The 284,227-nt window shown below is 38.6% G+C and overlaps 27 protein-coding genes, 2 long non-coding RNA genes, 1 other non-coding gene and 3 pseudogenes across 44 annotated transcripts in view; 17 read left to right on the plus strand and 16 right to left on the minus strand.

Annotated features, from left to right (window-relative positions):
- Positions 1-4,375: 4,375 nt before the first annotated feature.
- Positions 4,376-9,172, minus strand: LOC133722831 (zinc finger protein ZAT1-like). Its single transcript, XM_062149695.1, has 2 exons — positions 8,462-9,172; positions 4,376-5,141 (listed from the first exon to the last, which is right to left on the minus strand). Exons 1-2 carry the CDS (start codon positions 8,975-8,977, stop codon positions 4,668-4,670), a joined length of 990 nt encoding a protein of 329 aa, XP_062005679.1. The 5' UTR covers positions 8,978-9,172; the 3' UTR covers positions 4,376-4,667.
- Positions 9,173-14,938: 5,766 nt separating this feature from the next.
- On the plus strand, positions 14,939-18,280 carry LOC133722832 (protein FAR1-RELATED SEQUENCE 5-like). The gene is made up of 3 exons (XM_062149696.1): positions 14,939-15,072; positions 15,184-15,250; positions 16,794-18,280. Exon 3 carries the CDS (start codon positions 16,796-16,798, stop codon positions 18,278-18,280), a length of 1,485 nt encoding a protein of 494 aa, XP_062005680.1. The 5' UTR covers positions 14,939-15,072; positions 15,184-15,250; positions 16,794-16,795.
- A 1,352-nt stretch (positions 18,281-19,632) lies between these two features.
- On the minus strand, positions 19,633-23,540 carry LOC133721150 (uncharacterized). Its single transcript, XR_009852085.1, has 3 exons — positions 23,095-23,540; positions 22,813-22,970; positions 19,633-20,300 (listed from the first exon to the last, which is right to left on the minus strand). It is a non-coding gene; the product is annotated as an uncharacterized LOC133721150 (long non-coding RNA).
- Positions 23,541-27,966: 4,426 nt separating this feature from the next.
- LOC133721148 (zinc finger protein ZAT18-like) lies at positions 27,967-28,613 on the minus strand. Its single transcript, XM_062147682.1, has one exon. The coding sequence runs from the start codon at positions 28,589-28,591 to the stop codon at positions 28,055-28,057; it is 537 nt and encodes a 178-aa protein (XP_062003666.1). The 5' UTR covers positions 28,592-28,613; the 3' UTR covers positions 27,967-28,054.
- Positions 28,614-30,505: 1,892 nt separating this feature from the next.
- Positions 30,506-30,988, plus strand: LOC133722833 (uncharacterized). Its single transcript, XM_062149697.1, has one exon. The coding sequence runs from the start codon at positions 30,506-30,508 to the stop codon at positions 30,986-30,988; it is 483 nt and encodes a 160-aa protein (XP_062005681.1).
- A 2,072-nt stretch (positions 30,989-33,060) lies between these two features.
- Positions 33,061-33,827, minus strand: LOC133721149 (zinc finger protein ZAT11-like). Its single transcript, XM_062147683.1, has one exon. It carries the CDS (start codon positions 33,717-33,719, stop codon positions 33,192-33,194), a length of 528 nt encoding a protein of 175 aa, XP_062003667.1. The 5' UTR covers positions 33,720-33,827; the 3' UTR covers positions 33,061-33,191.
- Positions 33,828-34,515: 688 nt separating this feature from the next.
- LOC133723369 (kinesin-like protein KIN-5B) lies at positions 34,516-41,542 on the minus strand. 2 transcript variants are annotated; one of them, XM_062150187.1, is made up of 25 exons: positions 41,335-41,542; positions 40,940-41,132; positions 40,314-40,443; positions 40,060-40,215; positions 39,627-39,964; positions 39,410-39,548; positions 38,964-39,061; positions 38,728-38,884; positions 38,570-38,639; positions 38,415-38,491; positions 38,071-38,124; positions 37,927-37,980; positions 37,775-37,855; positions 37,577-37,688; positions 37,364-37,450; positions 37,001-37,176; positions 36,743-36,904; positions 36,535-36,642; positions 36,304-36,462; positions 36,146-36,229; positions 35,859-36,064; positions 35,543-35,644; positions 35,347-35,456; positions 35,094-35,245; positions 34,516-34,991 (listed from the first exon to the last, which is right to left on the minus strand). In XM_062150187.1, the coding sequence occupies exons 2-25, from the start codon at positions 41,110-41,112 to the stop codon at positions 34,809-34,811; spliced, it is 3,168 nt and encodes a 1,055-aa protein (XP_062006171.1). In that variant the 5' UTR covers positions 41,113-41,132; positions 41,335-41,542; the 3' UTR covers positions 34,516-34,808. The 2 variants fall into 2 exon arrangements, with proteins under 2 accessions (XP_062006171.1, XP_062006172.1); XM_062150188.1 differs by lacking the exon at positions 37,927-37,980 and having other exon boundaries at positions 41,335-41,541.
- A 12,875-nt stretch (positions 41,543-54,417) lies between these two features.
- LOC133722834 (protein AGENET DOMAIN (AGD)-CONTAINING P1-like) lies at positions 54,418-54,864 on the plus strand. The gene has a single exon (XM_062149698.1). It carries the CDS (start codon positions 54,418-54,420, stop codon positions 54,862-54,864), a length of 447 nt encoding a protein of 148 aa, XP_062005682.1.
- A 448-nt stretch (positions 54,865-55,312) lies between these two features.
- Positions 55,313-58,965, minus strand: LOC133721708 (diaminopimelate epimerase, chloroplastic). Its single transcript, XM_062148397.1, has 9 exons — positions 58,612-58,965; positions 58,328-58,495; positions 58,120-58,190; positions 57,899-57,956; positions 57,516-57,695; positions 57,050-57,134; positions 56,358-56,417; positions 56,189-56,262; positions 55,313-55,662 (listed from the first exon to the last, which is right to left on the minus strand). The coding sequence occupies exons 1-9, from the start codon at positions 58,885-58,887 to the stop codon at positions 55,546-55,548; spliced, it is 1,089 nt and encodes a 362-aa protein (XP_062004381.1). The 5' UTR covers positions 58,888-58,965; the 3' UTR covers positions 55,313-55,545.
- An 8,347-nt stretch (positions 58,966-67,312) lies between these two features.
- Positions 67,313-70,407, minus strand: LOC133721348 (F-box protein At2g39490-like). Its single transcript, XM_062147930.1, has 3 exons — positions 69,238-70,407; positions 67,763-67,921; positions 67,313-67,623 (listed from the first exon to the last, which is right to left on the minus strand). The coding sequence occupies exons 1-3, from the start codon at positions 70,048-70,050 to the stop codon at positions 67,402-67,404; spliced, it is 1,194 nt and encodes a 397-aa protein (XP_062003914.1). The 5' UTR covers positions 70,051-70,407; the 3' UTR covers positions 67,313-67,401.
- Positions 70,408-80,949: 10,542 nt separating this feature from the next.
- On the plus strand, positions 80,950-82,719 carry LOC133720046 (uncharacterized). The gene is made up of 2 exons (XM_062146239.1): positions 80,950-81,111; positions 81,742-82,719. The coding sequence occupies exons 1-2, from the start codon at positions 81,085-81,087 to the stop codon at positions 82,585-82,587; spliced, it is 873 nt and encodes a 290-aa protein (XP_062002223.1). The 5' UTR covers positions 80,950-81,084; the 3' UTR covers positions 82,588-82,719.
- Positions 82,720-82,883: 164 nt separating this feature from the next.
- LOC133721726 (pentatricopeptide repeat-containing protein At5g42450, mitochondrial) lies at positions 82,884-85,254 on the plus strand. Its single transcript, XM_062148417.1, has one exon. The coding sequence runs from the start codon at positions 83,311-83,313 to the stop codon at positions 84,823-84,825; it is 1,515 nt and encodes a 504-aa protein (XP_062004401.1). The 5' UTR covers positions 82,884-83,310; the 3' UTR covers positions 84,826-85,254.
- A 1,631-nt stretch (positions 85,255-86,885) lies between these two features.
- LOC133720051 (serine/threonine-protein kinase AFC1) lies at positions 86,886-90,697 on the plus strand. The gene is made up of 12 exons (XM_062146242.1): positions 86,886-87,215; positions 87,584-87,755; positions 87,927-87,953; positions 88,063-88,216; positions 88,294-88,342; positions 88,461-88,575; positions 88,798-88,889; positions 89,262-89,418; positions 89,545-89,609; positions 90,014-90,111; positions 90,196-90,301; positions 90,406-90,697. The coding sequence occupies exons 1-12, from the start codon at positions 87,108-87,110 to the stop codon at positions 90,562-90,564; spliced, it is 1,302 nt and encodes a 433-aa protein (XP_062002226.1). The 5' UTR covers positions 86,886-87,107; the 3' UTR covers positions 90,565-90,697.
- Positions 90,698-90,833: 136 nt separating this feature from the next.
- On the plus strand, positions 90,834-93,544 carry LOC133720050 (heat shock cognate 70 kDa protein-like). Its single transcript, XM_062146241.1, has 2 exons — positions 90,834-91,535; positions 91,980-93,544. The coding sequence occupies exons 1-2, from the start codon at positions 91,334-91,336 to the stop codon at positions 93,314-93,316; spliced, it is 1,539 nt and encodes a 512-aa protein (XP_062002225.1). The 5' UTR covers positions 90,834-91,333; the 3' UTR covers positions 93,317-93,544.
- A 1,085-nt stretch (positions 93,545-94,629) lies between these two features.
- Positions 94,630-96,936, plus strand: LOC133721641 (heat shock cognate 70 kDa protein-like; annotated as a pseudogene).
- A 7,439-nt stretch (positions 96,937-104,375) lies between these two features.
- On the plus strand, positions 104,376-105,919 carry LOC133723499 (heat shock cognate 70 kDa protein-like; annotated as a pseudogene).
- Positions 105,920-111,854: 5,935 nt separating this feature from the next.
- Positions 111,855-113,273, plus strand: LOC133723500 (uncharacterized). Its single transcript, XM_062150346.1, has 3 exons — positions 111,855-112,118; positions 112,428-112,533; positions 112,639-113,273. The coding sequence occupies exons 1-3, from the start codon at positions 112,083-112,085 to the stop codon at positions 112,818-112,820; spliced, it is 324 nt and encodes a 107-aa protein (XP_062006330.1). The 5' UTR covers positions 111,855-112,082; the 3' UTR covers positions 112,821-113,273.
- A 17,180-nt stretch (positions 113,274-130,453) lies between these two features.
- Positions 130,454-131,823, plus strand: LOC133722374 (protein SLOW GREEN 1, chloroplastic-like). Its single transcript, XM_062149262.1, has one exon. It carries the CDS (start codon positions 130,560-130,562, stop codon positions 131,586-131,588), a length of 1,029 nt encoding a protein of 342 aa, XP_062005246.1. The 5' UTR covers positions 130,454-130,559; the 3' UTR covers positions 131,589-131,823.
- An 11,049-nt stretch (positions 131,824-142,872) lies between these two features.
- Positions 142,873-148,009, plus strand: LOC133721803 (uncharacterized). The gene is made up of 5 exons (XM_062148532.1): positions 142,873-143,371; positions 143,882-143,961; positions 144,174-146,165; positions 146,518-146,704; positions 147,288-148,009. The coding sequence occupies exons 1-5, from the start codon at positions 143,272-143,274 to the stop codon at positions 147,896-147,898; spliced, it is 2,970 nt and encodes a 989-aa protein (XP_062004516.1). The 5' UTR covers positions 142,873-143,271; the 3' UTR covers positions 147,899-148,009.
- A 317-nt stretch (positions 148,010-148,326) lies between these two features.
- Positions 148,327-155,831, minus strand: LOC133721802 (putative disease resistance protein RGA3). Of its 5 annotated transcripts, XM_062148529.1 has the most exons (9): positions 154,494-155,831; positions 151,593-154,278; positions 150,689-150,831; positions 150,532-150,601; positions 149,821-149,949; positions 149,606-149,678; positions 149,242-149,510; positions 148,905-149,136; positions 148,327-148,818 (listed from the first exon to the last, which is right to left on the minus strand). In XM_062148529.1, exons 1-3 carry the CDS (start codon positions 155,628-155,630, stop codon positions 150,815-150,817), a joined length of 3,840 nt encoding a protein of 1,279 aa, XP_062004513.1. In that variant the 5' UTR covers positions 155,631-155,831; the 3' UTR covers positions 148,327-148,818; positions 148,905-149,136; positions 149,242-149,510; positions 149,606-149,678; positions 149,821-149,949; positions 150,532-150,601; positions 150,689-150,814. The 5 variants fall into 5 exon arrangements, with proteins under 5 accessions (XP_062004513.1, XP_062004515.1, XP_062004514.1 ...); XM_062148531.1 differs by lacking the exon at positions 149,821-149,949 and having other exon boundaries at positions 150,689-150,822; XM_062148530.1 differs by lacking the exon at positions 149,821-149,949 and having other exon boundaries at positions 148,905-149,046.
- Positions 155,832-162,321: 6,490 nt separating this feature from the next.
- Positions 162,322-163,098, minus strand: LOC133722835 (uncharacterized). Its single transcript, XM_062149699.1, has one exon. It carries the CDS (start codon positions 163,096-163,098, stop codon positions 162,322-162,324), a length of 777 nt encoding a protein of 258 aa, XP_062005683.1.
- A 6,143-nt stretch (positions 163,099-169,241) lies between these two features.
- On the minus strand, positions 169,242-171,074 carry LOC133720045 (protein SODIUM POTASSIUM ROOT DEFECTIVE 1-like). Its single transcript, XM_062146238.1, has 3 exons — positions 170,271-171,074; positions 169,956-170,031; positions 169,242-169,796 (listed from the first exon to the last, which is right to left on the minus strand). The coding sequence occupies exons 1-3, from the start codon at positions 170,928-170,930 to the stop codon at positions 169,615-169,617; spliced, it is 918 nt and encodes a 305-aa protein (XP_062002222.1). The 5' UTR covers positions 170,931-171,074; the 3' UTR covers positions 169,242-169,614.
- A 3,877-nt stretch (positions 171,075-174,951) lies between these two features.
- On the minus strand, positions 174,952-178,512 carry LOC133720044 (UDP-glucuronic acid decarboxylase 1). Its single transcript, XM_062146237.1, has 7 exons — positions 177,665-178,512; positions 177,403-177,549; positions 177,211-177,290; positions 176,337-176,420; positions 176,153-176,227; positions 175,739-175,831; positions 174,952-175,475 (listed from the first exon to the last, which is right to left on the minus strand). The coding sequence occupies exons 1-7, from the start codon at positions 178,293-178,295 to the stop codon at positions 175,269-175,271; spliced, it is 1,317 nt and encodes a 438-aa protein (XP_062002221.1). The 5' UTR covers positions 178,296-178,512; the 3' UTR covers positions 174,952-175,268.
- A 20,251-nt stretch (positions 178,513-198,763) lies between these two features.
- LOC133722836 (uncharacterized mitochondrial protein AtMg00310-like) lies at positions 198,764-199,357 on the minus strand. The gene has a single exon (XM_062149700.1). The coding sequence runs from the start codon at positions 199,355-199,357 to the stop codon at positions 198,764-198,766; it is 594 nt and encodes a 197-aa protein (XP_062005684.1).
- A 3,821-nt stretch (positions 199,358-203,178) lies between these two features.
- Positions 203,179-203,252, minus strand: TRNAR-UCG (transfer RNA arginine (anticodon UCG)). The gene has a single exon. It is a non-coding gene; the product is annotated as a tRNA-Arg (tRNA).
- An 8,028-nt stretch (positions 203,253-211,280) lies between these two features.
- On the plus strand, positions 211,281-213,388 carry LOC133721522 (exocyst complex component EXO70H1-like). The gene has a single exon (XM_062148163.1). The coding sequence runs from the start codon at positions 211,418-211,420 to the stop codon at positions 213,245-213,247; it is 1,830 nt and encodes a 609-aa protein (XP_062004147.1). The 5' UTR covers positions 211,281-211,417; the 3' UTR covers positions 213,248-213,388.
- Positions 213,389-217,457: 4,069 nt separating this feature from the next.
- Positions 217,458-222,166, plus strand: LOC133723747 (uncharacterized). Of its 9 annotated transcripts, none has more exons than XR_009853239.1 (8): positions 217,458-217,642; positions 218,203-218,349; positions 218,467-218,540; positions 218,984-219,238; positions 219,312-219,466; positions 219,584-219,634; positions 219,886-219,986; positions 221,760-222,166. It is a non-coding gene; the product is annotated as an uncharacterized LOC133723747 (long non-coding RNA). The 9 variants fall into 9 exon arrangements; XR_009853236.1 differs by lacking the exon at positions 219,886-219,986 and adding an exon at positions 221,102-221,279 and having other exon boundaries at positions 218,227-218,349; XR_009853242.1 differs by lacking the exon at positions 219,886-219,986 and adding an exon at positions 221,102-221,279 and having other exon boundaries at positions 218,227-218,349; positions 221,848-222,166.
- Positions 222,167-235,029: 12,863 nt separating this feature from the next.
- On the plus strand, positions 235,030-237,245 carry LOC133722097 (exocyst complex component EXO70H1-like). Its single transcript, XM_062148915.1, has one exon. The coding sequence runs from the start codon at positions 235,165-235,167 to the stop codon at positions 237,061-237,063; it is 1,899 nt and encodes a 632-aa protein (XP_062004899.1). The 5' UTR covers positions 235,030-235,164; the 3' UTR covers positions 237,064-237,245.
- Positions 237,246-238,470: 1,225 nt separating this feature from the next.
- Positions 238,471-241,235, minus strand: LOC133722554 (probable pectate lyase 4). Its single transcript, XM_062149439.1, has 5 exons — positions 240,839-241,235; positions 240,233-240,584; positions 239,942-240,152; positions 239,761-239,829; positions 238,471-238,865 (listed from the first exon to the last, which is right to left on the minus strand). The coding sequence occupies exons 1-5, from the start codon at positions 241,092-241,094 to the stop codon at positions 238,626-238,628; spliced, it is 1,128 nt and encodes a 375-aa protein (XP_062005423.1). The 5' UTR covers positions 241,095-241,235; the 3' UTR covers positions 238,471-238,625.
- Positions 241,236-254,117: 12,882 nt separating this feature from the next.
- Positions 254,118-257,376, plus strand: LOC133719930 (ankyrin repeat-containing protein ITN1-like). The gene is made up of 4 exons (XM_062146122.1): positions 254,118-254,404; positions 254,494-255,081; positions 255,537-255,946; positions 256,186-257,376. Exons 1-4 carry the CDS (start codon positions 254,368-254,370, stop codon positions 257,005-257,007), a joined length of 1,857 nt encoding a protein of 618 aa, XP_062002106.1. The 5' UTR covers positions 254,118-254,367; the 3' UTR covers positions 257,008-257,376.
- A 4,280-nt stretch (positions 257,377-261,656) lies between these two features.
- On the plus strand, positions 261,657-264,673 carry LOC133721463 (ankyrin repeat-containing protein At5g02620-like). Its single transcript, XM_062148086.1, has 4 exons — positions 261,657-261,911; positions 262,243-262,809; positions 263,078-263,487; positions 263,644-264,673. Exons 2-4 carry the CDS (start codon positions 262,470-262,472, stop codon positions 264,526-264,528), a joined length of 1,635 nt encoding a protein of 544 aa, XP_062004070.1. The 5' UTR covers positions 261,657-261,911; positions 262,243-262,469; the 3' UTR covers positions 264,529-264,673.
- Positions 264,674-268,696: 4,023 nt separating this feature from the next.
- On the minus strand, positions 268,697-270,097 carry LOC133722514 (probable membrane-associated kinase regulator 4; annotated as a pseudogene).
- Positions 270,098-276,775: 6,678 nt separating this feature from the next.
- Positions 276,776-284,227, minus strand: part of LOC133720019 (uncharacterized) — a 9,235-nt gene continuing 1,783 nt past the window's right edge. For both annotated transcript variants that reach the window (XM_062146219.1, XM_062146220.1), the window contains 13 exons: positions 283,660-283,733; positions 282,736-282,853; positions 282,090-282,200; positions 281,747-281,823; positions 281,134-281,200; positions 280,423-280,488; positions 279,906-280,013; positions 279,659-279,789; positions 279,388-279,454; positions 279,199-279,263; positions 279,038-279,122; positions 278,646-278,716; positions 276,776-278,565 (listed from right to left, as the gene is read on the minus strand). In XM_062146219.1, coding sequence (XP_062002203.1) covers positions 277,104-278,565; positions 278,646-278,716; positions 279,038-279,122; positions 279,199-279,263; positions 279,388-279,454; positions 279,659-279,789; positions 279,906-280,013; positions 280,423-280,488; positions 281,134-281,200; positions 281,747-281,823; positions 282,090-282,200; positions 282,736-282,853; positions 283,660-283,733 — 2,502 coding nt within the window. In that variant the 3' untranslated portion in view covers positions 276,776-277,103. The remainder of the gene's footprint in view (positions 278,566-278,645; positions 278,717-279,037; positions 279,123-279,198; positions 279,264-279,387; positions 279,455-279,658; positions 279,790-279,905; positions 280,014-280,422; positions 280,489-281,133; positions 281,201-281,746; positions 281,824-282,089; positions 282,201-282,735; positions 282,854-283,659; positions 283,734-284,227) is intronic.

The following is a 284,227-nucleotide window of genomic DNA, read 5'->3' on the forward strand; positions in this document are numbered from 1 at the left end:
GCTCATTAGACACACTTTTCAATCACATATTCACATCTCAATCGTTCAGTTTTTAGGTATATATGAGTAGATCATCTCTGTAAATTTTCATCTAAATCGATAATCATTAAGGCATTCATAACTGCGATTTACAATTATAAACACGAACGGTTCAGGTTGTACAAATTCGGTTCGTCCATTGATTTAATCTAGTTTGATACTTTAACGATCATAAATTTGGCTAAAAATTTACAGAAATGATATACTCATATAATCATATATACATAAAAACTGAACGGTCAAGATGCCAAAATACGATCGAAAAGTGAATCCCACAAGGGATCCCTTAAAATGGCCAAAAAAAAGGGGATTCCTTAGAGAGGGTTCTCTCTCTCTCTCTATATATATATATACTATCCAAAGTGAGGTCTCGCTATGAAATTAAAGTGCACTTTTAGAGTTTAGGGTCATTTTTCTGTCGCATATCAACATCTCGACCGTTCAATTTTTAGGTACTAATGTATAGATCATCTATGCAAAATTTCAGCTAAATTGATGGTTGTTAAGGCATTGATAATTATCTTAAATCTAGTACGGTTCAGGTTGGACAGATTCAGTTTGTCCATTAATTTAAGCGAGTTAGATACTTTAAAGATAATCAATTTGGCTGAAATTTTGCATAGATGATCTATATATTATTACCTAAAAACTAAACGGTCGAGATGTGGATATTAGACTGAAAAGTGACCCTAAACTCTAACCTCACACTTTAATTTCAGAGCGAGACCTCACTCTGGATAGGATCTATATGTGTGTGTGTATATATATATATTATATTTTTTAACCATTTTAAGGGATCCCTTGTGGGATTCACTTTTCGATCGTATTTTGGCATCTTGACCGTTCAGTTTTTATGTATATATGATTATATGAGTATATCATTTCTGTAAATTTTCAGCCAAATTTATGATCGTTAAAGTATCAAACTAGATTAAATCAATGGACGAACCGAATTTGTCCAACCTGAACCGTTCGTGTTTTTTAAGGACTCTAAAGCACAATATTTAGTTTACCTTTCTCTTTCATTAGTCTTTTAATAGTAGAGACCAATTAGCTAGCTACCATTCGAAAAACCCTTCGTTCAAGATAAATAGAGACCACGATCCAATTAATGTGCCCTTAGAGTATCTCAATATTCTCTTAACAGCTGCAAATGATTCAGTTGTTGCTTATATAAATTGATGAACAAATCTGGTCTTATAAATGAAAGGTATTGAAAGCACCGTACTCTGTGCGTGTACATACACGGGATGAAATCTGCTGTCCCCAAAAATACTGTGCCAAACCAGTCCCCATGCATTCATTGGTCCACAAAGAATAAAATATGGAACAAAAGATTAAGAAAATATTTTCTTAATCTTTATGGACCAATGAATGCATGGGGACAGGTTTGGCACAGGGTATTAGGGACAGCAGGTTTGACACATGTATTGAAAGGTATTAAAAACAAAATTCTTTCATAACAATTATTGAGATTTAGTGTAAGACTAAACACCCATGGTTATAAATGTCTTGTCTATCTGGTTAGAAAGTGAGAATAAACGCTAACAAATAACAACGATTTGAGTTCGACAGAAGCAACATAATAATGAAGGAGAATAAAATCACTAAGTACGTAACTAAGGGGAAATTCTACAATTTGTTAACATATGCATACATATAATTACCATTTTTAGGATTTAATTACTCAAATGAGCTTTTGGCTTGTAAGGAAGCAGTATCTTTTGCGTTGGAGCAGGTTTTACAGCCTATTATTTTTTAGACAGACTGCTTGGTCTTGCAGTAGCAGTTAGCTCATAGAGATGTTCAGAACACATCAATGCTTGGGAGACTTTATGATGATGTCAATGCTGAGTTACAAATCATGACCAGTTCAAGATTGGTTTATACTAGGAGGGAAGCAAATAAAGCTGCACATACTTTGGCAGCTTATGCTGTTGCACAAGACCAGAATTTCTTTTTTTCTTCTAGTCCTTCTTTTATTCAATATGTAATTGATGCTGAAAAGCATGTACTCTGAGTTTGTTTTTGCTTATCAATAAAGTATAACCTCATTCAACTAAAAAAAAAAACACTTTTAGGATTTAATTACTCAAATAAGAACCTATTATATTCTAACAAGGACTTTATTTACCTTAATGAAGATTTTTTTTCTAGTTAATTACCTACTTTACTTTAATGAGGACCTTATTAATTTATCTTAATGAGGTCTTTTTTCTAGTTATCACATGAGTTCTTAAAGTGTTAACATGAGTCTTTAAAGTAAATATTACATGACATAAGACATGTATGAGAAATTTTAATGTACTATATATAGCTTTACCAAAATAAAAAAATTGATTGTAGAAGGAAGGAAGAGAGGAAGGCCCAGCCCATAATAAATAAGTTTACTTGCTCGCTTCGTGGAAGGCGAGAAGCTTTTCTGTTTCATTGTACATATTTGAATGGAGTTTTGGAAGTAACAACAAATTTCCAAAGGACTTAGCCCGCATAAAGCCATAAACACACAGTTTCTATTATTTTTTAGGAACATCAACACACAGTTTAGTAGCTTTGAAACTCGTAGAAGAGTCAAACACGCCAAACACAAGCTCCTAGCTTATAATCATTATCTTAGCTACTTCGAAAGGCTGCTTGAATGATAATGACTTGGTACATTCTCTTCAAAGATATCTAGTTTTCTCTTTTGGTCATTTGGAAAAAGTAAAATGGGACTTTTCGTGTTATTTCATCAGTAAAAAAATCCTCATCTAACATTAATTTGGTCATCTCTATAATACTTTTTTGTCTTGTGAAGATTTTATTGGAACTTAGATAAAAATAGGAAGTATGCGAAAACAACTAAACTATGTCTTCCAAACTCAAGTTAGAATAGTTGGTAAGAAATACCAACTGCAAAGTAAAGACTAAAAAGGCTAATCATAATGTTCACGTGTTCAGAAAATATCAATGACTTTTTGGATTGCAAAAGTCACAATGTATGTTGAAAATATGACTGACTTCATGTCTATAGATTGTAGTCTTATATTGAAAGGATTACAAATATAGATTTCTCATAGTATTAGGGATTTTGAATTATTGATTTGATTTATTGGAGGAAATTAAATTAAGAGATTATAAAGAGCTTTAGTATGTTAAGGAAAAAGGTTATAAAATGTACACACACTCGATATATATAAAGGGTGTGCAGAGGCCAAAGAAGCACCCTAAATTGTTGTATTCAGCTGCAATAAAATCATATTCAGTACAATGAGCAATAAAAAGACCGATGAAAAAATCAAAACTTTGTCAAGATCAAAGAAGAAAAATTTTTCTTCTAAAAAAAAAAGAAGAAAAATTCCTTATTGATAGCTTCCCTATTTTTTTTTTTTTTAATAGATGAATTCCACCACAACCACACAATGTCAAGAAAGAAGGATAATTGTGAAATATTTCAAGTGTTTTGTAGCACGTACATTTCAAATATTATGTCAATGTTTTTTTCCCCTATATGTTCCAAAAATCAAAGGGGAAATGCAAACCATATGGTGAAGTTCAAGTTTCTGATTCTGTTTGTACGGTATGTTCTTCATGGTGTCATTGTGTCCATGTTTTGCAATTTTTTGAGCAAATATTCATGCATTTTGGATTGTAATAGTAGTTAATACAGAACACCATATATATAGTGAAATATGATGATTTTTGTGTTAACATATTGTAGTCTTATAAGGAAGGATTGCAATAAAAGATTAGATTGTCAATTGAGTTATTTGGGGAAGTTTTTTTTTTTTTTTTTTATCAAGAAGAACTTCATTAATAATGAATTGCTTACAACGAGTTTTAAGTGACATCTCTTACACAGAAATGACCACTAAACTTCACATTGGAACTCTATAAGTTAAAGTAGAAATTATAAGCAATTTGCTAGGTGAGGAATTAAGGTTGAGAAAATTTTGTTTCTGCTTTGCAAATTGCAATGAAATTGGTTATCAATTGAGTTATTGGGGAAAGTTAAAGTAGAAAATAGAAATTAAAAGTAAAATTTGCTAGGTGAGGAGATAAGGTACGGTTGAGAAAAGTTAGAAATTCAACGCAAGAATATAAATTTAAAAAGTTACCACCGGATGAAGTTTTTGTGTGCTACACATTGTAGGAATGTATCGAAGGATTGCAATGTTGGAAATTTTTAGGGTATGAAGTTACCAATTGAGTTATTAGAGAAACAAGGTATAATATTATAAGCAAACTTTGGTCTGAGGAAATAATGTCAACAAACTTTATTAATTTTTACTTTTTATTAGAAAAAAAATTCATAAAAAAAGTAGAAAAGTTTTGTAGGCATTTGCTATAACTTTGATAATTGCGTCACCGTTTTACAGAAGAATTGTTACTTTCAACAAACAATATGCTTGTGATAATCATTACAAGAAGAACGAAAAATGGCAAGTACATCCAACTAATATAATCTACATAAATTAAATAAAAGAATGAGTACAACGATGATCATTTGGCCCTTTCGGGCTGTTTAATGAAGTAAGTTCACGACCGAAAAAAAAATGATGATCATTTGGTGACCATTACAACAAACTAAGAAATCGAAGTATCAGCATTTGGTGCCATATTCCCAATTCCCAAACAACAACTTTAAGTCATTCTCTGAAGGCGCGCGTCAGGTTGAGATCCATGTCCAAAAACATCACCCTTTTACTATTCGACCTCATTAGCATCGGAATCTTCGAGGCACCAGCAACTGCAGCAGCTGCAGGAACTGGAGAACTAGACCCAGCATTCGTCATTCTATGCCTTCTCATATGACCCCCCAACGCTTGCCCCGAACTAAACTCCAGCCCGCATATGGAGCACTCGCGCTTTTGCGTCTTGCCTTTCCCCGATTCGGTCTCACTTTTCGGATCTTGATCGCTACCCATTAACGTTCTCGGCCTCTTGTGGCTTGCTCTGTGACCACCAAGAGCTTGGAAAGACGGGAATTGACGTTTGCAGGTTTTGCACTCGAACACGTGGTTTGGGGAAGATGAGCATTTTTTGAAGTTGGTCTCTAACCTACATGATAGTAGCATAAGAATGTTTGCCATGTCTACACCAACAAGCTCTTCTCTCGTTCTCTTCATGGTTAAGCAGATTGAGAAAAGAGGTAATATGCAGAATGAAGATATACAAGAAATGAAAGCCTTCGAGTGTCTTATATATATATATAGGGATATGGACTGGAGTGGCTATATTGTCTTATTTTATAATAGGGTTTTTGGGTGATCAAATATTCAAATGTTTGAACTCAAGTCCAAAAATTGACTTTGACATATGTTGGATTACACGTGTAAATAATCAAAAGACTATTATAATATCTTACTCTTCTCTCGTCCGGTTTGCTGCCTCGATCAGCACTCGCCTCCAAATTTCATCCTGGCAAGTTATCGCATGCAAGGAAGTTGTACGTTGAGTATTAGCTCAGGATTCAAAGAGTAAGTATTAGCTATTTTTTTTATTTATATTTTTATCTTTTCTTAAAATGAGATTTAAGAAATCCAATCAAAGTTCTCAAAACTTGTTTTCCATGTGCCTTATTGTAAGATTTCAAAGTTCTGACTTCTAAGAATATATTGTTCACACAGGGGAGCAGCTCTGTACCATGGGCCAAAGGGGCCATCGGACCCTATCCAATTGAAAATCACTTAAACCTTTGGAATCTTTGAAAAATTTATACAACAGTGCATGAAAATTTTGCAACAATTAATTTTATTGATCATTATAATGTTGATAGACTGGTTCCGCGACTGTGTTCACATATTGTGAATTGTAATGTCACTAATAATAGCTACTACTATGCATGTTAATTTTATTTTCAGAATTCTACCCAATTTGTGATTATAAGTAAGTTGGTTATGATCATGAAAGATAGGTCAGGCATGTGAGCATGTCATGTTGACTTGATTATTTTGATGTGTGCATGGTTTGATGATCGTCATGTGCATGCATGCGTGAAATTTATTAATTTGAAAGATACGTTATTTGTAGCATTCTTCTCCAAGCCTTCTCAGTTAATCCAGGCAGTGATGAATGAAGCGAGGGATGATGGGTGTCTACTTCATAGCTAGCTATCTACTCCTTGCAGTAGTTCTTATATGTTAATTAATACAGTAATTTTGGCTTAACATATATCATACAGTCATACTGCGCTAACTCACCTTATGGCTTATGCTTTTAGATGATTGGGAAAGTTTATATCTGGCGATAGAAGGGATATCGCAGTTGGGAAATTATATGTGCTAATTTGGATATCGAACAATGCGACTATGCGAGTGTTTCTGCCAAAAATATCAGCCGTACGTCTCTATGTTGGGTGTTCGGTTTCCTTCCTTCTCTTTGGATTACTCGATCCTGGTGGTTTTTGCTGGGAGACTATTGGATTCTTTCTCCTGCAGCCATAAGTTTTCTGGTAGTGCTTGGCAGAGAACTTCGGAAAATTGTTTGTTCGGCAGCTTTGGTGTTTGCTCTGCCAAGTAATTTCCTCACTGGTTTTCCTTTGTTCTGGGTCATGGTGGCGGGTATTTTGTTGTTGCTAATGGAGTGGGTTCTGATCGATGTGTTTTCGGTGCGGACTAGGTGATAGTGGGGCCTTTTTCTGTTGGGTCTTGAACTCTTGATCCATGTGTCCGCATAATGGGGTTATTTAATCTTTGAATTAAAGAATTCATACTAATTGTATGACCTTATTTCATAGATAAGAATAGTACGTATAAACTCAACTTTGATGGTTTTGTGCGACATATATAACAAACAAGGTGCTGTAGGTTTTATTATCCGGAATGATTAAGGTATTCCTATCCTAGCCTCTTGTAAGAGACTAGGTCATTCTAATGTCCTCGTAGCTGAAGCTATGGCTCTCGATCAGAGCAGGTCTACAGGCTGCTGTTCTTCATGGTATGTCAAAAATTAAAGTTGAAGGCGATTCAAAGACCTTGATCGACTGTGTTAACAATAAGATCAAGTTCCTTGGAAGATTCATATGCTAGTTTTTGATATCAAAATGTTGGTTTCTCATTTCTCGGACATTGAATTCAAGCACGTTTGGCGTGAGGCGAACTTTGTTGCAGATGGTCTTGCATATTTAGGTCACGACACAGACATAGCCAGCTGGCATCATGGCCTTCCTCTTTTTGTCCTTCATGCTTTTAATTTTGACTTTCATGGTTTAGGTTGTTTTAGGGGTTCTTCGCTGTAATTTTCTTTGCTTATCGAAAAAAAAATAGTACGTACAATAAGCGATTATTCTGTTTAGACAATATCAGCATAGAGTAGTCTATGCTAACAAATTCTCCTCGTCTTGTAGGCAATCTATTCTATCTGACTCTAAACTCCTAGCACGCAAATGTGATACGTTTAAACCAAGTATTTCTACAAAGACTCCTAGAAGAGCTTCTACTAGCATAGACTAGACAAACCCGAACGAGCTAAATGTGGTTTGTCATCACTTAACCACCAACTAGAAAAACACAAACATAAAAAATGCCTCGACCGGTATTATATCCTTCGTGGATGATCTATTAAATGGAATAATGATTAAAAAAAATTAAAATGTCAATCCAAACCCCTCACAAGCTAGTGTCCGGTATATCTGGCTAATGATGAGATTTCATGAAAATAAGAGTAATATTGGGTAAACCATCTTTTTACATCTCACATAAATTTTACTTTTAGGTGGGAGTTCAAATGGCATGCATAGCCGTGCACATTATTTAATGAAACATTTGATAAGTTAATTTCTTGCCACATAATAAAAGTGAGATCGATCTAGATGAAATACGAAAAAGTGGTTTACATAGCTTTATTATGAAAAAAGAGACATTATAAAGTAGTTAAATTAAGTTGTTTTATATGTTTTTAATTCTAGATCTAATAACCCCTAAAAAAAATATTAAAAAAAGATCTAGATCTAATAGTGAACTTTGGAAGAAGGCTAATTAGTAATTATTAATTAAGAAGGTTTTAGGTGTTCTGTATATACGATCCTGATCACATGGTCAGTTGCTGAGCATGTGATCAGGACTGTCTGTATATATTTGAATGGACCTCTCATCAAGAAGAGTCAAACACAAACTGCTACACATGGCTTAAAGGATAATGACGGGTCACCTACTGTGTTAATTAATATAACTGTAATTAGCAGGGTCATGCACTCATGCACTCACGCAGAACAATAATTTACAGAATAATAATGTCGGCAACACGTTTGCCGTGCATCCTTTTGGCAAACTGAAGCTTTTTCTGTATGTAGATCTTTGTGGTAATTAAAGAAAGAAATGATAAGTTTATTAATTTAATTCAATGACAAATTTACAATAAATAAATAAAAGAATGAATACAACGATGATCAGTTAATTGGTTAAAGCAGACTAAAGGCGTCATTCTCTAAAGGCATTATCTAAGAAATCAAAGTATCAATTTTTGGTGGCATATTCCCAAACAGCAACTTCAAGTCATTCTCTAAAGGCGTCAAGTTCAGGTCCATGTCCAAACACATCACCCTCTTACTATTCGACCTCAACAGCACTGGAATCTTCGAAGCAACAGCAGAAGGAACTGAAGAATAAAATCGGGCGTTCATCTTTCTGTGCCTTCTCATATGACCCCCCAAAGCTTGTCCCGAACTAAACTCCAACCCACATACAGAGCACTCGTGTTTTTTTGGCTTGCCTTGCACCAATTTGGTCTCACTTTTTGGGTCTTGATCGCAGCTTGTTAACGTTCTTGGCTTCCTGTGGCTTGCTCTGTGGCCACCAAGAGCTTGGAACGATGGGAATTGGCGGTTGCAGGTTTTGCACTCGAACACATAGTTTGAGGAAGATGAACATCTTTTGAACTTGGTTTCTAACCTACACGATAGTAGCATAAGAACTTTTTCCATGTTTACACCAACAACCTCTTCTCTAGTTCTCTTCATGGCTATATAAGCAGATTAAGCAAAGAAATATTTTGCAGAATGGAGATATACAAAAAATGAAAGGCTTGAAGTGTCTTATATAGAGGGTTTTTGACTAAGGTGGCTGTATTATATGTCCACGAAAGTGGTTTTTGGGTGATGAAAGGTTTGACCTTAAGTCCACGAGATGACTTGGTCATATGGATTACACGTGCAAATAATCAACAGACTACTACACAGGCTTTCCCATCTCTCGTCCAGATTGCTAGCTGCCTCGATTAGCAGCCGTAACTTTCATCCAGGCACAATTCATAATCGCATGCAAGGACCCGACCTTCAAGTTGTTGAATATTAGCTCAGGATTATATTTTAGAGCAAGTACTAATTACCTCCTTTTTTTATATTTTATCTTTTCATTCCTTTATAACTTGTACGTTTTCCATGTGCGTTTTGCTACATTTCTAAGTTCTATGTTTCACGCCTTTTGAACTGTAATATGTCATGTCACTTACGGTCCAATACCATCCATGTTTACTTACTTATGGAAAAATATAGGTTTTTCGCACCAACAGTGTCTGGAGACTTTGGTAACTGACAATATGATACCCGAACTTATAAAGTTATTAAAGGAATACCCAGACTCAATTTTTCCTATCAACGATGTATCTACGTCAATTTTCCGTAACGGCGCCGTCAATCTTGACCACGTGAGTCGCGAAGTGAGGGCAAAAATGACTTTTCCACTCCATAAAACTCTAAATGAATAAATTTAAAATTTAAAATTTAAAATACAAATAGAATAAATTATTATATTAAAAATAAAAGCTGAATAAATTTTTATTTTTACTTTGTTCAATTAACCAAAATCCCAATCTGCCAATCCAATACATTCTCAAAAAAAAAAAAAAAAAAACAACAACAACAACAAAAGAATCCCAATTCAATTGGATATTATCCCCATTAAAACTAATCTGATCATGAAATTCAAAGAAACCTATTCATTATGATCTTCTTCATCTTTTAGAATTTGGATTTGAATTCTTCAGGAATATACCAAAGCTAATTCAAATTTCATTTGGATTTGGATACCCACTAAACAATGCTAACTGGTAATCTCTCTCCTCCCAAAACTCCATCTCCAAATCCAGCTTGCTTTCATCGCTGTAGTTAAAAGGAGCAATATTTCTCACACAACCTTCTGAGTGGTCTTCTAGTTTCCAATCTTCAGCAACTTTCGGTTCAAATCCTTACAAGCAACCGCAAAGATACAAATCATGTGTGTTACTGCAGGTATTAAAAGCACCACATGAAGCATAAACATCACATTTTTCATTTGGTTGCATCCATATCAAAGACCACTGGGTGAATCCCCTTCTAGCATACAACTTGAATTGACCACTGGAAACTAGTATACCTTTCCTCCACCACCACTCCCACCTCAGTGACAACAACCAGTTTGAACATAGCAATTCTTCATGTTCATCTTCTTAAACCCAGCAAAAAGGCGAAAAGAACAAAAAGAAAAGAAATCCCAGCAAAATCTTGACACCCATTTTGGAAGAGAAATGGAAGATCTGGGAACTACCAAGAACCAAATAGACTGAGAAATTGACGATGTAGTACTGTGGAGGAGACAGTGAGGTAGGCTTTCGAGAGAAGAGAGATTGGTGATGGGATTGAGCTTCAATTTGGAAGAAACCCATTTGAAAGAAACTCATTCGCGCCATTATTAATCACAATTTGAACTAACATCTCAATAGGAGATGGAGATGGAAGAACTACTCGATGTGGGAATTGCAAGATGTTGAATTTGATGGGAGATGAAATCAAAAAGTGCTCGGCAAAGTACAATAATGGATAATTGGATTTGATCTGTTTCAAGGAAGAGGATGATGAATAGGAGAAAGAAAATTTAACAAATTGAGTATTCTAAAAAAAACAAAAAATTAAGGACAAATGAGTCTTTTTTGCCTCATTTAATCAGTCACGTGCTTCGCACGTGGTCAAATTGACGGCGACGTTATGAAAAATTGACATAGGTACAACGTTGATAGGAAAAATTGAGTCTAGGTATTACTTTGATAACTTTATAAGTTCGGATATCATATTGTCAGTCACTCAAGTCTGCAGACACTGTTGGTGCAAAAAACCCGAAAAAAATAGGTCAGGCAAATCTTGTTAACGCACTTTGTTTTTTATGTTTAATCCCCACCCACTCTCTCTTGCTTTTAATCATGCACATCCTTAAAGTTCACCGATAATCATGTTCACGTACTTGGTTATTTTCATGACCACAATTTAGCACATATCATGCCCAAAATTTAAGTTTAGTTTAATTAAAGACAGTGGCGCTTGTATGTTTTGATTTATATGTTTAGTCATATTGCAATTTTGGCCTTCTTGCCTTGAATAAGTTTTTTTTTTTTTTTTTTTTAATAGGGTTGATTTTATTAATAATCAATCCATAATAGACAGGCCAGAGTCTAACAGAACTTACATAAGAATTCCGGGACAAACCGGATAACCTATCTAAGCCACAACTAAACTCATTAATATCTAAAGGGACGTTCGCTGAACAACAAGCCTAATAAAAGTAAGAGTAATCTCGCTCTCTAAGGAAAAAATATTCATCTAGTCTAATCTGCCAAGCACGCAATTGTGGTACAAACATCAACTAGAAACGTCTTAGAAAAAGCTTATAGAATTTACCCCTGCTTCAAAGACTCGAGTCCAGAATGTCTTGTTTTGTTGCAACCCTAAGCATGTACCTTCTCCTCCCTCGTGGGGTCGTAGTTAGTACCTGCCTCAGGCTCTTCAGCATCCAACAGTCTCGGCATCAGGTTGCTCTTCTTGCTTTCCAACACTCCATCTCGAGACTTAGGCTTGTTTCGATGACCCATTGGCCGACCCCTTTTCTTCGAAGTCTTCCCAACAATAACCGGAACCTCCACAAGCTCTCCAAGATGGAACTCACTAGGTATTATAGCCAAGCTAGGTTTTGGCCTCTTCTCCATACGCCATTCACCATGGCACCATTTGCGCACCCCCAAAACATTTGAGTTTGCAGCATCAGGCCCATCAATGTCCTTCTCCACCAGCCCAATAGCCTCATAAACGAGCCCATCTCCAGATTTGGGCCCAACAGCCTTACCCAGCCCAACGCTTAGCCTGGTCAACTCTAGCCCCGCGGTCAACCCCAATTTAAAATTAGGGTTGCCCGCCGAAAAACCCAGGGCCTCGAAACTTGCAGCAGCCGCCGGTTCCTCCTCCGGCCCAACCTTCATTGCCTCCTCCGAGGCTAGGGAACCTAATCCCGGGTCCAGCTGCAGCGCCCCCACATTTGGCACCAGCGACACTGACAAAGGCACCGGCAGCAGCCCCTTGTCACAAGCACCACCACCATGACCAAACCACCCACACTCCGGGCATATGCCATGACATTTCTCATACCTGAATTCTAGCATAAGAGAAACCTCCGGTGAGAAGCAGTACGTACGTCGTGCCCAAATCCGCCGACGCACATCATGGACAACCAGGATCCGTTGGACTGGATCCTTCCGCTTTAATGCCGCCGTGTCTATCTTCACCAAGGCCCCCAGATCATTCCCGATTAGAGTTAGAGCTCGCTCGTTGCGCGTAGCAACCCGAAGCCCCGTCACCGGTACCCAGAGTTGCAAGGATTGAAGGGGGACTGCCTCCACTGATCCAATGCCGTCGTAGTCGTACAAAACAAGCATGGAACTGCTGAAGAACCAAGGAACACCGTGAAGGACACGGTCCTTCTCCTCCTATGCCTTGAATTGAAACACAAAGACCCCTACTTCTCTTCACGAATCAAAACCCGTTCCTTAAGCCTCTACACTCCTGAAATCGCCGCCGCAAACGATGGGACCGCCACATGATGTTTTAGAGCTAGCAGCTGGCCACACAGATAAAAGTAGGGATCCTGGAGTGCTTCTCCGCCCCCAACCAGGCTCACCACGGCCTCCTCCGGAGTAGCCGACTTGGTGTACTTAACACAGGTACTTTGCCTTGAATAGTTTGTCTTCGTAACAATTACGTAAATTGGATTTCATAAAAGAGTACTTTCATCCTTTTTACTAACTTCAACGTGTACCACATTTAGATTGTTAATAATTATCTAAGAACATAAAGGGGTTGTTCCAAACAAAAATTCACCTATATACTTGATGTATTGATGCTTCATGTAATATGACATAACGTTAACCATTAGTCATTCTAAGAATTTAATTTATTTTTTAGAATTAACCTGTTACACATGTTCTAATTAGTAATTTATAAAATTACAGAATTATTTATTTATTCTCAAGATGAAAAATAAATATAAATTTTTTAAAAACTATAAAAAAATAAACACAATTTTCTCAAAAAAAAAAAAAAAAAAAAAAAAAAAAAACTTCTCCAAGACCATAATTTTTACTCAAAATTGTGGACTATAGTTCATGTTCTTATTTTCTCACAAAAATTTTACCACCCTCAAATAATGCTTTTCAAACGCTTCTCGAACTGAATGAACTAAAAAATCATGACGCAAATTTTTTTTTACAATTTTTCAAAGTAAAAGAAAAATAAAATTTGTTCGAGGCTTTGTTGTTCTGTCAATTAGAATACGTTCTAAAAATCATGCGGTACAAATGATGGGCTTATAGCTAGTATATGGAAATTTTGAGAAAAAATATTGTTAACAAATTTTAACATGTTTCTGCATACCATTGCATTTCACAGTTGCCCATGATACCTTTTAATGTGCCAAACCATGCAAAGGCTCAATTTTATTCAAATTTTCATGTTTCTTAATCTCAAATTGCTAAACTATGATCTTTCGAATGTGTTTCAATTGATGAAATACCAAGATATCTGACTTTTTTTTTTATGATTTTTCAAAGTCGAAAAGCAAGAAAATTTATATAAAATAATATGTTCGATATTTCAGTTTTCCACAAGTTCAAGTATAATCTAAAAGTCATTGCTCTACGAATATTAAGCTCATGGCATATGTCAATTTTAAAATGATACACGGAATTCAGAAGGTAATCCCCTAGCATGTCTAAACATGCTAAACCATGTCAATCCTTATTTTTATACAAACTTTTTCCTGCCATGAACTCACTATTGGTAAAACTTGATTTTCCAAATGGTATTCCAATTGACAAAACTTGAAAATATTAGCCAGTTTGTTTTCTTCACGATTTTCCTAAATTTTTTATATATCTTTTTTTACAAAGATTTTTTTTTTTTGGTGTCCATGCAATTTCTTGAATTTTTACCAAGTAATGGTTATTTTATATCATATTATGACTCTTCAGATATGTTGATGTTTTCTTTGCTAAATAATAATTTGATAGATATGCAACAGACTTGAGAACCATGCATAATCGTTAATTATGTTTTTATTTTTAATTAAAAAAATTATTAATGAAATATTAATGTTTCAGCTAAGTAAGAATTTGGCGGATGTAACAGACTTGACAACCATTCTCTTAAATTACAAATTTAGTTTTACTTTTGGTTGAATAATCATTAATTATATTTCATAATCTAAATTTTTTTTTTTTTTTTTAATTAGCCCGAGGGCCGATAACATCATTAATCTCAAGCCAGAATAGGCCGTTACATACCCTTCCGCTGCCATTTAAGGACATAGACAGACAAGAAGATAGTGGTAGTACTCACAGTGGTACATAGAAATAGACCTACTAATTATACATTCAAATACGTAGAGCTAGCGGATATCCTCCTTTGGGAAAATTCTAGTATATGTTGACGTATGCCATACATCAAGTTTTTTGAATATTTTAGACCGTTGGATTTAATTAAAAGTTGAATATATCTGACGGTTTGGAATATTCAATAGTGGTAACCTGCTTACCAGGTAACCTGTATCTACTTTTTTTTTTTTTTTGTTTTTTAAGATTCCCAATTACATATCAAAAAAAAAAAATTTAGAAAACCCTAAATTGAAAAAGAGAAGAGAAGACGAAGAAAAGAGGAAGAAACTCAGTCCAGTTTTGTTCTTGTACGTACAAAACGAGAATTGTCCCGTTAGCCTGTGTAGCTGTCCTCTCCTTTCTGTTTCAAGTAAACACCACAACTAGGTATAGAAATAGAACTGATTGTCCTCTCCTTTTTGTTTCATATAAATTGGATGACGTGGAGATGATATTTTGTGTGATTTGAATTGGATGATGATGTGCAATATTAACTAGGATTGAAGGACCACGGGGAACAAAGTGAAGATCGAGGAGAAAAGGAGAAGAAGAAGGAAGAGCGTTCGTAAGTTTTTCTTCTTCTTTTTTGTTTTTTTTGTTCTTTTGTTTTTTGTACTTTATCTTCAAATCGTTGAGGTTGAGCGTTGCACATGAAATTGACAGGAGTTGTATACCACACTTAATTGAGCTCTCTGTCCCATTAATGAATGGCTATAAAGCTTATCATTGTGACACTACCAGATTGCTTCTTCTCATCATTGTCAGTTTTGATTGAACTTTGTGTTCTATTCTAGTTCTTACTTCTACTTGTAATGTTGGTTAAGTTTGCCTTGTTCTGTTCTATAATCTCCTGCGGCAAAGACGGTGAAGAATGATGAGTGGGTTAATCATGCTTTTACTTAATTTAGTCTCTGACACATATATGAGTAGGCCATCAATCTTGTAGCTGCACCAAGATTCATGATTATTATCATATTCGGGGCCTCTATTTAGGTGGAATTTAGAAGTTCATGACTAAGTGTGTTATATAGGTTTTTGGTGCTTGAAAAACAATACAGTATGCAGGGGTAGTTATGTGGTAGATTCTTGAACAACAATACAGGTGGAAAACTTGTCAACAACAAAACTTTGTCAGATTTAATAAGGGAAAGTTGTCCTCAGTGTGCATGATACAGAAAGTTTTTAGTAATTAACTATTTTCAATCCGCACTCACATGATTGTTTTGGTATTTGATATTCGAAAACAGATCCGGTAGATGTAGTGAAAAACAACGAGAATTTTTTTTCATATGCGTCATCATGCAGCACTGGTGTTATAGGTGTCAGGTGTTGATCCTTTGGACTTCCAAAAACCACCCATTTCCACTTCCTTTGGTGTAATTGTCTCACCACCCTGCTTATATGCAAAGTTTAATGAGAGTTGTTTCAAATTTGAAAAGAAATTAAGAAGACAATGGTACCAGATCGACTAATAAAGGTTTCCGGATTTGGGTTTATAGGTTATGTTTGATGACTTGAACTACTAAAGATACAGCAGCACTGAGGACAATTTTCTGCTTTTCTACATAGAAAGTAACTGTTATCGATTAATAGTTTGAGCATGTATTGTAGTCCAATCTGAAGGTAAAAATTCTTTTGGATATTCAAGATTAAATATGAAATCTGGGTGCACCTTATTTGTTGGCTTGCAGGTGGAAACTGAGGCATCTTTTTTGTTATTCTCATCCCACTTGAGTTGAACCAATGTAAACATTATTGAAAATAGAAAGAAAAAAAAAAAGGCCTAGCTGCTGATTCATTTATTGTCATGGAAGGAGACAATAAACTAAAATCTTTTTACTTTGATCTTCCATATAAACGAGGAACTAGCTTTTGTTTCAGCATCATCTACTCCACATTCCAAAACACCCAAAAGACTCCATTTTACAAATCCCAAACCCTGTTTCTTCCTTAAATTGATCTACTATGTACGTACATATTGTTCCCAGTACAGTAATTTTGTTTTAATAATCCTACAGGTTTCAATTTGATATAGATAATCCATCTAATTATATGTTGCATATTAGTTTGTAATCTCAATCTCTGTAATTTATTTTATTTTATTTTAGGCATGGATGGATCGTATGAATCTTCAATGTGTAATGGAAGTGACTGTAATGAAATGCAATATAAGGGAGTTCGGTATGATAAGTTGTCTACAGAAGATCTTAAAGGGCAGGAGTTTAATACTGTGGAGGAAGCTGAGTCCTTTTACAATGCTTATGCAAAGGCCATGGGTTTTGATGTTAGAAACGACTACAAGAGATTAAGTATACGCACAACAGGGAGAGTCACTTCATTGCGATTGGTTTGTTCTGCTCAAGGGAAAAGAAGAGAAGAGTACATGAGTAACAAGAAAAGAGTTCGCAGGCCAAAAAAAGAAACAAGATTCAGTTGTCCATGCTTGTTCAAAGTAAGGTACCGTTCGAATATTAATGCCTATATTGTTGATGATTTCATAACGAACCACTCACATCAGCTTGCACAAGCACATGAGTCGCATCTTCTTCGATCACACAGATCAGTTGAAGATCATCATTTAGCACTGGCCACATCTATGCAGAGAGTGTCTGTTAAGCCTTGTCATACATATGAATACATTGTTGATAGATCAGGAGGTTTTAAGAATGTCGGGTTTATTATGAAGGACTTGTACAACAAGTTAGATTCAAGACGCCGAGAAATTTTACTTGAGGGTGATGCAGAAGCTGCACTTGCATATATGAGAGGCAAAGTTGCCACAGACTCGCATTTCTACTGCAAGTTTAGCATAGATGAAGATAACAGGTTGGCGAATATGTTTTGGAGAGACTCTAATTCTCTAGTGGATTATACTTGTTTTGGAGATGTCTTGGTGTTTGATAGTACCTACAAAACCAATCCTTATGAGAAGCCGTTAGTGTTGTTTGTTGGTTCAAACAATCATTTATCGACCACAGTTTTTGGTTTTGCATTACTCATGGATGAAACGATTGAGACTTACACATGGGTTTTGGAGACCTTTATATCGTCTATGAATAACAAAAGGCCTGTTGCTGTTTTGACTGATGGGGATGAAGCAATGCGAAGGGCTATTGAAGTGGTACTCCCTGGTTGTCCTCATCGTCTGTGTACATGGCACATAGCAAAGAATGCCCGGAGGCACCTGCGTAAGAACAGTGTCTTTTCTGAATTTAGACGTTGTATGTGGGATGAAGTCACTCCAGATGGTTTTGAAAAACGCTGGAATGCTATGGTTAACACACATGATCTCCACAATAAGGATTGGGTTAAGATGATGTATGAAAAGAGGCAAATATGGGCAGAGGCATTTATTAGTGGCCAATTTTTTGCCCGTATGAGAAGCACTCAGAGATGTGAGGGTATGAACAGCTATATGAAGGGTTATCTGATAAACGGTGTGAAATTATTTGAACTTATTCCGGCACTTGATAGGGCATTGTTACGGCTTAGGAACAAGGTTGTGGAAGAGGATTTTAAGTCCAATAACTCTAGTCATGTCCTTACTTCTTCACTTCGAAAATTGGAAGATCATGCAGGTATTATTTTCACTTGAAGATTTAGCATCTACTTAAAGATTTTAGGACACATAACTTTATTCATGTCCTTTTTTTTTTTTTTTTTTTTAACATGGAACATCATGCAGGTACTATGTTCACTGATAGTATGTTTGAGCATGTACGTAACGAGATTGATGGGGTCGGCGATTTAATAAAATCTCGAACTATGGTGTTTGGTTCAAGTCGTGTATACTTTACATCTAGTTACAATGACAACAAGCAAGAGATTGAGTACATGACAGTTTACTATCCTGATGAAAACAATCCTCGTATGGAGTGTTCATGTAAGCTGTTTGAATGCGAAGGCATTCCATGTTGTCATATATTTAACATTATGAAACATGAGCGTATGAATGAGATTCCTTCATCCTTATTAATGAAGAGGTGGACGAAGTCTGCAAAATCTGATATGCAAATATTAGTTCATGAAGACAACGTCCCTAATGAAGCTATAGAATTTGCCAGGTACATACTTCATTTAATTATATTCAATAATTCTTCTTGTTTTACATTAACAATGTCACTTACTTTTCTTTTCTTTTTTTGACAACACATTATGATTAGTTTTAGGCTTGTTTGTAAATCTTAACTGATGTCTTGTTATAGTATGATGAACAATAAATAATAAATCATATATCGTGCAGGTACGGCGATTTAAATTGTTTTGGAAGTAAACTATGTTTTCTTGCATCGAAAACAAAGGAGGGCACGGACATCTTGAACAGAGAATTCATCAGACTAGAGCCCATACTATCAGACTTGTGAAAGCAAGAGAAAGAAAAAATTGTTACTCCAGAGCACTGCAGTAATATTATAAAAGATCCAATCAAGGTGAGGACCAAAGGCACCCAAAAGACCACAAGTATTAAAAAATCTAGACAGTGTAGTTGGTGCAAAAACTATGGACACACAAAAACGACATGCCCGCAGAAAAAACGTCGACGAAATAGAGCTTGAAACATTTGGTTGAAACAGAGTAATAATTGTTTTCTGTAAACAAAGAATTTTTCAATTATTGACCAACAGTTATGGTCAATCTAATTTTGTTAGTGTACATTTTGTTTACAATGAGCAGCATATTAGTTATTTATGATTACTATCATTACTTCAGTTTCGGTGCAAAAGATCTGTCTAAATCCTTTCTTATGCTTATACACATCTTATTGTGTGTTGGGCATATTATCCTTAGCAAACAACTTCTTTATCAGTTTTGGCCATCATTTTATCCTTCTGTTATCTTTTGGCGATTTTCATTTGAGTTACTTTGAAACTTAGTAATTTGACCATTCAAAACAGAGGCTACTGATGATGAATACAAAATAACAATAATATCGAAGGTACAAGAACATTCTCGGTAAAAGATAGCATTAAATTGACCAACGCAGAGTACAATAAATTCCACATCTTGAATCATCACTTGAATCAAATTCCCAGCGTATACATATTTCTTCAAGTTTCTCCCCTGAAATGTTAAGATCCCAGAGCTCATAATTGTCAAAAAGAAACACATAACTAAATCTTTCCAAAGACGAGCTCTCATTAGTGATATTTTTTATTCCACTAACATTTTCAAGACATAATTCCTTGATGCATTTGCAGGAAGATGATATCCATTTGAAAAACCGGTCATCTTCAACCATAGCATCCTTCAACTCCAAGTGCTGGAGATTACTTAAAAAAGACAAGGAGGGTGATTGAATATCACCCCCACCCAAGTTCACATAGAGTTCCGTCAAAGAATGGCAATGAAAGACAGAAAGATGCAAGATGGTAACACAACTATATTCAAGTTGTTTTGAGTGAATTCAAGGTGAAGCACTTTAACATTACACCTTACTGCAATTTGGATCCACGTGGTGATTCGAAAAAAGTCATCACTTATCTCTGCATTGACTGTGGCATTGAAAGACCAGCAAATGCCAAAGCACTCTATCTTATTATCACCACGATGAAACAAGTACCTATCCCAATAATTCATCAACCTTACTCTCGACCTGGTGCAGTTTGAAACACGACCTGAAACAATAATCAAGGCAAGAAATTAAGAGATGGGCAAGAAAGTATCTACCTTTATGGTACTTCTGAAATACAAAAATTGAGTCTTTCTCTAAGTTGATCAGCAACCTATAACATAAAAATTGGGATCAAACAGTCAAATTTCACACCAAATCAATCCAAAGACGCAAACTTCTCTAAAGATCATGGGTACCCAAATAGAAATCAATCCAAACAAACACCTTTGCTATAATCTCCGCCGCGAAGCTCTCCGGCATATCCCCAATACCCGGATTTGATTGCAGATGCAAAGACCCAACTTGATCTGGTCACCGAGAGTAGCAAAGGTGGAGGCGGCGATGGAGGAACGACGTCGTCCCAAGAGCACCGATAGAGAGAGAGAGAGAGAGAGTTAAGGGAGAAAACAGAGAAGAGGCGCTGCACGAAGAAAACAGAGAAGAGGCGCTGCACGAAAAAAAAACTGAATTGTATTGAAAACTCAATTGGATTAAATCGACGGCTAGAAAGCTCGATCCGCGTGAAAAACAAATGAGCAGAACTCGTTATCTGACGGCTGAAATAATAGAACAAAGGAGTACACGGATCGCACTTCACTTCGCTTATATTTGATGTACTAGCGTGGAATTAACAAAAATATGATTGAAGAATCCTTATTCAGGTGACAAAGGTGGTCAAAGTGTAAACATAAACGAATTGAGATAAATTTTGTAGTTGAGCTCTAAACTATGGTAATGCAATCTATAAGTGAACTATTTTATAGAGGAGCATATATCTCGTTGAGAAAGAAATATCTTGTTGAAGAGCAAATATCTTATTGAATAGGAGATATGTTGTTGAGGAGCAGATATATTGTTAAGGCGAGATATGTTGTCGAGGAGGAGCAGATATCTTGTTAAGGTGAGATATGTTATCTTGTCAATGTTGAGATATGTTGTCGAAGAGCATATATCTTGTTAAGGCGAGATATGTTGTCGAGGAGCGGCAGATATCTTGTTAAGGTGAGATATGTCATCTTGTCAATATTGAGATATGTTGTCGAGGAGGAGCAGATATCTTGTTAAGGTGAGATATGTTGACAAGGAGCAGATATCTTGTTAGATGGTGAGATATGTTGTCGAAGATCAGATATCTTGTTAAGGAGAGATATGTTGTCGAGGAGCGGCAGATATCTTGTTAAGGTGAGATATGTCATCTTGTCAATATTGAGATATGTTGTCGAGGAGGAGCAGATATCTTGTTAAGGTGAGATATGTTGACAAGGAGCAGATATCTTGTTAGATGGTGAGATATGTTGTCGAAGATCGGATATCTTCTCAAGAAAGACATATGTAGTCGATGAGCAGATATCCTGTGAAGGAGAAGAGGTATCTCGTTGAGACAGAAATATCTCATCAAGGAGCAGATGTCTTATCAAGAATCATATATTTCATTGAGAAAGAAATATCCTATCGAGGAGCTTCGTAATGAATATATAAAAATTTAGGGAATAGGGTTTAGGGTTTAGGGTAATGAATATATCTTGTTGTTTTGAAATTTGTTAAACAACATTTAATACGGATTAGGAATTGTATTGTAGTTTCTAAATAACTGAAAAATTTAGGGTTTAGGGTTTAGGATTTGGGGTTTAGGGTTTAGGGTTTAGGATTTTCAATATATTTAAATGAAAATCCTTTATGATAATGGAAAAGGGAAAAGAATAATTAAATCTCTAACATGATAAATCAATTTCGTTCATAAATTATAACCCTACAACTTATAGTCCACGACCTAAACCCTAATTCCTAAAGACGAGAAACTATCTCGGCCACCCCATCGTTCACTCAACAACTACCATCATTCAACCTAGCAGAGTTGCGCAAGGCTTCGTATCCAGGTAAAGGCACAATTCAACCTAGCAGAGTTGCAGCAAGTACATGATCATTTTGCTGAAAATTAACTGTAGTCATTATTGTTTTCCTTGAAGACATAAAAAACTATATGATTGAAGAGGTGGACCAAGAGACAGAACGGATTTTGAGGAGTGCAGGCAAGGAGGCGAAAGAGAAGATGCTGTAACCCTATAATTATTAACTGAAGGTACACATTACAACCCTACATCTGTTTTTCTGGTGCTTCCGATTTCTCAATTATAAAAACTTAATCAAGTTTGCCTGACAATCAAAACAATTCATACATTACCAACAATCATACTGTTGACAAATTCTAAATGAAATCCAACCCAGCAACTAAACACAATCACCTGCACTATAAACACAATCACCTAAAAATCAACCCAGCAACTAAATTTATAATGATATACTCTAATGACCAGATAAAACTTTTTCGACTTTTTCATTGGCAGAAGCAGAAGGGAACTTCATATAGATCAGAGGTTTCCCATTCACCAGTGAAAGGATAGCAGCTGGAATACCCCACAAAGATTCTCCACAAAAGCATAGACACTTACTCTATATGATTATCCAAACGGAACAACTCAAACCCAGATTTATAATGAAATCAATTGGAATCATACCTTCAAATGGCCTGCTGCGAATCGAACTCCAATACCTTCAAATGGCCTGCTGCGAATCGAACTCCAATACCTTCAAATTGACTGCTGCAAATTGAAATCACTACCAGATTTCAAGCCAAATCACTACCAGAAACCTATAACTTATCTTCAAAGCTTTACTGGACCAAAGTTCATTAAAGGAACAAAATTTCAGAATCACATTCAAAAACCAAAGAACTAACCAAAATCAACTCCAATTTACGGAAAATAAACTGCAAACATATACCAAAAAGCCAAAAATACCTAACGAGCGACAAGATTTCGATTGCTAAACAGAAATCGAGTGTGACAAGCAACTGATTGCTAAGCAAGAAGTCGAGAGAGCACGTGTGATTGGAGGAGGTATTTGGGGCTGAGGTGTTAGGTTTTTTGATTTGGGTATTACGGATTTTGGGCCAAGATTGGTTTCATAGGAAATGAAACAGGATGTGAGAGGCTGAGAGAGAAGGATGACGAAACGGATGGCGAAGGTACGATTCAGATTTGGTTGTTTGGTGTTTGGTATGTTTTTCGATCTGGTTTTTGAGGGTGAGAGCGACTGGAGGAGAGATGAGGAAGTAAAAGATAGAGAAAGAAGAAAAATGACAACAAAAGAAGAAGCAAATAATCTGAGCGCCTCTGACAAAGAAGAAAGAAGGAAGAAGGACGCTGGAAGAGAAAGGGAAATAGAGAACCCCAATCCTCAGTTCGGAAAAAAAAAAAAAAAAACATAGTTAATACTTCATTATTACAAGTTTTCAGATTCACTTTACTAATAAAACAACGAATGTGTTGCTATAATAGTAAAACTTCATATGTTTAAGTAAATTTGCAGTGAGTCATTTATGGTGTAATAAGGTTGTCTATTTTGTAACTACTGTCCTTTAGGAGTTATTTACTTATTTGACAATGTTTTTTCTAGATTTTACGGCAATTGAGGTCCAAAGTAATAACCAAAGTTGTATTTGTGGTAATTCTTCAATATTACAAGTTTGACAACAAATTGTTGTAGAAGTAGTAATCAAACTCTTATTTGTGGTAATTTTTTATATTACAAGTCTGAGAACCATTTTACTAATGTGACAACGAATTGCTGTCAAAGTGGTAAAACTTTATGTATATATTGTAAATGAGGCGCGAGTCCTTAATTGTGTATTAAAGTTCTATATTTTGTAATTTAATACTTTTCTTGTGTAAATCTCATCATCCATGAGAGAATTACTCGTTTGACAATGCATTTTACTATAAATTACAACAATTGAGGTATAAAGTGGTAATTATGGTTGTTTTTATGATAATTACATGAAATATGATCCATTTACAAAAAAAAACGATCCCTTTACCAATGCTACAACAAATGTTTTGTTTATATGGTAAATAATCATATTAGACCTAAAACTTTTCAAGTCTTTATTCTTGTAATCCAGTTGTTCTTTTTGTAACTAGAGTCCTTTCTTTTGTAAATTATATCATCGATGAGGCATTTTACAACAAAATACGACATTGGACGTATTTAGTGATAATTATAGTTGTAATAAAAGTAATTACAACATTTACGATCTTCATTACAAGTTTTTGAACGATTTACATATAAAAGAATAAATGAGTACTTAGTATGATAATTTTTATTTTTTTTAAGTACACATGTCAAATTATAAGTGGATAACCTGTTGACCTGTACAACAGGTTTCACTAACTAATTTAATTTAATATATATTAATTAAAAAGTTGATGTATGACAAACATCAACACACCTTAGACTTCCCCCCTCCTTTGATACTACTTCAGAGGCGCTAGAGGTACTTAAAATACGCACAATTGCTTAGCTTCCTAATACAAGGAATTATTGTAATTTAGACAAAATTAAAAAACATAGAATTGGGCCTAACCCTAGTCCAAAATAACCAGTCTAGAGCACTCCAAGAGAAGGTCCGCCCAAGCCCATTAGGTCTGGCTTAGCCCAGACCCAGCCTCCATCTCCAACAAACGTTGAACCAACGCTGCAGTTCCGCCGACCCACGCCGCCACGACTGCTCCGCCACGATCCTCGTCACCACGAATAAATGCCACGACCCAAACCCACGAACCAAGCCGCCACGACCCGAACCTCCCCCGATCTAGCACCCTCTGATCCTTATCACGTCGACCCAGGAGCATCAAACGAGGTCCTTCGATCCTGCACCGCATGGCATCGCATCCCAGAGATTTCCACTTGAAATCTGAAGCAAAAACCAGCCTGCAAGAACTCCGACCAACACCCCTCCAGATCCCCAGAATGTTAGCATCAATCCTCGTCCGGCAACAAACCGAGCGACGTAGGCGAGATCTATGCCAGGGCCGCCACCGGACGAGGGCGATCTCTCAGTGCGAAAACCTGCCGCCGACCTAGGATTTTGGAGAGAGCCCCAAAAATTCTTCCCCTACCTACTCTCTATTAATAATCTAAATATATATTTTGTTTAGTCATTTTTATTTATTTATATACTATTGTTTAATTTAAATTTAAATTAGATATATAAATACAAGACATACTAATATTTGACGTATAGAGTAGTCAAAACCCAATGAATGAGATTCTTAGGGTGTGTCCTGTAACGTTTTATGAAACTATTTTTGTAATACTGGATTGTAGAATGAAAACGGGGAATTAAACTATAAGTTTTTTAAGATGTAAATACATGTTCGGTACAAGTATTTCAAAACTTGAAATATTAAAAACATATCTATCATTTAAAAAAAATATATATATATCTATAACACTCAGTTTTTTTTTAGTTGAAGTCAATCTCATTACGCATTTCAGCAAGCAGTACAATAATGGCCTGCCCATAGGACCGTCAGAAAAAGCCATTACACAGAGTACACCCAACAAGCACACCCAACAAAAGGTATACCACTAAGTACACCCACCTTTTAACTATGAAGCACAAAAACAAACAACAAATAAACTCCAAATTTAAATAAAACTACCTACGAAATCACTTGTTGTTTGCCGATTCCTTCTACTCAAGCAGAAGATAACGCCGCCACACTTCCCACAGTTGAGGTTTTCACCTCCCCAACTGGAAGTTGGTCCTCTCTAATAGCCGGAGTCACCTCCGTCTCCTCCATCGAAACCTGCTCACCATTAGGCTTCCCCATCACATCAATTGAAGTCATCACCTCTTCACTTGAAGCTTTCCCCACAACTGAAGTCATCACCTCATCAGCTTGAGTAGTTTTTTCCTTCCCCGGAGAGGAATCACTCCCCTCCTCCTCCTTAAGAAGCTTCAGAAAACGCTTCCGTCCTTTCACTTTGACTCGAGCATCCTTCTCCGCATACCCTTTAATCTATAACACTCAATTTAGTTTTTCCTCAGTAATCATGAAAGATTGACTATTTTGTTTGTATTGATTATGAATCCTTTATTGGTTGTTATGAGAAAAGAAACAGAGTATTGTGAATGAAATTGAACAAGAAGAATCAAATCCCTCAATTTTGTTTATAAAATATATCATATGAAGTTGCAAGCTCTTGAATCTTTAGTTCAAAAAGATATTTCAATCAAATATCTCAACCTTAGTTGTTAATTCCTCTTGCCCATGAGATAATCAAATTATATTGAAGCATAAAATACTGAAGCTTTCTTCCTAAATCATCCGTATAAATTAGATCTGACACGTGAAAGAGGGATTTTCTAAATCCTTCATTCTTCTCTACTGCATGATTCTGCAAGTTTCAATTGATTGAAAAAGACGGGGAAGAAGAAAGTTCAAACAGCAGATAAAGTATAGATGAGATCATAGAAGAGAGGATAAGTCTTAGTGGAAATTGTGGGTGTACATACATGTACATTTGCAAGCATAATTAGCTATAATGGGCCACGCTCATTGTACCGCCAAAGGTACTAATTCCAACCAAAGGAATGACATACAGGTACACCGTCAGGCGGGCTACAACCTCAGCGTCGGATCACCCCCAGATCACCGCCGACGCGCCGCCACGCGCCGTGCCAAAATGGCATCAGTAGCTCCCAGAGCTGGGAACTGAAACATTTCAGTCCCACATCGAAAACAAAGAGAAGAACCTCCTCTTCTTCACCTATAAAAGGTTCTCTCATCTCTCCTCATTAATTACGCATTTAATACTTACCTACTGTTACTTTGTCAACATAAATACATTGACTAACTTAGGCATCGGCGAGTTGAAGACCGCCCAGCGTGGTCTCCCTCTGACGCCCTTTGTATTTTACTTGACAGGTAGCGGAAGCTTTGAGAGCACCACAAGTATCGATCCGCCCACCGGATCAGCGTTAACAAAGGTTTAGCTACCGCCGAACTTTTAGACATTAACAGTGGGAAAGAAAGAGAGAAAGATCAAAAGAGAGGAGAAGAGTTTGTGGATCTATGTGCTTAAAAGTAAAAAATATATATATCACTTTCTCTAATTGCAGGGCAGGTTGTTTTCAGGAAACAATGAAAATGTCAAAAAGTCATTTCCCATATTTATTCATAGTTCTTGCATGAATTGTTTCCTAAAATTTGTTTTCCTTGTTTTTCAAATTTAATGCACTGAACGCAGATTACATAAGTTTTTGAATTCGTAAAACAAAAAACAGTATCGCAAAATGATACCGAACAGCCCCTTAATTGCCTGGCTTTCTCTCTATTATTAAACAAGCTGGTGTCGTCTATATTAGGCCAGGGTGGAATACTAAGTTGGAATATTATTATTTTCTAATCTAGATCTAATAATGGTTGGCCGAGTATTACTCGGTGTGAAATCCACTAGTTGGGAGATGATTAAGAAGGTTTAAGTTGTTCTGTATATATTTGAATGGACCTCTGACCTGAAACATCTAGAAGAGTCAAACATATGATCATACGCAAGCTGTAGCTACTTCAAACTGCTTAATGGATTAATTACGGGAAACACGCTGCGTTAGTTAAACTATATAGTTAGGATAATGTAGAAGTAGAACAAAGTGAACAACAATTTAGTGTAAATTATAAAATTAACGTGCTGCCGTGCAAAGCTTTTTTTTTTGTTGAGAAAAGTCAACTTTTATTCAATCAAACCAACGATTACATATCTCGGGATTGATCCGTGCAGAGCTGAATTGTATAATTATCAAAAAGATTAAAAGACAGTAAAAATGGTAAGTACATTGATCTAATGATAATTTACAACAAATAAATAAAAGAATGAATACAAGGTTGATCAGTTGGTGACAATTACATCAATTTATGAAATCAAAGTATCAATTTTTGGTGCCATATTCCCAAACAACAGCTTCAAGTCATTCTCTAGAGGCGTCAAGTTCAGGTCCATGTCCAAACACATCAACCTCTTACTATTCGATCTCACTAGTATCGGAATCTTCATCTTTGAAGCACCATCAACCGACGCACCAGAAGGAATGGTAGCAGAAAACCGAGCATTCACCGTTCTATGCCTTCTCATATGACCCCCCAAAGCTTGTCCCGAACTAAACTCACGCCCACATATGGAGCACTCGTGCTTTTTCGGCTTGCTTTGCGCCATTTTGTTCTCACTTTTCGGGTCTTGATCACTGCCCATTAACGTTCTTGGCTTATTGTGGCTTGCTCTGTGGCCACCAAGAGCTTGGAACGATGGGAATTGACGATTGCAAGTTTTGCACTCGAACACATCATTTGGGGTAGATGAACATCTTTTGAACTTGGTTTCTAACCTACATGATAGTAGCATAAGAACTTTATCCATGTCTACACCAACAACCTCTTCTCTAGTTCTCTTCATGGCTATATAAGCAGATGGAGCAAATAAATAATATGCAGAATGAAGATATACAAATGATGTCTTCAAGGTGTCTTATTTATAGGGGATTGCAAGCTGGGTTTTACTTTGACTAAACTCAAGTGACTATTTGAGCAAAAATTCCATGGTCAGCAGCTGACCATTGGAACGGGATCGGACTACTATATATCCTTACTGTACGTCACCAATGTTGAAAAAATGAAGAGTATCGAAGTATTGGGGTTTTGGGAAATCAATGGTTTGACCTTTGTCCTTTAATTAGACTTGGTCCATACGTTGGATAACACGTGCAGGTAACTGATGAACAAACTACTACGACTGTCGCCTTTGATCAGCAGCTAGCCTTTCTCGTCCTGGCACGTTTCTGCATTTGTGTAGTAGCAAGCAAGCAAGTTCCTCGAGCTTCGAATCACCTGCACGCTGCGGCTTAAACACACGTGCAGTAAGTTTGTGCATGCAATAATATCACCAAACAAAACTAATTATTAATTAAACTCTCTCTCTCTCTCTAAATTAAGGAAACAAAAGCATAAGAAGAGAGAGTTTTGACGAGAAAATAAGAAGAGGATCCCTGGTTTAAATATCCGTAGCAAAGTTGAGTTAGGGGAAATATCACAAATGGTCACTGAGTTATGACTTATTCGACACTTAACTCACTGTATTTTCAACAATATCACTTAACTCACTCAGTTTTACATCCGTCTTTCACTTAACTCACTGCCGTTAATTCTACCGTTAGAAGCCGTTAAAATTGAGGGTATATTTGTCAAAACACTTAAAAATCATTTTTAACTTAAAAAAACTACATTTATTAGACTTTTTTTCAATTTTTTTAAATTTCTGAAATTTCTAATAAAAATGATTTTTTTAACTTAAATATAATTTGAAAAAAATTGTCTTTTTTTTTTTTAAAAAAAAGTTAGAAATGCATTTTTTTAGTGTTTAGATAAATATACCCTCAATTTACATTTATTAGACTTTTTTAAATTTTTTAAATTTATGAGATTTCTAATAAAAAATGATTTTTTTAACTTAAATATAATTTGAAAAAAAAATTGTCTTTTTTTTTAAAAAAAGAAGAAGTTAGAAATGCATTTTTTTAGTGTTTAGACAAATATACCCTCAATTTTAATAGCTTTTAACGGCAAAATTAACGACAGTGAGTTAAGTGAAAGACGGATGTAAAACTGAGTGAGTTAAGTGATATTGTTGAAAATACAGTGAGTTAAGTGTCGAATAAGTCATAACTCAGTGACCATTGGTGATGTTTTCCCTTTTTTTTAAGACTAACTATTTTGCTAAAGAGTGGTGTTGGATCGTCTAATTATCTGCTGTCTGTTTGTAGATTTTTTGTTTATTAGAAGTTCAAAATAGCACTTTTCTGTGTTATTTCAAATTTTCAATTAATTGTGGGTGTTAGCCTTTTTTTGTTATAAAAGTGTTTTAGTAGTTTGGAAAAGACAACAACGTGGGACCAATATTATCTAATAAATTTTTGGGCTAAATACTGTTTAGTACTCTGTGGTATAGGTTCAACATCGATTCAGTCCCTCGACTTTCAATTTTATCAAAAACACCCCCGCAGTATCATTTTATCATCCAATAGGTCCCTCCGACTCAATTCCGTCAATTTCAGACGTTAAGTGCTGACATGACATTTCCAACTCAGCAAAAGTGGGGCTCACACAGAAGTGAAATTTCCAAAATAACCCTGGCCCTATTCTAACTCAAAATTGAACCCCCAATTCCTCACAATTTTTTATTTATTCAAATTATTAAATTAAAGTCCTCGCTGTATGTCCCAACCTCTTGTCTCTTCCTCCTTTCTTCTTCTTCTGCTTCACTCTCACTCCTCCACACTTTGAGCTCAGAGTTCGAGACAAGCAACCAACAGCCATGGGTTGCGTTTCTTCCAATCTCTTCAACCACGACGATGACTTCTCCCAGCTCGGCAGCTCCGCCTTGAGCCCCCACATCGTCTCCCTCACCTCCTCCACCTACGGCCTCCTCACCCTCGACCCCCCACCCCCACCCCCACCCACACCCACACCCACACCCACCAGCCCACCTTCTCGATTCACATTGGGTTCCATCTTTCCCACCTCCCTCTCAGAGCCCAGATTGCTCTGGTCCAACCCGAAGTCATCAACTCTTGGGAGCTCATGGCCGGCCTCGACACCAACAGATTTCAGTTTTCACTGCTCCCACCGTCGAAGCCCTTCTCGATTCGAACTTCAAAAACCACATACCACTTGTCCAGACGAGGTCGCGCTGCGAACTGTCGGTGGGGAGCGGCGGAGGTGGGCTGAGCAGCCATCTCCGAGCCTGAGCAAAAACGAAGAAGAAGAAGAGAAGAAAATAAGGGAGAGAAGATCGTGAGGGAGTGAGAATAAGATATTAAAGAGCCAGGATTATTTTGGAAATTTCACTTCCGTGTGGGCCTCACTTTTGCTGAGTTGGAAATGTCATGTCAGCACTTAACGTCTGAAATTGACGGAATTGAGTCGGAGGGACCTATTGGATGATAAAATGATACTGCGGGGGTGTTTTTGATGAAATTGAAAGTCGAGGGACTGAATCGATGTTGGACCTATACCACAGGGTACTAAACAGTATTTAGCCCTAAATTTTTATTGCCCCCTCCAATAAAAATTATTGGGTTTTATTTGGGGGTAATAAAAGTCTTTGGCGACCTCTCTGTTGACTTATAAGATCTCCAACGACTTCTCTGGGGATCTCTGGCAACCTCCGGCCTGTGACCGGATTCTGTCGTCTGGTGACTGGAGTCCGGCGAAGTCTCCAATGACTTTTTAATTATTTGGAAGGCAAACTTGTCTTTTTACATTTAAATAGGGTAAGTGGGCACACAAATCTTTTAGTGGAGTAAGTGGACATTTGTTGGACCCAAATTGAGTAAATGGTCAAGAGCCCTTTTAATTTTTCAAGAAGGTGCTATGGGAGATGCAGGCGAGGTTGTGGAGGGTGAAAATCCTTCCTCTACCTCTACCTCTAGCACCATTTAATTTTAGTCTTGATCGCATGAACTTGGTGCTATGTTGATTTTTTTAGTTTACTTTGGGGTTTTAGGTTTGTGTTTGTGAGCTCATTATAAAAAAAGTGGGTGTATTGGAAGTGTGTTGGGCAGCTTGTTCTTTGTTAGAATAGGTTGATTGGTTTACTGATCTAAAAAATGACTCTTTCTGACAAGTCTTAAGGGTGTGTCATTTCTTGCATTGTTTGTTGAACTTCATTAATGGATGACCTTTTTAATTAAAAAAATTAATTAATGATTCGAATTTATTCAAATGAATAAGGTAAAAGGAGAGAAAGGGTGCTTATATATGTGAAGTTTGACCTAGCGCTCTGCTAGGGAGAGAGAGCTGGCCGCCTCCTCCGCGGTCCGTCTCTGAATCTTCCTCCATGAATATGGAGGCCCTGGGAAGCCTGCGTCACGGGGGAGGGACCATTTCTTCTTCTTTGTGGCAGGGTTTCATGTTTTGTGGCCATAGGAGTTTTGGGGGGTGGAAGTGTCTTTCGAATATGGTGGTGAAAAGGAGTGGCACGGTGGATGTGGCGACGCGGCGTGACTGCAGATTAAGCCGGTTTCCGATCCGATCTGAGTTATGCAGGCGCGGGATCCGACCGCAGATTTTGGTTGGATGTAGGCGAGTACGGCTGCATTGGGCGGCAAAGCTTGGACTGAGGACACGGTGGTGCGTCTGGAGGGAGGTTTGGGCTTGGATCCAGGTTCATTTGCTGGGCCTGGATTCTGGTTTGGGCCGTGGGTTGGCAAGATGGGCTTGGAGACTGGGGTCGGATCTGGATTTGGGACCCGGGGGGTTGGGTTTGGATCTGGGCTCTTCCTTGGGATCCAGGTCGGGCCTTGATTTGGGCTAGGTCGACTCTGGGTTTGGGTTGGGCCTATATTGTTTGGATATGGGTCATTGAGTTGTGGTACTGTTTTTCAGGTGGAAGATTATCCTCTATTTGGCGTATTTTTTACGTGGAAGATGCATGGATGGTCATATCACCAGTTATATTGTTAGAAAGTTGCCCTTTTATGGTCGGTCATACTATCGATAACATAGGTGAAAGATTGTTCTTTTTTCGGCGTACAAGATACGAGGAATATGCTTGGGTGGTTATATCACCGGTTACTTTGATGGAAGATTGGTCTTTTATGGTCGGTCATACTATTAGTAATTCTTTAAATAGCCCGAATTACATCCGGTGCGTCTTCAGATGCATTATTGCATCCAGCTATAGTTATGCTAGGTTTTATTTTCAATCTTTTATTATCGCTTTTTTCATTTTTGATGTAGTTTCTACATTTATCTTTTGTAATATTTCTTATTATTAATGGAGTTAGACATTTTCATTCAAAAAAAAAAAAACAGAGAAGGGGGTGCTTATAAAAAATTAATAAATATGATATACTGTGGATGTGGATAAGTTGTAACAAAAGAATAATTAAGTTAATTAAAAAGAATTGGTCAGTACATCAAATGACATGTTACATAAAATAATCTAAGACCTAAATACCTAATAAAAGAATGAATACAACAGCGATCGTATCAAAGAATTAAGAAACCAGAGTATCAACTTTTGGAGCCATGTTTCCAAACAAGACCTTCAGGTCATTTTCCAAAGGCGTCAAGTTCAAGTCCATGTCCAAACACATCACCCTCTTACTATTCGACCTCATCAGCACAGGAATCTTCGAAGCAACAACAGCCGCAGAAGGAACCGAAGAAGAAAACCCGGCGTTCATCATTCTGTGCCTTCGCATATGACCCCCCAAAGCTTGCCCCAAACTGAACTCCATCCCGCATATGGAGCACTCGTGCTTTTTCGGCTTGCTTTGCGCCAATTTGGTCTCACTTTTCGAGTCCTGATCGCTGCCCGGTAACGTTCTCGGCTTCTTGTGACTCGCTCTGTGGCCACCAAGGGCTTGGAACGATGAGAATTGGCGGTTGCAGGTTTTGCACTCGTACACATCGTTTGGCGACGATGAACAATTTTTGAACTTGGTCTCTAACCTACAAGAGAGGAGCATCAGACATTTCGCCATGTCTAAACCCGTAACCTCTTGATTTCTCATTGTCTTCATGGCTAAGCTAATCAAGCAAAGAGATGAGTATAGTGTGGTGAAGAAGATGAAGATATACAACGACAGCAAAGGAAGGCTATATTTTGCGGTGAAGATTGAAGAAGATATAAAATAAATGAACCCTCAATTGAGCTATTTATAGGAATCTAAAGTCATACAGTTTGACATTTTTTTAAAATGACCATATGGCCCTTCTTGTCAACGTTGAAGGAACCCAAAAGGTAAATGCAATATTGGGTTTTCAAGGGGAATAAAAGAGTTTGACCCTTATTCTTTGACTTGACTTGGCGATGCCTTTTGTAATTATTTTGGATATTCCTTCTCCACGTGATAAATTGCACTCGCTTATAAGCCTTATATTTTATAGAGATAAGAATTTAGACCGTGTGAGCAGTTGGCCAGGCTGGATTCTAAAGGAAGGTATAAAGAAACGACATGTAAAGCAGTTGTGGCCAGTCGTGGGTGGCGACTGAGCTAGGAAGCTCCTCCGCAGCTTCGAAGCTTTTTCAAGGAGGAGTTCCAAAAGTGCAGTCTGAAAGCACTTTTTGTTTAGGCTATAGGATTTAAGGTCCCACCGTAGATGTCTCAAAGTCTTAACAATGAAGAATGAATAGTCAGTCTTTTAACCAAACAAAATTCTAGAGAAGAATGGGCAGCTGAACTGGTGCACCTAAATGGGTTTTCATTCTTTGTCCCCATTCTAGTGCGGATTACTATGCTGCACGTAAACACGGTTGAGCAACTTCCCGGTGCTTTTCGACATTGTTGCTTAATCAGTTGGAGAAGAAGAGTTGGATAAACTTGGGAATGTTATTCATTTTTTCATGGAAATTAACTAAAAGATATTACACTGCTGTCTTCTTAACTTTTAAGCAATAAATGGGAACACGATGCCCGGTCATCGATCACTGTGTAAATAAGCAGCACAGAATAGATGGACTTGTTCTCATTACTCATCAGTTGACGATCACTGTGTAAATAAGCAGCACAGAATAGATGGACTTGTTCTCATTACTCATCAGTTGATGAGCTTGTTTTGACAAATGAACAGCTAGCATACAACATGTAGTGTAAATTCTTGACTAGCAATTAGTTGACATCTGCGAAGGGAGTTCTAGGACACGGGATCTTGCTTTCGGTTTGGCTCCACTTCAATTTGTTATCAGAAACATTCTCTTCTTTGATGTCAAAGGAGCTTCTCATTTCCTCAATAGATGCCAAGCTTGGGACTTCTATAACTTGTTTCTTCCGAGTACCAGCATGCTTATCAACCTGTTAATAACCATACCAATCAGAAAAATACTAAGCTTCATGCAATAATTCCAACCTATTAAGTATTGAGAACATTATTTTAACCCTAAATGGACAACATACTGCATAATCTTGTACAAGACACTTTTCTGCTTGGTTTCGTATGGTTGATACACTTTCACTGTGATTGTCTTGTACTGATTTAAGTTGATCCAAGCATAAGGTAGTTATGGAATCCATCTCTTTTGCCTTTTCATGATCTTGCATCAGCGAAGCTGCCAATTGTAAAAGACAAGTCGTAAGGGTTGAAAGGGTGAACTGCCATTTACCATACAGGAGTGAAGTAGTCAGTTTAGCATAAGTAAATTCAATTTACCATTAATGCATGCCAGCGTGTCAATGGTTATAGCATCAAAATCTGCATCCACATGGGAGGATGCAGACACAAACTCTTCATGTGCCAAACGATTTGCAAAGATGTTTTCCCTGTTTAAGCATGGAATGAAATTTTAATAAGCAGCATACTAGGAATACTGCAAAATTGGATGATGAGTCAAGGAATGGAAACTCACTTCACAGTGGATTCGATCTTTGAAACACTGTTCTTATTCATATGATTTATCGTTGACTGGGTATTTTCCCACTGTTTTCTAGAATAACCAACTCTCTCTGAGCTGCACATACCGTAGAAAGAAAAAAGTTATGAAGTGAAACATTGACAGGATGGGTTATATCTGCAACACACTCATGCACAACAGTGGATATAACAGTTAATCAGGTGATGGATTTGCATCTTTTTCTATTAGGATGAATTCTTTTACTGTGTCATGCTATTTTAAGAAATAAAAATTTGAGATTGCCAGGAATCATAGAAATGAATCAACATACCACTCTTGGAGGCAGTTTTCCATGATTGTGTGAGATTCAGCTGCTGAGAATGTGTCTTCCATAAAATGACTCTCCACCTTTTCCAGATGTTCGCTCAACTCCTTCCTAGCATCTGTTGCCACTTGTTGCATGGTAAACACCTCTTTTTGCAATATGCTATGCTCTTTTGTATCTGTGAGCTTGATGCTGGTTGATGCCTCCGATACCTAATATTTATTTCTTAATGTCAATTATACAATACCAAATAAACAACTCTAACTCAAGTGACAAGAGAGGGAAATACTTACCATAGAAATTTTCTTAGACGTCAAAGTTTCTAATACTGCTGCAATTTTATCAAAAGCCTGTTTTTCCTCTCTAGCAGCCTCTTCCTGTTTCAAGGCAGCAAACCATCATCAGCCATTATTCTACCAACTGCTAATATCCATCTGTTGGATACCCTTACCTTAAACATCTTCTCAAAGTTCACTAACTGGTGGAATCGTTTGACTTGACTAGATTCAAGAATTTTCATAACTTCTGAAGCACGGTCATGGAGGTCATCAAAAAAATTCACACTAGCATTTGAAATAACTTGTGCTGAATGCAAACTTCGTTGTAATCCCTACAGTTTTACACCAAGGTTAACAATATGTTTATCCTTTTCAAGTACAGATTATAACAAGAACAAACTTACCAGCTCGTGTTGCTGAGTGGAGAAAGCCAATAGCTGCTTATGCTCAACAATAGACTGCTGAATATCTTGGATGACCTCGTTGGCCTCCGTAACCGCAGATCCGAGAAACTGGAAGACAACATCATATTATACACAGCTATAAATTAAGAACGTCCTATAAATAGTAATATGGATAATGCATGTATAAATAAAATTTCTGACACAATACCTTCTCAACAGCCACCGTCTGTGATAATGTTTTACTATTTAGCTGCTCCAGGTCAGATGATGCTTTCATTTGCAGCATGTTGGCAAGCTCCTTCAAGGCTGATACTCCAGAACTGTATGTCTCTGATATTTTCTTAATCCTTGATTCCAATACCTTTGTTGCCTGGTAATTTTAATTTTGTAAGAAGCATATTAAATTATTAATAATAAAAACCAAGGCAAGCAGTATCTAAGTAGATGAAGACAAAATCTCCCTTACATCACATTTACTCGCAAGGTATGAGTGAACATGTTCCTCCATGCATCTTAGTTGGTTCTGCTGTTGAGAAACAGACCCTAAGATGGTCTTATGCAGATCTTTTAAACTCCGGTCAAGCTGAGAACCAAATGTCAAAACCAAGCCTTGATTTTCTTCCTCCATTCTGTCTTTCTGATCTGCAGAAAGCAAAGAACAGTTACTTGAGTCCAGATATAATAATGCAATAGCTCATGTAGTATGCTGTCTTAACATCTAGCCAGCAACCACAGTAACCACTTAGCATTTTCGAATCATTAAAAATGCAAGACAGTCATACTTTTCTATACAACAGTTGCTTATAAGCTTAAATACTGAAGTTTTTACCTAATTTTTCATGTAGCGAACTTATATCCTCTGATGCAGTCTGTAGATCAGTGCGTAACTCCTTTGCTCGTCCAATTAAAAGATTTTCTGTTTTCATAAGCACATAGATATTTGTCACCAATGTTTCAAGTATCAAACATACAGAAGATATAGTTAATAAACAAATAACAAGAAACAAACACAATCTCCTCAACAATATCTCAACTGCCTTGCCTGAGTATAGCAGTTTGGAGATGATATGCTCCTTCTCTTTTAGGGTTAAGATGGCTACCCGGTGATTCTCTTGAAGTTCAAGCAATGCCTTGTTACTATTTTCCAGATTTATCTGACAAAATGCATTTGAAGTCATGATGAGATGCATGAACTCAAAAGACAACAAAATAAACATAATTTCAAGTACATGATACGTACCTTACAGTCCTTGAGCTCACATTGGAAATCCAATTTCTGTTCTTGCTCGCTGAGATAGAGCTCACGAAACTTTTCCACTTGCTGCAAGAACAAGTGACTTTGATGACATCTATATCATAGAAGAAAATTTATCAGCGAGCACAAAAATTTACCTTTTCTGAGAGGTTGAGGTCATTCTCCAATTGCTCTATTCTCTCAACCCTAGCCTGCAGGTTTTCCAAATTTTAAACAGATGAAGCCACATTATATAAAAGCAATAGGACAACTATAATGCAGATCACAGTACATGAATTTACCTTTTCTGAGAGGTTGAGGTCATTCTCCAATTGCTCTATTCTCTCAACCCTAGCCTGCAGGTTTTCCAAATTTTAAACAGATGAAGCCACATTATATAAAAGCAATAGGACAACTATAATGCAGATCACAGTACATGAATAAGTTAAGCACCCACTAGTTTTTCTATATACAGGATAGTCAACTAATCTATTAATTTAAATGGCTTCAAGTTTCAGGTTTCCTTCAGTAAATGTGAAATCATGAATTCAGTGTGATTAGAAAACAACCTAATTTAAAGAATGCTCTGACCAACCTACGCCTAATATGCTTAAATCCTATGGGCAGAACAAAGGTGTAAATTCACCTTCTTCTCAGCTTCTTCCTGGACAAATCTTTCACGTGGAATATAAACACCATTCTTTTCACGTGCTGCCCGAATATCTGCATTGGTATAAAAGATTACAATGATTTAGTCCTTTTCCTTACAGAATCAATTTAAGTATGCTAGTGTCATCTAACCTTCTTTCATTCTCTCAATCTCTATATACAAATCCTTAAGCAGCACTGTTTTTGACATTTTCTGGTTTGCCTGCCAAAATTAAAAATTAAAAAATTGATCATCATGAAGCAACATGTTTGGAGAAACAAAGTGGAGGCAAATATATATCCAAGCAAACCTCAGGTCTGTTTTTGATGTTCTTGGCACGATGGGCATAATCTAGTGTGCTTAGAGTCTCATCCACGAAATGAAAACAAGGAGAAATTGTGGCGATGATGCAAGTTTTTGTTTTGCCTCCTAGTGACTCTCTTAAAAGTCTTGTAAGCTTACTGTCCCTGCAGAGACAAAATCCTGGTATTAGGCAAGACACAGTCAAAAAAAAAAAAGTAAATTATATTAGATATTTCAAAGTACCTGTAAGGTATATGAGTGGAATGCTCCACTAGTGCATTTATGACACGGCCTAAGGTGAGTAAGCTCTTATTTATCTCTCCTGCTTCTCTTGCACGAGCCTGCAATTTTTACACAAAAGTCTTATGTAAGCCTGATATACAGACCAATTCTAAAGTTAAGAAACTGTTGCAAACTCATATTCAACCAAGCATAGGCTTTGGCATGCCTTTAGATTACAGTTCAATAAGATAGGAATTATTCAATTATTACAACATCATAAAAATTTGCATCATAATGAAAGAGCTACTGGGCCATTAATAGAACAACATGAAGAGCTAAGCTATGTCATAGTAACAATCAAATGTACCATTTGGGATTGTCTCTGGGTGTAACTTTAGTCACTAATACGATAACTTTGCCAGACCAGCAATAAAGTTTTTTTTTTTTTTTAAAGTTTAATATAATACCTCACGTGCACCTGAACGAGATATATTTTCTGATCCTGCCAAATCAACAAGATTAAGTTTGCCGCATTTAATTAGCTCCTCATCACCAACTGTTGCTTCTTTTATATGGACAGTAATGGAAAAGACGGAATGAGAGCGACTGCAAAAAGGGACAAAAAATTGATAAGAAACCGTTTCTTCAAGAGTTTACTTTTTTTAGTGAACGAGAAAAACACACCTGCTGCGCTTGTTCAGAAGAGTGTCTGCTGTACGCCTCTTGGCAGCCCCCCTTTCCAACAGAGTATAAATTTCATTTACAGTATACACAGGTTCTTCTTCGAGGCCTCTCACGATCACACAACCCTTTCCATCCTCCATCAAGGAAATAGGTTTCTTTTGCCTGTCTTCAGAAATTCTTGAGTGGTCCTCTGGAGCTAGTAAATCAGTTATTTCTTCATTATATAGTTCCAAGAATGTCACTCTCAGGCTGTAGTCTGCATTTTGTGCTTCGAGTGTATCAAAAATCTGATGAACAGCCCGTGGAATAACACCAGCCTCAGCAGGTAAATTGCCATTCTACAAGAAATGTTATGCACACATTGTGAGAGCTGTAAGAAAGAAGATATTACCTAATTTATCATTTAAATAAGTTGACGATTACCAATCCATACCTTTTTTCTCATCCCACCTTCCATTGTATAAGTTTTACCGGTGCCTGTCTGCCCATATGCAAATACAGTGCAGTTGAAACCATCAAGAACTTCATTCACAATAGGGGAAATGGCTTGTTCATATATTGACTTTTGCTGTGCTTTTGGACCGAAAACCTAACAAATTTAAAGAGTAAAATAAATAAGCCGATAATTAACATATGGATTTAAAAGGACATTACAAAGATTCTCCAAAAAAGAGGTTAGGAGTATACCTTGTCAAAAGTGAAAACCTTGTCTATTGGCTTGTTATTTAGACTGTGCAAAACAGTGACTTCTCTTTTTTGTTCATTACATGATACCACCTTCTGAACATGCGACTTTTGCTCCTCATCACTTAATGGCCTGAAAATAAAATCAACAATAAGCAGATGAGATATTTCTGAACTTTTAGTATTTAATTAACTTCAGCAAGTTTAGATTACTCATCAGAGATCATTAACCATTCATGAATATTTCACAAGTCAGCTGAAAACATAATCCGAAGCTACAAACTTCAATGCCAAACCAGAACAAACAAACATTTCCATGGTCCACATGTCAAAAACCATATCAAGTCTCACACACTATAATCTAATTGGTGACAATGAACTGCAAGTTCCTCCCTACTTCATTAATTAAGAACACAGCAAGTTGAAAATCGATTAGCAACCCCACAAAGATTTCCAGTTACCAATCACAAAGCAGCTGGCTATAACTATAACCCAATTCCAGATTTCCAACAGCAATCAAATATGAATCCAACCCAACAAATAAACACCCATTCATATTCATAGAGATTTCAAGTCAGTATCAAATGCTCAAACCATCAACTGAAAAATCCAGAGAGATAAAAACTGACCTGCATCTGAGCACAACTTGCACATTAACTTCCTTATCCTTATCCTTATCCTTGTGATTCGAATTCCAATCAAGAGTACCACGCCGCTTTTCGGGCCGAGGCGTGAGAAAAGGAGATGGGGATGCTGCCATCCCCGTCCCAACTTTCCTAGAATCAGGCGTCACTGACGTCATCTTTCAGTCCTTCCCAAAACCTAAAAGCAACACCAACACAGTTCATCACCAGGTGCAAACCCCAAATCCAAATACAGAGTAATAAAAAAAAAACAAAAAACTCTAAACAGAAAATTTTAATTAACTCGATTAACTGCTATAATGAACCCTAAAAGAAGCCCTAACATCCGCAAAGGGAAACAAAATCCGGGGGGAATTTAATTTTGGGAGCGGAGAATTTACCTGTGCGCTTCAGAAACCCCGACGCAATTAAGAATCTGAACCTCGAACAGAGAGGATTAGGGTTTTGATGATTGGGGGGATCGGAATTGAGATCTTTGGGATTTTGGGGACGGATTCGAAGTGAGGATTTGAAATGAGGAAGCTGTTGTTGTTGGTCCAAAGGCCAACGGCTACTACGAGAATTTGTAATGGGGGAGAAGAACTGGAGCGGTGGGACCCAGATAGATTCCGGGCGTTTTTCAAAATGGTAGGGTCGGTTGCTTAAAAATTTCAAATCAGGCGCGTAGGCTCAGGCTTCTGGCTAAAATATTTGAAAAAAGAAGCAAGCATTGTATGATAAAACAAAAACAAAAACAAATAAATAAATAATGAAGTATATAGCAAGGTTGGATTTCAAAATTCTACAATGGCGTTGGCATTTAATTGGATTGGATATGTGACATTTAGAGGAAAATAATTGGTAAAATTAAAATGTTGCTCAATGCAAGTTCAAAAATAATCATTTGTGTGAATAATATTTGTACGGTAAATGGATGTTAGTTGTTGATGCATGTGGATCTCATTTTAAATTTTACATGCATACAAATAATTTCATTGTATTAACGCGAAGCGCGTGAGTGAATCATCTAGAGATTAACCATATCTCCAATCGCCTCCATTTGTTCGTAGTTCGTCTATGGTTTTATTGTCGTTGCTGCCACCCTCGTCCTTGAATATGCTCTTAAGGTTTGAGTTCTTCACTCGCTCACTGGTAGGGTGGTGTAGAGCTAGCGATTTAGTTTTCTAATTTTTTTTTTTTCAAAAAAATAAAGAAAAAGAAAAAAGAAGTCATCTTAAGAGAAACTAAATTGGCTCCAAAGAATCCGAGCAAATGGACATTGTTACTTCCTAAGAATCAAACCAGAGCTGAATCATGTCATTCAAGGAACAAAAGTTATCATTATGACACAAGGAGCTTATCTACTTGTGCATGATTCAGTAAAAGGGCGAGAAGACAGTGCATGATTGTGGGTGCAGCGCCATTGTAAAAGAGAAAAAGATAGAGAATTATAATTTTATAATGATTGCAATTTGCAAAGAATGCAATCTGAATTGGAGTGCGAACGTCAATTAACCATAATACTATCATTTAGAATTGTGGGTTCGACTCCCACTGTGGTCGATCATTTATGATTTTTAAAAACGTAACGACATATGATTAATGGTTGAATCAATTTAATAGTTCAACAATTGGACCTAGACGCTCTGCTAGGGTTTATTCGTTGGCCTCTCGTCATCGACAAATTTCTCAAATCTATGGCTCTTGCCACAATTTTTCCTTCCTCCAGCGTGTCCTCCGTTGTTCTTGGGCATGCTGCTGAATGTTATTCTTTGTTTTTCCTCCTCCTTATGCTCGGTGTTTGCGGCTTTGATGGGGGACTATTAGATATGGTTTTAGATAGGACTTTGGATCCTTATGTGTTCGGTGAAGGAGGTACTGCGATTAGCAGAATCGATCCTTGGAGGTGGAGAGGGTTTCTGGGCGCGGAGACTCTGATGTGTCTTGACGGATTCCGCCCGGGGCGTTTTGGCCTGGTTGGTTTGGGAGATGATGGCAGCAATCTGGTAATGATGAAGGATGGTGATATGGCTCGATTTGCTTTCTTTGGCGATGCTTGCGGCTGGGGTGGGAATCAGCCTGGTCGTGGTGGTCTAGCAGTGGCTCTGTGCAGAAGCTTTGCGGCGGCGTGGCAAGTCGGAGGTGGTTGTGGTCTGGACGCTAGGGTGTCCTCATCAATTGGTGCCATCTGGGCCGTGTTGGGCCAGAACTATAACCCCAAAATTTGGCTCGATGAGGAGTTGGCTGCCCTTGTGTTGCGGGGCTGCTGGAGTAGGGTATTTTGGGCCCGCCGTGGTGAATCTTCTTGTGACCTTGTTGCTGCTGAAGCATCCAAAAAGACCGAGATTGCAGGATTGGAGGCCTCAGAGCATGAAGAAGGAATTGAATCACCTTCCATTCCCGCAATTGTTTAATTTATGTTTTAGGTCGCAAAAATTAGATACTCTGAGGGTCATTTTTACTTACTTGTTCCGGAGATTCTAGATTTTTGTTCGGAATAATGGTGTGTGGACTTTCTAAAAGGTGGGTGTACTGGGGGCATCCTGGGTCTTATTCTTGAATTTAGAATAGGTTTTAGGGTTCTCTAAGGAACGATTCTTTCTGTCGACCCCATAGGGGTGTTTCGTTTTTGTACTGCTTGCGGAATCTATATAATGGGCTGACCTCTTTTCATAAAAAAAAAAAAAAAAAAATCATTTAGAAATATGATTTTGTTGTAGGAGAATGCAATTGTGTTTATTATTGATAATATGAGCTCTTTAAATAGGGAGTTACAAGGTACCCAAAAGGTAATAGAATCCGATTACAATTGAATACCTAGAACACATTCCTATTACAACTCTAAACCCTAGTTTGTAGAGGCACACATTATGTCGACATCCTTCAACACTCCTCCTTGTGCCGCTCAAACTTGGCGATGACGCTTTGATGGTTGCCTCGTTAAAAACCTTGCCAGGTAACAAAAACCCAGTGGGACAAAAATAACCCTGGTCGAAGGACAAAAAGAGCACAACACGTCCTTCACTCTTCGAGATCGAACATGTAGACATCATGCCTCCCCCTGATGTCAATATCTCCCCCTGATTGCTACAATCATGGGAGTTCGGATAACTTTCTTAATCCGATGCTTTTCACATATTTCTCGAACGTGGATTTTGGTAACTACTTAGTAAATAAGTCCGCTACATTATCCTCAGATCGGATTTGGTTCACTTCAATATTTAGAAGTGCCTGTTGTCATTTTGATGGAGGGGAGGAGGAGCACGAAAGGTGGCATTTTGCCTTGTGGGGTCCGATCCCACACTTCCGTTATCTCTTTTCTCTGTAGGGATAGAACAAGCCCATATCAATCGTACCTCTCAAATATCGAAAAATTGTCTTTATACCAATCTAATGGCGTTGCGTTGGCGCGGGGCTATATCTAGCCAACAAGTTCATAACGAGGTATCCGATCTTGTATTGTGCTAAGTACAATAATGCGCCTATTGTACATAAGTAAGCACTTCTGTTATTAACATGTCTTCGTCATCATCCCTGGGACGAAACGGATCCCTTTTAGGGCCAAGACTACGGACGACCATGGGAGTGCATCTTTGACTTTATCAAAATGCCTAAGCATCTATTGACACGGTATACAAACCGTGTTCTCCCAAGGTCCTTCCTCTCAAACTCGGATTTCAGGTGTTCAGCGGTTTTCCTTAACTCACAAGGGTTCCAATTATGTTTATCAACTTAAACCGCGACAATTGCAAATCCGGAACTTGTCATGGGAACGCGTGGGCATAGTTCATCATATCCCTTCCCAATCAAGTAGTCACTTTAGTGAGCGTTTCAACCTCGTTGCAAACGTGCTCCGTGGTCTAGAGCCACTTGACTTGGGTAAATGAAGTTCACAATAACCTTCATTATATTCCGTATCTAGATCCCCATAAAGATATGTAGTGACCACATTTGTAAGCTGCATGTTCAGTTATTTGGAAACTACCAAACTGACAAGGTAGTGGAGTGCAATGACATCCATTACGAGAGAATATATATGTCTTCTCGTAGTTGATTCCAGGGCGTTGTGAGAAACCTTGCGCCATAAGGTGATATTACCATCTCTTTTTCCCGTCACGCTATCTAACGAAGACCTATTAATGTCAACAGGTTTTATGTTAGGAGGTGTTGGCATCTCAGACCCGAAATCCTTCCTCTTTGTTAGTGAATCCAATTCAACCTGGATCGCATCTTTCCATTTAGGCCAATTTTCTCTACGTTGGCATTCTTCAACGGAGTAAGGTTCGATGCTATTGGTCTCAATAATTCCACGTCCTCATGTACACTAGTGTAGTTCGTAGAGATCTATCTCTATATTCTCAGGAATTGGTTCTAACATTGAGGCGTCCCCCAACGATGTCTCTTGGACATAACCACAATCCAAAATATTCTCATGAGACGGATTTTGAGTATCAATGATCAATGGATCAAGTTGTGCCAAACTCGCTCTCTTCTTAGGGCGAGAATCCATCGAACCTATGGGTCTCCTACTCTCTCTAGCGGAACCCATGGCCTATGACGCCATTATGCCACCTTTGTGGCGTCACCATACCACCATCCATGGTAGTGGTGCAGTACCCATCTTCTCTAGGTGGCACCATGTCCTCTTGTGGGGACATCAATCCTTGCAGGCATGTTTGCAGCAGGTATATGTGATCTCGTCACTTTTAGGGGATCAAGATGAGACATAGTGGGGACAGACCATGATAATTCATGTCGTTCCTGTTGAACATTGACGTTCTAATCTCCCCCTAACGACGGGAAGACTGTCTCATCAAAGTGACAATTCGCAAATCTAGCGAAATAGAGATCGCCTGTCAAGGGTTCTACATAGAGGACTTATAGTTGGAGACTCATGTCCAACAAATATATATATATACATTCGTTGCAATGACTCATGTTGATGCATTGTGGCGGCGCAATTGGCACATGAACCGCACACTCAAATATGCATAAATACAAGATATTAGACTCGAACCCAGTCACTAGCTGTAACGCAAATAAAAGTTGAGTGGCTGCTATGAGTCGTAGACGAATTAGCATAGCTGCATGTGATATTGCATAACCCAAGCGGAAATATTGGTGCGCATTACCATTGTCCGGGCTACCATCGTAGTCGTTTAATGGTGGCTTTTCCGCGAGACCAATTGGGTGTGTACATGGGAATACGATACTTGATATCAATACCCAATGATATCCAATAGTCATTGAAAACTGTCGATGTAAACTCTCTAGCATTATCAAGTCAAATTGACTGAATGGGATGATCTGGGTAGTGAGCCCGTAGCCATATGTTATGTGCTAGGAGTGTAGTATAAGCAGCATTACGAGTGGATAATGGCACAACACGGGACCAGCGTGTTTGCGTATCAACCAACACCATAAAACATCTATACGGTCCGCAAGTTGGTTGATCAAATCCATAGAATTCCCTTAGATTCTTTGTAAGAATGGAATTATTTCCTCAATCTCCTTTGCATAGGATGGTCTCAATCCTAAATAACAGGCTTTACAGAATGAGACATGGGCTTTATAATCAACCAATGAGGCTTTTGGTTAAGCCATAATGTCACAATAGACTTGAGAAGTAGAGAGAGGAGTTTATGGCGTCAATGCCATGTATTTGCCGCAGGGGGTAGGCGGCGCCGGCCATGTATGGCCGGTCTTTGCACAATCATGGCGCCATGAGGCGCATGTGCAGCTCCTCGAACCAATTCTTGGTTCTTACTTTTCTTCGTTCTGAAAATGGATGTCCGTGTATAGTCTTTAATACACGGATCATCATGTCAAAGCCTATATGTGTCAGAATCCCATAAGTAGTCTCTCATGACATGGTTGGATTCAATAACTCGAATAATGGTTACATACAACCCACTAGAGCGACACATAAGTTTCTCTAAGACTCGTTTATGTCCGTAGTCATTAGAGGTGATGCAAAAGAACTCTGTCCATTCTCATAATGTGTTTCCACATGAAAACCATTGGCTCTTATATAATAAAGTTCGAATTAAGGTATGTCCAAGACATTAAGTAAAAGAATTGACACTTTATTAATAGCCAATGATTACATCAAAGTTTCCAAAATCTAATCCAAAATAAAATCAAACTAAGACACATTGTAGTCACTCTATCCGTTTGGTAACTCTAATCAAATATGACCAGGAAAGTAGAGAGAGATGTTGGTGGAGCGAGGCTCTCTTAAGTACCAATAATCTCAATGACTTTCCTAGACATCACATTTTATTGGGTCCGCCACATAAGAAAGAGTTAATACAATTGTCATTTATTGACTAAGGCAAATTGCCATTACAAAAGTTCTTGGAAAAATAAAAGGACTAATCTAATCAAAGTCTGCTGCATCCTTGTGCACTTCATCTTCAGCTTTGAAGTCCTCTATGGTGAGATTGATATCTCCACCATCTTCTTCTTCTTCTGCAAGGTACACTTCTTGCTCTCTCAGGTCCCTGTATGCCCTGTATCTTTCAGCTAGTTCCTCGCTTGCCTTGCATTGCTTGAACCAATGCTCAATTGATCCACATCGATGACACTCATCATTGTGGTTGCCTCCCTTTAATTGAGGTGCACGTTGTGCACGTTGCGGGCGTTCCCTAGGAGGGTTGGTGCCACCACCACGACCCATGGCGCCACCATTACGGCTAGGGATACCACGACCTCCTCTCCCACGTATGGCATTACCACCACGTGTATCCACACCAAACTTGCAGTTTCCTTCCTGGTTAGGGCGGTTATATGGGCCCATACGTCCCTCATATCCCCCATTCTTAGGATTCCGCTCCTTGCGCTCTCCTTTGGGTGCATTATAATTCGCCTCATGAACGCTCTTAGTTCCAATGGGCCTTGAATTATAATTTCTCATGAGTATGTTATCATGTTTCTCAGCTACAGATATGATATTGATAAGCTGATGAAACCTCGTGATCCGTCCAGCATTGACTTCAGTACGATATTGCTTTGATATCACAGTGGCTGAAACGGGGAAGGTGGAGAGAGTCTTCTCAATTAGCTCTTGCTCTGTGATAGGTTTTCCACAAAACCTCAACATGGATTGTATGCGAAGAACTTTTGAATTATATTCAGCAACAGACTTGAAGTCAGCAAAGCGCAGATTGTTCCATTGAACCTTCAAGTCAGGGAGGAGAGAATCTTGGACATTGCCAAAGCGCTCTTCTAGCGCTACCCATAGCTCTCTTGCATCCTTGATCGACATATACTCCAATCTGAGTGCTTTGTCCATATGACGTCGCATCAAGATGACTGCTTGAGCATGTTTTGCAGGTGTTGGGATGAACACAAGATCCGGGTTAGGTGCCTGGATTATGGGCAATATTCCCTTTGAAGTGAGATGGTTCTCAACATCGGTTACCCAGCTATGGTACTCCGAGCCTGTTGAGTCAAGCATGGGAAAGTCGAGTCTAGGTTCATTTGACATCCTGAAAATAAGAAGAGAAGATATATTAGTTTTGGAGCTAAACTTCCACGAAAACTAAAATAATAAGATTTCCGAGCTATGCTACCAAGAAATCAATTTCCAAGAATCTCTTTTGGATTAGACCAAACAATGATGTTTTTAATATGGTCACAATTTGATGCTTACAGACGCTCTTAGTCCAAGCATTATGAACACTCTTAGTTCATACGAACGCTCTTAGTTCGTTTAATTATGAACACTCTTAGTTCATACGAACACTCTTAGTTCGTTAAGCGTGAATCCCCACAATTCCGCTTTGTTAAATACTCAAAACCATTTGGCAACATATATTCCAATATTTGCAGAAAATAAAAGAATGTAAAATACATGAAAACAACAACTTTAATTCACAAAAACTTACGTGATGGTTCTTGCCTTGAGGACACGCGCGTGTTGGAGCAGACGTGTTTTTTTTTTCTTTCTGGGCCGTCTGTTCTTTGGGCTTTCCTCTCTCTGTTTTTTTTTCCTCTTTTTTTTCTTTCTTTCTCCTTTTTCTGGGCCAGCCGGGTCCCTTCTCTTTCCTTTTTTTTTTTTTTGGGTCGGGTCCCTTCCCTTTCTTTTTGCTTTCTCTTTCGCGTCTTCTTCTTCTTTCTTTCCTTTGTTCTTCTTCCTCCTAATTGCAGGTGGGTGGCTGGGTATCGATCGAGCAAGTGCAGCAACGCTTGAGGTCGGCTAGCCGGTGAGGCAGAGGCTCTAGTGTCCGGCGGTGGCTCTGCGGTGATTGGGAGGCTGCTGCTGCTGCTTGGGCTGTTCGCGGCTTGGGCTGCTGGGGGCAGGATGCAGGGAGCGGCAAGAGGGCTGCAGGGAGGTGGCTGCTGATGCTGATGCGGTGGCTGCTGGGCGCATTGGCTACAGGGCGGGCTGCAGGTCGGGCTGCTGGGATCTGCAAGGCGCGGGGCTGCTGGTATGATCGCAAGTGTGCTGCACGGGCTGGAGGCCGGTGGAGTTGACGGCAGAGAGATAAGTTTTTTTTTTTCAAAGCTAGGGTTTTTGGTTTTTCTTTTCTTTTAGGCTAGGGTTAGGGCTCGTGCTGATAACGTGTTGTAAGAGAATGTAATTGTGTTTATTATTGATAATAGGAGCCCTTTAAATAGGGAGTTACAAGGTACCCAAAGGGTAATAGAATCCGATTACAATTGAATACCTAGAACACATTCCTATTACAACTCTAAACCCTAGTTTGTAGAGGCACACATTATGTCGACATCCTTCAACAGATTTTAGATTATTTTTTAAATTAAAAAATGTCATCTTTTAATGAAATCTAGCAAGCAGTATAAAACGACACATTTCAAAAGATCATAAAAAAAAGTCTTTTAAAATTCAACAGAGCATCAAATTTCTTTGCGACCTATTCTCTCGAGAAATAATAGTCATAGCCTCTTCAAAGAAGAAGGGAGGATGACCAAACACAAAATACAACATATAGCAGAAATTAAATCCCTAAAAGCCTGTGGAGCCCAACTCAATTAGACTAATTGAAGCCCAAGACCCGGTTAGATGCCTAGGCCCAATTGATCAACAAACTAGGTTGAAGGGGGATCGTGACAGCCATGTCGCTGTAGCACTCCGGCGCCACCCGACCATGATCACAAGTTCACAACCGCACCTCAAGCAACCAATTCGATTGATCTCACGCCACAAAAAGACGACATCCTCCATCCAGACTATGCCTCATCATTTAGCCCGCGGATCAAATGGACCGATAGAGGCCCGCAAGCCCAATGGACAAAAGCCCGGCCCGGCCCGCATAAAACCCTGCAAAGGCCCGCCTCGGCGGGTAGAGGGCCAGGCTTGGTTTAGGTGTTTAAAACTCAGCTCGACCCATAGGCCCGGCCCGTAAAAACCCTCTAAACTCGGCACATAAAACCCCGTAAATTAATATATATTGTATTATTGTATAATATAGTTAATTAGATACATACATATACATATACATATATACATAATCTTGCTCTGTTAAGGAGGTCCTTAACTTAGCTTAAGGAATAGATTTTCATATTTTGACAACTTTTGGATCACATATTCACATCTTAATCATTAAGTTTTTAGGTATATATGAGTAGATCATCTCTGCAGATTTTCAGTCAAATTGATGATCGCTAAGGCATCCAAAACTGCAATTTACACGAACGAACCTAATATGTCCAACCTGAACCATTCGTGTAAATTGCAGTTTTGGATGCCTTAACGATCATCAATTTGACTGAAAATTTGCAGAAGTGATCTACTTATATATACCTAAAAACTGAACGGTTAAGATGTGAATATGCGATCGAAAATTGTCAAAATATGGAAATTCATTCCTTAAACTAAATTAAGGACCTCCTTAGCATAGAAGGACTGTATAGATATATAATTATATATATATATACACACACACACACACATATAATATATATATATATATATATAGACACACATATATTATGTTACTGATCATGTTCAGTAGCCTTTTTCTCATAAATTCCAAATCCTTCTTTACGTGCAGATTATGTTACTAAGAGTTCTGTAGCATATCTTTTCTCTTACACATATATTATGTTACTGATTATGTTCAGTAGCCTTTTTCTCATAAATTCCAGATTCTTCTTTACATGCAGATAATGTTACTATGAGTTGTAGCATATTTTTTCTCTTATATATATATATAGACACACGGGAAACAAACACTATATGGCAGTGAGAGCTCTGCCGCCGATAAACCCTAGCCGCCCTGGCTTGAGTATTCAAAGATGCTTTGAAGCGTCGACGTCATCACTGGTCGGAGCCTGCTTCGCCGGAATTCAATGTCAAGATCTCTTGACGACTTTCTTTTGGGTTCTCTGTCTTCGATTTCCTTCTGTGTTCGGGGATGCTAATCTTGCAACTGTGAATCATACTCGAGATCGATTACGGCTGGATTGGGGGATTAGACCAAGGGTTCGGAATAAGACGACCCGCGATCACCTGCGATTGGGTCGTCTTCTGGAGACGACAACGGTGGAGGGTGGCGGTGCCGGTTTGATTGGGTTCATTTGGAATCCCACTTGGAGTGCGGCGGAGCCGGTTTGGCTTCTGATGGAGGCGGTGTTGGGTTATGCAGACCTCACTGTGTTCTTGTTTCCCGTTGCTATGATTATAGTCTACTGGCTATGGTGGAACATATGGGCGGTGATTCTAGGAGGTGACACCAAGGACCTGATTCGCCTCTAGGTGCCCCGATTATTTTGGGTAGTTGTGCAGGTGGATTGTCTTTGGACCCTAGTTCAAACCCTGATCTGGGTGATGTCGATGGCAGGAGTTCTCTCCTTGTGATGGATGTTTGATCAGCCAAAGATAATGGCGGGGCCGTCGTCAGGGTGGTCTCCAGCAGAGAAGCTACTTTTGGGCCTTAAGCTTGGGCCTCCATCTGGGTTGGGTGCCCTAGTCAGTTTTGGACTTTTGTTGGGGTCCAGAATGTCTAGTGGGGCGGTTAGCCTTGATGGGCTGTTGGTTCAGCCTAGAGCATGGCAGATAGATTCTGGGCCTGGCCTTTTTGGGTTCGGAGTGACTGGTGGGTTTTTATACCCACCCTCTAGTTAGTTTTTTCTTTTAAACTTGTCTATTACTATGCGTACTATGTCGTAGTTAATAGGCTCACTTTGAATAAGTGAGCATGAAATGTTGAATGAATGGTCCTATCGTATGTATCACCGTGGTGTCTACTGCATCACAACTTCTTGTCTATCTGTACATGGTAGCGGAAGGATATGTAATGGTCATTCTGGCCTTACCCTACATTAATGAAATCTCTATACTGTACATTGTCAAAAATATATAGACACACATATTATGTTACTGATTATGTTCAGTAGCCTTTTTCTCATAAATTCCAGATTCTTCTTTACATGCAGATTATGTTACTATGAGTTGTAGCATATATTTTCTCTTATATATATATATATATGCACACACACACACACACACATATATTATGTTACTGATTATGTTCAGTAGCCTTTTTCTCATAAATTCCATATTCTTCTTTACGTGCAGATTATGTTACTATGAGTTGTAGCATATCTTTTCTCTTTTATATATATATATATATATATATATATATATATACTATCTATATATATATACACACACACATATATTATGTTACTGATTATGTTCAGTAGCCTTTTTCTCATAAATTCCAGATTCTTCTTTACGTGCAGATTATGTTACTATGAGTTGTAGCATATCTTTTCTCTTTCATATATATATATATATATATATATATATATATATATATATTATGTTACTGATTATGTTCAGTAGCCTTTTTCTCATAAATTCCAGATTCTTCTTTACGTGCAGATTATGTTACTATGAGTTGTAGCATATCTTTTCTCTTTCATATATATATATATATATATATATATATATATATATATATATATATCTCATATAAAGGAATTTTCTTTTCCCCTTTTATTCGTCTTCTCTTCCTGCTTTCCCTTTTTCATTTAATATGCTCTGCTGTGTTAGTAATTATAATGTTCAAATAAGGAACGAATCAATATGATTGCAGAGTTAATGACACAAAAAGAAGAAATCTTTATGACAATCACAATCAAAGAAAGTTAATGACTAACTTTGAAATATTACTATCTGTAAATAACGGTTCAAAGAATGTTTCAAAATTAGTATGTATTTTGAAATATTCTAATTAAATTCCAACAATCCATACATCCCAAATTTAATTCAGGTTTTTCTATGACATTGAATACTAACAATCTTCCTAATGGAGTCCTTAATTGTTTTTTTTTTTTTAATAAAGTCCTTAATTCTTATATAAAAGCAATGTGATGGAACATGGTATTCCATCATAAACGAAAGAAAAAAAAAGACAACTATCTTTGTGAAGAATATGGCAATGCCTTATCACAACTTTTGGTCTATTGCCTTTGTGCTTTTGTTAATTGCAGGTTTCGCCTCAAGCTATAATCCTATAAACTTTCATATTCTACCAAAGGGAGGAGCTGAACCACCATCTAGGCCAAGTGGTGGAGGAAACCGTCATCGTGGTTCTCTTGAATCTCTTCGAATACCAAACGGAGTGCAAGTTCCACCATCCGGACCAAGTCACGGTGCCAGTTCCACCATCCGGCCCACAAGTCACCGACATGACGTTCATCCTTCTTCTCCTCATACGCGGCTCACCTAATTATGAGATTGCATATTTAGTGCAACATTGTCTGAATAATGTTGGTTGGCCAGAATAAAGTTGATTTAGTTAAATAAAGTAGCATGGTGGACTATTGTATACTCATTTTGAATAATGTTGGCTGGCCACAATAACGTTGGTTTAGCTACCCAAAATTATTATTTAGAATCTTTACCTTTTCATAAATTGTCTGGTATTAGTTGTTTATTATTTGCTTCCTATCTAGTAACTTTGTTTTTTTTTGTTTTTTTCCTTTTTCATTTTCCTTGATTTCCATGCATGGGTTGAAGATAACATGCACAAACTCTAATTTTCTCAAGTGTTTGGAATGATATTTCACAAAGACAAAAATGATGGAATGATATCAGATTAGACATGGATCTATATTTGAAGGTTGACTTTTCTAATATAAAGCCGAGCATGGAGAGAAATTTTATATTCACTCCCTTAATTACTTAATGCAGGCCAGTTCCTTACATTTTTTTTTTCTCATTTTTTTCATCAAACTTGCATATATGTCATTCCTCATTGAATAAAGAAATGAGAAAAAATGCACCTGGGCCTAAGGGCGGACCAGGCTGATGGGATCTAGCCTTATAGCTAGGTTTACTTGTAATGAACAGTTGATATTGAAACCCAAGCAAATTATATAGTTCTAGCAGAGAATCCAGATATAGATATTAGAAAGTTAGGTTTCCCCTAATTCCTAGAGGAATAAACAGAGCGAAAAGTTTCTATTTCACTCTCTCCGATTTCAATTCCCTCCTTCCGATTCCGCAAATGGCACACTTTTCGTTCCAAAGAGGAGACCAGGTCGAAGTCTGCAGCAAACTCGAAGGCTTTCTGGGTTCGTACTACGAGGCCACCGTCGTCGCAAACATGGGCACCAACTATGTGATCCAGTACAACAACCTGGTCGAGGAGTTCAACGACTCTGTGCCGCTGAAAGAGACCGTCAAGGCGGCGGAGGTCCGGCCACTGCCGCCGGAAATCAGGGAGGCTAATGCTGTGTTTCATGTGGGTGATAGGATCGATGCTTACGATCTTGATGGGTGGTGGGTCGGTACGATTTCGTCGGAGGAAAATGGTTCTGGGCATCAGTCTGTGTTTTTCGAGACTACTGGGCAAGAGCTTGATTACCCAGTTTCGAAGCTGAGGGTTCATCAAGATTGGCGCAATGGCAAATGGGTGTCGTCCAAGAAGACCAAGAGGAGTGCTGTGCGATGAAGCTGTGTCGTTTTGGGCTTCCGATTTGTTCTGATCTTGTTAGCTTTAGTACGTTTTGTTTCAGACCAAGAAACATATTAGCCGATCTGGTTTTTTTTTTTTTTTTTTTTTTTTTTTTTTCTGAAAGGATCTGGTTCTTGTATTGTAAAGGTGTTCCTTTTTTTTTTTTTTTGGTGAATAATTGTAAAGGTGTGTTCTTGTATTGTATTGAATGCATTATAAGCTTTTTTCAATGCACTGTCTTAATTTTGTTATGGTTTCCGGTTTCACTTGCAATATAATTTTTTTTTTTTTTTTTTTTTGCTACGTTCATGAATCATGATCGAGTTTATTTTGGCTAGAAGAAAATCAGGGCAAAAAACAGAGAGAAAATCATAAAATGATGGGGTGGCGAATATCAGCATCATCCTCACCATCAAATTATCAAGCAGAAATGGAAAACCCCATCAGTCCAACACACTTCTCTATTCAGGAACAAAAGTGACATTATGGTTGTACAGAGTCAAGCATCACTTTCTTTTGGAGAGATTCGAGTTTCACAAAGCCAAGGGAAACATGATTTTTCAATGTCTGCACGCCACACATTCTGACTTACAATTTTTCTACAAAATTCAAGTTAAGTTGAATAACAAAATCTATCCTGATTCAATCATAGAAATACAACAATTTAGTTGAAAGTAATTACAGGGGAACAGATCCGTAAAAAACTACTTCGGCTGGGCCAGTCATGTAAATATGATTGTCCTCCTCTCTCCACTCGATTTGCAATGGTCCTCCGGGTAAATCAACCGTGCAATTCTGTTACCAAAACAGAAGCATTAACAGATGAGCATACAGGAATGCAGGTAACAGAAACTACAGTAATGATGAGGTTAAGTGGACACCATTTATAGCATTCAACAGCAGAACAGCAGTCAAAAGATGGGAGTTTTACAATAGAACATCCACTTCTTCACAACTTATACCCAAACTGGAAGTTGATGAGAAGGTGTTTATATGTTTTCTGTGGTCTTTAGAAAAGAAAATGATGCATGATGAACTTGACCACATTTTGTTACAGCATTATTGGGCGATTGTTTACAAACTAATTTGAAGGCCACACGTATCACACTATCCACGCTGCCTTCCTTGGCATAGAGGGATCATGGAAGAGATATCAACCTCACACAAGTGAGGTTTATATCTAAGAAAACTGGTAATGTAGTTACATTACTCTATAATGAAATGATGTTAAAAACGCTAGAGCACATGTAAGAAATTTATTTCCATGTAAAATATATCAGTATTAAAACGTTACTCTTCTACGGAAGAGCCCAACACATACCCGCGCAGCACGACCCTCAAGAACTGCTGCTACAACTACAGCACAAGCACCAGTTCCACAAGCCAGTGTTGCTCCTACAATTAAAAGTGATTAAGCTTCTCACAAAAACAAAGGACTTGTATCAGATCACACTCTACTTAAATTTTCTTTAGCTTGCAAAAGAACTAACCTGCACCACGCTCCCAGACTCGCATTTTGAGGTGTGAAGGAGTGAAAACTTGCACAAATTCTGCCAATCACAATCCAATGAAACATGTGAATACAAAACCATTATAATGAACAATGGCAAACAGATTGAGATTCACAAGACAGGAACAAAGAATCTATGAAAGCCAATAAGAAACAAACATTTAGAGTGCACTAGAATATATAATGACATATAATCAGGTAAGTAGGTAACTGTGTTTCCCACCCTGCTAAAGAAAGAGCGAAGAATCTGAAGATATGTGTCATATGAGAATAACAACATGGCATGAGTTTATTTTATAACTTTGAGACATTTAGATCAGAAAGTGCAAATGCTCAGTAGTTTTTTAGCTGTTTACCAAAAACCAACCTTGTAAACTGAAAGAAAGGGTTCACACAATTGAAACAATACTATCTTCCTGATGTATTCACAAAATCTTAAAGCACAATCCAACAAGTCATAATGAGACCAGGAGTTTCATATGGTTCAAAACTTCAAATTAATGCATTCTCAATCTTCTATCACTGTCATAAGGCATTAATAATGAATACATATAAATATGTCTGTGTGTGTGTGTGTATGCAAGAATCTGTAGCATCACAATAATAAAGTAAACAATAATCGATTCCAAATTTTCAATCAAAAGCATAACCACATAGTAAATAAACTCTGACCTGTGTTAGTTCTTGCTGGAAACACCTCATGGTGCTCAAATTTTGGACCAATTTCAGCTAAATTCAATTCATCAACCTGCAAATTCTGTCCCATTGCACCCAAAAGTAAAGAAGTTACAGTCAGCAATGATGGAGTTGGCAAGAAACAGTACTTAGCTTATGCAAGTTAAGCTTTGAGACTTTCCTAAAAGACAAAGAAAACAACCAAAATACACATCAAGGTCAAGAAGCATAACAGCTGCTTATAACTCTTTTTCTCCATTTTAAAGTTTCATTCATAAGAAACTAATATAAACCTAATCAAACAGAAGTATCCTCTTGGATAAGTGATATCTTGACTACTACCAAATCACTTGTGTCAAAATACATTTAAGAGAAAATAATCAGAAGGTATGTTAAGAGAAAACTCAGCACGCAGGCCATAGAAGTGAATTGTAAAGTCTGAAATTATACTACTAATAGTTACCTGGCCTCCTTCTGTACCAAAAGTTATACAATGAGGATTTCCCATACTGACACAAGTTACATTCCAGGTTACTCCATCAACATCCAAACCTGCCTTAACAACAGAATGATCTTTGTTTGGAGGTAATTTAGTGGGTACATCTGATGCCTTAAGAATTGGCTCCCCCATATCAACTCTAACCTGTAATAAAGATACACAATGTCATCTAAAGTGAAGAATATGCAACAGTGGAAGCATGACAAGGCAACAGGAGCAGGAGTTTGAGCATTGTATTGATACTTTCAAAGTTGCATACTTTGTGATCATTTCATGTTTGTTGGGTTAATCGCGTCTTAACCTCAATTAGTTTACTTCAACTGAAATATAGGGTAACAAGAACATACCTTCCCATCATCCACAATTTCTGGAACAATTAGACCAGCACCAGTATGTACTGTAAAGCTGCAAGGATTTACACATACGACTAGTGTTTAGAAAGTCCGAACAAGTAGTGTACATGGAATAAGACTCATTAGCATATGCAAATGAAAACTAACACAGTATAAAACCATGTACAGTTAACCGAAAATTAAAAATAGAATTTGGTTTCATCTCAATCCCATACCGTTGGTTCCCATGTAGATTCTCAAGCTCTGTGATGAATCTCGCAAAGCACCGGACTCCATTACCACACATCTACATGATAAGATTCAACATCAAACTCTCTAAAACACAGAAATACTGCTCATATACACACTTGCACACATATAATGCAATGCAGCTATCCTGCCTAAATCATCAAGTGATAAGATTTACTGTAAAATGTGATTCACCTCCGGCTCGCTCCCATCGGAATTGAAAATCCTCATGGTATAATCAGTGCCATTGATGCCAGGAAGCGCGAAGATGACTCCATCGGCGCCAATCCCGAAGTTCCGATCACATAGCCTCACCGCTTGCTCCGGAGTAACTTTAGGCTCCGAAGAATCCCTATTATCAACCTATCACACACAAAAACCAAGAATCAAAACCAAACTAACTAACCCTAACTTTTCCCTAGCTCATTCAAATTTCAACGATTTCAATTTCTTCCAAAAGCAGCAGAGAAATCAAATACCAGGATGAAGTCGTTGCCGAGGCCGTGGTACTTGACGAAGTGAAGGATTCCGGCCTCTCTCCGGTCCAGAAAAGACGCCGGCGACGCCTTTTCGGCTGCTTCGACGCTCATTGAAGACGCCGCCGCCGCCACGAGGCGTAAACGAGGGCTAACGGTTTTTCTGAGAGAGTTGAATTGGAGAATAGGAGAAGGAGACGATTGATGAGGAAGGAAGGAGGTGAGTGATCGGCGAGTTGGGGATGTGAGAGGCACCGAAATGGCGGCGGCTATGGCCATGATTTTGAGTGAGTTTCCCTCTCTCAAACAAACCCGGCGGCTATTGTTGTTAGTGCTATTTGTCTCAGCGCCACTGTGCCGTTGGTGGCAAAATACACTTTTTTTTCACCTGAACAATTTACCATGGTGAGTGGGATGAGTCATAGTTCCCTATTAGGAATGACTAACACGGGAATATATTGTTGTAACTACTTACCTTATATATGTTGTGTAGTACAGTAGTACACAATAGTTGTAGTACGATTGTAATATGTTTATATACACCACATAATGGGTGTAATAAAATATCTGAAAATTCATTCTCTCAATCTCATTATATTTGACTTGGTATCAGAGCATAGATCTGAGAAGACTTTGTCTCTTGTTTTTTCAGTTCGAGGAATTAATTCAAAAACCCTATTGTTAGGGTTATTGTCCTCTTAGACGGCGTTACTTTCTCGTCGTTATCTGTCACACATTGACATCCATCCAAGAACGACCAACCAAAACGCCGTCTTCTTCTTAGACTTCGACGTTGCCAAACAAGCCTTCTCCATCCCACGACCAGACCGGCTTCATCTGCCTCTGTTCAGATCGCCTTCGTCTTCCTAAGTTCAGTCTCAACAGCTGGCTTTGGGCACCAGAGAACTTCTCCAGATCTTTTTCCTCCACTGCACCGTCCGGTCACCTGCTCCAGTTTCCGGCGTTGCTTCAGTCTCCAGTCGGCCCAGACGCAGTTGCTGCTCCAGTTTCCGGCGTTGCGTCAGTCTCCAGTCGGCCCAGACGCAGTCGCTCAATTCATACCAGAACGTGAGTTGCTCCAGTTCACCGCGTCAAACCAGATCGCCGTCGCTTTCTGTCAGAACAACCAACTTCGTCGCTGCCCAATCCGCTCATTCCTTGAATCTCCGACGTCAGTTCTTGTTCCCAGCGTCATCTCTTGATCACGCACCAGACCGGTGTCAGCTCTTGATTACTGTTTTTGTCCAGATAGGCGTCGGTTTCATCTGTTCAAGATCGACGTCGTCCAAGCAACAAGTCAACCCTACAACAGGTCAACCCATGCAACAGGTCAACCCTACAACAGGTCTCCAAAAAAAAAAAAAAAAATTGGAGTCGCCTGTTCTTCTTATTTCCGTTGCGTAGCTTGAGATTTGTGTGTTTTTTCTCTATTGTATTATTGCAATGGGTGGTGATGATAGTAAAGGTCAGAATTCCAAGGTCAATGATGTCCAGAAGGTTGAGGTGTCTGTGCGAAGTTCAGATGGAGGTTCTTTTGGGGATTGTGGTAAGATGGTATGGCTTTAAAGGTTTCTAACTTTGTTGGTTCTGATACATGGATTATTGATTCTGGTGCCTCCGATCTTATGACTTATGATAAATCGTATTTTACTGACTTGTCTTCCCCACCAGTGTCCTATGTCACTAATGCCAATGGTGAGGCTTTTCCTGTGTTAGGGTCCGGGTCAGTGCGTATTACTCCCACTTTAGAGCTTCATAATGTGTTATATGTTCCTGACTTGTCTCATCACTTGATATTTGTTCCACAGTTGAATACTGAGTCTAAATGCTCCGTAACATTTTATCCTATGTATGTGATTTTTCAGGATCTTCTCACCAGGGAGATAGTCAGTCGGGGGTATCTGAGGGGCAAGTTGTTCCATCTGGATCAGACATACGCAGGAGAGAAACCGGGAGCACAGTCCCGAGTCGCTTTGACTTCGAATTCTGATAAGAGAAGTGAAATTTGGTTGTGGCATCGCCGTTTAGGGCATCCTTCTTTTAGTCTTATGAAAACAACCATGCCTACTCTGTTTATTGGTGTGAATGAGTCTGCTTTACGTTGTGAAACATGTGTTTTGGCCAAGAGTCATCGTGCTACTTATTCTCCTAGAGTGTCTAATAAAAGTGTTATTCTTTTTTAGTTGATTCATTCTGATGTTTGAGGACCTTCTAGAGAACCCACTGTATCGGGTATGAGATATTTTGTGTTGTTTATTGATGATTGTACGAGATTGTCATGGGTTGCCCTTCTTAAAACCAAAGATGAAGTCTTTCCAGCTTTCCAAACTTTTCGTACTCTTGTTCAAACACAGTACCATAGCACCAATAAAGTCCTTCGTTCTGACAATGGGGAGGAATATGTTAATCATGTTTTCCAAGAGTTTTTTAACACCCATGGGATTGTTCACCAAACCACATGTCCACAAACACCTGAACAAAATGGAGTGTCTGAAAGGAAAAACCGTCATTTACTTGATATGGCTCGTGCCCTTCTCTTTAGTGCCCATATGCCTAAGTATCTTTGGGGCGATGTTGTATATGCTTCCTCCCATCTTATCAATCGTCTTCCCTCTAGTGTCCTTCAGGGAAAAATTCCATTTTAGGTTCTTGCATCTCATGTCTCCTTACCTTTATTTTATAATCTTCCAGCTCATGTCTTTGGTTGTGTTGCTTTTGTCCATGTTCCTAAGAACCAGAGGTCTAAATTGGATGTCCGGGCACTTAAGTGTGTGTTTGTTGGCTACGGAGGGTATCAGAAAGGGTACAAGTGCTTTCATCCACCTACCAGGAAGTACTATGTCACTATGGATGTTACTTTCTTTGAGGACATTAGTTATTTTACCTCTTCAGATACAGCTCTTCAGGGGGAGAATTTATTTTTTGAAGAGCTGTATCATGGAGAGGGGGAGGAATCAGAAGGAGGAGAAGAAGCAGGTGGTATTTTGACGGATCCAGTTGAGACCATTAGCTCGCCGCTAGAAGCAGAAGCTCCAAACATCCAAGCACCAGTTTCTATGGCCGAAAATCATGTTGAAGATACAACTCCAAACATCCAAGCACCAGTCTCTATGGCCAAAAATGATGTTGAAGACACAACTGTCCCTCCTACCATTGCTTCTACCCCTGACCCACAGCTTCTTGGTACTGAAGATCACTCATTTGAGGTATGTCCACCCACTAGTACTAGTAGTAATGAGTCTAATGTTGGGCAATATGTGTTACCAAATAGGACCACTCGGGGTCAATCAGCCAAAAGATATGAACCTACCCTTACTGCCAAATCAAAATACCCAGTAGCCAATTATATGTCTACTAGGAGGTTGTCTAAGTCATATGAATCTTTTGTGAATCAAATATTTGTTGTATCAGTACCTAACAAAGTGCAGGATGCATTGGGGGATCCAAAGTGGAGGAAGGCAATGGAGGAAGAGATGGAGGCGTTGCAGAAGAGCAATACTTGGCAACTTGTGCCTCCACCACAAGGCAAGAAGGCTATAGGTTGTCGTTGGGTGTTTACCGTGAAGCATAATGCAAATGGATCAGTGAATCGGTACAAAGCACGCCTTGTAGCAAAGGGATTTACTCAGACGTATGGTATAGAGTATAGACTACGATGAAACGTTTGCTCCTGTTGCCAAGATGAACACTATTCGGGTTCTGCTCTCATTCGTTGCTAGTTTAAACTGTCCACTCCGACAGTTTGATGTCAAGAATGCATTTCTTCATGGAGAGTTAGCCGAGGAAGTGTACATGAGTCTTCCACATTGTAAGACCTCAGAAATTTGTTATTATTCCTAAATATTTCCTGGGATTAATAAAGTGTTCGTTTGTACAAGTTCGTGGTTCAAGGGTGGAGTGGAAGTGTTTCGGACGAATTTTTATTCGGAAAGTATGACTTTAGGGGGAGCACAAAGGTTGACTTTTTATACGTTGGGTTTCTCCGAAAACTTCCTTCACAAAAGTTGTAGAGCGCGTCGATACGAGTTCGTGGACATGTAGAACGCGAGAATCGGAGTTCGTATGAGAAAGTTATGATTGATTGAAAAGTTGGGAAATTTCTATAAATATGAGAAAATTCCGGATTTTTCATTAAATCCCAAAATTTCCAGTTTTTGTGTTTTGGCCCCTGCTTTTCTCTCTTCTCTCTCCTCCGTGCCTCCTCAGAACCGTCGGGTCTCCGTCGACCTGACCCGTGTTTTCCAACTCCGTCGCGCGTCCTCCGGTAGCGGACCCGGACCAGACCGACTCGGCTCGGCCTGATTGTCTTCTCTGCGGTGTCAGCTCACCCCGCCGTCGCCCCCAGACCGAGATCGAATACCACAGTTGAGCCGATCGGACCCGGCCGGAAAACCCTTTTTCCGGCATTCCCTCGGCGATTGGTTGACATTTTTGGAATTGTCTCCTCCTCCTGATCATCCCCATATAAGCCTTGCATCACGATTTTGAGTGTGGAGCGAAAGATCAAGGTTTGAAGTTTTCGACGACCCTAATTCGATTTAGGATATGATCAGACGCACGAGAGTGATCCAACTTTCAAGCTTGATCTAGGACGATCTAGACCGAATCTCACTTAGCTCCAGGTATGAAGGTGGCTCATCTCTTCATTTTGAACATGTTTGTAGTTGACGACTTTTGCATCGGAGGTGGTTGACTCGGCGTTGACCACCGCCGTTGACCGTCTGCTGACCTGTCGCTTGTGGCGGCGCGTCAGACTATATTTTTGTGTTATGTTTTCAGTTTATGCATCTACCCATCGATACGGTCGTTTTGATATATTATAAGGTTATTTTGGAGAAAGTTGATGCATGTTAGGGTTTTAGGGTTTTCGATTCGTTTCGATTTTCGATTCGTTTCGGTTTTCGATCCGTGAGGATTTGGCCGTCCGATCGACTTGTAGTTTTGATTTGTTGATCGTAGAAGTGTTCTGAAGACGTTGGATGGTCTCGGATGAGGATCCGACTGTTGGATCATCGTATAAGTGTGTTTTGTGAATTGTGTGCTTTGTGTTGTATTGAGTGTGGCCTTGATTTGGTTAGGTGATTGATGGTTTGAGTTGGCGGACGATTGTGAATCGTATCTTGGCTGTTAGAGAAGACGCAGTAGGATCTGGAGGTGAGTAAATCTCACGGTGTTTCGGTTGATAAATTAGTTATGTTTTATTTTAGTATATTTTATTGTTAGCATGCAAAATCATTTATCAAAATAAATTATTTGTTTTAAAATATATGAACTTGATCGACAACGGTTCATGGGTAAGTTAAAACAATGTTTTGATATAAAATGATTTTCTAGTAGTTAATTTATAAAACTATAGTTGGTATTAGTAGCATCCCTGAGTGGGTGACTACGTATATATATATTTACGTGGAATATATATATATATATATATATATATATATATATATATATATATATATATATATATATATATATATATCTGGAAGGTGTGGCATGTGATATGTAGACTTTTGATGATTTATATTGTTGAAAGAGTTATTTGGAGTTGTGATGTGACAATTGTGAGTCAGAAGGTTTCAGTGGTAAACCTGGGTTTATTCTGAGGACCGAAGGGTCTGAAGTTTGAAGGTTACAGTGGTAACCTGGATTTCTATTATGAGGGCCAAATGGTCCGAAGTTTGAAGGTTACAGTGGTAACCTGGATTTCTATTCTAAGGATCGAAAGGTCTGAAGTTTGAAGGTTACAGTGGTAACCTGGATTTCTATTCTGATGACCGAATGGTCTGAAGTTTAAAGGTTACAGTGGTAACCTGGATTTCTATTCTGAGGACCGAAGGGTCTGAAGTTTGGTGGTAAGGTTGAACCTCGGCAGAGGTGACAGGTTACGATTCAGTTGAGCTCAAGTCTGTCGTAGTTCAGGGAAGGTTTCTGGGATTTTTCGTTTGTGTTTACGTGAGATTTGGTTTTCTATGAATTCTATTGTTGATTTAATTGTAATCTCCTGAACTAAGTTATATGCAGGGATTACTGTCTTTTGAATTGTTTGTTTTAATGTAATCTCCTGAACTAAGTTATATGCAGAGATTACCGCTTTTTGTTTTGTTTGTTTTCATGTAAATTCCTGAACTAAACTCTATGCAGGGATTTATATGATTTCTTTTGTTTGTTTTCATGTGATCTCCTGAACTAAGTTTCGATGCAGGGATTACTAATTGTTACCTAGTGTGATTGTATGTTTGGTTGTGTTTTGTGGAATTAAATATTGTTGCTTTAATTATCTCACGAGCTGAGAAATTATAAGCATGAGTGACGTGAGTCACTTTAATTGAGTTTACTCATACGGGCTGAAAAGCTTACCGGGTTTGTTTTGTTCAATCCCGGTGCACTATTCTATGGTGTAGGGTTTATTGTGCAGGTTAGAATATCGGGTGATCGTTATCGAAGCTGAGGTGGACTTTCCGTCACGTGGGTGTAGAAGGGCGCTTTTACTTGTAGTCTTCCGCTGTGTAGTGAGTTGGTGAGAGTGGTTACACGTTGAATTGATATTCAGTTTAATTTGTAAACTTTTGTAATGTAATATGTGACTCTAAAGAACGAGTCGGTATTGACATTGTGAGTTCGATTTGTGTAGTTGCTTAATTTATTTGAAATTTTTTCTAAGAGTCTTCTTGTGATTGTTTGTTCTCGCGTTTCGGATTTGAATTCCTTTATTCAAAATTTGGGGCGTGACACACCTGGGTATGTAGTTGCTTCTCCTGGTGATTTTGTATGTAGATTGAGAAAATCTCGGTATGGTCTTAAACAGTCACCTCGTGCTTTGTTTGGAAGATTTTCACAGTTCATGCGGAAGGTTGGTTACAGACAGAGCAACTCAAACCATACCTTGTTCCTTAAGCATCAACAAGGGAAGGTAACAGCTCTAATTATTTATGTGGATGATATGGTAATCACTGGCAATGATACTATTGAGATAGATAGACTGTAGAGACAGCTAGCCTCTGAGTTTGAGATGAAGGACTTGGGTGAACTTAAGTACTTCTTAGGAATTGAGGTAGCTAGGGGGAGAGAAGGAATCTATCTGTGCCAGAGGAAGTACGTTCTTGACTTGCTGACAGAGACAGGTTTGTTGGATTGCAGACCTGTTGATACTCCTATTGAGCAGAACCATTGTTTAGCTGAGTATCCAGATCAGGTACCTACTGATCGAGCTCGCTATCAGAGGTTGGTGGGGCGCTTGATTTATTTGGCTCATACTAGACCAAATGTTGCATATGCAGTGAGTGTGGTGAGTCAGTTCTTGCATAACCTGAGTGAGAGTCATATGGATGCTGTTATGCGAATTTTGAAGTACTTAAAGTCAGCTCCAGGAAGGGGAGTACTGTTTTCTAAACACAACAACATTCTTGAGGTTTGTGGCTTCACAGATGCAGATTGGGCTGGAAACATTATAGACAAGAGGTCAACATCGGGTTACTTTACCTTTGTGGGAGGTAATTTGGCTACATGGAAGAGTAAGAAACAGAAAGTTGTGGCACGATCTAGTGTTGAGGCTGAGTATAAGGGTATGGCTCACGGAGTGTGTGAATTGTTGTGGCTGAGAAATTTGTTACGTGATTTGGGTTTCAAACTCAAGAGTACCATGCAGTTGTATTGTGACAACAAGGCAGCCATTGACATATCACATAATCCAGTACAGCATGATCGTACTAAGCATGTGGAGGTTGATCGTCACTTTATAAAGGAGAAGCTAGATGCCAAAATTATTAATTTTCATTTTGTTCCAACTGAAGAGCAACTTGCAGATGTACTTACCAAAGGAGTTTCCAGGAAGGCGTTTTATGACTCACTAAGCAAGTTGGGCATGGTTGATGTATATGCACCAACTTAAGGGGGAGTGTTAGTGTGAGTCATAGTTCCCTATTAGGAATAGACTAACAATGGGATATATTGTTGTAACTACTTACCTTGTATATGTTGTGTAGTACAGTAGTACACAATAGTTGTAGTACGATTGTAATCTGTTTATATACACCACAGAATGGGTGTAATAAAATATCTGAAAATTCATTCTCTCAATCTCATTATATTTGACTGGAGGACCGTGAAATTTAGTTACTGTATACAAATTACTGACAAAATCATTTGGTCGCCTTGTTTGACTTGGAAAATTTGTAAGGCCACTAGAGGTTCAATCATGTTTCAACCCCGAGAATGCAACAATCAATAGTGGTTCTGAAGTTGATAAAGAATAAACAAACCCCTAATGCTTGAATGCTAGCTAGAGGTTAAATCATCTTCCAACCCCGACATGCAAGATTAATGTTGCTCATGGTTAAGCTAAATTCATCTTACATATTCCCATATTTTGTACTGAACATTAACCGAAAATGGCTTATAAAATTAATTAAAATTGATTCTGATGATCGTAATCATTTTTTTGATTAACCATTACTTCGATTGATACAAAGGTAAGACTTAAGAGGTTCGTTCTATGATGCACCAGACAGAGGCACGCCGCCCATGCTATGCACGTTGGTTTAGTTTCGAGCAAGTCCAAGTCCAAGTCCAAGTCCACTATCACCCACCTTCCCAGCACCTGCACTTTCGTGCTGATTTTGAACGACGAAGTATATCACCAATATTGGTTTTTCATATTGGTATGTGGGACTTGTAATCAACAACATTATATTCACAAGGTGGCCTCTTGTACGAAAGGAGAAAAGGACTAATATATTCTATGACTCCAGGGGATTTTTTACAGTTTGCCATGATCAAAGTTACAGAGAATGTTGATTACACAAGAGTCAACGAGTTGAGATTAATTGCCTTCTCAAGTAAGAGATCCATTAGTAGCAATTCGTCTTCTTTGCCGACGAAGCCAACCAAGTCGACACTTTTGAGCTGTTCAAGATTCGAAGTATTTGTCTTTACAGTCGTGAAGTCCATCCAGAGGTGAGGTTCATGCCAGTATTGATGGAAGCACGGACTGGGGATGAAGTTCAGCTTGCTCTCAATCTGCTTATTCCACACAATCATGAGAAAAGAGTTAGTGACATACTAATTAATGGTAATCAATATCAGTTGTCACGGTGAGAAAATGTGATTTGTCTAGCATTACTCGTATGTTAAAAAGTTGAATATTTGAAATGCTTACCTCGACGGACAACTTCATCAAGGAAGGACATGAGTTTAGGAAGCAGGCAAGAGAATCCCTTTTGTCCTTACTGATAACAGAATCAATGCAACTCAACTCCTTTAGTTTGTTGAACTTGAACTCAAGCCGCTCAAATATCACTCCCGCCGAACACAACCACTGCAGGAATATTGCACATTTTGTCAGAAGCTAAAAATGGATAGCAAATAAGTTCAGCTCCGAAGCATAAAAAGGGTAAAATAATATAAGAGAAAAGTTTTATAAAAATTTCATGTAAAACCTTAAATCATAAATTACAATGTAATATATTATGTTATCAAACTATCGATCAAAAACTATCGATCAAGACTGATCATAATTATTACTTCAACAGATTTATCAATTAATAGTTTGACAACATAATTCCATGTTACAAAAGAAAAATCTGAGAATCAAACATAATATACAATTGGGTGCGGCTATTGCCACCCTACAATTTTCTTAGTTCACCCTACAAATATTTGAATTATTAAAAGACTATATTACCCAATTGCAAAATGACTAATAAGTACACTAATTTTCTAAAATCCAAATCTGTAAGGAAAACTAAATACATAACCAATTAATTAAATACAAAGACTAATTAATATCTCATTACGTAACATTTTATTACTAATTTTTTAGTCTCTTGTTGCTTCCTCATCGTTAATTTATTATTCAATTCACAAAATCATTAGTGTTAATTTCATCAAAATCTTTGCAATACCGTTTGTGAACACCGAAAGTAAAATTTTAAAACACGAAAAAGAAGAAAACTCAATCTTCAGCATTGCTTAAAGTTGTTAACTTACTAATCTTTTGATATCGATTGAAATATATGAACATTGAAACTTAAAGAAAAAAATGGAAGCAAATCAGATTATTTTATTAGGAAACTTTAATAGATTTTAGGTTTTTTATTGGTACAAATTAAATGAGAGATTTTTTTTAAAAAATTTCTTTTTTAGTTAGATATATCATATAAAAGGACATTTCTAGAAAGAGAATTTGGTTAGATAAGTAAAATTAATAATTAAAATTAAAATGCAGGGTGTAATGAACAAGTATGGTGAACAAAGAAAATGATAGGGTGACAATAGCCGCACCCTATACAATTATACAAGGAAATTCTACGGTACCTGTATGTATGTGATACACTCATTTACAGATCTGACAACAATTTTGTTGTCATTGTGGTAAATAGAGTTATTTTTTGGGTAATTTTAGTTCTATTACAGGTAATTACTCCACCTACGATATTTTTACAAGTTTATGAACAAATTGTTGTCGATGTAGTAAATTGGTTCAATTATATGTAAATGTGTAAAACAAATGTGATAATTTTGTTGTTAATGTTGTAAATTTGGTTCAACTAAATTGTAATTTTAGTTCAATTAGATATAAATGAGTGTATGATAAACATCCAAGTACTCTAGACAACCCCCAATTATACATACCTCAAGAAGCCAGCCACTTACGGTGAGAACCTCAACATCCTTGAGAGAAGCTAGGATGGGCAAGACATCCTCACAATCAAACTCACTGCTTCCTGGTCCATCTCTCAAATCGAGCACAACATCAACCAAGCTCACTGTATTCTTTATCTCAATCTGAGCAAGAGCGCCATGATACTCAAAAGATATTAGATTTGGAGCAGAAACCACAATAGCAGAAATATCTGAACAGTCTTCCACCACCAAGCTCTGAAGACTCTCTGTCTCTACTTCAAGGCTCTCCAACTCTCTACATTTAACAAGCCTCAAGCTTTCAAGAACATTACAATTTGAAAGCAGCATAGAAACCAAAGGTTTGGAAAGATGGGTGACTGATCTGAGGTGAAGAAGCTTGACCCCGAAGAAACTAGATTTTTGGGCTGGATTGCTATGAAGGCACAAACAGGTTTTTGATGCAACATTCTGAGTTTCAAAGAACTCAACATGAAGCTCTTGCTCACCCCCCTTGGTAGCTTTGACAACCAATTCTTTATTGATATGGCCAAGGACTTTGAGATTGAGCTCCAATTTTTCTGGACATGCATAAGACCTCAAGAACATGCCCATAACCTGTTCGATTTCTTGACCAGGCCCTTCATTGGTTAATGGGTTTGGATCAAAATCCAAGCTTAGCTGAATTGGAAACCAGAAGCTTCTCCAAAATGTAGAAAGAGTGCTTGTTCTCACTGCTTCCTTCAATGGCAGCAAGGAAACAACTCTTTTCTGTATTTCAAATGGTAAGCTGCTGATCAAATCATCAAGCTTTCCCTCCTGCATGACTTCAAAATTCCATAAACCCACCTCCAGAGAGCCTAAGTATTTGTTGGGTGAGCCTCAAAAACAACAAATTATGAACAAAAAGAAAAGAATATGTATGGGTGCTTCTGTTTTCCTGAAGAGAAAAAACCAAAAGTTTGAGTTGGCTAGGCAAAAACCTTTGAGCTTTGTTTATATATAGAGAGATTGATTTTCCTTGTGCTTGTGATCCAATGGGGAAAAGAGTCGTTGATATATGAATTGTTAAGTCGAGTGAAAGAGAATATGAAGGATAAGCATATCTGATAATTGATGTGATTGGATGCAATTAGTTTTTGACTTGCCAGGTAGCCCGCCTGTTGATTCGAGTTATTCAAACCAAAGTAATGATCTGAATCGTATGAACCAAACGCTGTGTGTTTATATTATATACTATTAAAACAGCGGTTGATGGGCAAAGTTATAGAGACATGAGCGATGGTGTGCTGTTGTCCTATTATTTATTCCATTGTCAATGTTTTTGGGCTACTGGGCGTTGAACGAAGTGTTAGAAAAAACAGTTGGCTGCTTCCAGGAAGTGAAATGTAAGGTTGAAAGTTCAAAAGAGAAGCACTAGCGTAGACTGTTGTGGATTCTGCACTAGCGTTTTTTATTCATTGCGAAAGTTCAGTTTTTTAATATTTTTTTATATGATAAGTCTTTATACAGTGGTGTTCACCTGTCAGTTACTAATCAAAAAATTATGCCCAATTACATTCAAAGATCGAAAATAAAACAATTCAACTTAATAATAATAATTCTCTATACCATTATATTTACATCTAAGGGTGGTTGAGCATAATTTTCTTAATCAATTACTGACCAGGTGAACATTATTAAGTCTTTATATATCGAATCTGGACGCCGTTTATTAGATAGACATTTTTCTTGATTAGTTAATAAAATGTAATTTGCTTGATCTCATAGCAACGTGCCTATGGTTGAAGGATATTTCATGTGTAATTTCAACATGTAGGAATAAATTGCACATTAAATAGCCATTAATATCATTCAACTATGGTTGAAGGGTATTTCATAATGTATCAAGCTATTACAAAAAACTTTAGTTTCATTTTCACGTGTATAACTTTAGGATCCTGAGCTACATGAATCAAGTGTTTCACAAAGAATGTATATGCACATATACTGAAAGATACATGAAATGACAAATTGATTATTGGGAAAATTTTGAATTCAAAGCAAGAAAGAAGGAACACAAATGAAAGCAACTTAGTAATTGTCCATCTCCCTCTTTGAGAGTGACATTAGCTACATAAGCATATAAGGCTTAATTTGTAGTGTTCTTGAGTCAGTAAGGATAAATGGACCAACCACCATGAGAACGATATTTACAAAAGGACAAAAGCGACACGTCCTTGATTTTTGTTTTTTTTTCTGCTCATAAATGATCATATATAATATTCTTTAAACATCGTTGAATACTTGAATGCACATTATCACTACTATTATTCTAACTGGTACTATTTTCTGGTTATACAAAAAAATTCAACACGATAGCAAAATTATTTATACTGCCGGAACATCACTCACCGGTAATATTCTTTAATTCAAACATTAATTAATTTATTTACTAGCTCTTTTTAAAAAAAAAAATATGTGTGTGTAGGACCTAGGAGAGTTTGTGATCACATGGTGCTTCTCTCTCCTAAAGAGATGAGACCACCGCCGATCATGTTATATACCTAATTAGGGTTAGGAGACGGCATAAACATTTGCCTGTCTAGGAACTAGAGTACAGTTTTATGTATAAAAGAAGGAAACCTTCAAAACAGAATATAGAACAAAGAAGCTAAGGGAATCTATAAGTTGGCCGATCACTCCAGTCTTGTAGAATGAACAGGATAAAAACTGAAGAGAGTTGAAATGGCCGATAAGAAACGATCATCGAATTATGAATCATTTTATTTTCTTTTATTAATTTCTTTCGGGTTCATATATAACTAAACTCTTTGCCATCCGATTATAACAGCAACAGCAACAGCAACAAAACGGGTTTATTGTTACCTAGTGATGCGGAATTGGGCTTGAAAATTACACATATGAGTTAACAAGATGATAGTTAAGTTCATTAATTAAAACAACCGTATACCTTTCACATTAAATGGCCTAAACCAACATTTCGGCGCAACTGAAAATGTAGGCGGTGGGCAGTTAAGAAGTAATCGGTACTTGATTTGGGGAGGAAATCGCCTGTCCTCAATTTTCCTATCTCAATTCTGTCCCACAAATAAAAATATGACACATGGAATTCCACTCAACTAAGGTTAACACCGTGTTAATACTCAATACTATGTAGAGAAAAAAAAAAAATTGAACAAACCCAGATTCTACATTTAGGATTTAATACAAAAACTTGGGACTGAAGAGGAGTATTTCAGAATCTGAGTTTGAGGAGAAGATGAACCCGACTCCGACGACGACCAAAACGAAGGAGACCGCGACGAAGATCCATTCTCCAACTTCAAATTAATTTCCACCATTTTTACAACCCTATCCAGTAATAGGGGATTGTTGAGAATTGAATCTAGTTTCACTCGGTGCCAACTTTTGAATTATCCTTGAAAGCTTTTGATTTGATAATACAATCCCAAAACCTTTTTTTTTGTTTGTTAATCTAAAAAGAACCAGTCAGAATTTGGGTTAGATAATCCAAAAACACCATACAATCCCAGATTTTTTTTCCCTAAATCTAAGATTTAGATATGAGGCTTTTCCCTAAAAACTATCAAATCCTAACTCTGTTTTGATGGTTTCAAACTGTGGTATAATCAATGGTCGGCTACCAAGCAAACCTAAAACCCAACAAGGAACAATGTGGAATCCGTATTTTGAATCAATTATTAACAAGTATGTTTTAAGTTTTATTTATATTTACTATAACAAATTTTTTATGTATAATAAAGAGACAATGGCTCTCCGCCTCTATTTCTGGTAAACCCTAGCCGTCATGGCTTGGGACTCTATCACATTGGTGCATGAGGCCAAAACCAAGCAAATCGTATCTCTTTGCCTCTCGCCAGTGGCGAAGCCACATGGCGGCACAATGGGTCAGGAGACCCAATAGAGTTTTTACAAGATATATAGAATTTAGTTACGCCATATGACAAGCTGCCATCATGGTGCAGTGGAAAGTTGTTTTCTATGCTTTGAAAGAGTTCTAGAGTTTGATTCTCCCTACTCTCGTTGTTTTTGTTTTTCGCCGAGAACAATCACCATTTTAATAGATAGAAATTTCATTTAGAGTTTTTTTTTTTTTTTTTTTTTTTGGTAATATCTATTTGTGCCCCTAAGTTTAAAATTTTGGCGCCGCCTCTGCCTCTCGCTATCTTCTTACGGTAATCCAACATCAACTTTGTTCGACGAATTTTCATTTGGTGTTTCTCTCCATGAAGACTCACAGAAGGAGATTAGAAACAAAGAATGGAATTGTTGTGGGTGGCATCTCGAGTTGGCTAGCAGAAGATGAGCCAGATGGTATCCAGCCTGGTCAGAAGTGACTCAAAAAGGTATCACAAATAGCGCTCGACATTAATGAGAATGTGGGAATGGCGATCGGATTGACTGGGAGGAATGATCGGAATTGCGCAAGTTGGCATATGACTGTGGTGGGGCGAGATCTGAAAGAGCAATTTGGATAGGTGATGGAGTCACTGAGGAAGACGACGACATGCTTAGCAATGGGAGGGTGAAGCTATGAATTCCAAGGGTTGGTGGCTAAAACAATTTGGGTGCTCCACCCTGTGAGCGAAACCCTCCTTCCAAGGATGCAAGGACGACAAAACCAGCCTCCTATACGAGCGGCAGCGAGTCTGGTCGTGATCGTGCAGCGCATAAGAGGGGGTGCTCAATTTGGGTTGGCTGCCCAAATCATTTTTGTGGCCAATTCAAATGGGCTTTGGATACCCATTTTTGGAATTGGGCCTGTTTGTGGACGAGCCTGATGGGCTATGTTTATGCTGCTGCTGCAAGGTAGGCTAATATAGGGCCAGCACACTTCTGGTTTCATACTTGGGATCCTAGCAATTTAAGTCTTTTGTACTTGACCTATTTATGTTTTGAACGTAGCCTATTTACTATGTTTCTTTTCATAGTGTATGAGCTCGCTTTTGAATAAGCGAGTACTAGTTGTCTAATGGGTGATTCTAGCATGCCACGTCCTAGACTTGCCCATAGAGTTGGCAAGGGAAGTTATGTATCCGTGCCATTCTGGCTTGGGTTACATGAGAATTGATTTGTTGATTCAAAAATAAGAATTTTTTTATTTTATTATAAAGACTAACTAATAATATGGAGGTCACAAGTTTAAATCTCACTGGCATCATGAAATAGATGATGTGAAGTGAGTAGAGGTAGAGATAAAAAATAATAATAAAAACGAGGAAATACAAGAAGCTAATTCCAAACCCTTTTTAGCATAACCATGATCTAGATTTACGATGTAGATCATCATCATTGAAGGCGTTGATTATTGCGGGGAAGAAACACTCGGGATCTCGAGTCTTGAGGAAGAGAAGGCAAGTTCCTCCTTTGATGGTCTTGACATGTGAAATTCCGAATGAACCGTACCAAAATTAACAGTTTTAGTCAATTCAGTCTGATGCGATTTTAGTAATTATTTTAGTTTCGACTACCATTCTTATAAAGTCTAGCGGTATATCTCTTACATACGATACTTTATATAAGGTTTTAAGTTTAAATCCCCTCTCCAAGATCACAAACAAAAAGAAATGGAAAAATGGATCGGAAAGTACATGAGATTTGAATGATCCCCTCTCCAAGATCACAAACAAAAAAAAATGGAAAAATGGATCGGAAAGTACATGAGATTTGAATGATGCGGTAAGTTCACTTTCAATAGGAGATACTTCCTTTTTTCTTTTCTTTTTTGGTATAATTCGGCCATAAAGAAGAATGCAAACATGGAGAAGAAAATTGTCGGGCTCTCTTATGGCACATAGAGATTAGGCTACGAGGATGAATTCTTTTGTTGAATCACCTTTGTATTAATTTAGTGGACGCGTGCCCTTTCATGGATGGATTTTTCTCACTCTTTTGAATTCCTTGTAGACTTTCAGGTTTTTTAAGACGAGATGACAATGAAGTCTATCTTCTTGAATATAAAAGCTAGCAACTGTAGCATAAACATGCAATGAATGTTCCTTTTACGTGTAAACCATATGATTAGTTAAATCACAGAGATTTGTTTTGTTTCTAAAAGAAGAAATATATATATTGCTTCTCAAATCTGTGTTCATGAGCTTTATTAGGATCATGGGACAATATCGTATCTGCTGACGAAAGATGAGCTTTTGGTCTTCAAACTTCTAGTGTACTAATAGGGACGTAGCCAGAATGCAGGTTTGAAGTGGGCTAATTTAAGACTTGCTTACAAGATTTTTTTTTGGGAGAGGATCCTCTCCTAAGCTAAGTTCTCTGCTCAGCTACCTAAGCTTTGAAGGAGATGATGACATGTGTCATTATTAGATCCAATGGTCTAGAAGACTACAACAAGCCTGACTTTACTTTTTCTATTTTTTTTCTCTCTCTTTAGTGTTCTTCTCTCTTTTTGCTCTTAGTCCACTCTCTCTGTTATCTTGTTCTTTTTTCTATCATCTCTGACACTGACTGACCAGACGAAAACGTTTCCGACCTCCTCGCCTCCGCCCTCTGCTGCATCCTTAAGTCTCTCCACAACATCGTCTCACCCAAAGCCCAACCCTACTCGGACCGGGATCCCCTACTCTCCGCCCCGATATCTGCCTCGAGAAAGGGACCGTTCTGAAATGGAGAGCCAAGTTTCGATTCATAGGGAAGACACCGTCGCTGGTTACGGCCGGATTTGATTCCGTCTTCATCAGTGGGCTGAAGGTGAGGGTGGTATGGACTATCAGCGCCCTGATTGCTTGTATCCTCTCTAGTCTTGGATTTGCACGAAAATGCTCAGGTTATCAAGAGAAGATTTTTTTACCCATTTTTTTTACAATCAACAATCGGAAATGCTGAGTATAGAAGGAGGGGGGAAGAGAGAGAAGATGAGAAGAGGACAGACAGATTTATTTAAATTTTCCAAGAACAGATGAGAGAAAAGTGCTCAGGTTCTCAATTGGAGAGAAAAAAAGTTAAACAAAGAGGCAAATACATTATGTCAGGCTTGTTGTAGTCTTGTAGACCCTTGGATCTACTAATAGACACATGTCATCATCTCCTTCAAAGCTTAGGTAGCTCAGCAGAGAACTTAGCTTAGGAGAGGATCCTCTCCCTTTTTTTTTTCTTTGTCGATAATAATTCAGTAGATATTGAGACTAAATTTTAGAAGAAAGATTAATGGAGAATGTTGTACTAGAGAAAAAAAGGGAGAACAAAATGGGGAAAGAGCAAAGAAAAACAGACAAGATTTGCATTTAAAAGAAGAAATTTTTAGTATTTCTTAAATAGGAAAAACTAATGGGAGCTTCTATTCATACCTCCAAAATTGGTATTTAGACCTCTCATTTTTTCCGAGTAATAGTTGACTTTGTCAACTTATGTCAAATTACCAATAAAGACACAAATAAGGAAAAGAAAAAAAAAATCTCTTCTTATCTCTACCAACAGTAATAGTCTTCAACTTGGGAAAAATTTTCTCCTCCAATGTAAACCCTAAAATATATATCGCCACAGAGATGTTCCCCTGGTCAGCTGCTGACCAGGGATTTTGTGCTCAACTACCGTCCGATTTCAATCGGACGGTTGACATGTATTTAAGTTTTTCAGAGATGATACATGTCAACCGTCCGATTGAAATCGGACGGTAGTTGAGCATAAAATCCCTGGTCAGCAGCTGACCAGGGGAACGGGACTTTATATCGCCAAATGTTATTTAACGTTGAAGTCAAAATTTTCTGAATTTGACTTTGTCTTCGTAAAGTGATAGACTTCTTTGCTCACATAGCTGACAATATACAAGATCTATCACTGCGCTATAAAAAAAAATAAAAAATAAAAGGAGAGAAAATGGGAAATACAAAGACACCTCAGTTGATGAAGCCCTACTCATTCTGAATGCAATCAAATATGTGAACGAGCGGCGACAAAAAGTAGTACTCCAGCACGTCTATATGACACACGCAGCAATGGGTAGTTGTCTACAAGATCTTCCCGTACATCATCAGTGCAGAGCAATTTTATGTGGAACTATTCTATAGATATGATGAAAAATTCGACCATCTGATATAAATCTATGGAGAATGCACTAGACTCATGGTTGATTATTGTAATTTCCTCCACTATCCCATACATATCTAAAACAAAAGGACCATGCATGTTCATTTCAAGCTGCTATGGAAACAAGTAGGAGAGAATTAGTTTAGGGACAATGGCACCTAAATGCAATGAAAATAATACTTGGAAAACATATTTATACGAGATGATGAGCAAACATGGTATTGTTGCCTACGATAACCAAGAGTCGACAATTCATTGAAAAAATGCTAGCACCTCTGTTACTCGTATATGGAGGATGAACTTCCCAAAAAAAAAAAAATTGCTGCAATTCCAAATCTTCAAAAACTGAAGGAGATCCAACTACTTTTTTTTTTTTTTTTGAATAGAAATTGATATCATTAGGATCAATAGCCGGCATTCAGCCAATGGCTAGAGTCTAGATGCACTTACAAAAAGATAGCCGGTAAGAAAAGCCGGAAACCCTAATCTAAGCGAAACAAACTCATTACAAGTCAATGATAAGCTCGCTATAATTAGCGAACTTATAAACAAAGAAACTCCATGTCTTCTAGGGCAAAATCATTCACTAGCCTCCCATTAGCCAATCACGCAATTGTGGTACTAACAGAAAGCCACTTCCTAGCCAACAAATAGGAGTATCTCCTTATCCATAAGCCGCTTGAAATACACCAATCACATCCAAGATAATTACCAACTTTCGAAGAAGTCATGATCCGAATAGATTGGCCCTTGAAGACCATAGGTAAACCCAAACATGCCCAATTAGGTCAAACTCTTGGGCCGGGCCTGCCCAAGTCATTAAGTAACAAATGAGGGTGGCAAGGCACCCTCCTTGATAGCCCACGAACTAGGCCCAGCTAACCCAAGCTCAAAGTCAGACCCAGAACCCCAGGCCCAACGCCAAGCCCAGGAATCTGCTCGGAGCAACGCCACCGCCGCTGCAAGTTCTGGCGGCAGTCTTCTCCAGAGAGCCATACTCGACTTTCTGTATCGAAGCAAACTGATCCACCCGCAAGATCCGACCGGCTGGAAACCAGTAGACTCCAAACGCGACCCCGATCTGCCTCCCAAATCGACCTCGGCGATCAACTTTGCTATGGACCGCCGCCGACTTCGTTGCTGCAAACGAAACCCCGATTCACAATAGAATATAAAAAAAGAAAAAAGGTCTTTTATTGATTTTATTGGACGATGGGCATTATAGGAAAATTAGAGAGGTGTAGATAGCAAATTGGTTATTTGTAAAAATAAGTTGGAGGTCTATTAAGTAGGGAGGTCCAAATGCCAAATTTAGAGGTATGAATAGAAGCTCCCAAAACTAATAGAAAATTTGTGATAAAAGAAGGGGGGAAAAAAAAGGAGGAGAAAATGGGGAAAGGGACAAAAAAAAAGAAGAAGAAAAAAGAACAGGAACTAAAGAAAGAAAATGATGCAAAAAAGAAGAAAGATATGGGTTAATAACAAAGAAAACAGCCTATGGGACTCGAACCCAGGTCAGAACTTTAGAAAGAGTTAAAGAACTTGACAGAGCCTTGATTATGTAGCCCAACTAGCCCTTCACTTGGCTTCGTGCCTGTGTACTAAAGGTTTGATAGCTATCCAAGGGTCTCAACTGGAAGTGTTAATTGAAATTTACATTTAGATTTTTGATTTGTCAGTGTTTCCTTTGTTAAACTATTGATACTCCCCGTTCTCATTTTGAATTAAATACGTGGATAACATATATTGAGTGACATGAAACACGTATTATAAAGATATATAAGAATAGCATGTCATTGATATCATTAAAGAATTTAGAGTAAAATTAAATGGTCGAGAGCTCTGCCAAAACAGGGGAGATTAGGGTTAGGAATAAAAGGGTTTTCGGTACCTGTCCGGCGGCGCCCTCTCACTGACGACGGCTTCCAGCCTCGTTGGAGTATGATGGGTGTGGCCGGACGGGATGGTGTTTGGTTAGCGGAAGATGGTGGTCGGGTTTTATGGTTGCAGTATCTGGTTTTCTCTTTCTCTCAGACATATTCAATGGTGGAGCGGGGCTGCGGTGCAGATGCGCGGGGGCTCGACGCCGGTGGGGGACGACGTTGTCGACCTGAGTTCCAAGACTTGGAGTCGACCACAAAGTCGTCTGTTGCTCGGTGGTGGGCTGTAACGAGAGTGTTGGAGCAGCGTGGTTTGGTGTTCTCGTTGGGCATACAAGCAGTTGGTTTCGAGATAGCCAACCTTGCAAGTTTCCGACTTCATATGGCGGTTTCCGGGAAGCTGGAGTTGACTCTGAGGGACAGGAATACGGTTCGCGGCAGTCTATTACTTTTCTTTATTAGGTTTTTAATGTTTGGTTTTTGGTTAGGTCTAATAAGTCCTTCCTCATTTGAGTGAGGGTTTGTTTGTCTTGGTTTCATGGTTTTAATGTCGATGTTTTCTTGTTGTCAATGTAATGGGGAGATGCCCTTACTCATATACTGGCGGTTTTGGTATATGGAGTTGGAAGGGGATAGTCTCTTCTTGAGGTTGGTAATAAGGATGTATCGGGACTCCTGAGATAGGTGGATTGTCTGTAGCCCGGAAGAAAGGGTGATTGTGGTTAGAGTTGGTATATGGTATCTGTAACCGCTGGTTGTAATCTCTTGGATTGTTGAATTTTCTATTTTCTCAAAAAAAAAAAAAAAAAAATTAGAGTAAAATTATTCAGGATATAAAATTCACAATGTGTTATTGCTCATCAATATCACATTACTAAGGTTTTTTCATTATAAATTTTTCATAGGCTAAAGAAGCATACTAGAAATAAATAAATATAAGAAAACCTTAGAAAGCCATTCGGCGGCACCTTCAAAGTTGTTTCCCCCCCCCCCCCCCCCCCAACGGCGTAATAAGTTGTATAGCTAATATGCAGCAGTAGTACTTTCTCATGGATAACTAGTCCAAGCGTCTAAATATAAGATTTTTAAAGAGTTAAATACTTAAATTCTTACTTACATACAGCAGTCGCACTGCTACGCGAAAAAAGAAAAAATTATAAGCCACGCGGTGCGGCTGCTCAATCAAAATTCAGAAGAAAAAAAAATGCTAATTTCAAAATTACCTTTGTTTTTTCAAAGTCAAATATCCAAAACACATTCTCTACATGACACGTACTGATTGGTCAGCCGTATCAGACACGTGGTACAACGAATGTACGCAAGACTTTCTCAATACGAGCATCACACTTATTTTATGAGTGTTTGAAAATGATACAATATTAACTTTATTTTTTCGAGCATCGATAAGGCAATAACAGCTCCTTATGGAATATGGTAAGGTGAAAGCAATGTATCTTTTGTTTTGACATCTTTGATAGAGCTACCCAAATTGGCTAAAATTCAGTGCATTTGATCAATGGTATTTAAATCCAACAGTAAATCAAGGTTCATTAGCTATGTGTACATAGGAACTGAGTCTCTGTCGTAGGTAATTACTAATCATACCTGTAGCAACCACCGGATTGAGACATTGAGAGACAAAGGATAACAAGAGAATCCCACTAATTATGGGCGAGTTAATTAGTGACATACGAATAGGGCCGTGAGTATAATAATGCTACTAGTAATTTCAAGAAGGTTTCAATCATACCTTATATATACTCTTCCCACCATTTAAGATTACGCCTCTGGAAATGGAAGCTCGCTAAACTGTAGCACTTCTGGCTCCTCCTCTTCAATTTAAAAGTCGGCTAGTCCTTGTTGTTCTACATCTCTTTTGTCTTGTAACTACAGAGAGAGTGATAGAGATAAAATGGTTTACATTTGGAGTGATCAAGAGGTTAGTGATTTCTTCAATTCAAAATCTTGGGAGTCCTTTGCATATTAGTTGATGGAGTGATTTCATTTAATTCTTAGTTTTCATATGATTCATAATCTAAATTTGCATGATTGGAGTCCCCATATCCTATATATGATTGCGTAGTCTTAATTTCAAGATTGGTTCTGAAAGTTTTCATTTTCTTGTGTTTGCAAACTAATTTTACCATACAGAAAAATATGACAATGCTGAAAATGGCTATTAAAACTCTTGTACTTGTTTATGCTATGAAGGTGATGATGAGAAAAAGTAGGTCTCAAATGTAAAAATCAAAATATACCCTTTGTTGCTTGCTCATCTTCTAATTACATATATATATATGTACCAAATTGAAATACTTTTTTTCTCTATTACAAAAGAAATGATCAGAACTAAATTTTATCTATTAATGGCTTGTATAAACATTTGTAGTGAATGATATATTTCAGCCATTGAAGTATTGAACTATGATGTTCATTCTGTTCGATCTAAAGGAGCTGTTTTTGTTTGAACTACTTGTATATACATGTCATCTGCTTAATTAGGCCTATTTAGGCTTTGCACATGTTTGTGTAATGTGTCTCTATATTTAATCTGTTAGCTGACTGACAGACCATTGATGAGCTGAAATACAAGCTTCTCAGCATCAACTATGAACTAGAATCAGCGCAAATAAGGGCGAATCAGGAGGTAAGCAAAAATGAGGAGATCACAAAGCAGTTGTTTCATCTCTTGAAGGTAGCTTGTCGAGAAAGAGATGAAGCAAAAGACCAGTTGCAACAACTACTCAAAATGTTCTTGCCCATACCAGCTGAAAATGAAACAAGCCCTATGTTCTCTGAGGTCAACAATGAAAATTATCCAAGTCTGCAAAAAGCCTCAAATTTCTCAACAGTTAAAGAATCAGATGTTATATCCAAAACTAGTTCATATCCCACTAAATACAACTTTGCTGCTGATTCAAGTAACTTAGGATTTTCCAAGAATATTGCTGCTGTTCAAGGGTGTGATGAGTCCGTTCAGGTGGCTACGATGTCTTCATCAAACTCAAAGATCATTGATCGTGCTGATGTTTTGATTGATAATATTGTTAGGGTCAGACCACTGCCTAAGAAAGGAAGATTGTTCCAGGCTGTAATGGAAAATGAGGCTTTACTTCAGACACTTCTTGTTGTTCCTCTTCCCAAGTGGAAAAACCCTCCACCTCTTCCTCCTTTAAAAAGTTCATCCAATCTCATTTATGGATGTGACTTTGGCTCACAAGAACAGATTGAAGCAGTCAAGCCAATTCGTGCAGTACAAGGTTCAAGCTCACTCGGATTTTCTCACATACCATCTTCATCTGTGTTGGACTTTGAACATGGTTCTGCTAGTGTGAAGACTCGAGTTGGTAACAGTTCAAGTGATCTCATGCAGAGTCAGATTGGGACTTGTAAGAGAAGAAAAAGAAGGTTCTGATGAGGGCAGTAAATCCTTCTTTACTTATGTCTAAACAGTAGTACAAATAGGGTTTGGTGAGTTATAGTAAAAGAAATCATGGTTTATTTCATACTTTGTAGTTTTCTGGGTTTGGTTACTGTTGTACATGAAATCGTGGGATCTGAATAAATAGGTATGTTGGATTTGCAAATCTTTGATGTTATCCTTTCTAATGGTCAAAAGTGACAATTTATAGCTCCCTTTAGGTATGAAAACTATTAGCCTACTTAATGAGTTTCAACTTTCAAAACCTTCAGTAAATCTTTCAAAACCTTTATTTATTTCCTTCTTAGTTTAATATTTTTTTGGTGTATAAAGAGGGCAAAAAGCCCAAAACAGCAACAAAACTGTTTAGACTACGATAACAAGACCATCATAGGAAGATCGTCACCAGCAAGGTCATCATCAAGAAGAGTCTAAATTATAGGAGGAGAGGAAATCCAAAACACGGGCACCAAACCCAACACCATGGCCCATAAACAACTATTTTGCTCTTTGTAAATGTGATACTTACCTGGACGGCAAGGGCGTAGCTAGCACAACTGACTCTCTTTGCCTAAACCAACTTTTCTACTCAACCACTTCCAATTCCAAGCTACATTCCTCAGTCCACAAAACTTTGTAGTTTTAGTTTTGGTTCCAAGGATCAAAAGCTACCCAATATGCTTATCACGCACAGCTACTCCCCTTAACAAAACCCACATGAAACCCATATTGTGCAGATTGAGAGAGATACAAAGGACAGTTCACACTTCAGCTTGTGCCCTTCTTACTGAAACCCAGAAAGCTAATGCCTATCTTGTTAGACATTCAAAGACCTCAGACACATTCTTGACTGCCCACCAAGTGTTCGATGAAACGCCTGACTTAAACGTGGTCTCGGCCACTACAATAATAGGCAGCTTTGCTCGGCAGCACCATCATGAACAAGCTGTGTATCTCTTTTCAAGAATGCTTGTTTTGAATATTCGACCCAACGAGTACACATTTGGCACTGTCATTCACTCCTCGACCGCGCTTGGAGATTTGAATATAGGCAAGCAACTTCATGCATGTGCAACAAAGATGGGTCTGCATTCGAATGTCTTCGTGGGTAGTGCAATTTTGGATCTTTATGCTAAGCTGAGCATAATCCAGGATGCTCGAAGAGCTTTCGAAGATACCCAGAAGCCGAATGTGGTTTCCTACACTACATTGATATGTGCTTACCTGAAAAAGGAGATGCTTGAAGATGCTCTCGAGCTTTTCCGAGTGATGCCAGAGAGGAATGTAGTTTCATGGAATGCGATGATTGGAGGGTATAGCCAAACAGGCCACAATGAAGAGGCTGTGAATCTTTTCATTGAGATGCTTCGAAATGGGTTGGTGCCGAGTCAGTCTACTTTTCCTTGTGCTATAATTGCAGCTGCCAATATAGCAGCACTAGGAATTGGGAGAAGCTTTCATGCCTGTGCTGTCAAGGCTTTGGGTAAGTTTGATGTGTTTATTAGCAATTCTCTAATAAGCTTTTATGCAAAATGTGGGAGCATGGAAGATAGTCTCTTGGTTTTCGATAAACTCAGGGGAAGAAACATTGTTTCTTGGAATGCTGTGATTTGTGGGTATGCTCAAAATGGTAAAGGAGAGGAAGCCATAAGTTTTTTCGAAAAGATGAGGGTCTCAGATTGTAAACCCAACAGTGTTACAGTTCTGGGGTTATTGTGGGCTTGTAATCATGCTGGTCTTGTTGACAAGGGTTACTCCTATTTTAACCAGGCAAGAATGGAGGACGCCGGCATTCTAAAGCCCGAGCATTATGCTTGTATGGTTGATTTACTCTCGCGCTCAGGGTGTTTCAGACAAGCTGAGGAGTTTATTAGTGATTTGCCTTTTGAACCAGGTATTGGGTTTTGGAAGGCATTGCTTGGTGGCTGCCAAATCCACTCAAATATGGAATTGGGGGAGTTTGCTGCAAGAAGAATCTTGGCTTTGGATCCTGGAGATGTGTCATCATATGTTATGGTATCTAATGCACATTCTGCAGCTGGACGGTGGCAGAGTGTGTCAACAGTAAGGAGAGAAATGAAAGACAAAGGGATGAAGAGGATTCCAGGTTGCAGTTGGATAGAAATCAGAAGCAAAGTTCATGTATTTACCACCGGCGATAAGAATCATCACCAAATGAATGAAATTTATACTGTGTTAGAAATTCTGTACAGAGCATTTGAGGGAGAATAAATCGAGAGGAGAAAATTGTCTTGATGATATATAATTCTCTACTGCACCAACACTTAGCTGGAGCTGGCCTTCAAGCTAAATGTGCTTCTGTGCAAGCAACTTGAGGAAGCTTCAAATACATAATCTGGGGAGAAAATGCCTAACCAAATGCAATTTTCAAATCTCTTGGAAGAGAACAGAAAATTACCTGATATGAAATAGGTTTTTTTTTTTTTTTAAGTGTTAAACACCTTCCTTCAAATTTTGATATTTGCCTGTATGGTGTTCATATCAGGTGTTCTATATCAGCTAGACAGCTAATTATGTTGCTCATATCTATCAAAATGGGCCTCTTCCCGATATAAATGTTGCGCTGGTTATACAAAAAGATGTTACTGCACGGATCGGAATTTAAAAGAGAGTTTCTATTGAGACCTCCAAATTTGCTCATTTGACCTCTTATACTCTCTACACTTCCTTTGTGCTTTTAAATACAAAAAATTGCTCACTAAACCTCCTTTTGAATTCCTCAAATAACCTTAGTTATATTATTCACATACAAAAAAATAAAATACTCATTATACCTCTAATTCACTAACTACACCTCCATTCCTTTTTTTAAATTTATTTTTTGGTTCTTTTTTGCATGCAAACCTAAAAAATGACCAAATTAAATTTCTAGAACTTTAAATAATGAATCAAACGGTCATAACACAGAAATTGGTCAAGTAGTCATAAATAAAACGGTTAGACAATGATTCCTATGTTTCTAACCCTTATAAAAAAATGAAATGTTACAAAAATTGATATAAATAAAAAAACCCGGAACACAAAAAAAAAAAACACAAAACAAAAAGAAAAAAACAAAAAACAAAAACCACCGTCTCCCACCCAAAACTCATCCTCCAACCAAACTTTGAACGAAGTCTAGATTAAGAACTCAATAAAAGTTCGAAACAATTTCTTAGTCTTTAATTTGTGTTAAAACTAGGTGGGGAGGTTTGTAAAGAAAATATATACTAGTTGATTATAGTTTATTGTCTATAACTGTCATTTTACAAGAGGATATATATGTAATTCAATAATTCAAAAGATATAGAGGTCATATGAGCAAATTTGGAGGTCCCAATAGAAATCCTCAATTTAAAATTCTCCACTTTTCATTATAATATAATTTTTTATATTCATTTTATCTATAAGTGAGTGTTATGTTTAAAATTAGAGTTCGAATATCATCTATTTTATTATTTCTCTAAATGTAGAAACCTATCCATTAGCAACCAAGATTTTTTTGGACCATGTTAAATTCTCCACTTTTCATTATAGTATAATTTTTTTATATTCATTTTATCTACATGTAAGTGTTACGTTCAAGATTAGAGTTTGAATCTCCTCTATTTTATTATTTCTCTAAATATAGAAACGTATCCACTAGCAATCAAGATTTTTTTGGAACATGATTTTAATTAGTGACAATGATATGTTACAAAAGATCGGATAGAAAAATCTCCAATAATACAACCAATTTGGAATTTTCCCTTGCATCAAAATTCATTACTCAGCCAACAAAAGTTGGTTTAGTTGGTAAGGACGATCTTGTGTTGGAGCTCTTATCCAAGTTTGAATCCCGCTGCCGACTATCCTTTGTTAGTGGGTAATTTAGAAAATATCCTGCATAATTCCATATCAATGAGCTGGGTTGGGACACTGGCTTTCGTAAGTTCTGTTGGGTCAAGGTCGTAGGTTTGTCCTGGTAAGCCTCCCTCTTACCTGAACTTTTATGTAAAAAAAAAAATAAAAATTCATTACTCAAAAAAAGAAAATTTCAAAAACAAATACAAAATTTTAAATTTGAAAGAGAATATGCGCGTGGTATCTCACGGGTCCACCTCTGGACACGTGTTAGATAAGCGCAATGAAAAAGCGCGCAAGAACACACGCAGAGAATACGGGTCGGGCGGTCCCGCGGCCGCGGTTTTAATCAAAATCTGTGGACCCACTTTTCTAACCATAGTTAGAAACATCGACTCAATTCCCCAGTTAACCGACCTCTAAAAACTTAAAAGTTCCAACCCCCCTTAACCAGGGTTAGTTCCAACCCCATTGTTATGTGCTTCAGATCCAAGATTAGGGTTCCAGGGTTCAAAAAATTCCTTCCCAAATTCCCCAAATTTGTTTCTCAATTTTTCTAATTCAATTCTCAGAAGCCTAATTAGGTCCTCAATTTCTTGCTTCTCCTTGAAATTTCGATCGCTCCTGGGATAGAGTCTGGTTCTGAGAGGGAGCTCAAAATTAGGGGGAAAATGGAGACGCAGAGGATAATTGAATTTCCTCACCAGAATATGGATAAGCGTCCCAGGAAGAGGCCTCGATTAACATGGGATATGCCCCCTCCTCTTCCTCCTCCCGAGGTTTGTATTTCTTTCAATTTCAAATTTTGTTCAAAAATCACAGTTTTCTGTTTCAATTGCAAAATATGAAACCTTTCTGAATGATTGATTCTTGGATCATTAACATACTCATTTCCCTTCTTATAATTTAATTTCGAGTTCCCTCCCTCTTCTTCACAATTTTTATTAGAAAGAAGATTATTTGAAGAAAGATGGATCCGATTCGTGTCCCCAGTGTTTTTCATTATCCAAATATAGTTGATATGAATTAGAATTTTGAAATGCAATTTAGCCTTTTGGAATTTCTGTAGCAGATACTGGAAATTTGAATGATTCGTGGTATATATATGTATTTGGTGATTATACTTACGCTTTTGTATGTTCTGCAGCTGCTTCCAGCAATATATTGCGGGCCGGAGTTTGGAACCGGGCCAATTCCTAATTACACATATACGTCCATGTTTTATGGGGGATTGCCTCGGAATGCCTCCCCTCCGTGGAGGCCTGATGATAAAGATGGTCATTATGTGTTTGGGATTGGAGATAATCTAACCCCTCGATGTATGTCTCTTCAACCGTTGTTACTTTAGAATTTAGATGTTATTCTATGTAAGTAGGTTAAATTGCATCGCAGCATGTTGGTGTTTTTGCTGATAGCTTTAGTTGGTTATTTATCTATCAATGATACTTGTTATTTATTCGCTAATACGTTTTTCTCATCCAATTTTGCAGATAGGATTCTCAACAAAATGGGAGAGGGTTCGTATTTTATTGCTTTCATGGGAGTATAATACACCTTCGCCAGAAGGGATGCATATCTCTATTTTTTATTCTTCAGAAAATTAATATTTGGTTTGATTTTTTCCAGGGACTTTTGGGCAAGTGTTGGAGTGTTTTGACAATGAAAAGAAAGAATTTGTGGCAATTAAAATTATCCGCTCCATACATAAGTATCGTGAAGCTGCGATGATTGAAATTGATGTCCTACAAAGGCTTGCAAGGCATGATATTGGTGGCACTCGGTAAGGATTTTTCATTTTCTGTCTACTTATTGGCTGTAGAAGTTTGATGTTGGTATAAGCGGTTTCATTCTTTGCAGTTGTGTGCAAATTCGGAATTGGTTTGACTATCGTAATCATATTTGTATTGTAAGTATTTATTGGTACTTCTGATTTCATTAGCTTGGAGGAGCAATATATACTCCTTCATGCCTGAATTTTCTGTGAGTTAAAAGAACTTGCGGATGGATTTAAATGGTTTCAACAGGTATTTGAGAAGCTTGGACCTAGCTTATACGATTTTCTTCGCAAAAACAGCTACCGTTCATTTCCCATTGATCTTGTTCGGGAGCTTGCCAGACAACTTTTGGAGTCTGTAGCATGTGTGTGGGCAATTCTTTGCACCATTTTTGTCTAAATTTTTGCAACTTGATGCTCAATCTGTTTGTGTAAAGCTGAGATCTGCAATGATACATATTTTAAATCCCTATCAGTTTCTCTGTCTTTGTAAAGACAACATTTGTTTGTTTAACCATGTGGTTGATGATAATATTAATGGCAGTTTATTCACTTTGTTTTGATTTGTGTGCTGGTTTACTTTGCAGTTATGCATGATTTACGCCTTATTCATACTGATTTGAAGCCGGAAAATATTCTGCTTGTTTCCTCCGACTACATCAAAGTGCCAGACTATAGGGTATTTTTTTCAAACCCATGCTTTTATCTTTTTGTTATATTGACGTATTAATTGTGCTTGCATGCACACACAAGCAGAGAACAGCATTGTACGCACTTAGTTAATTATCTTGCGGATTGTCATATCTTTGTGCCTCATTCTAGAAATACTGTGCAATGCGTGGGTATGCAAGCATATTTTCTGATTTGATCCTTAATTGGTATAGCTTCGTTTAGTCTTGTTTTCTATAAGTTCATACTTCTGACTTGATGTCTTGTTTTTTATAAGTTCATACTTCTGACTTGATGTACCATCCCAAGATCTTGTGCCCCATTATTAGTATAAGCTCATACTTCCAAGACTTAATTGTTTTTTTTCTCAACTACTATGAAGTTTCTGGCACGGTCAACTAAAGAGGGTTCTTATTTCAAGAATCTGCCCAAGTCAAGTGCCATTAAGCTCATTGATTTTGGAAGCACAACATTTGAACATCAGGATCATAGCTATGTGGTGTCAACACGCCATTATCGTGCACCGGAGGTTATCTTAGGTAGACAAATTTTGGATGCTCAAATACAAATCCTGGATACTTGAGCAATCAATATCTTTTTTTGTTGTTTTTTTAGCCATTGTTGATTTGCAGTTTTAGATAACACTCTAATGTTGTTACCCGCAGGTCTTGGGTGGAACTATCCTTGTGATATATGGAGTGTGGGCTGCATACTTGTTGAACTATGCTCTGTAAGTACCCGTGGGTTGATATGGCCCATCATTTATAATTGAGTCATTTCCCTTTAAAGTTAGATAAACTGAACGTTCCAAAGTCAATGTTACCATTTCACTGTCGTGGGTATATATATAATCCTTGACAATTGAACTCCTCTTATGGCTGACCATGAATTTGTTGCCTCTTTGGATGCACAATTTTGAGGGTCTCAGTAAAATATTTTTTAAATGTCCATTAAGAGATTGCTCGAAGGACTGTTAAGGAATGCAACTTGTATGAGAAACATTGTGAGAAAGAGTCAACATTCTCACTGTTTGGCCGGGAGAATTATACTTTAGGATTGCTTTGAAATTTAGTTTCCATGCTTGACTAGAGAGGTTGAGACATTTGTCATTCCTTCTATGTTGTCTTTGAACAGGGTGAGGCCCTTTTTCAAACACATGAGAACTTGGAGCATCTTGCCATGATGGAGAGGGTTTTGGGGCCACTGCCGCAGCATATGGTGCTCAGAGCTGAGTAAGATTCTTACTCTACATAGTCCCCATGTCTTATACGTGGCATGCAGGTGTTGAGGCCTTATGTTGTGTCTGATTTTTGCAGCCGTCGTGCTGAGAAATATTTTAGGAGGGGAGCACGACTGGATTGGCCTGATGGGGCCGCATCTAGGGAAAGCATGAGAGCAGTATTCAAATTGCCCCGATTACCGGTATTGATTCAATACACAAAAAAGTGTCTACATCAGTTTAAATGTCAATTGGACCTTTAGCTAAGTAGCAGCATACTAACTTTGTTATTAAAAATGCATTGCAGAACTTAATAATGCAACATGTGGATCACTCTGCTGGTGATCTGATTGAACTCCTGCAAGGGCTCCTAAGATACGAGCCCGCAGAGCGGCTCAAGGCAAGGGAAGCACTAAGACACCCCTTTTTCACTAGAGATGTGAGAAGAGTTGGCTATCCCCTGTAACAACCCTACTCATCTATATCATTCATGAGCAGAAAAAGCCTGAGAGCTTAAATGGGTCAAAATCCACTTGTGATTTTTCATTTGTACGATTGTTTTATGTATAGTAAAGCGTCCCCTCCCTCATTTCTTGTCATCGGTTTTGTTTCGTATTCCTGTCTTGTTCTATAGTGATAAATTGGTGTTTGTTTTGTGATTTTGATGACGAAAATGCTCGGACTTGAAGAATAAATTCCAACTTCTCTTCTGCTTGATTTTCCCTTCTGGCCGCACTTAAAGTACATCAAAGCAATGAGGAATCAATGGTAAAAAAAACACTTGTATCAAGTATAGTTCAGCGTCAAACAAAACTATTAGGCCTCTGAGCACCTCCCGAATCAAATCAAGGTCATCTAGCATTTAAGCTCGTCTAACAAATTTTATTTTTGCCCATCTTTTGTACTCCTAGATGCTATATCTCAAACAAAATGAGGAATGGCTGAATGGGATTTAGTACGAAAAAATTAGATGTGACCTAAAATTTTTTTAAGAAAAAACCGGCCTCCCTTTTCAAAAAGAAAAAAAAACCAGCCTTTGATCCCTTTACTAAAGCAGAGTCATTTTGCACTAACGAGTACAAGCAACTGTGGCTCGGACGCTTAACTACGAAGAAATTGATGACTACTAACTATTGTGTTTCCACTGGGTTCATTCCACCACATTTGCACTCTCTTCCTCACTGAAAACCCTAAAGACCAATTTTTTACTCTTGGGAGGTTTTGAAGTGGTGAGAATGGCGGGACAGGCAATTGGGATCGATTTGGGGACAACTTACTCGTGCGTTGCAGTTTGGCAGAATGATCATGTAGAAATCATAGTGAATGATCAGGGCAACAGGACCACTCCTTCTTATGTTGCCTTCAATGAAACTGAGCGTTTGGTTGGTGACGCAGCTTTCAACCAGGTCATCAAGAACCCAATCAATTCCATCTTTGGTACTCTCTCTCTCTCTCTCTCCTTTGATTTCTTAAATGAGCTTTATGTTCCTGTATGGGGTTTCAGGGACTAGAAAATAGATTGTGAAGTTTGTGAATTTTGAACAAAGTCCACTGCTTTTGGTTTTATTTTGATTTTATTATATTATTTTGATATGATTTCCCAAAGAGTCCATCCTTTTATGTGAAAATGACTTCATGGATTTCTTAAATATAGAAACTGTAACTTAGTTCATGCTTGTTTGTACAACATCGGCAGTTGTAAATATAATGATGCATTTGCTTGCTTCCAGATTGAAAGTTTGAAGCTGTAATGTATTTCACCATAGTTCTTAACTTTGTGTATAACGCATGTACTTGTAAGCATGATGGTGCATTCGTACATCTGTATTTCCTCTGTTGGAAATTTGGGAATGTGTTCATGAATTTGAGATCAATCTGCAGATGCAAAGCGGTTAATAGGCAGGAGGTTCAGTGACATATCTGTTCAAAATGACATGAAGCTCTGGCCATTCAAGGTCATTGAAGGCCGTGATGACAAACCCATGATTGTGGTTACACATGAGGGCCAAGAGAGACAGTTTGCTGCTGAAGAGATCTCCTCCATGGTTTTGGCAAAGATGCGGGAGATTGCTGAGGAGTTCCTTGACTCAACAGTGAAAAATGCTGTTATCACAGTGCCCGCTTACTTCAGTGACTCACAACGCCAGGCTACAAGAAATGCAGGTGAATTTGCAGGTCTAAAGGTGATGCGTATTATCAATGAACCAACAGCTGCAGCAATTGCTTATGGTCTTGAAAAAAAGGCTGGTTGGTATAGCAAAAGAAATGTGATGATATTTGATTTGGGAGGTGGAACTTTAGATGTGTCACTGCTTACAATAAGCTCTGGTGTTTTTGAAGTGAAATCCACGGCTGGAGACACTCACCTTGGTGGTGAAGACTTTGATAACAGAATGGTGAATTACTGTGTTGAGGAATTTAAGAGGAAGCATAACTTGGATGTGAGTGGAAACTCAAGAGCTCTTAGGAGGCTAAGAAATGGTTGTGAGAAGGCCAAGAGGAGACTTTCATTTACATCTTCTATTGAGGTTCAAATTGACTGTTTGGATCAGGGCATTGATTTTTATATAACTATTTCCCGTGCCAAATTTGAACAGCTGAACATGGATTTCTTCAACAAGTGTATGGAGCCCGTGGAGAAGTGTATAAGAGATGCTAACATGGACATAAGCCAGATTGATGATGTTGTTCTCGCCGGTGGATCTTCTAGAATTCCCAAAGTGCAGCAACTATTACAAGATGTCTTCCAGGGGAAAAAATTGTGCAAGAGCATTAATCCAGATGAGGCAATAGCATATGGTGCTGCTGTTCAAGCTGCAATCTTGAGTGGGAATGGAAATGGGAAGCTTCAAGACTTCAATCTCTTGGATGTCACACCTATGTCACTTGGAGTGGAGACTACAGATAAACATAAAATGTCCTTTGTTATTCCAAGAAACACCAGAATTCCCGTCAAGAAGAATGCAACACTAGTTACAATGTATGACAACCAACCTGAGGTCGTTTTCGCAATTTTTGAGGGTGAGAGTGAAAGCACTTCAAATAATAACCTTTTGGATGAATTTAGCCACGTCGACATTCCCCCGGCTCCTAAGGGTTATCCATTTGATGTTTGCTTTGAAATTGATGAAAATGGTATCCTAAGTGTCTCTGCTGAGGACAAGTCCACTGGCCAGAAAAAAGGGATTACAATCATGAGTGACAGGAAGAACTTGTGAGGGAATTGATACCAGTAGTGTGAGAAAAGGAGGCTCTGTTTTCTTCTGTTCACAACAATGAAGGTTGATCATGTGCTTCTCTTTTTTTCTCTCACACTTGGCAATACCAGGTTGATGTAGATCTTAAAGAGTATATCTGTTTTAAGTTCATCTTTTAATCACTTGTCAATGGGATCTGATGTTCAATACATGTTTGAGATACATTTATGTCTTTATGATTTTGTGTGCTATTACGGTTTTTATATCTCATAGTATTTTTAGCTCAATTTAAGTCCTTGTAGGAAATGAGACACTAGAGAACAAAATGGTTTGAAGAAAACACAGGCAAGTGAACAATGCCCTTCCCTCTTACCATGGTGCTGAAAATATCCCATTCTGTATGTCTATGGGGAAGCCTTGACTTGCCTCATCCCTCTTACCTCTTACCTCTTACCATAGGCCACGCTAAAGCTACGGAAGTCTTTTTTTTGAATAGTGCTACGGAAGTCTATACTTGCACAAGATTGCAATAAGAATATGGATCCTCTTCTTAGATTTGCTTGCATCAACTATAGTGGTGTATTACAAATTTAATTGTTATGAATTCCTAATTGCAACTCCATATGCACTTTTTAAGTGTTATGAGTTCATCTTTTCTTTGGCTTTCACATAGGTTTATATAATTATAACTGAAATTGAAGCAAACCCTACTCTATTTTGGCTAATTGCATAGAAAATTAGAAATAGTGCTATTCTTGAAAGAAGACAGTCGCCAAAACCCTTACTTGATCTTGTATATAGATTCTAACCGTTGGGTCTTGTTGCAATTCGAAAAACTGTACACCATTGTTTGATTTTGTATAGATTCGAATTGATGGGTCTTTTTGCATTTTGAAACTGTGTTTTGCTGTTTGCACATTGCTGATTTGAATTGAGCTGCAAGTGACAAGCCGTGAACAAAATGCAGAACAGATCAAGTCATTACGTACCATCTCTAGCGATAACTAGTTGTGTTCTATGGTTTTCGATCACGATGTTTCGTGTTTTGCTTAATGTACCATTCTTAGTTACCCAAATTCAGATACATCAACTAATGAGGAATTGTTCAATACTAAAACCCTTATTTTTTCATGTTAAATGTGGGATCTTTGATTTGCCATAAGTTCGAGTTCAAGTTCCGACTAAAGAACCAAGCTAGGGACTATGAACATAATGAAGAACAATAAGAAACCTCAAATGCTCAAACAAAATGAAGAACAATTTTGTTATTTGTTTTCTATATTTAAAGTAGTTCAGTTCTTTTATATACGAATGTGATGTGAGCCTGTTTTGGGAACCAGCCTTCGACTTTTATTTGACCTCACGCGCCCCAAGTAGTTGAACTATAAAACCTAGAGTGCTACCACTCACTTCCCAGTTCTCACCACATTTCGCTTTCCTCTCTGAAGACCCTAAATGCCGGGAGAAGAAAAGGGCAAAGCAATAGGGATCGATCTGGGGACGACTTACTCGTGCGTGGCAGTGTGGAAGAACGATCATGTAGAAGTCATTGTGAACGATCAGGGCAACAGGACTACTCCTTCTTATGTTGCCTTCAATGATGCTGAACGATTGGTAGGGGATGCAGCATTTAACCAGGTCCTCAAAAACCCCACCAATTCCATCTTTGGTAGGTTTGCTTCCTAAAGCCCTCATCAATTTATTGCCATGTCTTTCTGAAATTAGATTTATCCATGAATGAGGCTTTCAGTGTTTCACTTTTGTTGTTTCTCTACCACTTGAATTGTTTCTTCCAAGAGTAGTTCCATAAGAAGTGATTATGCTTGGGAATTTGGATGACTATGATTGTAATTGTTTTATTTATGACATGTTTGTCATCTTTGCTTTTTTCATATAATTTTGGGTTAATTAGTCACTTTTGTTTGTGTAAAATGTGAATTTTTGATGTTTCTATCATATGATACGATTGCTTTGTTTGTTGAATGTGTTTGTGAATTTGGCATTGGTCCAAAGATGCTAAGCGGTTAATAGGTAGGAGATTCAGTGACCACATTGTTCAGCTTGATATGAAGTTGTGGCCATTCAAGGTCATTGAAGGTGGTGATGACAAGCCTATGATTGTGGTTACTCATGCGGGTCAGGAGAAACTGTTTGCTGCTGAAGAAATCTCCTCCATGGTTTTGGCAAAGATGCGGGAGATTGCTGAACAGTACCTTTACTCACCTGTGAAAGGTGCAGTTATCACCGTCCCTACTTACTTCAGTGATTCGCAGCGCCAGGCTACAAGAAATGCGGGTGAAATTGCAGGCCTAAAGGTGATGCGTATTATTAATGAACCGACAGCTGCAGCGATTGCTTATGGCCTTGAAAAGAGGGCTGGCTGGTATAGCACGAGAAATGTGATGGTATTTGATTTGGGTGGTGGAACTTTAGATGTCTCACTGCTGAACATTAGTTCCGGGGTCTTTGAAGTTTTGGCTACGGTCTGAGACACTCACCTAGGTGGTGAAGATTTTGATAACCGAATGGTTAAGTACTGTGTTGAGGAATTTAAGAAGAAGCATAATTTGGACGTGAGTGGTAACTCCAGGGCTCTTGGTAGGTTAAGAAATGCTTGTGAGAAGGCAAAAAGGATACTCTCATTCGTATCTTCTATTGACATTGAACTCGACTGTTTGGATAAGGGTGTTGATTTCTATCTAACTTTTACTCGTGCCAAATTTGAACAACTCAACATGGATTTCTTCAGCAAGTGTATGGAGCCTGTGGAAAAGTGTTTGAAGGATGCTAACATGGATATAAGTGCTGTTCATGATGTTGTTCTTGCCGGTGGTTCTTCTAGAATTCCCAAAGTGCAGCAATTATTACAGAATGTCTTCAAGGGAAAGCAGCTATGCAAAAGCATTAATCCGGATGAGGCGGTGGCATATGGTGCTGCTGTTCAAGCTGCAATCTTGAGTGGAAATGGAAATGGGAAGCTTCAAGACGTCGATCTCTTGGATGTCACACCTCTATCACTTGGAGTGCGTGTTCGAGATGATGAAAATTTCATGTGTGTTGTCATTCCAAGGAACACCAGAATTCCAATCACCAAAAAGAGGATGCTTACTACTCGTTTTGACAACCAATCTGGCATCTACCTTGCAATTTTTGAGGGTGAGAGTGAAACAACTTCCGATAACAACTTTTTGGGTCAATTTACACTTGATGGCATTCCTCTGGCCCCTACTGGTGTTCCCAGAATCTATGTTATCTTTGATATTGATGAAAATGGTATCCTCAGTGTCTTGGCTAAGGACAAGTTCACAGGTCAGGAGAAAGGGATTACATTCACTAGTGATATAAGAACTTTGTGAAGGAATTAGGTAGTTCAGACCAAAAAACAGAAGAAGAGAGGCCACTATGTAAGGAAGGGAGCATTGATCAGGCACGATTAGGAAAGACTATCTGTTTGAGTTCTGTTTTACAGTCAACTTGTAACAGGATTACAGGAATCTTATGTTACTTCACATTGTGCGCCCTTCCACTCTTCGTAAGATTTTTTTTTCTTTCTCTCAGTTCTCATGTTTTGTTGCTTAGAATTGTAGGATTTGAGACATTTGAGAACAAAATGGTATGGGGAAAAGACAGGCAAGAGAACAATAGGCATTCCTCATAACCCAACAGCGGGTTTGTGTTACTTAACAACAAAGTGAGGAACCATGATCCTCAACATAACCATAGTAATTAAAGAGGTACAAGAATGTATGTGACATTATACAATGTTCGCGTAGGAAAACCTTGGCCAGGCACTCTGGAAAGCTAACACCTCAATCGGTTTCTTGGCTCTTGACTTTAACCAACATTGAGTGCCATTTTTTATAGTCAACTAATCAAGAAAGAGGGGATTTGAATTTGGTTCTTACACTAACATTTTGTTGGAGAGATGATGTCAATATTCAGCTATAACTCGGACATTAATCAGTCTACTCTATTTCAGATTGGAAAAAAAAAAAAATTGAAGCAATATATAGAAAAGATTAGCATGACATCGAGAAAAATAAAAGAATTATTAAAGCAATTATGAATTTTTTTTTTTGAATTTTATGAACCAAATAAATTCTATGAAACGATTACAATTTCCCCATAGTCCAAAAAAGAAATGTTGTAGGAAAATATGATTCGAGAATTGTGTCGTATTATTGATAATAGGAGCCCTTTATATAGGGATTTACAGAGTACATGAAAGGTAATAGAATCCGAACATAATTAGGAAATCTAGAACCTTCTCCTATTACAACACTAAGACTAAACCCTAGTTTGAAGAGGCATACATGATGTCGACTTCCTTCAACACTCCCCCTTGTGCCGCTCAAACTTGGTGATGACGCTTTGATCGTTGCCTCACTAAAAACCTTGCCAGGTAACAAAAACTCTGTGGGACAAAAATAACCCTGGTCGAAGGACAAAAAGAGCACAACACGTCATTCACTCTTCGAGATCGAACATGTAGACATCATACCTCCCCCTGATGTCAATATCTCTCCCTGATTGCTACAATCATGGGAGTTCGGATAACTTTCTCAATCCGATGCTCTTCACATGTTTCTCGAAGGTGGATTGAGGTAACGACTTAGTAAATAAGTCCGCTACATTATCCTCTGATCGAATTTGATTCACTTCAATCTTTAGAAGTGATTAATGTTGTTGCTGATTGTAAAAGAACTTAGGCGATATATGCTTGGTGTTGTTGCCCTTGATGAAACCTAATTTCATTTGCTCAATTCATAAATGCATGTAGGTTCATCTGTGGTAGACTTCAAACCACAATTTCCTTGAATATGTCTAATTACAGACCTTAGCCATGTGCATTCACGCACGGCTTCATGTAGAGCAATAATCTCTGCATGATTTGAGGAAGTAGCAACAAGGGTCTTCTTTGTAGACCTCCAAGATATCGAGGTGTTTCCTATGGTAAAGACATAACCGGTATGGGAACGACATTTGTGAGGGTCAGAGAGATACCCTACATCAGCAAAATTCATCAAAACATCATCATCGTTTTGATATAAGGGAGGAGGATGGGTGGCCGGCGGCTTTGCCGATCACGGCGTCTTGGATGGTGCCACTTGGGCTAATGAGATCCGTTCTCATTCTTCAGTCATTCTTTTCTCTCTAGAGGGATAGAACAAGCCCATATCTATCGTACATTTTAAGTAACGAAAGATTGTCTTTATACCAATCCAATGGCGTTGCGTTGGCGCAGGGCTACATCTAGCCAACAAGTTCATAACAAATGAGGTGTCTGGTCTTGTATTGTGTTAAGTACAATAATGCGCCTATTGCACTTAGGTAAGACACTTCTGCCAATTAACACGTCTTCGTCATCATCCCTGGGACGAAACGTATCCCTCTTAGAGTTAAGACTACAGACAACCATGGGAGTGCATCTTTGACTTTATCAAAATGCAAAGCATTTATTGACACGGTATACAAGTTCTAAATCTAGACAAAACCGTGTTCTCCCAAGGTCCTTCATCTCAAACTCAGATTTCAGGTGTTCAGCGGTTTCCCTTAACTCTCAAGGGTTCCAATTATGTTTATCAACATAGACCGTGACAATTGCAAATCCAGAACTTGTCATGAAAACGCAGGGGCATAGTTCATCATATCCCTTCCCAATCAAGTAGTCACTTTAGTGAGCGTTTCAACCTCATTGCAAACGCGGTCCATGGTCTAGAGCCACTTGACTTGGGTAACTGAAGTTCACAAGAAACTTCATTATATTCAGTATCTAGATCCCCATAGAGATACGTAGTGACCACATTCATAAGCTGCATGTTCAGTTATTTGGAAACTACCAAACTGATAAGGTAGTGGAGTGCAATGACATCCATTATGAGAGAATATGTCTTCTCGTAGTCGATTCCAGGGCATTTTGTGAGAAATTTTGTTCCATAAGGCGAGATTATCATCTCTTTTTCTCATCACGCTATCTAACATAGACCTATTAATGTCAACATGTTTTATGTTAGGAGGTGTTGGCATCTCAGGCCCCAAATCATTCCTCTTCGTTAGTGAATCCAATTCAACCTGGATCTCATCTTTCCATTTAGGCAAATTTTCTCTACGTTGGCATTCTTCAACGGAGTAAGGTTCGATGTCAGTGGTCTTAATAATTCCACGTCTTCATGTACACTAGTGTAATTCGTAGAGATCTCTATATTCTCAGGAATTGGTTCTAACATTGAGGCGTCCTTCAACGATGTCTCTTGGACATAACCACAATCCAGAATATTCTCATGAGACGGATTTTAAGTATCAATGATCAATGGATCAAGTTGTGCCAAACTCGCTCTCTTCCTAGAGCGAGAATCCATCGAATCTATGGGTCTCCTACGCTCTCTAGTGGAACCCATGGCCTATGACGCCATTATGCCACCTTTGTGGCGTCACCATACCACCATCCATGGTAGTGGTGCCGTACCCATCTCCTTTGGGTGGCACCATGTCCTCTTGTGGGGACATCAATCCTTGCAGACATGTTTGCAGCAGGTATATGTGATCTCGTCACTTTTAGGGGATCAAGATGAGACATAGTGGGGACAGACCACGACAATTCCTGTTGTTCTTGTTGAACATTGATGTTCTAATCTCCCTATAACGACGGGAAGACTGTCTCATCAAAGTGACAATTCGCAAATCCAGCGAAAAAGAGATTGCCTGTCAAGGGTTCTACATAGTGGACTTATAGTTGGAGACTTATGTCCAACACAAATATATATATATATATATATATATATATATATATATATATATATGCATTCGTTGCAATGACTCATGTTGATGCGCTGTGGCGGCGCAATTGGCACATAAACCTCACACTCAAATATGCATAAGTACGAGATATTAGACTCGAACCCAGTCACTAGCTGTAACGCAAATAAAAGTTGAGTGGCTGCTATGAGTCGTAGACGAATTAGCATAGCTGCATGCGATATTGCATAACCCAAGCGGAAATATTGGTGCGCATTACCAAAGTCCGAGCTACCATGGTGGCTTTTCCATGAGACCAATTGGGTGTGTACATGGGAATATGATACTTGATATCAATACCCAATGATATGCAATAGTCATCGAAAATTTTCGATGTAAACTCTCTAGCATTATCAAGTCAAATTGACTGAATGGGATGATCTGGGTAGTGAGCCTGTAGCCATATGTTCTGGGCTAGGAGTTCATCATATAAGCAGCATTACGAGTGGATGATAGCGCGACATGTGACCAGCGTGTCCGCACATTAACCAACACCATAAAACATCTAAGCAGTCCGCAAGTTGGTTGAATCGATCCACAAAATCCCCTTGGATTCTATATTCTATGTAAGAATGGAATTATTTCTTTAGTGTCCTTTGCATAGGATGGTCTTGATCCTAAAAAAAACAGGCTTTACAGAATGAAAGATTGGCCTTGTAATCAACCAATGAAGGTTTTGGTTGAGCCACAATGTCACAATTTACTTTGAGAAGTAGAGAGAGGAGCCAAGTCTCCATACATGGAGTCAAAGCCATGATTTTGCTGCAGGGGGATCACAGCGCCGGCGTTGGCCGACCGGTGGTGCATGGCAACGACGCCCCAAGGTGCGGCGGTGGTGCAATGCTCTCTTTGAATCGACTTTTGATTCTCACTTCTCTTCGTTCTGAAGAAGAGATGTTCGTGTGAAGTTTTTAGTATCACGGATCATCATATCATGACCTGGGTGTCCCAAACGGTCGTGCCAAAGCCTATATGTGTCAGAATCCCATAAGTCATCTCTCATGACATGGTTGGATTCAATGACTCGAATAGTGGTTGCATACAACCCACTAGAACGACACATAAGCTTCTCTAATACTCGTTTATGTCCGTAGTCATTAGAGGTGATGCAAAGGAACTCTTGTCCATTCTCACAATGTGTTTCCACATGAAAACCATTGACTTTTATATCTTTCAAATAAAGTTCGAATTAAGGTATGTCCAAGACATTAAGTAAAAGAATCGACACTTTATTAATTAATAGCCAATGATTACATCAAAGTTTCTTAACCAAAGTCTAATCCAAAATAAAAATCAAACTTAGACAAATCGTAGTCACTCAATCCGTTTGGTAACTCCAATCAAATATGACCAGGGAAGTAGAGAGAGATGTCGGTGGAGCGAGGCTCTCTTAAGTACCACTAATCTCAATCACTTTCCTAGACATCATACTTCATTGGATGCGCCACTTGAGAAAGAGTTAATACAAAATTGTCATTTATTGATTAAGGCATAATTGCCATTACATAATTCTTGGAAAAATAAAAGACTATTCGAAATAAAAATCTGCGGCATTTTGTCTTCATCGCCATATTTAAAGTCTTTTTGAACTCGATGTCTTGATCACCATGATGCGGCTACCTTCTTAGGTACATTGCAAATTCGGGTCCATTGATCAGACGTTCCATATCAGAAATAGACACCATAAAGAGGACTCTCCCATGATTGAGGCGCATTGGCGCAATTTTCATGGTCCCTAGGACCGGTGGCATTGGAAAGTGATGACCATGGCCAACTTTGGCTCCATGGTTTCCAACCCTTCTTCCCTCAAAATCACGGCTCCTACGGTTGCGTGATTGTCGCCTTGGGCGATTACCTTCTCGAGCATTTCGATTGTATGGATCATGACGTCGATGGCGACTTTCTCTAGCCATGGGACGATGCTCTTGATGGCCATCTTGAGGCCTATCAATTTCTCTGTTCATAGCTTCAATAAGCTGTTGAAAACTTGTGATCCATCTTGCATTTACATGAGTCCGGAATAATTCTGAGGACCTCATAGCATAGACAGGGAAGGTATTGAGGCCTTTCTCTAGCCATGGGACGATGCTCTTGATGGCCATCTTGAGGCCTATCCATTTCTCTGTTCATAGCTTCAATAAGCTGTTGAAAACTTGTGATCCATCTTGCATTTACATGAGTCCGGAATAATTCTGAGGACCTCATAGCATAGACAGGGAAGGTATTGAGGGTTTTCTCAATCAATTGGTCTTCTGTGATTGTCTTTCCACAGAGACGCATCATTGATCTTATGCGAAAAGCTTCCGAATAAAATTGCATGACCGTGTCAAATTCAGAAAAGCGAAGATCATTCCATTCTGCTTCTATATTCAGAAGGATGGAGTCACGAACATTGCCATAATGTTCACAAAGCACTTGCCAAAGCTTTATGGCGCTATCCTCATTTATGAACTCAAACTGGAGGTCACTATCCATGTGACATTTCATGAAGGCAAGTGCCCTGGAATTATGTTTCTCAGTTTGAGGATCTGGAGCTGTTTCTATAGGACAAAGCTCTTGGATTGTATGCAATAAATCACGGGCAATAAGGTGTTGCTCAACATCCTGAGCCCACATTAGGTATCTTTTGCCTGCATAATCCAATGGAACAAAATCGAGTATGTTCGAGTTTGACATCCTGAAAAAGGGTGAAACAAGAACGAATTAGTTTCGGAGCTAAACTTCCACGAAAACTAATAATAATAAGATTTCCGAGGCTATGCTACCAAGTGATAAAGTAATCTGGGGTTCACATCCAAAACCAATTGGCAATGGATGGAGTGACCCAAACCCTTATAAACTCATAAGCAAAGTTATATTTTTCCAATGTGGGAGTTATATTTATACACATTCTCAACACGCCCCCGCACGTGTGGCGATTTTTCAAGCCATACACGTGGACAAGTTATATTGGGTGACGGTGAGCACGTGTGGCCATCTCTGAAACCAAACACGTGGGTAACCCGCTCTGATACCACGATAAAGTAATTTGGGGTTCACATCCAAAACCAATTGGCTATGGATGGAGTGACCCAAACCCTTATAAACCCACAAGCAAGGTCCCATTTTTCCCATATGGGATGTATATATTCTCAACACCAAGAAATCAATTTCCAAGAATATTTGGATTAGACCAAACAATGATGTTTAATATGGTCACAATTTGATGCTTGTGGACGCTCTTAGTCCAAATATTATGAACACTCTTAGTTCATTGATTACAAACGCTCGTAGTTCATTTATTATGAACATTCTTAGTTCATTGATTACGAACGCTCTTAGTTCGTTTAGCGTGAATCCCCACAAATCCGCTTATTAAATAATCGAACCCATGTTCGTATTATACAAATCCTGCAGCAAATAAAGGAATTTAAAAGACAAGAAAGCAGGAACTTTAATCTCAAAAACTTACTTGTTGATTCGAGGTTTGAGTCACGCGCGTGTTGTTGCAGGCGTGATGGGGAAGAGCTTGCAGCGGTGTCGGATACGCGGGGCAGCAGGGACTGCAGTGGCAGCGGGTATGCAAGACTGCAGTGATGCGGGGCAGAAGTAAGGCAGCAGGTGCGGGGCAGCAGCAAGGCAGCAGGTGAGGGGCAGCAGCAAGGCAGCAGGCTGGTTGCCGAAGGCAGGCGCACAGGTTGCTGCGGGGCAGATGGTGCGCGCGGAGGGCAGGCTGTAGGGCTGCGGGTTGCAGGAGAGCAGACTCTAGCGTGGGCTAGCAGGTGGTGCGCAAGGGCTGTGGGGGGTAGCAGGCACGCGGGTGCGCAGGCGGGGAGCAACGAGGGCAGGGGCGCGTAGGAGCTGCGGGGGCAGCAGGCACGGGGCTGCAGGGCTGGGGCTTGTGGTAGATTTGGTGAGAAATTTTTTTTTTTCTGGTTTTTGTTTTAGGGTTTTGGCTTTTAGGGTTAGGGTTAGGGCTCGTACTGATAACGTGTTGTAGGAAAATATGATTCGAGAATTGTGTCGTATTATTGATAATAGGAGCCTTTTATATAGGGATTTATGTACTATAAAAGGTAATAGAATCCGAACATAATTAGGAAATCTAGAACCTTCTCCTATTACAACACTAAGACTAAACCCTAGTTTGAAGAGGCATACATGATGTCAACTTCCTTCAACACCGATTACATTCCTCGACTCTTCATTAGGTTCGCTTTATATTGTTCCAACTTTCCACCAAGTCCAAATCCTGAACCACTTTTCTTACTTTCAAATTTTGTTCGAGCTTTTGAACTGAGCCAGAATGGCGGGAGAAGAAAAGGGCCAGGCAATTGGGATCGATCTAGGGACGACTTACTCTTGCGTAGCAGTTTGGCAGAACGATCATGTGGAAATCATAGTGAATGATCAGGGCAACAAGACCACTCCATCTTATGTTGCCTTCAATGATACTGAGTGTTTGGTTGGTGATGCAGCTTTCAACCAGGTCATCAAGAACCCGATCAATTCCGTATTTGGTAGGGTTTCTTCATAAACCCTAATCTAGTCTACTTATTGCCATATGTTTCTTATGTTAGTTTTATTCCCGTATGAGGTTTCAATACTTCAGATACTTTCTTACACAACAGAGATAAAGTCATATTCTTCTGATCTTCATTTTTTGAAATTTCAATTGTCTTTATTAGATGTAAGTAGTAAAATAATTAGAACGCATATGTAAACTGCTGCTGCTTAAATACTACCCAAGAAGTCAATCTGTTCAGTGAAAAAGCAATTCTGGACTGCTTTAATCACATCTTAAACATAAGAAGTGCAACTTGTTTCAATATATTTTGTGTAACATGTGCACTTGTAACCTTGTAAATATGATGATGCATTTATGTTGGTATCATATGATGCTTTTGCTCTAATTCTCATTCAATATTGGAATGTGTTTGTGATTTTGACACCGATTTGCAGATGCAAAGCGATTAATAGGTAGGAGGTTCAGTGACGACTCTGTTCAAACTGATATGAAGCTCTGGCCATTCAAGGTCATTGAAGGTGTTGATGGCAAGCCTATGATTGTGGTCACTCATGAGGGTGAAGAGAAACAGTTTGCTGCTGAAGAGATCTCCTCCATGATTTTGGCAAAGATGCAGGAGATTGCTGAGAAGTTCCTTGACACAACAGTGAAAAATGTTGTTATCACAGTGCCCGCTTACTTCAGTGACTCACAACGCCAGGCGACAAGAAATGCAGGTGAATTTGCAGGGTCTAAAGGTGATGCGCATAATCAATGAACCAACAGCTGCGGCAATTGCTTATGGTCTTGAAAAAAAGGCTGGTTGGTATAGCAAGAGAAATGTGATGATATTTGATTTGGGAGGTGGAACTTTAGATGTGTCACTGCTTACAATAAGCGCTGGTGTTTTTGAAGTGAAAGCCACGGCTGGAGACACTCACCTTGGTGGTGAAGATTTTGATAACAGAATGGTGGATTTCTGTGCTGCAGAATTTAAGAGGAAGCATGACTTGGATGTGAATGGAAACTCGAGAGCTCTTAGGAGGCTAAGAAATGCTTGTGAGAAGGCCAAGAGGAGACTTTCATTTACATCTTCGGTGGACGTTGAAATTGACTGTTTGGATCAAGGCATTGATTTGCATATTACTATATCCCGTGCCAAATTTGAACAACTGAACATGGATTACTTCAACTAGTGTATGGAGCCCGTGGAGAAGTGTATAAGAGATGCTAACATGGACATAAGCCAGGTAGATAATGTTGTTCTCGCCGGTGGATCTTCTAGAATTCCCAAAGTGCAGCAATTATTGCAAGATGTCTTCAAGGGAAAAAAGCTATGCAAGAGCATTAATCCAGATGAGGCAATAGCATACGGTGCTACTGTTCAAGCTGCAACTCTGAGTGGGAATGGAAATTGGAAGCTTCATGACTTCTCTCTCTTGGATGTCACACCTATGTCACTTGGAGTGCGGACTAGAAATGAAAATATCATGCATTTTGTTATTCCAAGAAACACCAGAATTCCGGTCAAGAAGAATACAACAATATGTACCCTTTATGACAACCAAAGTTCCGTTGCCTTTCAAAGAAACTAACCCAAAGAGAGAGTGAGGAACGCGCCCCACGCGCGAAGAAAAAAAGAAACCTTCGACAGTGTGATTCTCTCCCGGCCGAACGTGGTCGGCGTTTCTGCCGCTGCGTTCCGGCCCGGGAGGGGATGTTTATGGTGAGTTGCGGCGGGCCTTCAAGGCTGAGGCATGGTCCCGGGAAGGGGGGTGGTTCTTTGATCTCGGGTGGGGAAGTCAGATCTCGATCGGGCTTTCTCGGTTTGAGGTCGACGGAGGTTGTGGAGCAGCGACGCGAGGGTGCTTTCCAGAGATCTATGCTGTGGAGGATGAGATCGTTCTGGTTGAGGTCGGCTGCAGGGTGGTGGGTTTGTCTGCGACGGCGGCGTAAGGATGCGGCGACGCGGCGTGGTGGTGCGTGGTGGGGTGCGAGTTGCCGGCGGCAGATTTGGGCGTCACGGCTTGTGTTGGCCCGGGGCGGTGCTTGGCGACGGCATCGTGACAGCGGAGCGCTTCGACAGAAAGCTTGGTGGGATGCGGCGCTGTTTCCGTTGGGGAAGGGGTGGTTGGACCGGGCCTCGGTTTTAGGGCCTTGCTGTTTGGACCGGAGACGGCCTAGTTCTTTGTTTTTCGTTGTGCTTGTTAGTTGGGCCTGGACCTGGGCTATCTGGTATTCGGCCCCGGTCCAGTGTTACATTTATGCTTTATTGTATTGTTTTTATTTTCAATAAGTCCCTATCGAGTGCAGGTAGGAGGTTGTGGGCTTGGTCCCGGTAAGTGCACTCTATGTGCCTGGTCTGCTCTAAATTGGTGGCGAGTTCCTTGCATTGGCAAATGGTCGCATCTTTTTAGTAGCAGTAATGTGTCTGCTCTAGGTTGGCAGCGAGTTCCTTGCTTGATCAAATGGTCGCTACCGCCTAGTGGCAGGGTGAAACTTAGTGTTGCTGGATGTTTTGTCCAGTGGCAACATGAAGGGAAAGCTGTACGTATGGAAATTATGCTAAACTGTAATCGAGTTGCAGATCAAGTTATCTTTCCGTTGTGTCACCGCTGTGTGACTTATGTCAAAGCAAATAGAGACGCCAGAGCGCTCTTTGCTAGTTGGTGCTTATTTGGATACATGTTTGTAGTCGAGGCTCCTGTTACTATCTCAGGAAGTTCTCTTGATGTAATTTGTTATCTGGGGTTTAGGTTTCATGTCCCCCCCATGTATTCCGTTGTTTCACTAATCAAGGCTTGAGGGCAGCCGCACCGGCCCTTTCAAAAAAAAAAAAAGTTCCGTTGCCTTTCCAATTTTTGAGGGTGAGAGTAAAACCACTTTGAACAATAACCTTTTGGGTAAATTTAGCCTCGTGGACATTCCTCCGGCTCCTAAGGGTTATCCATTCGACGTTTGCTTTGAAATTGATGAAAATGGTATCCTAAGTGTCTCCGCTGAGGACAAGTCCACTGGCCAGAAGAAAGGGATTACAATCGCGAGTGACAGAAGAAATTGTTAGTAATTGAGAAAATTTTCTCCAAGCTTGATTATATGCGTTTCTTTTTCTCGGACACATGGAAATACCTGGTTGATATTGATTGAAGTAATCTCTGTTTGAATTTTTCAATCACTTGTCAATGTAAGCCTGATGTTAGATTAGACATGAACTATGAAGATTTCTGTGCTATTACTCTACGTAAGTTCTTTTGTTTCTTTTTTGGGTTAAATACTGTTTAGTACCCTGTGGTTTGGGTCGAACATCAATTCAGTCTCTCGACTTTCAATTTCATCAAAAACACCCCTACATTATCAAAATCTCATCCAATAGATCCTTCCGTCATCATTCCGTCAATTGAAGCCGTTAAGCTGCTGACATGGCATTCTGACTCAGCACAAGTGGGTCCCATATGGAAGGGAAATTCCCAAAACGACCCTGACTCTATTCTAACCCATATCACAGCCCCAAATCCGCGGGTCAACCCTTGTCAAGCCCTTATCACCATCCCATTGGACTGCTCCGCTCTCCTTTTCGAGCTCACAAACCAGAGTGTCAATCTCCTCCACCTCGGCGTAGAAGGGTCACGGAAACCACCCACCACTCTTTCTTCTTCTTCTTCTTCTTCAGCCCAAACCCACACACAGATAAGGGAGAGTTGCTCTCTTAGTCTTCCACAATTCCAGACCCTCAAAGAGAAAGGGATGCCTCGAGGCTCCATCACATCCAGTTAACCAATCTCACCAGTAGCAGTAGTAACTCTTCATGCCCTCGATCTTCTTCTTCTTTGCCTTCCTCTTCCTCACCAACTCCGATCTCCACTTCGCCCCCCTTTGGCAACGCGTTCCTCTCCACTCCTTCCGCTACGTCTACCGCTCCCTCTTCGCCTCCTCCACTTTCAACAAGTCCCGGCCCACCACCGAGTCCGACGCGGAGTTAACTCGGATGGGAGTCAAGGTCAGGTACAAGAGCTTTATCGAAATCCTCTCCAAATCGACCAGTCTCTAGAAGCGGTACCTCACCAGGGGAAGGTACACCATGATGCCGGAGGTCCGTTTCGATCAGTTCCGGGTCGGGTCGTAGTTCTTTTTGCTCACGCGCCATCACGCATTGGTGGTTTTGAAGGATCGGCAGCTGTGGCCGCACCGTACAGGAACACCCACTACGGTGGGGGTAGGCGTGGTTGTGAGTGATCCGGATACGGGTCTGAGGAAGGTCGTCGGGTTTGGGTGAAGAGAGGACGCCATGGATGAGGTGAAACCGAAGAGCTAAAGGAAAGGGTGGGTCTTAAAATTATTGCTGGGTTTTGATGGGGTTTATGGGTAATGATGATTTTTAAGGAAATCCAAATACATTATTACCTTAATCCAAAGAGAGACAATTTCTCAACCCCCTGCAGCAGGACGATGCTAGATCTGAAGGTGGAATAGAAGCAGGGGCAATTTTGGAATTTTGCCTGAGAGGTGGACCCCACATGATCTGACATGGCATGCCTCGTTAGCAGCTTAACGGCTTCAATTGACGGAATGATGACGGAAGGATCTATTGGATGAGATTTTGATAACGCAGAGGTGTTTTTGATGAAATTGAAAGTCGAGGGACTGAATTGATGTTCGACCCAAACCACAGGGTACTAAATAGTATTTAGCATTTTTTTTTTTTTTATGTCTGTTTAGTTATGTCTTAGGTTACCATCAGTCATTGTAGAAAATGAGGCAGTTGAGAATAAAAAGGTTGAAATAAAAGACGGGAAAATTAACAATGACTTCTACCATATGCAATTTGTCACACACCGTTAGATTCATACGGTTAGAATTGACCCCATTTTGGCTAGTTGCATGGAAATAGGGGTATTCCTGAAAGAAGACAGTCCATTCAACTGTTATCTGGTTCTTGTATAAGTTCGAACTGGTTGTCTTGTTGCACTTTGAAAATGTGAATATTGTAGATTACTGCATTTAGATGCAAGTGACAAGCCGTGAACGAACAGCAGAGCAGACCAAGTCATTATCATCTCGAGCTGTAATTGCACTAACTATTATTGTATAATCTATATTGGTTGGCTTGTATTATCTTAATCCTCCCTTAGTAGATTAAAGTCCACAACGCAATCATACTAGTGCCAATGCCATAATTTGATGATATTAATAAAATTATAAAGATTTGAAACGCTGCTACAGAAGCTAATAAGGATGATAAATCATTTTAAATTAAACAATGCTTTTGGGACAAGGATGATCATTATGCTAGCCATTTTTTATTTTATTTTTAGATTGAAGTGTACGACAATCCATCTTTCAAGCGAGAATAGCTTGCAAGTATAAATAATTGAGAGATTCCATAATGAGGCGCACACAGATCCAATGTGGACTAACAACTACAATGGCTCCGTCTGTAATTAATATTGAGTCAAAAAATAAAGTGTCTAGTAGTTTCATTTTCTTCTTTTCCTGAAAGTGGAGGGTAATAAGTTGTTTGTTGAGAGATGCTTATACGGAACTAAGGTGTATTGAAGAAGCAACAGACCCACAAAAAATAAATATAAAATATTTGACGAAGTGCCTAAAAAAACAAACAAAACAAATTGACTTCTTCATGCTTATCAAAAAAAATTGACTTCTTCATCCTGCCCTTTTCTTCTGAACTCATCATTACAAATTTTAGTAATCTAGTATAGGAGAGAGCATGATTAAAATTTCTAGCATTGGGTGATTGGTAAAATATGTATTGTAGTCACTCATCAAAGAAATCGACAAAAGAAGCCAATTTTGGTGTTGTGGGAGTTGTCTAAATCAACACGTCTAGTTTAGATGTCTTTCCTAGCCCAATAGGAAAAGAGTTGAATTTGCAAATGGAATCACATGCAGTGAGGTCCACAGTTTCCAGGAAGAAACAACAGAAACTGTAAATTAGGACAGGGAAAAAAAGGCCAACAGGTGAAAAAATACTGTAAATTTATTCTCTTCTAAGATGATTGGTAGACCAATAATGACCATCATCCATCATCCATCGCTTTGTCTCCGCCATTTGAATATGCTGTAGTGCTTTGTACACGATCACATGCCTCCCATCCCATTGATCAGAGAAGCGCTTCTGCAGTGAAGCCCATAAGCCCATAAAACTTCCATAATGGCATTTGCTCATGCAAAGAGGATTGCCTGAATACGAACAAGAATTAAAATGCAAAAGAAAACAAGAGACACCGATTGAAGAGCCTAACAAACTCCAGGAGATAATGATATTTCTTTTTCTGCTTGCTGGTCCCTAAAGCTCAGCATGCATGATTGTACTAAATTTACTATATATACTATATAAGTCTATAATGCACTATAGCAGATCCCCTCGGAATCAGAATTGGAATTCCTCTTGAGTTTTACTATACTTGAGAGGGATCTGGAGCATTCTTCATACTTTGTTAAGGATTGCTACTTTCAAATCATTCATGTAAAAACATTAGATGTCTAAAATCATTTAAACATATAGTTATCATCATGATTATTTCTGTTAAATGACCGAATAGTTGTCAATATAATCGATATCTTGTGACTGAGAATAAGTCTCAACTCTTAAGTACAGACCTACAAATCAATAATCCAAGTCGTTGCAAAAATATTGCCTAGTGTCATCAGAATGCAAATTATTCGAGTATGGTTAAGACTGATCCTTGATTAGAAAGTAAAGTTGTATGTCATAGCACTATGTTTGGAATGATGATGCATGATGAATCCAATTGAAGCTTTAACAATTTGAAGTTCAGCTTACACTAGAATTGAATATTTATGTAGTATATACAGCTGGACCTTAATTCTTTACTTCAAAATCTTATCCTCACTTTGCTTCTGTTATTGCGATGTAAAAACTAAATTCATTAGTTACTCCAATTACTTATGATCCAATTGATAAGTCGAACATGATCTCCCCGTCAAAATCTTACTTCACATTAAAACCCTTCTCCTCATGAAGTGTGGGCGGCCGGAGCAGCGTAAGGTGTTACCTGCATACGAGGTCGGATACAGAAGCTTGTAACACATGTATAAGGTGACAGGACCCCACGTGTCACGTGGAGAGTGGGGTCCGTGGCCACGTATAAGAGACAAACAAAGGCTGCTTGCAGAATCTCCTCTAATCCCCTCTCCACCAATCATCTCCTCCCTCCCACGTGGGCATTGCAACGATGACATCACAGGATACTACTACTACTAGACCCTGCACTTTCTTTATTTATTCATCTCTTCCATGTGCCCTTTCCTTATTTTAACCTATAACCAATCCAGTGCTCAAGTACAGTAGGCTTGCATACTAAACTTTCTTGATCCTATTTATTATGATCTAGTCCCCCTCTTCCTCCTCCTCATCTCAATCTCTCTAAATCTACCTAATTTGTTCACAGTTTGAACCAAGTCTGTGCTAGACCTAAACAGGTAGAGCTAGCTACTTATTGTATAGATATAAATCTTCTGCACAACATGGGCGATTCTTCATCTGCTTCATACATCCACATGGTAAGCTAGCTAGCTACTACCGTATAAGATGCAGTGACTTTCCCTTGATCGATGATGATCATGTTCAGAGATGAAGTCAAGCTTGTAGGAGACTTGCTCCGTCCCTGATCATATATATGATCCATCGAACCCGGCTTATACTGGACTCTTTTAGCTCTTGATAAGTCTTGTTGATTAATTAGCTACAGCTTCAAAGTTTTATTAATTGTTCTTCTTTGATTCAATATGTGATCGAGGTTTTTCTTTTTTCGAGTTTTGATTGGATGATAATATTGATGATGAAAACGATGATATCCATGGTTTGATTAGGTGCATCACTTGATCGAGGAGTGCATCATCTTCAACATGAGCAGAGAAGAGTGCATGGAAGCCCTCTCCAAGCATGCTAATATAAAACCCATTATCACCTCCACAGGTACTTCATCAACTTGACATGTACATATAGGTGTTTAATCTTTAATCCTTCTCCATCTTCTAACACAAACATGTTTAATGGCATTGGATTGATTGGGCGGTTCAGTTTGGAAGGAGCTGGAGAAGGAGAACAAGGAGTTCTTTGAGGCCTACACAAACAGCAGAGAAGCTGTGAGAGAATCCAAAATGGAGAGAAAGCAAAGAATCCAGAAGATGCTTTCGGGTCATCTTTCTCAAACAGACACAGACGACAGCAGCTGCACCAATACTACGGAATCCGACGACTAGTAATTTGCATTTTTCGATTTGTATTCCGACAACGATCGATATCAGAATCAGATGACCTTTTCTGCTTTGCTAGCTAGACCGAGAACCGCTAGATTTTATCTGTAACATCAGCATAAAGGGAGTAAACTAGAACTGTACGTAGCTGGCTTTATAAAGCTAGCTACAAGGACGGCACATACGACGTCCTGGTAGTTATCAGTAGAGTATTAGTTTTTGTTGTTTTGGCTGCTATTCCGGTGTCATGAATAGTAGTTGGGAAATGTGATTTCTGTGGCTAGGGCACCTACCACACGTGGCGTAAACGTGGCGAAGCCTGCTGTGCTCGAATTGGCTTCCATTGTGCGTATGTGTCTCTCATGCAGATGTGATGGCATCTATTGTTCTGTAAATAATTTGCAGCTGGCATTTGTTATCTTTTTTATTTGGTAAATTTGATATTCTTTCTTCTTCTTCTTTTTTTTTTTATTTGTGGCAAATTCTTTCTTCCTAGTATTGATTAGGCATTACCGCCCCCTCATACGTGCATGTAGGAATAACAAATAAGGAAAAATTACGGCCACATTGACTGTTGACCTATATACTAGGATGCTTTCGATCACGGTAATTCGAGATATATTTTATAAATTCGTGATAATTTGATAGTTAAATCACGGAAACTATTTGAATCAATATCTCAAACACCTACTACGGTACTAATGAAGTAATGAATCCCTTATAAAAAAAATTAGAAAACCTATTAATAAATCAAGAGTTTTTTTTTTTTTTTTTGAATAAAGGGCTGGTGCGGCTGCCCTTAAGCCTTGATTAATGAAACTGTCGAATACAAGGGGGGGACATTCAGCCTAAACCCCTGATTACCATAAGCATTTAGAATATTTTCCGAAATAATATCAGAAAACTCTACCGGAGACTTGTATTCTAACAAGCACCAACTAGCAAAGAGTGCAATAGCTACTCCATTTGCTTTAATATAGCAGTGACATAGCGGAAAGAAAACTCGATATGTACCCCGTGTACAACATAGCATAATTACCTGCTTTAGCACAGCTTTCCTCCTACGTTGCCGCCGAAAAGTAAATACGACGACACTTAGTCTCACCCGGCCACTAGGTGGTAGCGCCCATTTGACAAAACAAATAAGTCGCCGCCGACCTAGAGCAGACAAGGCACGTAGAGTGCATACCCAGGCACAAAGCCCGATTAGGCCTACACAATATATGTAGGATTTTATTGGTTGCATAAAACACATCCAACCTAGATAACTTAAACAAATAAAAATTGTAAAAAATAAACATAAAACAACTTGGGCCGGACCCAAACAGTGGGCCCAAACCCAAGCATAATTCCGAGAGCATAGGCTGTTCGTGTCACCACCGGCGACAGACCCGTCGCACCGAGCAGGCGCCGACCATCCCTCCGTCCGTCCTTCAACCCCATCACACCGGCAAGAATCATCTCCCCTCCCAACCCTCTCCACCCCTTGCCACACAGCGACTCCAAACAAGATCGAAGCATGCCCAAACCAGATCGGAACAATCCGATCCGATCGCAGCACTTCAGATCCCCACCTCGCCGCCACTGACTCGTCGCCACCAGCCAACCTCCCCTCCCCCCGTCTGCACTCCAATCTTGGGGAGATCAAAACCCACCAGCGACCGTCCCACCGTCTGCACACGAACCTGACGGAGCCTCCCCGCGATCTGGACAACATCACCAACACCATGCAGCCTTCCCTTCGATTGGGATTATTCAAGGAACATCCACATCCGGACACTGGGTCCACTATAACCCGTCCGACGACGACGCTAGGAGGGCGTGCCGCCGGACGAGAATCGGATTTCTTTGGCGACTGCAGAGGCGACTCTCTCTAAGAGGCGGCTCTCTCTAGGTTTAATGGTGATTTTGGTAATGAAGAAGTCGTTTGATTTGTGTGTGTCCGCTTAAAATATGTGAAGATTTGGCCAAATAAATCAAGAGTTAACTTGACATCTTTTATTTTATTTAGGGCTAAATATTGTTTAGTCCCTAAACTTTTGCTTAAAAAATACTTCAGTCCCTCGCCTTTTAATTTGACACGTTTACTCCTTATTCTTTCAGTTTTACACTCAATAGGTTCATTCCGTTACACTCCGTTAAGTTGTGCCGTTAACTTCCCATTTTAAGGATAAAATTACTATCATAGCCCTGACTTTCTCTTTCTTTAATTTTTTAAATTGTTTTTATTCTTCTCTTTAATTTTTTAATTGTTTTTATTCTTCTCTTTTATTTTTTAATTGTTTTTATTCTTCTCTTTTATTTTTCTTCTCTTTTAAGGATAAAAATTACTATTATAGTCCCTCCCTTGTTTCTTCTGTTATGACTAATTTTATTAGGTGTTTGGGTGAGCCGGAGAAGAGATTAATTTGTTGCTTGACGCCAATAAAATTAGTCATAACTTTTAATACGACTTTTATTAATTTTTTAAATTGTTTTTATTCTTCTCTTTTATTTTTTCTTCTGATTCGCATAAATAAAATTACTAATTTTTTTTAGTTGTTTTTATTCTTCTCTTTTATTGGTGCCAATCAAAAGAAAAAATTAAAGAGAAGAATAAAAAAAATTAAAAAAATTTGTAATTTTATTGGTTCTAATCAGAAGAAAAAATAAAGAGAAGAATAAAAATAATTAAAAAAATTAATAAAAGTCGTATTAAAAGTTATGACTAATTTTATTGGCCTCAAGCAGCAAATTAATTTCTTCTGCGGCTCACCCAAACACCCCATAAAATTAGTCATAATAGAAGAAATAAGGAGTAAACATGTCAAACTAACGTGAAGAACAAAAATAATTAAAAAAATTAAAGAGAAGAATAAAAACAATTAATAAAACAGTAATTTTATTGGTATGAATCAGAAGGAAAAAAAAAAAGAATAAAAATAATTAAAAAATTAAAGAAATAAAAAAAATAAAAGAGGAGAATAAAAAAAATTAAAAAAATAAAAGAGAAGAATAAAAACAATTAAAAAAATTAAAGAAAGAGAAAGTCAGGGCTATGATAGTAATTTTATACTTAAAATAGGAAGTTAACGGCACAATTTAACGGAATGTAACGGAATGGACCTATTGGGTGTAAAACTGAAAGAACAAGGAGTAAACGTGTCAAATTAAAAGGCGAGGGACTGAAGTGTTTTTTCAGCAAAAGTTTAGGGACTAAACAGTATTTAGCCCTTTTATTTATTAATAGTTAAATCACGAAAACTGAACTAATCACCTATTTATTGTATAACGATATTTTAAATCGTAGGAAAAGAGTATTGAGGTACTCGATATAGCTCAATATACAATTGGAGATTTCATCATTTCAAACTTAAACGGATTGAATTATTCAAGTTAAATGACACATCATGATTACCAAGTAGAGACATCAATTTCTTCATATCTGGTATTCAGTTCGGTACGTGTGACTACTCGCATATAATAATTGAGGTGTGACAAAGTATAGAAAACGATGTTATAAAAGAATGACCTAGCGCTCTGCTAGGGTGAGAGCGGCCGCCTCCTTGGATGGCCGTCTCTAACACCTTCCTCCATGCTAGCGGAGGAGTACGGCGACCCGGTCCTGGTGTCGTGAATATTGCGCAAGGCTTGTGGCCTTGTTTCTCAATCTCAGATCGCCCAAAGCGTTCAGGATTTTTCTGTGATTCAATCCGGCGGCCATGGCAAGCACATCTCACCGGTGGCTGTGCGCGTTCCGTTCTTCAACCTGGTTTGTCTCGGCTAAAGAACCAGTGGGCAGCGACAAGGAGAGAGGTGGTGAGTGGCAAGAGGCTGCGATTGGGTGTATGGAGGGCTGCCGGAGATCGAGTCTGGCTCTGGGGCCGGATCTGGGATCCGGGTCGGCGTGGGCTATTATGGAGTCAAGATGCGGCGGCGTTGCTGAGTAACCCTAGTGGTGGAGATCTCTGGTTCCCATTCCTTGATCGGGGTCGTCGTGTCTATGTTCAATGGGGAGAGGCAATGGCTACGTTGTCTTCTCGGATCAGGACAACCCAGAGAGTCGGGCGTCCTTGGCCATCTCAGGTAAGTGGTGGGACCGGGTGGTGCCTTCTCCGACGATGGGCGGTGGAGCAGCTGTCAGAGCCACGATCAAGGTTGGTGCCCAGAGAGGCTTTGGGTGCCCAAAGTACCCTGGTGGGCCTGGGCCTCTATTCTGTTGGGTTGCTCAAGTGGAATTTGGGCTGGGCCTTCCTTCTTGGGGCCGGGCAGCTGGTGAATGAGCCCGAAGTTGTTAGGGTTCCCATTTGGGATCCGGGAGACTGTTTTTGGGCCCTAAACTTATCTGTATGTTGGAATTGCTTCTTTGGTTACTTAGGTAGAAGATTGCTCTCTATTCAGCGCTTTATTTTGCATGGAGTAGGCAAGGTCGGTCACACTACCGGCGGTTACCGTGATAGAAGGTTACCCTCTATGCGACGTATATCTTTGCGTGGAAGTATGGTCGACCATACTATTGGTACCGTTTTACATAGCCCGGACTCTGTCTGGTGCCTCATCAAATGCTTAATTGCATCCCTTCGTATCTTTGCTAGGTTTTATTTCTGATGCTTTGTTGCATCTATTACTTCTCTTGTTATTTTATATTTGGATTAAATTATGTTTAGTCCCTGTACTATGACCCTTTTTTCGTTTCAGTCCCTGACATTCTCAATTAATCTGAAAAGTCCCTAACGTCAAAATTTCCGTCTGATTGGTCCCTCCCGCGTCAAATTAGGAGTTGGCCTTAGGTGAAATGTCCAATATACCCCTCTGTTTTTTCTTTTTCCTTTTTAATTTCTTTTTTTCCTTTTTTTCTTTTTTCTTTTTCCGTTTTAATTTCTTTTTTGCTTTTTTATTATTCATTTTTCCTTTTTAATTTCTTTTTTTTTCTTTTTTCTTTTTTCCTTTTCCTTTTTAATGACCATCGTATCTTGCTGCATCGGTAGCGCCACGTCGGGATATGCTTGTGTTTGAGAGATGGCGTCGGCGACGATGGAGGCGATGGCGGATCCTAACAGAGGGAGATGGCTTCAGAGAAGGTGAAGAAGTGATCGATCAGCTCCTAGCCTCTTGCTTTTGCTCGATGTCCATCTCTGTACCGCCAAGCTAGGTCTTTGCTGGGTTTGGTTTCAATTTGGGGAGAGAAACAGATGGATTGTGGAGTTTGATCGGAATGGGATTGGTGGGTTGAGGAAGGAGAAAGTAGGCAAAATGAAAAGAAAAAAAAAGGAACAAGAAAAAAAGAAGAAAAAGCAAAAAAGAAATTAAAAAAGAAAAAAAAAAGGAAAAAAAATTAAAAAGAAACAAGAAAAAAAGAAGAAAAAGAAAAAAAGAAATTAAAAAGAAAAAAGAAAAAAAGAAATTAAAAAGGAAAAAGAAAAAAAAAGAAGAAAAAGAAATTAAAAAGGAAAAAGAAATAACATAGGGGTATATTAGACATTTCACCTAAGGCCAACTCCTAATTTAACGCGGGAGGGACTAATGAGACTGAAATTTTGACGTTAGGGACTTTTCAGATTAATTGAGAATGTCAGGGACTGAAACGAAAAAAGGGTCATAGTACAGGGACTAAACATAATTTAATCATTTATATTTTGATGTAGCTTCTACATCTATAAGTTGTAATTTTTCTTATGTTTATTATTAATAAAATGGTTGACTATTACTCTAAAAAAAAAAGTATAGAAAACGATATCCATCATATGACATAGCAAAAGAGGTGTTTTCATTGTCTCCATCGTACTTTACGTTGATGGACCTCTTTCATGAGAGATGTGTAACATTAACGTTTCAAAGAAAGCTCTTTAATGAAGCTCATTCACCAAGCTTAATTAAGTATTAGCCTAGAAGACTAAAAAGGAAAAGCAAAGTGAACTAAAGGATTAGGTGGATAGAAGTAAATGAACACGATAAGAAGCTTTGAGGAAGCTAGCATCAACTCAGGCTGCTTATGTGCTTATCACTCTGTTAACTATCGTAGTGTTTACTTTGCAAATTGGAGTAGCGTACTTGGCAATTACTTCCTTTCTTCTTTCTTATACATTGGAGTACGAAATGATGTTTAAGTTATTGTTATTGTTCCAAAAAGCTCAAGATAGTGCGAGGCACGTAGACTAATCTCTCAAGATTGAAATGAAGTTTATGTGTGAGTTTTTATCGTATTTATTTATTTTAGTTGTTGAGATTTTTTTTTTTTTAAAGAACATCATAGATATTTTATTAATATAGGGTAATGCCAGAATGACCATTACATATCATTCAGCTACCATGTACAGATAGGCAAGAAATTGTGATGCAGGAAAACATCACGATTATGCACATGATAGGACCATTATTTGACATGTCATGCTCACTTATTAAAAGCGAGTCTATTCAACTATGAAATAGAGCATAGTAATAGGCTAAATAAAGAAGAAAAACTAAATCTTTTCCTTGCCCTTCCCACCAGCTAGGGCTAACAGGCTTTCCTGAGTGAAGAAAGGTCAACACATCTTCAGCAGAGACTTTGTTTGATTTGGGAGGGTTCTTGTTCTTCGATCCCAATGGTCTGCCTTTCTTTTTCTTTGTAGTAGAGTCAGTCTGAGCAATCCCTCTAGGCATCATGACTTCCTCCGGAACAAGCAAGCCTCTCGGTGTCTCAATTAAACCTAATGACTTCGCCAAAAATTTGGTTGAGGCTTCCAGCATTTTGACCTTCTTTGGTGGAGCAGGTAGTCCAGGCTTTCCATCTGTTACATCACCCAGCATGAATTTGAGCTTTTTTGGAGAAGTGAAAGGAGATCCAAGACAACCAGGCTTTAATGTTTCCTGCACTTCATCAACAGGTACCAAAGCTAGTTTCTCATTCACATAAGTTTCTGGATGCAAGTCACCATTGCAAATGACCAATGGCTTTCTCAATTTAGATGAACTTTGGAGCCAAATAAGTTTTGTGCAATAGGAGGCAGAATTGGAGTTTGGATGCCTTGAAACCTAAAAGCTCCTCCAGTAAAGTTGTTGTAATACCCCGAAAAAATCCAAATTAAATTCCGTGGATTTTTAGAAATGATTTCACGATAATAGGAGCGAGTACGAAGCTTGGAAAAGTTGTGGAATTAGTTCGAACGATTTAATTTTCGAAAACGAACGTTTTTAGGGGGTCAACAAAGTTGACTTTTTATACGTTCAAAATTTGGGAAAACTTCCTTCATGAAAGTTGTAGAGCTCGTCGATACGAGTTCGTGGACATGTGGAACGCAATATTCGGAGTTCGTATGATTAAGTTATGAATATTTGAAAATTGGGAATTTTCTATAATTATCGAAAAAAAATCAGAAATTTCATTTGAGGACGAAATTTTATTCTTTTTGCTGAACGGTCCCCGAAACCCTCCGTTCTCTCTCCTCAGAACCGTCGGGTACCAGCTGACCCGACCCGGATTTTCTGCCGCCTCCGGCGTCCTCTGGCTCAGGACCCGGCGCCTCCCGAACTCGCCGCCGCACGCCCAGTCGCCTGGTGGTGTCATCTTGCTCCGCCGCTGCCCCCAGAAGTGGATCGAAGCCCCCCCCGAAGCTAGAACCCGACCCGACCGGAAAACCACTTTTCCGGCGTTGCACGGGCCGATCCTCCCCATTTTTGTGATCTCCTCCTTCCCCTGATCATCCTCATATCCTCCTTATTTGACGATTTGGAGTGTGGAGTGAAAGATCACGAGTTGAAGATTTCGACGTCCCTGATTCAATCTGGAATCTGATCAGACGCACGAGATTAATCCAACTTCAACGCTTGATCTAGGACGATCTAGGCCAAACCAGACTTAGCTCCAGGTATGGAAGTCGATCACCCTTTCATTTTGAACCAGTTTGTAGTTGGTCACTTTGCCATCTGAGGTGGTTGACCGTCGTTGACCGCCGCGTTGACCGCCCACTGACCACCGCTTGTGGCGGCGCATCAGACCATATTTCGAGTTTTCATTATCTAGGCGATGATCTATGCATCCATACGAGCGTTTTGATATATAACATGGTCATGTTAGAAAAAGTTGATAAATAGTGGATTTACGTTTTGACGTTACTATTTAACGTTTTTACGTTTATCTTCGGTTTACGATCTGTGAAGATCTGACCATCGGTTTTGCTTCAATTTTGGATATGTTGATCGTATGACTGTCCCGGTGACTTTGTGAGGTCACGGGCGAAGATCCGACCGTTGGATCTTCGTATAATTGAGAAATAGTGATTCGGAAGGCGATTCGTGAGAATCCGACCGTCGGATTTTCATATAATTTTATGGAGATGTTTGTTAGAGTGATTCAAGAAGATCTGACCGTTGGATCTTTATGATAATTTTGGAGGATGATCCTAAGGGCGATCCGTGAGGATCCGACCGTTGGATCATCATATAAATTCGATCTGGCCGTTGGATCATCATTAAATTAGAATCCGACCGTTGGATTTCCGTATATGTGTGGTTTATGAATGATTGCTAAGTTAAGATCGTATCTGACTAGGTGATTGACGGTTTGAGTTAGTGGACGATTGTGGATCGTATTTTGAGCGGAATTGAAGACGCAGCGGGATTATCGAGGTGAGTAAACCTCACGTGGTTCATATTACGAACCGAGTACTTTTAATTAATTTATTTTTTTGTCGTCATTGTGTGAACTATAGTTGGTATTAATGGGCATTCCTGTGTGAATGTCTATCTATATATATATTATTTATGTGAAATAATATGTATTGTTGAAATTGTGAGATATTATGTACTGTTATGGTTGTGTCGAGTTTATTGTTGAAAAGCAACAATATTGTGAGAGGTATTAAATTTATTGTTGAGAAACAATAAATTGTTGATTTGTTGATATATATTGATCTGTGGAGATCAATAGGTCACGGGGGTGACCATGGCATCTATTAGTGAACCACGCCCTTGTACCGGGTAGGTGGAAACTAATAGCATTAAATCGTGAACCACGCCCTCGCGCCGGGTAGGTGGAAACGATCAGTTAGAGCTCTAGTCTGTCTGCCAAATGTTGAGTGACCTTATGAGGGTAACGGGGAGTGACTCATAAGTGTATAATATATATATATATATATATATATATATATTTATATATATATGAGAGTGAGAAAGTGAAGTGGTTTTGTGGTGATCATTGTAATTGTGATGTTTCTACATTTCTATACTTGAGTTAAAGGAAATGTATTTTATTAAATCAACAGTTCTTCTTGTTTACTCATACTGGCTGTAAAAAGCTTACCGGGTTTTGTGTTGTTGCAACTCCCGGTACACTATTCAAATTGTGTAGCGGGTAATCCTACAGGACAGGAGAACCAGGACGGTGATCGTGCGGTTAGAGCAATTGTTAGAGTTTTACAGCAATTGTACGTTGTGAGGTGTGTTATGCTCATTTGAGCTTTACAATATTGCTTGTGAGAGTGAATTGTAATAATGAACTCGAAGTTTCGAGATTTGGATTTTGTAATTGTAATTATTCATGTTTCGGATTTGAATTTATTATTCAAAATTCGGGGCGTGACAGTTGTAGTTTGAAAAGGCTGCAAATGGAGTAAGCAACTCCAGTCTGTTTTCCAAGGACAGTTTCACAATCTGCTGCTCAATCGGTTTGCCTGCAAGAGGCATGTACCATGCTCATGGAAGGTTAAGCTACAAATATTGCAACGACCAACTAAATTCTCAACGAAGTAAGAAATTTCTTCAACAATGCTCGGCGCCAACTTTAGGGTTTTGGTCAGAAAAAATGGCTTAGCAATATCATGAGATACTCGAACCCTAGCCTCACCTGTAGCCTTGAAAAGCTTGTTATCTAATAAAAATCTATCAGAATAGAGGCCACATTAGCGATCGTATTTCGGACCTCCAGCGCCGGCGGTATATTTCGAAGCCTGACCTAGAAAAACAGTGCATCCATCTGCACTGTAATTAGTGATTGCATGCAGTCATACTCCTGAACGATGATCGGCGCACGGTTGAAGTACTAAGGTCCACCCCGTAGGACCTTGTTTTTGTCTTTTAGCAGATCGAAGGAGAAGACATACCTTTTCAGGGCTCTTTCCTGAACCTTGAAGGTTGCATCCTCAACCTAAACGCTTCAGGAATGACTCTGCAAATTCGACACAGTGAATAGTTTCTGGTTTTTAGGGTTTTGAAGGCGCAAGAGCAGAGCCTAAGGTGTTTTTATTTGTTGAGATTTGGGAACACAAATCCATGATATTTCAAAAGGACTAAATTCAGTTTGCCCCCTCCAACTTTGAGGCAAACATCAATTTGGTCCCTGATCTTTTTTTTTAATCATGATCGTCCCTGCACTTTCAAATTCCATCAGACCCGTCCACATTTCAAAATCGCCTCCATTTGTGACGTCACAAGCTGACTTGGCACCGACATGAGGGCCCATTTTTCAAATTTTGACCTCAGTTTAAACTTTTTTGGACAAAAAGTCCAAGCTACCCCTACTTTTTCAGATTTTTTTTTTTCTTTTTCTTTCTTCCTCTTCCAGTTTTCTATTCCCTTTCTTCCTACACTGATTTCTTCTTTTTCTCACTTCCAAATCCTCCCCCAGAACCCTAGTCTCCAATCAAGATCCTATCTTTCCTCCCATTTCACCGCCAGTTACACCACCGCTGTGCCAGAGAAAAGATCGACCCCACCCCTGAGAAGGTTTTGGCGATCGTGGACGAGATCTTGGGATTTAGTCTGCTCGAGGTCTCAGACCTGACGGAGGTCTTGAGAGAGAAATTGGGGATAAAGCCGGCAATAATGATGATGATGCAATAATGATGATGATGTCGGGGATGGGAATCAGCGGGCTTTGAGGCATCGATAAGGGCAGTGGTGTAGCATGGGGATGAGTTTGTGGAGTCGATTATGGTGGGGGTTACGAATGAGGAGGCGAAGTTGATTGTGGCGAAGATGAAGGAAGTTGGTGCTATAGTTTCGATGGAGTGAGGTCATTTGTGCTCTTGTTACTGTGAATTTGATTTGACTCTTAATTTGATTTTGAATTTTTTTTTTAGCATGTAGTTTAGTTAATGAGTTTGCAGTAGTAGCTAAGTGGCAATGGCGAAGAGAAAGATGACGATGGGAGAAGGAGATTATGAAAGTGCAGGGATGAACTGATATTGATGTATATACACCAAAATGTCAAAATTGGATTGTGTTTTTGGTTGATTGGTTTTGGAAATTTTGGTTGAATTGGATTGTGATGTTAGGTTTGGAATTGGGGCTGGATTTAGGGTTTTGAAGAGTGAGGTGGAGCAGCTCAAGGAATTAGAGGGATTAAAAAAGGAGAGGAGGTTTGGGCTGACTCGTCAGAGGAAGAAGGTCGAACTCTTAGGAAGGAGGAAATGTTAATTTAATTTTGCCATTCTTATGGGTTGAAAATCTAAAAAGTGGGCCCTCATGTCGGTACCAAATCATCATATGACGTCACAAATGGAGGCGATTTTGAAATTTGAATGCGACCAATGGAATTTGAAAGTACAAGGACGATCATGATTAAAAAAAAAATCATGGATCAAACTGATGTTTGCTCCAAAATTAGAGGAGGCAAACTGTATTTACTCCTATTTCAAAATTATTTACTTTATTAATTCTCTTCACCTTGAAATATGACCTTTTTGGTAATTTATTTGTCTTTGGTTGACTTTTGAAGATTAGTAAGGGGGGAATCACAACATAACCATACATTTTAAAAGGATAACCCTATGTTTGTCTTGGGTGAACATTATATTCATCTCCTTTCCTGCTAGTCAATCAAGCACCGACACGTGTCTTACTATTAAAGAAATAAAATATCAATTTTAAATTTTAACTCATCTTGACACTAACTCATGACCTTTTCCAAAATTTCATATTTTCCAATTGAACACCACTCGAACTCAAATCCCAAATTCTCTGTCATGTTTTTGTTCAACTAGGATTTGAATTCGAAGTCATGCACAAGTTGGGCATGAAGATTGGAACAATTCCAACCCTCAGTCAAGAGTAACAAAAGGATTCAACCCTTTCAAAAAAAAAAAAAGGCTTCACTAGGAAAGACCATAAATTGAGTTTTTCTATTTTACTTCTTTTAGTAGTAATACTTGTGCCCATGCATAATCCGCTAGCGAGAAAGTATGTTATCTTTTTTAAAATGGATTCCCTTCTAATAATATTTGAGAACTTATCTATACTATTATTAAGAGAAGAGACTTTGTTAATCAAAACTGAAAAAATGTATTAAAATAATCTGAAGCATTAAAAAACGAAGCCCAACTTTTATTCTCCAGCGACATAATAGTCAATATACTGAAACAAAAAAAAATATATAAATGGAAAAATAGGAAAATACAATTCACTTTCGCTGCAAATAACTACCCATTATCTATGAGATCTCATTTTGCTATACTCTTTTTTTTTTTTGAAGAATATCATGTCGATATATTAATATTACTCAGGCCAGAAATGACCATTACATATCATGTACTATTTGTAATGATGCTTCTTCGTGATAGAGTTTTCTTTCTGGTATGTCACTGCTATGTCAAAGCAAATGGAGTAGTCATTCGTGCACTCTTTGGTAATTGGTGCTTGTTAGAATACAAAGGTTTTGTGGAGAATCCTGGTATTATTTCAGGATGTTCTCTCTATGCTTATTGTAATTTGGGGTTCAGGCTCTATGTCCCTCCCTTGTATTCTGCAATTTCATTAATCAAGGCTTGAGGGCATCTGCACCAGCCCCATTTCAAAAAAAAAAAAAAAAAAGAGTTTGTGGTAAACCACAGCGATACATAGACTAGATCCGATCATTTGACCGTACCCATGCTCACTTATTCCAAGCAAGCCTATAACTGTGAACTAATCTCGCATAGTAATAGATTAGTTAAAAACAAAACTAATTAAATAATGGGTACAAAGACCCAATACTTATTCTAGACCCAAGAGATCCCAGCCCAAAACTTGATTCAGAGTTGTAGTCTCAACCAGTGGCCCAAGAAGCCCATGGACACCCCAGCATGCTTTCCCGGCCACCAGAGTCGTCGACGACCATTCAACCAGCCATGATTTGAACACTGACATAGTCGACGGTAAGTCCTCAGTCTTCACCGTCCAAGCCATCTTGAGTTGGGCACGGATAGGAGCCCAAAAGTGACACACCGCCTGCCATACTAATCTGGACACCCAGATCCAGTTATGGACCCGAGCCCGAGCCCATGTAATTCCGCCACCAGCAGCCAGCTTCGCCGACATCAGCATCCTTACTGCGACATCACCGTCACACTCTTGTAGTAGCGCTCCCCCGTCCTTTGCATTGGTCTCCAGTCCAAACAGATCAAACCCTACGGACCCAAGATCAACATCGTCGCCATACCCAATGGCATCGGCAAAACTCATCTCCTCACTCAACAGCAGCCAAATGGTTCCATTGGCTCCTCCGCTTATTAGCAGTGCTCCTCTATCTGTTAGCGCATCATCAGCAGCCTGGGGGAAGTTCAATCGCAGCCACATAGGCGTCACATCGATCCCAGCCATTGTAGGAGGCAACGAGGACGAGGAAACCGGGTCACCATCGTGGATGAAGCAGATATTTGCCAGCCTTTCACCACCTCCATGGCTTTTGCCAGCCCAAATTAACAGGGCTCTAGGACCTCCGCCAAAATAGCCTTCAATAATAGGGGTCAGATCCGGCCAAGATAGATCAATTGAAGGGCAAAGGTGCCCTGAGATTGGAAATCAGCCGGAGCCGCTAAACGCCTCGCCGACAAGAGGAGGTGGGGTTAGAGTTAGTGCGAGCTGTCACGCCCCTGATTTTTAACACAAATAAAAATCGATATATAACCCCATAATTATACATGCGTGAACGTTCAGCCATCAACACCAAATACCTGGAAAACTTTTTCCCTTTATACAACATACATATTGATGCCCTGAACCCACTATGTCAATATTGACCCGCCCACAGAGTCATATATTACATAAGCTTACGAATTAAATTGTCGACAACAAGATAAAACGTATTAGCTCCTCAGAGTTTACTACATAGCGGAAGTCATAAAAATGGTAAGGCCAACCAAATATGCTTTCTACCCGTTCTGCTGCCAACAAGCCGCCTCAGCTTCAGCCACGATCACCCTAACCTGCAAGGTTAACCCCTACACCGTTTGAATAGTGCACCGGGTTATCACACAACAAACCCGGTAAGCTTTTGCAAGCCCGTATGAGTAACTCAAAACAACTCACACCAAATTACGGGATAAAAGCCCGCACAACTCACGCCAACACGAGGAACATCTTTCGACTCGAGAATAAGGGAAACATACCATGCTTCCCAAAAGGAAATCACAAAAGTCACACAGTGGCAAAATCATATAAATCGTTAACCTAACAATTCAAATATGATAAATCGATCCAACCTGGATAAAACACATCAAATCAGCCCAACCTAGACAAAACACATCAATTCGGTCCAACCTGGACAAAATACATAAGCACATCAATCATACTTATCGTTAACCTAACAAATAGCATATGATTCTTTTAGTCCAACTTGGACACAACAGCACATTAACACACCCTCAATCATACATATCGTTAACCTAACAAATAGAATATGATTCTTAGTCCAACCTGGACAAAGTACGTACCCAGGAGTCATAAGTAACCTACTTAGATCCATGAAGTACCATGGCAGACAGACTAGCACCCTAGCTGATAGTACCCACTTCCCAGCCAACTGCGCGATTCCCTATTTCATGCCTTGGTCACTATCTGCGACCTGTCACCATCTGTGACCTATAATCATTCAGACCTCGTCTGCTCTCGGAATCAACCTTTGGTCACCATCTGCGACCTATCACCATCTGTGACACTTGATCTTCAGACCCCATCTGGTCTCAGACCAATCATTGGTCACCATCTGCAACCCATGCTTTTCAGACCCCATCTGGTCTCAAGCCAACGTTAAGTAAGTCACACCTGACCTAAAACGTTACGACCATCTAGTTCCGGCTTTCCCCATCCCTGCTCACCATCTGTGACCCTTGGTACAAGGACCAATACATTTAAAATGAGTCACGCTTGACTCCAAAATGTCACATCAAACTCAATATTTTTCAAACAATAGAAAACATCTTTTTCCACAATATTGTTTCTATGAAAAGTCTCATTCAACAATAATATGAACCCATCATGCATATTATTCATCACACATCATCCACAAGAATATATATATTTCACGTAAATATATATATACGTAGTCATTTGCTCAGGAATACCTACTAATACCAACTATAGTTTGCAGTTAAATAATTAACGCCAAAACAATAATGGTAATTTCGTTCATAATGAACCTTGTGAGATTACTCACCTCGAATTCCCGCTGCGTCTTCAACAAAGAAAAAAGCGGCCAATCCGCCAAATAACCGTCCAAATACTTCGTCAAGTACCTAATCACAAACGATTTCCACTTAGTAACGATTCACATTTGATTTAAGTCCGAAACCCCTGTTTTGAACTAAAATCCCCAAAGTGACGCCAATCGAGGTGAAACCACATCCGAGACCACCAAATGTCTCCGGAATATTTCAACGATCGATATGCCAAAACCACAAGTCGATCGGAAGCTCGAATCCTCACGGATCGAAACATCGAACGGTCCGAAACCGTAAAAATCACAACATGCTCATACGATCTCCAAAAATTACAAACAATATATCGAAATGCTCGTATCGACGAGTAGATCGAACTCAGGAACAGAAACTATCCCTGAGGTGGCTGGAAACCGCCGGAAAACACCACCACAGTGGCGGCACCGCCGCCAAACCAAACTCGAAATTTGACAAAACTTCCAACACCAAAGTTCTTCATCTCAACTCCAATTTCAACTTTCATAACTACAACAAAGTCCAATTATAAACCAATCGATCGAATTTTACCTTAGAACAAACCGGACCGATTGAAACCCTAGAATTTCAATGCTTCGATTCGTCCTCCACAAGTGAAATCGTCCCAAGCCGCTTTGGGAGAAGCATCAACGTCCTATGGGCTTCAAAAGCCCTCAAGAACCACCGACAAAGATGGCCGGAATCTCCGACTCCGATCAAGGCGATTTCATCCCCGAAGCGGCCACTTCCAGTCGATGTAGCTCCCTCCACAACTCGAATCTCTCTTCAATCTTTCCACAGACCTCAAGAGGGGATTGAGGCGAGCAAAACCCACTTTTGAATCGAAGCAAACGGTGGCCGGAGGAGCAAGAACGACGCCGGCGAAGTGGCTGGTGCGACTCGGGCTCGGGAAGAGCTGGGTTTCCGTTTTTGGAAATCTGGCATTCTTTGCAATTTTCGGAAAATTTCCTCCTTTTATACCAAAATGGAAAGTTTTTCCGAAGCCCATAACTTCTTCATACGAACTCCGATTCTCGCGTTCCGCATGTCCACGAACTCGTATCGATGCGCTCTACAACTTTCGTGAAGGAAGTTTTCTGAGAATCTCAACACTTCAAAAGTCAACCTTTGCAAACCCCCTAAAGTCATACTTTCCGAATAAAAATTCGTCCGAAATACTTCCACTCCATCCACGAGCCACGAAACCGTCCGATAACCACAATTTAATTTCCGGAAAATCCTCGGAAAATAAATACGAAATTCCGGGGCATCACACGAGTGGAGGCGCTGCTAGATAGAATAGGGTTTTCATCTTATTACGTCTCTGCATTCCTTGTTCTCATATCATGTTCATTTAGCTATACTCTTATTAAAAGAAGTGTTGTTAACCAAAATAAAAAAATTTGACAGAAATGACCCTAAAAAATTAAAAAAAAAAACTTTGAGAATTAATTAATCACAAAAACAATTATGACAATTAGTATACTATTAGTCTATTGTTAAGATGAATATAGCAAAAAAAGATCCCATAACCCATTTTTCTCTCTCACTATCTTTTTTTTGCAATAACTGTTTTCTTCCATTATATTTTCTTTTTTATTTTCTAAAAAAAAAAATTTGATACATGCAGAGCACGTGTGAAAAAAGACTAGTTTCTTATTAATGAACCAAATCGAATTAAACATACAGTTTTCCAATGTTGAAGACTTCGGTTCAAACTGTACAGAAATGGCTAATTATAAAATAAAACTAACATTCTTCATACATGCTCTGCATGTGTAATAATTTTTTATCTAAGAAAAAAAAACAGTTATTGCAGAGAGAAATAGTGGGAGAGAAAAGTGGGGATTGTGGGATAATTTCTTTTTAATTTTCTTAATAAAAATCTACTATAATTGTCATATTTACCCTTGTGATTTAATTTATTCTTAAAGTTTTTTAATCTTTCAGGGTTAAATCTATTAAAAATTTTAATTTTTACTAACAAAACATCTTCTCTTAATAATAGTATAGATAAATAAATAAATAAATAAAACAGTACCAAACCAGCTGATTCAGGCCAATTCTTCAGGTTTACGGTGTTTTTGGCCCACCCTGACCCCGCTGAACTAATAACCAAATTGGGCCAATTTTTTAGGTTTACGGTTTGATAGACAAAAAACCCAGAAAGCCGAACCTATTGGATCCAATACCTTGCGCGACGTCGTTTGTTCCTCCCTTAATTGATTCAACATACAAAACGGCATATTCGTCTCTCTCAGGGTTTTGAACTTTCCCTTGTTTTCCCTTCCACCTCCTTCCCATTCCATTTCATCAGGGTTTTAGACCTCTTCACACTCTAAACCTCTTTCAACTTCCATCCATGGAGTCCCTCGCTAAACTTAACCACCGTCACCAGCCCCTCCACCTCTCAATCAATCCCAACCGTCCATCTTTCCCTAACCCCATTTCTTCCTTCCGGCCGCCGCGCTCCTCCTCACCTTCCAACTTCTCCTCCCTCAAAATCCGAGCCTCCTCCTCGGCGGACCCACCTCATCATACCCCCCAAAACCCTAAACCCTCGTTCCTCCAAACCCTATCCCCTCTCGCCTGCGCCGCCATAGCCGCCGCCGCATTCTTCACCATGCGGTTCCACCCCACCAAGCCCGCCGTCGCCGCCCCAATCGCGCCGGCCACGGTGGAGCCCAGGGAAGAAACCGCCGGGAAATTGCCGTATGAGGACGCGGAGAGACAAATTGAGGAGCGATTGAGCCGTGACCCGAACGATGTCGAAGCGCTTCGGTCTCTGATGGAGGTGAAAATCAAAGCCCACAAGCTAACCGAAGCGGTTCAGGTGCTGGACCGGTTGATCGAGATCGAACCGGAAGACTATGAGTGGCAATTGCTCAAGGCCAATGTTCATACTTATTTGGGTGAGAATGACCTAGCTGCTAGTGAATTCGAGGACATTTTGGCCAAGGACCCTCTTCGGGTTGAGGCCTATCATGGGCTGGTGATGTCTGCGTCGCAGTCCGAAGAGAAATTGAAGCTCGTGTTGAAGAGGGTTGAGAAGGCAATGGAGGGGTGCAAGAAGCAGGGGAACACTTCGGATGTGAGGGACTTTAAGCTGTTGATTGCTCAAATTCGAGTGATGGAGGCCGAATACAAGGATGCATTGGAGCTGTATCAAGAGCTTGTGAGGGAGGAGCCGAGGGATTTCAGGCCGTATCTGTGTCAGGGAATTATATACACTCTGTTGAGGAAGAAGAATGAGGCTGAGAAACAATTCGCAACATTCAGGAAGCTTGTTCCCAAGAATCATCCTTACAAGGAGTACTTCGATGATAACATGTTTGCGACCAAGCTTTTTGGGGCAAAGGTGGACAGGGAGACAGCGGGGTCGAACATGTGAGGTGAGGGAAATGTGACTCTTGATTTAAGGTTATTGTGGATGCCTCAGCTTTCGAGTTAACACTTGGGCTTGTAGTGTTTTCATTGGGACTGTAGGTAACTTAGTAGTAGTGCTATAAGTATTCAGAATGTAGAGGTATCTTGCACATCAATCAGTGAAATTTTAGTGCTTTGTTGAACCAGTTTTGTTTCAATTTTTGAAGTTATAGATAGAAAGATTTATTTTATGATGTTCATTCAGAGTTTCAGACATGTTGGTTTCATGGGTTTATACCAAAAGAGCATGCTTTTATATCCTCCCATACATGAAACTGTATAATGCATGTAATTAAAGTGGGAATGCTTTTTTCTTTTTTTTGCAGAAATCGTTGTGATAATTTCTACATCATGGTAAACACTATGGATAACTGTGTTGTAACTATAATCCGACACCATGAGTTATGGTTTTCAATCTTAGCATGTTCACTTTCAAGTTCAATAATGCTAGCTGTCTTAGAATCTTAGTTATAGTTTTATTATTAGGCAAAGAAAAGAGAGGAGAGGGGGGAAGGTGATATGGAAATTTATTAAGAAGTGCAGAATGTGGAGACAAAGAATCACATAACTTCAGCTTGTTGTCCTTAGTGTTTGCCTCTGTCTTGGTTTAATGCTTCAGCTAGTACTGTTTAGTCAGACTATAGGTAACTTTAGTAGATAGTAGTAGTAGAAGGATAGTGTATTCAAGCTGCAGAGGTATGTTGCACATCAACTAGTGTAATGACAAAGAGTCTCTTAATTTCAGTTATCATCATTAGATTAGTTGCCCCTGTTTTCCAGTTAATGCTTCAGCTACTAGGGTTCAGTCAGACTAGTGGAATTATAAGTGTTCTGACTATAGATCAGTGAAATTTCATGTTTTGTAACCCTGTTTGCCTAAATTTTCAAGTTAAGATATAACTAAATGACTTTGGATACTCTGCTGAAAGAGTTAACTTCCCGTTATGGTTTCTTGTGTTTGTATTTGATCAGTATGCCTTGATATCCCATAAACATGCAATGTTGTTCTATGTGGGTGGGGGATGTTGCATGAATGGTTGCAAAGATTTTGGATAAATATGCTTTTGTTTTAACTTTAAAATCAACAAGACACCACGAATTCAGATTTTGACTTCTTATTCAAGCTCTGCTGCATATTATGCCTACACATTTATAAGATGCTATTTTATTCTTTTGATTTCTATGCAATGTCTTAATCTACACTATATAAGTTTCAGTCTTGTACATTATCTGCCTAACTATCAGTAACTATTGTAGTTATAGTCATGATCACAGTCGATATTACTTTTTTTTTCTTCAGAAATCAGTCAAAGATTTAGGAAGGAGTGCACTTGTTCTAACACTGTACTTGGTATGTGGATATGTAATCAAGCAAATTCATTAGATAGAGATATTAGATGTATGGAAGTTGGTGTCACTGTTTATAAGTCAGAACAGGAATGCTGTTCCTGATGAACTCCAAAAACTTTTCATATACTTTGCATGTTATTACTTATTTTGAGCTTTATACATATTCATGCACAGCAATATGCTGGTGTATGATAGTAGCGGTGAACAGGTGATCACTATGCATATAATCTGCATACCCTTGCGTATAATTTATACCAGTTAAATACGTAGTTGTAGTTGATATTATACAGAGATATGCACACTACTATGGAGGTGGTGGTGGTGTGGGGAACTGGTGTTGAGTGTCGACTAGGTATATTCTGGAGCAGATGGAGATTCTTGTTATACATGTAATACCCGAAAAATTCAAATTAATGTCCGATGACATTTTGGAAATGATTTCACGATAGTAGGAGCGAGTACGAAGCTTGGAGAAGTTGTGGAATTAGTTCGAACGATTTTATTTTCGAAAACGAACGTTTTTAGGGGGTCAACAAAGTTGACTTTTTATACGTTCAAAATTTGGGAAAACTTCCTTCATGAAAGTTGTAGAGCTCGTCGATACGAGTTCGTGGACATGTGGAACGCAATATTCGGAGTTCGTATGATTAAGTTATGAATATTTGAAAATTGGGAATTTTCTATAAATATCGAAAAAAAATCAGAAATTTCATTTAAGGACGAAATTTTATTCTTTTTGCTGAACAGTCCCCGAAACCCTCCGTTCTCTCTCCTCTCCCACGCGGTCGACCCGCTCGACCCGACCCGGCCCCATCTCTCTCCTCCGGCGTTCTCCGGCCACGACCCGGCCCTCCTTGTGATCGCCGCAAGCCGCCCAGTCGCCTGGTGCCGCTGCCTTGCACCGCCGTTCCCCCCAGACCTGGATCGAAGCGACCCCAGGTGGAGTAACCGACCCGAATGGATCGTGGCCGTGCCGGCGTTGCACGGGCCGATCCTCCCCATTTTTGTGATCTCCTCCTTCCCCTGATCATCCTCATATCCTCCTTGCTTGATGATTTGGAGTGTGGAGTGAAAGATCACGAGTTGAAGATTTCGACGTCCCTGATTCAATCTGGAATCTGATCAGACGCACCGGATTAATCCAACTTCAACGCTTGATCTAGGACGATCTAGGCCAAACCAGACTTAGCTCCAGGTATGGAAGTCGATCACCCTTTCATTTTGAACCAGTTTGTAGTTGGTCACTTTGCCATCGGAGGTGGTTGACTGGCGTTGACCGCCGCGTTGACCGCCCACTGACCACCGCTTGTGGCGGCGCATCAGACCATATTTCGAGTTTTCATTATCTAGGCGATGATCTATGCATCCATACGAGCGTTTTGATATATAACATGGTCATGTTAGAAAAAGTTGATAAATAGTGGATTTACGTTTTGACGTTACTATTTAACGTTTTTACGTTTATCTTCGGTTTACGATCTGTGAAGATCTGACCATCAGTTTTGCTTCAATTTTGGATATGTTGATCGTATGACTGTCCCGGTGACTTTGTGAGGTCACGGGCGAAGATCCGACCGTTGGATCTTCGTATAATTGAGAAATAGTGATTCGGAAGGCGATTCGTGAGAATCTGACCGTCGGATTTTCATATAATTTTATGGAGATGTTTGTTAGAGTGATTCAAGAAGATCTGAGTCTTTATGATAATTTTGGAGGATGATCCTAAGGGCGATCCGTGAGGATCCGACCGTTGGATCATCGTATAATTTCGATCTGACCGTTGGATCATCATTAAATTAGAATCTGACCGTGGATTTCCGTATATGTGTGCTTTTGAGTTGTTGGCTAAGTTAAGATCATTATTGGATTAGGTGATCGATGGATTTATTTGGCGGACGATTCGTGAGATTGTTAATGGAGCTGTTAAGAAGACGCAGCTGGATTAGAGGTGAGTAAACCTCACGTGGTTCATATTACGAACCCAATACATTTAATTACGTTATTTTATTGCAATCATATGAACTATAGTTGGTATTAATAGGCATTCCTGTGTGAATGTCTATATATATATTATTTACGTGAAATAATATGTATTGTTGGAGTTGTGTTGAGTTATTGTTGAGAAACAATATATTGTGAGAGGTATTGAGTTTATTGTTGAGAAACAATATATTGTGAGAGGTGTTGAGTTTTATTGTTGAGGAACAATAAATTGTTGTGATCTGTGGAGATCACTAGGTCACGAGGTGACCATGGCATCTATTAGTGAATCACGCTCTCGTACCGGGCTGGTGGTTATTAATAGTATTAAATCGTAATCACGTCTGTGGCCGGACGAGTGGTTACGTTCAGTTAGAGCTCTAGTCTGTCTGCCAAATGTGGAGTGACCTTATGAGTGAAATTGAGAGTAACTCATAAGTGTCTATATATATGTGGTAACCTTATGAGGGAAATTGAGAGTAACTCATAAGGGTCTATATATATATAATGAGTCTGTCTGCCAATTGTTGAGTAGTGATGTGAGGGTAATGTTGAGGTTACTTGAGACTGTGAGGGGTCTTATGTGAGAAGTGTTGAGGATACTTGAGTCTTTTAAGAATGAGTTCTTAAAAGAGAGCCTCAAGAGTATCCTTCCTTTTATGGTGATCGTGTTGAGTTATAATAATTGTAAGGAAATAAATCAACAATTCTTTCTTGTTTACTCATACTGGCTGTAAAAAGCTTACCGGGTTTTGTGTTGTTGCAACTCCCGGTACACTATTCAAATTGTGTAGCGGGTAATCCTACAGGACAGGAGAACCAGGATGGTGATCGTGCGGTTAGAGCAATTGTTAGAGTTTTACAACAATTGTATGTTGTGAGGTGTGTTATGCTCATTTGAGCTTTATAATATATTGTGAGAGTGAATTGTAATAATGAACTCGAAGTTTCGAGATTTGGATTTTGTAATTGTAATTATTCAGGTTTCGGATTTGAATTTATCATTCAAAATCCGGGGCGTGACAATACATCTCTCTATTGCATCACTACTCTTTTCTTAGTGTCTTTTTTGCTCTCTGTATTCTTGTTAATTTCTAGCTCAATTGATCTCCCAGTACGGCAGTACCTGGCTTCAAGCTCCCACACGAATCACTGGCATGATTTTTTATTTATTTATTTATTTTGCAATTGAGACAACATTGGACCTCTAAATGAAAGATTTTGCAAGTTTTACCAGTCACTACCACTGATCAAAGTAGATGTTGAATTGTGTTATATGTGTAGCAATTTTACTGTTAGCCGGTGCAGTGTATTACTTTGAAGTTATCCAATGCGCAAAGTGTGTATTTCCTTTCTGATACGCAACTAAGCAGTTGCATAGAATCATTTCAGTGATGAGTGTTGGACCTTTGCATTTGTTTATGCTTACGTTATATATATCAGAAAGCGCCATTCTTGCTTTGTTCTGCTACCATTTTTGCTTTTGCTGTCCACTGGCTGTTTGCTTGAAAACGAGTCTTTTAACAGCAGGTTTCTCTGCTGTTGCCCTTGCCAGTCCAGGCCTTAAAAAGTAGCTGCAAGTTTCCGATGGTGATCCAAGTCTCTGCAGTAAGGCTACTTAAGTAGTTAAGTGACAGTCTTTAGCAGGAAGCTAGTGATGAAACCTGTTAGTACAAGGGTTATGGGTTAATGGGTAAGAATGGTTTGGCCCCGCTGGGAGTTATAGGCAAGTCCAATTTAGAGGTCCAGTTCTGTCTACCGCTTACAAAATCTTTCATTTCTTCTTACACCGGAATGGATCGAACTTTCAAATGTTGAACCATCATAGCATAGTTACATTTAACCACGAAACTAGTTATATTGAAAGGGATCAAGCTCTTGAGCTATCTTTATTCTAACCCATTTTAGCAACCTCCCTCTTACTATGTTTTCAAGATTCCTTCTTGCCTGCCCCAAATGGTGGTTGAGCCTTAACATGCGAACACTTCTTTTGGAGAAAATTCTACACATGAGCATCTTGTTGTTACAGACATGCAAAAATGGTTTCAGACTGTGGTGGCCTGGTGGTACGATTGAATCAGGGTCTTTGTGTTTTGGTCATGAAGGATTTAGGATTCCTCTTCATATGTATCACAATTGAAGCGGGTTGGTAAGTTCTTAAAATCCAGGCCATTAAATATGTAGGTCTCACAAACACTAGAGTTCTGTTTGACATTGTTGCTCTCGTAGTGCTTTTGATATGTAACTTTTCGATTTTGATTTGTAACTTTTCTACCGGAAGTGGTTGTGGAAGCACATAGGCATGTTTGGGATTGCATTGCACGGATCTAAAAGCGATTTTGAATTTATAAGCAAATTAATTATAATTTAAAAAGAATTGCAAAAGAAAATGTAACTTGGGTGAGTTTTAGAAGTATTTGAAAGTGATTATGGGAAGCATTCGGAAACAATTTCAAAACATGCTTAGAACTTTTTTGTAATATTTCTCTTGAAATGCACCTAAATCCTAAACCAAAACAACCACTTAAAACAAGTCATTATAACTCTTTGGCAAATTATACATAAATTCTTTTTATTATCTGAAAACGCTTTTATTATTTTAAAAAACAATACCAGATAGAGCCTAAATAGTTCAGATTTTATTCGATTTTCTCCCTCTCTTTGTACATAGTACTTGACAAAGACCCAAATCCAGTACAAAGTTTGTGTGAAACTCATGTGATTCGTCCTTGTAATGGGCACGTCACACTACTATTTTCTTTTCTTTCTTTCTCAATTTGAACAAAACCAGTCTAGTCATAATGTGACACATGAATTGTATGGGAGCCAAGGTTCGCCGTAGCAATAATACCAAGGGGACTAGGGGAGCGTCCTGGAGTTCAAAATTGGATGAAATGGAGGAGCCTGTGAAATCAAATCAGGGTGGTTTCAAATATTGAAGGTATGGACTGTGTACTCTGTATGTCTCGTCCATTGAAGGCAGGGTCCCGAAATATGAGGTCTTCTTTTTATCTTTAAATTTCTTTCCGACCATTATGTCTCAGATTCTTTTCTTGATGTGATCAGTCGTGCTTGGCGGAGATTCTTCAGCCACGGTAGTGTTTGTAATGTTCTGTCGTAGCTAGCTAGCTAGGTTTCATGGAAGGAGGCTTTTACCTTTGCCTTGAAACTTGTACAAGAAGATGCACGGTTTCTGGGTTGTGTTTGTAGGCAATCAAATGAGTCCTCTGGTGACATTTACAGGTAGATTAGAAATCAGGGAGTTAAAAAAAGAAAGAAATCAGGGAGTTCAGAGAACTATAAAAATTAGATTCCGAAAATTTTTCTAAGCACTTAAAGTTAGCCAATGTGTTAGGGAGGGTTGAAAATAAAGTTATGATTAGGCTAAGTACTTGTTTCAATTGTTATCTTTAGAAGCGCTGAATTTCGAAACTTATTGCTTATTATTGTCCTCTGGCGCAACAAATTACTCACCTAATTTTTGTTGATGCATCACATCAGTCTTTATTGCTAAAGTGAAGGTTAATTTGCTATAAGTGAAAAGATGGACATAAGCAGAGAAAATTATCATCTATAACTCCCGTCCATTAGAAAATATTTCAATAACTAGAAAAATAATGCCAAACAACAAAAAGGAGTGAAAAAGGAAATACAAAAAGTGGAATGGAATGCATATGTTCAAGACATTTGATCCAATCATTGCTGTAGTTAGTGGTATTGTTTTTCTTATTAAAGAAATATATTTAAAGAATACAAATGACGCGCTATTATTTATTTAAACAATGGATTGCCACGTCAACAAAATATTATTCTATACGACCGTGTTACACAAAATCACAAATAAAGAAATCAAATGAGGCTTATGCACGCTAAACCTATCAAAATCATGTCATAGATTTGATCTTATGGAAATGGATTCGATTTGGCATTTGTCATATTCAATTCATTAGCTGTGCATCGACTAGAGTATATGACTTTCTTGCTCCTAGCTTAATTTACTAGGTTTCTCTACATAATCCGCAAGCCGCAATAATTAAGACTGAAAAGGTTTAAGGTACCAGAAAGGAGACTAATTCAGACATGACTATTAACTATTAACCAGAGTTTGGGGAGATTAATCTAGATGATTAGTTAAGATATGAACAACGTCCTAATTGAGCCTTGTGCATGCTGCCTAATTAGGGCTGCAATATTTTGGTTAAATAACCAATGTTATTGTAACATGTATAGTTCTAGACTTCTAGTTAGTTAACCTAGGCATCTAGTTTGTCAAAAAGTTCAAAGATAATTGCGGGTTCAAAAGCCATAATTGAGGATTTCCACCTAATTAAATTACACTTTAGCTTAGTCAAGGTAGCTTAGCTAGTTTGCTTTAACTTTTGCTTTCATAATTATAGAACACTCTACCAACTAGCAATTGGTAGCAACAAAGAATAAGAAGGAAAATCCAATCACCCAATCTCCTTTCTCTCTTCTTCTTTCTTCCTTCATGAATTGGGGTCAAACATGATCCTACAGGGCTTGTGGGGAATGAACCCAATTGCTTTGGCATGCTTCTATGGAAAAGTATAAACCAAATTAGAAACAAGAAAGTAGGGGGAAAGAAATGAATCAACGCACATAGAAAATGTCTTGATGATGATGCATATGGACAAGTAAACTAGGCTTAGCCTTGTCAACTAGCTAACGGTAGAGATTGGGGACAACAATGATCTTCTTTGGCTTGGATTCCATATATGGACACTGAAATAAAGGAGCCAAGCAAATCATGCAAATTATATACGGGGGACCAAAAGTGTGGGGTATGTGATGATATCATATGTAAGAGTAATACACACACATTGCATGTACATGCTTTATTAATGGATTTGCCTATATACAGTTATATATTATTAGGGTTTTGTTTTGCTAAGGATATTCATAATGACTTGGTTCACTTCAACATTTTATAATTTATAAACATTTATAATATGGGAACTATGATTTTGTTTTTGTGGGATGCAGTACACTAATATTGACATAAACTAAAAGAAGGTAGACAATGGATGTGAAAAACATTAAAATATCGTAAAACTAAGTTTACTGATTAAAAGAAAATAAACAACAAAAATTTTAATTGATCAGCAGGCGTCACTAGGCCTCATGCAAGACACCGGGTGGATAAAATGGTAAACTGACTTTATCTGAGTGTCAAAATCATTATCTATATGTTGAATTCGTATTTTTAATACTTGTGTTTTGATTAAATTGCAATTTAAGTCCGTGTATGTTGAATTTGCCATTGTGATCTTGTCATCTTGGTATTAATAATCTTTATAGTCAATGTTGTTCTATTCCATTCTAATGAATACAATATAACTTGTTTGTGAGAAAATCACATAATTCTTAACATCAGAACTTCAAAGTAAATATGTCAACTTAATATTTTTTCGTTTTTTGTTTTTTTCGTAACTTTATGTTGCTGTAAGAATGAAAATAATCTAACTTGTTTATTTAAAAAAAAAAAAACAATGCTTGAGGACAGCCATTGTGGCAGGTTTATCAAGACTTGAGGGTAGCCGCACCGACCATTTATTCAAAAAAAAAAAAAAACAAAAAAAAAGTGAAAATAATCTAACTTGTTTATGGAAAATTAATGTTATTTTTAACATTCAAATTTAAAATTAAATTACTAGAATTGCAAAGATTAGTAGTAGGCACAAACGAGAGATGCAACAATGTTCCTCAGAGTTGCCCACTTGCCCCTAGCTCCTGCGAGAAGACACATGAACGTCCTGCACTTTTCATACTATCACTATATCAAAGGGGCATTCCATCTTGGTGATAATGCATCAAAATCAGTACACCAATTATGGATTTAGAGTGTTCTTTCTTCATATTGTTCGACATGTTCGAGTCCCATTATGCAGATCGAACCAGAATCCAAAACTACAGATGATTAGCTCTCTCTATTTTGAGGCTGTAATGTTAATGCTGTGCATTAACATTGTTTTAAGATAATCACTAGATCTTAATAGGAAAATAGTGATAAGCTTCGGATTCTATCTTTTATAAGGTCAAAGTAACTATCAGAGAGTTGTAAACTATTGACAAATTTAAAGGGGATGAGTGAAGACAATCGTACTCTCTCAAAATTCTGTTGAGTTATAAAAATGTTTAATAACTATATAACTCTCTATCATAAGCTTTAAGGGCAAGTTGCTTGTTACGGAGAAAATTAGATATGTAAAATATGTTCAGAGCATGAGGAGTATATTATAAGGGCTACAAAATGTTCAACGATTGGTCTTAAAGAAATTACGACAAAATTAATACAACAAGCAAAATAAATTGACGTGTTAACTTCTTAATTTTGTCCGGAATAAAACAATTTGCTCAACCCTTCAAAACACAGAACCACTTGGTTTTCATAAGCCAATTATACTGTGTGCGCCCTATCAACTCTGCTTGTCATGTATTAGATATGGGTCCAAACACTTATTAATTGGTACCCATTTCATATTTTATGGCATATAATTTAATTGAGATGCACAAGTCCCATGATTGAAATGACAATTGTTTGCTCTTACCCAGAAGAAAACAAAATGGTGGGTGTGTCATAATGTTACATTTTCACAAACGAAAACAAAACCCTCATCTACAAGAAGAGTCTACCAACACTTCTCTACATGTTCCTTATTAATTTCTAGATCTACCTGTACCCCTTTTCTCAGCTGAATATATGATTTCAAAATTAAAGATTCCTCTCTTTGTTTGGTCTGTGTCACTGTAGGCATCATAAAGATGATCACCACATTCATCTCCAAAACTAAAGATTAAAAATGACAGTGCCAGCCCGAGTTAACTACAATGAGTCACCATCTGTTACAAAAATGCATTTGTTAAATACAGGATGTTTTTCAATCTTGGTAGGAGGGATGTTATTTGTTAAAGACTGTGATGTATATTTTTATCAATGTAGTTTGACAATAGCATCTCCATATATATATTTGTCTACATGCTCCTTTACTACCAAAACACTCCATAGTGGAAATCTTACCCAAATAAGTTAAAAGGGAAAACCTTCATGAATCACTCTTTTAATCATCCTGTGTAAAGATTTATGATAAAGATCAAATACATAAAGTCATCATAAAAGTTGAGTGCTTTGCATTCTTTAGGGTTTAAATTTTAGATAATTGAGTTAATAACGCAATTGAGACATGTAAACGATAAGTGTTTGCCTTCAATTTATCTAATCTATGTAGATTAGAGGGCTCAATTAATGCGTGAAACATTCATCCATAACATGCTCATGTCTTAAATATTAACTTATATTGTAGACTGTTTTTCGAATAATTAATTCGTGAAAGATCACGTCGTCTTGTAATTAATGGCATACCCGTCATATCATTCATATGAATAATTATTAACTACTACATCTTCTATCCCATGCAATGACGTATTCCACTCTCAATTATGCAAAATCTTCTTTTGAAATACAGTCTCAGACATAACGACCGTTACAAATATCATATCTTCACATTAAAGTAACCGATCACATAAGATCTCAAAACGAACCAATTAACTTCAAGATACGAAACTAACCACCCATTCAAACACACGCAACGTAGCTTCATAATCAAAACCATTCATCTCTCAGCTCCATCCTAAACTATAGCAGAGGTAAAATCCCTTTTCCATATCAGGCAAACACCGGAAACCAGTCAAAAAAACTTCCCTAAAAAACCCAAGCATGCAAATAAGAGCGAGCTACACATAACCTCGGATCCCATAACCTCCCCCCACTGGACCAAGCAAGAGCAGCACGTGTCCCCCCAAATCCCCGCCACGTGGAAAATAGGGTCAGGGTCACAGTCAGTTGTGTACACTCGCCCTTTACCCTAGTCCACAGGCACACACTGTACCACTCTTGCCCGCCCAGACCCTTCTCCCCTCTCTGTCAGTACCATCGGTATTTGAAAGTTCAAAAAACCCAAACCCTCTCTCTCTCTCTCTCTCTCTCTCCTGTTTTCTCTACCCACGTCCTTCTTGTCACGCCCACTCTTCGCCATTTGCCTTCTTCTCTCTCAGTAACCGTCCCTCTTCTTTATTACTCTCCAGTCTCTAGTCTCTTTCTCTCTCTCTCTCTCTCTCTCTCTCTCTTTTCGATCTGTGCGGTTCTGGTTTCGGCAATGGAGCTGGGAATCTAGGGTTTCGGGACTTCATTTTCTCTCTGTGTGAGGTTCGCGGAAGCTTCCAGACTCGGCCGGAATTTCCGATCCGCGTTACTCTGTGCTTTTCGGAATCGTTTGATTTTAGGTTTTTGATGAGCGAAGATGGAGAAGTTGCGGCCAACGAGGTCCAAGATTTCGAGCTTTTCTGATCGGAGAAGCTCCGGTGAGAGATTCGCCTCCAAAGAACGAGCTTCCTCACGAGGTCTGATAACTCTCATTTTTCGAATTCTGGTGCTGTTACTTCAGCAGATTTTTTTGTAATTTTTTTCTTTCTGATTAGTGAAATTTTGAATTTTGTAAGTACTTTTCATCGATTTTTGCTTTGATTTAGTCACAAACTTTAACTTATTTACTGATTCTGCAATGCAGGTTATTTTCGGGATTTATGTAAATTTGGAAAAGTTTGTGACTTTTTTGTAGTGCTATTGCTATGATTCCTTTGTTTCCATGATGAATTTTTTGGGGGATGATGAGCTATAATTCTATTGCTTTTTGATTAGTGAGAAAAAAGGAACAATCAACGTAGGCCTGTGATTTCTGCACGCTATTTTCCAGACATTGCCATGTTTTCTTTCTTTTCTTTTCTTGTTCGACTGATTATTTGCCGGATTCTAGCTATTTCGATTTCGTACTTTTTGTATAATTTATAAAGTTGAACCTCACCACTGCTTTGGAATGACCGTCCTGATGTTGTGTGAGGATTTTATTCCAGGAAACAGGCAAGTTCAGAAGCAGAAGAAATTGGGCTCTGATTCTAGCTCTTGCAGTAGTGGCTCTACAGGGGAAGATCCGGTGAGCTCAATTTCTAGTTGTGTTTGTTGAGTTGTAACATTTGATTTTCTTTTTGCTGTTCATTTTTAAATTGTAACATGAACAGAGTAATGATTTTGCTACATGTTGAAATGGGCCATAAGTTTATCTTTTGCTGAATTTTGATTTGTATTGGTATTGAAAGAACAATTACAGAGTTGACATTCCTGATCAAGTGTATTTCGCCTTTGCAGTTGACGTTTGAGTTGGGGTGGAGATCTTCAAAGCAAGCTGTTGGAGCTCCAATAAAGAAATTATTAGCTGAGGAGATGTTGAGAGAAACTGAATCCAGAAGGAGATCACCAAGTGTTATTGCCAAATTGATGGGTCTTGATGGGATGCCACCCCAACAGCCCATCACTCATAAACAACAAAAAGGGATTCTGGAGAATCGTCATCAGAGGACAAGATCAGTAGAGAAAGAGCACAGAAGTGGCGTGTGTTATGACCACCGGTCATCTAGGAAGAACTCAAAGGAGCAGCAGGAATTTAAGGATGTGTTTGAAGTTTTGGAAACTTCCAAGGTGGAAAGTTGTAGTTACTCATCACGAGCAGCTGCTAACACCAAGCTTAGTGATGCAGAGATGGCTTTTGTTCGACAGAAGTTCATGGATGCTAAACGACTTTCAACTGATGAGAAGCTACAAGATTCAAAGGAATTCCATGATGCCCTTGAGGTGTTGGATTCTAACAAGGATCTTCTGTTGAAATTTCTTCAGCAACCAGACTCATTGTTCACAAAGCATCTGAATGATCTGCATACTGGTCCCCAATCCCGTTGTGGCCGAGTAGCATCAATGAAGTCATCAGAAGCTCAGAAGTATGAGAAAATTGACCTTGGCTGGACATCAGCAAGAGAAAGGAATTACTGTAAATCTCCTCAGAGGCATCGTGATTCTTTTTCTAGCTACTCTGATAGTAGACATGCTACTCGTTATTCTCTCAAGTCATCACAATACCGATCAGAAGCAAAACATGAAACTGCCATTACTCCCACAAGGATAGTTGTTCTGAAGCCAAACCTTGGGAAGTTACTGAATGCTACCAAAACTGTTTCATCACCCTGTTCTTCTCAAGCTTCTACGTCAGTTTGTAGGAACCGCTCAGATTTTCCTAGCATTGGAAATAGGGAGGTCGATACATGGGGAAATAAAAACTTCCCAGATAATGAAGGGCAGTCAAGGCATAAGTCTAGAGAATCTAGAGAAGTGGCTAAGGAAATTACAAGACAAATGAGAAATAACTTCAGCATCGGTTCTGTGCAATTTTCATCATCTGGATTTAAAGGATATGCTGGTGATGAGAGTTCTTGTAGCATTTCAGAGAATGAATCAGGAAATGAATCGGAGGTGATTTCAGTGGCTTCCAAACAATCCTTTGACATACATAACCACTCCAGGCGCTCATCAACCTGCTCTACTGAATCTTCTGTAAGTAGAGAGGCCAAGAAGAGACTCTCGGAGAGGTGGAAAATGACTCATATGTCCCAGGAAGTGGGAGTGGCTAGCAGGGGCAGCACACTTGCTGAAATGCTTGCTATCCCAGACAAGGAAACGCAAGCCGCAAAACTGGATGCCATGAAAGGTGAGGCAGGATTCAGAGATAAATTTGCAAGAGAAGATGGACCTGTAGGGTGGGTTGGACCTCTTGGTATCAGCAGTAGGGATGGCTGGAAGGATGGATGCATCGCAAGTTTATCAAGATCGAAATCTCTCCCTGCTTCTTCTAGTGCATTTGGGAGTTATAAGACAAGTATGCGCCGGGAAACCATACGTGATGACAGGTATCTGATACCAGCCGAGGCATTCAAGCATAAAAGAAACCAATCAGTAGTTGATTTTGATCATAGAGAAGGTGGGCCCAGAAACTATAGATCCAGGAATAAAAGATCTTATAGTTCTCGCTCCTTAAGTAGGGAAAGTATGGACATTTCACCTGAAACTCCTAATACTCCTGATGGAGTAAGAACTTATCCTGAAGAGAACAAGCAATCCCAGCAGAACGTGGCTGTTGTGGAGTCATCATCTGGTAATGGCATAGATGCTGGTCCAGCTTCAGTAAAGTTGGTGGATGTGGATGTATCCATGTCTTCTGAAACACTCGATGCATTCCCTCCAGAATTATCAGCCCGCATGTCGGTGGAAGGCGATTCCTGTAGCAGTCACCAAGATAGCCCAATTGCAGAGGTTTGTGCTTAAATTTTCTGATTGAGTTTTGAATACTGTACTTATCACCAAAATGTTGGAAACCTGTTGCTGCAAGAAAACATGGTGAACTAAAAACACTGAAGTGATCCTTAAAACTGTTACATAATTTAATTTTGCCATTCCTGAGAAAAAAATAAATGTCTGGTACATTTACCCGGTTCTGATATATTCTTAATTCTTGAGCATTTTATCATGTGCCATTTATAAAATTTGTAGATGCATCGTCATACTTTATGTGTTTTGAATTCCTTAGATTTATTGCTCAGTTGACAGAGGAGTTCCAGTTTTGCATCAAGAGTATTTTTCTCGCTAATATTTCATTAAATTCCAGGAACCATCAACTAGACCATCTGATGAAAAGTCAGTTCCATCTGAACACTCTGTACCTGGTATAGAATCTCTTGCAAGCTCTAAAGAGGCTGATCAACCCAGTCCGGTTTCAGTTCTGGAAGTTCCTTTTATTGATGATGTGTCATCTTCTTCTGACTGCTTTGAGACTCTCAGCGCTGACCTGCAAGGTAACTGGAAGACCATTTGTATTGATTTTCTGTTGCTAGTGATAGTTACCTTATGAGCTTAAAACTGTTTCATATCAATATCCATTGGCATGTTGGTATGAGCTTAAAACTGTTTCATATCAATATCCATTAGCATGTTGGTACTAGTTTTGCATCTAACTGTGCTGTTGTTATTTCATACGATGATGGAAGCCTCGACAAATAAAATAAAATAAAACCAAAACTCGCTTGATATTGTTTCTTCTATTCTAGAGTTGACAATGATACATGCTATAAAAGTACTGGTTTCCAATGCTTTCTGTTGAAAATCATTGCCATCATCTATGATAGGAATATGCCATGGTTGAATATGGAAAGGCTTTAATTATCATCTTGTACTCATCATTGGGAGTTGAAATTTTGTCTGCCATCTCAGTTAGATAAGATGGAACACTGCAATATAATTTTGAGTTTGTTAACCAACTGTGATTTTCTACCATGAATTCCACATTGTGGTTGCTTAAATTTGCACTCAGTTTTCTTTTACTCGATTTACCTATTTCTTTTGTTTGCTTTAATGTATCATCTTCTTTTCTACTTCTAGGGCTTCGGATGCAGCTTCAGCTACTCAAGTTGGAATCGGATTCATATGCAGAGGGATCCATGCTAATCTCAAGTGATGAAGATGCAGGAGAAGGATCTACTTGGTTTCGGGATGCAATATGTAGGGAAGAAGAGAGCTGGGAGTCTTCATACATGGTTGATATGTTAAACGAATCGGATTTAAACAATGCCAACCATGAGACCTTCTTGGCTACATGGCACACTCCAGAGTGTCCAGTGAGTCCTCTACTATTTGAAGAGCTGGAGAAAAAGTATTGTGACGAGACTTCTTGTCCAAAATCGGAAAGGAAATTACTGTTTGACCGCATAAATTCAGGACTTCTGGAGATGTTTCAGCAATTCACTGATCCTCACCCATGGGTTAGACGTATGAAGATAACGGTTGGCCCAAAGTGGATTAACAAAACTGTCCTCCAAGATGGTCTCCGTAAGTTGCTGGCTAGTGAAGAGAAAGCCAATGAGGAGAGTTTGGACAAACTGCTGGAAAGGGACTCGCTGTGGTCGCATTTCGGAGACTACATTGACATAATAGGTAGGGAAGTAGAGAAGTCGTTGTTAGATGAGTTAGTTGCAGAGGTAGTGGTTATGTAGCGCAAATCAGAGCCATTGATTTCAACCAAACTTCCTTTCCATCTAGAGTGCTGAAAGATTAGTATGTAAATGAGGCAATGAAATGGTTTCATGAGAAGATGAATAAACTGATTAGTATTTGGCAGAAAGCAACTTAATACAGCCATAGAATCTCTAATTGAAGCTATACAAACACTTCAAGGATGTTTCATATTTCAAATACCATGAAACCTACCCAATCTCTTCATTTAACTGATTAGTATTGGGAACGTTGATGTTGATATTAGCTATGAAAATACAGTACTCAATCTATTATAAGTTAAACACACAGGTACTGATACTGAGCAAATTAGATAATGAAGAACCAATTCGTTGATGCCGATATTAGCAGTGAAAACTGAAAATCCAAGAACACATTAGATACATGTTCACCGGATTCATTTCGAGTATAGAGTTTAAGCCTAAGGCTTCGTCACGCTTGTTATTAGTTTCAGTGTTTCACTATGCAGAAATATGGTTACATTATAGAGTTTGGCTGTAGTAAACTGCAGCGACAAAGTTGAGTAAAAACTAAATAGTGTGGAAAATAGTCCTCTAATCCCATTGAATAGGTAGCGAGTTTCTTTTATGGGGAGTGATCAAGTGAAGGAACTTCATCCCTTAAAGCATGGAATTGAAGCTCCTTAAAATGGGGAACTGGGTCTCCTTGACTTGCTCTATAGGTCTCATCGTGGCCTGTCCATTGGCTTAGGCGGTCTTGAAGAGTCGTTTAAGAGCTAGCTGGAGACAAAGAGCTACCTGCTTGAACATCAACTTGGACTGCCTTGAAAATCAATTTAATTCTATGCCTAATCCCCAAAATCTGATCTTGTATCTAATGTCAACAATGCCATCAAAAGGCTGGTACCAAAATAATGACCGAAATCTTGATCATTGGTTTGCTGCAAAAGGAGAAGGAAGAGTTGGTCTACATGTTTAGTACATATTCCAATCTGGACAGAGAGAGCAACAAAAACAGAGGTTATACCTCTCCATGCAGCACTTTGAAGGACGCTCCGAACCGAAAGCTTCTGTTATCTGAAAGGGAACCTGAGGGAGATAGTATCTGAACAAGTTGATCAGCTTGACTTGGCAGTTGGCACCAAGGAAGACTCAAGTCGTGGGTTTTCCTGCTAACCACAGGAAAATAGTCTGATATTTGCCGCAGAAGAAACCACCAGCTTGGGTCATGAAATCTAAAATACTTGACATTCATCTCTCTGGAAGTCATAACCACAACTAATATCAGATCACACAAAAAAAAAAAAAGTCATACATGGAGCCTTCCTTTTCAGCAGAAAAGCTTAGCCTGAATTTCATCTTACCTTTACAACTTGGGACACCAAAATAATTGGTAGGTATAGAGGCCCAACAGAAATCCTCAAACCACCACAACTGAATCTCTCTGGTCAGGTATGCTTGCTTTATTCTTCTTGCCCAGCATTAAGACCATGCATGAACTTCAAAAAAATCAAGTGCCTCAATTACTCTCACATTCGGAGTCTGCAAATAATACCAGTCGCAACAAATTTTCCTCCAGTTGAGTCGAAACTTCCTCTAAACCCAATTATGCCAAAAATAATAATGGATGCTCCTGCAGACAACAGAATGAGTACAATATAAGCTGGTTAAATGCAATAAGAGAGAAACATAAGAAGAGGCAAGGAGGAGGTGGTTTGCAAAGCGTACTTGCTTCAATGCTCAAAATTCAGCAATTAGGAATTCCATCGTCTCAAGAAGCAACTTAAAGAGAAGTTTGGCTCTGAAAAGAAAAAAAGAAAAAGAAAAGATGAGGGTAAACAAGTTAAGACTGTTTAGAGATGCTTTAGAAAAAAAATAGCTTCTTCAGAGTTGGGGACTTGATTTCACAACATTTCCACTCAAGCCACTCTAAACTATTTTACCAATGGGGACTTGGAGTCTTGGACTATTAAATTTGGGTTCTATCAAGGTTGACAAATCTCCTCTTTCTTATATCTTCATTTAAGTTAATAAGGAAGCTAGTACATTGTAGTAATGGAACATGTGTATGCCTGCAAGATGTTAAAAGAAAAAGAAATGAAAATGAAAAACTTACTGAGAGTTCAATATGGCCTTTTTCAATTCATATTACATCGTATATGCATCTCTACTAATGGACTCATCAACTGAGATGAGTACAGAATAGAAGAATCTAATGAGAAGTTCGAACAAAAAGAAAATGCCTTCTTGTTATTGATTTATATGTCAAGAAATTGGTGATCTTCACTGTATCTCTCGTCAGAATATATTCAAAGCTAAGACTACGTAAAGGAATATTGATTCCAAGCCGCAGCAATTTCAGGAATTAGAATAGAGAAATCACTATCATAAGATTAGGTTATAGACATAACTATGGCAGCTAGAGTAAATACTGAAGGTACCTGTCGGTAACTATTTAGAACTGAATATTAGTTAAGGAGGTGGTTTAACAATAGGATTGGAAACAAGTCATCAAGACTAGGGTCTATGTAGTCGAACTTCTCATTAGAGGGATGTTATAGAACTACTGATAATTTCAAAACAGTAAGTCTCATGAATTACTGTAACCTAAGAAATAAGTAACAAACCATGCAGGAAAAAGGAAACTGCAGTACCTGGACTCTGTTTGGTGAAAGCCTCCTAGAAACACACTTACAAATTATGCCAAAATAATCATAGATGCTCCTGCAGAAACAAAAAAGTGAGAGGAACATATAGAGGAGAGACTAGAGAAACATCAGAAGAAAAAAAATTGTGGTATTGAAAGCTTACCTTGCTTCCACCTGACACTTAACGTAACGAGGAATGCTTGTATCTAAACCATTAACTCAGGACAACAGTAATATTCTGCAACTCGACACACACCCGTAGGCACATATTTTTCTTGCAGTTGGTGTGTCACATGTCTGCAGGAACTAAGAAAAAAGAAGTTTGGTCAATGCTGGAAACCACAAGAAAGGGATAGGATAAACAGATTTTATTCATTATTAGATGCTTCAGAAAATAAAAGCTATAACCTTAGAAGTGATCAACTAGAGTTATATGATTAGCTCTTTAAGTCAATATTCTAGCTTCAGCATACTTTAGAACTTGAGTTCAAGCTATAGTGTACTTGGACAAGCCTACTAGATGAGGCAAAGTTCTTAGCAAGTTCAGTTTTGTACTTGTTATCACGTGCCTAGAAACCGGAAAGGGGGTGGCAAATTCTCAGGAAATAATATTGATAAGGGTTCCTCCGAACTGATTAATATCACTATAAGGATAATCTCTGATATGAACTCATGAAATCCCTTCATTCAGAGTCTTTTTCTTCCCAACTAAATGACGGATGAACTAAAATGAGCATAAAAGAGAAGAATCTGATCGAGGACAATGAGATCAAAGTGCCAAACTAATTTTGTTACTGATTCATATGAGTGGAGAAGGTACATGATGAAAACATATCTAGCAGATTTATCTTGTAATTTACACAACCCCGTGATTGCAAAGCACAAAACTCCAAATAGTACAACTATTTCCTAGTCTAAGGGAAATTCCAATTCAAAGTCTAGAAAACGAGGAAAAGAGGCCGACAACAGAACAAGTAATTCAGCAATATGAAAAGTGAGAGAACAAAATAGAAAAGATCATGTTTAATTGATTTAAGAAAAGAAATTGAGAAAAGGAAAAGGCTTACTTGAAATATCAGGGATTTGACAGATCTTAGGCCACTCTGGGCCGCTCTCCTCCATGCATCTTTCACTCAGAAGGGGACATGTAGAGATGTATATCTCGTTTAATTTGGTGAGGCGTTGCATAGCTTCAATAGATGGTAGATACATCAAGTTCGTGCAATCCTCAATAACTAAGGTCTCAAGGGATGCAAGCTTTCCTAACCATTCTGGAATAGCCTCTACACCATCAAAGGCTATCATATTCAAATATGTTAAAGAAGCGAAGTGTTGAATTTGTTCAGGGAGAGACTTGAGCTTAGGCCACCCCCAGATGGTTAATGATTCAAGCTGTGGTATAGCCTGAAAAGCTGGGAATGTATCGAGCTCATCCCAAAACGGACCAATGACCAAGCTCTTCAAATTAGTGAGGCAGAGTGGGGATGCTATTGCTAACCCACTGGGTAGACACCTCAATTGAGGACAAAAAGAAATTTGCAAGAAGCGGAGAGATGTGAGCTTTTCTAAACTTGGAATAGACTCTAGATTATCGCAAGATCTTATATGCAACTCTTGAAGAGAGACGAGGATTTGAAGAGAAGCACAAAATTCTACCTCAATTTGCGTACTCTTAGAGTGTTCGATTTTCAATTGACGGAGGGATGTGAAGCCGCCGTGTAAAGTTGGAAGACACTCTAGATTACTTACGGACAAGTTGTGGAGGGATGTGAGGCTGTCGATCCGAAGAGATGTTATTTTATCGCACCCTGTCACAGTCAAATTCTCAAGAGAGATGCAATAGCCACTCGGTATGCTTGATAATTCAGAACACGACTCCACCTCTAACTCACGTAGCGATGGGAGGTAGCATGTGATTAGACTGGATAACTGATAACAGCAAACGATAGACAATCTACGGAGAGATGGGAGGCCACTGTGTAGGATTGAGATGGACTCTAGACGGGGGCAAAATCCTATTTTCAAGTCCTCTAGAGAGAGAGGCCGTAGCCCATCAGGTAAATACCTCAGATTAGTACAACGCCAAATACGCACCGACCGAAGAGACTCGCAGCAGTACTGAACCCCATTGGGAGCAATACAAGTTAACTCCTCACAACCCCATATCACCAGATATGCCAGATTTTTGTTGTTTTCCAACATGCCTTCCGGCAGACAAGTAAGTCTCTTGACAGCTCCTATTTCGAGATAAGTGAGAGTGGTGAGTTCATTGCTTAGAATACTTGCTATTGGCATGCTGCTATCCACTCCTTGCATTACCAACTTTTTGAGAGATGGAAAATGGCTAGGAGCACTTCTCAACTGGTTACACTTTTTCAGAGTCAACTCCTCAAGGCAAGGAAACACCCTTAATCTTTCTCCGGGCAACACTTCTGCTTCCACCCATTCTACTAGATTTTCAGCCTCCTCAATATGCAATGTTTTCAACGCTGGAAACAGAACTATTGTCTTCTCACTCGTAGTAGCCACATTGGATATGTGATCATAACCATAAAACTCAGACCCCAAACACCTTAGGTTCTGCATGGTCTTGATCTTAATATGTCTAAGATGGGGCAGATGGCCAAGTACTGGGACTCCTTCACATTTGTTGCACCCCAATAATTCAATCTCTTTCAAGTTGTCGGACGGCAATAACCATGATGGAAACTTGGCACCCATGAACCCCTTAATCTCCAAAAATTCCAAATTAGAATGCGGTTGCAGCCCTTCAAGAACACCTTCTTCATTCTCAACATTGTTGCTTGGTCTACTCAGCTTCCACTCAAGAGTTAACTTGCGTATGTGTTCCTTCTCAGCTAACTTTGCTTTCTCTGCTTCTTCTCCATCTCTCACATGTTCCAGACTATAAATAGACAAGGTGTCCCGCAAGTGGATTAAACCACCCAACTCCTTAATCCCAGAACCAGTCTCCTCACCCACTCTTAGAGAAGGTAATGATCGGAGATTAGTCAATCTTCCCAATAGCCCAGCAGGAACTTTCACAAATTTACCAAAATAAATATGTCTCAAGTTGGTCAAACTTGCAATTTCTCTTGGGAACTCTTCAATGTGATAAGGCATTTTTAATGTCTGCAGGTAGTAAAGTTGACCAATTGATTTGGGAAAAGCTTTGACATTTGTTTTCATAACATTCAAATACCTCAAGTGTCTCAACTTTCCAATTGAAATTGGCAACTTGTCAATGTCTGCCTTGTATAAATTTAAGACACGTAAAGATTTATAGCTATGCAAGTTGTTCTCAAAGACTTCTTCCTTCAAAAAAAGTGAGTGTGTGTTCATTGCATTTGACACACGTTCTGCAAGATCATGCACAAGATCGTGCATCTTACATTTGATAATATTACCATGGGAATCCCTTGTAATGTCTTGAAAAAGGGACTTTTCTAATAAAATATTGAAATATTCGTTACCTCTATCCTCCATCTCCAGGTTACTTTTGGTGGGAGAAGAGTGAAGCCATCCTTGAGCCATCCAAAGTTGGACCAAATCATCCTTTTCCATTTCAAAATCTTTGATGAACATTGAGCAATATGCAAAACATTGTTTCAACGATGGAGATTTCAGTTCATCAAAACTCAACTTCAAAATTGACGAGATTCTTTTTTCTTCTTCTGGTAAATCCCATATTTCACTTTCCACAATTGATTTCCATCCAACAATCGTTTTAGAACGCATAATGTTTCCCAAGACCTACAAATAAATTGGTAATGGAGTTAGACTTCTCTACAGCAATGGTGTAGTCATATTCAATTGAACTATACACTGCTTATTGAATATCATCATAACTGTTAATTTTAGCATACCTTAACACTCTTTGTGGAGTGGACTAATTTCTAATAGAATTCTTTTTATCATATCAGAATAAAAGAAATAATGAAAAGCTTCATATAAATAGTACAACATACCTTTGCCACTAATGGTACACCTACACACTTTTTGGCAATCTCCCTTCCAATTCTCTCTTGATCTTGAGGCATAGGATCACTTTCAACTGGAACTGCTCTATCCCTTAGTATGACCCAACATTCATTATCTGATAGTTTTCTCAAATCATGCCTCGGAAGAGTCTCTACCATTTTTGCAACTTTCTCACTGCGGGTAGTCACAATGATGCTGCTTCCTTCACCATCAGTGACTCTTAGCAAACAACTGACCAGATCATCCCATCTTTGAGAATCTTCATTCCAAACATCATCAAGCACAAGAAGGTACTTTTTTCCTTGTAAGTTTTCTTTGAGGATTCTACACATTGCACCTATAGATTGTACAGCAGCATTTTCTGGTTTAAGAAACTCCAATATCCCCTTTAAAATCAAATTGACTTCAAAAGGGGTGGATACACAAACCCATATTTTTTCATGAAAGTGTTTGTTTATCTTATCATCATGGTACACAGATTTAGCTAAAGTTGTCTTCCCTAGTCCTGCCATTCCCACAATGGCCATAACAGATAAATCATTTTCTTGTTTTTTGCTTGAGGTGGTCAAGGCTTCCACTATATCAGACACAACCTCCTTCCTTCCAATGATTTTATTTTCATCTATATTAAAGCTCGGATAGGTTTCCCTGCTAATTCTTATATCATGGGATGTTGTTGCATCTGAGTTTAGCCTAGCAGCCAACCCAATAGCACTTGCCATTTTATACAAATCATCTAAAGATGTGTTGATCTTCTTAATTTTATGTGCCATTCTAACACGAAATACAATGGGATTGGAGAGGGAAAAGAAATCTTGAACCTTTTTCTTCATCTGGTTTCGCAGTTCCACCTGACGCCGGAGAAGCTCATATCCATAGTCATCCAACAGATCATCAGCACGATGAACTATGACTTCAAGCTTCTTCACCCACTGCTTCACAGCCTCTCTCTGATCTTGTTGCGGATGTTCAGCATCTCGTAGCATAGATTCAAGCACAAGCAATGAATCACCCAGCTTTGTTACTTCTCCATTGAATCCCCACACAAGATTGAACTCTTGAGCGGCAAGTGAAGCCACTTTGGCCAGCATTTCCTGGGCAGCAAATGTAAGAAATTCAGCCATCGATCCCTACTCAAGTGATTGAAGACTCGAGGCAATGAACAGAATGCTTTGTTAGTTGAAGAAACTAGAAGAGGGATGAAAATATCTGCTTTATGAACTTAAAGGGTGTTGGACTAAACACAATTGCGGATAGATTTCTGTCCAACAGTGGGGTTGTGGATAGAATTTCTTTGGCCAATATGTACTCCAGCTGTTTAAAGGTGCTTTATACATTATTACATAGTGCATTAATTTGCCTAAATCTTTTTCTATATATCAATGATTAAGATGGTCCAATTCAAAAGGAAAAGCATCTAAAAGCATGATTTTAACAAAAACACAAATACTTTTGCTGATAAATTATTGGTGGAAGTCTTTATTGGGTAGTTGGGCTTACCTTGTTTACCAAGTAATTATATGCATTTTACTTTCGCACTTACAAGTCCGATGATTATCACCTCGTACAGCTAGTAATACAGGAGTGGCGGAAAGGAGTTACACAAGACATCAACCCTGGTTCTATTCCTGCGACCAAGCTGACACAAAGAGACCTGAGAGTATATATGCTGCTTACTTGAAGAAGAAGCTCGGATTCGTACTGTTCTTGTACTTCTGCATACGTTAGTATGAACAGAAAGCTTTATCAGGCTAGCATTGCATTCGTATGCATTTCATCTAATTTTACGAGAAGCCACTCATTCATACAGATATAAGGGAAAAGTGAGATGTTCAAAAGGTACATGAGCAAAAATGAGACAAGGAGAAGTTACTTTGCATGCAGAACCCAACTTAAAAATTCGTAACCAGCTTTTAGCATATTTTTAGTGTTTCCTTTTATGATTTTTCAAAGTCAAAAAACAAGAAACTTATGAATAAAATCTGTTCAATATTTTCGGTGTCAAGCTGTTAGCAAATTCAGACATGTTCTAAAAGTCATGCTCTACGAATATTAAGCTCATGACACAAGTGAAATTCAATTGACATACGGATTTCAGAAGGTGATCTCGTGGCACTTCCAAAATGCTAAACATTTAGATATACATGAGTAGATCACTTCTGAAAATTATCTTCCAAATTGCTAATTATTAAGATATCAAACTAGATTAAATCAATGGATGAATCAAATTTGTCAAACCTGAATCTTTCATGTTCATAAATAATAAATCACGATAATGGAAAATCGTCAGTACAGTACCTGGCATTTTCTCCATTCTAAACTTTCGTACCTCACGTTGAGAAAATATCAAAACGGTACATGAGGTTCTAACCCCGACCGAAACTTGGTACCTGGAGCCGTTAGCTCCATTACGGAAACTAATAGCTGAAGGATATTTTCGTCCTAGTCTGTTAGGTCTCAGTGATGTCCGACGCCGGTGACTAGAATGAAACTTTGAGCTCCGCTCTAGTCCTCAGCCTCCTCCGATCGCCTCCCACGCCAATTCAATTCTCCAATCAATCTCTGGCGATTCCGCCGCCGCCTGCGTGAGAAGATCATCTTCTCCAATGTGCTAGCTTGCAAATAGAGATTCTTTCTCTGCTCTACTAGCACAACTCTCACTTCTTCAAACGGCTTTGTACTCTATCTTTCACATTCATAGTTTCTGTATGCTTATGAATTTATAAGGGATGCTCTCTTGAGTGATTTCCATCGCTAGTTTAATGAATTCATTTTATTTAAAAAATAATAATGATCGATGTTTTCTTTTTGTTACATTAAATTAAAGAAGATTGAACTATATGTCAGTCCTAATCCGCTATTAAGTCATCAATCACTATGGACGCCACTCTAACCTAACAAATAGTTCGGCAATATGAGCAACTACCATCAAGTGGTTAGATATGGCTGATATGCCAATGACCCTATTACTAAAACAAATCAATCCATTAGATGCATAACAACTCTTCCAAAGCAGCCCAAATCCTAGCTATTTTGATAAACAAATTAAACTACTTGGTACCACTACTTTGAACTAAACTAAGCAATTCAGAGCTAATACAACATTGTTTTTAGGGGATTCCAGCTCCACTGACGTCGGGCAAACTTTGAATCTCTCCCTTTCAAACATCAAATGGTGGATCAAGTTGTTTCAACAGATAAGTAAGATACAACACCCGATCTTTAGCACCGGTCCTGTGAATCTTGGTGTGCTTGCAGAAATACTTCAATTCAGAAAGCTTGCACATTCCGAGCATTTGATCCAAGAACAAGAACAGTCAATTGATCGAACGCTTCTTGTCCAGCTCAGGCTTCACACAATTGGTTTGACCACAGAACTTGCAATGGGGGAGTGTGGTATTCATCCAAACAACAGGTGCCCTGTCAGTCTGTCACGCATTGCGCTCTTGTGTTGGAACACATCAGTCGCAACTTGCTCGAACTCCTGTTCTAGATCGTACTCAATCTCATACTTTTGATCACACCTTTTGCATTGTACCGCACCACTGATTTTCTCCATGCCATTAGAAAGCAAATATTGAAGAGGGTAAACTTGGGCACGGTTTGTGGTAGCCCAAGGGTATGGGGCTGGTATGGTGTTACTCTTGCCTTCGAATAGGGGACGTTGGACTTTTTTTTTTTTTGAAAAGAGATAACTTCATTAATTTATCCATGGCCAGAAGGCACGTACATTAGATACTGTCTTACACCAAAATCATAAGTGGTATAAGCTACCGAGCAAAGGACATGTGACCCTCACTGCTAACACATTCGCTCATTTATAAGCCTAATCATATGAACACAAGTCCAAACTATCTAAATCCTTGTAATAGCAACCCTAGCCGCCTAGAGACCTCAATTGGTGTACAGCTAGTGAAGCAAACTTAAACAGCAAGAGACCATATTCAGATGCTAGACCGAGAGACACTAAATAGTGTAATCGAACCAAACATCCTACATAAATTCTCCCGGATCCCAAATCCAAGCCCAAAGAGAAATCTGACCCAACAGAAACTTGAATTGGGCCCCACAACAGCCCAACATTCTGGAAGCCAGATGTGATATGGGCACCCAGCGCCGGGCAGCCAGAGATGGCCGTCGTCCGTCAGTCACCCAAATCTTCGTCTGCACCCAACAAAGGCGCCAGCCTCCCTGGATGAAGGATCCGATCAGCCAAGCCATCGACTCTGGGTCCCAAATCCAGATCTTCCATAGGGTTCGTGGGTACCGCATCGCACTGATCTGAAAACCCAAGAACAAGAGGCCCAGATTCAGTGCTTGAGTACGATCATCGCCGCCATACGTCTGCAGCCACAGCAGCCACAATACCTTCCACCACAGCAAGATTCTGGTTCCTGTGCCTCCATCGAAAATCTTCCAATCCCTAAAAGAAGGAAGATGCCGCTCCAACCCGATATCGGTCTCCTCACCCAGCCTAGGAGTTGTCCCCTCCGTGGTCGCCGACGGAAACTGAGCCATTCCAAACAGCCTGGAATCCGCCTCTCCCCGACACGAGGAAAGAGCTGATCAAAAGTCAGCCTCAAACGTAGAGCAAGTGGAGGCGGCAGAGTCCTCCCTGGAAGCCGCACCAAGGGAGCGACGCTAGGGTTCGCCGAGGAAAGGCTCTCAACCCTCTCGACTCTCATTTTACCTTTTCTAAACTAGTGGCTTCTCTCATCACAGGGGACGTTGGACTTGTGCCATGGTGGTAGTGATAATGGAAATAGATCGAGGATGGTGTTGAAATCAAGAGTTATATGTTGTTGTGTACTTGTGTAGGTTTTGTTAAAATGATATTTGATTTATGTCTGGGTGACCAGCTATATAACTTCTCTGACAGTCTGACTATAATATTGTGGGATTTTATTAGAATTCTAATAAAGTTTTTAAGCTCAAAAAATGTTTATCTTATAAGAAAATGTGTGTTATATGGTTTGCAGATCCTGAAACTCGGTCTAAATTTTGGGAATTTCAAAATATATGTTATAATGGGAGCAGGAGTGAAACCCTTTGATCCTCTTTGACTAAAGAAGAAAAGAAAAGGAAAAAAATATATCTGTTACAAGAATATCAAAATTTTAGGGCTGACTAGTTTCACATGTAGATGGATAGGAATTCCAACCTAACTAGTTTCACAAGATATTTACCAGCTGTTAATAGACTGAAGTTGTTGGGCGTGTGTATTTTCCTGGCTGGGTGTAAAGCCAGTTTCTTTGTTTACGCAATGATATCCTCGGGGGCATTCTTTGAAATAATAATGTTGTTTTCTCATCAAACAACAATATGATGTGATCCGCCAATTAACATCTGGGTGCATTCTTTTGCATGTTTTGAATTTATTTCAATATGATAAGTTGTCCACTTGGCCATATATCTACATATTTACATAAGATTTTTTTTCTTTTTCTTTTTTGAAAAAACACATAAGATTTCTAAATGTAAAGGAGTTGTGAATAAACATGGTAGACTTCTAGAGTGTGAGATGAAGCATAATAATTTATAGTCTCTGTAGACATGGTTATTTCTTGGTTTAGTTGTAGTGGGCACACATTAATATATGGTTCTTCTCGTGTATGATCTGCTAGTGTTGTTTGTTTTCTTTATATATAGAGTTTCACTTTCCTTTATTTAAATTTCGAGACAGAGAGCTCTTGTTTGTTTTTTTCGAAAGTGGTTTATACTCGACCAATCTTTATTTGTATCTAACATTTTCATCAATAAAATTTAATTTGAATAGAGGCGAGCTCCTTTTCATTTTACTGAGGAGTTCGGTTTATACTCATCCAATCTCTATTTATAAAGATGCATTCTTTGTTCACCCAATTTGGGTGGCCCCTTCATCTCGGGTGGCTCCGATTAGGGATTTGCTATTGATCTCAACTCAAAATCTGAGATGAGGCGCACCTATCAGTATTCAAATATGGCCACTTGGTTTTGTCCGTTCATAATCTCTTTCCTTCTCTGCCTAACGATATATAGATTGTTACACCCCGTACCCAAAATTACCCATACACTAACCAATTGGACGGTAAATGATAGGACTCCTAGCCTCTTTTCACCTTTGTAAAATCATTTTGGGGTATCTAGAGTTGACTTCTTAATCGGTCCAATTTTCGAAGAAATTTTCTTTACGAAATTTGTAGAGGACGTTAAAACGAGTTCGTAGCCTGACATGCGGCACGCTGAAATTAGAGTTTGTATGAATAAGTTATGGTCTACATAATTTTATTTCTACGTCATAGTTTTTTTTTCTTCTGAATTTTTAAAGAAGGCAAAATGGACGTCTCAATTATGAGTATATATAGGAGGTGAGCCTAGCAAATTAGGGCACCCCCTCTTTTTCAGGTCGTATACACATCGAGAAACCTCGACCCGGATCAGCTTTCAAACCCGACTTCAACCCGACCCGACCCCCTCTTTTCCACTATATATGGAGGCCAGGCCTGGTTGCCACCCGACGAGCTTCATTATCCCAAACCTATTTGACAAGTATGAGGTTGTGATTATTTGGACTTTGTATTTTTTCTCTTTATTATTAATAAATTGAATAGGGGGACGGGCGGTGGGTTCCCAGAGTGGGGCAGACCCTTCGCCTTCGGGTTTGAGGGTGGGACAAGTTCCCTACATCATCTGCCTCCGAGGAGCTAATATCGCCTATTAATCCCTTATTCTTAAAATAAAAAATAAAAAAATAAAAAAAGTATGAGGTTGTGATGGTTGATCTACATTCAATTAAACACCTCAACATATGCTGACATTTAAATTCCTCTATTGATCTATTTCTTGTTTTTTTTTTTTTTTTGGCCCCTAATTTTATAATTTTTAGCTCCGTCATTGTAGATAAAGTGATTCATAAAAATTTTGTTTCAGTAGATATCCATAACTCTGTTTATCATGTTCTATGTAAGATATTTGATACCAGTACGGAATTCTTGAGCAACATCTTTTAACAAAGATAGGCAGCAGTTTACTAAGGATACTTGGCCTTCATAATAACTTTACTCTCAATTTTGAATTTGAAGTTACATATGCAGAAAATAATGAAAGGATGTCGCAAAGGAAATGAAGGATGTACAAAAGAATTGGAGAATGCCCTGAGCTCATTCACCGTAACTACACATTTTTTTTATTTACCAAAAGAATTTTTATAAACATTTTTACACCAAAATTAGGGAATGCTAATTTTATGAACGGATATAAATTGAGAATGCTAATTTATATCCCAATTTCATGTTCTCGATCTTTTGTCAATTCTATATACTGAATCAATTGAGTTAGCTAGCCAGCTAGTGAATGAAAATTCTCGATCAATGGAGTATGTAACAACTACTGCTTCCACGCATATATGGTATATATGTGATGGAGAAATGATGGCAGTAACATATATATAGTCAATTCAGAGAGGATTTATTCTGAAAAAATCCAACAGTCAATTGGAACACGAGTTTAAAGAAATAGATTAATCCAGCAATCACTTGGAACACTAGTTTAAAGAAATAGATTAATACAGCATTCACTAACCAAACTAACCCAATGACCAACCAAAACAAATCAAACCCTTAAAAGACATAATAGCCATCGCCAAAACTAGCTAGAGTTGATAATTAAACAAAATCACATAACTTTGAATATCGAAAACCACCTGAAAACTCAACTAAGCAATTCAGAGCTAATATGACATAGTTTTCTTAGGGGAACTTAGTACGTATCTAATAAGTATTTACCTCCGCACCCAACGCGAGACTTGGCCAAACTTCCAATCCGTCCTTCCATATATCAAATATCAAAGGGTCCATTCGGCTCAAGTTGTTTCAACAGTCCCAGATAAGTAAGATACAAAACCCGATCTTTAGCACCGGTCCTGTGATTCTTGGTGTGCTTGCAGAAGTACTTCAATTCATTGAGTTTGCACATTCCGAGCATTTGACCCAAAAGCAAGAACAGCCAATTGATTGACCTCTTCTTGTCCATCTCAGGCTTCACACAATTTGTTTGACCACAGAACTTGCAATCCGGGAGTGTGGGAGTCATCCAAACTGCAGGTGCCCTATCACGCATTGCACTCTTGTGCTGAGACACATAAGTCGCCACATCCTCGAACTTTTGTTCCAGATCATACTCAATCTCATACTTCTGTTCACACTTTTTGCATTGGACCACACCACTGATTTTCTTGATGCCATTAGAAAGCAAATATCGACGAGAGTACACTTGAGCACGTTTTGTGGTAGCCCAAGGATATGGGGCTGGTATGTCTTCAGTCTTCCCTTCTCTTAGGGTTTGAGCTGAAGATCTGCGGGCACGGGACGACCTGGAACTACCAGCCGCTGAAGCCTCGTGATTAGAGGCAGCAGGAGCAGGAGGGTTAGAGTTTTGTAGTGATGTCATGTGGAAATTCGTTGCTGCAAATAAAGTTAGAGACTGAGACGGTGTCGAGATCAAAAGAGGAGATTGTTGGATGGGTCGGGTTGAATGGTTTCCGGTGGAGAGTTGAAGGGTTAGGAGCTCTTCGTGTTCTTCATTGATGTGATCAAAAGGTATGGAGGAAGTCATGTTGGGATTTTAGGGTTTTGATTTTTACAGTTTCAGAATTTGAAGAGTCGGAAGAAGGAAGGATTGCAATATTTGCGGAAGAGAAACTGAGCGAAGACAACAGAATGAAGGGAAGACAGAGCGATTTTGAAGGCTGGAGTGTAGTTTCAAACGTCTAGTGATGGAAGGACTCTTGATTTTAAATCTTGGAGAAAGGATAAATTTAAAGCCTGAACTTAATAGTGTTTATCCGAATTTGTTGGGGTTTATCAAAAATTTAATGATTTTCGATCTCAACAAAAAATCACATCACCCAACTTGAACTTCTCTAATTTTTGTTATCGATCAGTCAAGTGATTAGAAGTGATTTGGAGTGTGGTACTCTTCCCAACGGCTTGGTGGGTTTAACGAGGCCACTATATACTCCTTGATGTAGTCTTTAATGAATCTTTAATGAATGAATTTTCGGATCAAAAAAAAAAAAAATATCTAATACAGCGTTAAAAACTATCAGAGATGTATAATTTCTCCCTTTCATGGATTTCATTATCTAGTAAGAAAACCGATTGACATGGCTATACCATGAAATGCCACCAGAAGTGGATCATGGCAAGAGAGAAATCAAGAGTCAATGTAAATACTGCCCTAACATCCACACATGTGAGGAAATTGAAAATTGGGCGTGTGTCTATTGTATATCAGGTTTGCTCACCTAAGGGACAGTTTTAAGGGACTGTGAGGGACAGATGCATCTCAACCACATGTATGGTGGATCTTTATCAAGACACTTTCAAAATGTCACTAGTCAAATTAAATTACATTGACTAATAAGAACATTGAGATTATCACACATGCCTGATGTCTTTTGCTTACAATAAGAAAAGTTGAAAGCATTATTGTGTTATTTCACAGATTTATTGTAACCTCTTGAGTTCCCATTGAAACTAAATGTGCTTCTTAATCTAATTATCTAGGAACTTGTTGTTCCTTAAGAGTTTGTTATAAAATGGAAAAATTGAAATCTTAAGTTTCTTGGATCTCCAATTATATGAGGGCTTGAATTCCCCCCCCCCCCCCCCCCTTTTTTTTTTTGGATAAGAAAATTCATTAAACAGGGCAAAGCCCAAACAAACCCATCAAAGATGAGGCCCGGAATACAGAAAGAGAAAGTCAGGCTCTCCATCTCAAACAAGATAGAAAGAGAAACAGGAGGCCAACAGCAGCTCAAAAGATGTAAGAACTCTAAGAGTTTCGATTACATAGCAGCAGCTAGAGGACAGGGCAGTCCGTCATTCCTGAGAACCAATGTGAGAGACGGTGGTGGCTAATCCACCCATCTGCAAAGACCCAACGTCCAATTACCAAGCACGACAGCTTCATTAACTGCTCGATTTGCTTCCCGGGGAATCCATTCCCAAAACACTTGATCAAAAAAGCTCTTCCTGCATTTGATTTTCTCAATGATCAGATGAGTCTTCCAAATCTTGCATGTGTCATTCGAGTTCAATTATGAGATTAGATTGAGAGAGTCAAATTGTACTATTTATGAGTCAGAGAGTTAGATTAAAGTCCCTCCTCTTTATGACTATACATATATACATGCCAGAGAACTTGAGGTTCTTCACGTGATAAAGTTACTTTTTAGTATGGATCGTAGTCTTTAGCTCGAAATTTCGAGTACATCATTTGGCCAGCAGTTCAAAATGAATTTGGTCTATTGCAATTGTCAATATTTCACAATTGATGTTTACTAAATCTAATGTAACACTCATATCAAGAGTTGTAGATCTTGATTTATGGCTCCGAATGAGCTACTATCATGTTACCGAATTTGAAATATTATTGCACTGAGTGCCTCATATATAGTTGGAGAAGACTTTTTGCCATCTCATAAATAATGTATCAAACTTCTGTAGTAAATTTAGGCATATAATGTCATGAACCAAAAGTTCATTAAATCAAATAAACTATTTTGGCATGATCGGTTACGTCATCTTTTGTCTACCATGTTGCGTGGAATCACTTACAAGTTTTGATGACTGCTAATCTTACTCACAAGCAGATTGTTCATTCACTGCATAAATCACTTTAATGAGACAATCTTCCTCCCATCAAGATGAGAGAAAAAGATTGTGTTTGGACCCAAAATAAGCATTTTGGCCTGACAAGGCGTGTCTTGGAGAAATTGAGCCAATGTCAGTGGCTCAAGCTATATATTGTCGACAAGTTCGAAATATATATTTAGAGGCTAAATAAAGCCTACTATGAAAGCATGGAAGCATGGAAACATGAAAATTCAACTTTAGCACATTTTCCTACTTCGGCTAGGAGAAAACCGAGCTAAACAAGGAAGGAGGGGCGGCAGACTGACCAAATGAACTTTAAATGAGCTGAAACTCTGCAGATCCATTCTAGACAGCCCAAGGATCATTTCTTATGAAGAGTTCCAGAGCTTTTTTTGAGTGGAAGGCCTTCAAACAATCAGCCCAATTTTCTACAGAAGCAAAACTGGAAAACTGGACCTGTAAGAGGTCCAGCAGCATTTTCGGCCCAACCACATGGAATAAAAATCTGAAAATTTGTCAGGATGATATACACTCATAGTGGAACATTTCATATGAAGAAGTCGAAGGCATATAATGAAGTCTTGTTGGAGAAATAATTGAAAGAATAAAGGGGCAGAAACTGACCTAAAACCAGCTCAATATTCACATGTTCATGTTTCCTACCCACATGAAGAAAGCTAGATGCTTTTCTCTTTTTCCTTGGATATATTTTTCTTCTACAATCTCTTTAATAGATCATCACCACTTCCATGTTGCTGCACCTTCATGCTTTGCTTTCATTTCATCTTTTCTTTATCTTTTCCATATTTTACAAGTGAACTTAGATCTACTTTCATTATTTTTCTTCCACTCATCATTTCACTCTTCTTTTTCTTCCCTATATAAACACCTTCTCCTCTCATTCTAAAACACCCATTCACATACAACAACAACATCTCTAAGATGATCTAAGTTCTCTCTAGAGCAAACTTCTCTAAGAGCAACTCCTCTCCTTCTCTTTCTCTTAGCAGTGATCACACTCCTAGTCCTAGTCTTCTCAGAAGCCTACTTTCAGTGCCACCAAACCCTCTGTCAACGTGCTTCGGTCCTAGTCTCCTCAGGAGCCGACGGTAGTGCCGCGACCACAACGGTTATAGAACCAGCCAAGCAAGGGTAACGCCCTAGCAACCCAGCCAAGCTAAAGTCACGCTTTAGCAAGTTCTCTCTACTTCCCGGTGGTTCTCGCTCTGCTCGATCTACAACATCGAGTATCGATTTGGTGACGCAAGAAGATTAGCAAAAGTCCTCACCACGAGGCACAAAGAATCCCACGACGAGGTTGGTGCTCTCCTCGTCCACAATTGCTTGAAAGAAGTCAGGTCAAGTGACACCCCCGACGACCGCACCCGAACGGTGCTGGCACGCCCGCGCAAGAAAAGAGACTGTTGACCAGCTGCAGCAAAATTGGAGCCAAACAGATTGTTCCTGAAGAACGACATGAATTGGTGTGAGATATTTATCCACCATCTCATTTTGATTTCGAGAAATATCTAAATTAGTGAATTGATACAAGATAGTGACAAAATTATATGCTAAAAGCAAAAACATCTACTTGGGTTAAAGTCCCTAAAACCAACCATATTAGAGCAAACAATCTAGACCCTATTTGATTTGTGTTATGCATGTATATCTAAGTGAAATAGTCCTCCTGAAGAGAATGTCATTAAACAATGTCAGAGCACCTAATATGGCTACACATACAAAGGTTGTAAAGTACGTTATTACGGAATGATGTCTTGGTGATACAATAATACATCAATATGGTTGATGCTCATGAACTGCATGTTTTTGACCTAAAACTTGGTTTGGGTTCGCCACCAGCCAATGAACATCTTCACTCCAAATAAAGTGATAAATCTTTGAATGCATGTTTTGCGCATGATTATAATAAGACAGTCTTCCCACTGTTGGGGGGAGGAAAGACTACTTGTATCAACCAGGTCTAAAGTTTTAAGCTCCCAAAAAGCGAAGATTATACAAGCCCTATAATGCTCTACATGAGATTATAAGTAAAAAGATCCACATTCGCTACATGATTCATCTGTGAGAGATGATTGTCCTAGAAGTGACAATGTATGCACCAAAAGTGGCATGGGTACCCAATATCAATAAGCCTGTTACAGCTAATGCATGCATATAAGAATGTGTGGGATCTATGATTAATGATCATCGATAACAATTTAATTATACAAGGTAGATTGGTAGCTATCAAAAATCATTGAGGGTTGTATTAATGCTATACTATGTTTCATTATGAATGTCGACAAAATATATTATTGGCCAAATCGGAAAGAGGCAATTCCAATAAAATTGAATATTTGAAACGTGATGGAATACTTGGACCGTTAACCATACAAGTTACGAAAGGATTTTTATTAAAGTGAAAATAAATCACTACGACACAATGTCTATTTATAGAGACATGGAATTATGAAGATCTTCCCTTATATGAATGACAATTTTCTATAAGTACAGTGTTACATAAGGTGTTATATTGATGAGAGATTTATAGCATGTTGTCATCATATATTATGAATATCTTAAAGACATATTGCTAAAAGAAAATTTTCAAAAGTAAAGTGTCATTATAAGAGTGTTGCTTATCAAATCCTTGAGGGATTCAAATACATGAAGGATTCAAATGCAAGTCCATGAATGATTAAAAGTGCTTGAAGCTCACTCATGGAATTAAAGAGTCTAAAGCTAGCTTATATGTACTCATATTGTTATAGTTCACGCGACTTAAATTGCCTTAATGAGTACTATGATAAGACTACGGAATCGAATTCGAATTATGATTATAATAGGCAATATAATCTAACTTTCGCAAAATTATGAATTATTTAGAACTCTTGAGGTTCCAAGCTGAGCACAACATCCTTATATATGCACCCATTTCACATGCTAGGTGTGGCTGGTGTCAATACACAAAGATATTGATGTGTATGGTGATGATTTTTCGATGTTTTAAACTATACAAAGTTAAATGTGTTAATTTATTTATATTGTTTAGCTATTACTTAGTGTATGAATTTGAACATATGAGGTTGTTTCTAACCTTATAATATGAGGTAAGGCTTATTGAAAATCGTCTAACTTTGTTGGTATTACTATAACTTTGCAAGTATGATAATTTGTGATGAGCCCCTATATGCAAAGTACACATGGTCTTGCTTTAGTGATAGACACATCAAATCGCTATGCATGGTACATGTAGCTTATCGCCATACATAATCTCTAATTTTCTTCTGCTATGGGTCGGGCCGGGCTGCAAACCCCTAAACCAAGCCTGACCCTCTACACACCAGGCCAGGCCGAGCTTTTACCCGTCGAGCTTGCGGGCCTCCATCGGCCAATTTGATCCATGGGCTAAATGATGAGGCCTAATGTAGTGTGTTTTGAAAAATCGATCTCCCATGAAGCCCCAAGCCCAAGATTATGAAAGTGATAATTGATCGAAATTCTATTCTTTTACATCAATCCGGGTCAATAGCTGGAGTAACTCTAACAAATCTACCTCCGTGTAAATATCCTAGTGTTTCAGAGAATATTAAAGACCAAAGTTTTATTTCGGCCTCTTTGATTTTGCAACCAAGAGGCTGATTTAACCTTCAATTTTCCATTACCAAAAACTATATTAATATACTATGATTTTTTTTGTTTTTCACCATGTACTTGTAGAGTTGCCCTTGCATGGTGCGTTATTTCACTATTGGAATTTGCGAGTTGTCCTCTTAGGCTCTTACCTCATTTATTTCATACCATGTGCAACCTCTTTATGTGTCAACATCAATTAAATTGAACCACAAGGAGCATTTTGTTCTTATTAACCAAAAACTGGTAGTTGGTTTTTGCCTGGCTGCACTATATATATCCCATTCAAATCTGAAGCCCCTTGAACCAAGGGCATGGTCCTTGAGCCAGCAACCCAGAAATTAGGATTTTATTACTGTTTCCTAAGCACCATTTCTGAGTATAAACAAACTGTGGTAAATACAGGAGGAAAAAAAAAAAAAAAAAAAAAAGCTTTTAGGGAGCACAAGAGCATGGCATGCAGTATTAAACAAAAAACATGGGGAATTGATAAAATAAAACAGAATGGGGCCATAGGCTAGCTCATGGCTAAGCAGACTTCTAATTTGTTGGGTGGTTCCTCAAACACTCCACCTTTTCTTAACAAAAGGTCCCAAACTCATAGCAAAGTTCAAAATTCAAAGTGAACTTTCTCTTCTACCACTTAAGTTCCTCGCTAGTTCCTACTAACCAAGCAGATACAGAATCTGGTTCTTCCACCCATGCTAACAGTGCATTTACACTAGATTAATCAGTTTTTTAATTCACATGCAAACCATAATATTACAATACTATTCCCCAAATTTTTGTTTTTCTCCTTCTCTCTCTCTTTCTTGAATTACCTTTTGCGCGCATTATGTTAATTCTTGGCCTTTAGTTTGGTAGGACAAGGTGCTGGTGATGCAGATGGGGTTGCAGACACAGTTGGCCAAAACTGAGCATTCTTCACCTTTGAGACACTTGCAAGCACACTCACTGGGGTTACATCTCCCATTACAGTCACCTTCTTTGCTGCAAAGTCTATGTTGAAAGATGTCACTCCTGCTCACATCATTATCAATAACAATAATTAGTTCATATTTTAATGGAGATATATATATAGATACATAAATGTGATTTGCCAGATTAATGAAGTAACTAGCTCCAATCTTGTAAACGTTTGAATGTGTAATTAATGATATAAACAAACAATTGGTGTACCTTCCATTCTTGATAGATGCTTTCTCAGTTTTCCTTCACAGCCTTTGCAGTGCAGTGACACCCTCAACACTACAACCTGCAAACAATCATCACCAAATTATGAAAAAAAAAAAAGGTTATAAGGTGAATTCAGACAATTGATTAGATCGGTTTTTGTCTGAATGTGCGGTTAAGACTCGCAAATAATCTCGCAACCTAACTACACTGTTTGGCAAGAGAACATTACCCTTATACAAACCAAGTAACTAACAACTTATATCATACATGTTGGTTAGTTTTTTGAAAAAAAAAATAAAGGAAAGAATTTGTACAAACCTGGTTGGAAGGAGGAGGTGGTTTTGACAGAGATGAGGAAGAGCTTGCTGAAGAAGCAGATTCATATTCTTGCTTATTCATCACTATGTTTTGGTTTTCCTTGTCTCCAACTGGAACCGATGCTGAAACCGGATCATAATCAGATAACCCATCGAAGAACACCTTGTCACTCAAAAGGTATCTGGATGATCCAGGAGGAGTAATACTGATAAGATCAACTGGCTCAGCAGAGCTCTTCCTAACAACACTTCCACTTGGGACTGAAGAGTGCTTCTTAACATTATCATCAGACGGTTTCTTACCGTTAGAAGAAGTACTCTTCCTCTTTTGCTCATACTTTTCTTTTGAGAAGCTTACAATCTTCTTCTTGCTCTGATCACTACTTGTCTTTGAAGATGAGAAGTTTTTCTTGCTCTTCTGGAGTTGATGGTAAGTTTTGGGATTGATGGGTGGTTGAGTATAGCAAGGAGGATTAATAAATCTAGTACTAGTACTACTAGTGCTTGATCTTCTTGAATCTTGGATAATGGGATTGTGGCGATCGATGGCTCGACCACCAAGTTGGATAATTGATGAGGAGGATGAGGCTTGATCCATACTGAAACATATGGCTGTTGAAGCTTGGGATGCACAGAAGATATCTATGCCTTTCAGCTTCATTTTGATAATGATGACACTAAGGAGTAATAGTGGTATACAGAATCTGCATAAAAGGGAAAGGGAGAGAGAGAGAGAGAGAGAGAGAGAGAGAGAGCTTGAAGCTTACTCTAGTAGATAAAAGGGAATTCAAGAATCATTACATGGTTTGTAGATTCCAAGCAAATTAGAATATGATTTAATTATTCATGACTTAGTACAATTAAGATATGATTTAAGTATACATGATAGAGTACAAATCTAATATTGCTGTAGATTGTGGAGTTTGCATCCAGTATATTTGAAACTCTTAAGCCTTTAATTTTTACTGTCACTAACTGTTTAATTACCAAATTTGACAGTGTCAAATGACCAGCAGAACTTCACCTATGGATTGACAGTTCACAAACAACTTTAATGCTAAATTTAAATTTTCCAATAAAAGGGTTATCCACATATTATTGAGATTGAGGTGAAAGCTGAGTGTCTTAGCACAGTATAGGAGACCTGGACTATTTTTTCATGGCAGATGTCTAGCCTGATAAATAAGACAGTAAAAATGGAGGAAGAAAACAAAAGCGGTTGAAGAAGAGAAGTGGGGCAACATTTTCTTTCTCAACAGCAGCCTACCATGCATTGCAGAAAGTGATCTTTATGATTTGCATCTAACTTTTCTGTGGATTTAAAGGGATGAAAATGATGTGTAGTAAGTGCCTTGTTCCTTTTTTTCTATCTCAATGTGGTTACCAATTGCATTAGGGATACAATTTCAACATCTTCACCTAGCTTTCATTCTTGAAGAAGACGCTTGCGATTTAATTAAGTTCCACCTAAAAGTGTATCAGCCTTTGGAAGTTTCAAGGAATAATGGATATTGTCCAATTACTTTTGGACAAACACATTTAATTTTTCGATAGCGAGATAACCCTTCACAATTCACGTACTCTAATTATCAACTATAAAGACTTTAACTAAATGTTAGATACATGCAATTACTTGCAAATCATATCAAAACAAGTTCTGATTTTACAGCTCTATCTCATATTGCAGATGTCAGTGTACCATATACATTGTAAATTTGAAACTGTTAAATTCTTAGTTCTTGGTTATCTTTTTAATTGCAAGTAATTAAGGGTTTCAATCAGATATCATATTGCAGATGTTGGACACTAGGACCAATATAATGTGCATTCAAATAGGGCATTTGAGATGTAATGCAATAAAAATTGCATTAATTGTGCTTATATATACTTCCGTATGAGCTTGGAGAAGAGTGGAGCCAGTACCCGTGACATTTGCGTAGGATGCGTTGCCCTTAAGATTATATATACAGGAAGGTGAATTTAATATAGAACACATCCTGCAGGGGTGCCCTAAATTAATGGTAGGTACTGTGTTCATTGTTGGCTTGTTGGGCATGCATGCCCTACAAATTCATATTCACGCTTAACAGCAAAAACCAGCTTTGTCCTTGAGTTCAGTTTCAGTTTTTGAAAGGAAACATAGGTCAGAACGTCACCAACGGCATTGTCTTGGGAGATAAGGATTGAATATCTTTCTTTGGGAGGTGAAAGAAGAAGCCTACACTCCGGTTTGGTTGCTTATGTATTTGCACCCTTCTCTCTTTGAGGCAATTGACCAAATATTTTGACTTGGAAGAAAAAGTCTAAATTTCGGCATAGCAAGCAACTTTGTGCTTTACTCTTTTTGACTCAATTCCTCGAACATCTTCACGTTGGATGCTCTTCATTCCCTCTACACCTACATATTTAAGCTTTTTAAGCATTTAACAACTATCTTGCCACCTAACCCTACACCTTAAAATAAAATTGAAAACACATGAAATTGCTCGGTACTTTAATAGATACGAAAATATTTGAGTATGGGCGGTTAACTAACGCCCTCTTGGATCTCTCCAAGCATGTTATGTATGTGGAAGTATAGATGAAAATCGATCAAAATGAAATTTTTACTTGGTAATTACTTAACTTGGCAGACGATTTGTCCGTACAAGTAAGGAACTTGCAACAGAACTTTTGGCTACAAGGAATTAAAGCAAAAGGTCCACCACAAATGTTTCTAAGAAGCTCCATCAATCATACCAGCAATGGAATAAAGATTTGTAAGGAAAGCTTTCCAGATGATATTTATCACGCAATTATTTAGATTCCTCATGGGGAATAAATTCTGCCAGCAGATTACAAAACCATTTGGAATTTTTCTTTCTTTCTTTTCTGTAGATGGATGAGACACAAAGCTAGCCACTCTCTTTTCTCTAGCAACCACTGATCGATATCAAAATTCTACTTGGCAAGCTCATAGAATCAGATGCTTATATTAATGGCTTTCCATCATTCATATACTCTCTTCTTTTGCTCCCTTTATATCCCTGCCTACCTTGCACTTTCACCACCGAGAGTTCCAAGTCTAAACGTTTCATTTTTAGTTATTGTTTTTATCTCGCGACTTTATATAAGTGGAAGAATAACAAGGGGGTCTTTACCTCGTTGCTTCTTGTCTAAGATTATCATATGCGTGTTATGCCATTGGTCTTGCGATCCTTCTTACAAAATTCTTCAATGTTCTATTTCTACTGTAGCTTCAACAGAATGAATAGTATGCACTTCATTTACCGGGAAGGCAAAAAAGAACTGAACTTTATTGTTTATCTATACTATTATTAAGAGAAAGGGTTTGTTAGCCAAAATTTAAAATTTTGACAGAAATGACCCTAAAAAATTAATAAATTTTGAGAATTAATTAAATCATAAGGACAGTTATGACATTTACAAAATATATTTTTATTAAAAAAATTAATAAAAATATAACCCACAACCCACTTTTCTCTCCCATTATCTCCTTTACAATAACCGTTTTCTTTTTTATTTTCAGAAAAAAAAAAAAAAACTTGCACATGCGTGGAGAAATGCTAGTTAGAAATAATTATAAGCAAAAGATTCGACATATTGAGTACAAATTTTAAGGTAAACCTCGTATACGTGTAAATCATGTCAACTCACATGTATTTCACGAGTGTTGAAGAGTTCAACCCTAAAAGATCCAAGTTTGTAACTTCTTCCATGCTCACATTCTTAAGGGTGAAAGAAAAATTACACTCTTCTTATTTCAGATATCAACTTATCAAGTATAAAACGCGAGTTTTAACTCAAATAATATGTGTAGTCCCACCAAAATAGAAGTATCAACCTCCAAACTTCACTTCCTTTACTTTGCCAAAAAAAAAAAAAAAAACTTCACTTCCTTTACTTCCCTTTCTTACCACCAGTCTTCATATAGTGGAGTTGTTGGATTGTAAGCCCAACATTGCTTTAAAAGTTCGGTAAAAACTTTAGTCTTGCTTTCATCACTTAGATTGGGTTTGGTACTTTTCCTCTCTAGGTAATAGGGAGGCATGCATAACCAAGTGCCCAATCCAAAAACCACCAATGATTTTGATCCCCGTTTACCCATAAAAAAAAAAAAAAAAAAAAAAAAAAAGGTCGAAACAAACAAAATTTCTTGGCTTAGCTTTTAGGTCGGCAAACCTGTGGAGCCTAGAGAGTAGAGACTTCATACATAAAATTGATCAGTGATGGAGTTTGGTCGTTCTTTCTAAACTTTTTCCTAGAAAACAAATGGGTTAAATCACCCACTTGTAAAGCAAAGTAATAGAGATGATAGCTTTCATTTTAAGGAATAACATTTTGATGATAAACTCGGGTGTTTTGCTCAAATATTTTCTAAAACACCGATATTGATGGTAAGAATGTCTCTGTGTTTATGGATTCCCTGATCAAAATCTATTCCCTTCATCACGGAGAATGGATAGAGCCGTAAACTTGTAACTCGGTGATGCCCAAATTTAAGCAGGGTATGAAAAACTCATTAATTTCCTCTATTTTAGAAATGGCTGAAACTGCTCAACTTTAAGGTATGAACAATCATTCCAAGCAATTATAATATCATGTGGAAGGTTATCACTTGTCAATATTCCAATCAAAACCAAATACACAATTTCGGACAGCATGCAGTACTAGTGCAAAAGTGAAAAATCTAGAATTAGAATTTTGTGCATATAATAACACTTTCCTTTCAAGATACCAAAACTGTCAACAAAAATAATTGAGGATTACATTCCACCACCACAGATTGTGCCAGAAACAGTGGTCAAAATTGTCAAAATCTAGTGATTGTGGATTTCGTGCTAATCAAGCACAGTGAGAAACAAGAGATACATCTTCCTACTATTGCATTTTGCTAGAATTGCCAGATAATGTAAGTTGAGGATGACAAAAATAAACGAATGAATTAAGATACAGCCATGCTTCACACTATACATACTGGTTGTCCTTTCATTATTAATTAATTCCCTTTTCCTTCATCCTCATTTAAAATGCGATTCTGGAAATCACTCACCATTAGAGGCAGTCCCTCCCTCAGTGATACTTTTGGCTCCCAGTTCAACAGCTCTTTTGCTTTGCCAATATCTGGTTTCCTCTTATGAGGATCATCAGCAGTATTTGGCCTGAATTCTATTGTTGCACTTGAATCAATTGTTTCTTTCACAACCTGTTCATTCAGGACAAAGAGAATACTTGAGCATTCCTTTGTAGATTCCTTTGTAGATCTCTCTCCATTTGCAAGCAAAAAAATCATTCAACAATACCTAACACTTAAGTTTTTAAATCTAAGAACAATCAAGGATTAAAGGAGAACGACATTAAAAATGCTTAAGCACAATTACCATACAAGAACTTTGGAGCATTTTCGGAAGTGTAAATAGATTATATTGAAAAGATTAAGATTATGGAAAATGAGTCTCGTAAACATACCTCAGCAAGCTCTAGCATGGTGAATTCCCCGGGATTTCCCAGGTTGAAAGGCCCCACATGTTCGCCTTCCATCAATGCCACCAGTCCATTTACCTATTATAGCAAAGAAGTGTCTCAGATCATTCATTAATTATTTCATCTGCTCAACCTGTTTCAGGTGATAACCCTTTGAAGTTCAAATCCATACAAACAAATAAATAATGCTCTGCAGGCTTTCAGCTCATGGTCTAAATTTCAACTGGAAGCTGATGATCATAAGATTTATAGTACCAGCCGTATAATATAGATGCTTCAAAGAGTGTGTCATAACATATAAAAGCCCCAAGGAAAAATGTAAGAGAAGGCATCTGCTAAGGCTCCAGATGAAAAAGTAACTACCTAAGAGAAAAGGAAAAAGAGAAAAAACTTCCATACCAAATCAGAGACATATTGGAAGCTTCGTGTTTGTTTACCATCACCGTACACAGTCAATGGTTGTTTGCGGATAGCCTACACATATAGCCACAGTTATCAGTAAACATATGAGGGATAATCACAATGAGAAACACCCTATGTACTAGTCATGAATCATGAATAAAGAAATAGGTAAGTGATTGACCTGAGCAACAAAATTGCTGACAACACGCCCATCATCCAAACACATACGTGGCCCATATGTATTGAAAATTCGAGCAATACGAACCTGAAAACAGAAAGCCTTATGTGAGTCTGACAATCCAACCATTGAAAATGAACCAAAACACAACACATCTTACTTGGCAGTTAAACCCTAGTCTAGGATCAAATAAAAACTTAGAAGTGAACTAATCCAGGGCGAGAATTGGTATTACCACAAATTTCAAGCAATCATTCAAGGAAAGCTCAAACAACTGAGCTACCTTCCACCCTAGTTTAATAGAATCTAGGCTTATCTCTGGTTTGCAAACCTCTACAAAAACCTTCCTGAATATGCATATAGAATTATAGATAAACTTTTCATTCACACTCTACTACATAGCCCTACATTAACTTCAAAACTATGCCATAATTAAAAGTTCCATTGAATCAACACCCAAAAGAAAAGAAAAGAAAAGAAAAGAAAAAAAAGCAGAACATAGAATACATATAGACATTCTCAGAAAAAACCAGCCAACTCCAAGTTTTTCTTTTTTACTTATAATATATTTCCCTTTTGGCCAATAGGTAATCCAAGTCTTATGTAGCTGTTAGAGCTCTCAAAGCAAGAGATACAAGGGAGGGCGCTTACTAGTACAATAAAATAAAACGACGAATCTGAAGATTAAACTGGTATGGAACAAAGACTGGAGATATGTATATAAATCAGACATGCTGAATATGATACAACCATTGAGACCATAAAAAAGAAATATGATACTACCATGTCAACAGTCTACATCCCTAGGCCTAAAGGTCCTGACACCAAGTTATGGATTTCACAATTTAACTAATCTCAGAAAGAAATCTTCAGTTACCTCAACACCTGCACCTCGATGATAATCCATTGCCAGTGTCTCTGCCGTCCTCTTTCCTTCGTCATAACAGCTCCTCTCACCTACGCATTTTGAAGCACACCCACATTATATATGAACACATCAAGCAGCACAACAGAAGTACATTACAGAAATAAACATCCAACATATCAAAACCAATAACTAGCAACACACCTATAGGATTGACATTTCCCCAGTAAGTCTCCTTCTGAGGATGCTCCAGTGGATCACCATAGACCTCACTGGTACTAGTGATCAAAAACCTAGCCCCAATTCGCTTCGCAAGGCCAAGCATATTAAGGGTCCCCATCACATTGGTCTTGTAATCACAGTCAAGGACCTCAAAAACCATTTCGAAAATGCATCCCTTAATACAAATAACAACACCAAATGCCGAAAATTCATAAATTTAACGAACACGATTCCAAAAAGGATATGATTGTCTTGACCGGATTGTACTTATAGTGAACAGGCGAGGCCGGGCAGGCCAGATGGTAGATCTGATCGACCTCCAGCAGAATCGGCTCAACGACGTCGTGGCGAATGAGCTCGAACCTGGGATTCCCGAAATGGTGCGCCACATTCTCCTTCCTCCCGGTGAAGAAATTGTCGATGACAATGACATCGTTCCCCCTGGAGAGCAACTTATCGACGAGGTGGGAGCCGACGAAGCCGGCGCCACCGGTGACGACGATCCTGAGCCTGCGCTTGCCGAGGCCGGCGGGGACCCTGCCGGCGTTGCTGCGGAGGTCGGTGGCGAAGGAGGCGGTGTTGATACGGTCGTGGACGGAGGAGGAGGAGGAGGAGAAGGATCGGGGGATGGAGGGATTGGGCTCGGAAGGAGAGAGGCGGGAGAGAGTGGGCTGGAGGATGAAGAAGGTGGAGCCGATGAGAATGCCGACGAGGATGAAGAGGAGGCGTTGCTCTCTGAAGATGTAGTTGATGGATCTGGGGAGAGATCTGGGGTGCTTGAAGGCTTTGGGGGAGTAGGTGGAGGAGGATAGGGAGGTTGGGATCTCTTCGTCCCTCCTGTGATTCACGCTCGATTGCTTGTGTAGCTGTTTCATGCTTCTGCACTCTGCCTCTTCTTCTTCTTCGACGCAGAGATATAGAGATAGAGATGGACTAGGGTGGATGATGGTGACGGAGTGAAGCGGGTGGAATTGAATGGGAAGAAGGAGAGGAGGAATCAGATCATTTTTGTGAGGTTAGTTGAAGGGTCTGTTTCAGAAAAAGGGAGTTAGTTACGAGAGGAAAATGAGATTAGGCTCTGGAGTAATCAGGAAGGGAAATTGCTTTGGTCACACCCGCAATATTATCAACGCGCGCACCAGAAACGAGTGTAGCCCAACTCTACAGTTTTTTTTTTTTCTTTTTTTTTTTTTTCAATAAGATGTCAAGTTTTGAAAATGGAAATGTAGTATGTGTAATAAGATGAATCACATAGTTAGCATGTCCATACAAGTGTCTTCAGGGCTAAAACTAAATGTGTGACATATAGTATATAGTGGAGAAAATAAATCAATAGTATTGAGGTACAATGATAAATAAGCGATTCGGATAAATAAATTAGGGAAAATTTCGCAAACAGTACACCAAGTAAATGCCACTAATAATTCTTATACATAAAGTTCCAAACCAAACATTTCGGTACACGAAATCTGAAACTCGACCCACTATCAGTACACGACGTCAATTTTTGACACCAAAATGTCCATTATGCCCTCAGTTTTTTTTTTAATAATTTTTTTTTTCTGTTTTTTTTCCTTCTTTTTTTCTGTTATTTTTTTTTCCTTGGTTTTTTCTGTTATTTTTTTCTATTATTTTCTGTTATTTTTTTTCCTTCGTTTTTTCTATTATTTTTTTCCTTCGTTTTTTCTGTTATTTTTTTTTCCTTCGTTTTTATCTCTTTCTTCTTCCTTCTTCCGGGCTCACTCCCTCGCTTCCAACGCCGCCCTTGCCCTCCAATTGGTGAGATTTATGGTTCTACAGCTTATATTTGTAACTCAGCCAATATTTAGTCATGTGAAAAGAAAGAAAGAGATAAAAACGAAGGAAAAAAAAAAAAAGGAAGAAAAAAAAATAACAGAAAAAATTAAGGAAAAAAAATAATAGAAAAAATAACAGAAAAAATGAAGGAAAAAAAATAATAGAAAAAAATAACAGAAAAAACGAAGGAAAAAAAAATAACAGAAAAAAAGAAGGAAAAAATGAAGGAAAAAAAAATAACAGAAAAAACGAAGGAAAAAAATAACAGAAAAAACGAAGGAAAAAAAAATTTATTAAAAAAAAAAAACTGAGGGCATAATGGACATTTGGTGTCAAAAATTGATGTCGTGTACTGATAGTGGGTCGAGTTTCAGATTTCGTGTACCGAAATGTTTGGTTTGGAACTTTATGTATAAGAATTATTAGTGGCCTTTACTTGGTGTACTGTTTGTGAAATTTTCCCAATAAATTATCATAAAAGTTCATAATAAATAAAATGACAAGCACATTACTCTATTGCAGCATCTATTATTATTGAGAAATAATAAACTATTATGCAAACACTTTCCATAAGTACTAGATATTGAGGAGGATGAGGAGGAGGAGTAGGCAATTTGAACATGAAACTCGAAGCACTGTGTAAAGTAAGGGAAAATGAATTTGGAATAGTAGTCACCCAAAATGTTATCAAAGAAGAGCCTCACTCGAAATTGAAATCTCCTAGCTCGTTGTATAAGGAAGTAGGGGTAGGACGGTTCAGGTTGTTAAAAAAAAAAAAATTAAACCGAAACCGAACCGCATCTCATTTTTTCAGTTCGGGTTTGTCACTTTGAGAAGCTGGAACCGACAAGGACCCGAACCGTTTTATTTTAGTTCGGTTATGTTGGTTTCTCAGTTCCTAAACTTGGTACCAAAACTCACGTTAGCTTTAGGGAAAAAAAAAACAAAAAACAACTTGAGATATAATGCAAACCTGAGCTTTTTTTTTTTTTTTTTCCCAGCCTTTGAACACTTTGAAGCATCACTGGCCTTTGAAACTTTCGAAACCTTTGCAGCCTTTTGGCTTTGTTGAGTGGCTTGAGTCTCTTCAACTTCCATTGATGCAGTGGCCTGCTCTGTTCTTAGTCTCTCTTCTTTTGCATGTTATACATAGAAAACAAAAGTATTACACATAATTAAAGCTGAAAAAATGGGACAATAACAACAAAAAGTAAAAATTAAAAATTAAAAATGCAACATTGTATACTTCCTTCAACATCTTCAAAGAACTGCATTTCCTCAATGGTTTGAATAATTTCAACCCCATTATTGCTGTTTGGACCCAAAATGAACATTTTGGCCTGACAAGCCTGACAAGGCACGTCTTGGAGAAATTGAGCCAATATCAGTGGCTCAAGCTATATATTGTCGACAAGCTCGAAATATATATTTAGAGGCTAAATAAAGCCTACTATGGAAGTATGACAAGTCAACTTTAGCACATTTTCCTACTTCGGCTAGGAAAAACCGAGCTAGACAAGGAAGGATGGGTGGCAGACTAACCAAATGAAATCGAAATGTGCTGAAACTTTCCAGATCCATTCTAGACAGCCCAAGGATCATTTCTTATGAAGAGTGCAAGAGCTTTTTTTGAGTGGAAGGCCTTCAAACAATCAGCCCAATTTTCTACAGAAGCAAAACTGGAAAACTGGACCTGTAAGAGGTCCAGCAGCATTTTCGGCCCAACCACATGGAATAAAAATCTGAAATTTTACCAGGGTGATCTACACTCATAGTGGAACATTTTTTATGAAGAAGTCGAAAGCTCATTCTGAAGTCTTGTTGGAGAAATAATTGAAGGAATAAAGGGGCAGAAACTGACCTAAAACCAGCTCAATATTCACATGTTCATGTTTCCTACCCACATGAAGAAAGCTAGATGCTTTTCTTCTTTTCCTTGGATATATTTTTCAAGACAATCTCTTTAATAGATCATCATCACTTCCGTGTTGTTGCACCTTCATGCCTTGCTTTCATTTCATCATTTCTCTATCTTTTCCATATTTTACAAATCACTTTCATATTCCACTTTCATTATTTTTCTTCCACTCATCATTTCACTCTTCTTTTTCTTCCCTATATAAACACCTTCTCTTCTCATTCTAAAACACACATTCACATTCAACAACAACATCTCTAAGATGATCTAAGTTCTCTCTAGAGCAAATCTCTCTAAGAGCAACTCCTCTCCTTCTCTTTCTCTTAGCGGTGATCACACTCCTAGTCCTAGTCTTCTCAGAAGTCGACCTTCAGTGCCACCAAACCCTCTGTCAACGTGCTTCGGTCCTAGTCTCCTCGGGAGCTGACGGTAGTGCCGCGACCACAACGGTTACAGAACCAGCCAAGCAAGGGTAACGCCCTAGCAACCCAGCCAAGCTAAAGTCACGCTTTAGCAAGATCTCAACATTTCCCGGTGATGTCGCTCTGCTCGATCTACAATATTGAGTATCGATTGTGTTAACAAGAAGCTCAGCAAAAGTCCTCGCCACGAGGCACAAAGAATCCCACGACGAGGTTGGTGCTCTCCTCGTCCACAATTGCTTGAAAGAAGTCAGGTCAAGGGACACCCCCGACGACCGCACCCGAACGGTGCTGGCACGCCCGCGCAAGAAAAGAGACTGTTGACCAGCTGCAGCAAAATTGGAGCCAAACATTTTGGCACGCCCAGTGGGACAACATCAGAGTCTTTTCTCTTGAAGCACATTCAACCACCGGGCTTCAAAACAAACATTTTGGCACACCCGGTGGGACTACATCAGAGTCTTTTTGTGTTCACCATCATTGGGATGCCAGAGGAAAATCTTTACCAAAAGAAATTCCTGAAGTCATGGCGACGATAGAAGGCTATGTGCCCATTCTCATTCCGGAGAATGTGAGCATAGAGGAGCGACTTGCTATCTTTCAACAGAACACTGCTTCGTATTATGCGAATTTGAAAAAGGTCCTGGCGGCGCAGCAGAAGAGGATGGATGAACTTTTCCAATCAGCCCAACAAGATCCGTGGCAGACTTGGGAGCAGCTGGCCGACGTGACCCAACCAGCAAAAGAAAACCACCAGCAGTCGATGAATGTCGTTGCGACCCAGCACAAACAGACCTCATCGAAGTTCGCGACCTTGTGCAAAGAAGGTTCCAGCTTGGCTACTCAAGTCAGTTCGCATCAAGACAAATTGGAACATCAAGAAGCTGCTCGCGAAGAGGTTATTTCTGAGACTAACTTGCCTATAGGTGGCAATCAACCTAAGGGTCTCACTGGTGAGTCACAGCCTTATACAGAGGCTGTGCATGGAGAAGGCCAACTTAATTATCAATTAAGTTGTGGCCTACAGAAGCCAATCTGTGGCTTTATTAATCAATTCAACTTGAATTTCTTCATATATTCTTCAAGGCCAAGCGGTGGCTTTGATATATGTGGAGGGCACATCTACAACCCACGTTGCATGAATGGCCAGAACAATTATTTTAGTGGCCAAGTTGTCCTTCGCAACTGTAAATTTGAGTATCATCAATACAAGTTAACTCTTGTTGACAATTATCCAGCAAGTGAAGCTCTTGACGTGGAGAATTCAGACCAGCAAGTGGTCGTCTATAATGGCCAATCTGTGGCTAATCCTGAAGACACCATGTTCTATGACATGGTAGTTGGCAACAAAGCCGATCTTGGAACATCTTCATCGCCAAAAGTGCAATTGAAGATCTTGTTTCTCCAACCAACAAAGATACTTGGGGGGCAAGATTACCCCTCTCACGAGCCAAATTCCTCCAAATTCTTCAACGCGAAGTATCTTTGTTATTTTCCTACAAGCTCTCACAGGAGGGATTTTTACCCTACAAATTTTGATACATCGGAGCTTGGAATGAAGCATAGATGGCCTCCCCCGTGGTCTTCTAGAGGTTAGCCAAACATAGTGTTGCTAGCTTCTTTCTTTCTTTGCTTTTAATTTTTTGTTAATTTTTCGTTTCTATTTTTCTTTTCATTAAAAAAAAAAAAAAAAAAAAAAAAGAAAAAAAAAAGAAGAAGTTGAATTTGGTAAAGGGGTTGTGAATCATAACGGAATAGGTGAAGTCTCTTTTGTTAATATTGGCCTAAACTCCTTATTGGTGCCTAGTTCAGGTCCCTTAAGGTTAAGGGCGGCTTTTATTAACACTTGTTGAACTGTCTTCACACTTATGACCTTTCTCATCTTAGTAAGTATAGCCTATGTGAAATGGTGTCTAGAAAGGGGACAACGTTCATGACAGGTTCTTGAATCCAGAAGTGCGTGCAAATGGGCCTAAACCACTATGTGGGAGTAGCTCATGCCAAAATGGATTCTGTCTCTCTTGTTCGCCCTCCCCCACCTGGCCATTTCAGTAAGGTTGCCCAAAGGATTTGAAAGAAAATTTGTGTCTAGGCGACTATACTTGGGCCGCATGTCTAAACCTTGATTCACATTGTCTTATTGAATTCAACTACTTATAAAAAAAAAAATAATAATAAAAAAAAAATATATATATATATATATATATATATATATATAAAATAATAAAATAAAATAAAATTAAAAAAAAAAAATTTAAAAAGTCATAAATACAACTCTTAGGGGGCAATTCTAAGTGTTCCTACACTCGCAAAGTTACTAAGCCGAGTCAGCGGCTCCAGAAACTTTTTCCAGCTTTGCCCTCGCAGGAAAGGCTGAGCTCAAGGGAAATGTAAGAGCCACCACCGTGACCGCCACCTCCATCAGAAGTAGTCTTCATGTTGCCAAAGATGTCCTCACCATGCATGGGGAACAGAGGAAGGGTTTCAATCTCCATGTTCATAGATCCATAACCACCATAGTTCCCCATCTGCCCGTTAAAAGCAATCACACCAGCTGAAGAAGCAGAAGCAGATGCAGAAGATCCGAAGTTAATATACTGATCCTCAGGTTTCCAATTGGTACCATTGTCATCACCAACAAGCCCTGATCTTTGCATGGGCACATGAACATCCGAAGTGGACCTCTTCTTCCGCTTCTCCCGAGCCCTTTGGTTCACGAACCAAAAATAGACGTTCTTGAACTCGATCTTGCCGTACCATTTCAGCTGGAGACAGATCCTCTGAATCTGCTCTATAGTTGGGGACCTAACTCCCTTATTGTAGAAAAGCTCCTTGAGGATTCTTATCTGATCTGTAGTGGGATTCCACCTGTTCCGCCCCCGCAACATGTTAGCACTACTCCCGGCTGCTTTGTTGCTTCCTCCATCCACGGTTGGTTGCTGGGTTTGTGGTTCCATTGGTGATGGATTGAGAGAATGCGAGAATTGAAGAGTGATGATGATGAGTAATTGCTGTTAGAAATATTCGAGTTGATGATATGATTTTGGGATTGGAAATTTGGGTTTATAATGTGGAGAAAGATATAGGCATGCAAATATCCACCCTTGGATGTACGGTCAAAGAGAAGAGACAAACTAAGTGTCAGTAAAGCGTGATTAAAGTTGCCTTAAATCTCGGAAAATAATGGATTATTGGCGCGTGGGGAAACCGAACGGTTTCCGAGGAGGTAACTGTTCTTTTCACGAGATTATTTTTCATGACTGTTGTTTTTCAACGAGTGATTAGTGTCTTAAATCTCGGAAAAGAAGGAGTTATTGTCGCTAAGAGTTTTGAGTTGGGAGCCAGCAAGTGGATCCAAAAGATACATATGTCCTCAAAAACCTCGCCACGAGGCTCTTTTTGACGCGGAGCATATTTTAAAAGTTCATATTATTTTCAATATACAACTATGGGGGCCTATATTTGGGGCCTTGCGAGACACAATTATTGGCTTCTCACGGATATTTGGATATCAGGATAAGAAAATATTATTGTATTCATAAAGTGGTTTTGCGGCCAAAAGCAATACATTCATTACAAAGCCAAAAGTGGCTAGAATACAAAACAAGAATCTTCGGATTATCTTCTAAATCTTTTCTCAAGTGGAAGCAGCTATGGAATCCAACGCCGGGTTGAGCCGCGCCATTATCTCCTGGAGGGGCAGAGAGTGAAGGAACCAAATATCAGCTTGAGTCTCTGCACCCCCTTTAGCCTTGGTAACCACCATTAGCTGGACGTGAAGTACAGGAACAGCCATTCTGTAGCTTGAACCCATTCCTTCAAAGAGTCCATCCCTTCTCATCCCTCCAAGATTCTATCAAGAAGAGAAAGGGGGAGAAGGAGGTGAGAACCAAAGCCCCTTCCATCTGGAGGGCACAACACGGGCCAGGTCCAGAAGAAAGGAAACAGAGGAGGAAAGATGAACCTCAGAGTGGCCGTCCTCCCTCTCCCCGTTTCGCTCCGCGTATGGGATTTTCTCAAAAAATGATCTTACATGACCGGAGATCCCACACTTGGAGCCCCCTCGTGTTTCTAAACCAATCTGAAGCCTAGCATTTTTGTTGCATAACTCCAGAAAGACGAAACAAGGGGTTGCCTAAGATTACGCCATGAGGCCTAACTCAGGCTTAAGATTACGCCATAAAGCCTAAAATTTAGAGGCTAAAGGTCATTTCATGAGGGGAAGATTTGTGAAGAAGGAGAAAAAGAAGCAAGGATTGAAAGGCCATTTCTTGAATATTTCAGAAAAATTGTTGTGAGTATTCCCTTCCCGAAATACAACTATTTATAGGGAATTCAGGCAAATCCCCACCCTTGAATGAAACTCTATTTCAAAACCGATGTCAATAAATCGAGATTAGTGATTCCAAATCTCGAGAAAAAAGGGATTAGCAGCATGTGAGGAGTGGTTTTTGAGGAGTTAGCTATTATTAGAGAATTAATAGCATGTGGGGAAACCGAACGGTTTTCGAGGAGGTAATTGTTCTATTCACGAGATTATTTTTTCACGACCGTTGTTTTTCAACGAGTGATTAATGCCTTAAATCTCGGAAAAGAATGAATTATTGACGTGTAAGGAGACCGAACAGTTTTCGAGGGGGCCTACAGAGATTGGCCCATGAAGCTCAATTTCAAGCAAAGTTCCTCCACGCGGAGATTCGCCGCAATAGCACTAGCTTCGGCCTGAGTGGCCCGTTCTCTGAGATGGGCCAGGTTGCGGCCCATTTCTTCAGAAGCAGCCAGAGGTTCATCGAGTTGGGCTTCTTCTGTAGCAATCGCGTTTTCAACAAAGGCTAAACCGGTATGGAGGTCCTCGATCCGAAGTTTGAAGTCGGACCTTTGGATTTGTAGTTCCCGCAGGCGGTTGGTTCGCTCATTTAAAATACCGCGAGAGATGTCCATTTCTCGAGAGAGGCTATTCAAAGCCTCTCGAGTGTCGTGAGCCTGGGCGTTCGCGGCCTGTTGACGTTGGCGGGCCTCACCAAGTTCATTCAGCAGATCGTCAATGGCACTAAATTGCTGCAGGGTCAATGCCTTCTCCTGGCAAAGATACCTTAGGGCTTCCAAGACTCACGAGAGGATGTCAGTCTCCAATACCTGAGGACCCAGATGTTCGTGAAGCACCATCTTAGCCTCATCCACAGCAGAAGGAGGAGTTACCTCTAACACCCTCATCAATCTCTCGAATCTGGTAGGAGGCGGCGAAGGCGCCGCAGGATCACGAACCACCAATGCAAAAGGGTGGACAACTTCCTCAGTTTCTTCATCTTCAATAGGTTGGTCTGTCCCTTCAGCCGCGGGAGAATCTGGAAACTCAACTCACGGCTCACCATGGGCAAGTGGAGCAGATTCAAGCACAGGGCCCTCGGCTTCGACGGTTGTCTCATTTATTCGCAAGACTTGGGGGGCACCACCACCGTCAGTATCATTTTTCATCTCTTGGGCGACTGTCCGACCGATAGGACCCTCAGCGTTTGTAGCCACCTCCTCGGTACAAACAGAATCCTGGTTAGATTCAGAAATGTCAGAGAGTGGGGTTGGATCAAAAGGGAAATGGAAAGCATTGGCCAACAGTGGCTTACCTCTCGAGTTGTCGGGTCAATATCTGGTACGTGGTCACCAAGAGGAAGAGGCCTCACTTCATTCACCTCTTGGACCTTTAGTGCCGCGAGAATCTCTGTCGTCATCAGTTCCTCATAAGCGGCAGAATCCTCAGAGTGGCTTTCCACACTTTCATGCTCCGAGGAGTCGTCATCGGAGATCGTTATTAGAATGGTAGGACCTTGCAGATGCTCTGTAGATGTGGGAGACGGAAGAGGCGCCACGGGGTTAGTTGATGCTTGAACTAGCGAGAAAGTTGACTTTTCTGCAGTGGTTGAGGGTCCAGCCTCGCTTAGGCGAGAGGGATTAGTGGTCCTTTGACGGACCTGTCAAAAGATACATAGTGAAGATCCTGCCCAGATTCTAAAATTTAAAAAGGATAAGACGGGGTCGGAGTTTACCAATCGCATTCCCAGAGGTTCGTCATCTTCAAAACTCTCTTCGACGAATTGAGCTCGATCGCGTTTGCAAGCAAAGACAGCAGTGGCCTGTATGAGAAAAGAGTCATAACTCAAAAAGGGGGGAAGCACCAAATATACAAGTGTGGGATCATTCTTAACTAAATTACCTCAGCGGGATCTTCATCATGCGAAGACTCTCCCTCAGAAGTCTCCTCTGCTATTGCCTTTTGTTTCCCCGCCTGAACAGAGGCTATCCTGCTCCAGGTAGTTTGCTGCAAAACACACTCAGGAATAAGAGCGAGAAAATCAACACAAGAAAAAAGAATGGTGAAGAAAGACAAAAACTTACTGTTGCCCTAGGCTCGTGGATTTGTATCCCTGGACGCGATGAGCGAGAAGGTAGAATAGGTCGCGGGGGTTGTGCTGCAGGGTTGGAGAAGCGCTCAAGAATCTTGCGGTCCTCCGGACCAGGACTACTCATGCCACGAAAGATCAGGACGAAGAGTTCGTCATGTGGCAGGTCCCAACAGTTCACGGACACTTCTTTCCACCAATCAGCATAATCATCGTCGACATCGTTGAGGGGGTACAGCGCTCTGACCCAAGGGGGAATCACTATCAAAGTAAACTGACTCTGAAAGGGGGCAGACCCAGGTGGGGATAATCTCCGCCAAGAGGTGTAGTAATTGGCAGAATCAACCAGAGGCCAGGGTACCAACTGGGCCAACCCAAATTGGCGAGCAAAATGGTTAGGGGCATAGAGCTCATAACTTACGCGTTCAGTGGCAAGACGAATATCCAAGCAGGAGATGGCGCGACGAAAGGTCAGGAAGGCTCTTTCGCTATGATCCCGTCCACTGGGCAGAAAGCCATCATCAAGGGGAGGAGGGAATCGCCTAGAAAGGACTATTTTTGGGTCCGGCATCTCTCCCAGCAAGTACAAGTAAATAAAACACTCGGAGTAGGGTGGAGCTCGATACCTTACGTTGCGGCAAAGCCAGTTCCCCAAAAGGGAATCAACTGGAGGTTCCTTTGGAATATCACCGCGACGGAAGAGAGGGAAATAAATCTGCAGCCAAAAGGCAAGGATCCAGAAGGGGCCACTAATTTCGGTATCAAATGGGCGCATTACGGCTCTATAAAGGGAGCGATATAACGCACCCAATACAGGTTGCCCAAGGCCAACGCAAATACCATTGTAGAGAGCAGTGGCCAGAGAATTCCAAGGTCCAGTAGGTTTGTTGGAAGAAGTGCAAAAGATAAATTTGCAAAGCCAGAATTCCAGGAATGCGATACCTCCTGTATGGTCACGCCGAGTGCAGTAATATTCGCGCCAGGATGGGTAGGATCTGCTGTGATGCCCTCGACCAGCCATATCCATTCTCAAAGAAAATTGAGTGCCATCAAACTGACCATGCACATAGGGGTCAAAGTCAATGGGCAACCCCGTGATGGTAAGAACATCCAGCAGAGTTATGCTCATTTGCCCAAACCGGAAATCGAATGTATTGCTGGAGGTGTTCCAGAAGCAAAGAGCGGCAGCTAGCGGTGCAGGGCTAGTATTATTGGGAAGACAGAAGCATAGATCGATGGTTTGGGTGATACCCACCGCATCCCATCGGGCCAAATCTCTCGCTCGGACCTCCTGATACCAAATATTTTCCTCGGGAGCGACGGTAGGCCAGTAGCCCACTTTCCTCCTTGGTCCCCAACTGCTAAAATCACCAGGCACCTGCCGAAGAGCCGCTATGGGACGGCGGATGGGAAGCCCATAATAGGCCATAGCATCATCTGGCAAACGATCGCGAGGTGTCGGACCCAGACTCGCTTGACTATCACCGCTACCAAAGCCCATCAGTCGACTTCTCTCCTCTCCGTTCTGACTTCTACATCGAACACTCATGTTAGTTCGCCAGGCGAATGCGGCTTTCTCAGTGATTTCATCTGCCTGATCGATAACGAATGGTTTCTTGGATGCCATTTCTAGGTCGCAAGGAATACTTCTCCAATACGCTTTGATTTATAGCTCAAATATGTTTGGAGATTAATTTATTAGCTGGGCCAGTAAGTGGCCCTAGTTGATAATTAATGAGTCATTATTCCATCTTGAGAATCGCATCTAAGGCGACAGTGAAGATATTCCACCTTTTCCTACCACCGCAGGGCCAGCATAGTGGCCTGATGTTTTTTAAAACATGATCAAAACCGATGCGGTTTTAGATGCTAAAGTTGCAGCAAAATATGGTGGTTTCAATTGGTCACACGTCATGATGACGATAGCCATGATCCAATCATCCTCTTTGGCATAAGACTCGCGAAGGATTAAATGAAAGCAAACAGTTTGCTATTTTGCATCTTATTTCGCCAAGTACTATAGGCCTTGATCTAGCCAGGAAAGCGGCTCCAACACCTACATTTGAAAAAATCAACAGAGAGCCAGCAAACAAGGTAGATACTTTTTGCTATACACATGGCGAAGCTACCACCAAGGAAGAGAAGGATCCTCATTCGCGATCAAAAGCAGTCTCCTTCGCATGGGGGGCACGCTAAAGTTTTGATTGCCTACAACCTGCCCAAGTTTCGCTAGATCCATGGGGGGTAATAAAGTTGGCAAATGAAGCGTCAGTTCATGCCAAAGGCAATTCAGTAGTGGTATTCAAGCTTTATGGCCTATTTAGAGGCCTATATGGAAACAGTCAAGCCAATACAAGTGGCTATGGAACAACGACTTTGAAGCAACGACATTATAAGAGTAGTGTTGATTCAAGACCTCTTTAGTCAAGACGAGGACCTTTGACTTCGAGGTCTGGGGGGCAATGTTTGGACCCAAAATGAACATTTTGGCCTGACAAGGCACGTCTTGGAGAAATTGAGCCAATATCAGTGGCTCAAGCTATATATTGTCGACAAGCTCGAAATATATATTTAGAGGCTAAATAAAGCCTACTATGGAAGTATGACAAGTCAACTTTAGCACATTTTCCTACTTCGGCTAGGAAAAACCGAGCTAGACAAGGAAGGATGGGTGGCAGACTAACCAAATGAAATCGAAATGTGCTGAAACTTTCCAGATCCATTCTAGACAGCCCAAGGATCATTTCTTATGAAGAGTGCAAGAGATTTTTTTGAGTGGAAGGCCTTCAAACAATCAGCCCAATTTTCTACAGAAGCAAAACTGGAAAAATGGACCTGTAAGAGGTCCAGCAGCATTTTCGGCCCAACCACATGGAATAAAAATCTGAAATTTTACCAGGGTGATCTACACTCATAGTGGAACATTTTTTATGAAGAAGTCGAAAGCTCATTCTGAAGTCTTGTTGGAGAAATAATTGAAGGAATAAAGGGGCAGAAACTGACCTAAAACCAGCTCAATATTCACATGTTCATGTTTCCTACCCACATGAAGAAAGCTAGATGCTTTTCTTCTTTTCCTTGGATATATTTTTCAAGACAATCTCTTTAATAGATCATCATCACTTCCATGTTGTTGCACCTTCATGCCTTGCTTTCATTTCATCATTTCTCTATCTTTTCCATATTTTACAAATCACTTTCATATTCCACTTTCATTATTTTTCTTCCACTCATCATTTCACTCTTCTTTTTCTTCCCTATATAAACACTTTCTCTTCTCATTCTAAAACATTCCCTATATAAACACTTTCTCTTCTCATTCTAAAACACACATTCACATTCAACAACAACATCTCTAAGATGATCTAAGTTCTCTCTAGAGCAAACCTCTCTAAGAGCAACTCCTCTCCTTCTCTTTCTCTTAGCGGTGATCACACTCCTAGTCCTAGTCTTCTCAGAAGCCGACCTTCAGTGCCACCAAACCCTCTGTCAACGTGCTTCGGTCCTAGTCTCCTCGGGAGCTGACGGTAGTGCCGCGACCACAACGGTTACAGAACCAGCCAAGCAAGGGTAACGCCCTAGCAACCCAGCCAAGCTAAAGTCACGCTTTAGCAAGATCTCAACATTTCCCGGTGATGTCGCTCTGCTCGATCTACAATATTGAGTATCGATTGTGTTAACAAGAAGCTCAGCAAAAGTCCTCGCCACGAGGCACAAAGAATCCCACGACGAGGTTGGTGCTCTCCTCGTCCACAATTGCTTGAAAGAAGTCAGGTCAAGGGACACCCCCGACGACCGCACCCGAACGGTGCTGGCACGCCCGCGCAAGAAAAGAGACTGTTGACCAGCTGCAGCAAAATTGGAGCCAAACAATTGCATCAAACTTGAACTAGTTTTGGAGGTAGATGAGGGCTTCAACTGTTCTAAGAGTTAAAGAACTCCTGAGTGGATCAATTACCCTCTTTCCTGTGCCGAAACTACTCTCACTAGCCACTGTGGAGACTTCGATTGCTAAAACATCCTTTGCCACAGCTTGCAAGTTAGGATACTTTGAACCATTAACCTTCCACCAATCTAAAATCTTTCAATCTTCATCTTCTTCAAGCTTTTCTATGGAATCTACAAGTATCTATCAACCTCTCTTCCAACCACCATTGCTTCACCTTCAAGCTGCTTGTTCCAATTTACTAGCATAGCAGCCCTCTTCCCTGTTAGTCCTCCTCCTCATTTGCCAACACTTGGTCTTGGTGTACTGCATACCCTCTCCCACCACTTTTTTCTTTTTCTTTTGTGCACTATGATCACCATTAGAATATGCATAAAGGTCGCACAAATTTACAACAAGCTCTTTCACTTCCTCTGATTTCCTCTTAATCTCTTCCATGTCCATGGCAAGCATTGTTTCACACATTCTCTCAAATTTTTTTAGTTTATACCTTGGATCTAAGACAAGTGCTCAGGAAAAAGCTTATTGATGTCTTATAGTGATCCAAAGTATTTTTTGAACTTGTTACTCATTTTGTTAGCCATACCAAACAAAATCTTATCACTATCACTTGATTGATTGTTTATGTGCTTATGAAACAGCTCATCCAGCTCTACCTTGATTGTAACTATGTCATGGAAGGCTTTGTGTGATGTAGGGTGAAGTTGTGCACGCACACTCACTGTAACATCATAGAAAACCTTTAGAAACCTCAGAAAAACAGTTGCTTTCTCCCAATCTATTTCAATTGGGGGCCCTACCATCTTCGTAGGTTGTCTTATTGCCTACTTTGAGTAATTTCAACTTCTTCATATTCATCAACCAACTCTTCATCTTCATGTTAGCCAAATAGCCACCCTCAAGTACAAGGGGTATAAGTAATAGTATAGGGATTTAAGAGAGGTTGTCAAACCCAGAGGATTGGATTTCTTTCACTGGTTAGGGTGTGAACCTAAGGAGAGCTAGAATATGAAAATGTACAATCACAAACCTAAGTTTACAAGGAATCTAGGCTCATGGTGAGTATGTGCAAGATGGAGTAGTGATTTGATTTTGGTTTTTGAAGATAGTTTTGAATTGAAAACAACTAGATGCTCAAATATACACTAAATTATTCTAAACTAAACTAGTGATCAAATGGATGAAAGTTAGGATTTAGATTGTCTACCACTAATCTGCCTTGCAAGTATTGATGCATTTCAATATAAATGATGCTAAATTAATTAACCAATTTCTCTCCCTGCATCCCTCTTGAGTATGACAAAGGACATGCTCCTTTTGTGATATCAAGCAACCCCTCTCGGGTGTAGTACTTAACTACTTGAATCATGTATTTCAAGCCGGTAAGGTATCTAGTGCATTACCCTAAGTGCATAAAGTTTGGAGATGAAGAAATCATGCAAACCAACCAAGCTTATCTCTAAGTGATTGTAATTCACAACCCCTACATGCACACCTAGTGTGCTTTCATGCTTTAACATTCAAAGGTTACCAATCTTTAAAAATTATATCATGACATACAAACACACATACTCAAAGTGGTAAAGTCTTGCATATGCATTCAACTCTTGAACTAGCATGTAGGCATATTAAAGAAAATTGCATCACATCATATTATAACATCAATTTATACAAGATTGGCTAGGGCTTTCAACCGTAGCCCCAACAAAGTAACTACTCCCTCATAATCATACAAATTAGCATCAAATCTATAATATACATCAAGGTACGTAAATTAAAGAGTTAAAGGAAAGAATGAACTGGTTGAAGCTTGACAAATCAATGGGTAGCTCCTCCCTTGTTTTCCTCCTTCAATGCTCCTTGAATCCTCCTTGATGTTGGAATGGATGGATGATGAACTTCTTTGTTGGTGATGAATGAAATTGTGATGAAGATATGATGCTTCTTTGGCTAACTTTAAGTGGTAGTGATGGAGTAGTGGTGGTGGTGATGGAGTTTGTGGTGGTGGTGATGGAGGTTGAGAAGTATGGATATTATGAGTTTGGATTTTGGATTTTGGGAGGTGGAGATGGAGGTTTTGTTGTGGAGATAAAGAGAAAAAAGATGTAATGGGGTGGAATGGGTGATGGTTTAAAAGTGTAATGAAATGATGCTTATATAGAGAAAAGAGAGAGGAGTAAAATGATGAATGGAAGTAAAGATAGCAGTTCAAGCATTGTAAGAAGCATGGAGGTGGAGTAAGAGAGTGGTAATAGATCCTAAAAATAAGAGAAAAATGTATGGAAGAGATGGAGTAAAAAGAGGGAAGTAATAATGAGCTATTAAAGAGAGTAGAGTAGAAAAATATGGCTAAGGGAGAAAAGAGGAGCAACTAGCTCTCTTTATTATGCATGAAAGCATGAAAATGAAGAGTGTTGGAGTGGTTTTGGGTCACCAAAGTCAAGATGACAAGCATGGAAGAGAAAGTGTGCAAGGGATGCCTATTATCCAAATGATAATATGTTGGATAGAGACCTTGCCATAGTCTTGTAAGATTTTTCTAGGGCTCTCCTTGATAATTTCAGCATCATAGAGACCTTCCAAAAATGCACAAGAAATCCACTCAAAAAAGGTTCTAGGTCAAACTGCCAAGTTTTGACTAGGATACATCTTTGAAGCTTTCTTCAATTGAATCTTCACCGAGACTTCGGAATTAGCCTTCGACTTCTTCATACCAAATGTTCCTCGATAAGTGTAGATCATCATGATAAAATTTCAGAGCTTAGTTCACCTTGTTTTAGCCGTAAATGCTGTCGGAATCCGTACAGGTCCTATTTTGCTGTTTTCTTCTTTTAGTCAGAAATTTGGACCGATCTTTTGAAGGCCTTCCATTCCAAACTAGCTCTTGAACTCTGCATAATAAATGACCCTTAGGATGTCTAGAATGGATCTGGAAAGTTTCAACTCATTTGGAGTTCTTTTGATCAGGCTGCCGCCTCTTCTTTCTTGCCTAGCTTGCTTTCCCCTAACCGGAGTAGGAAAATGTGCTAAGGTTGACTTTTTAGTGTATTTCCATGCTTCTCCATCATTTCCTAGCATGATAAATATTTAACACAAAAGTTAAGCAAAAGTACAAGATTAGGGGAATAATGGAATTGGATTAGTCAACATCTAATTAGACTTTAGAACAAGTAATTTCCATGTTTTATGACACAAATACGTATATGAATTATAATCCAACACTTCATCAAAATCGCTCAGATATTTCACATCCTTCTCTGCAATTCTATCAAAAGCCCTATGTAATTCTAAAGTTGTGTCCAACATAATGAAAGTGGAATTCCACCTTGTCGGCACATCTAACACACATACTTTCCTATACTCTAACTTCTCTTTCTCAACACTGAGCTTAAATGCATCAAGTTTTTGTCCTGAACTCCTCACATATCTAATAGCATTTATAATGCTAGCCACTTACCTATCCATTATATGTAGACTAGACCTCACAATAATGTTTATAATGTGAACCAAGCATCTCACAAGCATAAACCTCCCTTCAAACATTGGTTTCCTTGGCCATCCACTCATTTTTTTCTTAAGGTACTCTATGGCGCGCAACCTTGTTTACTGATGCATTGTCCATTTATATAGTCAATACCCTGTCTAAGTTCCACTCAACCAAGCAAGTTTGTAGAATCTTTCCTATGATATTGCCACTGTAGTTTGGTATTACACAAAAATTAAGCAATCTTTTGTGCATATATATTCCACCCACAATCTATGAAATGTGCAGTGATTACCATATAGTTTATGTTTTAACATGAGGTTCATGTGTCTGTTGTCAAACAGACAGAAGGTGACCTTAATTCCTTTTTTAGTGTCTCCTTTTTGGCATCATACATGCGCACAAAATTTGTTACTGCCATCTTTCTACAAGGTACTTCCCACCTTGGTATTGCTACCTTACAAAAATGCCTAAACGTTGGCATTTTATCAGCACTAGAAGGTAATTCATCCAACACAATCATCACATAAGCAGCATCTAGACATGCTTATTTTGACCATTGCCTTGAAAATAAAGTAGATTTTTGATCTAAGACATTACTACTTAAGAGATGTTGACTATCTTCTAAGTTATTCCTACCAAGGTACGCTTTGCAAACCAGCTCTATATGTTTCCTAAGTGAACTAGTACCATTGTTCCTAAAATCACAAGCTAAATGAGTGGGGCAGTACTTACACTGAGCTCACTTTGTATTGCCGACTACCTTATCATTTCCAAACGATCTCCACTAATGGCTGGTCGAATTTGGTGAAGTGTATCCACACCATTGACCTTTCTGTCTTTATCTTCTTCTCCCTCTTTCTTGTATGACTCTTCACAGGCTCAAACTTCTTCTTCCTTTTTCTGTTTCAAAGCACAAGTTGTCAATGTTGGACTCGGAGAAGGTGTTTCAGCATTTTGTTCATGTTCATCACCTCTAGTTTATTCAGCGACCACAATCTCATTACTGCCTTACGAAGAATGAGCAAGGAATCAGAGTTCATCTTTCCTGATGAACTAGAGAAGAATTTTGACAATTCACTGAATTGGATTAGGGTTTTCGAAGATTTTCACCTTGAATTAGAATTAGGGTTTAATTAGGTTGAGTTTAGGGTTTTCGAGCAAGGCTGCATGTGAAATTGGGGAACAACAAGCTGTGAGGTTGAGAAGCTGAGTTTAAGGTTTTGATCGAAACGGTCAAAACAGTTACTCGTACGCCAATAACAGCTTTAATTGTAGTGATATTTTCTTCTATATATAACAGTCAATGTTCTAAAACGCGGCCGCCCAGCCCGCCTAGGCGCTGGACGGCACCTCTCCGCCTCGAATAATGCATAATCGGAGCTTCTGGGCGCTGGGATTTTAGGCGGGCGCCTGGGCGGACTGGGCGGCTGGGCGGTTGGGCATCTCCCAGTATCAACTCTTCCTCCACCATCTCAACCGGCAGCTGCTTCAGCTTCTTCACCCCTCCGCGTTTTTGGCTTGCTTCAGCGTTTTTGGCTTGGTTTTGGAGGTTGGAGAGAGTTGATTGGAGGTGGGTTTGGAGAGAAGAAGGGTTGGGGTTGAAGAGAGGGAGATGAGAGAGGTGGTGGAGGAAACCAGAGCAGTGGGTTTGGAGGGAGGTGAAGGCTTGTTGGAGGTTGAGTTGAGGTGGTGGTGGCATGGTGGTGAGGGAGCATTTGGGTTATTGGGGTTGCCCAAGTTCATTTTTCTGCAGATGATTTCTGGGCAGAACTCAGAAGTGAAGAAAATCAAGGAGCAGATGATGATGATGAGTGAGAGAGGGAAATGACGAGGGTTTTATTTTTTGCTTTTGCGTTTGCTTTGTTGTCTGGAAAAGACCGAGGGTTGATTCCAACTGGGGTTTGGGTTTCACCTTTTTCATAAATTAAGTACATTGGGTGAGGTGAGTAAAAGAGGCGGTGGTTTTTTTTTTTTTTTTTGAGAAGAAGAAAGGATTTATTCCTTAAACAGAAACATTACAATCAAGAAAATGACACAAAGAAGACTCTCCAAACTCCCTAGAATCAGAAAGAGAAACAGTACTTAATTCTCTAACTGAAAACCGGCTAAAGTCTTATCATGACAGATAAGTGACATGAGCCAATCAGGCCCATCCTCTAACCAAACATAACGCCCATTATTTCGGGCTACAAACTTTGCAATTGCATGAGCAGCAGTATTTCCTTCACGTCGAACATGATAGATGGAAGAAATATTGACAAGAGCCATAGTATTTTGAATATCTTCAACCAGACCTCCCTCAGGAGCCAAACATCTCTCTTTAGAGTTAAGAAGATGAATAGCCTCCAAACAATCAGACTCCACCATTATATTTCTAAGCCTTCGTTCTACCACCAAATCCAGGCCAACTTTGATAGCAAGTAATTCAGCCACCAAAGAAGACACGGGATGTTGGAAATTTTTTCCACCAGCCACAATTAAGGAACCAAACTCATCCCTTATAATTGTCCCACCACCAAAACATCTATCCTTAAAATTTGCTGCTCCATCACAATTAACCTTTAGCTGACCACTGCTAGGGGCCTGCCACCTCCGTAAACTACCCGGAACCACCTCCTCCACTGCCTTAACTTCCACTCCAGCCCGGCAGCCCAAAGCCTCTTTGAAACACTTCAGAAACTTCACCCCATTCTCATATATGATATCTGAAGGCACAACAGCTCCCTTATGATAACAATTATTCCGCTCATGCCAATTTAACCACAACAACACAGCAAAAAGCTGCAACTCCTCCTTATCGAGAGTAGAAAAAGCATGATGTAACAAATGAATAAAAGAAGGGAACTGACCAGATGACAACTTTGAGTAAAAACCCGCCCTTTCGAACACCGCAACACAGCACGAACAACCCCATGTTGCGTGTACAGGCGACTCCCTGCCCTGCTGGCATCTGAAACAACTCGCTGAATGAGCAATCTGTTTCCAAAGTAAGACCTCCATACAAGGGATAAACCCCATAGAACATCTCCATAGAAAATGATTAATTTTTGGAGGCAGTTTGAGCTTCCATAAATGCTTCCAGAAATTTCTAGGAGCAAGAACAATGTTTATCGCCTCCTCTCTATTCTCCTCACATGCTAGCCAATATCCACTTTTCACTGTGTATCTGCCATTCTTACAATAATTCCACATATACACATCAGGACGTCTTGTAGCTCCCACGGTGATACTACTAATAGCCTCACACTCATCATCAGTAAACCAATAATTAAGTGCCTCCATATTCCAGCCTCCGTTATTGTGTAACAAGTCTGAAACCCGTAAGAACAAAGGAGCACCCTGCCTCAAAATTGGACGGAAACTGGGCAGACCTGGCACTCATGGATCAATAAACACTCTAACTTCCTTCCCATCTCCTATTCTCCATCTAACCCCCTTCCGAAGCAACTCTCTACCCCATAAAAAGGATCTCCATAAATAAGATGGACTTGATCCAAGCTCAGCCTCCATAAAATCATCCCACGGAAAATACTTTGCTTTCAACATACGAGCAACCAAAGAATCAGGATACATCATTAACCTCCATCCCTGCTTCCCTAATAGAGCCTGATTAAATAGAGATAAATCTCTAAATCCCAAACCACCATCCTTTTTGCTGAAACATAGATCACTCCACCGCCGCCAATGTATACCCTTACCACCTTCCTTCCCCCACCAAAATCTTGCTACACATTTATTAATCGCATCACTAGTCCCTGCCGGCAACTGAAATACACTCATCGTGTAATTAGGAATTGCTTGTGCCACAGTTTTAATAAGTACCTCTTTCCCAGCCTTAGATAGCAGCTTCCCTTCCCAGCCATGCACCCGATTCCAAACTCTATCTAGTAAGGATTGAAATAACTTTTTCTTGTCCTTACCAGAAACAGTTGGAAGGCCAAGGTAACGTTCATGACATGGCACAACCGGCATGTCTAAAATAGCACTGCAAGCTTCCTTTATAGCTGCTGGAGACTTAGGACTGAAACAAATCGCCGACTTATCTTTATTAATCTAAAAGTCCCGAGGCCGCTTCATAAGTAGAGAAAATATTCTTTAAAGCCATACAATCTGTTACTGTAGCATCACAAAATAATAGACTGTCATCTGCATAGAACAAATGAGAGACTGAAGGTGCACCTCTAGCTATAGCAACACCGTGAATTTGTTGTTCACGCTCAGCTTTTCTGATCAGAGCTGATAAACCTTCCGCAACAATCAAAAACAAATACGGCGAAATAGGATCCCCTTGTCTCAAACCACGCGAAGGCTTTATTTTACCAAAAGGAGCTCCTTGCAGCAGAACTGAATAAGTCACAGATTTAACACAATCCATAATTAGGTAAACAAATCTGTCAGGAAACCCCATAACCTCCATCATACGCTGCAAAAAACCCCATTCAACTCGATCATAGGCCTTTGTCATATCCAACTTAAGAGCAATCTTTTGGCGACTATCTTTCCCTCTTCTCTTCAAGCAATGAATTATTTCAAAAGCTGCAATAATATTATCATGAATGATCCGTTGAGACATAAAAGCACTTTGATTCTCAGCAATTACTTCCGGTAAAACAGACTTCAATCTATTGGCAAGAACCTTCGAAACTAGCTTATACACCACATTACATAAGCTAATTGGTCGATACTCCGTAACCTTCTTTGGGTTTTGCACTTTTGGAATTAAGGCAATAAGAGAATGATTGAACTCAGCAATTGAACCATCTCCATTAAGGAAACGCAAACACACATCCACCACATCATTACCAATTATATTCCAGAATTTTTGAAAAAATCTTGCCGGCATACCATCAGAACCCAGAGATTTTGAAGGGTTCATGTCCTTCAGAGCCAGCTCAATCTCCTCCCTTCTATACACTTGATCAAGACTCTTTTTGGACGTTGCATCCACTCTACTAGTGACAGCTTCAAAAATAGTTTCATCCATAGACCCCCCTCCAGCTGTGAACAGATTACGAAAATAAGAGACAAAAACACATCCAATATCAGTCACATCAGACCTCCATCGATTGTCTTCTCCCAAGATTCCACAGATTCGATTTGATCTCCCTCTTTGCTTCGCCGTTTGATGAAAAAACTGGGTGTTTCTATCACCACATTTGAACCAAGAAACTCTAGCTCGTTGCTTCCATAACAACTCCTCCCTCTCCAAAACCCCATCAAGCAAACATTCAACTTCGTTTCTTTTACAAATTATATTAGAAGTAGGAGGTTGATGTTGCAAGACATCAAGCTCCTCACGCAGAGAGGCCACCTTCTTCTTAACAGAACCAAAAGTTTCCTGATTCCATCTTTTTAATCCACCCGCCACCTGTTCCAATTTACCAACAACAGAATTAACTCCAAACAACCATTGCCGTTCTACCACACCCCTACACCCTTCATGAGTTAACCACATATCTTCAAACAAGAATCTTCTCTTCCTTCTCCAATTTCCCCCTCTAGACATCGGCGGATCATTTTCAAATAGCAAAGGACAGTGATCAGAAGACATTGATACTAGGTGGTGACAAGAAATACCACCCCATTGTTGAATCAGAGCGAGATTACCGAAACCTCGATCTAAGCGCTCTTTTACATTTGCATCACCCTTCCTTCTATTGTCCCAAGTGTACTGAAATCCGGTAAAAGCGAACTCATATAGCCCACAGTCTTCCACCGCATGTCGAAAAACATCTATCTGCCTTTGAGACCTCTGCACAGCGCCTGTCTTCTCATTAAAGTCAAGGATCTCATTAAAGTCTCCACAACATAACCACGGTTCCGAACAAACTCTTCTCAGAGAACGTAATAGATCCCAAGACAAGTGTCTCTGAGAAGTCTCCGGATGCCCGTAAAATCCAGTAAAACGACATTTCTTCTTATCCTCCCAAGTCACCATTGCATTAATAAAATAAAAGCTAGAGGAAATATAATCAACAACCACTTTATTATTCCAAAACAAGCACATACCTCCGCGAGCACCCCCATTATCTTCATTCCTTCCTACACAAAGGACTCCATCCATCCTCAAACGAGCCTTCAACTTTCCCATTTGAGCCTCAGTCATCTTCGTCTCAATAAGAAAGATTAGATCCGGTTTGTGAACGAAAAGGAAGTCCTTCAAGTCACGGAACGTCCGGGCCCTCCCCATGCCACGGACGTTCCAACATAGCAGCCTCATTTAGCCTCCCTCTCGGACAGTACCAGCGAGCCTGCAAACCTGCTCTCCATCTCATCCATAAACTGCAAACGAACCACCCTTGCAAAGACAAACTCCACCGGGCAAAACTACACACCAGACTACTGAGTTTGAGCAAACCCAAGCAGACCACAGCCCTCGTGACAAAGCAGAGGGCAAAACCGAACTAGATCCAACGAGGGGAACACCAAGAAGCCGAAAAACTAGAGTAAAAAAACCACCACCGATTCACTCACAAAGAGATTGAATCAAAGAAAGAATCTCACAAATCAACGCCGTGAAGGGAACCAACAACCATTATAAACAAACTGCCATAACATCCCATATCAAAACTTTGAACCTATAGCAAAGTTCACAGAACATTCAAAACCAAACCAACACCTTCAACAAACGATGAAAACCAGATTAAAACCTTCAACAAATGATGAGAACCAGATTAAAACCTTTAACAAACGATGAAAACTTGTAGAAAACCAAGATTGCCGTCAAGATCGAACACCCCAAACCCCAAAAACTCCGAACAACCCTCGTGAGGAGACTCAGAGGGACAAACAGTGACCAACTTTTCCTGAAAAACTGCCAGATTCCATGAACCGGGCCCCACCTCAACTCATGCTTTCCATAGAGTAATCTCTCTCTCTAGTTTTTAGAGAGAGACGCTCTCCATGCCAAAAGTCCATTGCTGGACTTTGAATTCAAAACAAAGAGGCGGTGGTTTAGATAAGAAGGAATTGAAAAAGGAGAAACTGTTGGGTGATGTGTTGGGACAGTTGGGTTTGCGTTGAATATGGATGATGTCTTGATTAAAGTCATGTGTTTGACTGGAATGAGTGGAATCTATTGATATAAAATATATATTTTTTAGAATATCTTTATTTATACCTTTTTTTAATTGAAATATTTATTTATAGTTTATAATAAATACTTATATATCTTTTTACATGCTATATAAATAATTAAAAAAATAAAAACCGCCTAGGCGCCGCCTAGTCACCCGCCTAGGCGCCTAGGCGCTCCTCCCCAGCCCACCGCCCGACTAGCGCCTAGCGATTTTTCGAACCTTGATAACAGTACTTGCATGAGATCTTAACTTTGTATTTTTCCTCTACAAGTAAATATTACTATAACTAGAAAAGACAATATTTATGCTCGTTACAAAGTGGAAGAGTTCCCTGAAAGCAAATTGGTTGTGTTTTCTTCCCAGAGCCGTAGTTTTTCGTAGCATTCAATTATTGTAAGGTATAAAAAAATTGTGTTGAAGACGCTCAAGTGTTCTTATAAAAGAAATGCTTGAAATATCAATAAAACCTAACAATATATGAAGACACTCGGCTTTATCGGCCTCAAACTTGAATTAACTCACTTAGATACTATCACACATTATAGTCCTTCACCCAGGACAACAGAAATTTTACAATAATCTACATTATGATTATCGTGTTATTTGGCAATCTTATGTTTCTAACAAAATACATTAAAAAGAAAATGAAGAAGGAGGAGGTCTTAACATAACTGGGGAAGAAAAAAAACAGAAAATAATTATGAAATTGAATTTCGACCACAGTGGGAGTCGAACCCACGACCTTTTGATCCGAAGTCAAACGCGCTAATCCACTGCGCTATGCGGTCTTTTTGGGATACTATTGCTGCTTCTTTTATTTCTCCTCGGTCCGTGTCATCATTCACGATTAGTCGATTACCACGCTGAAGTACGAGGACATGGTTTAAGATTTTTGACCTTTTTTTGGCTCTTAATTAGGCTTCCATATGTCCTTCACGTAATAGCTTGTCGTCTTGGAACACTGTGTTTTGACACACTTGGTAAGAAAACTCTACATGCCTACATGTACTAAAATATCTTCAAAATTTCTAATTTTTACAAATATCAATATTAATTTTCAAATTTGTTCGATATGCCATACAGTATATAGACATACAGTCTATATAGACATACAGTATATGTTTTTTGGGGATTTGACGTGGGCAGAAAAAACTTCTGCTGCAATGCAAATATGCAATTGCAGTATCTCATGTAGTCATGTGTCAACTTATAATTTTTTATTATACAACGAATCTGTATGTGTGTTTTTCTGGATTTCCGACTGTGTGCTAATGTCATCGAACCTAGGACCTGCGATACTCGCAAGGTAAAGCAAAGCCACTAGATTGCAAATGAACCAGCTCTGTATGTGTGTTTTTACTTTAGTGGAATCTTGGAATGGGCTGTCCAATTCATTTGGGCCATAAAGGCATGTTGTTGGATTATTATTTCCTTTTGTTCGGCCCGTTGAAGTGGACAAGTGCTTTTCTAATTTTGTTTGCTTACAGGAATGACTATATGTCACTCGAATGAATTTATAAATGAATCACAATAGTTCAAGGGCCTTTAGCACTTGGAATTTCATCAGGTTATAAGTTAGGTTATTTGATGCAGTTGTTTTTGACTTCTGATGTACGTGCCTCTATAAATTTATCAATTTTATTGACTGATATTAAATGATTAACGAAAAAAAAAAAAGTTATTAAGTGAAATTACAAGTGAATAATGATCACACTCTTTAGATGCCACAGGCCCACAGCAGAAAGAGCCATTAGTTGAGCAAGTTAAGCTATTCTTCCGAGAGACTTGTACAGCTTGATATACACTCAAAGTACAGATAGAAATCAGATCTGTGGAATCTACATCCATGGCGCTCATATTGGTACATATCTAATCTTACATGAAACCTTCTGATTTTGATTAGTTTTAAACGTGTATCATTAACTATTATTGGTATGATGCATACGCATACGTATGTTATTGGACTATCTGAATTAGCTAGTCTTGTCATTAACTACTGGGGAGCTCTAAAATTCAACGTCGAGTAGACTAGGCCCACGTGTCCGGGACACCAAGTTTCCGACCCAATTAGACGCTATGATGCATATACATGTCCACCGGTCGATCAAGGTCAGATTACTTGATCACTCCAATATTCAATGCCATTAATGGAAGGGAACGGGTAGGCACCGGCCTTAGGGTTTCACCTTCTTATCATGAAAGTGATGAAATTAACCTTGGTCGAGGATTCTAGTGACTTAGTCACCAACCTTAAGTCAAGAAATCGATAACTTGGGAACAATGTTAAGGTGATTCAAGTCTGGTAATATTATATATCAGGCAATTCTCGAATTCTTCTGTTGATCAAATACGTACAGGATATATGTTGTTACTGCGTATTTAATTAAGCTACAAAAAAGATCATAATTAAACATGCAAAGGCAGTTCAAGGATGAGGAATATGAGTTAGGCTTAGACTATATTCAAAGTGATATCCTCTAATAATTTAACAAACAAAAAAAAAATGGTGCAATTGTAATTTTCTAGTAATTAAGAGCTAGAAATATCATTGTTAATGATGACCCCCATATGTAAAATGAATTTAATGTAAGAAATAAAATTATTGGTGGGCACAGATCGATAGCAATGAGAGACAGAAAGTCTTGTTATTTTGAATTGGGTATAACAACATATATAGCGCGCAGCACCTCAAGTACTTCAATCACATCCCCATCAATATTACGACAAAGTATCATGAAGGCTGAAAGGGGAAACACTTCCACAAGATCTTAAGAAAACGAAACTAATCGAGTTTCTGATCACTCAAACTCTCAAAGCTAGCTAGCCATGTTTATTTTCCAGCATCCACGTAGAGTGATTGAAGCATTGCCATGTATAATGTGGGCATGCCTAAGACTTCTCTGGGGACAAGCTAAGCGATTTCAACCTCACAGAATCACAGCGATCTCACGAATTTTGACAATGACGTCGTTGGCATATCTGATCTGTTGATATTATATGGTGTCCCTTCATAGACTTTGGATCGAGTTATAATTCATGAAGAAATGCTAAGAGAATAGATTCCACATCGAAAATATAAACTTTGCATAACAATATAAAAGATATTATATATTAATTTCATCCTAGTGTTCTTAGGGGAGCAGAGGTGAAATTAATCATTATGGTGACCAAATATGGCATCAAATGGAAACCTTTCCCTGAGATTCTTCTGTATATGTATCCAAATGACCTTAGTTTAACACTGATCGACAAAGTGACTGAACACTGACGGTGTACTCTAGCTAACAGCAGCAAATCTATCAACTAGACATATAAGCAGCACTTTACAAATTCAACAAAATATAATGTATAATGCTCATAATTAACTAGTATGAGTGCACTAGTTAGCTTGTAAAGAAAAAAAAAGTATACAAGCCATTTGGTCAAGATATTATATAATCCGAACCATCTATTTTTTAGATAAATTCTCAAGATCATCCTACGAAAAATTGAGTAATTTCAAATTTCTTTAGCCATTTGGTCAAGATATTATATAATCCGAACCATCTATTTTTTAGATCTATTCTCAAGATCATCATGTGAAAAATTGAGTAAATTCAAATTTCTTTAATTATTTGGTCAAGATATTATATAATCCGAACCATCTATTTTTTAGATCTATTCTCAAGATCAAAAAAATTGAGTAAATTCAAGTTTCTTTTGCGAGTTGGTCAAGATATTATATATCACATACACTATATTCAATACATTTGTTTCATTTTGTGACAAAGTGTGCTTTTTCGAAAGGGAATTGAATGAGCCCGACTATGTGCAATATTAAGTCTACAAAATAGATGAGGTTAATCAAAAACTTCGTAGACTTAATTACGCGTGTGAAGACGGACGTTGAATTAAATTTCCAGATTAACTATGGCATCAACTTAATAATTAAGCAGCCGTCTAAACAAGACCAACTGTGGCTATATACTTAAGCAGATACGTAGGTCATCAAAATTCAACAGCCAAATACATGCATGTGATAGCCTTAATTTACTTATACGAAGACCCAAAATGGTCCTCAGTTGCATTCTCAAAAAAAAAAATGGTCCTCAGTTGATTTAAAATCAGACAGTAGCCGAAATCTTAGGGTTTGAGTTCATATATGTATGGAAAATTGGGACGTACTAATCAAAGTGAGGCAAAATATTCCAAAAAAGACTCCAAGTCGATTGGTCAAAATTTTGGCACGAAGACTGAGAAATCATGAATATCATGATGCTCTAGTTAATAACGGCGTGTTTGATCTACCACAGCACGCAGTAAAGAGAGATATAGGTTGGGGATGATAACGATGGCTCTCTATTTATATGCCTTTATATCCACACACGTCTAAATCCAACCACCTTAAACATGCAAGCATGGACTTTCAAATATGCATGCCATGGATTACATGTGAAACCCTAACTAGCAATCATTCGAGCTCTTTTGAAATTTACGTAAGTTTGTTTTCGCTTCACATGTACGTGAAAACTCTACCGTTTGTGGTGGTGTTTTCCTTGAGAGAAATGAAAGCTGGCTTCCAAGTTTCATCTAAAATTTGAAAAAAAAAAAAAACTAAATGGATCAAGTAATAAAGTATTGAAAATTTCATCATGTGGGCAAAAAATTAAGTTTTTTTTTTCTGAATGGAATTGTTATTTCTTCGTCAACTTATACAAACATTAGAATCTAGTCTCTTGATTTCTTTCTTTTTATTTAATTAGTTGTATATTCAATTTACTTTTGAACATCAATTTAAAAGGCCTAAGTAATTAAATAACCTCTTGTTTCGTCATACAATTCATACCTAAAATGCATTTCACGAGGGAGCTGCAACAAATTAAAGTTTGAGTACTAAGAACAATTGAGAGTAAGTTTATTAAGTATTGTAGGACAACTTAACTTTAAACAAACTTGCACAAGAATCATCACTTTTCCTGAACTGATATGATAACAACAATGCAATAGGTTGTAGCTCCGAGTGTTCAATCTAATGCCTATTAAAATTTTCTGTCTCTTATCTTTCTGTTCAAGAAAAACAGGCAACATATACGCGTCCTGTTATCCTTAATTAATCAGTAATAGTATATCCCCACTCCCCTAACTGATCGATTATCCCATGCAAGCTTAATAGCTTATACAAACGCGTTCTCTGGAAAACACCATATGCTTTAATCCAAATCTAATTTGCTGCTTTCCGGATGGTCTAGAATCTGTACATTTTGGAAATGAGACAACGATATAAATTGAATTATTTCTGCTCTAAAAAATCACATGGAAATAATGGGAAAAAAAATATTACTTAAGCACAAATAACACGGTGAGTGATCTAATGATCCAACCTTATTAGGCAGGCTAGGCAGTGGTCTCTGAACCCTAAAACGACACTATTGGAGATTTGGAGACAAAGACTCAACTCAACCCTATGTATATATATAGTAATTGATCAGAGAACAGAGAATAATTGATGTATTATAATTACGAATATTGGCACATATATGCCAATGCAATTGCTGCCATAATGTAGATTATTTTTATTCCAGACCATGATAATATTGAAAATCAAAGCAACAACTTGATGCATAAATCCATCACATGCATGTTCAAAAAGTTCGTAGAAGAAGGTTCTTTTTATGGTTTGGAAATTATGGAGCAGGACTGGACTATGTATGAAAAAAGTGCATTATATTCCATATATGGGAAGGCGATAGTTTAAAACAACATTCAATCTTGAGCCATCATTATTTGCAAAAAAAAATTTTGAGCCATCATTGCTTTGTGGAAATCTATGATGATTCAATTATCGACTTGGGTAATCCTTGTAATAAACAAGTAGTATATACATTCAGGATTGGACGTGGTCTAAAAAGCGATGCCACTAGAATACCAATGTCAATGTGAAGAGGTACTTTGGCATATGTAGGAATATTTTACTACCATAATTTAATTTCGATTTTGTCAAAACGGAATTAACTATGGTTTTATAAGCTGGAAACTAAGTTGAGAGTAGAAGACTTTTTAACTAGTGATTATGAAGCGTAATCTCACTATTCATCATATAAAGCGTATCATTTTAGGAGGCAAAACATTGCACATATGTGGAAACTTGAAAGACGAAAACGAATTGTTACAAGATTTTCCAGGCATTCGAGAAGGAGTATTTGTGCATATACACCTAACTTTAGTTTGAACATAACAAGATAGACACATTTGAATAGTTGTCACATATAACTAAATAGTGTCGGCCGCTCGGGCACAAAATTTAATCGTTCAAATCAACGGCACCGAAAATAAATAAATTAGTCCTCACAGGTATACAATATGAAACTAAATCTTACTGAGAAATTCAAAATTTGAAACAACTAACATGTACTATAGATGTCACATATTTAAATCTCACTGACATGGAGTGATAGGTGGCTGGGGGTGCTAATAAAATAAAATTAAAAATTAAAAACTTGGCTGTTTTTTTTATATAATTTTTTTTTATGACATTTGCAAAACAAAAACTGAAAATTGAAACACAAACCAAGACATTTAAAGCTAAGACCATCTCCAACGGAGTGGTCATTTGCCAGGTGGACAATAGAACGGTAATAAATGACTGATAACATCCTTTCCAACCCACAAGTCAAATCCACATGGATAACAATTCTGAAATTTTCTGTCAAATTTGACAGACCAAACTCAACCGGTCTTTTCTTTTTTTATCATTATTTCTCTTTTTGTTTCTACCGCCCCCCCCCCCCCCCCCCAAAACAGAGGTTCTCTCTTTATTTTTCTGGTGCTGCATCTTCTCAGGCAATCGATGGTGATCGATCTCCATCAATTGAACTGGAATATTAATGCCCCAGCAAATGGAATGATTTATCATATCTTCAAACCCAGAACTCAAGTCTACAAAAACTGAGCTAAAAACCTCCCACCCAATTGAGATCAAGCACAATGAACTAAACCCAAGTCTCAATTCCCACAAAACGAAATCCCTCATATATGTGGAATAGTCATAGCATGTGTTGATTTGGCTTTTGCCTCTAGATGAACAGAATAGATGACTATGAGTCTACGATGAGTGAAGAACTTGAAGATCTCCAATTCCAACTCCAGCCCCCAAATCTGAATTACTGAACAATAAATAAGCAGGCAGTCCATAAAGTTTAAAGATTTCGCAACAGATCCACAATTCCAACAACACCCTCTTCCTAATTTCTTGGTTTTCCAAGAACAACAAGAAAAACAGAGAAGAACAAGATTGAAGACAACTGAACCACGAACAAGAAGAGAGAAAAGAAGAGAAGTAGAAAGAGAAGAGCTGTTTTTATTTTATTTTTTTTATTATAAAATATTCTGAAAAATATTAAAATAATTTTTAAATTTAACATATCCACTGGAGTGGAAATTTGTCAAAAATAACAATTCACACATCAGCCTTCAAATTTGAATTTGACCCAAGCATTTTGCATACTCCATTGGAGATGCTCTAACTCTAATCTCGTATTCACTTATTCAAATCTGGAGCTAAACGAAATTCATACTAAACACGTCGATGCCACCACCCCAAAACAGGCCACAACTACCCTCGAACAATGGCGGCGCTCAACACAACCACCTAGAACCAACAGTCCACCAACACCTAACAAAGCTTAATTAATGATACAAACCGTTGTAGTTATAAAAACTATCTTGATCGTACTGAAATCTAGATTTGGTCACCTAAGACAATTTGTTCTAAAGTGGGGATTTGAGAAGGTCGAATAACCTCAATACTACACAGCATAAAACCTTAATAGTTGACTATAGAGACCCAATTTTTTTTTCTTTTGAAGGGATTTGGAACCCAACTTAACTGGAATGCTTAGTCCCACGGCCGAATATTATTAATAATAGAAGGATGTGTACAATAAGGGGACATATAACTGGTACTAGTGTAAGAATCCTCATAGAGTACATCCTGAATAATAACATGCTTCTTCTTCATCCAATACTCATCTAAATAAGAAAAACTAGCAAGATATGTCAATCTACGTATCACACTATTTGCTTCACGATTAATAGACTGTACCATTGATGAATAAATTTGTAATAATATTAGTGTCTATGGGACTACTCTTTTCTTAATAATATTAGTATCGATATGTATTTCTAAATTTCATTTCACCAGTAAAAGCGGTGCTTTAAAAATGGAAATGAAATGAAATTAAAAATAAAAGAGAAGCTGAAATTTAGGAATGATACGTGCGTATCAAGTACATATCGATCATACACTTTGATTGAATGTTTTAGTCTTAACATACATTTCTAATTAATTTGTATTTTTCTTCTTGGGTTCCTTTCGCTTAGTTCAGGTGAAGACGTCATGGCTTATTTGTTCCTCACTTGAACTTATTATCAAACACTTTCATAAGCATCTAAAAATGATACATACGCTTACGTACCTATCTTATTAGTGCTTGCAATTAAAAAATGAAGCCAGAAATATTGGAATATTAGTCATGAGATTCGAAGTAAATTTCCAACATAAATGAGGTCAGCCAATTGAAAACAATAGCCTCTTATTATAAAAAGCATTAGCTTTTGTCCACTCATTTTTTACTGCAGGTAAAACAACAAATACTTTTGCTCATTGTATGAAATTGTCGTATGACAATATGAATGAAACGCGTCAGTCAATTACATGGCTTCGTTTTATATGACTCCCCAAGTCCTGCGAGTTTTAAAGTCAAACTCCGCCACGTTGGTCTTTCACAAGCTACGTCGTCGTTCCTCCATCTCACTCTATATATACCACCCCTCCACCCACATCCAGTTCCAGCATTCCAACTACATCCCAAATCCCACTACTCCCAAAATCCTAAACGCAAAACACAAACAAACATCATCTCAGACCTGAGACACTGAGAACTGAATCACATAGAGTATCACTTTGAGCTTGAAAATGCCTACAAAAGGAATGAGAAGCCTCTTCTTTCACCCAAAAGCGCCATCTTTTTCATTTTCATCTCACTCTTCCCCATCAAGAAGCTCAATTTCATTCCCAACCCCACAGCGCAGCAGGAGCGCTGGTTCTAACATTTCGGAGACGATGGTGGACGAGATGTTGGAAAACGCAGCCGTTATGATCATGAAATGGAACCCTGAATCCTCTGCATTCGGGAGACACACCTCCTTATTCTACGAGAGCAAAAAGGAAGCTCAACAATACATCAAGTGCGTGAACGATCTCCAGAGAGTCATGCAATTCTTGGTCTCAGACGATCCCACCTCCGAAAAATTGGTTCACGCCCAGAGCCTCATGCAGATTGCCATGAAGCGGTTACAGAAGGAATTTTACCAGATTCTTTCTATGAACCGAGCTCACTTGGACCCCGAATCAGTTTCGTCCCGGTCCAGGTCTTCCCGCACCGCTTCCAGCACATCAGATGACGACATCGATGACGGAGAAGACAAGGATTTTGCAGGAGATACCATCTCCAATGTGGAACAGGCTTCTACCATGGCCATGACTGACCTCAAATCCATAGCGGAATGCATGATCTCCTCCGGTTACGCAAAGGAGTGCGTTCACATCTACAATATGATAAGGAAATCAATCATAGACGAAGCTATGTATAAGCTCGGAGTGGAGAGAATTTCCTCTTCTCAGATCAATAAGATGGATAGGGAAATTCTCGAGCTCAAAATCCAGAATTGGCTTAATGCGGTGAAGGTGTCTATGACAACACTCTTTTACGGGGAGCGAATCCTCTGCGATCACGTTTTTGACGTCTCAAAATCCATCAGAGAGTCTTGCTTCGCTCACATAGCCAGAGAAGCCGCCACTCTTCTCTTCGGTCTTCCTCAAGTACTCGTCTCGAAGAGCAAGAAGAACTATCCAGAAGAAATCATCTTCCGTCTTCTCGACATGTACACCGCAATTTCCGAATACTGGCCGGAGATAGAATCTATCTTCGGTTTTGAGTCAACCGCCACAGCTCGGTCTGAAGCGCTCAACTCGCTCATCCGACTCAGTGAGTCAGTTCGCTCAATGCTTTCCGAATTTGAGACTTCTATTCAGAAAGACTCGTCAAAATCCCCGGTCACCGGTGGCGGAGTCCATCCTCTGACTCTCCGCGTGATGAGTCACCTCTCTCTCCTCACCGATTACAGCAACGTGCTGGCCGACATTTTCATTGATTGGACACCTCCGGCGAAGCTGCCCCTGCCGGAGTCTGAAGACTCGTCGGTGTCGGCTATATCTCTCCGTATGGTTTGGCTCATCCTTGTCCTTGTCTGCAGGCTCGATGACAAAGCCAAACAGTACAAGGAAGTGTCCTTATCGTACCTCTTCCTCGCAAACAATCTCCAACACGTAATCTCAAAAGTCCGTACTTCAAATCTTCAGTACCTTCTCGGCGAGGAGTGGATTTCGAAGCACGAAGCGAAGGTGAGACAGTTTGCGGCGAACTACGAGCGGTTAACTTGGGGAGTTGTGCTCTCATCATTGCCTGAAAATTTGTCAGCGGAGATGTCTTCGCAGGAAGCGAGGTTGATTTTCCGCAACTTCAATTTCAATCTCGAGGAGACGTTTCAGAAACAGAAGTTAAATGTGGTAGCTGATGCGAAACTCCGAGACGAAATCAAGGCGTCGGTAACAAAGAAGCTTGTCTCGGTTTACAAGGAGTTTTACGATACACATAAGGTTTCGGTTGGTAGTGTGAGAAATGTGGCGATGTACGCCAGATTTACTCCGGAAGATGTTGCACATTACTTATCGGACTTGTATTAAGGGAATGACGGATCCTCGTGTTTTTTCGGCGAAGTTTTGTATCTAATCGCCGGTACAGATGTATAGAGAAAAATTGAAAATAGATCGATGAAAAAACTGTAGAGTGATTCATTATGATTGTTAATATTGTTCGAGGACTTACTCTGTTCTTAATGATTGTCAGCTTTTTTTTCTTTTTTTCTTTTTTTCTTTTTTTACGAGCACGTAGTCGAATTTCTCAACACTGAAGAGCCCAGCTTAACTTTGTAATGAGCTCGCTCAAACAATACTAGGTTGCCTAGCCTATCTGTGAATTAAGAAGTTTGAAACAGTGCATGGTCTTGATGTTGAACTGTTGAATTCATGAAGAGCATGTATATACTCCTTAAAGAACATGGTTATGTTCAATTATTTCGGACGATCTTTGGAGATAACTACCATGCTTTTTTTTTTTTTTTTTTTGGAGATAACTACCATAGTAATCAAGCCATAAAGCAGGCCACGGTCTAACAAAGCTTACACAAGCAAGCTGGTCAACAAACCAGAAACCTATATAAGCTAAAACTAAACTCATTAATAATCTAAGGGACGCTCGCTGAAAGCAAGCCTACACTAAGCAAGATAACCTCGCTTCCTAAGGCAAAATCAATCAACTAGCCTATTCTTGCCAGCACACAATTGTGGTACAAAAACAAACTAGAAACATCTTAGAGAAGCATATAGAGATTAAACCCTACTCAAGAACAAGACTTGCATCCAGAATGACTTCTGAGAAAGAACCCTAAAACAATGCCACTCCTTCCCCTTAGGGTCAGGATTAGCACCATCTTTTGCAGCTAACAACCTCGGCAACAGGTTGGTCTTCTTGCTATTTTTTGGAGTTTTCTTCTGCTCCTCATCCTTCTTGACTGTTTTATTCTTTCTCGCAGTACCATATGGCAGTTTGTTGAGACTGCCTACAGGGCGACCGCGTTTTCTCTTTGGTTGATCATTAGTGCTAGGAGTCGCCCCAATAAGCCCCATAGTTGCTGCATCCAATTTTTTCTTTCCCACAGCCAAACTAAGACAAAGCTTCTTTGGAGAGATAATTACCTCGTCATCATCACGAGGACGACGCAGCCCAGTAATCGGTGGCACCTCTTGTCTTGATTCCCCAATATCCCTGATATGTATTTGCCTTCGAACCCGATCCATTTGCACCACGGTTTGTGGCAAAAATGCTTCTGAAGTATATCGAGGGACTTGTGCCTTAAAGACTAAGGTTGGACCATGAGGCTGAACCCTAGTTGTCGCGGTGCTTGTTTCTGGCTCTCCACGTAGCACCGCCAAAGCAGAAGGCGGCTCCACCATACCAACAGATCCCTCATCTTCCTCCAGTAACTCAGGCCCAGAACATGGTAACCCGACGTGCATAACCAGCCCACATCTTCCACACCGTCCAAACATCTTATCGTACTTGAAGTGCACCATGAACTAAACGGCATCTTCAACCCAGAAGCGACGCTTGAGCAGCAGCGACCTTGTATAATCTATCTCGACCCAAATCCGCAACACCCTGGTCCGGAAAGCCACCCTATCATACTCCATGAACTCACCAAGCGTGCTTCCAATGAGACACATGATTCGCTCGGATCGAAAGGCAGGAGGAAACCCCATCAACGTCATCCAATACGATGACTTTTGCAGCGGGACTGACATCACCGGGCTCACACCATTATATTCCGCTAAAGCAATCGGGGCTCGATTGAATCCCCAAGGGCCTCCCTTCCAAACCCTAGTTCGATCCACCGGATCTGAAAAACAATATCAGAACACGATCATCCTCCCCAGCTTCTTCAACACACATCGTGCCATTTGATGTGCTCATATTATCCTATATTTCTATGCCTCTTAATCTTCATATTTTTGTTTAGTTCTCTTTATTTATGATTTATTTAAGTTAGTTTAGCGTTTTTGTAGGTTTGTTCCATAGAAAGAAGAAAAGAAGCCAAAATGAGCTAAGTAGGATCGAAAGGCAATGTGCAATCTGAGTCTGGGAATCTGTCTGTGCAGAACATCCAACTTCGCCGATTTACTGGGAAATAACCAGATCGAATCAGACAATGAGCCTTATATGCATGGAAAGCTACAGATGTCTACTTTCTGTAGAATTTTACGGATCTCGTTTTCGATACTTCTGGAGAAAGTTATGATTATTTGAGTAAAGATATGTCAGACAGAAAATATGCTCGGGAATTTACAACCATTCGTGGAGAACTCAAGTTCCGTGGCATAAGATCATCAATGCTAATGTTTCAAGGAAGTTAATTCAGATGAGTATTCAATGATGAACTTATTCCTACTTTTATTGAAGATATTTCAAGATTTTTCCATTCCAAATGAAGAAAGGAATCTAAACCCAAGTTTTACAAGGAAACATGAAGCCAAAGATGAGCAGAAATCTTCCCTATATAAGGGAGCACGAATTTACATGAGAGGAGAGTCTCGGAGCACAATGTAGACGCCTAAGGAGTGGAGACGACTTATCCATCTTCCCCATCTTTTCCCTTCCATTCTTTTTATGTTTTATTTAGTTATCTTTTACTAAACCTTTTTCTAGGGTTAAGATGATGCCCTATCATGATTGTTTATGTACTTTGATGTTATATTGATGGATTTATAGTTTATTTATGATGAATTCTTAGTCACTATTTGAATTGATGCTTTATGTTTAAGTTCTTTGATTGATCACCTTAGGGCTTTACATCTAGTAATTAGAAGATGAATTTGAGGCGTACCTGCAATATAATTCAAATTAGCTTCTTGTGATTAAGAGTTGTGAATTACATTATTGTCGTACCTGATGTAATGGTTTGCATGATTCTCTTGTTCTCTAGAACGTAATGAGTCCTATGTGTTAAATTTATGCCGTACCTGGATAAACTGCATGTTAGGGATATACGACCTCTGCCGTACCTGGAGAGAATCATACACTTAAGGAAAACTATGGTCTAAGTGCCGTACCTGGACTTAGATACGAGAATTGTCATTAAAAGAAATAAAAGAATCTGTTAATTGCATCGAAACATAAATAGGATTGTTAGTGGTTGATTTAGAAACCCTAGGTTTTATCATTATTTGTTTGCTTCTTTAATTCTCAAATTATTTGTTTATTAAAAAAACCCAAAAATCAATATCTTCTTTTGCTTGATTGTTTATGTGAATTTTGTGTTTGGATTAATTAGGTTAGGATTTAAATTAATTATCAATCCTCAGTTGGAACAACCTCGTATTTGCACACTATACTAACGACGATTCGTGCGCTTGCGAGTTTTAATTAAAATTTCACCATTGATCCTCCACGCTGACCTAAACATGCCCAGAAAAGAGCGGCGCGTATACTCCCTAGCAGTTAGGAGCTTTCCAAGCATAAACACTTCCGGTTGACGAAGTCCCTTGGACGGACGAAGATACACATGTCGTTTCCCTTCCGCAATGGCAAGGGAAGAGGCAAGCCTGGCTGCCATCGCATCAACATAGGCCATGCTGCGTTGAAAAGTTCTCACAGACGCAAAAAACCCTAACCCTAGAGGAGAGTAGAGTTTTGCGGCTTCTAGTATGTGGAGATAACTACCATGCTAACTCTTGACAGTCTACAAATAATTAATTACCAACATCGAGCGGAGCAAAATATGTGAAACCTTGTCTTGCATATGAAATTTGAAGAACCAAAGCAGGATTTGGGCAATCAATGATGCGTTTTATTGCAGAGCACGCGGGCTCTCCATGCACAACGGAGATGAAAGGTCACAAGGCCGCAAGGGTTGGCCAGAATGAAAACCTAAATATATCTACAAAAAATCAACCAAATCTGTAATCATACAAAATTGTGTAAACAAATGTAATTCGTTAAATAAAATTAAAACGAACATTCTACTAATCGAATGGTTAAATGTTTTTCAATTTGGCTAAATTTTAATTTGTAGAATAATAACTAAAAAATAAATTGTTTAAATTATTAAACTACATACTAAAAATTAAAAAAACCACACTAAAGATGTCCTCTCTCTGTATATATATTTTGTCTTGTGTGTATGTAAAAAAAAAAAAAGATTGGTTATGCCAATGACAAATATGAAATTTACTATATACTAATTCTCAACGCACTGTTCATCGGCTTATGAACAGTGCCGGCTGGAGCCGAGCCGGTAATGAACGAAAACTCCATTTTACCCCTGCGTGCTGTTTCTTGCTTCGACACCTGGGGTGTTGTTCAGTGCGTGTTGTTTCTTCCTCCGACACCTGGGTTGCTTCTCAGTGCTATCGTGTCTTTGCTACTTCACTCCACAGAGAGGGAGATAGTGAAGGAAGTGGTGCTGAGAATTGCGCATCCGCTTCTGACGACTTTTGGCAATATCAGCTGCAATCGATTTGCGGGTAATTTTAGTTATGATGTTGACGCTGCCTCTCTATCAATTCTGCATGTCATGATTGAGTGTCTGTTTTTCTTCGATTTAGGGTTTCTTTGTTGGGTTTTCTTTGGATTCACAGTTCGTCAAATTCGGTTCGGGTTGAAAGATTGGGTTTTGGTGATGAGTTAAATTTCTGGGTTTCATGTAATCTGTTTTCTCAAGCGCGCTGATAGACACGATCTTTTCTTTCTCTCTTTTCGTTTTGGTTGAGCTTTGTGTTTCTGTTGTTGATAGAGTGAAAGAGAGGGAGAGGATTGCAGAGAATAGGCTCTGCATGTTCTCTATGGGTGTGTTTTTGTGTTCTCTGATAAGAGAAGTAATCAAGAAAAACGGAGAATGAAAGAATTTGTGGTTTTTTTGAAAGAATTCTGATTTGGGGTTTTGGTTAAGGACTATTGGATTAGATGGTAGTTTACTTGATTTCATGAATTTGCTTTGTGATCTTGAAATGTTCTCTTCTGTATCTGAACATTGCTTTTGTTTTAGTCATCCGGATTGAAAAGTGGTTCTGGCACTGTCTAACAGCTAATTCATCTGGAACATCTGTAGATTTTGAAGCTTCACAGCATATTTGAGGACAGCGAAAGAGAGAAAAGAAGGAGAAGAGAGAGGGGAAAATCTTGATTAAAACTAATCAAGCCAACCAATAAAATTGTAACATTCCTGCTATAGGTAGTTCATTCTCAATTGCTTCTTTTTCTTCTACACAAATAGATTCACCAGTTATATTTACTTAACAAAACAAAATGATCTCTTATTAATTGTTTGCTTTTCTACATTTGTTTCTAGGATTATATCCAGTGCTTTCCGTGTTGAATAACCGCAGTTTCTCCCTAGAAGATTACATTTGTCATCAAAACTTGGTGAGCTTTTCATTTGGTGCAACGAATAGCAACACAGTTTAACCTAATTTCCTTGAATTCAGTATGTCCTTTTTTTAGTTTCATTTCATAGATATATCCGAACTTTATCATACTCAATTTGATAAACTACCATATAACTCATATTGTACATAAATGTCTAATAGCACAGGCAACCAGTTCATACAGCTAATCATTAGTCCACTTTCTCTTCTGTCTTAATCTGGTGTTTGAGCAATTCATAACTGATTCTCTGTTTTGTTGTCTTATCTTTCAACTGATATTAGTTTCAACTTTGATCACTACTGATAGAGATTCTAACGTTTTATAACTACTGATAAAATTGATAATATTAGCAGTTGAACATGCTATTATCATGTTGATACCTTTGATGCTCTTTTTAATAAAAATGCGAATAGATCTTAAACATGCTCCTACTTTTGCAGGTAACTAAAGACTCACACTTGGTCAGGATAAAACTAAATGTTCAATCCTTCGAATCATTACTTTCACCAATAGTACTATCTCCTACAATCGAAAACCTATGCATCCAAGCTAGCCAGCAAAATTTAGTTAGGGCTATAAATGAGTTCCAACAAAGTTTAGCTGACTGGTTTGAATGGATCGGTTCTCGACAGTGGCACATAGTAAGAATCAGTTACGCCAGAATATCAAGTAAAACCAACTGTCCACAGCTTAAGGTAAAATATTCTTGATCTCCTGATGTGACTTTCCTATATATGCTGAACTATTTATCTGATTGTGACTTTCAAGGACCACTATCAGCTTTGATGAAGCTGCACTTGCACAAATTCCTCAAGCAACCATCACAAGTTGGCACAATCCAGCAAATTAATCTAGCAGCTGCATTCACAACAACTTTTTAGCTGCTACATTCATTTGCTAAAGCCACTGCAATATTAATATTGGTTAGTCTAATTCCCTTTGAAGAACCGTAATATGTTCCTTTACCTTTTTCTCTTGATAAGAACACACTGCATTTTGTGACCAACATATTGATATTGCTGACTTTCCTTCTCTCTCAGATCTGCCTGAAGTAGCAAGAAATTTATACCTTCCGATACTATTATATTCAGGTATGTCTTCAATGCAAATATTATTCTCTTTACCTATAGTTCTAACTTTCCAGCTTCATCCTAAAATTAATTTGTTGTTCACTCTAAAGTTCTAGCTTAGCAAGATTATAGAAACTCTTAATCGATCCTTATATACACCATAAGCCTCTCGACTGTGAAATCACCTTAGATTTTCACTTTTAACTAATACTGTAAATTTAATTTATGCATAATATCAACTTTTAATTAGTTATCATGCACAATATTTTCAGTTCTCCACAAATCCTCTTTAGTTACTGCAAGGTAGCACAGAGATATCATCAATTTCAGCGATCAAAAAGATAAACTTTCCTCAAACTTTGCAATTAGCAAGGTAAATGCTATATATTCGTTCTTCCACTTTTTATTCAATTATAGCTTTCATTCAGTTTTTGTTAAAAAAGAAATTTTCAGATTGCAACTCTTTTTTTTTCATTTCAATTGTTTTCTGTAGAGTAGTACTTGCATCATTTTTCTGGGTTCAGTAAACTAGAGTTTTCAGCACAATATTATCCCATTGATATTACCATGAATCAAACAGCACAAACATACGTATGCGATAAACAGTAAATTTAACTCCAACACGAGCATTATATAAGAGCATCTCCAACCATTTAGTCAAAAGCCAAAGCCATATGCAAAATTTGACTCCACTAGTGTCATCACTATTCATTCAATTTTTGCATCTCCAACCATCTGTAGTCAAAAGCCAAAGTCATTTTTTGAACCATCAGATTAGATATTCAGTAAATATATATTTACTTTTTTATTTTTAGAACCAATTAATCTCGGCCATTCATTTTAAATCTAATTAATCATAGCTGAATCTCGACCGTTGGTTTTCTGACCGTTGGAAGCCCCAACGGCTTCTGTCACTGGAGGGGCCCAGTGTCGGCTTCTTTTGCTGCGCGTGTAAGACGCGTTAAAGGCTGGGGGCCATTTTTTTGTCCTTTTCCGCGTTTATGGGATTTACTCTCCCTCTGCGCGTTGCCTTTCTCTTTCTCTCAGCACCATGTGCAGCTGGGGCCCAGCCTCTTCCGTCTGAAGCCAAAATGGCTTTCGTTCCAGCGAGTTTCGTCAAAATGACTCCACTTTTGACTAATAAGTCAAAATGGCTAAGGTAAGTGAATGGTTGGAGATGCCTTCTTGAAAAGCCAAAGCCATTTTGGCTTTTGACTACAACCGTTGGAGATGCCCTAACATAATCATATCTTATATAGCCAACATTGCCTTCCTTACTTATCAAAAAAAAACATTGCCTTCCTTACTTTAGCTTGAACATTTATCAAAGTTTAGTTCTTCACAGTCACACAAATTATCATTCCTTTGTGCATAGATGGAAAACTATTTTCAATATTTTCTGCCCAAAATGTTAGTATTCAATTTGCTTTACATAATAACTAAAAATTGAATTAAATTCATTTCACACTTTTTTTTTTCTTGCTCCAGATCTGTGAAACACATTGACAAAGCTAGCCATAATATTTCAGTCACAATCAAGTTATAAAACAGGTGTAGCCAATGAAATACATCTACTCCACTGCTTATATCAGTTCTTTGCCCTGATATACACTTCTTTACCTTCGTTTACTCACTGTTAAACCTGACTGCCTATGGTAGCACTAAGGTACCCTTTTATTCGTTTCTGCATGTTTATTCCAACCTTTGGTAGTTGATCAAGGATATGAACTATGTTATTTGGTGTGAGCTTCAAAAATTTGTCGCTCTCTTTTTTCCATTTTAAAATCCATCTTTTATTTTTTTGGTAGCATTTTTGAACACAATTTGTACTAAGCTTTCATTCGATCAACCAAACACATTAAGCAATAGGTTCTAAGACATTAAACGCAAGTATGACAAGCTACTAACTAGCTGATCACATATTTATACAATCCAAGACATTCTCTTCACTTCTCCAATCTTTGACCACATATATTCTTCGTATTTCAAAACCAAATCAACTACAGCAATGAATTTGCAATCATACTTCTGAATTTCTTCTTCAATTTGCTACCTTACTGTACTTTTAATTTAAAAGTCTACAATAGACAGTTAATTGAGAATGGTTGAAAACTTCACAAATTTTGTCATCTGCATTTTGCTACAGGAATATCATATGCAAAGAGTAATTTGCTCTGGATAATGTTTGTATGAAGTAATTTGCTCAATATCCTTAGAGTCATTTACATGTGCAGTAATCCGAGGTACTAGCCTTGCACAAAGTCAAAGAACATCCAGTATGATCATCTTCTGTTTGCAGTTGGACTTTGTCACCAACTCATTGATATTACATAATCAGTTATAGGCCCAGTGACACATTGTAACCCTCCACTTGAATTCATTTATTGTAATGGAAAAATTGTGCCTGACCTCAAATGGAAGTTGGTAAGGTGTACTTGAGCTCAAAACGTATGTAAAGACAGTTACACCGGAATGAGATGGAGATTCAATTAGAACATTACTTCATACAAACATTGTGCTATATAATGTTATCAAATCAACAATATTCTTATGTATAGATACAATTACTCTTCCAATAAATCCCGCAGCAAAGCGCGGGCCACTTTTCTAGTTGTTAAACTAAAGCTTCCGCTGAATTTTTTGGATTAACATTGTTGAAGCGCGCGTCAGGATCATGCAAGGCTTTTTAGAAAAATTGTTCCGTATTGTCCAAAAAAAAAAAAACAATCTAGGTTTGCTATTTGCCGAGCAATTTCAATCCCACTTGTAACGAGACTCGTGACCTAACATTCTTTTCAGTTCCCTTTCATATCAGCTCAGCTTTTTCGTGGAGATGATGGCTATGAAGGCCCAGTGAGAGACTCATATATTGGCCACGAAAAGAACCTCCTTGGAATATTATTCTATTCTTACATCAAATATTGGCCACGAAAAGAACCTCCTTGGAATATTATTCTATTCTTACATCAAATATTGGCCACGAAAAGAACCTCCTTGGAATATTATTCCGTCAATAAATATTGGTGAGCCCTAAAATTCAACGTTTGGAAGACTAGACCACGTGTCCACTCACAAAATTTTCAACCGAATCTCATTTAAGGTATATACAGGTCGATGCAAAGTTTGATCACTTCAATACTACTACTCATTCAGCTTAAATAGAAAAGATATTGGGGAAGAAGAAGCAACGTTTGCTCACTTATATTCTGACTAATTGATCGTTCGTTTATGAAAAAATATTGTTACTCTTTTCATTTCTTCTATTTATTTTTCGTGAATATAATCACGCAACTCATAGGTTATTTTAGAAATAAATTTTTGTTTTTTACATTAAGGGTGTGTTTGGATGAAGAATGAATTATTATGGTTGTTTGATGTACTGTAATATTACAATTAATGAATTCTCTCTCAAGATTTGTAAAAACGAATACGTTTCTCATTTGTAATTGGTTAGTAATTAAAGTAAATCATTGTTCATATACAAATACGTTTTGATATGAGAAGTTAAATTATGCTGAGTGCCGAAGATTGAGCGCTCAAAGTTGTAATATTTTCAATTTGCACTATAACAATATTGCACCACAAGAATTTCAATCACATCAATTGCCATCAATACATGATCTGAATAAATTATTCACCATGAAATTTCAATTTGTTGTACCACTTATGATTAATTTTGTACATCAAGTAATCAATGTCGATGGGAGACTAATGACATATTTTTCACTAATAATTGAAAAAATAAAACTCTGAATAGAAAAAACCCTAGAAGAAAAAAACGCGCTCCTTGTCAGAAGCTATAGTCTTCGCCCTCCATCCAGTGGCGTCTCCAAGTGATGTTGTTGTCGAATGGGATTATCTTAGAGGCCTTCTTAGCTTATTGGCTTTGGGTGCGGCACTAAAGCCTAGCTCTATTCAAGATGATGGCAAGGGAGCTGGCGGCTAGTGACGAGGCCGTATTTCAGGTTAGCGAGTCAGCGACTGGATCTAATTGGCGCGCGGTGGTGGGTGGCTACGGATGGATTGATCAGCGCCGTCCACAGCCTTCTTATTGGTTATGCAGTCGTTTGACTGTGGAAGGGAGACAAGGGTTTTGGATGCTTGAACCAATAGGCGACATGTGAAAGAAATCCAGATCAAAGTGGATCGGATCCGGTGGGTATTTGGTCTGGGGACGGGTGGTGCTGGATTAATAAGGTTATAAGGGTAGGTTGGTACTGTGGTGGGTGTTCTCGCATGAGAGGATTGAGAGCTGGGCTAGGTAGTCGAAGCTGCCCTTGGCTAGTGGTGCGACTGTGCCTCAAAATTGTCTCGGCTGAAGTGAAAGGTTAATGGATTTGAGGTCCAATTGTCCTTCTAGATTACGCGGGCGTGCCAACTCGTGGCCGATTGCCCGAGCGAGGTTTTGATATGATTTGTGAGTGATCTAACTTCTTTCAAGTGACTGTGGGTCGAGGGAAAAAAGCATTCTCGGCCGCTGGGTTCTCTTGCCTCTTTTGCAAGGACTTTCTTTTCACCGATGTTGCTTCTCTTTTTGATTTTTTGATATATGTTGCAAAAAGTAAAGGTGCGTAAGTTAAATATCGAAAAATCAATGAAAAATATAAATTGCGTGAAATTTAAAGGGCCTGAATAGTAAATTGCAGGAATAATAAAGTGCGGAATGCAAATAAAGCGATAGATATTAACTAGGCTCGAGAGAAAAGATAGCAGAAAAGTTGTAGATGTATTTAAAATTGAGTTGTGTTGTGTTGGTGGGAGACCTTTTACAATGAGCTAGATGCCTCCTATTTATACTATTACAAACATAACATTCAGGAAAGAATATACTATTGACAAATTTGGTCTTAATGACTGAAAAAGTGCCCATAATTTCTTGCTATTTATAGCTTTATTCTCCTTGATTTGATATATATTTTTTTTTTGAATAACCTTGATTTGATATTCTATGCAAGGTGGGTTCCTAAGTCCAAAAACCATGATCTATTTTGAATATAATCCGGACGAAAGTTTTTGTTAACTGTGGTCCAATGACTAGGCATCCACATCAGCTTACTTTCCTATATTAGCATGATGAGTCAATTTCTACTTTTTCACATACCGAATTTACCCATAACAATATTACTCAAAACAATCAATAATTTATTAGTCAATTAATTGAGAGTTAATGTTTTTTTCTAATTAATTTGGTATTCATAAAAACCATACCAATTATAATATGTCACGATCAGCACAACAAAATCCTTAATTGATGCATAGTCATTAAAAAAATTATAACTTAAATAAAATGATCATACCTTACCATCATTTTTCAACACCCTATATCTTCTCTCTTTTCTTCTCCTTTATTCTCATCACTTTCTTCTTGTTTTTACACCTTCAATGTAGAATTGTCATGTTGTTCAACTTCATTATACAATCAAATAGATATTTCAGATGGATATTCATAAGAAGGTTTTAATCCATCTAAAGAGGTAATATTCTACATTGTGCATATCTACCTTTGCATCTTAAGATAAATCGTACAAAGGAGAGATATTCTGGAAAGGGGGATGCATTTTTCATATCTTAAGGGAAAGACAAGTTGCAATGGTTTTTTTTTTCTTTACCTTTTGATTAGGAACAATGTAAACTAAGTTGCTTTTTTTCATTACCTTGTGCATAGATATGTTTGCAATTTTGATACTTTCTTAAGGGGAAAGGCAAGCTGCAATGATTTTTTTTTTTCCTACCTTTTTATTAGGAACCATGTTTAAACTACCTTGCTCTTTTTTTGTTACCTTGTGCGCATATATATATATATATATATATATATATATATATATATATATATATATATATATATATATGCACTTTTCAAGTTTTCATACATATTACAAAGATAATATTCTAGAAATGGAGATCCATTTTGCATATCATAAAAAAAGGTAGAGTAGTGTTGGTTTCTTTTTCCCTACCTATTAATTAGGAATAATATTGAAACTTGACCATGGACTAGTCTATTACTATGTCTCTAAGTATTGTTGTGTCGGTAAAATTTTGGGTCAGTTTTTCAAGGCAAGATGCATGCATGCTTGTATTTCTTTTATTGGTGATATTCTACCTTCTCTATAAAGGTAAGATTTTGGGTGAGTTTTTCAAGGAAAGATGCATGCTTGTATTTCTTTTATTGGTAATATTCTACCTTCTCTATAGATTCTTTTTGCACATTAATATGCCTAAAACAAATGTATGATATTTATGAGATTTTTTGAAAGGAGTTCATCACGTTTATCTTAATTATAGGTACACAAAATGCATTGTCAATGAGTTAATTTACCTTTAGATTAGGTATGATATGTTTTTTTTTGCCTGAAATTGTTTTACATGTTGTTTTGATACTTTAGGTAGATTGAATTCAAATTCAAAAGTTAAAATTTGGAGTAACAAATGTAAAAATTAGGGGATTTTAATTTGTTTTTATTTATTTATTTATTTTAAAAATGGATGGACTGCATCTAATTATCACCTAACAAATTGGACTTGGAATCAATAACCTCATTATTTTATAAGTTGCTACCATTTCTTAGTAGGACAAGATGGGCTTTGTCCCTGTCTGCGCACCTTAAGTATTGTGTCTGGCTTGCATCGTCAAATGATCACATCTTCTTAGTGGCAGGAAGAATTAAACTAAGTGTCACTGAATTTATTTCGTTGGTGGCGCAACATAGTGGGAAAGCTGGTATTGGTGTATTATGACTTCAAGTGAGCATTATCTTTCAGGTATGTCGCCAAAATTGTAAAGTAAATAGAGTAGTCAGTCGTGCACTCCTTGATAATTAGTGCGTGTTAGTGTAAGATCATATAGAACTAGATATATAAAGCTGATATGCACACGAGTTGCAGTAGCAGCAGACAAAGAGAATGGAGCTAAGTTATTGGGATTTAATAAAACATTGGTGATTTAATTAAGTTGTAAAATCATTAATGAACACTTGATTAAAGCCATCTGATTTGAATTTAAATATTCAAGTTATGCATTGATTAGGATAAGGGCTTGTCTGAATAGATGAGAAGTTATGAGCAGTTTCCTTGATGGAAGGAACTGCTGTAAACTGCAAAACAGTTATAAAACGGTTTATCAGATTTGTTGATTCCCCTGCAAGAACATAAACGTTTCTCTATAAATACATTCCCATCAATGCAAAGAGAACTTATCGTATGGATCTTGGAGAAGGAATGGACAACACCAATCAAACTGGTCAATTACTTGAACTCTATATCTAATCCTAGTCTGACATAGAAATATGTTTTAGTTTATATATATGTTCTGCATTTGAGTTGCAATAGGTTAGTTTTATTTTAACAGTTAGAATACACACGATTAGTACGTAGAGACTTTTGATATTATTTCGTGAGGTTCTCTTAAGGCTTATTGTCATACGGAGTTTAGGCGCTATGTCCCTCCTTGTATTCTATGGTTTTATTAATAATGATTAAAACTTAAGGACGGCTGTTTGGCCATACCTTAAAAAAAAAAAAAAAAACAGTGTCGATTGTTGAAAAAAAAAGGCTGAAAGGAAACACTAGCCTTTTCAAAACAGTTAGGATTTTAAGATGTAAGTGTTGAAAATTCAGTTCTAGCACTCCACCTATGAATTAAGCTCGTGTTTTTTTTTTTATAATTTTTTTTTGTTTATAACCGATAAGGGATTAGACGATATTAGTTTTTCGGAGGTAGACGATGTAGGGAACAAGTCTCACCCTCAATTCCAAAGGAGAAGGGTCTACCACACTCTGGGAACCCACCGTCCATTCCCTTATCGTAAAATTTTATTAATGAAAAAGCTAAAATTACAAAAATATGGGACAAAAATGTACCGCCAAGTACAATGTAGAAAAATAAAAGAAGATGGAAAAATTGAATTCCATCTGCTACTCTAAAAAGGTAACAAATAACCATAAAAAATAATAGATGAGCATAAAGCTCATTAACCATAAACATGTGGTGCCACAGTAAATCCTTGCTTCAATGGAACTATAAGTCCACCAACTTTTAGCTATCATGCTGATAGTGAAAACCCAAGTCATCCATTCGAAGAAAAAGAGAGAGAGAGAGAGAGAGAGCAGGTGGTGGAACCTCATACCATACCAACGAAGAAGAAGCCAAACCCAAGTTCGTCATTCTATTTGCAACAGTATTCCCTTCACGAAGAACATGAGAGCAATAAAAGGACATCGATTGGATGCGTGATAAACAATTTAACCATGCAATACGAAGAGGCCATACTGGAGAGAAGGAAGAAGAGGTAATGCATGCAAGAACACTAGTAGAATCACTCACTCTCAAGCCAAATGTAGCGCCAACCAAACTTAAAAGCATAGTCAATCCCAATAATAACTCCCATTAATTCAGCGAAGAAGGCAGTTTGGTTACCACCAATGTAATGACCAGTAACCACGTGGTGTGGTGTGTTGGTCGAATGGCCTAGTCTGGAACCCCCAAGTCTAGCGTTCGAATCCCAGCTCCATCCCGTGGCCAGCAGATTTGAGGGACCCTTTGGGTTCGTGCGTCTGCGGTGCAGTGGATTAGTCTGGCTTTGCCAGGCTTTCGCCGCAATGTCGGTGCAGGTGTCCTGGCGCTGGGATACCACTACATGGGTGTGTGAGTTACTAACAACTAACCCGATCAAAAAAAAAAAAAAATGTAATGACCAGTGGCGGAGCTAGAAATTTTAGTTTACTAGGGCACGAAAAGAAATTAATAATATTAAAATATAAAAAATCAGTTAAAATAACTCCAATGTGCTATTTATACTCGATGTTTTCTGCAACAGGATCTAATTTTATTTTCAAGTATTTTAACATCTTTGTAAAAAAAAAAAAAAATTATAATTGACAAAAAAAATTAGCTAAGAATTGTTATTGATGTTAATAAAATATTTTTTTAATAATTTCGGTATTGGATTTAAAAATCTATAAGTAAAAAGAAAATATGAATAATTAATTATGTGATTGATGCCAAAAGTTTCGGAATTAGAGTACCTCTAATATGTATCTTAATATTAAATTATCAAAAGTTCAAGAGCTAGGTCCAAAGGGGACAAAACTGATCTGCATTCATTCTTCTTTTTCCTTTGGTCTAAAAGAAGAACCAAAACGGCCAAGGGAATCGAACCCACAACAACAAAGTTAAGAGCTCTACCAACTGAACTGGCCTATATATCATTCATTCATTCTTCCCGTTAATAAATTATATATCGTTTTAAAAATCAAAACTGGGGCACGTGACCCAGTGTGCCCCTGTGTCCCTCCACCTCTGGTAATGACCATTACTATCTCTAGACACACCACCACAAGCTGCAGGCCCACGACCCAAAAAAAAAAAAAAAGAAGCTCGTGTTGTAATTAAATGCTTTGATTGATTAGTCGAACTCATTATATGATGACTCTGGCTAGCTACAACCACGCAAATTGAGTGATCGTTCATCTATGATTTAATATTTGTTCAGTAGCAAGAGTTTTGTATTTATTATAAATGAAAGGTTTTGATTTCGAGTCAATAACAACCAAGTAGTATGATTATAAATGATCGAGTAGTCGTTGGTTACTATTTATACGAGTTTCCAAAACGTCCCGTTGTAGTTTGGTGTGAAAGTACTGGTGCCAGGAGTGCATGCCTGTCTAACAGTACTTGATTTTAACTCCACAATACATTGGCCAGCCAGGTGCCTATATTTTAACGTCACAATTACTGACTTTTGATTTTGATTAGTAACCATCTCTTAGTTGTTGAGATACACACGTACACATTGCTTGAAAATCATTAGGACAATCTACAAGACGACGCAGAAGATTTTGGACAATATCTAATACCGTTCGATTTCAAACTCACCTCATAAACATGAGCCCAATATTTTTTTATCCCTCACAGTAGAGGAGTCTAATGCAAGATTTTATTTTCGAGTGTACTGTTTTGTTAAGCTCGTCGAATGAAGAAGTGGCTCGTTAATCCCTTTGACTAAAAAGTACTTTTAATTTGAAGAAAGGTGTCTCTTGCTAATTCCCTTCTTCGATAAGTTCAAATGATACAATAAACGTCAAGATTTATCAGATAATTGAAATCCAACCGTCATATATCAAGACAATAATGTCATTATAATTGTTGAAAAGGGAGGGATCGACTACCAGCTTTGTCCACTGCATGTTTGTCTGTTGGACCTTCCACTATACCTAAAAGCTTAAGCTGCAAAGTGCATTGTTTTAGTTGCAAATATTCTTTGAGTAAAAGGAGTATATTATCGAATTAAGTAGGATTTTCTTTCTCTGTCCTAAATTAATTAGAGATTTACTTACCTATTGTAAACATGTTGTATCACTACAGATGCCCCATTTCAAAGAAGAACAAATACATCAGCAAATTCTTCAATACAGTGTTTAGTGTTGTTTCGCAATCTCTCCATAGGCTTCAGATGTTCAGATCTATTATTACTCATCCTTTCAAGAATGGACGACAAATATACTTGCCATTTGATGAGATTGCAAACATTCTACACAGACTGATTGTAAAATATTTGAAATGTTTCCTATGTGTCTGCGAACCCTGGTATGCTCTTATTACAGACCCATACTTTATCACTTAACATCCCATCCACCAATTCAATACAACAAACAACAAACAACAAACAACAAACAACAAACAACAAACAACAACAACAACAGAGTGTCCACAAGAAAATTCGGAATAACTCATTCATTTTCATTCCGGTGAGGGAGTAGGAATTGATTCTTATTCATGGATGAATCAAAGTTTTCATATCAAAATTACCCCCTTTTTTACAATTATCCAAAAACACTCTTTTATTTGTACTGAAGAAACTCTTTTTCTTTTTTTTCCTTTTCAATGATCCAAAAATACGCATGTATTTTTTATTCCTATTCCATTTGCTTGTAAACACCTTTTAATCAACACAAACAAAACCCTCGATCATAGGGATTTTTTAGTTGACGTGTACTGTTCTTATCTGTTTTGGCTACTCATAAAAATATAGAAATGTTTCCCTAAGGAAACAATATACATTGCGTGTATCAGGGTGGAATTGGACTACATTAATGAAATGGGATTGGATCAAATTTCAACATATTTAAATTTTCTTAATATGGCATCAAAGCTGTCTAAGAAGACCGGGTTATATACCAGAAGATATATATATATATATGTGTTACTCGATCATATCAAAATTCAACAATGTAATACATGCATGTGGATACCTCTTCTTATAGAAAGACCTATAATAGTCCACAGCTTGATTTAAAACCCGATATGTATCTAGCCGATTTCTCATGGTTTGAGTTCATATGTATAACAAGTTAATGAGTTCATATGTATAACAAGTTAATTTGCAAATTAATAAGGTGGAAGCAAACTGAGGCAATACAATCATACAGAGACTCCAAGTCAGTCAAGAAATTGGAAATTAAGTCAGGGATATTATATTAAGTCATGTTGAGTAACGGTTTATTCGATCTGCCACAGTACGTATTACGTAGGAGTCTAGCATACCAGCATTTTCAGCAACAAAGCAAGGAAGTTTCAAGTTTTAATATCGAAATAGAGATATATAGGTGGGGCAGTAGGGGATGATAATGAATGATGTCTATGACCCATTCATATCCACCCACGTGTAAAACCAAACCATCTCAAATATATATATATATTATTTATTTATTTATTTATTTATTTATAAATCGATTTAGTTTGATATACGCATGCCATGGATTAATATCTGTGAAACCCTAGCTGGCCAGCGGCCACAAATAATTCGTCAATGTAACTTTTCTTTAGCTTCACAAGATTTATGTTTGAACTTTAGATCCTCAACCTTTGGATACCTTGTCGCACTATCTTCCATTCTTCCCCAGACACCAGAGTAATCAATATCTAATACCTTCAAGAAGTCTTGAACCATAGTTTGTTCTTGTCCGTCTTCAAAGAAAAAAAAAATACATGTTATATACGCGTTGTCTACAATTGCCTCCCCAGCCCGTACAGACAAAGTAGTTTGTTCATTCTTAATATGCTTAAGACATGTTGTAAGCCTGCAACCCAATACAATCATACAAACGAGTTATTTGGAAAACATGTGTTTTAATCGATCTATATCCAATTTGCTGCTCCATCGTCTATGGCCATGATAATATATATATTCGTTCTTGGATCATCCTAATCTGTATCACATGGGAAGAAGGAATCGTTTCAAAAACTAATGAAGGACAACATTTGGTGATCTGCTGCTCCAACTTTATTAGGCGTGCAGTGATCACTAAACCCTAAAACGACAATACTGGAGACAAAAACCCTGTATATTTTTTTTTTTTTTGAGTTAAAGAAAATATATTCATCACAAGCCAGAATAGGCCGTTACATACCATTCCGCTGTCATTTAAGGACATAGACAGACAAGAAGTTAGTGGTAGTACCCACAAGTGGTACGTACATATAGTCCTACTCATTATACATTCAAATACGTAGAGCCAGCGGATATTCTCCTTCGGTACTACTCCAGAGACGCTAGAGAGACAATGGGTGCACATCAGTGCTTAGGTTCCTAAATACAAGGAAATTAATGTAAAAGACAAGCTAAAATATAGTAACGGCCTAGGGCAAAAACCCTAGCCCAAAATAGCCAGCTTAAGAGCATCCAAAGAGTGGTCCACCACCAGAGCCCATCATCAAGCCTGCCTGGTCTCAGCCCATCCACTCCAGACGACATGTCATACACACAAGCCCAGCGGCTCCGCCCGACCCGCTCTGCTTCGCCTGACCCGCTCTGCTCCTCCCGACCCGAGCCGCCTTGATCTAAGCCTCTGTGACCCCTGCCACTTCGACCCAAAAACGCCGCAACACGCGCCGACCTGAAGCCCGCCGGACCACCATCGAAGCAGAACCCTTACCGTCGGCCTTGCACAGCACAACCATGTCACCTGTCGAGATGCGATCGAGAACCCAAGCCGAGGTTTTCTGCAACCACAGCGAGCACCACCATCCGGAAACCTCGAAACCATATTGGATCGAATACCCGTCCGGCAGCAGACCCCAAGACGATGGCAAGGCAGAAGGACAGCACCCGTCGGGCGCCGCCGGACGAGGTCGAATTCTCACGGACGAACCCGGGTTTTGTGTTTTTAGGGTTTCTCTCACGGACGAAACCAGAGAGAATTAATGAGAATGTTATCAAAAACCCTGTATATATAAATTCTAGCTATATACATATATGCATAATATATTGATTAAGTAGAGCATATATAATTTATACACATTATTGTGAAGATTGTCATATATATGCCAATATCAAGAGGACACAAGAGCCTTATGTGATATATGTAATTATCACTTTTATTCCTTCAAGAATATAAATAATATGAAATCAACTTAAAGGAACTGCGAGCTTTGTGTTAAATGATGCATTACATCACGTGCTATAAGAAATTCTTCGTAGAAGAAGCTTCTTCTGTTTCATTTTTATGTTCTTTCTTGTGCAATTTCTAGTCAGGTTATTGTTTGGGGGAGTTGCAACTCTTCAACTTGTTGGAAAAAGACTTGTCTATGTATCAAAAAGTTCGTGGATATCATATTCTATTAGGGTTTGATTTAATTAAACCACATTCAACCTGAATCATGATTGTGTTGTGGAATTCTATCTTAGTTAACAATACTTACAATCATCGACTTGGGAAATTCCGATCCGCGGTGGAAAGGGTCTAAATAGTGATGCAACTAAGAATGCCAATGTCAAAGTAATATATGGATTATTAGTTTTCCTACCACTAATTTGGATTCCATTTCATGGTGTCGACCATGATTATAAGCTGGTAATTAAAGTGATTTGGGAATTATTAACTGATAATTAGTAAGACTAATCTCTCACTTTTCATTTTAAAAAGCGCACGTATTCATTATTAATTACTGAAAAATATGGTATATGCATGACTAAAGTCTCGATCAGGAGAATAAGGAAATTAAAGGTTTTCCAAGAGCATTCGAGAAGGAGCAGTCGTGCGGAGAATTTCACCATTGCTAATAGTCCAGTAGCTTAAGTCATTTAAAAGAAATCATTATGCATGTAATTATGAAATCCAATTAGCTAGGTTTGTTTTGTTTTTCTCTCTATGTGTTTTTCTTCACGGTGATAAACTTTGGACTTGTTGTAAAAATCCAATACGTAAAAATTTGAATTATTCCTAAGATCATCAAGTAGTACGTAGACTAAAATAAATGTGATATTTAAGGTACCTTTATTGACGTTTCATCAAACTAACTTGAATGATGTGAGGTTAAAACAATTGGTTCATCATTTTTTATTTTTTAGAATAATCATTGTTTATTGTATTTTCATGATTCTCTAGTAAACTGTATTCGTGGTTTGTTCACGGTCAGTTATTGACCAAGAAAATAATGTTCAACCACCATTGAATGTAAATTCAATGGCAAAGAGAATTATTATATTAAGTTGAGTGTTTTGTTTTCCGCCCTTTGATGTAAATCTAAGGGTTAGTATTCAAACCTCACAAGGGCATCTCAGATTCTAAAAAAGAAAAAGAGAATCTCATAAAGGGCATCAAAATTCATACCAAAGCTCTCAAAGCCATCAAATTGGCAGCCAAACCTTTATCAAGATTTTGCTATTGGAATGTAACTTATTTTGAATTTGAGAACATTAAATACATCAAATGATCATATAAAATTGCTGGATACTAACTTAAATGATTTTGTAATTTCAAATCTAAAGAGTGAGCAGCAGGTTATCCCATACTAATTATTCTATTCTAGAAGGTATATACGAGTATTTCAATCCATATACCCATTCCTATATATTTTGTATTTCTCTTCTTCATATTCTCTTGTTTTACTTACGTAAAAACGTCACTCCTTACATCCCTACATGAGCATCTAAAATGATGATACAAGTTATGAGGACTGAATTACATGTTCAACATAAATCAGGTCACGTGGACTATGAAGTAGAAACAAATATTATTATTATTATTTTTTTTTGAAGAGAAAGTAAAAACAAATAGTTGAAAAGTAAATGTTACTATTCGCTATCCAGTTTACAAACACCGCCATTGCAAATAGCGTTAAACACAAGAAAACAACAACTAAGCTCTTATTAACCTCCACCTCTGAGTTTTCTACTGAAGCTATTTGACTACTGTTTCTTTGGACGAAAGTAAATCAAATTTGTTTGCCTCTCGGCTCCATAGTATGAAATTGTCGTATCATTTGTCAGTCAAACGCGTATATAGTCAAATTCGACTCATGGTTTCGTTTTATATGACGTACTCGTTACAACTCCAAAGTCAATCCTTCCCACAGTTCCTCTTTCTCAAGCAACGGCGTCGTTCTTCCAGCTCCCTCCTATATATACCCCCGGGCACATCTACGTCCAACATTCAAACTCATAATCCCAAATTTCTCTTGTCTAATCTCACTACCAACCACAACAACCAAATATTCTCTCATCTGAAAAATTGAGAGTCCGTAACCTAAATCACACTAAACTAAACCGAAAATGCCGACCAAAGGGATGAGGAGCCTCCTCTTTCACCACAAGGCCCCGTCTTTCTCTAGAAATTCTTCACCCTCAAGGTCCTCCATTTCATTCCCCACTCCTCGCCGTAACCCTAGTGCCGGCCTTGACTTCTCAGACGCGATGATCGAGGAGGTCATCGGAAACGCCGCCGTTTTGGTGATCAAATGGGACCCGGAGGCCTCCGGATACGCGAAAGTAACCTCCATGTTCTACGAGAGCAAAACGGAAGCTCACCAGTTCATCAAGTCCGTGAACGACCTCCAGAAGGTCATGCATTACTTGGTCGGGGAGGACCCCACCTCCGAAAAACTCGTCCACGGCCACAGCCTCATGCAGATCGCCATGAAGCGGTTACAGAAGGAGTTCTACCAGATTCTCTCCACGAACCGGGCTCACCTCGACCCGGAATCGGTCTCGACCCGGTCCAGGTCTTCCCGCGTTTCCGTCAGCACTTCTGACGACGAAATCGACGACGGAGCCTTAACAGACGAAGATGTACGCTTCGCCGGAGAATCCCTCTCCGACGTTGAACAAGTCTCCTTTGTTGCCATGGCCGACCTGAGGTCCATCGCCGAATGCATGATCTCCTCCGGCTACGCCAAGGAGTGCGTTCACATATACAAAATCATCAGAAAATCGATAATCGACGAAGGAATGTATAAGCTCGGAGTGGAGAAATTCGCCTCTTCTCGGATCCATAAGATCGACAAAGAGGTCCTCGATCTCAGAATCAAGAACTGGCTGAATGCGGTGAAGGTGGCCACGACCACGCTATTCAATGGAGAGAAGATCCTCTGCGACACCGTTTTCGCCGTCTCCAACTCAATCAGAGAGTCTTGCTTCTCTCACATCGCCAAAGAAGCCGCCACTCTTCTCTTTTTATTTCCTCAAATCCTCGTCGCCAAGAGCAAGAATTTTTCCTCGGAGGACAATATATTCCGGCTGCTGGATATGTACACCGCCATATCGGAAAACTGGCCGGAAATAGACTCCATCTTCTCTTTCGAGTCCACCGCCAGCGTCCGATCCCAAGCGCTCAATTCGCTGATCAAAATCGGCGAGTCGGTCCGGTCAATGGTGTCCGATTTTGAATCGTCAATTCAAAAGGAATCGTCAAAATCACCCGTCGCAGGCGGCGGAGTTCATCCTCTGACCCTCCGTGTGATGAATTACCTTTCTATGCTCACCGATTACAGCAACGTCTTGGCTGACATTTTCGTCGACTTCCCTCCGCCGGCGAAGGGGTTGCTGCCGGAGTTCGACATCGCCCAAGCCGAAGAGTCATCGGCGCCGCCGATCTGCCACCACATCGCTTGGATCGTCCTCATCCTCATCTGCAAGCTCGACGGCAAAGCCAAGCATTACAAGGACGTTTCGCTCTCTTATCTCTTCTTAGCCAACAATCTCCAACACGTCATCTCGAAAGTCCGGACGTCGAATCTCCAGTACCTTCTCGGCGAGCAGTGGATCGCGAAATACGAAGCGAAGGTGAGACAGTTCGCCGTCAACTACGAACGGTTGGCCTGGGGGAAGGTGTTCTCCACCTTGCCGGAAAATCTAACGGAGGAAATACCCGCGGACGAAGCTAGGTTGATTTTCCGGAACTTCAACTTCAGCTTGGACGAAGCTTACCGGAAACAGAAGTCGTGTGTTGTACCGGACGAGAAACTCCGAGAAGAACTCAAAGAGTCGCTGACGAAAGCCCTCGTTTCGGTTTACAAGGAGTTTCACGATACGCATAGGGTTTCGATTGGGAGTGCGAGAAATCTGGCCTTGTATGTCAGATTAACCCCTGAAGATGTTGCACATTACTTATCGGACTTGTTTTCCGGGACGACGGAATCTGTTAGTTCTTCGTCTCGTCGGCGCTCTCGCTGATCCCTTTCCCGGCTACTTTAATCGCCGAGTTTTTTTTTTTTTTTTTTCCGATTTACCGGCGGTGTATATATATGTTGTGTGTAGAACATTTTGAATAAGTTAAAATATGTAACGACTTTTTGGAACATACTTCTACTTTGTGCTACACGTAAAATGACCCTATGTTGTTTCTGTAAATTCAATCATTGCTTCATGTTTTCATATTCGAATTTCTCTTGCTTTCACATTGTTTTCAAAACAATCGCACCATGGATTGTAAATAGGTTTGTCATTTTCATTTCTAAATGTCAACACCAACATTCCCACTTGATGCATGTTCATATCTGAATCTACCCTGTTCTGTCATTTTCAATCCGCAAAAAGGTTGTAGAAGGAGAAACTTCAAATTAGAACTTACAACTGGCCTTCCGAGCAAAGTGACATCTTCCGTAGAAAATAATTTCTAACATTAGCTCGCAATATTTGAATGATCAAATATTAAGAGAATAAGTTATATATAACTGTATAGAACCGGCAGTTAAATATGAGCATGCGGCTCATATTTAAGCATTGGTGATGGTGACCCCAAAAGGTTGGTAGTTGGTGCCTTCGTTTTCATGGGTTTTTTTTTTTGTTAAAAGAAAGGCGAGGACACGTCACTTTGAAAGCGAAACTGTAACACACTTGTCAAAGGAAGGTACGGTTGTTTAGCTTGCCTCGTGTGTCTCTCATTATTTTTTCTTCTTTGGAGAAAAGTTATGGTTCTTGGTGGCTGGTGCCTGATAGATTTTGTTGAAACCTCAATAATTATTGCTTAATTATTGAGGTTTTAAAAACTCAATAATTATTGAAATTATGATAAGCAATAATTTAGTAGTATAAAAAACTGAAACTACTCCAATTATTAAGACCATTTCAAAGACAGAATGGCTGAATCCCGAGAAGAAGATTAATTCTTCATAACTATGGTTGCTTGTCCTCACTCTCACTCTTTGGCGGTCTTAACTCCTAAATAAGTTTGAAAACTATGACATGCCGGACTTGAAAAATCATAGAACTGTAAATGCCAAGTCAACTTTCATTTGTTTAGGAAAACAAATGCCAAGTCAACTTAGAGCTGCTGCACAGATAGTAAAAGTAAAACAGAAGTTTCCAGTCATGATTTGCAAATAGAATCCGACAGTTCCGGGGAACTACATAAAAGACTTATATAGCAGCATACATTTCCCAATACGATAAGAACTTCCACATGCCTCAATTGACATTGCTGTAGTTATTGCATCACTATCTCCTTAGATTCAGTCAAATTTCCAAGATTATGTGATCCAATCTTTGACGAACACCAGTTCCATAAATGCATGTTAATACTGTTTTACTGTCTCAAAAGATTGCTCATGGTTTATTTTACTAAGAGTAAATAACAATAAGTGCACACCAGTAAATATTCATCTTTGTTATTGAGAAGAACAGCATACACACAGGAAAGCCATCAGGTATTCAGGTATAGACTATATAAACACTGAGAATTGAAGATTAAGTAAAACGTAGATATAAAGTTTTAAGGAAAGTCAGTTTCCTTCAGGCTACTGTGCTACACTTGCCTGATCAGCTGGCCGGGGAATGGACTGCCATCCGGTGCAATGTTGGAGAACATGTTTCAGATCATCCACTGGAGGTCCTACCGTCCATGTCTGGTAGTGTTGGCTAGGATGATACATGCAATTTTCACCACCCTCGGTGGCTAATCCTGCTTGAGTTCCAGTTATGAATAAGTCCCCTTCCGACCTAATGAAGCCCGTCGTTGCCGCCTCGCTGTCCGTTGCCTAAAGAAAAGCCACGACAGTCAACAATTTATTCTTGTTATAGGAAAATACATTTCAATAGTCATATCTGTTGGAAGAACCAATGTAGTTTCAGTTGCACATACCAATTTAACAACAATATTTCTACTGTCAATAACTAAAGGTTGTTAAGAACATCTTCATCCTTCATTGAGTCTTGTAGTAGGATAACAGAATAAAAGAATCTCATTTCTGCATTCATTTTCAAACAACCAATAACCATTTGGACCAAGTTTTCTCTGTGATTACAGATAGATTTTCGCATATCATCTGTGGTTATCTTCATATGCCTTAACCATATGCCTATCCTCATTTACTTGTTACTTTGTTAGCCATGATCCTATCCTAATCAACATGTCCAACATCCATTTAGCCAAGAAAATTTCCCCCATTTGCAGAAGTGTTACTTCCAAATTCTCACTTCTTCCCAGTTTGAGGTCAGCCTGTACTGTTTCCACCAAGCTAATTTTTGTTTAACCTGTTGGAAATAAGTGTTTCCAATGGTTATGAGCTAGAGTAGATTTTGAAATGCCTCAAGAAGTTAGTTTATATGAGGATAAACGCTTCTAGTCCTGTATCATCGGAAGAGATGACTTATAGAGTTATATATAGATCATGGAGTGGGATGATTAGAAAAGGCTAGGATGGGATCAAAAAAGTCAAGCTCCTATAACAAGTGCCCCCATATATATGGTAATATACAACTCATTTGCATATTAGTTCCAGAACATTTTCTAAATCTTGATACTACATAAAACTGCAGAATCTATACACGGGAAAAAAAAAACAAAAAACAAAAAATACAACTGCAGAATAATACAAGTCACACACCTTCAAGACATGTAGTTAGTAACCAAAAATAAAAAGGGGCATATACCTTCTCTGTAAGGTATTTAAACGCTATTTTCTTCTGTCCTGCTTCATATATATTGCATTGAGAGTATATCTGGAGTGAAAACATAATAACGAACATGTTACGATCGTATGATAATACGATTAATATCTCTTAAAATAGATTTTAGCTAATATCAAATATGCATTGGTAATAGCAATCTCACCTGCGATTCTACACTGGCACAAACAGCATATATGCCCCAGTTTCGTGTGTAATTGTTGTATAGATGTACTTTGGCGAATCTAACACGAGGATGCCGCTGTCGGGTCCCATCAAAGAAACAGTGGTGAATTGTAACCCGGATGCATCTGTCATCTACATGAGAGGGGTCTGCTCCGATTAGCATTGTCTTATCATGCTGCGAGAAATGACACCTGCGCATTGGCTAAAGACATGAACTTCAAATTCCACGAGACTACAAAATGGTAATATCCAACATTGGGATTCACCTCACCTCGAAATTGTAATATCCGTGCTGCATCTGGTGATATCTATAAGTCCGTCTTCATAATCACGAAGGCTGCACCGGTCTATCCATATGTGCTTAGAGTTTGGTTTTATCTGAATACCATCAACATCTGGTCCTCTACCACCTTCAAACTCTAGATTGCATATAATCACATGCTCACATTCCTTCAGCCTCAACCCCTTCCCAGTAAACTTAATCCTCTGACCCCGGCCATCAATTGTCTTATACGACGACACATTCAAGTAAGACGAGAGATGGATAGTGCCCGAAATATTAAAGACAATCCAAAGTGGCTCTTTCTTTCGACAGCCTTCCCTAAGTGACCCTGGACCATCATCTACAATCACAATGAACACAGACACATCAATGTAAGCTTCCAACACGCATCATATGGTTCATCTTTAGAACAAAGATTCCGACTTTATATTTGGCATACAAACTTAAAGATTCCAAATTCAATGTTCAAGTATACCTCCACAAACTTTGCATAAGAAACTACAACCCAAAACCCAAAACAAACACATTTTACAAATTATTGCAGGAATTGAAACTATGTGTTAAAGAAAACAGATTTAGATTAGAAAACATTACCTGCTAGAGTAGTAACGTGGTAAAGAGGACCATGGAGGCCGCCGATTGCTAAGCGGCCAAAGCCTTCAGCTTGAGCAGCGAGGGCGCGAAGGGTGGAGTCAACATGAGAGTAAGGCAAGGACACCGCCATGATGGGTTTAGCTGAGTTGGGGATATGTGCCTGGGGATCAGACGGGCTATATTTAAAGGGTGGATTGGGCGTTACGGGGCGGTTCGCGCCGTTACGGTGTTTGCGGTGGCCGTGGGAGTTGCCCATTTATGGCAATTAAAAACAGAAAAACGTGGCCTTCTGGTGAGAGAATGGAAACTGACTCTGATAAATGCTGTAGAGGAAGAATTGAAGATGGTGTCTCATAGTGTGAGTGGATCGATTGTGCCGACATTATCTTCTTCTTTGAGTCGGTTTTGACCTTTTGATTAAAGATTGTTTGCTGTCGGAGAGAGTTAAGGGATCGAATGAAAAGCGGACGCGCATTTACCCCATGGGGACACCTCTTCTTCAATCGGTAAAACTGACGCAGATTTTACTCAGAGTAATTTTACCCGTTGGGATTACTGAGTGAGTCAGAGTCATTAGGTTATTGGGTGTCTGGTTTTTTTATATTTATTTTCACTTGTTGGATCTAGTTCACTCTCTGGGTCAGTTTCCTAACTCAAAGTGGCTCAGGTCAGTTTCCAAACTGACTTAGAGAGTGACCTAGACCCAACGGGTGGAGATAAATTTAAAAAAACAGTAAACAATGTTTGATCCAGTGACCCAATAATCTAATGACTCTAACTCAATAACCCAATGAGTGAACTTGCTCTTAATAATTCCACTAAAATTCTTATAAATGTTAAAGGAAAAACACATTATGTGCCTTCGTCAAAGTGATTGACGGAGAGGGAATCAAGTAATTAGCAATCACCATCAATCAACATGGATCAAGGGTCAATCAGTAGTTAATGTCATCATTGTAATTGATATTTCCGTTGTAATTCTCTCTCTATATAAAGGGGCTATGAAATGAAATGAGTAGACCAATTCCAATTATCATTTTACTTTTACACGTTATCAGCACGCTCAGAGCTAATATCCAAGAAAAAAAACCCTAGAAGAAAAAAGTTTTTCTTTTCTGCCGCCAACAAAAAAAAAAAAAAAATCTCGGCCCTCAGCCTTGCCTGACACTGCAGATCCCGCCTCTCAGCGCTCACACAGAGCCCACCCGCCTGTAGCCCTCCCCGCTTGCGCGCTTGCACCTCAGCCTTGCCCTGCGCCTTGCAGCCTCCCACAGCCGGCCAGATCGACGCCCAGCGAAGAGCTATTTGCTCTCCGCGCCCAACCCATCATCTTCCTCACCTCTGCCTATCCCGTGCCCGCGCACAACAGCGCATAGATCCAGCCTCCCTCGCACGCTGCGCCTGCACCAGCGCGCAGCATGATAGGAGCATAAATGCGACAAATATAATGTGCAATCCTTTACACTTTTCTTAGCTATTTCCTTTAAAAAGTCAGTTTTAACTTTGTTTTCTTTTTAGGTTGTTCGTGAAGTGATTCAAGAGAAATAGAAGCTTAAAGGGAGCAACGAAGCCATGGATCATGAAGTACTGATGCAGAGGACTAAGTTTGATCAACCATTTGGCTAGAAATTACAAGGGAAGTCCACGGAAATCATTGTGCAAAACAGTTGCTGCACAGCAGAAAGCTGCAGTTTCAAAATCAGCTTTCTGGGAACGGTTTTGAGGAGAAATTCTTGCATCCGCTGCACCTATGAAGAAAGGGCCAGCGATCCTTGAAGACATGATGTTATACTTCAACTACAGCCACGAACTGGTCAGAAGCGTCAACGAGGCAGTAGGAAATCAAAGTCAAAGCAGGCTTCCCGATAAGGCAGGAACTGTCAGCTTTTCACGAAGCTTTTTGGGAGATATTTTCCGGCGACTTTATTGGAGGTTTTCCAGAATGTTATTGATCATTCTAGAAGATATGATGTCATAGAACACGTAGGAATCAAGAACCATCCAGAATTGTGTCAAGACGAAGTCGTTCCTTGCCCAAGAAGTAAGCTTCAGAGACAGAAATTGAATCCTAGTCAAAACATGACAGTTTGGCAGGAATCTTAATTGGACGGATTTTGGGTGCATTTTTGGAAGGTTGTTGATGCTGCAAATATCAAAGAGAGTCCTAGAATAATCCTGCAAGATTTTGGGAAGATTACCAAGGGTTGAAAATCATTTAATTGTGCACCAATCAAAGGAATCCTCAAGCAACTAGGGGAGGTTTTGAAAGCAGAATTGGAAAAGGAAACTTTGGGGTGCTCCACATATTTATAGAGCAGCAGAACACGTTACAAACTACCACCCTACAACGCCATCTTCTGCCCTAAACCCTAGTACACAAAGTCTTGAAATTCCCAAGTCCTCCAAGAGCAAAAACCGTGCACACCATCATCCATCTTCCATCAAGCTTAGCCGTGAACTATCTTGAAGGAGTGCTTGCGTCCAAGGCTGCCTAAAAGTGAATTCGTGGCTCTCATCTTCTCTCCTTCACGGTTTTTATTTTCTTGTAAATCAAACTCATATGTTTTTAGTTGTGAATTTTAAGACAATGTGTGGCTAATTTACTTTTGTTAGGGGCAAGGTTTGAAGCCCCTAAGATATGTTTTTACAATATTTTGATTCCTAGTTTCGTGATTGCTTTGTTGTGAAATTGTTTATTTGGTTTTGGTTTACAGATAACTCTTGCATGTTTATGTCTTATGAATGCGCACATAAAATATTATGATCATGTGAGTGAGGCTAGAAATAGGTATTTTAATCTCCTAAACGGTTAATAATGCTTGTTTCAATGGTAGTAAAACCTATAGGACAATAGGTGAAACGAAATAAAAAGGATTGCATGCTAGGTAGGCGTTCCACACTAGTTTTGCATACTTGTTCAATCAAACTTCCACATGTGATTAATGCTTAGAATAAATTGTTGATAGGATAGCGTTCTACACCTTGATGGCACGTTTACTTACTTGGAATGAAAAATAATCATGAATCGGAGACAAGTGGAATGGGAGAAGAAGGGAATCGGTATTGATTCCGGAGGAATGATTCCTAAACCCATCTCTCCCCTTCGTAATCGAATTCCTGAGTATTCAGGAATCGATTCCTGATAAATAGGTGGGATCTACACCAATTCTCATTCCTTCATGTGTTAGTAAACACAAGAATTCTTTTACCTGGAATCATTCCGATTCCTTTATGTGTTAGTAAACACAGGGGTATTTTTACTCCATAATCATTCCATTACATTCCATTCCATTCCAAGTAAGTAAACGTGCCCTGATTGTTTATTCTAAAGGCTTAGTAATGGTGCGTTCATCTTGCTTAAGTAATCCAGGGAAGTAATAAGAACTTATGCATGCATTCATGGTTTGTTCTTGATTGAAACCTTTTCCACAACTTAGTAATTGAAACTAGGATGATAGATTTGTCTCAAGCATGTTTTGGTGGTGGATTTCCGAGTTCCTAACAACTTCATCCATATATTTTCAAAACCCAAAAAATCTCGAATTACTTTCTTTGTTTTCTGTTTATTTTTCGTTAAAAACCAAAAACCCCCGATTCAGTTCGTTTCAGGATTGCAACGCCCTCTTCAATCCTCCTCTCTGTCCCTCCATCTTTCTTTCTTGTCTTTTTGTTGTGTGACGTTTTCTTTAGTGTTAGTTTTGTTTTGTGTTGTTTTCTTTTATGTGATTAATATAGTTACCCTCAATCCCCGGCTTGAACGATCCCTACTTATTCTATACTAACAACTACAATTTTGCAGGGTTAAGTTGAGCGTCTATTTTAGGCGTATCACAGCACCCTCCCAGCACAGCGCCTGCACAACCCAGCAGCACTCTGCGCCCTGCCCAGCCCCGCCCCCCCCCCCCCCGACGCACAACCCCGGCGACCCCTCGCAGCCCAGCCTTGCGCCCTGCTGCAACCTAGCCCCGTGCACTGCTGCTGCTGCACCGAGTACCTATCCCAGTAGCCCAGATCACCGATCACCTGTAGCTGCACCCAGAAGAAGACGCACCTGCAAACCAGAAGGAAGGAGAGCAGAAGGAGGAAGAAGAGAGAAAAAGAGAAAAGAAAAAAAAAAGCAGGATCCGGTCCAAAGTAAAGAACCGATCCAACAAATAGAAAAAAAAAAAAAAAAAAAGAGAAAAAGAAAAAAGAAAAAGCAGGCTAAGAAAAAGACAACAACAAGGCCCGTGGCCCATTGCTGAAAAGAAAGAGGAAGCGGCCCAGTTTTTCTCAAGCCCAAAAACATCGCTACGCACTCCTGCATCAACACGCGTGTGCGCTAGGATCGTTTTGTTTTCTGAAAATCAAGTATGTTTTCATGATTTTAATCATGCATGTGAATTTTATTTATGTTTTCTATTTTTAAGCATGCTTTATACTTCATTGTTCATGCTTTTATTATATTTTGTTATTAAGCATGCTTAGTTAAGATAATTTTGCTCATTTTAAGCATGCCTTGTTATTTATATAATTATGTTTCAACATGCTTTATATTTTATTGCTTATATTTTTATTCTCTTATATTTTTATTATGAATTTTTAAGCATGTTTCGTGATTTTTATTTTACGCATGATATATTATTGCTATTAGTATGTGTAATACATATTTTGGTGTTTATTTGTGAATTTTTTGAGCATGCCATGTAGTTTATTTTTATATATGCTATATTTAAATGCGCTATGATTATTTTTAATGCAACATATCAATTCCGTTTTGCCATGATAATGAAAATTCATGTGCATTATCCATACACACTTGCTGTGATAAAGCATTTTCACATAGCATCGAAAGAAACAAATGTGACCATTACGAATCTTGGTCGTGAAATCTAATTCATATTTTTGGAAAATAATTTACGTGGATGTCTTTATGACTGCGTAATTTATATCTTCTCTCTTGTTTATGTAGATGGCTGATCCCACTTGACCTGAATTTGACATCTTGGACTCAGAAGGACTTGAGTACCATCGTTGGGTTTCCGATGTAGAAACTGCCTTTGTAGCAAAAGACTACACTGCCACCATTACCGACCCCAAAGATGATGAACTATCTAACAAGGTGAAAGCAAATGCCTTAATGTTTCTGAGGCGACATATTGATCCTAGCCTCCGTTGGGAGTACCTTCAGTTGAAGACACCCAAAGAACTGTGGGATGCCCTTAAGGGACGTTTTGGGAACATTCATGACACCTTGCTCCCAGAACTAACCGTTCAGTGGAATGAAATCTGCTTGCTTGACTATAAAAGGGTCAATGACTTCAACAAGGATATGTTGCTCCTAAAGGCACATCTAAATTTCTGTGGAAAGGAACTCACAGAAGATGATATGATCCAGAAGACTCTTTCTACTTTTCATACTTCAGCAATTATACTAGCGAACCAGTATAGGCTGGAGTATGACAACAAAAGAATCACAACATTCAATAAGCTGATCAACCTACTGCAAGTGGCTGAGAGGCATAATGAGGTTCTTTTGAACAACAATGCCAGGCCTGTTGGGACAAAGAAAATTCCCGAGGCTAATTATGGCAAAGTGAAAGGTGGAAAGAACCCCAATGCAAAGGGGGTTGGACGTGCTGATCCCTACCCACGTGGCAACAATGCACCACGTGACAAGGGACGTGGGGGTCGTGATATGGGTCGTGGAGGCCCTCCCAATGTATGGCGCAGAGATGGTGGTGCTGGCCCTAGTGGTCATGGAAACAAGGTGCAAAGGGCACCTAAAAACCCTTTAGTCAAACATGATAGAGTTGGCAATGAACCATGCTATAGGTGTGGAGTCATTGGACATTGGTACAAGAACTGCCAAGCAAGCAACAGAGTAGCAGCCAATTACAAGAGGTATAGGGAGTCTAAAGAACAAGAGGCTCACTATATGGAAGAAGGAGACCATGACCCAGATGTCAACCTCACAATTGCAGACCTCAATGGCAACAAGGAACTTGCTCAGTCAATGGATGCACTAGTTTTTGACTGACCTGCTTTATCTATTTTCCAAAGACAGTTGTGAAGGCATAATGCCTCATTTTTAATTAGACTATTATTTGGTCTTAAAGAACGGTTTGATGAATTAGATTTCTGAACAAAGACCTTGATTTGATTATCGTTGGCTTATTAGTAAATTTTGAATTTTATTCTGAAGCATTGAATTTATTCAAATTTATTTACTACACATATTTACATGGTTCGAAATAGCACTATAAAGATGTAAAGCAATACATCTAGGAAAAAAAAAATTATTAGAATGAAAAGATTATCATTCTACTAAAATAGAAATACTCTAAAGAATATGAGATATATTTAAAGTCACAGACGCTCTATATGCACCAAGAGCTAATCGAACCTTGTTAAAGTTTCAAAGATATTCGTGCCAACGGTTATCATGTAAAAACATACTGTGAGAATGGACTTGAATACATTTATATTACCTCTAATAAATGTGGAAGGAAACGCATTTTAGAGAAACTTATGAGTCGATCTAGTGGACTATACCTCACCATGATTCGGATCATTGAATCCTATGCTGTCACCAACAATGAAATGTGGGACACTGACTCATACATGCTTTGGCATGACCGCCTAGGGCACCCCGGTCGTGACATAATGATCCGTATTTTAAAGAACTCATATGGACATCCCTTCTTTCGAGTGAAAAATAAAATGGGACAAAAATCCGTCACACTGCAAGGTGTCGGTCCTAGTACTGCTCAAATGCAGTTATTGCCTTCTAAAGTACCAGAAGCACTACCTCCCTCCCATTATGCCTCATTGACTATTTCAAAGGCAAATCACTCGTTTTGTAAAGCATGCTCTTTAGCAAAAACAGGATCGAGACCTTCCTATGCTAAATATACAAAACAAAACATTCCATTCTTACAAAGGATACAAGGAGATATCTGTGGACCTATCCATCCAGAATGTGGACAATTTTAAGTACTTTATGGTTCTAGTGGATACTTCGACACACTGGTCACATGTCGCTTTATTGTCCACAAGAAATGTTGCAAAACTCTTAGCACAGATTATATGTTTAAGGGCTCACCACCCTGATCACCCTATCAAGTCTATAAGGCTTGATAAGGCTGGAGAGTTTACATCAAAAGCATTTGATGATTATTGCATGTCTATTGGGATCAATGTAGAGCATCCCGTACCCCATGTGCATACACAAAATGGTCTCGCAGAAGCCACCATCAAAAGGCTACAAATGGTGGCTAGGGCATTGGTTATGCGCACCAACCTGCCTATATCTGCATGGGGTTATGCAATATTACACGCAGCTTTACTTATTTGTTTCAGACCCACAGCTAGCCAACCATTTTCTGCGTACTAGTTGGTAACTGGATATGAGCCTGACATTTCACACTTACGCATATTTGGTTGAGCAGTATATGTGCATATTGCGCCCCCACAGCGCACCAAAATGGGTCCTGAGAGACGATTAAGTATTTATGTTGGATACGAATCCCCAACAACTATCCGCTATTTGGAACCCTTGACAGGCGATCTCTTTACCGCTAGATTTGCGGACTGTCACTTTAATGAGACAGTCTTCCCGTCGTTAGGAGGAGATAGGAAAAAGGATTTTCCAAGGAAACGACAGGAATTGTCGTGGTTTGTCCCCACTCTGTCTCATTTTGATCCCCGCACTTCACAATGTGAAAGTGAAGTGAAAAGAATAATCGATCTTCAGAACGTAGCAGATTCGATGCTTGATGTGTTCACTGGTATCGCAAAAGTGAGGAGATCACATACACCAGCTGCAAATGTGCCTACAAGGTTAGAAGTCCCCAACAAGGGGCACGGTGCTGCAGATAGAGGCACTGCAACCACACTTAGTGGAGGTATGGTTGAGGTCGTGGCTCCCCAAAGGAAGAGGGGGAAGCCACTTGGTTCGATTGACACTCACCCAAGGAAGAAGAGGGCGAGTAAGGCACAAACCAATCATCAATGTATAGAATCCCTCTCATGAGATTGTCTCTGATTATAGTTATCTCCATGAATCAATACTGGAGGACGCTCTGATGTTTAAAATGATTCCAGAGAACAAAGAAATCTCAAAGGATTATGAGAGTGCGTATGAGTTGATAGAAAGATCTTCCATACACATTGATGATATATACTGTTGCTCAAGGAATCATAGAGCACGATGATATCGAACCACGCTCTGTTGCAAAATGTCAACAAAGAGCAGATTGGCCTAAATGGAAAGAAACAATCCAGGCAGAATTAGATTCTCTGACAAAGAGACAGGTATTTGGTCTGGTAGTGCTAACCCCACCAAGTGTAAAGCCTGTAGGACATAAATGGGTCTTTGTCAGAAAGCGTAATGAGAATAATGAAGTCCTGAGGTACAAGGCTCGCCTTGTGGCGCAAGGTTTCTCACAACGCCCTGGAATTGACTACGAGGAGACATACTCTCCCGTAATGGACGTTATAACGTTCCGCTACTTAGTTAGCTTAGTAATTTTCGAAGGACTGGAAATGCAGCTCATGGATGTGGTTACTACATATCTCTATGGGGATCTAGATTCAGAGATATATATGAAAGTGCCTGATGACCTTACATTACCAAGTCAAGTGACTCTAAACCACGGAGTGCGTTTGCAATTAAGTTGAAACGCTCACTTTACGGAATGAAACAATCCGGGCGGATGTGGTAAACTCGTCTAAGTGACTACTTGATTGGGAAGAGATATAAGAACGATGAAGTATGCCTCTGCGTATTCATAAAGAAAACAAGTTTCGGATTTGCAATTGTAGCTGTATATGTCAATGATATGAACATAATAGGTACTCTTGATGAAATAAGAGAAACCGCGAGCTACTTGAAATCTGAATTTGAGATGAAGGATCTTGGGAAAACTCGATTTTATCTAGGCCTTGAACTAGAACACCGAGTTGGTGGAATACTAATCCACCAGTCTGCGTATGTCCAAAAGTCAGGCGATATAACATGGACAAAGCGCATCCTGCTAGCACTCCCATGATCGGTCGAAGCTTGGATGCAAGGAAAGATCCATTTCGTCCAAAGGAAGATGACGAAGAGGTGTTGGGAGCTGAAATTCCATATCTAAGTGCAATAGGCGCATTATTGTACCTAGCCTAATGTACTCGACCAGACATTGCATTCTCAGTGAACTTGTTAGCTAGATTTAGCTCAGTGCCAACGCAGCGTCACTGGAATGGTATCAAGAACATTTTCGATACCTAAAAGGAATCATTGACTTGGGACTGTTCTTTCCCTACAGAGAGACAAGAGGGACCGCAGATGGAACTGCAATCCCTAAAGGAAATGTTGATGGCGAAAGCGCCACTCCCTACACCGAAACGCCAAATGACGTTTTGGTTGGTTTTGCTGATACTGGGTATCTCTCTGACCCACATAAAGGTCGTTCCCAAACTGGTTATGTATTTACCAGGGGAACACGAAGATATCTTGGAGATCAACCAAGCAAACCCTTGTGGCTACCTCCTCGAACCACTCAGAGATCATTACTCTACATGAGGCGGTTCGTGAGTGTGTATGGTTAAGAGCTATCATCACACATATTCGAGGGACTAGTGGTTTGAGTTCTACCACTGAAGAGCCTACTTGCATTAATAAAGATAATGCAGCTTGCATCGAACAGATGAAGCTAGGGCATATCAAGGGTGATAATACAAAACACATATCACTAAAGTTTTTCTACAATAAGCAACAACAGGCCCTCCTCAAGATTCAAGTGAATCAAGTAAGGTCTGAGGAGAATATGGCAGATTTGTTCACCAAATCATTGCCTAAGGCCATATTTGAGAAACATGTGAAAAGCATAGGAATGTGAAAACTTTCCAAGCTCCCTTGATTAATGTAAGGATTAGGGGGAGGTGTAGACGTTAGGGGGAGTCTAACACACACATGTCATCCTCAAATGTAAAAGGTGCGTTGTGCTCTTTTCCTTCGACCAAGGTGTATTTTTTGTCCCACATGGTTTTTATTGTTACTTGGCCAAGTTTTTAGTGAGGCAGCAACTCATGCACCATTTCATCTTTGACTTGGCACAAGGGGGAGTGTTAAAGGAAAAACACATTATGTGCCTTCGTCAAAGTGATTGACGGAGAAGGAATCAAGTAATTAGCAATCACCATCAATCAGCATGGATCAAGGACCAATCAGTAGTTAATGTCATCATTGTAATTGATATTTCCGTTGTAATTCTCTCCCTATATAAAGGGGCTATGAAATTAAATGAGTAGACCAATTCCAATTGTCATTTTACTTTTACAATAAATAAATAGTCTTGAGATTACAAAAAATAATTATTTTAGAGAGATTATTAAATTGTAGATAGATGAATAATTTTTATTTATTTATTGCTTAATTATCTATTAGTTTAGAAAGAGATTTATGTTTTTCTTAGTTAAATTACATAACTTATTTAGTTAAAAAAAAAAAAAAAAAAAACTTAGTCTAGTTTGATTAGTTCACAACTATTGCAAATTATTTTCCACTGATGGAATTGCCTACTAATGGATTGACCCTACTAATGGATTGGTTTTGTTCCTGGTTGCTGTGGTGATGGGTGGTGCGAGTGTCACCAACTTGCTGCTGGTAAAGATGGAGAAGGTGCAATCTGGCAGCAGCTTATGTTTTGGCTCCTGGTCTTGGTCAGTGCCCACTGTGCTTAGGGTGGTGCCGTGGTGGCCTTGATGGGGTTGTTGACAGTGGCTGGAACGGTGGTAATAATCTGTTGGGCCAAGGAGGGGCGCCTTAGTACTTGGACAGCCCAAAAGAGGATCTTGGGTGCCCTTAGTGTTTAGGGAGGCTAAGTTGAAGTGAGCTCAACTTTGGACTTGGGCCCAACTGTGGACTAAGGTAACACGCTTATGCTCTTTAGTTTTTTGAATTTGGGATCCTGGAGAATAAATTCAATTAAACCATAAGTGTTTTATCGTAAGTGGTACCAACTTTAACTTTTTTGTTTTTACTTTACCTATGTACTATGCAAAGTTTAGTCATAGTATTATATGTTTGTTTAGAATAAGTGAGCATCGAACGTCGAATGAGTGGATCTATCTGTACGTACCATTGTATACTAGATGTCGGATACCATATCTAATTGGGGACGATTTGCTTGTGAGAGAGAAGGTGGAACCCCCGATTATGCACTAAGGAGGGTATATAGCATGAGAGCTTTGCTCGATATTTTTCGTAGAGGTTGTTCCATTCTATCTAATCCAAAAGCAAGAAATAAATTTAGTAGTCGAGACTGGCGAACCAAACTCGGACACAACTACCAGAAACAGCAACAACCTAGCTTGTCTTTCAACGCCAACGCACCTAGACAAGCCCAGAATTCCCCATCACAACATTACAAAACCGGCCGGCAACCCCCAAATCAACTTGGAACACAAAGTGCCATGACTTAACGTCTTGCCGAGTAAGTTATAGACAACAGGCATTGGGAGTTGGTGTGTTCTATTAAAAGGGGCACTAGGCACAAATGAAGAGGTGAAAGACCAGAGAAAAAGAAAGACCTAAGAGAGATGACATCGTCTTTTCCTTTTTTGGACGATGACATACTATAACAAAAATAAGAAAAATTAGAAAAGAGGATGACATATACAAACGGCCGGCTAGGGTACGTATTTTTCTTTTGGCATAAGTTCATAAAATACATTATGTAATGCATATAAATATATACATGCATGTTGATTGCCTCGAAATTTAATTAGTGAGCTACATTTCTTCATTTTTATAATTAATGATGAAGTTGAGTTTACGTTTTTATTTGGAAAAATTTAACAGGTACCTGAAAATAGGCCCAACGATTTGTACACGAATCCTAAATTTCAAGATTTTTAAGTTGGTCGGAGTTATAAGTTCATGTACTAATAAAGTTTACGATTTGTAACTTTATGTATAGAAATTCCTAATGGGCCTATTACTGTTTTTGAAAATTTTCCGTTTCATTTTATTTAGCTAGAAATAATCAAGGACTAATTTGCTGCATGTGATTAATTTGTTTTGGGTCAATGAAAGAATCAGAACCGCTTACTTTTCTGATTTCTGTATGATAATTAATTTTGCATAATTTCATAAATTTATGTTAAAAACAATTTAGTCATCTGAGAGCATCTTTAGCAATGCTAACCATTTTTTAGTCAAATTTTAGCCAAAGTAGATAAAAAATTATTTTGGCTAGCTACTTTAGAAATACGTCTGTATCATTGCTATCTATTTTAGCTAGTTTTAAATTTATATTATTTTTTAAGTGAAGATTAAATAGTTTAAATGTATTTATCAAGTACATAAAATAACTCAAAAGGAATGTATTAAATTATAGAGAGCCTCATCTCGCTCTCTATATTTAAGAGCGAGATAGCTAAAAGTTATAATGGAGAGCCACTTAGAAGTCTGGTGCAGCTGCTAAAATATATCAAAAACTAAACATGCTCTCCAAAATAGCTTAGAAGCTAAAATAGAGAGTCTGCTAAAGATGCTTTGAGGTAGTGGGAGTGCAAAATCTGAATGTAGAAGGTTTTGTGAAACACTTGAAACCACAAGGTATGCAATTGCTTGTAGACTTGTACGAAGTTATCCCCTTGAAGTACTCTATTATGAAAGATTAATTTCGACCTGCTCTTCGATCACCAAATGATTAAGACACTTAGACTTCATAGAATTAATAAATGCATTCATGGGCACCATGCAGCAGAGAAGCACGCAAGTACGGGGCAATTCTAGAGAGCCTCATGTAAGACTGAAGATTTACAATCGGTGATGGAGTTAGAAATTTTACGTTCGGTGAATTGGGATGTTCGAGGATTTTACAGCCACTATTCCTTCCATTCACGGTTTTTATCTTCACCCTGTAGCAATTTAGTAGAGCAGTGTAGTACATCTAGTTGGGAATCTTTTCCTGATATAGAAAGGATTCTTTAGCATGGGTTCAAAAAAGAAAGAATGAATTTGGACTCGACATATATAGCTCTTGAGGATTGCCAAACTGAGTAAGATGATGATCATTTGCTGGAAAAAAAAAAAAACAAATAAAAAAAAGTATGAAAAGTAATAGGCCCGCAAAAAGCCTACAATTATTACGGTATGGAATCACCCGCGCTCTTTGGAGGGAAAATATCAGTTAGGCTGACGTGGGCAACCTGGTATAGTGGTGCAGCGTTCTGACCCCGGTGGCGCCCCGTGGTTTCGAAAAATAGTAGGCGCGCCTGGCATTAACTTCCAGACCTCTCACTCAAAAACCAACAAAAAAAAGAAAAAAGAAAAAGAAAACTAACAACCTCAATTTCTTTACAATTTTATTTTGAAAAATCCCCCCAAATAATTTTTTTTTTTTTTTCCGGTCGTTGGCCTCCCGCCACCCCCAACGCACCAGCTCCTTCCTCGCCTTCAAAACCCTAACGAATTTGTTCGTTTCCCCCACATTCAGCGTCTTCGTTTCTTTCTTGATAATGAACGAATAAATAAAGGGATCGAATTTTCAAAAATGCTGAATGTCCGTTTGAGAACGGGACAAGATGCAGGTAACATTATCTCTCAATTTTTATTGAAACTCGGAAATGGAAATGATGATTGCATTGTTGTTTAATGGACGATGATGATGTGTTAGCAGGAGGTGAGAGGGACCTGGAGAAGGGGCTGCTGGAGCCCTCAACGCCGGGAACTCGATCGGAGCCGCCGATGTCACCGCACACATCGAGGCTGGCGCCGTTTTTGTCCAATTCCAGCAAGTCTCTGCTGGTTTCGAATTCTAGCAAGTCTCTGCTGGTTTCGAATTCCGGCAAGTCTCTGATGGTTTCCAATTCCAGCAAGTCTCTGGTTATGTCGAATTCCGGCAACCGCTTGGATCAGAAGAAGAAGTACGTGCGGCAGGTGACCGGCCGCTTCAATGACACGGAGCTCCACCTGGCGGCGAAGCGGGGCGACGTCGCCGCCGTGAAGCATATCATCGGCGAGATTGATGCACAGATGATGGGGACCACGAGTGGGGCTGAGTTTGATGCGGAGGTGGCTGAGATTAGGTCTGCGGTTGTGAATGAGGTCAATGAGTTGGGAGAGACGCCGCTTCTCGCCGCGGCCGAGAAGGGGCACCTTGGTGTGGTGAAGGAGCTCTTGCCTTTCACCACCGATGAGGGGATTTACATGAAGAATAGGATCGGCTACAATCCATTGCATATTGCTGCTAGTCAAGGGCACCATGGTAACCATAAACTTCAAATCTTTTATATCATCATTTGTTGATTTAGGTGTCTATGTGCTTATGAAAGTTTGAAATGGAATACATTGCATAATGGTACTTGTTTACATATACATAACAGACTTGTAATGGTACTTGTTTACTTGCTATTGTCCTTACATGTTAGACTGTAGATGAATTTCCTATGTTTACATCATTTCTTGATTCATTTTATGAGAAGAAGGAGAATGGCAAGAATGGTAGCTTATTCACACTAGACTTGGATTGGTGTTGTGTCCTTGACAATCATGGCTGGACTGGTTTTAAATTCAGGGACCGTAGGTTTTCTGCTTATTTGAAAGCATGTCTTGTCGTTCACTACTCACTACTTGCTTGTCTTTTGTTGCTGGTGTTACGTTTCTTGAAGCTTTGTTTTGGATCTGATTGTAAATATATACATACTAACTAGCTTTGTGCAGCCATTATCCAGGTCCTGTTAGACCATGAACCAGGACTTAGCAAAACACTTGGCCCGTCAAATGCAACAGCTCTTGTGGCTGCAGCTACAAGAGGGCATACAGATGTGGTTAAGGAGTTAATGAATCATGATCCTAGCTTGGTAGAAATTTCTAAATCCAATGGTAAGAATGCATTGCATTTTGCGGCACGGCAGGGCCATGTAGATATTGTGAAAGCTTTGCTTGACAAGGATCCACAACTAGTAAGAAGAATTGACAAGAAAGGACAGACTGCTTTGCATATGGCCGTAAAAGGTCATAGCTGTGAGGTGGTGAAGTTGCTACTTGACACAGATTCAGCTCTTGTCATGCTCCCAGACAAGTTCGGCAATTTAGCATTACATGTGGCCACGAGGAAGAAGAGAACAGAGGTATGTATTTCCATTACTGGATTTTCACAATTTTTAGGCTTTATTGCATTCTTGTATAAAGGGCTCCTTTGCTATTCAGTTTGTCTCCTTAAACGTTGCACGAAATATGATCTATACACATTAGGTTGAGGTGATGTAAGATTTTGTATGCCAAGTTTTTGCATTGTTCATTGAGTAACTTGTATCGGACTAGGTGAATATCTTTAGCAATTTATATATATATCTCATTATGCTTGCAGATAGTAAATGAGTTGTTAGCCCTTCGTGACACAAATGTGAATGCTTTAACAAGAGAACAGAAAACACCCCTTGATATAGTTGAAGCACTTCCTCTCTCCGAAGAATCCACGGCAATTAAGGAAAGCTTAACTGAGTATGGTGGTCTCCGAGCCCAGGACCTTAACCGGCCAAGAGATGAGCTTAGAAACACAGTGTCAGCTATAAAAAAAGATGTCCACACTCAGCTGGATCAAGCCCGCAAGACCAGTCGGAGTGTTACTGGAATTGCCAAGGAGATCCGTAGGCTACAAAGGGAAGGAGTCAATATTGCAACTAACTCTGTCACAGTGGTTGCATCGCTCATCGCAACAATAGCATTTGCAGCTATATTTACTGTACCTGGTGGTGATTTAGATTCTGGGAAGTCTGTGGCGGTTTCAACTACATCGTTCAAGATGTTTTATTTTTTTAATGCTATTTCACTCTTCGTAGCATTGGCTGTTGTCGTGGTACAGATCACCCTTATTCGGGGGGAGACGAAGACTGAGAGGAGGGTTATAACAGTGATTAATAAGGCGATGTGGTTGGCCTCTATGACCACTACAGTAGCATTTATTTCTGCAGCATATATAGTGGTTGGTCGACATAATCGGTGGGCTGCAATCTTTATCACAGTTATAGGAGGGATTATAATTTCAGCCGTTCTTTGTATCATGACATATTTTGTGATAAAGTCCAAAAAGATTCGTAGACTGAGAAAGAGAGAGAAGCTTCTTACAAGGACTGGATCCTCCTTGCACTCAGACTCTGGTTCAGAAGTGAATCGTGTTATGGCCCTTTAATAGATTTGTTCTTTCGAACTAGCCTGTGGTTCAATGTCTGACTTTTTATACATGAAGAAGAAAACCAAAATGGGAGCAGTGAGGTTCTTATCTATAGTGTAACAAAATGAGTGGCCATTGAAATTATACTAATAGCGTCAATGAGTGGATCTTTTGGAAGGAATTTTAATTTGGGTGCCTCAAGGGTTATATAAGTTTGGAGCGAAACTAATGGCGACCTCACATCTTCAAAGGGAGCTAGTGTGATATATCATCTGTATATTGTATGGTATATGCACGGTGTCAATCTTGATTTGTAACTTGTATAGGTTTCATTGCTGGTGATATCTATACATATATATTTGATAATAGATAGTGGCTTGTTGAATATTAGTTAGTTGATCACAATTTTGGATGTGACTTTACTTGACACATTTGACTGACAAAAGAGAATGTATCTGATGAGTCGAAAAAAATCTGAAAGCACTGTATTTTGTGCATACGATATATGCCGATATGGTAGTCTCTGGCTACTATGGTGGATTACACTACTTTATATAGATTATACACCGAATTTGTTCCATGCAAGTCTCTGGCTCTCTCTCTCTCTCTCTCTCTCTCTATATATATATATATATCAAGTTTGTAATACTCGATTCACACTAATAACTTTTGTATGATTCAATAGAAACAAAGGGAAAGAGATGACGAACAATAAAGAGTGGCCTGGAATTATGATTTCATTAGTACTTCTTCCTTCTGTACTTGAGTTTATTGGGATGCGTACGCATTGCTCATTTTTCACCTTTCTGATTTATCAGGACAAATGATGATCGACTTGCTTTGGTCCAACAAATCTGGTGGATGGTGATCGTGTAGCTCAAGTGGCATATTTTTCACATATGCACTGTGGAAGCACTACTGCATTAACACCTTCCGCTTATTTGTTGGCAGAAGATGGAATTCAAGGTTAGACGTATCAAGTGCTTTTCGAAATCCGTAAGTGGACTTTGTTTTAGTTCTTCCAGTAATTGGCAGGAATTATTCGATTGAGTTTCTTGAGTTGCACATGTTTTATGTGGGATCTAAGCTACCAACAAATCAATGCAACTGTTGATGTCCAGAAATCCACTTCATGGAAGAGATAAGCCATTGTATTTTCGAGCCATTTTCATCTGATTATGATTGTGTTGGCTGTGCTGACAGCAAGAGAATATTTGGTGCTCCCTTGCTAGCTGCAATGTTCTTTCTGCTTAAAGTTATTGTGGTTAATTTTCTCATTAGTCAATTATGGGTCCTCGATCTGCAACCAGAAGAACCAGGTGCATCACATGGTGTGGTCTACAGGAGATCTATCCGTGTGCTCGCTATAACAATTAACAAGTGAGCCACTTGATCTTCTTGGAAATGATTATTCATTTCAATAATGTTGGGTGGTTAGTTCTAAGTTTAGAAATACTTTTCACCTATTTATGCTAGAGAAGGCAACCGTATTTATCTAAAGGGTTTTTTACTTCAACAGTGTCTGAACTCTTCGAGGACTTTTGAAATGATACCTGAACTTTCAAAGTTATCAATGTGATACCTGAACTCATTTTTTCGTATCAACGTCATACCTGCGGTCGATTTCCGTCACAGAACTGTTAACTATGACCACGTGCCCAGCACGTGAGACACAAAATAAGGGTAAAAATGACATTTCCCACTTCCTTTAGTTCTTCACGGGGTTTTTTTACTTCAATAGTGTCTGAACTCTTCGAGGACTTTTAAAATGATACCTGAACTTTCAAAGTTATTAATGTGATACCTGGACTCATTTTTTAGTATCAACGTCGTACCTGCGGTCGATTTCCATCACAGAACCGTTAACTATAACCACGTGCCCAGCACGTGAGGCACTTAATGAGGTTAAAAGACTAATTTACCTTCAAAAATATTGTTTTTTATTTTTTTTGCTTTCTTTGTTTCTTTTTTTCTTTCTTGTTTTTCTTTTTTGACGTCTTCTTCCCTCTGATTTGTCCCCTCCGATTGGAAGCCATGGCCGCAAATCAAATCTCACCTTCTCTCTCAACCACCCAACCCTTTCCAAGAACTACCTGACTACAACCACATTGAACTCAGCTAGATCGATATGGCTACCTTGCAAAAATTCAAGCTCCTCGCCACTCAATGCCCCGTCGTCGCCTGAAGCCCCACGCGCAACTCATCCGCCAGCCCCGTCATCCACCTCCGCTGCCGTAAAACCCTCAGATTGTTCCTCACCCGCCCCGACCGCCGTCGATTGCCTCGCCGGAGTACCTCGTCCGATGCTCCCACCAAGTACTGATATTACAGCCGCAAATAACCAAAGGCCGGTTTTTTTTTTGGACAAATTGATTAGAAGCTGGAATCAGTGAAATGAACATTGCCCCATTGTTCGATATATCATATACAGATAGATATAGTTATACACAGACACGTAGTCGCGGAAAAATCAGTTTTGGGTTTTCTCCCATCATCACCATCCTTCGCCTTTTCGCCGCTGTTGAGAGAGAGAAAGATAGAGACTCTCAGTCTCCTTCACTTTTGCAGATTTTGATTCAATTACAAAGACACGGACTATTTTTGAAATTCATGAACTTATGCTGTGATGTTAGTTGTGGTGAGGAAGCCGAGTGCCACGACGGCGTGGCCCGCCTCAGTCATATCTCCGGCAAGCTGCCCAAGAAGGTCTGGATTGCCGCCGGCCATATTCTCTATCTCTCTATCTGATCCCTCTGTCTGAAATCTCAAGTAAATTCCAAGTCTCAGATCTGGAGGCCAAGAGTCATGAAACCGTCTACACCGCTCCGGCCTGCAATAAATTAAGAGAAGCAAAGCCGTCGAGCAAGTTGTGCTTGGAGAACTCCGACGAGATGGAGTCCCCGGCGGTGTCTGTCCATCAGAGAATTGGATTCAAGTTTTGCATTTTTCTAGGAAATGTCATCATCCCATCTGATTGCATTTTGCAGATGAAAAAGGAAATAGAAATGGAGAAGAAGAACTGAAGGTACGACATGACACGTGAAGAACTAAAAGAAGTGGGAAAGGTCATTTTTACCCTTATTTTGTGCCTCACGTGCTGGGCACGTGGTCATAGTTAACGGTTCTGTGACGGAAATCGACCGCAGGTACGACGTTGATACGAAAAAATGAGTTCAGGTATCACATTGATAACTTTGAAAGTTCAGGTATCATTTCAACAGTCCTCGAAGAGTTCAGACACTGTTGAAGTATATACTTTTGAGGGTAAATTAGTCTTTTAACCTCATTAAGTGCCTCACGTGCTGAGCACGTGGTCATAGCTAACGGTTCTGTGACGGAAATCGACCGCAGGTACGACGTTGATACAAAAAAATGAGTCCAGGTATCACATTGATAACTTTGAAAGTTCAGGTATCATTTCAAAAGTCCTCGAAGAGTTCAGACACTGTTGAAGTAAAAAACCCTTATCTAAAAGTGCTTTAGACACGGCTTCATATAATGGGCACGCATGATTTATAATGCGCATGATTTCAAGGTTGTTTATACATTAAGTTAGTCTATCACTATAAAAAGATAGTATATTTTTAATGTATTTATACATTAATATATCGTAAATTTTTCTGTCACATTCATAAACACTTCTAGCAGAATATTTATGAATTACCATGGATATTAATGAAGCAAATTTGTTTTCCTGTGGGAAGATTTTTAAGGCTCTTTTTTTTTTTTTTTTTTTTTTTTCTTTTGTTACAAAATTTTTAAGGCTCGTTAAATGACCGGATAAAGAAGAAGCGTATGGGCCGCCTAGCATCTTCATTCTTGACCAAAGAAAGAAAGAAAAACAGAAGGCGTGTAACGCTGTTCGAGGATGATGCTATCATTTTTGTCTCGGTATATGACTTGCGAGTACTAGAGGCTAAAAGCCAACGTGGTTCCCAGAAAGCTAAAAACACAAGGGGCCGTGAGCTTCCTTCTTCCTCTTTCATTATATATCCTACTTTGCCGTCTTGCCCTATCTTATGCCCGAGTCAATGCTTCGTTTTTATTCTAATTAACCCACAATTTATCTCTATGCCAACATCATTATTGATACTAGGCCACAATTAATGCATCGCCGGATAATCCAATCATAGTTTTACTTCTTATTTCGTTGATTTTAATTTTGGACCTATTGCAGAATTCCACAAGAAATACTATTGAAACAATAACTATTTGTATTACTTTTTTTGTATAATAAATAATCTCTTCAATGATGTATCGTTCTTACGTGGACTTTCTTGAGGTAACGAATTGTCAAAACTTAATTGTAAAATTTCGGTTACATATCATGTGTATGAACTGCACATGTCTATTTATCACATTGAAGCATGGTGTGAATCTCGGATAACATGTTGGTAGTTAATGACGAGTTTGAACATGTTTTTCTTGTCAACGGTTGAATACAATCATGTGATTATCTCTCATTATTAGGCGACTTGGTGATTTAAGCAATGAGGTGGTAGGCACAAGTTACTCTTTTTGGTTGGAAGGGAATAACTACTCTTGTGCATTTTAGTTTCCACTTTCTGATGCTGACGTGGTAAAACATGAGTGGCTATTGTCCAAAACTTGAAAACAGCCCAACATGATAAAACGAGTGAAACACAATCATTATTGCAAGGAAGCTGGTTACTACAGAGTGCACAGTAAACCGACCTCTTCCTAGTGCCCTGTCAACATCATCTTTTGCAAAGTGTGGTTACCTCATCCTCCACTGGTTCACTGAACTTCAAGTTTTGGGCTGTACCCTTTTTACACTCGGTTTCATTCTAGTTTCTCTCTGTTTTCAAGTGTTTCAGTTTGGTTGTTTGGGTTGTTTATCTCAGTTTCTTCGTTGGCCAAGCAAGAAGTTCTTCATTTTTGAACCCACAAGCACAAGATCAGTAAGTAGTTCATGCTACGTTTCAAGGTTCACTTATTTATTTATCAATTAGTTCAACAATTGTGGTTTTGTATTTTTGTTAAACTTGGTGCTCAACTATAGTTTTATTGGATGGCTGCACATGATTGGTTTTCAAACAGTAAACACGGTTTCAACTTTGTATAGCCTCACCTCTTTTGTTCTTTTCTCTTTGCACTCTTGTAATGACTAATGAGTAGTAACACTGATGGATGATGAATAACAATGTGTATTATAAATATTAAGAGAGACAAGGAGAGAGTTAGACAGTTTAGCTTTTATTTTAATACTGGAATTGTTTTGTTTGGGTGCAGAAGATGTCAGAGTGAGTAATGGGAATCAAGGAATCAAACCTCCAGATTTCCCACGTGCAAATTCATGGAATCATCTGAATAATCTTATCCTCATCATTCACAAATTGATTTTTCTGGTGTGCTCTTTCCTTGACTTTGATTGAGGCCTTCATGGTGAAAAGGGGAACTTTTGATTAAATTTTAGGGAGGAATTTGGATTGGAACTCTTGGGGAATTTTCTTTGAAGTATGGAAGCACCTGTGACTGTGAGGCAGCAAAGCTTCTGCGAGAAGAAGATGACAAAGCAGTTGACAGGGAAGCGCGAAGATGCCCCCTTGCATTTGGCTGCAAGAGCAGGAAATTTGGGATTGGTGTTAGAAATCATCTCAAATGGTGGGGATGCAGAGTTGAATGAAGTGTTGATGAAGCAGAATCACTCGGGTGAAACCGCCTTGTATGTGGCGGCTGAGTGTGGCTATGTTGATTTGGTGAAGGAAATGATCAAGTACTGTGATGTTGGTTTAGCTAGCATCAAAGCTAGAAATGGCTGTGATGCATTTCACATTGCTTCCAAGCAAGGTCACTTGGGTAAGTCTCTATGGATGTTTCAAAGTTTTGTTACCTTATCTGTGATATGCTTGCTTGGCGTATTATATAATCTTGTTTCTTATCCTAACATGATGTTAAAGCTATTCTGGTGATTGCATAAAGTTAATAACCTCATGTTTTCATATGTGATTTATGTAGAAATCTGAACAAATTTGGTAAACCATGATTGTAATTGGAAATCATCTAATAGCATGTTTTGTTTGGGGAAAATCATATTAAAAGTCATTGTTTTGTTGGCGTGTTTCAGAGGTATTGAAGGTTTTCATGAAGGCAATACCAGAACTTTCAATGACTGTTGATCAAACAAACACCACAGCATTGCACGCCGCAGCAGCGCAGGGTCACATTGAAGTAGTAAATTTCCTTTTGGAGAATGGTTGCAGCTTGCTGACCATAGCAAGAAGCAATGCAAAAACCGCCTTTCATTCCGCAGCAAGAAATGGGCATTTAGATGTCGTCAAGGCACTCTTGAGAAAAGAACCTGAAATTGCAACGAGAAAGGATAAGAAGGGGCAGACAGCTCTCCATATGGCAGTTAAGGGACAGAATGTTGAGCTGGTGGATGAGTTCGCAAAAGCGGATCCTTCTATGATAAATATGATGGATAACAAGGGCAACACTGCCTTGCATATAGCAACCCGGAAGGGTCGAGCTCAGGTACTGAAAGTTGGTTTTTGATTTATAATCTGAAAGAACATTCTTACAAATGTTTTAAGACATGGACTAAGCTTCTAACTGTTTCTTATGTGTATAAGAATGATAACATCTCATAATATCGAAATAACAAATTCTACCATGTATTATCTTTTGCAGATTGTTCAGCAGCTGTTGGGTTATAAGGGAATTGCCACAAGTACCATTAACAACTCTGGTGAAACTGTTCTTGACACTGCACAGAAAAATGGGCAATCTGTGATTGCTGCCATTCTAGAAGAGAAAGGCATTCAAAGTGCCAAATCCATGAAACCACCAACCATAATCGCAAACCGAGAGCTCAAACAAACTGTCAGTGACATAAAACATGAGGTGCATGACCAGATCAAGCAAACACGACATACACGAAAGCAAGTACATGGTATGGTAAAACGGCTCAGCAAAATGCACTCAGATGGGCTTAACAACGCAATAAACTCCACCACTGTTGTGGCTGTCCTCATTGCCACCGTTGCCTTTGCTGCAATTTTCACTGTCCCAGGCCAATACCCCAATGATCTTCCACCTGGATACTCTCCTGGAGAAGCAAACATTGCCCCAAAAGCCGGGTTCATAGTCTTCTTCATCTTTGATTCTTTTGCACTCTTCATATCATTGGCTGTAGTGGTGGTTCAGACTTCTATTGTTGTTATAGAGAGGAAGCAAAAAGAGAAACTGATGACAGTTATAAACAAGCTGATGTGGATGGCTTGTGTGATGGTTTCGGTTGCATTTCTTGCACTGTCTTATGTAATCGTCGGAGAGAAAGAGAAATGGTTGGCTGTTGGGGTAACAGGTATAGGTACAGTGATTATGGGAATGACATTGGGAACAATGTGTTATTGGATGGTTGTGCAGAGAATTGAGGCTTCAAAACTTCGTAGCATCACTCGGAGATCATCAATGAGCACTAGGTCACACTCACATTCTGGGTCTTTCTCAGTGATGTCAGACTCTGAGCTTATCAACACTGAGTTTAAGAAGAAGAAAGTGTATGCAATTTGATACAGCTCATGTTATGACATACAATATTCGATTAAGCATCTAACAAGGACAGCCAGTCAAGCATGTAACAGCATAGACTGGTAATAATTTGTATATTGATTAAGGAGAAAAACTTGTTACCCAACTAGTTTGGGTTATCAGTAGATATGTTGCGCCTTAAATCAATAACCATGGCAATGGCATACCCTCTGGAGTAGCTTCCCAAATTCCAGGATCAATTTTTTGGGCCCTAATAGTTTCCCAAATTAAAGAGTTCTTCTTTCACAATCATGCTGATTCATAGAAATGACTCTTTTTGGCTATTATTTCTTTAGCAACTAATATCAAAAGAATTAATAAAGACGGTCATTTTTTGTAATTGTCAATGTTAAGATTTGAGTATCTATAAAAAATATCATAATTACCATAAAGATGATCACTCAAAATATGTAGAATTGACATAGTAGAATAATTGTGGAGGGAGATCAAAACTCATATTTGGACCACTATGCTGAATTCTTTTGAAGAGAAAAGTATCTGCCTTTCCGCTTTAAAATTAGAGGGAACAAATTGTTTGATGTGCACAGGAGTCTGTACTGTCTGTTTGGTCCTTTCTCTAAAAAGAGGTATACAAGATAAAAAGGAGAAATAATTTTCCCTCCCTGCAATCTTTTTCTGATTTACTCGTCCAAAAAATATATATTTTTCTGATTTTACAGGTGGTCATGTAAGTTAGCGAGGACATGATAAGTGAAATATTTCCGAGTTTTTATCACAAACAATTCTCAAAGGTTGGGTCATTTGGCACTTTAGTTCATAATATTCTACAAAATTATTATTGGTACCTCAAAATTAATCATCGACATTCCTTTAGTACCATATGTTAATAACACTGTTAACCCTTATTTGTTTCTAACGGCATTTTTCATCTTTCCCTCTCTTAAGTTAGTTAATTAGTAGTTATCCTAATTATTTATTTTTTTGCATATAGTAGTCCTTAGGTGAACATGCCATTTTTTTTTTTGGCAATTAAAATAATTTATTAATTAAAAAAGATAGTAGATAAGGGGGGGACATGAAACCAAGACCCCTTTAGGAAAAAAAAAAAACATCTAACTCAAAAGGCAACAAAACATAAGCAAGATTAAGCCGATTGAATCAAAGATCAAGACGTACAACGGGCGTTCGATTGCGGGTAGGGTAAGGATCACGGGAATCTCTCTTGGTTTTCAATTTTTTATTTTTAGTAGTCCTTAGGTGAACATGCCATTATATACTAGTACTATTTATGCTTGCCTTTTTTTTCTAATTTTTAGTTAGTGATCAGTGTTATCTAGATCGAGATCGAGATCGAGATCGAGAGAGAGAGAGAGAGAGAGAGAGAGAGAGAGAGAGAGAGAGAGAGAGAGAGAGAGAGAGAGAGAGAGAGAGAGAGAGAGAGAGATGGCAAGACGAAAATGTCCTTGGCAAAAAAGAGTTAATGTTGTTATTAACGGAGGTACTAAAAATATGTCAGAATTAATTTTGAAGTATCAATGTGATAGTTTTAGAATGTTGGAATTAAAGTGTTGAATAGCCCAAACTTCGGGGATTGTTTGTGACATTTACGCTATATTTCCTTAAATCATTTATATTCGTTATGATGGGTGATTGATTGGATGCAAATTTGATATGATTTGATTATATTCACTCTCCTTCAAGCCTTGGCAACTTCGAGTATGTTGGTTAAATTGGTTATACAGGATTTCACAAATGAACTTCAAATCTTCACACATATTTAGAGAAGGGAATAAGGTAGCATATGTTCTAGCTAATCATGTAACATCTTTATTGGAGCAAGTATGTATGGCGGGATGTGCCTCCTGTGTTTATCTTTTCGTATTATGAGAGTGATATTTTGGGTCTTCCGCTTAGATTTCTTTAACTTGTTCGTTTTCGTTTATTTCTTCCAGAGATTTTGATTAGGTCCCAGCCGTTGTCATTTACCTTTTTTTAAATTAATAAATTAAGTGTTAGAGACAGGGGCGGAACCATGTTAATGGATGCAGGGGTCTGGACCCCCCCCCCCCCCCCCCCCCCAAGATATTTCTGCAGATTCAATTTCATAGAGCAAAAAGTAGCTAATCAAATTGGATATGAAATATGAACCATATTCAATTAACTAGAACCCCCCCCCCCCCAAGTCCTTGGTCCACTCACAATACAATACAGTGAGATGCATTTACCAAACATATTTAAATGAGAAAAGAAAAGAGTTAACTTAACAAATTAATAATATTTTAACTTAAAAACATCTCTAATCTTATTTAAAAAAAAATCTCTAATTAACAGATTTTTTAAAGTAAAAAAATAATAAGACTTTTAAACTCTCCATATTATGTTTATGTTCTGACCTCGTAACGAATCCTAGTTCCGCCCCTGGTTAGAGAGGTTCATCTGCTATCACTCAATTCATCAACAAATAAAAAAACAATTAGTATATAATTTTCAGTACTTTTAATGTCAGACCAAAGGTTTCGAAATCGTTAGTGTTTAAACCCTCCGATCCCAAGTTTGAAAGATTTTGAAGATTGGGAGCTGAGTTGAAATTCACCCAATAGACTAATAGAGTGGTAATTGACCATTGTTTCTTTTAAGGTTAGACAAGTTAATAGTGAGGCATATCATTTCATAGGAGGAGAAATTTTTTTTTTTGAGTAAATACTGTAAAGTGTAAACTACTTCTGTGATTCTAAAAATCGTTATGTACTTCTCAAAACACAAGGTTCAGTCTCTATCGCTACTCATCACATATCAAACATTTGGTCTTGTGTCTTTTCCGGCGGCCCAAACTTATGATATCAGACCATTTGTATGAGGACCTCTAGTTTCTGTAAGTCTATAGCTATGATTAAACCTTTCTTTTCTGGGTTTAGTGGGCCCATACTGGTCTATTATCATAAAACAGCCTTATTTTACTTATAATCACATATCCTGAAACCCTTCTTGGAAATTGATCATATTGGTAATTTGTATCGCCTATGCATTATATATGCTATGTGATATAGGTAAACATAACTCATTTACAGAACTTTCTGGACACACAAGGCCTATCTTCTCTTCTTGGAATAGACAAAAATGTTGATGGTAATGGTGGGGATCTTAGTTTCTTATATTGTATGCATCTCCTAGTGCTCTACAAATGAGTATTCTACATCAATTTTCTTAGTTAGTCCTGTCAAAAATCTAGCAGACAGATTTTCACAAGATGAATGCTTAGTCACAATCAAAAAGAACATAAATGGAATGCTAAATTGTTCTTGGTCTGAAAACTACCATTTTCAATCTCTCTTTAATAATAATTTAGGTGTCACATTGCTGTTACAATTTCTTTAATTTGTTTTGGTTTCTAGTGCATGGAATAGTCCTTGGATGCTCTGTAGAGGTAGACAGGGAACATTTTGTGAGCACAACTATTAGAAATCAAATTATATTTTTCATTGCAGTTAAATTATAACATAATACTTTTGACAGTTTTACTTGTTTTTGGTAAGATACAAATTGGGTGATATGATTGGAACTTTTTATTCTTGATTATGAGGTCCATCTGTATTTGGGAAATTCATGACTTTCAGTTTCAGGGCAGAAAAAGATATATGGATAACTTTCACGCAGCAGTGTCTAGAAGTCTAGAATAATTTCAGCCACAGTTCTTGTAGATACAAGTTCAACTAAAAGGATGATGATGATAATGATGATGGACATAAAGTCTGGTTCCTTCATTGAGAATCTAGCAGTTTGTAAAAGAAACCTACATTAAAGTAGCTAGTGTGGACAAAGACCTAGCTATCTAGTTTTCCAGTACCCAATCTCCACCAGAAAGTTTTGCTCACTTTGCAGAAAAAGGTTTCCATAACTTGGGTGCTTGTACTAGTTGTGTTAATAACAGACTTCACTTTCTCTTTTACTCTTAACAAAAAGCAGAAAATCTTTATGTAATTTTTTATTGTCAGCAGAAACTCATATTACTTTCATAATTTTAATGGGTTCTTAACAAAATTTTAAGTATTATGCTTAAGATATCTTAAAGAGTGTAGTAGTTGCTATTGTGGAAACAAAGGCAAAAGCTTTGAGAATCTAAAGATACCTTAGTAAACTATTTGGCACACTGGATAATAACAGCAATGTACTATATTAACCAATAACAATAATCAAACCAAACACTGTTTGATTCAAACTCAAATAGCTACAAAACTTAAACCACATAAAGTGGGTTTAGACTTTCTGATTTGAACTGTAAATCATCTAATGATTGAAGGTTTTAGTCTAACAGTACTGCCTGTACATCATACTTCACTAAATGAAGCCCAAATTCAAAACATAAGTAAGAAAACTGGTAGTGGGAACCATCTCAAGTCCTCAATCCTATAATGCAATCATGTGTGTCTCTCGCATGGCTTTGGATGTGGCATTGGGCAAATCCTGGTGTCTCTTGACCCACAAACTGTCTCTTCACACCCACAATCTGCTGTGACTGTTTACAGTGAGCAATGGCTCCTTCAATGGAGCTCTCAATCTCAGAATTTGCACTGATACTCCTCTTGAGCAACTGTGAATCTGAGAACCCACTTGAACTAAATGAAAAGGAAGAAGATGAAGAAGAAGAAACAGATGAAGTTGTTGAGGAACACATTGAGTGTTGTTGAAATGCCCCAGAGAATGACTTTCTGTGATTTGTGTTGGCATTTTCCTCAGCCATTTCTTTCTCAATGCTCTTCATGAGAGTAGTACTTGAAATCTGATATCTCCCATTGTCAATTTTCCCAAATGGATTCTTCTTTGCCATCTTCATGTACTTGTTTAAGGAATCCTTGTTACCTTTTGAGCCATTTTCTGGTTCTGCATTGCTTGCTGACTTGGCTGAGGAGTACTCATGATCTGCACAAGTGGACTTACTGAACAAGGACTTAACATATGCCCTTGAAGCCTTGAGCTTTTGACTCAAAATGGACTGCTTTATTTGCTTCAGCTTTTTTGACCAATTAGATTTTTTTGAAGGATCATCACCAATGAAAACACTCATTTCTTCTGTCCATTCAGAGACATAATCATCGGGGTTTAGCTCACTACTTACTCTGCAAGACTCTGAGGGTGAGATATTGCAGGACCTATCCAATGGGGTACTTGTGTTAGTGTTGGGAGCAGTTCTAGAGCTTTTGATGAAGGGAAGGTTGAAGCTTTGTTCAATAGCTTGTTGGGTTTTGGTATCAAGTTTGGTACTGTTTGAGGTTTGGAGGATACTTTGGACCATTTGCAAGCGAGGTGGGAGATGAAGAGGGAGGAGTGTTCCTTTGTAGAAGAGCTCATCAGCTGGAGAAGTAGTGGACTGCTTGTCATGGTCAGGAACTGAAGACATTTGGAACTCAAACTCTCTAGTTTGTGGTGGACTAGAGCTAATGGAATAACAGAAGAAGTTTGAGGAAGAAGAACTTACTTCCATGTCTATGTAGTCTTCATCTGACGTTTGATGATCACTTGAAGCTTGGTTTCTGGCCATTCTCATGTGAAACCCTCTCTCTCTCTCTCTGTGTTTGTTTTGTATGTCTGTGTAATGTGTATTGTGTGAAGATGCTTATGGGGAGAAGAGCTTGGTGAGGCACACAGCACCTTTAAAGCAAAGATGTTATGTAGTTTGAATTATAAATAATAGAACCAAAATCTCTCTTATTTTTTTATTTTTTTATTTGCATATCTTGAGTACTTCCAAGGACTAGAATACAGAAAGTAAAAAAGTATGAACTTTTTTCCATACTGTAAAGTCACAAAACCTAGACTTCAGATTTTCTCTTTTCTTTTCAAGATACGTGTTGTTTTAGATTTCTATTTGATATTTGTTTCAAGAAAACCCTTAAACAACATTGATTCCAACCCAAAAAGCTCAACTCAAGCTCCAAAACAACATTTTGGACACAAACACATTAGAACTTAGAAGCACATATATATTAATTTCCCTTAATCCTGTCTTATAGTTGCTTACATTGAGTTCAAAGTTCAAACCATTGAATCAAATAGTGGGTGACATATGTCGAACAGTCCCATCTATGTGTTCTCTTATTCCTCATCCACTCTTATCAACTATCAAGTACCATGAACTTGGATCTTTAAAATGTCTGTGCAGAGGCTTTAGACTCTCTCCCACTAACTACAAGAGATGTTGACAAAGCAGTGCTGCTGTTTTTATTGTGAGTTTCAATGTAAGTAACATATATACCCTAGCTATCTTACGAATTATGATACAGTGTTAAGAAAGTGAAAGTACATAGAACCAAAGCAAAATCTCAGCTAGAATCTAATCTGAAATTTATGATATGCACTATTCTGCTTCCTATTCAGTTTACTGAAAAGATTGAACCCATATTTTATGTTCTAGGACAAAGACCAAGTGCTACTATATATGAGATCCAGGAAACAACAGAATTCAACTTATTTATTTGAATAGGAGTATATAATTTAGTTTTCTGACCCTTTTTTTTTTTTTTTTGGAAGAACATGGCTTGGTTTGGATTATAGGAACAAACCTCTATTCAAAATAATGCACCTTATGTTTAGAAGCATATGCCAATTCCATATGTAATTTTGTGATTCTTCTGCAACCCTCCACTAGCCTCCCTGCAACCAAAATTTGAATTTGAAAAATCCAAAAAATCCAACCCATTTTTTGTTTTTCTATTTTACTTTGGGGGAAAAACCCACTTCTCGAAATGTGGTTTTCTGCAACTCTCACTATTCTATAATCATGGGAAGGGAGACAGAGACTTTTTCCTTTTTGAGTTCATTTTTTTTTTTCTTGAGAAACAGAGAAGAAAAATTTATTGTATATCTCCAAATCTAACATGGGCTATCATCATATGTATTAATGTGTGTTGGTGTCCTTATTCTGACCTAGTCAAAATGTTGGAAAGATCATGGTAAACCTAAACATATTTTTAAAGCTCCTTTCAAAAAAAAAAAAAACATATTTTTAAAGCTTCAACTGTTGACCTCACTAGAACAAATCCACAATGTCCAATTTCAAGAGCAACTCCAACAGTTTCCCCATATTTTAATTTTTCTCTATTTTAGAGAAAACTGAGCCTCTTTTGTTCCAACAGATTCCCCATTTTAGAGATAGTGAGGAAAGAGAAAACCAAATTCCTTAAATTTACAATAATCTCTAAAATTTTATGGAAGAATTAGAAATTGCTGTAAAATAGGAAATCTGTTGGAGTTGGAGAAGAAAAAGAGGCTAAAACTTTGATTTTTGCTTCTCTATAATACAAAAATTATAGGGAAGCTGTTGGAGTTGCTCTAAGTAAAAAGACATTTCAGAACCAAAACTTCATCTATTTCAAGAACAATCGACTTGAATTATGTTAAAAGTGGGGTGAACAAGCAGGTTCACTCATCATATGAAATGTGAAAAAAATAAAAATAAAAAATAATCATTTTCCTTATATAATACTAGCACATGTTTATCGTATAAAAAGGGTGGTGCTATTCACACACTCATTTTCTCTATTCACACACCCCCTCTATTTTTCTTTTACTTTAATTCAATTTATTTTTACAAATTACCCTAACTACCGTCCCTTGCAATTCTGATTATTATTTATTTATTTTTTTTTTTTTGCAAGTCAATCATCGCCAAATTCTAAACCCTCATTTTCCCACAGACGAGGACTTCAACACTCTTTATGATTCCTTCTTTTCTTTTCCATCAAAAACTTCTCTAGCATAGTCATTCCATCTCTCTATTGTGATGCTTTGAAGTTCAATTATGGCAGAGCAAGCAAATTTAGATTTAGCATGAACAAGTTAAGTTTTGAGTGATGAGGAAGTAATCAAGGAAATTGAGTGTTTTGTCTTATTTACTTTTGCAGGGCAACTGCAGTATTAACTAAAATGATGAGAAGCACCTTTGTTGCTTCCTGAACGTTGACGATTTTAATGAGGTAAACTGTTTTTCTAAGTCATTAGCTAATGTTCTTAAAATCTTATGTAGGGTTGATGATTCAAATTTTTTCCTTACATCAGAAATTTGATCAGGATCTTCAGATTTTGCACAAAGTTAAGTTTTGAGCGATAAGGAAGTAATCAAGAAAGTTTATGTGACTAATGATATCCATTCTAAAACTCTGCATTGAGTAACATTGTGCTCTTTTTGTTTATGTTTTGTTGCAGATTCGTAGTGCCATTACATAACAACAATCTTTTGACTGAAGTGCTATTGTATTTTCTTTGGATGCTATTTGCAACATTTGAGATATTATTGCTTAGGATCTACTTGTTACATACCGGCAATAATATTCCAAAGTCTAGTGTTTTTTTCAGCCTAATAGTTGAACTTTTATTTATGGGCCGGTGAGTGTTCTTTCAATACAATTATCTAAAATACATTATATTAAGAGTTGCATACCATTGATTATGCGTGTGTCTGCATTTGTCTAACCCTTCAGATAAGCCTTGTTCAATTAATTTTGAACTCTACTCCAATTTTTTATTTTTTATTTTTGTGCCCAAAAATTTTCCAAATTTGCAGACTGCGTTTGAAAATGGCTTATTGCCAATCTATAAGAAACGAGAAACTTTAATAAGCTAGGTGCCAGTGGCGTAACCAGTCACAGGGCTGGTTGGGCTATAGCCCAACCCATAATCAAGGAGAAAAAGGCCCAAGTATAGGTATATTGCCAATAGTACTGATAGTAGCCCACTTTAAAAAAAAATTATATATATTATATATACACATCTAATAATTATATCCTTCCTTTACCAGAAAGTAGCCGACATTGTTCGGTTGTTCTTCTTCCTGACTTCCTCACCTCAGTTCCTAATCCTCAGCTCCTCCGACCGAGTTCATCAGTTCGTCAGTTCCTCCAACCCGATTAGCTCCAGATCACCCACATCTACATAAGGTACTTCTAAGTTCTAATTTCATCTCTCCCAAGCCCCATTACGAGCTTGCAAAATTTTTATGCACTTAAATCCAGCCCAATCCATATTCAGATCCTGGTTACGCCCCTGCTAGGTGCAATATTGGAACCCCAGACAACAAAGGAGTAAAGCATGCATCTTACCCCTCCTACTCGTATGAGGACAAACTTTGCAATTTAGATGAAAAATTGGTTCATGATTGACTTGCCAAATAGAAAAAAGAAAAAAAATAATCAGAATTGCAAAGGAGGGTAGTTAGGGTAATTTGTAAAAATAAATTGAATTAAAGTAATAGAAAATGGATGTGTGAATAGCACCACCCTATAAAAATCATGTACTATTTTGTTATTGTGCCGTGTCGTGTCGTGTCATACATTTGCCACCCTTGACTAGTTGACTTCCCCTTATTTGTTTTCATTTTCTTGTTTACATGGTTGTAAATACTATTTGGGAATGGAATTGGAGCCATGGGCAGCGTTCTCTGCAGCATAAAAAGGAACAATAACGTACGGTGGAAGCTCACTGCCGGCGATGGTAGTAACCACGTGCCTACACGAGACAGAGGAAGAGGTCACGTGGTTCTATTCTGAAGAGCTGCTCGAGTAAATCAGTAGTGGTATACTGAGCACATGATTGATCAAATTATAGCTCCCATGCTTTGTGCATAATTGGTTTACTGGGGACGCCATGAAACTGATATGTATAAGTCATTGCAGAGTTAAAGCTTCTGGCAATTCCCACTTGGTTTTTCCACTTTTAAGAGTTAAAGCTCTCTGACAACCATATTCCATCATCATCTTTGACATGCATATCTTCTGTCCATCGTTGATGGTTTAATTATTGTCTAACATAGATTTTATATTATTTATAATTAAGGGGGTGTATTGTATTTGAATTTGTGCAGATTTTTTTTCAATGACAGACTTTTTAAAAAGTCCACAGACTCTTTAAAAAGTTGATAGACTGTTATGGATTTCTTAAAACTATTGATTTTAGCAACAGACTTTTATTGATTCATGAAAATCTATATACTTTATTATGAATGACTTCTACAGATTTCCTAGGATGTACAAAATATAAAAAAAAAAAAAAAAACAAAAAAACAAATGCAGCCCAAACACAAAACAAAATAATAACTTGTTGTCTCTTCAATGCTCCAGTATCTTCTAATAGAAATTGACTCAAATAAATGATTGTTAATCTGTCTAGCGAGTTTGTTCTCATTCATAATCTCCCAACAACATAAATATACAATATAGATCACTTTATGTTTATAGTTAATTATTCTCATCAATTTTGTTTTCGCCGATTATTAACATATATTGTAGCAATATTGGTCAATGTCTTGATCTATAATCAATCAATTGAAATTCAATTGTTCAACCTTTTTTTGAACCATAATATAAATTCAAATTAATGAGAATAATTAATTAATAAGATAAAATTTAGTATGGTTCAAGGTCTTAGGGTTAGACCACATATTTGAGTTTTAGGGTTTTATAAATCATTTTTATTGCTATTAGGGTTCGAAGTATCACAATTGAAAAAAAAACAAAAAACAAAAAACAAAAATCACATTCAACAACTACAATGAACATGTTGGGTATCAAAAAAGGTTGATATCATAAAAGATTAAAAATTAAGAAAGAGAGATGATGGCTTTCTAGGAGGTCTTTCCTGTCAGGATTTGGGTTGGAAGTGATGGTGCTTTGGAGTAGTGGTGGGATAACGGTGTTGGGTGTTCTTTAGTCCTAGGTCTGACTGTCCAGAAATCCCCTTGATCGGGTTCGAAGCAACGACGAGTGTTGGCTTGGTCGATCATTTGCTGGCCAAGTGGATTCTGGGTGGGAGTTGGTGTTCTTGGCTGAATCTGCTCCAACACGTTTTGTTGTTTCTGCCAATTTGTCTGGTGCCAGTTTAGTATTTTAGTTAAGTTTTTTAGTATGTTTGGAGTTGGGGCCTAGTTTGGCTTCAACAGTGCGTCAGTATAGATGTCCATTTTGACGTCTAAAGTGGGGAAAGTTTCGGTTGAAGCTTTTATCTCCCATTCTCATTGTAATCTTCGTTTTTATTAATGAAGTTCTTATTTGATCAAAAAAAAAAAAAAAAAAGAGATGATGAAGGACAAACTTGTTCGTGCCTAGAGAGAAGAACTTTGATAGACCATTTTTTTTTTTTTTGAAGAGGAAACTTTGATAGACTTTTTGAAATCTTTGGTCTGGAGGCTGGAAAATTATTGGAGTTTGGTATGTATAGTTAACATTACAAAGTCCATGATTATCCATGATTTTCTAATTCCATAAGTATGAATGATATTTTGAATATCTCTGTACTTTTATTCATTTTTAAAAGTCTTAATTGAATATCCCTAGATTTTGGTGGAATTCATGAAGTCTTTAAAAATCCTAATTGAATACCTCAAGACTTTCATGGATTGTTAAAAGTCTATATTGAATACACCCAGACTTTTAAATTTCATAGATTTCTTTAAAAGTTCCACTAATTCCATATACAATACACCCCCCTAAATTGAGAAACCATCTTTATCTCTCCAAACTTTAATTAAGGAAATACTATGTGCATCAGTGCATGCACAACGTTCTTGAACTCATATTCTCAGAAGGGGTAGACCTGCAACTGGGTTTTGTTGACTGATAGAGAAAAAAGAAAATCTCATCAAGAATTCAGAAAAGTTACTATAAATAACAATTTAATTCGTCTTTCTTCTCAATTCAAGAGTGCCTTTCAATCTCTCATAGTATATATTACAGAAGGTGTTTTGGGCAATGATCAAATACTTTTTTCAATTCAATCGATTGCTGAGACAACCCACCATGGATTTGGAAACTGAGCTTGATCATAGTGTAAACTTTGTTCTTTGCCTTTTAATTTGAGAAAAACCCATTTCTGTTTTTTTCCTTTTCTTTTCATGTGCCAGTTCTCAAAATCTGTGTTTATTGTGCTCGAAGGTAATTTCAGTGGTGAATGACGATGGATATTTGCTTTGTATTCATTGTTGTGGAAGTATGGAGAAGAAGATTTACATAGAGAAATAATTAAGGGGTAAAATTGGAAATTTAATGACAAAAACCCTAAACTTTGCCCGGGGCCGGCCTTGACTCTATTTGTGTATTATAGTGTTAGAATTTGTTTGGAGAAATTTTATTAGAACCTCTAAATTTTCTCACTTGACCTCCATTTTAACGTTTTAAACCTAAAATTTTAATTTTACCCTTTTGATTGAATACAAATTATAACAATAAAAAATAAAACTTCGAATGAAACCTCCTGCATTAAATTTCCTTTTGAACCAAATTCTCATGTGACCCTAAATGCAGTCTACCACTTTGTTACTATGATTTGAATAAAAGGTATTTACATAATAAAAATTCAGAGAATTTACAGTTATTCAATATAACTCTTTTCTTTTTTTGGACAATGTTTTTCAGTATCTAATCACTCAAGTATTTTACACTTTGTACTTACAAACCTACATGGAGTCTTACCTAGAGTGTAAATACATAACATTGCATCTTTAACCAGACATGGTATGATTTTCGCGATGTCTGTCTTTTTGGTGGGAATCATTCAACCTTGTTCTAAAATCAAAAGGTACCAGTATGCATCAACCATTATATGAATTTGGTCTATTTTTCTTGCTGGTTAGCAGTGGTGTTTTCTTTGGCAGAAGCAGCAGTGGTGTTATCCTTAGCAGGAGCAGCAGTGGTGCTTTCTTTGGCAGGAGCAGTGGTGATTTCTTGGGAAGGAGTAGTGGTGTTCTCTTTGGTAGGAGTAGCGGTGCTTTCTTTGGAAGGAGCAGTGGTGTTTTCTTGTGCTGGAGCAGCAGTGGTGTTTTCCTTGGCAGGAGCAGCAATGGTGTTATCCTTGGCAGGAGCGGCAGTGGTGTTTTCTTTGGCAGGAGCAATGGTGACTTCTTGGGAATGAGTAGTGGTGTTCTCTTTGGAAGGAGTAGTGGTGCTTTCTTTGGAAGGAGCAGTGGTGTTTTCTTGTGCCGGAGCAGCAATGGCGTTTTCCTTGGCAGGAGCAGCAGTGGTGACTGTGGTGTCCTTGGAAGGAGCAGTGGTGTTTTCTTGTGCCGGAGCAGCAATGGCGTTTTCCTTGGCAGGAGCAGCAGTGGTGACTGTGGTGTTATCCTTGGAAGGAGCAGTGGTGTTTTCTTGTGCCGGAGCAGCAATGGCGTTTTCCTTGGCAGGAGCAGCAGTGGTGACTGTGGTGTTATCCTTGGCAGGAGCAGCAGTGGTGTTTTCCTTGGTAGGAGCGACAGTGGTGTTTTCTTTGGCAGGAGCAGTGGTGATTTTTTGGGAAGGAGTAGTGGTGTTTTCTTTGGAAGGAGTAGTGGTGCTTTCTTTGGAAGGAGCAGTGGTGTTTTCTTGTGCCGGAGTAGCAGTGGCGTTTTCCTTAGCAGGAGCAGCAGTGGTGTTTTCTTTGGTGGGAGCAGTAGTGGTGCTTTCTTTGGAAGGAGCAGTGGTGTTTTCCTTGGCAGGAGCAGCAGTGGTGTTTTCTTTGGCAGGAGCAGTAGTGGTGATTTCTTTAAAAGGAGGAGCAGTGGTGATTTCTTGGGCTGCATCAGTGGTGTTTTCTTTAGTAGAAGTAGTGATGATTTCTTTGGCAGGAGCAAAGGTGTTTACTGACTTTTCAACTTCATCAAACACCCAATCAGTAATCTCTTCTGTTGAGCCTTCTCTGCTATCGGAATCAAATCCTGGATGTAACTTGGCCAATTCTTCCTTTGGGTTTGATTTCTTCTCCTCCTTATTCAAGGAAGACTTGGATACTGCATCTTGTTTGGAGTTTGGAGAACTAGTTGCCAATGGTGGATCTTGGTTCACCGATTCTTCTTTTTGGTCTAGTTTCCTCTTCTTAATCAAGGAAGATTTGGATGCATCGTCTCGTTTGAAAAATGAAGTCTTGATTGGCAATGGTGAGATCGAGGTTGGAGTTATACTTGCAAAAGGCCTATCACTAGATGGTGTGTCTGGTTTCCGTGGTGAAGCTTCAATTACCAATACAGGTCTTTCAATGGATTCAAATTCATCTTTAATGTTCTTGAGGTCATCAAAGAGCTCTTTGACCTTCTGGCCATCTTTCCTGCATGTGTGCATGTTAAGGCAGTTATGCTTGTGTTATAGACTAATGGCAGATAGAGAAATGAAAGCACATTTGAGTACCTGTAAATGCCTTCATTTTGAACATAAAATTGCTTTTTCATGGTTTCCACTACACTCAAGGTGGTCAATAACTGACAAAGACAAGATTAAGAGGTTAAGGATCATTTTCTTATTCACCAAAAAAAGAAAAAGAAAAAGGAACAAAAGACCTGATTTCCTTAAGAGTAGACAAGCACTTATACGGAAAAAGAAAAAAAAGATCTATTATTGTCATATTTTGAATGACAATACTGCTCAGTAGAAAGCTTTAAAGCACAAACACCGAAGACAAAGCCATGCAGACTCGTAAGTGAGAAAATTATCAAATATAGCTCAACACTAAAACTACTAAAGACAAAAAATAAATAAAAACCATATAAATGCAAAACAAGGGGAAGAAGACTTAAGCACACCTTGGCTTCCACATCCAAATATTCCTCTTCAATATTTTTCCTTGGGTTTGAACTTTCATCATCTTTAATGAGAGTTATATTTGAACTGGTGTAAATAAAATATTAGTGGCTTCATATAACTGTGTAACAAAAATAAAAATAAATTAAACTGAGAAAATTACCCTTGACTTGAACTCAATCTCTCCACAAGATTCCTAATACAAGTGATGGATGAACGCAAGCTTTCCTAATTGTAACAGGCACACCAATAGGAAAGTCAAAAGGACATCATAGTAATTGTCACCCCAAGTGGATGAGATGATACTACAGAGAAACTCTCCAACTATAAGAAGAAAACTCAAAACTATTACCTTATAAGTAGAGAGAAGATGGATTACCAAATTCACAAAATAGCCTCCATATTTCTCCAGTTCCTCACTAGAACAAGTACATAACCAAGTATCATTTGATAAGAATAACTTATTTTACTGTATATACAATATGGCTAGACACAAAAAACAAAATAGAGTAAATTTATATGATATTAATTGAACTCCAAATTTTGAGAATACATTTATCCAACATAAAACATTAGCATCATAGTAATTTGCTGATCAGTGTAAATCAGATAGAACTACTTACTTGACCTGCTTCTCCTTTCTCTCTGTGTACGATGCCTGGAGAACCCAGGTATCTTCCAGAAAACAAATCCAAGTATTGACAACATCAACCTCTGCTCTACATGAATCAATGGATCGTGACAGCTCATCTTCCTGTGATTAAAAAACAGAAAACTGAAGAGTCTGTAGCAAGCAATAACAGCAGTAGAAAACTTTTCTTCACCAATGTTTCAAAATGTGACCTAGACAACTTAAAAATCGAGTAATACCTTTGATTTTAAGTGTACAATAATCTGATTACTTGCTTCATCAAATTGTTCTCTTTCTTCTCTCGCATTGTGAAGGCGTCCACGAAGAGCATTCAATGAGATAATGACCTATAAAATGTTCAGCAGTTCCAGCAAAAGAAAATGAAAAAACAAAACGGAACTCATTATTCAGACTACAGAATTGACATGAGTAACATTTGCAACTCACCTCTACTGATGTTCACAAAACACCCAAAAATCAACAACATATGCATACACACAATGGACTTGTAGTTGTTTAAAGAGGTTCCCGCAAGGGGATCCTCCAATGATCAAAATTAACTTCTACACAGATAATAGAAAAACGTAAAGAATACGCACTTCAGGCAATCATCAATGTGGATTTCACATATTACAGTTATTAGAAGCCTAGAAGTTAAACTAAACTCAATTAATTAAATTAATCAGAAGTTACAGTGACCTCCTATGTATATATAGTACTATAGCATACAAGGACTTTAAGGAATCGAGAGGGAACCTTCTTCAGTGCTTCTTGGAGTTCTTCTCTTTGCCTCTCCTGTTGTGCAATCTCTGCCACCAAATCCTGAAAAATGTTGACGTTCTATAATTTGTGTACCTCAACAGCAAAATGGATCATAACCACACAATAGCACCAAGTGGTAAAGAAAATGGGATTCAATCATATTCAACGTAACAAGCATCAAATAAAAAAACCACACACACACACACACACACATATATATATATATATATCAAGTGTGTAAAGTATTATCGCAGAAGATAGTAGGCTTTTAACATAAATTGTGTGCAATAGCAATATTTACTGTGCATTAGCAATGGGGAGGAAAATTTCCTAGATATCATGAGATGGAACTGCACTGTGCAGTATTTACTTATGCATCAACAGATTGACACATGCCACCAACAATAAGATTAATTATCAAAAGTATGATGAAAATTTGAAATGTAAGGTGCAAAACTATCATGATTAAATTTAAAAAGAGCATATATATGAAAACCTTCAACTGAATACACCAAATACTAAAGCAAGTAAATCTCATCTTTTTAAAATTTGATTTACAGATATAACTATATAAGGGTACTCATGATGAGGTGCAGCTTTTTATTTAAGATTTCCTTTAACTCATGTAGCTTATCCATGACTTACAATGTATCTGTAAAAGAAAGAGTTCCTTAATTGGACAAATATCTTTAATTATAGGCATACCTTCTCAAGTTGGCTTACTTCATTAGCTTTAGCTACACGAAAGTTAAGTGCTTCTTCTTTCTGAAATCTGCTTGAAGAATTGAAGAAAAGATTAATCAAAGTCAAACAAAATCCAGACTAAGAAAACACCAAGTACGGCCAAAATTTTCACATTACCCATACCAGAGAGCAACTAATTAAATATCTTATATATTGAAGATGCACATCCTGGCATGCACCAAATGTATTGAGTTGAAGTGCACTATCTCTATCCCTTTATACTTAAATGAAATATAACTGATAAATGTACTCAACACCATATTTAATAGAAGAATCCTATAAATTAATCTTCCCTTTAAAGTTCATCTAAATATGCACGTACATCTGTTTTCTCAAATAAATAAAGTAATAAAAATTATGCTGACTCATTTGAACTTAATGCTCTTGGCAGACCAAAAACAAAAAAAAACAAAAGAAAACCTAATACTCTTGGACACACATTTATCTTCTCAAAGACATGGAAACCAATACACATAAACTAGAGTAGATCGATAGATATTGTCCCAAAAAAGAAAGAAAGAAAGAACTAGACCAAATAGATACTGGCAATATGTTTTAGAAGGCCGTTTCAAACCTGTGGTCCAAAATGCGCTTTTCTGCTTGTGAGGTGGAATTAGCAAGAGATTCTGATAATACTTTCAATTTTTCGACCTGCAATTTAAAAGAGGAGAGTTCAATAGTAATATGGAAAAAGAAGATTGTTCATTATTAACTAAGCACATGCAGTGCCCCTCAAAGGAATCACTCAGTTTCCAGATAAATGAATAAAGTACGGCGTTTAGATGAACTTTTATAGTATAATTCAAATTTTGTATCTTAATATTTGCCTATTTGGTACTATTTTTATCCATTGCAACCAAGAAAAGCTTGTTCTAATGCCCTTTTACTGGATAGCTGAAATGACATCAAATTGGGACCTTTTCAGTGTGCAGCTCAGGTGAGTCCCCATTGTTCAAGGATTTCTTCTTTAGTAACAGAGACTCCAACCTGGAACATAGTTGAATTTCTACGAGTGCTGCTTTTAAATTCTGCAAGGAAATTAGAGCTTTCAGTTTTGATGAGTCACAACTTCTTTAGTTAAATAAAGAAATAAATTTATATCAACACAACTGTATCAGGTACAACTGCCTGAACCGTACAGGTAGTTTAGCACAACTGAAACATACTGAACCCAAAGACTCCATTCACATTTTTTTCCTTCCTTGAAAATTTAACTGAGACCATGTTTGAGAAAACTGATTGAACATGGTCCACTATTCAAACAAAAGGACCAACAGAAGTGCTTAGTTGTGAATAAAGAGATAAATACAGCAAGCGAAAATGTATGTTGTGCCTTTTGATGTGATAAATGGGAGCACCTAATATTAAATGGTTATTACAGAGGCATAGAAAAATCGGAAGACAAATTAGAACAAGCATGCACACAGAAAAAGCGGGTGCCTTACTAAAATGGAAATTCAGTTGGATCATGTATAAAAATTATCTTAAACAACATTTGTGCAGTACAGATATGTTTATATGGATGTTTATGCGCATTTGCCTATGCAGGAAAATCAAGTATACCTCTACTGTTGCATCTTTTGCTGTCTCCGATGAATTGTTACAACTTCCACTTAAAGGCTGCTGCAGTGCCATCAGTTTATCAAGTTCCTCCCTTATGCTGCAGGCTTCAGCATCTATTCTGAGGGCATAAGATCATAAAACCACGAGCAAAAGATTAGGCGAAAGGTTGACCAGAGCATATACCGCACTCAAATATCAATGCAGACCGTTTAAGAATCAAAACATGTAGCTGGAAATGTCAAGCATTCATTAAAATGAGGTCAAATAGAGTATATCCAAACAAGGTTATTGATATACATTATATCCCATACTGAAGAACATAATAGCTAAACAGAGAAAAAGGCAAACCAAGAAATTAGAGGTCTGGAAAGAGAATTGTGAGTTATTATACTAAGAATTGATAATCTAAAACATGAATCAGTTAAATTCCTACACACAGTGCTGGGAGTTTCATTAATAGATTCCAAGTTATTGTGAAAATCATACTTAACTAGTTTGGACTTTCATACTCATAAGCCTGAATTCCCACATTCACCCACCAACACTACTTGGAGTTTCATCAATAAAAAAGCATGAATTCCCAAAACCATGGACATGCACACTACTTGGAGTTTTAATCAAGTCCAGAAAATTGTGAAACCATACTTAACAACTTCAGAGTTCCATCAGTCCAAAGCATGAACTCCCATGCATACCCATACAGAGAGCAGCATATATACATACTCATGAAAGTATAATACTGGTTCATTAGAATCCAAACATGAAACAGTCACTTCAATATGTAAAAACTACCGCTGCAATAGAGAAACAAATTTGACTTCTCTAGCCATAAACAAGATAACAGAGCAGTTATTTTCATTCAGAATATCATTTAGTGCACTAAACATTTAGCTACAAAAAGACGAAACAAATTTCCTCGACCACCTTGTAAGATCAGCATTTAGTTTAAGCCCTGAAATTGCACTTTGAGCCAATTGGAGCAATTCTTCTCGCTTTATCTGAAAAGAAAAGTTCAAAAAAGGAGGAAAGAAAAGAGGAAGGATGCATGTGTTAGAAACTCAGAAATCTTGATTCGCAACGACATTGCGAAAAAGTAGTACTGCTGTCTTAACTGATGAAGAAATGATGAAATATTTTCATCTGCTATAATGTAACACTGGAAAATATAACGGTGATGCAGCAAAAGAAAGTTTTATGCGATATGGAAGATGGCAATTCAATCTACTGAGAAGGAAACAGAGTCTTTTCTGGGGCCTGGGAACTTAAGCCTTCAAATGATGATATGAATAAGTAACTCATGAGCCTTGAATATATAGAATATAACTTTTGGATCGAGACTTGAAAATCTCAAGAACAAAATAGCCTGTAGCTCCATTACTATAAAGAACCAGACAATTGCATCACACTAGCAAACTTATTAGTCCCAACAGCTCAAATACATGTCAGGTCGATCTTGACCTTTGTAGAGCCCTGACTAAAAACTGAAAATATA

Source organism: Rosa rugosa, chromosome 7 (genome assembly GCF_958449725.1).
Source record: "Rosa rugosa chromosome 7, drRosRugo1.1, whole genome shotgun sequence".
Classification (NCBI taxonomy): domain Eukaryota; kingdom Viridiplantae; phylum Streptophyta; class Magnoliopsida; order Rosales; family Rosaceae; genus Rosa; species Rosa rugosa.

What these genes read in the sequence shown, in the direction of transcription:
- LOC133721149 (XM_062147683.1), bottom strand. Translation starts at nt 33,719, where the DNA reads ATGAAGACAATGAGAAATCAAGAGGTTACGGGTTTAGACATGGCGAAA.
- LOC133721726 (XM_062148417.1), top strand. Translation starts at nt 83,311, where the DNA reads ATGAAACCCATATTGTGCAGATTGAGAGAGATACAAAGGACAGTTCAC.
- LOC133720044 (XM_062146237.1), bottom strand. Translation starts at nt 178,295, where the DNA reads ATGAAACAGCTACACAAGCAATCGAGCGTGAATCACAGGAGGGACGAA. An exon ending in GGGAAATGTCAATCCTATAG is followed by an intron (nt 177,291 to 177,402) that starts GTGTGTTGCTAG and finishes CAAAATGCGTAG; the next exon opens with GTGAGAGGAGCTGTTATGAC. An exon ending in ATCGAGGTGCAGGTGTTGAG is followed by an intron (nt 176,421 to 177,210) that starts GTAACTGAAGAT and finishes TTCTGTTTTCAG; the next exon opens with GTTCGTATTGCTCGAATTTT.
- LOC133723369 (XM_062150187.1), bottom strand. Translation starts at nt 41,112, where the DNA reads ATGACGTCAGTGACGCCTGATTCTAGGAAAGTTGGGACGGGGATGGCA. An exon ending in ACTTTGAGAAGATGTTTAAG is followed by an intron (nt 36,230 to 36,303) that starts GTAAGGGTATCC and finishes GCCTTGAAACAG; the next exon opens with GAAGAGGCTGCTAGAGAGGA. An exon ending in GTCTTGTACAAGATTATGCA is followed by an intron (nt 34,992 to 35,093) that starts GTATGTTGTCCA and finishes GGTTATTAACAG; the next exon opens with GTTGATAAGCATGCTGGTAC.
- LOC133720046 (XM_062146239.1), top strand. Translation starts at nt 81,085, where the DNA reads ATGGTTTACATTTGGAGTGATCAAGAG. An exon ending in ACATTTGGAGTGATCAAGAG is followed by an intron (nt 81,112 to 81,741) that starts GTTAGTGATTTC and finishes GCTGACTGACAG; the next exon opens with ACCATTGATGAGCTGAAATA.
- LOC133721522 (XM_062148163.1), top strand. Translation starts at nt 211,418, where the DNA reads ATGCCTACAAAAGGAATGAGAAGCCTCTTCTTTCACCCAAAAGCGCCA.
- LOC133719930 (XM_062146122.1), top strand. Translation starts at nt 254,368, where the DNA reads ATGCTGAATGTCCGTTTGAGAACGGGACAAGATGCAG. An exon ending in GAGAACGGGACAAGATGCAG is followed by an intron (nt 254,405 to 254,493) that starts GTAACATTATCT and finishes ATGTGTTAGCAG; the next exon opens with GAGGTGAGAGGGACCTGGAG. An exon ending in CGAGGAAGAAGAGAACAGAG is followed by an intron (nt 255,947 to 256,185) that starts GTATGTATTTCC and finishes TTATGCTTGCAG; the next exon opens with ATAGTAAATGAGTTGTTAGC.
- LOC133720051 (XM_062146242.1), top strand. Translation starts at nt 87,108, where the DNA reads ATGGAGACGCAGAGGATAATTGAATTTCCTCACCAGAATATGGATAAG. An exon ending in CATGATATTGGTGGCACTCG is followed by an intron (nt 88,217 to 88,293) that starts GTAAGGATTTTT and finishes CATTCTTTGCAG; the next exon opens with TTGTGTGCAAATTCGGAATT. An exon ending in ACTTTTGGAGTCTGTAGCAT is followed by an intron (nt 88,576 to 88,797) that starts GTGTGTGGGCAA and finishes TTTACTTTGCAG; the next exon opens with TTATGCATGATTTACGCCTT.
- LOC133721148 (XM_062147682.1), bottom strand. Translation starts at nt 28,591, where the DNA reads ATGAAGAGAACTAGAGAAGAGGTTGTTGGTGTAGACATGGATAAAGTT.
- LOC133721708 (XM_062148397.1), bottom strand. Translation starts at nt 58,887, where the DNA reads ATGGCCATAGCCGCCGCCATTTCGGTGCCTCTCACATCCCCAACTCGC. An exon ending in CCGATGGGAGCGAGCCGGAG is followed by an intron (nt 58,191 to 58,327) that starts GTGAATCACATT and finishes CTTATCATGTAG; the next exon opens with ATGTGTGGTAATGGAGTCCG. An exon ending in TTGAGGGTCGTGCTGCGCGG is followed by an intron (nt 55,663 to 56,188) that starts GTATGTGTTGGG and finishes TTTTGGTAACAG; the next exon opens with AATTGCACGGTTGATTTACC.
- LOC133722554 (XM_062149439.1), bottom strand. Translation starts at nt 241,094, where the DNA reads ATGGGCAACTCCCACGGCCACCGCAAACACCGTAACGGCGCGAACCGC. An exon ending in CCACGTTACTACTCTAGCAG is followed by an intron (nt 240,585 to 240,838) that starts GTAATGTTTTCT and finishes TTGTGATTGTAG; the next exon opens with ATGATGGTCCAGGGTCACTT. An exon ending in TTAAATACCTTACAGAGAAG is followed by an intron (nt 238,866 to 239,760) that starts GTATATGCCCCT and finishes GCTTTTCTTTAG; the next exon opens with GCAACGGACAGCGAGGCGGC.
- LOC133722832 (XM_062149696.1), top strand. Translation starts at nt 16,796, where the DNA reads ATGGATGGATCGTATGAATCTTCAATGTGTAATGGAAGTGACTGTAAT.
- LOC133720045 (XM_062146238.1), bottom strand. Translation starts at nt 170,930, where the DNA reads ATGAAGCTGAAAGGCATAGATATCTTCTGTGCATCCCAAGCTTCAACA. An exon ending in CACCTCCTCCTTCCAACCAG is followed by an intron (nt 170,032 to 170,270) that starts GTTTGTACAAAT and finishes GATTGTTTGCAG; the next exon opens with GTTGTAGTGTTGAGGGTGTC. An exon ending in GCATCTATCAAGAATGGAAG is followed by an intron (nt 169,797 to 169,955) that starts GTACACCAATTG and finishes TGATGTGAGCAG; the next exon opens with GAGTGACATCTTTCAACATA.
- LOC133721803 (XM_062148532.1), top strand. Translation starts at nt 143,272, where the DNA reads ATGGAGAAGTTGCGGCCAACGAGGTCCAAGATTTCGAGCTTTTCTGAT. An exon ending in AGAACGAGCTTCCTCACGAG is followed by an intron (nt 143,372 to 143,881) that starts GTCTGATAACTC and finishes ATTTTATTCCAG; the next exon opens with GAAACAGGCAAGTTCAGAAG. An exon ending in TCTCAGCGCTGACCTGCAAG is followed by an intron (nt 146,705 to 147,287) that starts GTAACTGGAAGA and finishes TTCTACTTCTAG; the next exon opens with GGCTTCGGATGCAGCTTCAG.
- LOC133723500 (XM_062150346.1), top strand. Translation starts at nt 112,083, where the DNA reads ATGGGCGATTCTTCATCTGCTTCATACATCCACATG. An exon ending in CTGCTTCATACATCCACATG is followed by an intron (nt 112,119 to 112,427) that starts GTAAGCTAGCTA and finishes TGGTTTGATTAG; the next exon opens with GTGCATCACTTGATCGAGGA. An exon ending in ACCCATTATCACCTCCACAG is followed by an intron (nt 112,534 to 112,638) that starts GTACTTCATCAA and finishes TGGGCGGTTCAG; the next exon opens with TTTGGAAGGAGCTGGAGAAG.
- LOC133722834 (XM_062149698.1), top strand. Translation starts at nt 54,418, where the DNA reads ATGGCACACTTTTCGTTCCAAAGAGGAGACCAGGTCGAAGTCTGCAGC.
- LOC133722833 (XM_062149697.1), top strand. Translation starts at nt 30,506, where the DNA reads ATGGGTTGCGTTTCTTCCAATCTCTTCAACCACGACGATGACTTCTCC.
- LOC133722374 (XM_062149262.1), top strand. Translation starts at nt 130,560, where the DNA reads ATGGAGTCCCTCGCTAAACTTAACCACCGTCACCAGCCCCTCCACCTC.
- LOC133722836 (XM_062149700.1), bottom strand. Translation starts at nt 199,357, where the DNA reads ATGCCGGTTGTGCCATGTCATGAACGTTACCTTGGCCTTCCAACTGTT.
- LOC133720050 (XM_062146241.1), top strand. Translation starts at nt 91,334, where the DNA reads ATGGCGGGACAGGCAATTGGGATCGATTTGGGGACAACTTACTCGTGC. An exon ending in CCCAATCAATTCCATCTTTG is followed by an intron (nt 91,536 to 91,979) that starts GTACTCTCTCTC and finishes ATCAATCTGCAG; the next exon opens with ATGCAAAGCGGTTAATAGGC.
- LOC133721348 (XM_062147930.1), bottom strand. Translation starts at nt 70,050, where the DNA reads ATGCAGGAGGGAAAGCTTGATGATTTGATCAGCAGCTTACCATTTGAA. An exon ending in TAAGTGGCTGGCTTCTTGAG is followed by an intron (nt 67,922 to 69,237) that starts GTATGTATAATT and finishes ATATTCCTGCAG; the next exon opens with TGGTTGTGTTCGGCGGGAGT. An exon ending in TGATGAAGTTGTCCGTCGAG is followed by an intron (nt 67,624 to 67,762) that starts GTAAGCATTTCA and finishes TGGAATAAGCAG; the next exon opens with ATTGAGAGCAAGCTGAACTT.
- LOC133722831 (XM_062149695.1), bottom strand. Translation starts at nt 8,977, where the DNA reads ATGAAGAGAACTAGAGAAGAGGTTGTTGGTGTAAACATGGAAAAAGTT. An exon ending in AAATTGATACTTTGATTTCT is followed by an intron (nt 5,142 to 8,461) that starts TAGATAATGCCT and finishes TTAACCATGAAG; the next exon opens with AGAACGAGAGAAGAGCTTGT.
- LOC133722097 (XM_062148915.1), top strand. Translation starts at nt 235,165, where the DNA reads ATGCCGACCAAAGGGATGAGGAGCCTCCTCTTTCACCACAAGGCCCCG.
- LOC133722835 (XM_062149699.1), bottom strand. Translation starts at nt 163,098, where the DNA reads ATGACTTCCTCCATACCTTTTGATCACATCAATGAAGAACACGAAGAG.
- LOC133721463 (XM_062148086.1), top strand. Translation starts at nt 262,470, where the DNA reads ATGGAAGCACCTGTGACTGTGAGGCAGCAAAGCTTCTGCGAGAAGAAG. An exon ending in TTCCAAGCAAGGTCACTTGG is followed by an intron (nt 262,810 to 263,077) that starts GTAAGTCTCTAT and finishes GGCGTGTTTCAG; the next exon opens with AGGTATTGAAGGTTTTCATG. An exon ending in CCCGGAAGGGTCGAGCTCAG is followed by an intron (nt 263,488 to 263,643) that starts GTACTGAAAGTT and finishes TATCTTTTGCAG; the next exon opens with ATTGTTCAGCAGCTGTTGGG.
- LOC133721802 (XM_062148530.1), bottom strand. Translation starts at nt 155,630, where the DNA reads ATGGCTGAATTTCTTACATTTGCTGCCCAGGAAATGCTGGCCAAAGTG. An exon ending in GTGTACCATTAGTGGCAAAG is followed by an intron (nt 154,279 to 154,493) that starts GTATGTTGTACT and finishes ATTTATTTGTAG; the next exon opens with GTCTTGGGAAACATTATGCG.